Genomic DNA, 217,329 nt, shown 5'->3' with positions numbered 1-217,329 from the left:
TGTGGAACAAAAACCACATTCATAGAAAGATAGACAAGATGAAAAGGCAGAGGGCTATGTACCAGATGAAGGAACAAGATAAAACCCCAGAAAAACAACTAAATGAAGTGGAGATAGGCAACCTTCAGAAAAAGAATTCAGAATAATGATAGTGAAGATGATCCAGGACCTTGGAAAAAGAATGGAGGCAAAGATCGAGAAGATGCAAGAAATGCTTAACAAAGACCTAGAAGAATTAAAGAACAAACAAACAGAGATGAACAATACAATAACTGAAATGAAAAATACACTAGAAGGAATCAATAGCAGAATAACTGAGGCAGAAGAACAGATAAGTGACCTTGAAGACGGAATGGTGGAATTCAATGCTGTGGAACAGAATAAAGAAAAAAGAATGAAAAGAAATGAAGACAGCCTAAGACACCTCAGGGACAACATTAAACGCAACAACATTCACATTATAGGGGTCCCAGAAGGAGAAGAGAGAGAGAAAGGACCCGAGAAAATACTTGAAGAGATTATAGACGAAAACTTCCCTAACGTGGGAAAGGAAAGAGCCACCCAAGTCCAGGAAGCACAGAGAGTCCCAGGCAGGATAAACCCAAGGAGAAACATGCCGAGACACATAGTAATCAAATTGACAAAAATTAAAGACAAAGAAAAAATTTTAAAAGCAACAAGGGAAAAATGACAAATAACATACAAGGGAACTCCCATAAGGTTCACAGCTGATTTCTCAGCAGAAACTCTACAAGCCAGAAGGGAGTGGCACGATATACTTAAAGTGATGAAAGGAAGAACCTACAACCAAGATTACTCTACTGGGCAAGGATCTCATTCAATTCAATGAATAAATCAAAAGCTTTACAGACAAGCAAAAGCTAAGAGAATTCAGCACCACCAAACCAGCTCTACAACAAATGCTAAAGGAACTTCTCTAAGTAGGAAACACAAGAGAAGAAAAGGACCTACAAAAACAAACCCAAAACAATTAAGAAAATGGTAATAGGAGCATACATATCGATAATTACTTTAAATGTGAATGGATTAAATGCTCCAACCAAAAGACACAGGCTCACTGAATGGATACAAAAACAAGACCCAAATATATGCTGTCTACAGGAGACCCCCCCACTTCAGACCTAGGGACATATACAGACTGAAAGTGAGGGGATGGAAAAAGATATTCCATGCAAATGGAAATCAAAAGACAGCTGGAGTAGCAATACTCATACCAGATAAAATAGACTTTAAAATAAAGAATGTTACAAGAGACAAGGAAGGACACTACATAATGATCAAGGGATCAATCCAAGAAGAAAATATAGCAATTATATATGCACCCAACATAGGAGCACCTCAATACATAAGGCAAATGCTATAAAAGAGGAAATTGACAGTAACACAATAATAGTGGGGGACTTTAACACCTCATGTACACCAATGGACAGATCATCCAGACAGAAAATTAATAAGGAAACACAAGCTTTAAATGACACAATAGACCAGATAAATTTAATTGATATTTATAGGGCATTCCATCCAAAAACAGCAGATTACACTTTCTCCTCAAGTGCAGATGGAACATTCTCCAGGATAGATCATATCTTGGGTCACAAATCAAGCCTTGGTAAATTTAAGAAAACTGAAATTACATCAAGCATCTTTTCCGACCACAACATTATGAGATTAGAAATAAATTACAGGGAAAAAAACGTAAAAAACACAAGCATATGGAGGCTAAACAATACATTATGAAATAACCAAGAGATCACTGAAGAAATCAAAGAGGAAATAAAAAAATACCTAGAGACAAATGACAACAAAAACACAACAATCCAAAACCTATGGGATGCAGCAAAAGCAGTTCTAAGAGGGAAGTTTACAGCTATACAAGCCTACCTCAAGAAACAAGAAAAATCTCAAATAAACAATCTAACCTTACACTTAAAGTAACTAGAGAAAGAAGAACAAACAAAACCCAAAGTTAGTAGAAGGAAAGAAATCATAAAGATCAGAGCAGAAATAAATGAAATAGAAACAAAGAAAACAATAGCAAAGACCAATAAGACTAAAAGCTGGTTCTTTGAGAAGATAAACAAAATTGATAAACCTTTAGCCAGACTCATCAAGAAAAAGAGGCAGAGGACTCATATCAATAAAATTAGAAATGAAAAAGGAAAAGTTACAACAGACACCGCAGAAATACGAAGCATCATAAGAGACTACTACAAGCAACTCTATGCCAATAAAATGGACAACCTGGAAGAAATGGACAAATTCTTAGAAAGGTATAACCTTCCAAGACTGAACCAGGAAGAAATAGAAAATATGAACAGACCAATCACAAGTAATGAAATTGAAACTGTGATTAAAAATCTTCCAACAAACAAAAGTCCAGGACCAGATGGCTTCACAGGTGAATTCTATCAAACATTTAGAGAAGAGTTCACATCCATCCTTCTCAAACTCTTCCAAAAAATTGCAGAGGAAGGAACACTCCCAAATTCATTCTACAAGGTCACCATCACCCTGATACCAAAACCAGACAAAGATACTACAGAAAAAAGAAATTTACAGACCAATATCACTGATGAATATAGATGCAAAAATCCTCAACAAAATACTAGCAAACAGAATCCAACAACACATTAAAAGGATCATACACTATGATCAAGTGGGATTTATCCCAGGGATGCAAGGATTCTTCAATATACACGAATCAATCAATGTGATGCACCATATTAACAAATTGAAAAATAAAACCATATGATCATCTCTATAGATGCAGAAAAAGCTTTTGACAAAATACAACACCTATTTATGATAAAAACTCTCCAGAAAGTGGGCATAGAGGGAACCTACCTCAACATAATAAAGGCCATATACGACAAACCCACAGCAAACATCATCCTCAATGGTGAAAAACTGAAAGCATTTCCTCTAAGATCAGGAACAAGACAAGGATGTCCACTCTCACCACTATTATTCAACATAGTTTTGGAAGTCCTAGACACAGCAATCAGAGAAGAAAAAGAAATAAAAGGAATACAAATTGGAAAAGAAGTAAAACTGTCACTGTTTACAGATGACATGATACTATACATAGAGAATCCTAAAGATGCCACCAGAAAACTACTATAGCTAATCAATGAATCTGATAAAGTTGCAGGATACAAAATTAATGCACAGAAATCTCTTGCATTCCTATACACTAACAATGAAAGATCAGAAAGAGAAATTAAGGAAACAATCCCATTCACCATTGCAACAAAAAGAATAAAATACCTAGGAATAAACCTACCTAAGGAGGTAAAAAACGTGTACTCAGAAAACTATAAGACACTGATGAAAGAAATCAAAGATGAGACAAACAGATGGAGAGATATACCATGTTCTTGGATTAGAAGAATCAACATTGTGAAAATGACTATACTACCCAAAGCAATCTACAGATTCAATGCAATCCCTATCAAATTACCAATGGCATTTTACTAGAAAAAAATTTTTTTTTAATTTGTATGGAGAAACAGAAGACCCCGAATAGCCATAGCAACCTTGAGGGAAATAAATGGAGCTGGAGGAATCAGAATCCCTGACTTCAAACTATACTACAAAGCTACAGTAATCAAGACAATATGGTACTGGCACAAAAACAGAAATATAGATAAATGGAACAGAATAAAAGCCCAGAGGTAAACCCACACACCTATGGTCAACTAATCTATGACAAAGGAAGCAAGCATATACAATGGAAAAAAGACAGTCTCTTCAATAAGTGGTGCTGAGAAAACTAGACAGCTACATGTAAAAGAATGAAATTAGAACACTCCCTAACACCATACACAAAAATAAACTCAAAATGGCTTAAAGACCTAAATGTAACACTGGACACAATAAAACTCTCAGAGGAAAACATAGGAAGAGCACTCTTTGACATAAATCACAGCAAGATTTTTTTGACCCACCTCCTAGAGTAATGGAAATAAAAACAAAAATAAACAAATGGGACCGAATGAAACTTAAACACTTTTGCACAGCAAAGGAAACCATAAACAAGATGAAAAGACAACCCTTAGAATGGGAGATAATATTTGCAAATGAATCAATGGAAAGGATTAATCTCCAAAGTATATAAATAGCTCATGCAGCTCAATATTAAATAAACAAACAACCCAATAAAAATTGGGCAGAAGACCTAAATAGACATTTCTCCAAAGAAGACATACAGATGGCCAAGAGGCACATGAAAAGCTGCTCAACATCACTAATTATTAGAGAAATGCAAATCAAAACTAAAATGAGGTATCACCCTCACACCAGTTAGAATGGGCATCATCAGAAAACCTAAAAACAACAAATGCTGGAGAGGGTGTGGAGAAAAGGGAACCCTCTTGCACTGTTGGTGGGAATGTAAATTGATACAACCACTATGGAGAACAGTATGGAGGTTTCTTAAAAAACTAAAAATAGAATTACCATATGACCGAACAATCCCACTACTGGGGATTGGGAGGAAACCATATACCCAGAGAAAACCATAATTCGAAAAGACACATGCACCCCAATGTTCATTGCAGCACTATTTACAATAGCCAAGTCATGGAAGCAACCTAAATTCCCACTGACAGACAAATGGATAAAGAAGATGTGGTTCATATATACAATGGAATATTACTCAGCCATAAAAAGGAACAAGATTGGGTCATTTGTAGAGACATGGATGGACCAAGAGACTGTCATACAGAGTGAAGTAAATCAGAAAGAGAAAAACAAATATCGTATATTAACGCATATATGTGGAGTGTAGAAAAATGGTACAGATGAATGGGGTTTGCAAGGCAGAAATAGAGACACAGATGGAGAGAACAAACGTATGCACACCAAGGGGGGAAAGGGGGGGGGGTGGGATGAATTGGGAGATTGGGATTGACATATATACACTAATATGTATAAAATAGATAACTAATAAGAACATGCTGTATAAAAATAAATAAATAAAATTTCTTAAAAAAGAAAGTATTAGGAGATTGTTAACACAAAAAAGAGAGAGAATGAGAGGGAAGGGGAGGGGGAGGAGGAAGGGAGAAAGAAAGAAAGAAAGAAAGAAAGAAAGAAAGAAAGAAAGAAAGAAAGAAAGAAAGAAAGAAAGAAAGAAAGAAAGAGAAAGAGAGAAAGAGAGAGAGAGAGAGGGAGGGAGGGAGGGAGGGAGGAAGGAAGGAAGGAAAGGAAGGAAGAAAGAGAAAGAAAAAGAAAGAAAGAAAGGAAGGAGGAAAGAAGGAAGGAAGGAAGGGAGAGAGGGACCGAGGAAGAAAGGAATTCTGGAAGGAATATAAATATACATAATTCTGGGAAATCATTAGGTCACGTTACTTACCATTTTGCACCGTTATTTTCAAGCTCAACACTATGTTAGGATGGCTATCCTCTTTTTAATTAGAGGCTGAACTGAAAGCTAAAGGAATAGACTCACAGAGGGTGAAAAATGCAAACAGCAGCCCTCTGGTATGGGTGGGATGTGGGGTACAGAGGGCTTTCTCTTAGTCAAGGGAAACTTCCTATGTGAGGACAACCTTATTTGACACAGACTTTACCCGCGATGTAAGCACATGGGGTCATTTTTTGCTGCCAGTTATTTGTGGAAGATGTTGGCTTCATTTGGTGAAAACTATTCTAAAATCCTGTTCTTGAGTAAAGGAGAGAGGAATCTTGAAGGACACAGTGCCTCACAGGGGTCCTTCTTTTGGAGCCGGATGGGGAGACCCTCCCACATATCCACACCTCAACATGATGACACGTGAACCTACCAACACAAGAGGATCTCGGGAACAAAACGCAGATACCCTCCATACCCCGCAGCTTCCTAGGTCTTGGTGCAGGACTGCCGGTAAAAAGTTGTTTGAGTATTGGAGGAGGACGACACACAGCAAAAAGGATTCCGGGGGAATATAGAACTAAAAATTGAGCAAAGTTATGCTTTTCTTCTCCCGAACTGGCCGTTAGAGAATATTCAGTTTTAGGCTCTTGAACGGGGGTTGGCAAACCATAGCCCTGAGGCCAAATCCAGCCACATTCATTTAGGTGTTGCCCATACTGTTCTCTGACTACAATGGCTAGATTGAAGCCTTCTGGCAGAGACCACATGGTTCGCAAAGTCAAAAACATTTACTATCTGGCCCTTTGTCGTTGAAAAAGTTTGCTGATGTCTGACCCAGAGAAATTCATTCTTGTTCCAGGGAGTCCCAAACTGAGTATCCCTAGTAGGTTTTGTTGCTGTTGTTCTCTGGTTGGGGAAGAAACTTCACTCTTGGCGGAAGCGAGGAACGATGGAAATGCCTGCCGTTCAGTGGGAGGAGCCAGGTTTGCCTCAGAATCTAAGCCCTCAGGCCTGTTAGGACAGAGTCTGTAGGCGGAGGATGGAACAGGTTTCTTAGAATCAGATCAAGAATCAGCTCTCTCCAACATTACCCCACCCTCCACACCCATGACTGAAGAAACACTCTTTATCAACCTTCCGTGGGGACCAAAGGGGGTTGACTCATCCTAGCGCTAACTGGGGAACATTTTAAAAGAAACCACAAAAGAAGATTTACAAATGACAAAGCTTTCTGTGAGGGATTTGTTCTTTTTTTTTTTTTTTTTTATTGGAGTATAGTTGCTAAAGCAACACTGCTGTGTCAGTTTCTGCTGTACAGCAAAGTGAATCAGCTATACGTATACATATATCCCCTCCTTTTTGGATTCCCTTCCCATTTAGGTCACCACAGAGCACCAAGTAGAGTTCCCTGTGCTATACAGTAGGTTCTCATGAGTTATCTATTTTATACATCGTAGTGTATATATGTCAATCCCAATCTTCCAATTCATCCCACTCCCCCCTTTCCCCCCTTGGTGTTCATACATTTGTTCTTACGTCTGCGTCTCTATTTCTGCTTTGCAAATAGGTTCATCTGTACCATTTTTCTAGATTCCACATATATGTGTTAACATATGATATTTGTTTTTCTCTTTCTCTTTCTGACTTAACTTCACGCTGTATGACAGTCTCTAGGTCCATCCACATCTCTGCAAATGATACACTTTCAGAGACAAAGCCTTGTACAACATACTGCACTGTTTTTCAAGAACAAAGCCCTTTTTGTGGAATATTACTAAGCCACAAAAAGGGATTTGTTCTTGAAAAACAATGCAGTATGGTGGTGCAAGTCTTTGTCTCTGGAGTCAGACAGGCATGGGCTTGAGTTCTATTAACTGAGGGACCTGGGGCAAGTTACTGTAGTTCTGGAAACTTCTCTTGAATCATCTGAAAAATAAGAAGAATAATAGTAGCGTCCTCATAGGGTTGTTATGAGAAGTAGATTAAATAATGGATGAAAAATATTTAGCATGATTCCCAGCACACCAATAGTGTTCAGTGAATGTAAGCTGTTATCATCATGAAGACAGTCTTCTGGCTGACTCATAGACAGGGAGTGCGTCATTGTCATTTCCTAAAAAATTTTCTTAAGCATTGTTATTAGTGGGCCTGGAAATATTTAGACATTTAATAAATGGTAATAAAGATCTAGGTTGGAGATTACTTTGGTGAATGGAACATCTTTGAAATTGTTTGATTGAATCTGTGAGGAGAAATATATTTTATAATAAAACCCATCATGTACACTTGTGTGCATGTTTACAACTTAAAAAAAATGCTCATGAAATGCATAATCTTCCTACACACAATGCACTTTGATATTTTCTACTGTATTTTGTATATGGTGGACATAATCCACTCAATTTTACAACCCACTGAGGGGCTGAGACCCACAGTTTGATAAATCATGCACCATGGAATCGTCAAACTTTGAGTCCTAAGGCATGAATGTCTCTTGTCCCTAACACAACCATTTTTGGAGACCTATAACACCTCCCATTATGATTTGTTTTATGTTTCTATGTCTTGCATCCTTAATTATACCTTTTGAAGTCAAAACAAAGTTGTTTGCTTTCTTAGAATCTGACTCCCAGAGAAGGGATATTGAACAAAATATATAAAATTGTTTTTAGGTGGAAATGAATTTATATTTGCTGCAAATTTAAGAAACAGATTTTCTGTCTTCCACAGGAAATTTCATAACACAAATTATAGAAGATAATCAGATACCACAGTTATCTGTCTATTATGGTCTACACTGGGATGTGAAAGTTTCTCAGAGAGGGGATTTTTCTTTTTTTTTAATTATTGAAGTAGAGTTGATTTACAATGTTGTGTTAGTTTCAGGTGTACAGCAAAGTGATTCAGTTATATATATTTATATATTTATTTATTTATTCTTTTTCAGATTCTTTTTCCTTATAGTTTATTACAATATATTGAGTATAGTTCTCTGTGCTATACAGTAGGTCTTTTTGGTTATCTATTTTATATATAGTAGTGTGTATCTGTTAGTCCCAAATTCCTAATTTATCCCAGCCCCCAGAGAAGGGATATTGAACAAAATATATAAGAAGAAAAAAAAAACACCACCAGTCCTACTGGTTCCTTTCTCCACCTACCCCCTCAATGCGCTGCTAATGACGATTGCTGGATGCCAGTGACTGTTCTGTCTTGACTCTTCTCCCTCTAACTACACTCTTTCTAACTTTCTAAATTATGATTCCCTCTGTCACTGACAGAAACACAGCCAATAGCTACTGTTTTTGCCCAGGTGTCTTAATCAGAACTCTGCCGTTGAAGACCCTACGAAGAGGCTCCAAGACTCAAAGATAAACTCCAGCTGCAGAACTCTACCTGCATTCCAGAGCTACCCTGTGCTTCCAGCACATTCTACCACCCACTGTCCTGAGCCAGATGAGACCAGCCTGCAGAATCCTCAGTCTCCTTTCCTATCTATTTCACACACATTTTCTAATCTTAGTCCCTTATAATCTGTTGACCTTTGCCTGCACTGGAATTCCTAAATAAGCTATCCACTCTCAGCCAGTTTAGGAAAGCCATTTGAGTTTCAAGTTATTAAATTTTTACTTGAATCTTTATCCTTCAGACATTATGCCTGAGATAAATACTACAGAAAAACCCTCAAAATATTAGTGGTATAGTGTTGACTCCTTTTCTTTCTTTCTTCTTCCATCTCTTTCTTTCCCTTTCTTCCTTCCTTCCCTCCCTCCTTCCTTCCTTCTTTCTAATTTGCTGAATAACTTTTTTTTTTAATGAATTATGAAGGGATATTTTTTAAATTGCTTAAGAAAAACTATACTCTTCTCCCTCTAAAATTTCAAAGAGCTTGTGTAAAAGAATTCATCATAGCTGGTGTGTTCATAGCTGAGTCCCAGAGGTGAGATCAGGAGAACAGGACAATTTTTTGTAGAGTAGTAATTAAAGGGAAGATAACCTGGTCCTTCCCTTTGTTAATTGGTAGCTGTGTGACTCTAGAATGGTGCCTTATCCTAGATGCCTTCACAGCATAGTTGTGAAGGTAACCACAGCAAGCACTTAACATACTCACTGGTCCCAGGCAAGCACACAATACATAATAATAATAATAATTATTATTATTATTGCCATAGGAGTTCTAATTCAAAGTCAGAACCCCTGTGGGAGGAAACTCTGGCAATGACTGAATGTTTATTATCTTGATTGTGGTGACAATTTCACAGGTGTATGTATATGTTCAAACCCATCAAATTGTATATATTGAATATATCCAATTTTTTAAAACATCGATTACATCTCAAAAAAGCTTAAAACAGTAGAGTCGGCGTGCATGCAAATATGGGTGGGGCACAAATAACATCCGTCTCTGCTAGAAACCAAACATGTTATTAATAGATATGTTAAGAAAAATTTTTTTTCTAATTAAACCATAGAAATGGCAGAAAACAAACAAACAAAAAACCAAAACAAACAAACCAAAACCCCACAAAAGCCAGAGCCCATAACCTTGGATAGAAGGAGGATACAGCTACATAACAGGGGGAAAACTTTACTTCCGGTCCCATCAAGAATTTCCCACCAGTGAACCGCCAGTCCTGTGACCCGAAGTTATGGGAAAGACCCCCAAGAAGAAGACGTGACCTCCTGAACGTCCTGTAACAGATCATCGAAACCTTCAGATGCAACTGGCCTGCTGCTCCAAACAGATGCCCCAGGCCGAGGGGTCCTAGGAGTTCACCTGCCCTTCCCGAACCCCACATCGGTTGGCGAGAGGTTCCCACAACACGGTTATCAGGAGCAGATAATCTGAGACAGTACGAGGAGGATGAGCTGCAGCTTGTGTGTTGCAACATTACCCAGAATTCCCCAGACTCCACAACTTTGACCCTACGTCCTAGAACCACGAGCTGGGAGCACGAGAACTGGGAATAAGGGGTCACACGTGTCCCCAGCTCCCACAGTTTCCTGCCAGGCTTCTTAGTGGTTGGGAACTCTTTGCAGGCCCTTAAAGAGATGTCAAGGCTGGTCCCCAGTTCGCCGGACATACTGAAAAGTTAAATTCCTGGCAGAGTTGCTCAAAGTAGACCACCTATAACCGGAAGGAAGAGATCTATGGATGGCCCTGAGGCCAGCTCTCTGCTCTTTTCAATGCCCTGGGCTGTACCTCAGCCATTAGAGGGTATAATGAAGTGCATGGTGACCTCTGGCTCCTCTCTCAACCCATAAGATTAATCAAGGTAAACTTTTTTTTAATTGGAGTATAGTTGCTTTACAATGTTGTGTTAGTTTCTGCTGTACAGTGAAGTGAATCAGCTGTATGTATGCATATATCCCCTCTTTTTTGGATTTCCTTCCCATTTAGGTCACCACAGAGCACTGACTTCCCTGTGCTATACAGCAGATTCTCATTAGTTATCTGTTTTATACATAGTAGTGTATATATGTCAATCCCAATCTCCCAATTCATCCCACCCCACCTTTGCCCCCTTGGTGTCCATACGTTTGTTCTCTATGTCTGTGTCTCTATTAGAGTCTGATTATCTAAGTCTCCATCTGTAGAAATGAACAAAAGACATTCCTCTGCATTTCCCAGCCTCCAGCATTTTGGCCCAGGGCCCTGGAGACCCAGGAGGCTGAGAAAAACAAAGACATTTCGCCTCATGCTGAATTCCCATCTCCTACCATTTCCTGTCAAATCCTCAGCTGTTCTCCACTCCGGGGCTTCACAAGGAGTAAGTCACATCCCTCTGACTGGGAAGGACTCTAGGGAACATCCAGACCATCCCCCTGCTTACTAGGAATTACACTCAAAGCATGAGATACGCTCGAGACTTTGTGAATGGGGTCGCCCTTAAACATCCGCCAGACCCTTTCCAGGATGAAGCTTTCAGGGTTGGCCATCCTGATGCAGAGTCAGGAGCTGCTCCTTCAGGTTTCCTCAGCCTCCAGCCCATGTGCAGAATCTCTGATTTGCACTTAACAGGAGCCTTTGATGACATATGTACCATTGCCACATGAGATAGAAACCACATATCTCTGGTCAGTGTCCCTGGGTTGGGCCAGGCCACTGTGTGATGGACAAAATCGGGTTGCATCTCAGGACGAAAGATGAGCTAAAGGTGACCCCGTGGTTTTGAGCCTGAACGACAGAGGTGTAGTCTCTGATGGAATATCAAATCAAGAAGTGGAAGAACGGTGAGGGTGTGGGGATGACAAGAGAGCAGATTCATGGAGTCATTTTAGAGGGTGTTTAGACCTTCATTCTGAACCCAGAAAGGATGAATCTCATTAGATAAATGAAACTATTTCTGAAGATTTAAAGTGGGGGAGATTGTGCTGTTATTTGTCACAGTAGATAGCTAGAAGAATAGGGAGAAGATACTACAAGATAACACCAGAAATTACTTGACATTTATACATAAAATAATAGCATTCTTCCATTTCCAGTAAAATGTCCAGGGAAAAGGGAAGTTATAGGGGAAAGCATAGGGGAGCAAATAATGTTCCCTCTCGCAAAGTCAACCCTGAGTTCTCAGCTCATCTCAAGATTTGAGAATAGTTCTCAAGTCTCCCCAAAGCCATCTATTTTTAGTACAACAGTCCCCAGTTCATACATGACTGCTTCCAAAACCCTTGACACTTACTCTCCTCTGAATACGTTCTAGTTTGTCACTGTGCCTCTGAAGATGTAGCATCCAGAATTTTCCAAAAGTCTCTAAACGCAGTATGATCTCAAAAAAAAAAAAGAAAAAAAAATTAACAGACCTATCACCCACCTTGTGCTGGCCGCGTTTTCCCCTTCATGCAGCCTAAGACCACATCGGATTTTTAGCAGCAATGTGACAGTCACAGTTGACTTTGTATTGCCTTTTGGTCAGTACATTTCACTTTATCTTTTTCAAACAAATTGGGTTTTTTTATACGTATTTAGCTGTTTGGGTTGTTTTGTTTTGTTTCTGTCTAAAGGCAAACATTTACCCATGTTAAACTATATTGCAGAGATGGTAGATGCCTACCAATCTCATTTATTGAGACCTCTTCGAATCTGGATTCTGACTTGTTAACCATCCTTCCCAACTTTGTGTTATTCCCAGATCAATAATCAGGCTACTTAAGACTTCTTTCAAATGTTTGATTAAAATATTGAACTGGGGAGGAAGGAAACCAAGAACACTTGGCAGGTGATATAATTTTCCTTCTTCTTAACTGGGTTTTTCAGGATCATATTGGTTTTTTTTTTTCTTAAGAGAGGGCAAGCAAGATGGAAGTCAGCATTTTTTTTTTTTAAGATTTAATTCTTTTTAATTATTTATTTATTTATTTATTTATGGCTGTGTTGGGTCTTCGTTTCTGTGCCAGGGCTTTCTCTAGTTGTGGCAAGTGGGGGCCACTCTTCATCGTGGTGCACGGGCCTCTCACTATCGCGGCCTCTCTTGTTGTGGAGCACAGGCTCCAGAAGCGCAGGCTCAGTAACTGTGGCTCACGAGCCCAGTTGCTCCGTGGCATGTGGGATCTTCCCAGACCAGGGCTCGAACCCGTGTCCCCTGCATTGGCAGGCAGATTCTCAACCACTGCGCCACCAGGGAAGCCCTGGTTTTTTTTTTAATTGAAGTATAGTTGATTTACAATATTGTGTTAGTTTCAGGTATACAGCAAAGTGATTCTGTTATATATATATATGTGTGTGTGTGTGTATATATATATATATTATATATATGTTCTTTTTCAGATTCTTTTCCATTATAGTTTATTATAAGATATTGAATATTGTTCCCTGTGCTATACAGTAGGTCCTTGTTGTTTATTTGATATATAATAGCGTGTATCTGCTAAATTACATCCTCCTAATTTATCTCTCCTCCCCCAATCCCCCCACTTCCCCTTCGGTAACCATAAGTTTTTTTTCTATGTCTGTGAATCTGTTTCTGTTTTGTTAATAAGTTTATGTGTATCATTTTTTAGATTCCACATATAAGTGATATCACATGATATTTATCTTAGTCTGACTTACTTCACCTGGTATGATAATCTCTAGGTCCATCCATCAAGACATTGTTAATGTAAGCTTCATTTACTTAGAAAGTAAGCCATTACATAAGTAATTGGAAATTTTAAAAACTCTTTTTGCAATGCCTGTGTCGTGAACTTCATTGGACTGAAGAAATGTATAAGTAGCTATTTCATTATAAGAAAAAAGTATGTCTATGTTATTAACTTAGAATAAAAAAATGATAAGGTATTCAACTTGAGACTCCCATTTGATTTCATGACATAATAACTTTCTAGCCCGAGATCAAAGATTAAGGCTAAAGGGAGAGTTGAGAATCCATAAAATAGATGTTGACAATGCGCTAGAAGAGGCCACTCCCCAGACCTCAGCAGTGTGGTGACGTCACAATTACGTTTTGGTTGCACAGGCATGTGAATCACTTAGGCTTGACACAAATAGAGTAATAAAGAAAGACCATTTTTTTTTTAACATCTTTATTGGAGTATAATTGCTTTACAATGGTGTGTTAGTTTCTGCTTTATAACAAAGTGAATCAGCTATACATAAACATATATCCCCATATCCCCATATCTCATTCCTCTTGCGTCTCCCTCCCACCCTTCTAGATGGTCACAAAGCACCGAGCTGATCTCCCTGTGCTATGTGGCTGCTTCCCACTAGCTATCTATTTTGCATTTGGTAGTGTATATATGTCCATGACACTCTCTCACTTCGTCGCAGCTTACCCTTCCCCCTTCCTGTGTCCTCAAATCCATTCTATACTTCTGTGTCTTTATTCCTGTCCTGCCCCTAGGTTCTTCAGAACCTTTTTTTTTTTTTAGAAAGGCCATTTCAAATACCATTTCCCTCTTAAATGATGTTTCCCATTGAGTGTAAGCTAAAGAATTAGCATAATTGAGTGGCAGATTTTGACATGGTTATAAAAAGGGCAGAGGGAAACCTTTGCAAGTATGTTGATATTCGCCTAATAAAAATTTTGTAAGTGAATTAAATCGAGTTTCTTGCCAGCTATGAATCCCTAAAGGGTAATCACAGTTCCTCAGTGAAACAATCTCCAGCCTAGCCCACACTCTTATCTCCTCTGGTGTGTCCATAGAAGAAGTGGGTTTGTTCACAATCAGAAGTTGTGATTGTTGAAACTGATGTTATCCTAGCTCTGCTATGACCTTCCCAGGCCAGTGGCCTTATGGGAAGGTCCTCTTACTGCCAGGGCATCAGAGGCCATGTGCCCTGAAAAGGGAAGTGAGAAAGCTGGAAACAGCCACTGAAAGAGGGCCTAGAGCTGGGTGAGGAACCCACTGAAGGTCAGTGACCCTTCTCCCTTCTTGGGTCCACGTGGAACTGAATGTGGCAGGAGTGCTTCAGATTCAGGTGCAGAAACCTCACACTAGGGTGACCGACAAAGGTGGGGAGGTGAGTGGTGGGAGCATTTCAGGCAGAGGGAACAGACAGCATTTTCAACTGCTATAAAGTTTGGGAAACGTGCTGCTAAAACCTTAAATTCCGTGCCCTGGGAGTCCCACTGATAGACTGAGGGTCATGGCAAAGACTAAGAGTTGTCCCCATTCTCCACTTCTTCCTTTTAGGAGAAGGACTCTGATCTCTTTGGGTTTTAGCTGAGCACATAGCCCCCCAGCTTCCCTTGAACCTAAGTGTTAGCCAATATGTCCCAACTTCCAGAATCCATTTTTTAAAAAAGCAATCTGCTTGCCCTCCACTTCCTCTGACCCGCTTCCTGTGGGCTGGACTGTGTAGACGTCGAACGAGCCAGCTTCAACCACGCAGATGAACCTTGTATCCTAGGAGACGGAAGAACCACATGAAGGAGGGAATCTGGACCTTCAAATGGCCTGATGGAGAACAGCCTCCTTGAGCCACTGCTTCTGGACCAGTTCAAAAAGGGAAACAAATAAACTCTTTGCCCTTTTTTAAGCCACAAGATCTTGGGGGTCTTTTTGTTATAGCAGCTTATCATGTACTGTAACTAAGAGAAAGACAGGGGAAGAAGAGGGACAACACTGGAAGGGGAAGGGGAGAGGGAGAATAAGAAAGAGGAAAGAAGACGTGAGAAAGCTGGGGGAGAAGGATAGAACTGAGAAGAAAACAGAAAAGCTGTTTAAGCTTCCTAGTGCTTAAGTGACTGAGGGTAGTACTATTTCTGACTAGGCAAATCTGGTGATTGAGGGAAAGGGGACCTGAATCAGGCAAGAGAAAAAGAGGCATATTAGTGAGCTGGTCCAAGGGCTGGTCTCCATCTTCTTGGGCAGAGCTGCCTCCACCTGCCCAATGCTGAAGTAAAACTTAATGATGAGTACTAACTCTTCTGGGTACTTACTATACCATGAGTACTTTACATAGGTGCTTCCGCTTAAGCCTACAATGACCCTAAGGGCCATTATCATCCTCACTTTACATTCTAGGACTAAGAAGTTAAATTATTTACCCAAAGTCACACAGGTAACAAGTGGATCCAAATCTAAGCACATGTCTCTGTACCTATTTGTCTCACTGCTACATTACACGTCCTAGTAGGTTGAAGTCTCAGGGGGGAGCCCCTGAAGAACACTGAGAAAACCTGCAAGTTTCAAAAGAAAGTGCAGATTTGATCATAATGGGGTAAATTCTCAGCCACTGTAAAAAGAGCACAGAAGAAATACACTTTGTACTGGGTACCCCACTCTACCACCCACAGCTAATGGGCTCTGAGGGACACCTGGCCCAAGGGCAGCTGGTCTTAGTGTCACCCGTGAATATGCTATGACTGGCACTGCAATATGACCAATTCGAGTTCTTCCCTTATAACTCTGGGCTTGAAAACATCAAGGGAATGTGCAGTTATCTACCAGAGTTTAAGATAAAACATCTTGCTATTGAGAGGGAGGCTAGTTTAAAGTTGACGGAGCAGAAAGTATGAGAAAGGAGAGGAAAGAATGGAGCTGGTAAGGTGTCCTGGGAAAAAGAATATGTAGTTCATGAAAGCGAGCCTGAGAGAATGTACCTGTAGGGATCCAAGTCATCTCTAGCCATATAATAAAGCCACCTCTTCTGAGATAACCTGGAGCAAATCTTTATGCTACGCGACTAAAAGAGCCAAGGGGGAAAAGAGAGAGAGAGGGAGATTATTTACCTAGGACAGTGGTTCTCAGAATGTGTTCTAGGAAGCCCTAGGGACCCCTCAGACCTTTTCAGGGTGTCTTGGAGGTCAAAACTATTCAATGAAGAAGTGGGAGGAAGGAAAGGAAGAGGAAGAGGGAGAAGAAGGAAAAGGAGAAAGAGAAGAGGAAGAAGGGGAGGGGGAGGAGGAAGGGGAGGAGGCATGATTTTCCCTTTTTACTCTCATTCTGTTGCATTTGTATAGAGTATGAAAAGTTCATTGATATAGCTTGAAATGTCACATTGCAACTCGTCTTTAAGAATCATAGGTGAAGGGGATTAAGAGGTACAAAGTACTACGTATAAAGTGAATAGGTTACAAGAGTGTAATGTACAGCAGAGGGAATGTCAATATTTTATAGTAACTTTGTATGGAGTATATTCTATAAAAATATACAATTACTATGTTGTACTCCTTAAAACTAATGCAATATTGTAAGCCAGCTATACTGCAATAAAAAAAGAAGAGATTTCCTTGGAAACAGTAGTAAAGACAAATGAAAAAAAAAGAATCAAACACCTGTCAAATTTTAGTGTATTATCAAAGAAGAAAATCCATCATTTCCTGAAAGGCTATTAAAAATACTTCTCCCTTTTCCAACTAAATATGTGACAAGCTAGATTTTCAACAAAATGATATATCACAACAGACTGAACGAAAAAGTAGATATAACAATCAAGCTATTTATTAAAAAGCCAAACATTAAAGAGGCTTGCAAAAACTGTAAAGCAATAACACTTTTTTGTTTTGGAAAATATTGCTATTTTTCATAAAAATGATGTTATTTATGGTATCAATACATAAGTTTTATTATTTTTAAGTTAATAAATATTTTTTAATGCCTTTAACATCCAATAAGGTAAAAATAAGATAGAAACAGCCCATGTTCACAAAAACTCTTTGAAGTCTGCAATAATTTTTGTAAGAGTAGAGGGATCCTGAAACTTAAAAGTGTGGAAATCGCTGCTCTAGTGTGTTTCATCCCCCTTAGTCATGTTGCTTTTTATTCAGCTTGCTTCACACATTGGCCCCAAAGCCCCGTCACTGCTTTTCCACCATTTAATCCACAGTCCTCTCGGGTTGCTTTAAGAAAAACGGGAAGCCAAAAGCTAGTGTGCATGACACGCTGTGAGGCCTGTCCCCACTACCTAACCTGCTGGCACTGTTTTTAATTCGCCCTTTAATTGTAGCCTTAAGTTATAGCTCTCCAACTGATTTCATTTAGCAGGAGCTTGTTGGCAAATTCAAATGAACTCACTTCATATGCGAGATTCACGGAGATTGCCTCCTATTGAAATCGCCTCCCTCCTGTTAAATTATCTATTTCGCTCCAAAGATGTGATGATTTCACTTTGCGCTCTCTTTGGGGACACAAAAAACAAGTAACCTTGATTAAGTCTTAGCATGGCTGGGCACAGTCTAAAGGGCGCTGCGTGCATGTAGCCTAATTGACTTCTAAGGACGATCCTCTGGGGTTGTTGTGGAAATTAAGGGCTTAGAAACAGAAAGTGTCCAATAAACGGGACATGCTCAGGAAATGATGATGATTGTTATAAAAGCCTCTCTACTGCCTTGTGAGTTACTTATTGTTATCATACCCATTTTGCAGATGAGAAAACAGACATTAAGCAACTCCTCCAAGGTCACCCTGGCAGCTCTGCCAGGCTTGGAACCCAGACACTCTTTCTTTGGAGCCCATGTTCTCTCTCTTTTTTTTTTTTTTAATTAATTTATTTTTATTTTTGGCTGCATTGGGTCTTTGTTGCTGAGAGCGGGCTTTCTCTAGTTGCCTTGAGCAGTGGCTTCTCTTGTTGAGGAGCACGGGCTGTAGGCGCATGGGCTCAGTAGTTGTGGCTCATGGGCTCTAGAGCGCAGGCTCAGTAGTTGTGGCGCATGGGCTTAGTTGCTCCTCGGCATGTGGGATCTTCCGGGGCCAGGGCTCGAACCTGTGTCCCCTGCAATGGCAGGCGAATTCTTAACCACTGGGCCACCACAGAAGTCCCTGGAGCCCATATTCTTAACCCCTATACTTATGACTCTTATTTGCTAGAAATTTATGAAAGTTTCAAGTAAGACAGACTTTTTCAAAATTTTATTTTAGACTCCTAGTGGTCTCTACAAATGGCTAAATAATCTTCTTCCATTTAAATTCCTTTGCATGGTTTTTCAGAAGCAATTATAAATAAACTTACAGTTATACTTAGTGCTGATCTTATCAATACTGTAAAAAAAAAAAGGAGTAATGAGTTGACAATTACCTAATATTATAGAAGATATATGGATAATTACCCCCAGATCTTTCAAAAGATGACATTTCTTGCGGAATTCCCTGGTGATCCAGTGGTTAGGACTCTGTACTTTTATTGCCGAGGGCCCAGGTTCAATCCCTGGTGGGGCAACTAAGATCCCACAAGTGGCATGGCATGGCAAAAAAGAAAAAAAAAGACATTTCTCTACAGATAAAATTCTTCTCTCTCTCTCTCTCTCTCTTTGGCCCTGGCTATCCATATCACTAATAACTCCCTTATTTCGGGTTCTGGCTTGTGGATCCTACAGGTTGCAAAATAAGTATTGCATTTGGTTGCTGCTCAGAAAGATTGTGCCATAAAATATTACAAGCAAAGTTAAACGACTGGCAGGGGAGAAGCCGTGTATCTGCATGTCGGTGATGTAATTTTCTGTTATTATTCATTATAATAACCACAGTGGTGCTTTCACTTCACCAGGCCCTTTGTTCCAAGGGTCACAATTCATACCTACCGTCTATTCAATACATACCCACTAAATAAGGGATAATTCCCATTTTACTTCCTGGGGTACTGAAAGGATTAATTGTAGAGTTAAGGTTAAAAGCAGTAAATTGGGGGAAGCAGAGACATATGCAGTCTAAGAGTTGGGTTATTAACAAATAAACTCTTTAATGAGCAAACGTTGGAGTCAAACTCAATTACGCCCAAGAGTGTAGTTCAACGTTTATCATTGGATAAACCGAGGCAGTGTGAAAGGGTTCTGAGTTCTCAAACCAGCTTACTCTTTAGGGACAGAGTTTAATTTTAGTTTAATACAGGGGAAACATGCCCTCAGAACGGATGGGAGAAGGAACCAGCCGTTTGGTTTCTCTTAGTGTTTACAAATAACAAGAAAAATAAATAAAAATGGAAGTAACATCCAAAGAGAGCTGAGGGATGTCTCATCACGCATAAGAGAATTCGGGGAAAAGTTGCTTTTAAGGATTTGGCAACAGTTGCATTTGTACGTGCTGAAAGGAAAAAAGAGAAAACCAGTGCTTTGCTGTGGGTCTCACGGACAACCAAGGGCGGGTGACACCAGCACTCTGTACCGTCAAGTCTGAAGACCCCCCAGCTCTGAGGATGTCAGACCCAGTACTAGGACTGTCTTTGGAAAAGGCACCCAAGTATAAATAGAAGTCATTTACACTCATAGAAGGAGTGTTTTTAACTCATCACAAACTGAGCTTCTGCTCCTTGAGAAAAGGATCAGGGGCGCAGAGCACCAGGGTGCCAAACGGGACCTGGATGAGGAACCCCTTGGCAGAGACCTGACAGAGGATGTCGACAGAATGCTACCTGGGACACTTTGGCCAATTTGATGGAGGCCAGGCAGCACCTGACCAGGACGGTCGAAACTGTACCCGGGTCTTATGTGCCCCGATGCCCTGAAGAATCTTGGGTTCGTGGAGAAGTGATATTGAGCGTTTCATCCAAGTTTGCAATTAGCACAGAGAGCAAAACACAGAGCAAAATCGGATACAAACAGGCAGAAAGCTGAGATCTTAGCCTAGAAGACAAAAACCTTTGATCTCTAGAATTGCTGTTGCGAGACACAGGTGAGAGGAAGTCCTTCTCAGCAGACCTTTCTATGTTCTCCTTTCCAGGCCGCTGCGGTGAGGATTTGCAGGCTTCTCTGTGTGGGTGACAAATATTTTGAAGCACATTGGAGATATTTTTAGGCAGCATGCGGAGCGCACCCGCCATCCCCACCCATGGACTAGGGTAAACAAAGGCTACAGAACTCCTTGCACAGGAGAAAGCATTCCTTCCTTTCACCATGATAATATTTCTGTGAGCCGAGCAGGGATATGGGTGGAGGGCAGATCCAGGACAAAGCCTCCGCTGTCTCCTGTGACTGTCATCTCTGCCTCCTGAGACCTGCAATAGCTAAAAAGAAAGGGAGAGAAAAGAAAAGAAAGAAATTTCAAGGAAAGGAAATATCGGCAGCCTGCCCCCCCATCTCTTGGCTTAGAGGCTGGGGTACATCAAGCTTCCTTTTTTTCTCTGTGTTAATGACACCAGATATTGAGAAGCAACTTGCATCCAGAGGCATAAAGCCACCCAAATTGCCTGAGGTGTTCTTCTGGGGTGCCCAGCGCCACCAGAGACAGCAGGAGTGTTCAGAGATGATATTTTTTTTTCATTTGCGTTTAATATACGTGGAGCCAAAGGGTACACATTATTCCCTGCAGTGCCAGAGCACCTGGCAGATGGTGAAAAAAACCAATGCGGACAGCCAAAGCCCTGCTTTTAGGATTGGGAAATGGGCCAGGGACACATCGCTGTGAGCCCCACCAATATTGAAAGGCAGGTGACAGCAAGTCAAAGGAGCGTCAGGGGTACTCTTTTGACAAATAAGTTACTGGTTTTTGCTTTTAAACCGCAAAAAGCAACAGCGTGATTTACAACCGGCTAAACAACACTGAAATGTACACATCTAAAGCCAAGATCCTGCTCCCCTCCTATCCTTCCCTGCCCTCCAGGTAACTATTATTAACAGTTTGGTATACATTCCATCCACCACTCTTCAGTATAACCAAGCAAGCATACATGTGCGTATCATAGTGAGATTTTTTTTTTTTTTTTTACTCCAGCCCATCAGTAAATCCTATTAGAAATATTTTCACAAAGCATCTAGAATCTGACCACTCACCCCCTCCACGGTCAGCACCCCAGTCTGAGCAGCGCCATCTCTGGCCTGGGTTACTGTCGTAGCCTCCTAAGTGGCCTTCCTGTTCCCTTTAGAATTTGTTAAAACAAAAGATGCATGTCCCTTCTGGACCTAAATTCTCTAAACATTCTCATTCTCCTCAAAGTAAAAGCTAAGGGGCTTATCTGCCCATGACAAGCCCTGCCCCACTCCTTCATCTGAGCCCCGACCTCCTACTCCTTTTCCAGTACCTTCTGCGCCCCATCCTGAGCCCCAGCCCCCTTCAAACGCACCAGCTACATGCCCCCCAACCTGCAGGCTTCCCCTGTTCTGAATGTCCTTGCTCAGATTTCAGAATGGCTCTGTCCCTCATTTCTTCCAACCCTCTGGACGAGTGTCACCTTCTCGGTGCAGACCACTCTGCAAACCCTATCTTAAAGTTAAAACGCTATGTCCCACTCTACCTCCCCATTACTGCCACTTTATTTTGTTCACAGCATGTGTCACCTTCTAACAAAATTTTTGTAATTTATAGTGTCTAGTAGTTACCGTTTCTTCCCCAACTAGAATGTCTGCAGAGGTTTCCATCTGTTTGCTTGGTTTTCCAAAGGCCTAGATCAGTGCCTGGAACAATCAATGATGAACCATCAAGGAAAATTACTTTTGCATAATTGTTGGAAATCATTGCGTGACACTCCATAAGGGTGTGTTCTATCAGTGATACACTCTTTATGAGGAACTAAACGACAACAACAAAAGGATCTTGACAAAGAAATAAAGTGTAACCCGTGGAGTAGAACAAGGAAATTGTGAAAAAGTGGGACCGGATGCCTCAACCATGTCATATATTAAGACTGGACCTTTTTATGAAATAGATAAAGAACAAGGTCCTGCTGTATAGCACAGGGAACTCTATTCAATATCTTGTAATAACCTATAATAGAAAAGAATCTAAAAAAGAATATATATATATATATGTATAACTGAATCACTTTGCTGTACACCTGAAACTAACACAACATTGTAAATCAACTATATTCCAATAATAATAATAATAATAATAATAATAATAAAAGACTGGACCTTTTAAAACATAATAAATGGCACTTTCTCTGGAGTGTTGCCTGGTACCAGTAGTCTTACTGGTGTCATCTGCATAATGGGACCAAAAAACAATAACAGAATAAAAATGCAAAGTTTCTAAAAATAATCTTGGTCAAACCCCATGATTTAGGAAAAGTCACCCTTCACTCTTTGTTCTCCTTTGAGACACCTTTCTGAAAACTGGAAGTTATCAATGCTCAGCTCTGTCTGCCTGGTGCAGATGTGAGAACTAACACAGCCCAGGGGATTGGGGGAGATGAAGATGAGAAACACAGATAAAGCCCACGGAAGGTCAACCCCTCCACCCTCTACTACACCAAGTCTCCCAGCCATACACCTTTGCTATAATTCATTTTGTGTACTATGGCTCCTTTTATAGCCTCCGCATCCCTTTCCCCATGCTGTCAAGTTGCTGGGGAAACAGTAAAGGGCAGGGATATGGTTAGGGTGAGGAGGGATTAGAATGCCCAGGCTGGGTGAAGTTTGTTTAGGTGATGGGAGGGGAGGATATACACTCCAGGAATTATTGTGATTGCTCTCATGTCTCTAATGGTCTGTAAATACACATGCCAGAGGTTCAAGCCTCTTTATGCTTGCCGGAGTTCACGAGCCTGACAAGACCATTGGGTCTGGCTAGTGGGGAAAAACTGGCAGGCATTCAACTGAGCCACATGAAATTCAACTGAATTGTTAAACACCTAGCTGGTATTTGAAATTTCTTCCCATCCAAGCATATTTCTCTTCCTCCCGGCTCTTCCCTTCCCGCAGAATAATCAAAGCTCCCTTTGATCTTTGCAAGATTACCACCCAGTTACCACAGTATTGGCCCTACGGAGCCAGTCATATTTGCAGCTAGATCCTCTGTTTTACCACGTAGCTAAGTACGGGCCCCGTGGCTCAAATATTTTCAGATCCAGGCTTTGCCTTTTTCCACATGTTGTGGCCCAGAGGAGAGGGTGGGAATGGAACACAGTGGCAGAGGATCCAGTCTGGCCGTTACCATGGCAACTTGCTGTTGCGTGAAATCCCAGTGTGGATGGTTGAGTGGTACCCATGTGTAGCAGATTTTGCATTCATCTGTTCCTTCACTCAACTCATCCAACAAATACTTATCCAACACCTGATATGTACCCCAAACTGTGCCACCGTGAGGAGAGTATTTATTTTTGTGTCTGCTGAAAGACGTTATTGAACCTTACAAAGATCCGTAGATACAAACCCTGTCCGTAATGATCATCTATTTTTAGAAGAGAAGTGGAGTTCCTCCATTTGTAACTACAACACAATGTAAAAATTAATCCTTGAGTAGGAGAAACGTGGACAAATGTCATGTGATGAAGTGGGGTCAAGGGAATCCAGAGGATCAAGCCTTATGGCAGAGATAACATCTAAAGTACACTTAAAACATGAATTCACTTCAGAACAACACGGAAAGAGAAGAGAAGGTGACACTGGCTTTCAGATCTGAAAGGAAGCTGCCGGAACCAAGGTCAGTCCATGGCAAACTAAAAACGGCATGAAGTTGGACCCCACTCACCTGCCCGCTTTCGTGCCTACTGCATACCCAGGCCAGCCCCACCCCATTTTCATGCCCCCTACTCTTCTGAAGGCGGAGGGGCTGTAAAGTCAGACCCCTTCACCCCCACCTGGTCTTCGGTGTACTTTCACATTTTCCCTTTTTCCCCAACAAGGTCTGATCATCTGCGCTCAGGAAATGACTCATACTTAGGTGTAAGTTACCAGTATTGACACAGCACATTCCCCTGCAAGGAGATCAGGCACTTTAACAAGAGATAAGCCGCCTTTATCCACGTAAATGACGTTGGGCCTCAGGCTGCCGGGCGCTTGGAGGAGGAGGGAGAGAATTGCTAGAATTGCTAGGAGGGGCAGCTCCCCCAGCAATACGCACCTCATCCGGATGTGGGCTCTACTCCCCCTTCTTTATGGGCTTATTTTAGGGCTTCCCTCCCCTGGCAGCAAAACTGACGAAGAGAATGGGAGGCAAGAAAGCCTGAAATTTTTCAAATAAATATACCATTTTTTCACATAAACTACATGTTCATTGTTGGAAAAAACATTTTAAACAGATAAGCAAAAATAAGAAAATTAAAAGCATTCATAATCCTGTCCCCAGTCAATTATTGTTAACATAGTGACGTAACCCCATTCAGATTTTTATCTATGTCTGTATCTCTCTTGTATATATACACTTAAAAAAAAGATCAGCATCCTTAATGCTTTATGATTTGCTTTTTTAAAATATAATAAACCACAAACATCTTACCATGTAGTAACATATTTTATAATCATTTAAATGACTGTCTAACAGTCTAGCACCTTGCGGTACCAGAAGGCCCTGTTTTACCAATTCCCTATTGCTGGACAGGTTGTTTCCAACTTTTCACTGTTATTTACAAAAACACAGCTAAGAATGTCTTTATCGCTAAATCTTTGTGCTTATTTCCTCACACAAGTGAAAATATCATGATTAAACACTGGCAATATTTATTGAATGCACTAGATATGTTGGGATATTTAACGTTACTGTATTTAATCCTCTCCCAAACCCTATTTTTACCAGATGAAGAAATGACCTAGAAGATACTGAGTAATTTGCCCGAGACTACTGTGAGTCATGTCTTTACTGTTTTGGATACGCATTGCCAAATTGTCTTCTGGAAACACACTTTGGAATGCTTCAGGGAATAACTAGGAACCTGCTTCATCAGGTAAACCCTTTACTGAGGGAGACGGTATACAATCTCCTTTAGTGAACGATTTGCATGTTTTATTGGCCCATCAAAATTTGTTTTCCCCTTACATTTACCCAAAACCTTTGTGATAGTTTAATCACCTTGCACTTCCTGGCAGCAAGGTGTCTTTTGACTCGCTCTCTAAGTGAACCACACTCCAGAGACGCAGTGTGGTCCTGGGTTCAGAGTCCTAAAACACAGGCTTGACCCCTGAGTTCATCTCTTTTCCTGAGGTGGCGTCCTCAGGCATATCAGTTCACTTACCCCAGCTTTGGTTTCCATATAAGATGACAAAAATAATGTTGGCCTAACTCATCTCCTAGGTTGCAATGAGAGGAGAAAATGGAATTGAAGGAACTTTGCACGCTGGAAAGAACAAAGGAATGCGAGGTAGTGTTATCAGTACCAACATCTTCATCTTTATCACGACCCTTAAATCTATTACCTGGTACTTTATTCAGGCCTTAGCCTTTTTAATAAGTAAAAGCAATCAGAAAGAGGAAAAATAAAGATCGGAGGGAAAGGAAGATAGAAAAAAACAGAGGCCAGAACGGAATGGACTGTGGGATTGGGGGACATTTGAGGGAACACCCTGTAAGAAGGAGCAATTAATTGAAATTCAGAACAGGCTGAATGAAACCGGATTATACATTCTAGTGCCTGTATTCACTGAGTAGTGCATTAGAGAAAGTACTCACGGGAAACCTAACCAGACCTGCAAAAATCTGCGAGCCGCACCCATAATTAACTTTGCATCTCCTTTTCTTAATCTTTAAAATGAAGGAGTTAAATTATATACTTGGACTCATTTAGTCCTGAATTCTACAATTATTGGAAGTATTTCTTATCAAATTCGTTTGTCCTTGGGACTTTGAAAATTTCTTATCCTCTTTCCAAGACCCTGGACTTTAAGAAATCTGAAATCTCACCCTGCAGGGACAGAAGAATAGATTAATAGCGCCCTGTATCTCTTATTCCAGATGTGGTCCAAAACGTATTTTGTCTTTCTGGCAGCCACACCCAGCATGAAGTGATGGTTTTACAGAGGATCCCATCCCTATCGCTAGCAAGGTCTAGGGAGCTTGAGAAAATCCACTGTACAGAGTTGAATTTTTAAATTTAATGTCTGCTTGCTAATCAGTCATTCCCAAAGGAAAGAAAAAGAGGTTAATCTAATACAGGCCTTGAAACAAAGCAGAAGATTAAAGTTAGCTTCTGAGTCAGGAAGTATTCAGAGGCAAGCACAAAGAGAAGGAAAATGGATAATTGATATTAAGCGTGACATGTCAGAAAGAAACTTGAATGATTTCTAAATAGAACTATTCTCTCCCTTAATTTCTTAAAGATACACTTCCCGCCCACCACCCCCCCTCCAAGGATGGATAGGAAACTAGTGGCTTTCCTTCCCTACCTTATTTAAATCTGAAAGCTGAATGTCGTTTCAATGCCAAATTATTCTAACATTATTAACCTGGCTTTTAAAAGGCAAAATGGGATGTTCCTATGAATGGCTTGAGACAGTAAAAATGCAAATGCAAATTACAAAGCTGTTAGTCCAGGGAGGGGAGCTGAGCCCAGAAGAGTGTGTCCTGAGGTTCAGACACTGGTTTTCCCATTCTGTGGGAGCCAACAAAAGGGGTTCAGCCCGGGTATCTCAGATTCTTTGCGTGGAAAACTGGAACCTATTCTCTTAAAGCCCACCATGTTAGATTAGAAAGCTTTCTCTTAAATCATTTAAACAAGAAGTTGGGCAATGACTTCTGTGAAGAAATCCAATTCCTGGAACCAAACAGATGAAAAAAATTTTTTAAACTGATAGGTGGCTACGTGTCTTGTAAGTGGTAGTTTGGAAAGAAATTTATTGGAAATGATGGGAAAGGAATGAAAGTTACTGAAGTGGATGGTCTCGGTTACAGAAGCTGACCCAGGTTTTAGGGGTTACCCTGAAGTTTTCTGTTGTGGGAAAATACCCAGGAAGTGACTGGGCCAAGCCTGTCATTATTGGAGGCATGTAGAAGAAAGTCAGGATTGGCTGTGAATCTCTTCTGGGAACACTCTGGAAAGGGGTAGTCAGGGTGCTGGGATCAGGCCAGCCCCGCATGGCCTCAGTTTGCAGGAATAGAGGGAAAAAAGGATGGTAGGTAGGAAAAGCAGAGTGGTCCTGAGAATTCAAGTGGAAGGGGACAAAGGAAGGAGTAGCATAGTAAGTGTGGTGGCATCAGTTGTGACAGTCCTGTTCTGTGCAGGATTGAGCCCAGGGGTCCCTGTCAACCTCCCCAACAAGCGGAGTGTACACATCTCTGAATAAAACAATTTCCCCTTCAGCCTGCTCCGAAATCCCCACCTATTTCCCTAAGAGTAAACATGTAGACTCCGGTGCAAAAGCAGATAAGCAGTTCTTGGGACTGTTGGAATAAATTAAACCTTGATTACTCATGAGTGTCTTGGAAAATTTGCATTTACCAGAAGTTATCCCTTTTGCAGGAGTTCTGACGAAATAGGTACATTTATTTCTGTATTAACAGTGGAGAGAAGGAGATAGGAAAACACTTGCAAAGGTTTTCATTCATGAATGTGTTTAACAAGTGTTTACTGCAGCAACGTGGATGGACCTAGAGTTTATCATACTGAGTGAAGTAAGTCAGACAGAGAAAGACAAATATCATATGATATCACTTATATGTGGAACCGAAAAAAATGATACAAAGGAACTTATTTACAAAACAGAAACAGACTCACAGAAAACAAACTTATGGTTATCAGAGGGGTAAGGTGGTGGGGAGGGATAAATTAGGAGTTGGTGATTAACAGATACACACTACTATATATGAAATAGATAACCAACAAGAACCTACTGTATAGCACAGGGAACTCTACTCAGTATTCTGTAATAACCTATATGGAAAAAATCTGAAAAGGAATAGATAGATAGATAGATAGATGTATAGCTGAATCACTTTGCTGTACACCTGAAACTAACACAACATTGTAAATCAACTGAACTCCAATATAAAATAAAAATTTTTTTAAAACCCCAGAACAAATGTTTACTAAGCACCCTCTCTGGGCGAAGTCCTAGACTTGAAATGTAGTGGGGACTTTCAAAAGGCTTAGGACAACATGACTGCCCTCAGAATCTGATAGTACAGCTCAGGATCTAAGTAAGCCCTGAACTGTAGGAAAGGGAACACTTACCAGAAGGCAGGACATGGCGCCCAATGAAAAGTAGAGTCAATTCTAAGTGATGCAAAAAGTCAGAGGAGAGAGAAGACCTTTGAAGAGGTTCAAAGCTACCCCAAGAGAGGGTCCTGAATAGGATATTGCAAGAGGCACAGACAATGCAAAAGGGATGGTGGGACTGGGGCCAATAAGGGGCTCCAAAGGTGGGTAGCTAGAAGATGAGGATGCACAACACAGGAAAATGAAACTTGCAGTGAGGAGGAGAGCTCCAAAAGAGGATTCACAGCTGGCAACCAGACTCCCACAAGCCCAACCACCATACCTATCAAGGCAGTTTGGTAAAGCAGAAACAGCGGGTTTGCCATCAGAACAGCCTTGAGTCAGATGACTAGCTGTCTTGTGTTGGGCTCAATGTAGTGCCATGGTGTCCTTGTTTGTAAAATTGGGATAAAATCCCCTATCTCACAGGATAAAAGACGTAACAGTGAGCCTGATGCATGGTGAGATTATCACACAAGCTCAGTCCCTTCCCCTGACCTCCAGATCCTTACACACACACACACCTCCCCAAGAAGCTAGGAAGAGAAAGGACAGTCATCATATGTTCCTGTTTAACTTGATCCATAAGTCAGTGCTGTAAACTGTCTTTAGGAGAGTAGACTAGAGGAGATGTAAAATGATTCTGAATGTATAGGGGTAGAACATCTTTTAGGTTGTATCTCTTAGGAAAAACCACCATTGGGAGTAACAAAGAAAATAGATATTGTATATGTACCTGGAATGGAGAACATCTCTGGTTGAAGTTAGCACTCTACAAATAGGAATGTTGTTAGTAAATCAAGATTCGTATAGCTGTGGTCACTCCCCTTCCTTAACCCCCAATATTCTATTTCATCTAATAACTGCATCAGCTTTGGTCTTTTCTTGGAGGTGAGTTATAGTAACTCCTCCTCCAAGTCTTACAATTTCCTCTCATTCTTGATCATTATTACTCAAAAATAGTGATGGTTTTAAGGCACATTCTCCTCCATATGGTTAGGATTCTCCACCAACTCTGCATTCTTATTTGTCTCCAAGAACAAATCCTAAAGGCCAGATGAAAGAGAGACAGTGATGGAAGAAGAAGAAAATTTCACGGTAAACGTCAAATATTTGGCTATACACCCATCTGAAAGTACTGAGCACTGTACTTAGGTTTTGTGTCTCGCACACGAGATTTTTGGACTAAGAACTGGTTTCTGATCCCTGAGCTGTTTGGTACCTGTCTTCTCCCTCCTTTTATGACCACTTCTATTACCATTTAGCTGCTCTGGAAAAGATCAGTGTCAATACAGACTAAAATGTTTGACTTTAAGATTCTAGCACATATATTTAGAATATGCAATAAGGATTAATTACAATAGGCTTCATGTCACAAAGACTTAGGAATGCTAAAGTAGCTCAAAAATTTGCCCCTCTTAGAATTCTGCCTGTAGTTTTGATAAACTGCTCTAAGACTTACTAGCTCAATATGGGTAAATTATCCAAAAGGTATGTATCCCTTTCATATGGCTAATAGTACACGTGTTTTCCTCCATTATACTTTTAAATAAAAATAGAATTTAAAATTTAAATAGTGTGTTTGTTAGGAAAAAAATGTCAAAAACTTTGAAATGGGCAAAAAAAAAAAAACCTGAATATTCTTTCAATGAAATAGTATGCATTATCTAGTGGACCTTTCAGAGTTATCTGATGCCATAGGATAGGTGCCTTTCATTGTCTTTGAGCCATTTTACAACTTTATAAATTACAGAAAACTGATAGTAATGCAAACGAATCTTGTCAATAAAGATGCAAATGAATTGTGCCCAGCAGAAATTCAATTGATTTCTCCCAAGTGGAAGAGACTGGTTTTGCATTTATTAGGAAATCCTCTTCAGTATTACCGATTGCCTGTTTAAACATCTGTTCTATGGATTCTCCTTTGAACTGGTTGTAACATCTTACTGGTTTCCTCATTAATTGATGGCTTAAATAAAATCTTTGACATGTGTTCACTTTATAGTTGTAGGAGAGTCATAATTTTACCATTTTGAAATTTTTTCTTTTAACATTGGAAAGGTATAAAAATTATTGATAACTAATTCTGTACTTAAAAGAATGAAAAAAATTTAGAGCAAGACTTATCTAATACATGTAAGTAGGTAAATTTACTGATGATAATTCCCAGCAAGCCCTCCCAAAGAATTGTAAAACCCGTCTGAGTCTATTTCCTTGCAGTCATTTCCCTCAGAAAAATCTATCAGTTCAATTTTTTTCTTAAAGAAATCTCACCTGAGCCATCCTTCCTCCTCTCCCACTGAGGATGATTTGCTCCACGGTAGTCCTGGGACTTTCCCTTCCCTCTCTGAATTTCTGGTCCCTTGTTTTCCTCTTTCTTTTTTTAACCCCTTGTTTTTGAGAGGCACATCCTACAGTATCATTTGAGAAAGAGTTTATGAGGAATACATTTTTGAGACATTGCTAGTCTTAAAATATAGTCGTATTCTACTCTTACTCCTGTTTTGGTTTTTTTTTTAATTTATTTATTTATTTTTGGCTACTTTGGGTCTTTGTTGCTGTGTGCGGGCTTTCTCTAGTTGCGGCGAGCGGGGGCTACTCTTCGTTGCGGTGCTTGGGCTTCTCATTGCGGTGGCTTCTCTTGTTGGGGAGCACAGGCTGTATGTGCTCGGGCTTCAGTAGTTGCAGCACGTGGGCTCAGTAGTTGTGGCTTGTGGGCTCTAGAGCACAGGCTCAGTCGTTGTGGCACACGGGCTTAGTTGCTTCGTGGTATGTGGGATCTTCCCGGACCAGGGCTCGAACCTGTGTCCCCTGCCCTGGCAGGCGGATTCTTAACCACTGCGCCACCAGGGAAGTCCCTTACTCCTGTTTTGTTTGGCTGGGTATAGAATTCAGCTCCCCCTCTACACACACAGAAATAATAGTAATAATCGTTTCTTTAGAATTGTGAATATGTTTCTTCATTGTCTTTTTTGCTTCCCGTGTGTACATTGAGAAGACAAATACCATTCTTATTCTTCCAGCAATGATCTAATTTTCCTCTTAGAAACATTTATGTTTTTTTCTCTTTATTCCCAGTTTATGGGTATTTCATGATGAGTCACATTGATATGAGTCATTTTTTTCTTTCATTGTACTGTGTCCTTGGTGTATTCTTTCTATCAGAAAACTCAAATTCTTCTCTTGTGAAATGTTTACTTGTATTATTTTAATACTCTTCTTCCTCCTCTCAGTTTTTTGTTTTTTTTTAAATTTCTATTTCTGGAATTCTTATTATTTACTAGGTTGATTCTCCAAGTGTCTCAATTTTTCTCTTTACTTTTCAGGGGTTTTTTGTGTGGGTTTTCTTTTTTGTTTGTTTTATTTTTACTTTTTGCTCTATATCCAAGAAAATTTCTCTAACTTTATTTTCCAACCTTCCTTTATTTTCCTTCTCTCATATTTCAAACTTCCAAGAATTCTTCTTGTCTTGAACTGCTCCTTTCACTAAGATGTTAGTCTTATTCTATGGATGCAGTAACTTCTTTTGCTCCTCTGAAGATTTTAATTATAGATTAAAATTTTTTTCTTCTATTCCCTGAATTATTGCTCTTTCCTAAAACAATTTCCTCAACTCAGGGAATCAGCTGAGTTCCACCTGGTCTCCTCTCCCTGAACCACAGGCTGGAAACTGTCTAAAGGCAGTAAACTGGAGAAATCAGAAGACTCACATCGTTTGCTTTCCCTGTTTCAGGAATCAGTGTGCTTCATTGCCTGATGACCATTGTTTCAAAAACTGTTGTTTTATATATTACATCAGGTTTTGGGTTGTTTTCATTAGGAAGGTAAATTTAGTCCCTCTTATTCTATTTTAAGAAGAAACAAAAGTTCTGTGTATGTGTACTTATTACTTTTGTAAAAACAGTTACATTTTTGAGATCTCATTGTTCTCATAGTTTTTTCAATTTATTTTCTTAGTTTTCTTGATATAGTATTTCTGTCACTTACTCCTACCTAACCGTAGTAGACTGTGCATAGCAAACAATGTCTCAAAATAGTCCTGAGAGTGGGAAGCCTTGTTTTAAAGTTTCTAGTGTCTTTTAAAGTCACATATTGTGCTGACTTAGGGCTTGAAATACATTTTTTATTGTTGTTTGGTGAAGAAAGTGTTCTTCTATTATAGTTTTCCTACGTGTTTGCATGTTTGTCTGTGTTTCTAAATCAGAACTAATTATTGAACCTCATTAAATGTCTTCTGGCCATTGATTGAGATGAACATTTTTTCCTTTGATCTATATTAGTAGAGTGCATTATCATAATATATGTCAAGTACTTAGCTTGCGAAATGAATTTCATTTGCTGTATTTTAATGTTTTGTTGAGTTATGTATTTTTAATATTTAATTTAAGATTTGTCAGCCCTATTCTTATTTTTTTTTTGAGTATAATTGCTTTACAATGGTGTGTTAGTTTCTGCTTTATAACAAAATGAATCAGTTATACATGTACATATGTTCCCATATCTCTTCCCTCTTGCATCTCCCTCCCTCCCACCCTCCCTATCCCACCCCTCTAGGTGATCACAAAGCACTGAGCTAATCTCCCTGTGCTATGCAGCTGCTTCCCACTAGCTATCTATTTTACGTTTGGTAGTGTATATATGTCCATGCCACTCTCTCACTTTGTCACAGCTTACCCTTCCCCCTCCCCATATCCTCAAGTCCATTCTCTAGTAGGTCTGTGTCTTTATTCCTGTCTTACCACTAGGTTCTTCATGACCTTTTTTTTTTTTTCCCCTTAGATTCCATATATATGTGTTAGCATATGGTATTTGTTTTTCTCTTTCTGACTTACTTCACTCTGTATGACAGACTCTAGGTCCATCCACCTCACTACAAATAACTCAATTGCATTTCTATTTATGGCTGAGTAATATTCCATTGTATATATGTGCCACATCTTCTTTATCCATTCATCCGATGATGGACACTTAGGTTGCTTCCATGTCCTGGCTATTGTAAATAGAGCTGCAATGAACATTTTGGTACATGACTCTCTTTGAATTATGGTTTTCTCAGGGTATATGCCCAGTAGTGGGATTGCTGGGTCGTATGGTAGTTCTATTTTTAGTTTTTTAAGGAACCTCCATACTGTTCTCCATAGGGGCTGTATCAATTTACATTCCCACCAACAATGCAAGAGGGTTCCCTTTTCTCCACACCCTCTCCAGCATTTATTGTTTCTAGATTTTTTGATGATGGCCATTCTGACCGGTGTGAGATGATATCTCATTGTAGTTTTGATTTGCATTTCTCTAATGATTAATGATGTTGAGCATTCTTTCATGTGTTTGTTGGAAATCTGTATATCTTCTTTGGAGAAATGGTCACCTTATCTTTGGTAAAGGATGCAAGAATATACAGTGGAGAAAAGACAGTCTCTTCAATAAGTGGTGCTGCGAAAACTGGACAGGTACATGTAAAAGTATGAAATTAGAACATTCCCTAACACCATACACAAAAATAAACTCGGGCTTCCCTGGTGGTGCAGTGGTTGAGAATCTGCCTGCCAATGCAGGGGACACGGGTTCGAGCCCTGGTCTGGGAAGATCCCACATGCCGCGGAGCAACTAGGCCTGTGAGCCACAATTACTGAGCCTGCGCGTCTGGAGCCTGTGCTCCTCAACAAGAGAGGCCGCGATAATGAGATGCCCGTGCACCGCGATGAAGAGTGGCCCCCACTTGCCGCAACTAGAGAAAGCCCTCGCACAGAAACGAAGACCCAACACAGCCATAAATAAATAAATTTAAACAAAAAAAACAGAAGAAGAAACTCTTCATCTGTTAAAGTTTAAAAAAAAAATAAAAATAAAAAATAAAAACTCAAAATGGATTAAAGACCTAAATGTAAGGCCAGACACTATCAAACTCTTAGAGGAAAACATAGGCAGAACACTCTATGACATAAATCACAGCAAGATCCTTTTTGACCCAGCTCCTACAGAAATGGAAATAAAAACAAAAATAAACAAATGGGACCTAATGAAACTTAAAAGCTTTTGCACAGCAAAGGAAACCATAAACAAGACCAAAAGACAACCCTCAGAATGGGAGAAAATATTTGCAAATGAAGCAACTGACAAAGGATTAATCTCCAAAATTTACAAGCAGCTCCTGCAGCTCAATAACAAAAAAACAAACAACCCAGTGGAAAAATGGGCAGAAGACCTATATAGCCCTATTCTTAAGTGAGATTGGATGTTAGGTTTCTTCTTTAGTGCTATCTTTGTAGATTTTGGTAGAGTGTTACTTTGGCTTTCTAAAAATAAGTTGAAAGCTTTGTATATTTCTCAATGCTCTGGAACAGATTAAACAGCACAGGAATTACCTGTTACTTAAAGATTTGAAACAATTCATCCATGAAGGAATCTAAGCTATATTTTCAGCAGTGGCCAGCAGGTGTAGGAGTCAGGGAGGTGGGTAGTAGATCTTTAATAATCTTTTCCATTTCTATTGTGGTGGTCATTCTGTTTCATGTCTTTTTATCTTCTGAGGTTAATTTTGTTCTGTAGAAAATTATCCTCTTATCCAAGTCTCCAAATACATTTGCATATTGTCTTGTAAGGTGCTGTTTAATAGTGCTTTAAACATCCTTAGAATGTGTGGTTATTTCTAATTTCTCATTTATAATTATATCGATGATTGGTGTTGGTTTTTACTTTTGTCTTCTTCATTAAGCTGGGTCAGGGTTAGCATATGGTTAAGATATAATGGGCTCCCAGGTAAAAATGCCTGGATTCAAATCATATCTCAATTACCATTTGTCCTTGGTGTCTGCATCTATAAGCGAGTGTATCCATTAGGACAAACTAGGTTATACCAAGGAAATAAACAAGGTCAGCATTTCCCTGACTTGCTCTCCACCATGCTGCATGTTCACTGCAGGTCAGCCTCATCCCTTCTTTGTGTCACATTCTCTCTAGGACCTCAGCTAACAGAGCAGTCTCTTTTTGGAATCTTGCCTCTTATCAGAGAGGGAAAATAAAAGAACACAGAGGCTCAGATGCTGGTTCTTAAAACTTCTGTTCAGAAATGATATACATCACTTCTGCTGGGATTTCACCAGCCAAAGCAAGACATGGCCAAGCCTGCATCAATGAAGCAGATAAATTTAATCCTTTCTATGGAGGGACAGCAAATATCTTGAGGGATTCTACAGTCTACTGGAGTAGATGACATTAATAAGTTTGTCAGGCTCAATCCACACAACTTCCTGTGCATGTGCTTAACCATAGTAAAGACTTATTAAATTATTCCATTCAACAAATATCGCAGAACACCTGTTACATGCTATGCATTATTCCAGGGATAGAATGTAAGTACAAGGGTTCTTAGTTACAGATTTATTCTAGCCAGTTTAATCTGAAGAATTGAACAATTCCTGTGTATTAGCTGTCTCCTGGAATCTGTGGGAGGCCCAGAGAATCCGTATGGAGGCTACCAATACACGAACAGTTCCCAGTCCAACCACAGGCCTACTCCAGGCAGAGCTCACCACCCCACATCGGGCATGAACACGACAGACTGTGCCCACATTGCTGGATGTCAGAACTTTCACCACTCCCGTCTTCTAAAAGCTTGATGCCTTCACCACCATCATGGCTAAAAGATGCATTCCTCATGGAACCTGCTTCTTCATATGGTCGCTCCTCAATCAGCCTCACACAGGTTAGGGTGACTGGTAGAACCTGGGCCACTTGCCTGAACTAAAGTTGCAAGGAAAGATACGTGAGTTCTGCATTCTGTCTTCAAGACATAGGACTCATAATGAAGAGAACTGGCCACCTTGTTACAGGTGGGTCAGGGTTAGCATATGGTTAAGATATAATGGGCTCCCAGGTAAAAATGCCTGGATTCAAATCATATCTCAATTACCATTTGTAATTACCAGATGACCACATGCATGATAAACGTCTACCATCCAGTATGAGGATAAAGGTATATGGACAAAGGCTCTCACCCTTGTGGAGCTTTATAGTTCAACAGAGATACTGATATTAATTAGAATTTAATCAAATATAAACATATAAGGAATTGTACACAGTTCTATGAGAGCTTAGCATGTTCAGGCCTAGATAGATGGTCAAAGTTTCCCTGAGGAAATGGTAATTGAGTTGAGAGCTGAAGAAAATGCAGGATAGGCATTTATCAGACTGAAAGTGAGGAAAAAGCGCAAGAGGCAGAGGGAAGGATTTGGGCAAAGGCTCCTCTTAGGAAGGAGCTGGGAACCTCACGAGGGACTGAATGAGAAGTGCTCAAGTCAGGCAGGTGGAAGTACACTGGAGAGGTGGGCAGGGCTGCCCTCGGAGTCCCCCTCGGGGCTCTGAGACTCTGTCCTTGCCTGGGGAGGGGCCGGCATCCCCACCCCTTGTGAGTCAGGTAGTGAACAAGGAAACAGGGACGTGTATAATTGTAAACTTTCCCCAGGGGCTCTCGTGCACGGTCAGGATTTGGAAGCGTCATTCTGGCCTAGCACTCCCCCTTCAAGTGACTTTTCCAAAGGTATCAGTAAGGGCAGCGAAAGAAAAGGAGTGATTGTTCTTTAAATACCTACCATTTGCCAAGCACTGTGCTTATGGGCTTTACAGAGATGACCTCATCAGTGGGTGTATTTACAGCAAGGAGGGAATTAATTCCCAGCAAGGTTAAGTAACTTGCTCAAGGTCATGCAGGTAATGAGGAATAGGAACAAGCTTTGTGCTCATAGCTCTCTGGTTCCGAACTCCAAAGTCTTTCCATCACACTGTGTAACCAACAGCAGGTTGAGGGAATGAGGCTCCAGGCCAGTGGTTCCCCAAGTGTGGTCCTCAAACCAGCCACATCAGCTGGTTTAACAGAAACTTGTTGTGACAATCTAAATGGGAAAAGAATTTGAGAAAGGATACATGTATACGTATAACTGAATCCCTTTGCTGTACACCTGAAACTAATACACCATTGTGAATCAACTATACTCCAATAAAAAATAAAAATTAAAAGAAAAACGGGAACTTGTTAGAAATGCAGATTCTATTACATGTAGGATGGATAAACAACAAGGTCCTGCTGTATAGTACAAGGAACTGTATTCAATATCCTGTGATAAACCATAATGGTAAAGAATATGAAAAAGACTGTATATATGTATAACTGAATCACTTTGCTGTACAGCAGAAATTAACACAACATGGTGAATCAACTCTACTTCAATAAAATTTGAAAAAAAGAAAGAAAGAAATTCAGATTCTCAGACCTCACCCCAGACCTACTGAATCAGACCCTCTGCGGGTGGCCCCAGAGAATGACCTGAGTCTTAGCCAGCCGTGCAGGTGAGTCTGAAACACACCAAATTTTGAGAACCGGTGCACAAGGCCAGTCGTTCTCAAGGGTATTTGATGAAGGGCCCCTAAACTTGCATCTACTACTTTCCTTGCCTCTATTCTCCTTCAAGCCAGAACAGCCGTCTCAGCAGGGCTTTCTAGGAAGGATCTCGCATCGCTGCCATGATTCTGCTGTCAGCGGCAGCCCAGTGAGCTCACACCAGTGCATACAGAACTGGTGCGTTCACAGATGCTGTTACCCTCCTCTAAAAATAGTCCAACGGAGCCTGTTCCAAGGGCCTGTGAGTAACACAGCATGTGCTTTCTCCCCTCCCCTGGAGAAGAGAGAGCATAGGAGGAAGAGAAGGAGAGACTTCCTGCCCCTTTGTACTTGTAAGAATATAGAAGAACGGGGGGAGTGGCCTTAGTGCTCCAGAAAGAACTCTCACCATCTTTCATAAAGGAAATCCAGCAAGAGGGGCCCTAACTGGGCAGAGTTACCCCAGGGAAGCAGGAATCCATCACTTGCTCGTGCATTTTTTAACGATCTTAGCAGCTGAAATCTTGTTTAAAAGAGCATGGTAAAAAGAACAAAATAATGCCATTTGCAGCAACATGGATGGACCTAGAGATTGTCATACTGAGTGAAGTAAGTCAGACACAGAAAGACACATATCATATGATATCACTTATATGTGGAATCTAAAAAAAGGGGGGGGGTACAAATGAACTTATACACAAAACGGAAGTAGAGTCACAAACGTAGAAAACATACTTATGGTCACCAGGGGATAAGGCGGGGGAGGGATAAATTGGGTGATTGGGATTGACATATACACACTACTATATATAAAATAGATAAGTAATAAGAACCTACCGTATAGCACAAGGAACTCTACTCAATGCTCTGTAATGGCCTATATGGGAAAGGAATCTTAAAAAAAAAGAGTGGATATATGTATATGTATAACTGATTCACTTTGCTGTACACCTGAAACTAACACAACATTGTAAATCAACTATACTCCAATAAAAATGTTTTTTAAAAAAAGCGTGGTGGCAGTGGAGTGGGCAGGGAAATCAAGGAAGTGAGATGCCATGTGCAGGGCACCTGGAGGGAGCAGGAGACAGGATTGACCGTCAGCCCATCTGGGTCTGCCTGACGGAGGGATTTGGGGGTTTGCGGTTTACCCATGAGATGCTGCCTTTTTCACACCGCTGGAAGAGCTTCCTCCCCTCTGTCCCCCTCCCCAACTTCAGCCATCACCCTCACCTGCCAGGGCCCCGAAGGAAAGATATTTCCCCAGAGCATCCATCTCAGGAAGTGTGACCCAGTTTCCCGTCCCCTGAGAGGGCCTGGCATCTGGGAATTGCTGTGTCAGGTCACACTGCCTCTTTGTCATTTGCTCAAGACTTGTGTCAAATGTCAGCTTGGTGCCAAGACACAGCCCAGATCCGAGGGTATGGTGGCGACAACTACCACACAAACTTTACTTCGGGTTCAAGTCCTCAAGCAGAATTATGCTGACCCACGAATTTTCCATCAGGGCGCTGGGCAGTTCAGAGGGTTGGTAGAGGGAAAAAAGGATGTTAAATAGGAACCAAAAACCATCGATTGCTTTAGTCAACAATGACGAAAAAAAAGGAAAACTCACTCAGTTATGCCCACAGGAATAGTGCTTGTCACTCTGCCCATGACAGAGCCCGGCCAGCTTGTGAAATCTCAGTAGCCTCTTTATATGGTAACAAAAGAAACAGTGAGAAGAAAAATATTTTGTTTTCACTAAGCAGACTCCCCTGGTGGGTGTCAGGTGTGTCTCTTTCTTTTCCTGCAGAATAGGTTTTCTGTTTGTTTATTTGTTTGGTTTGCTTGTTTTTACCAGGTTCTGGTTACAGGGGAAGGGCCTGGATTCTCAGTGAGTATTTTGCTATAGCAAGGCTTGTACAGCGATGCACCATTTATGAACTCTACTCCGATGTTCGCATGAAGAATGGAAGTGGGGACTAAGCGGACGCTAAAGAGTGAGCCGAATTATTTAGTGGACTTCATCATAGGGCTGCTTCTGCTTACCCTTAAAAACGAGTTCACCAGCCTCTCACAGGAGGAGGAAATTAACGCTGAGGTTAAAAAATTTCATCAGCTTGAATCCAACGCAACATCCCTCAATCAGTGGGGTCCAGAGATGCTGCTCTATTTTTAGTGGTTCTCCCAGCCCACAGCTCTGACGGGGGCCCCTTCAGCCTCCTCCTGTGCCCTCCTCACTGCCAAATTGAACGCCTTACTCTCAAATGAATATGAACTGCAGACTTATATGTATGTAGTAAACATCTGTCATTTTCCTTCAGTCTCCCAGCATCTTCAACACCCTTCTCGTGACTGGGCAATTCCTCAATATAGACACCAGACATTCTCCTCTGGACTGCTTTGCAGCTGGGCCCTGGCATATGACTTAGATTTTGACATCAGGACCACCTGCTTCAGACTTTGCTTTGAAGCCTGTAGCATAAAGGAGTGGGTACCGTGCAGATTCCATTTTGGTGAGCATGTTGGCAGGCAGATCCAGTTTCCTAGGGCAACAGTGATGCGGGATTCTAGCAGTAGCTCCCAGTGTCCCAGCACTAAGAGGGGGACCAGTCCTCTGGCCCCCCCAGACTAGATCCTCTACCAAATCTTAGCCATCTCTGACTACATAGCCCTTAAGCCCAGTTCACTAGTCCTGACGGAGATTCTGTAGGTTACCCATTCTCCAATAAATTATTTTTCAGCCTAAACTTGTCCAAATTGGATTCTGTTGCCTGCAACTAAGAATCCTAACTTACACAACATGCTCCATCTCATTCAACCCCCCGTAACAGCCCTGTAGAACAGGGTTAACCTCATTTTACAGAGGGGAAAACAGAGAATCTTAGCAGTCACTAAGCCTAATAAATGGGAAAGCTGAGATGTTTTCTTTTTCCGATTTCATGGACTCCCTATCTTCCAGTGAACTTGGAGTAATACTTTATTTGATTTTTCTGCCTCTGGTATTCTACCCCAAATGCAACCATTATTCTTTCTCATTGCTCTAGACACTTAGGTCTTATCTCTCAATGTGAACTTTCAGCGGCTGGGACCCTATCTAATACTTATGTTATATCACAGCTAGCTCTTTTCTCTTCCCCCTCTTCTTACTTATCATTTTTATACAACTAAAATCTAATTCAAATGAAAGTATTATAGATAACATTTCAGTGTGTACGTCTTAAAATCAGCACGCAGCCTATGGAAATCCATGGAAGGAAGGAAGGAGGGGGATATTGTTGCCAGGTACCCCGTCTCCATCTTGCCTGCTGGTGGGGTGCAGAAGAGCATCATTTCTCCTTTTGCAGCTGTGGTCTGCTGCCAGCTACGCCCACCCCTTCATGCATACCTGCCACAGCCTCTCTGAGTCACTCAAATCTTCTTGCCTCCAAAGAAACTCAAAACTTTCCCTCCAAACTCTTCATGAGTTCACCTCCTTTAACCTCCCCTTGCTGTCAGCTCTGGGGCAATTGGACCAAGGCTGTCCTAAGCTTCATAGCGGTGTAGCAAACAAGATCTGCCCAGCCTGGCATTCCAAGTGGAGTTGGCAGCGGTTGTTAATTGCCTAACATGAAGCCTGTGTTCTAGCTTCAGTGTCACCAGTCACAAGCCACTGGGACCCCCCCCCACCGCCCACCTTGCAGCAAATGAGGTCTTTGATCATGTGCCAGCCACACTAGGCTCCATCTCTCCCACCTCCTCCATTTTCCTTCTTCTCTCTTACCTCTAGGGAGATTTGGGGAATTCATGCTGCTCAAAGTTCAACAACCTCACAGGGTCCTTTGGGGCTTAGGATTCTCTCTCTGGAATCTTCCCTACCAGTGAGCACGAGGTGGGCACTACAAATGAGACCAGAGAAAGGAAGTATGGAATGGAGACAGAGAAAGTTGTAGTCTTTGAAATCACTGCCTGTCATGCAGACGTTGTTATGGACTGAAGGTTTGTGCCCCTCAAAACTTACGTCTTAAAGCCCTGACTCCCTGTGAGGGCTATTAATACTGTGATGGTATTTAGAGGTGGGGGCTAATACTGTGATGGTATTTAGAGGTGGGGCTTTGAGGAGGTAATTAGATTCAGATGAGGTCAAGACAGTGGGGTCCCCATGATGGAATTAATGACCTTGGAAGAAGAGGAAGAAAGACCAGATTCCCTCTCCCCCCTGCATATGAGGACACAGAGAGAAGCCAGGAAGAAGGTCCTCACCAAGACCCCAATCTCCCAACACCTTGATCTTGCACCCTCCCAACCTCCAGAATTGTCAGAACTGTGAGAAATGAACGTCTGTTTAAGCTGCTCAGTCTATGGTATTTTGTTACAGCAGTTCAAGCAGACAAGCAGATGTTAACCCACTGTGGCCATTATTGATTCATTCTTCATAGAAACAAGAGAAGTGGAAATAAGCAACTAATGTTTCCCAAGTTTCCTGTATGTGCTATGCTCTATGCCAGATGATTTAAGTTTTTTCCTTAATTTTCACAACACCACCACAATATCATCTCTTTGGTTTCAGTTTTAGAAATAAGAAAATTGAGTCAATAAGAGAACAAGTAATCAAAGTTATACAGGTAATATCTACCAGAACTACAATTTGAACTCAGAACTTGTTTAAATTTATTTTTTTATTGAAGTATAGTTGATTTACAATTTGTGTTCATTTCTGCTGTACAGCAAAGTGACTCATTTATAAACACATATACATTCTTTCTTATATTCTTTTCCATTATGGTTTATCCCAGGATACTGAAAATAATTCCCTGTGCTCTGCAGTAGGACTCTTTTGTTTATCTGTTCTATATGTAATAGTTTGCATCTACTAACCCCAACCTCCCACTAGATAGATCCCTCCCCTACCCCCCTCCCCCTTGGTAAGCACAAGTCTGTTCTCTATGTCTGTGAGTATGTTTCCGCTTCATAGATATGTTCATTTTGCCATATTTTAGATTCCACATATAAGTGATATCATATGGTATTTGTCTTTCTCTTTCTGACTTACTTCACTTAGTATGATAATCTCTAGTTGCATCCATGTTGCTGCAAATGGCATTATTTCATTCTTTTTTATGGCTAAGTAGTATTCCATTGTATATATGTACGACATCTTTTTTATTGAACTCAGAACTTTTGATTCCCAAATTTCTACCACAGTAAAATGAAACTTTTGAACAAGACCTCCTTTCTTAGAGCACACACAGCATAATAAAATGCAGATAAATAAAGATTTTGTCTTTTAAAGTCCAGACTGTTTTTGCTTTGGGGTATTTTGAGAAATGTAGATGCTGGTTGCTTCTTCCTTAAACTGGGTTATTTCATGCAATAGCTCATAAAAATTATTTCCTTAGCTGACAAGTCTAGAGATTCAGGCACAGACATATCTCATTCATCTTAATATATCTCACAGTGACACCACTAGCAAAATGCACCAGGAAAATAACATTAAGCCCAAGCTGGCCTTAAAATGTGGAGGAAAATGAAGCTAGCACAGTCTTCACACTGTCAGGCCTGTCTTTGAGGGAAATTTTTAATGGACTATAAATGAAAAGCCTACAGCCAGAAAACACTGGGAATTCTAGAGTTCTGCCTCCAAAACCAAGTGTTATCCCTATTTGCATAAACCAGGGGTTTTTTAAACTACCACAACAACCCAATATTATGCACTGAATCAATTTCAAAGGTCTGGGAAGCAAAGAGAGAAGGAAGCCTTCCTTTTTACTTTTTTTAAAAATTTAATTTATTTTTTTATACAGCAGGTTCTTATTAGTTATCCATTTTATACATATTAGTGTATATATGTCAATCCCAATCTCCCAATTCATCACATCCCTTTTTACTTTTTTCTTCTTTTTTTCTTTTCAATTGAGCATGTGCTGCCTGGATCTCAGGGTTCGAGGAATATGGAAGATGGTTCTGCTAAACAAACAACCAGAAACATTAATGCTGATTCACTCCAGATCTAGAAAAACAACAAAGGAATCTTTTACTCCTGGTGATGAAATTCAAAGAGAGAGATTGAAAGAGACAGAGAAGTATTCCACCTTTGGAATCACAGTGTTGTTTTTTCCTCCCCTTCATCTGTTACATCTTTCTTCCCCACTATCCTTCCGTATGACAGATACTCAGCAAATTATAGTGAAAACTGCTTTGCCACCATACCTGGAAATTTGGGGGTATAAACTGTACCCACTAGGTGGGTTTGAGGTCAGCTGATGGGCAAATATTCTTCTTCTAAGTCCTCAGTACTACGCCAAGCGCTAGAGAAAATAGAGTTGTTTACAAACTGGTGCTTATGCTGAAAGGGTGTATATACTTTTATGGAAAAAGATAATCACAAATGAAACAAGAGTGAGCCAATTAAAATATTAAATTATTACACTTTCTGGCATATACTACAAGTGCTGTAAGGTTTCACAAGGAAGGGGAATTGATTTGAAGGCTGTGGGTAGGCAGAATCAGGTTCGTTAAACTCCTCAGCCTCAACCTACCCCTTCCACGAGGCCAGCTCCGAGCCTGGAGGCTTCCCTGCCAGGCCAGTTGGCACCTTGCTTTGGTATTAACCATAAAGACTTCAGACATTCATCCCTTACTAGCTTCCAGTTCAAATAAACAGACATGTATTAATAAACGACCACGTGCAAAGTGCTTCCTGTCTTTTGAGGACACAGTGATCACTAAGAAACCAGCATTCTTCGACACTCACCTTCAGTCTTTGGATGTGGGCTGCTGCAGAAAAGAGGCGTGTGGCCTTGGGCAAAGCAGCTCTCTTTAGCCAAGGTAAATATTGCGAAGCGCTGACAGCTGAGGGCATCCGCACATAGCACTCCCAGCAGGTAGAGGAATAAGCCCTTCAAGTGCTGATGGGGAAGCTAGGCAGGGCATCACTGCATACACTAGTCTTTCCTTTATACCGTTTAAATCCACTACTCTAAGTTCTGGAAACATCTCTAGAATCCCAGGGTGGGTTGTGAGGGGTGGGGAGATTCTTTTGAGGGAAACTTAAAAGAGGAAGGTTAGCCCTGGGCACTACCGCTGGTTTCAGGGTCAAAACCAACAGTCATTATTTCCTTCCTCTTCAACCATTGTAGATTCTTCTACCTCCTGGCCAGCACTTCTGGGGTCTTGGTGGCTTACTTCGTGGCATCACCCACGTCCTCATCCCTGAGAAATCTCAGCCCTGGTCATCCAGCCTTTATCAGACTGTGGCTGCTGCCCTCTTTTATCATCAAACAAGGGAATTTCGAGAGGCGCCCAGGTGAATTACTTGTGTCTCCATTGTAGAACAGAAACCATACTTGATCCTGATAATCAGGGTTAATTACCCCTGTTGGATTGTGACGTGAGCGCACATATACAGCCATCTACCCTTGAATCAAGCTGAGGCTTTTGCCTCATCCGTCAGCTGGTTGTTAGGGATCCGCCATATGGTCATAGGTGTGAGCTGAGGGAGAGGTTCTGTTGCAACAGTGATCCTCTTTATCTCCTATCTGGGCTACTTGCTCAGAAATCTTGCTTGTCCAGAAATCTTGCTTGTCCAGAAATCTTGACTATTTTTATTGCTCAAAAAAAAATCTCTGTCTTCTACAGCACTGGCCCTGCTCAAGCTCCGTCCTTCACGTGCTGCTTCTATCTTGCAATGGATGGTTTCTGGACCTGTCCAACTTTGTGACTAGGTGGATCCAACAGAACTCTGCCCGTGATGGACACTTTTGACTCCATGATCATTGGTGTCTCCTGATGAGTCATTCCATCACTTCCATGGCTCAGTAGCACGCCAGAGGCTGTTTTCCAAAGGTATAAAATTATTTGTTAGAATTGGTATAGTCTTGCTCTAGAATCCTATGGTCTGTGTTGTGATTCTTCTTTGGCATTTAGTATAATTTCTATGAGGAGTCTTTTCCCACCACTGGGGATACTTCTAATCTTATAGGTCTACTAGGTCATAAGGCCAAATAATGCATAGCAGCCTTGACCTGCTTCAGGGCTCTTTCCTGCCCCAGCCCCCAATCAAAATTAGTGAACTTCCGTGTCACTAGGAATATCAGCTGGAGCAATATTCCAAGGTGTGGAATGTGCAGCTTCTAGAACAGCAAGAGGCCCACCAGGTGTTGAGCGTCCTTCTTTGTGCCAGGAGGCACAAGATGAAATAATTTGCCCTGTTCTGATATACCCCCAAATAAATGGACACCTAACATTTTTGCTAATACAGGGCCCCCTAAATTTTTCAGGGTTTTTTCTATCCTCTGAAGTGTATGGGCTTCCAGTGAACTAGCCATTATTTTTTTCATCTGGTCCAATTAGCATGATTCCATCCATATAGTGGACCAGTGGATGTTCTATGGAATGTCCAGCCGGTCCAGATCTCTGAAAGTTAACACAGCCTTAGAGCCAGACTATAAATTTATACAGTTGTCCAAGTAAATTTATAGTATTCCAGATATGTTTTTCCGATAGAGATACAAAAGAATGGATTGTCCAGATCAAGGACCACATTTCATGAATCTGAGGCTATGCTGACCTGATCTAAAAAAATACTCTCAGGAATCAGCTGCAATTAGCACCAGTCCTTGCTTGAGCTTGTGGTATCTACAAGCATCCCACAGGAGCCATCTGGTTTTTTCAGGCTCATACTGGTGAATGTAATGGAGATAGGATGGGAAAGAATTTCAAGGATGACACTCATTTCTTTTGTGCCCCAAGGATGTAGTATTCTTTTTCACTTACTACCCTGCTAGGGGAGCAGGGTGCAATTTCAGAGGCTCCCTTCCACCCAGTCTTCCCCATTACAATAGCTCTTACTGCACAGGCCAAGGAACCAATGTCAAGATTGTGCCTATTACCAAGTATATCTTCTTCAATTATATACCAGGGGCTGGAAGAAGGACCCCCGGCTGAGTCCATGCAGCTAGTGGACATTGTGCTTAGCAAGAGCCACCCAATTTCACTATCCTTAGAGTTACACTTCCCATATTTCCCAGACATGGCACTTTCGAGAACATTCTCTCCCACAAGAATACTTTTCCAGTTCACCTCCAGTCTATGTGTTCACAAGTGCACAGCTGTCTTGTGCCAGGCACTGTCTGGTGGTGGGTGGAGGTCCCCATTGCCAACTGAGGGGCAAGTGACCCAGCTCCAAAATCTCATCCTAGCATCTGGTTTCTCAAACCACTCCTGGCACCAGCTGTCATGGGCTGAGTTCCCAGAAAGCAGACGCTGAGACACAGGGTAGCGTGTAGGAAATCTATTCCAGATTGCTCCTGAGCGTGATACCTGTGGAAGAAAAAGGGTTCAGAAGCAGGACTGTGCAGAGGGAGAAGCTGGGTTAGAAGGCAGTTTTGACAAATCATCAGTTGACTCATCAGGCAGCTCAGAATCTGGGATGACCTGGAGGGTTGTGCAGAGTTGGGGCAAGGGACCAGGCATTGTATCCACATCAACTAGGCATCAGATACAGGTTGACTCAGGAAGAGGGTCTTCAATTTGAGTAAGGTGACCCTTTTTAAATAATTCTGAAGAGGATGGACAGCTGAGGGCTCTGTGGACAATGCTCCCTGCAGCTGGGGGAAGAGGGTCCTTCAGTGTTACCAAGGGACCTAGGTGACACATTGCAGCATCTACTCCAGCCACTCTCTTCACTGTGTAAGGAGATGGGATAACTAATGAGAGCTAAGAAGCTTCAGAGGACCAACTTTGAACAGCCGGCCCTCGAAGGCCATGTGCCCAGAAAAGGACTGTTTTGTCCAGAAAAATTGTGTGGATTAAATTGAAGAAAGGTTGCTGAGTCAGCAAGGTAAAGGCACTGCCTGAAGATTCAGGAGACAAAGATTTTGACCTTTCCTTCCTCAGCTACTAAGTGACCAGGAAAGTCACTCCACTTCTCTGTCCTTCACTATCCTCATCAGAAAATGAAAAAGGTACCTCGAGGGTAATACAGGAGAAAACCTAAATGACCTTGGGTATGGCGATGACTTTTTAGATACAACACCAAAAGCATGATCCAACAATGAGATACGACCCCACACTTATTAGAAGGGTATGAATTCAAACCACTGATGACACCAAATTTTGATTTGGAGGATGTGGAGCAACAGGAGATCTCATTCATTGCTGGTGGGAATGCAAAATGGTACAATCACTTTGAAAGACACTTTCGTGGTTTTTTACAAAACTAAACATATTCTTACTATACAGTCCAATAATCATGCTCCTTGGTAATTAAACAAGGTGAAACCAAATAAGAACAGGAATTACTTAGGAGGAAATAGCCTGGAACCTTGAGAGTGTCAGGGTGGAGCAGGGGTAATGTGCAAGGGCCCAAATTTAGGTTGGAGGGGCATATAGTAGCTGGATCATATAAGCTTCCAAGGCATATTAAGGACTTTAACTCAAGAGCAACGGGAAGATGTGGAAGGGTTTCAAGCAGAGTAAGAGGTGATTGAAGCTGCACGAGAAATCTAAGCTATTTTAGGAAATTTGCAATTACAGTAGTAATTCAGCAATGGAATGGATTATCAACAGAGCTTGGGGGAACATTCTCCCAGAATAAATTGAGTTGACAGTTAAGGAAAATAAATAACTTCACGTGGGAAAGTTGCAGAAGAGAGTGCCAGGGGGCTGCAAATTAGGTCAGAGTTGGGGCGGGAAGGGTGAACAAAGCAAAGATTTCAGGCTCTTGTCCCTGAGATTGGAGTCTTCAAAGTGGGAAAGGAAGGGTAGACACTTTGCTCCTTTTGTCACAAACTGAAAATCTATTCTGAAGGGATATAGGAGCATTTTCCTGTTGTATCTTGGGCTCGCTAAGATGCAGGATAATAGGACAATATTTCAAAAGGGTAGGAATGATTATGACAGCCAGAAGAACTGCTCCCCCAAACATCTGCAATGACTTTTTCAGAGACTCCTCCATCCACATCAGTGGATGATTATTTTCCTGGAGCACAGCCTGTCCCCAAGGTGGGCAACTTGTGAGAAAGAGAAATAGGAAAGGAGATGGTCTTAATTTTCAACAGATTCTCAGAGAACTTTTTCCTTTTTCTATCCAGTCTCCCTAATCTCAAACTAAACTCTGTGACTCCTTTTATTTTATTTCACAATTTCTGCTACTTAAGGATGAATAGCTTCAATGCTGGAGTAGGGAAGCTTGTCAAATCCATGGTAACTAACAGGTCCATGGTGATCATTCGAAGTACTTTCTAATTCCATTTGTGCTTAGTAATGACATGAACGTCTATTGACGACATATTAAGTTCCATGCTACTATAAATTTTATGTTTTATACATGTACTTTTTAGAAAAGTTCTAGTGCAAATGTTTATTGAATGAGTGATTGAACAATAATTGGTAGTCACCATTAGGTAACCGGAAACTGACAAACTGTATGAATGGATCAGCTAGGGGATGAGTGAAAGAGGGTCCTACTAAGTTAAAAAACAAAACCAAACCCTGATTGTGGACATTTATCAGAGAATAAATCTGGCTGAAAAAAAAAGGTTAATAATCCTCTAATTAACTATATTGAGAGATCTCTAAATTGGCTTGAACCCCTGAAAACTCAAGTATATTCTGGCTTGAGCCAGTTACTAATTTATTTGATGGGATTGTCAATGAAAAGTTAAACAAACTAGCAGAGACTACCGCATAAGCTCAGATCTCGTGTAAAAGAGATTGGTTTGATTGCATTTAATGGGAACTACCAGTTAAGAATCCTTTAACTGAATATGACCAGAGCTAGAAATGTTGAATAAACTATGGAAATCATGACCACAATGCATAGGAAAGGACATGTATATGTATATGAATATTGTTGGAAATTGAAAATTCCATATCTAGTAGTATTTCAACCTAAGTCTTCCACTCTAATGTCTTATTTGGTATTTAAGATTCTTCATCACTGCCCCTTCTTAACTCCTTTTTTTTCCATTCATTGAACCCAAGGCTAGAAATTAAAGGAGAAAAAGCTGAGAAGCTGTAGAACGGTAATGAGATCAAAACATATAGTAATCACCAGCATTTAGGATGTTTTTTGTTCTATCAACCTGGGTCCCTGAGCAAAGACCCTCTGTTGAGGGTCATTTTCTTGCTTTTAAAAAATTAATCCATTTTATCATACATATATAGACCTAGGCAGTATATTGTTTTGGCTTTTGAACTTTATAAAAAGTATATCCAAAAAAAAGAAAAAAAAAGGGCTTCCCTTGTGACGCAGTGGTTAAGAATCCACCTGCCAATGCAGGGGACACGGGTTTGAGCCCTGGCCCGGGAAGATCCCACATGCCGCGGAGCAACTAGGCCCGTGCGCCACAACTACTGAGCCCATGTGCCTAGAGCCCATGCTCCACAACAAGAGAAGCCACCACAACAACAAAGAGTAGCCCCAGCTCGCAGCAACTAGAGGAAGCCCGCGCACAGCAAGGAAGATCCAACGCAGCCAAAAATAAATAAATTAAAAAAAATAAAAAAAAGGTATATCATACTGTATACATTCTCCTGGAACTTGCTTTTTTTCAATCTAGTTCACCTATGTTCTTATTTATAGCAGTGATTATTTAATTACTGTATAATATTGTACTGTATAAACATCTCAATATTTTATCCATTCTACTGTCATTGACATTTGAGTTGAGTTCAGGTTTTTTGCTACTGTGAATTATGCTGCTATAGTCATTCTTGCACAGGTCTACTAGCATACATTTGCAAGAATGATGAGAGAAATAAAAATGAAAACAATAAGATATCATTAGGTATGAAATTATTTGAAATGTCAAAAATGAAAAGGTCTATCAAGATCAAGGTTTGGAGTGATGAGCAGCAATTAAGATCTTGTCTACATTGCTGATAGGAGTATAAGTACCAACACCATTTAAAATAACTCCGCATTATTGTTAAAGCGGAACATTGGCATACCCTGTAGCACATCTCAATAAATGTTGAATGAATACCTGAATGGGTAAGTCATCACTCAGAGAGTTAAGATACTTTCAACCTCTTTTTCATGTTTGTCCCTTTTCAGTCTCCTAGTGACTTTTCCATCATCATGGATTTTGATTCCTGGCCCACCGTTTTCCTCTCTGCCTCATGTCCTGCACCATTTAGGTTACTTCAATTCCCGAATGGATGACCCATCCAACACGCTAGCCTTCTCTTTACATGACATGAGTTATGAGGACTAAACAAGCTAATAAGTCCAAAGTACTTAGAACAGTGCCTAGCACAGAGTGTTACATAAATGTTCATTATTGTTGTATTTCCTTCAGTGCTCTTCGAGAAAAATATGACAATGGTATATAATTCAGGTGTTCTTGGTTCCTTGGCCAAATATATCTGTATACCCATTTCCATTTCATTTTTATTTGGGGCCAAGATATTTGTTTTCCTAGCATACTTTTCCAGATTTTCCAGTGGAAGTCCCCCAGAGTGAAAGATCACATGTCCATGAGTTCTGGGTCTGCCCAAATCATCCATTATTCAAGTAAGTCACACCTCCTTTTCCATTCCTTTGGAGGGATAGTTCCACTCTGATGTTACCTGCTCATGGTCATTACAACACCTAATGAAATCTGGACTTCACCCCTTGGAGCCATGCCTGTACCTCCTTTAGTGAACTTCATCTCCCCTTAGAGTTCTGACTTTATAAATTGTCCAGGTGTTATCAGTCATTTCTACATTCTCCCCTTCAATCACACTGCCACCTTGAAACTTACTGACCAATGCTCAGAACAGCTTACTCTGATCTTGTTCTTTTCTTCCTCCAACCATCTGAAATTTCTCTACCGGCTTGTATAGCTGTCCCAGTCATCAAAGGCAAGTTCCACTATTGAATTTACTATTGATTCCCTTTCTATAGCTTTAAGAGAACTGCTGGAAACTTTCCTCCTTTGTCAGGATCAAACATGTGTTAGGCGTTGCTATTTTGGGATTGAAAGCATGTGTAATTGGCCCTGGAGTTTACCAACTAGATTCTCTCTAAACCAGGAAGGACTTGGAGAGCATAGCGAAGATTTAGATGAAGTGGCTTCCATACTGATTATGTGAGCCATCAAGCACAGTCTTTCATTTTTATCTCCACCAGGCGGAGGTCATCAAAACAAGTCAACTTCCAGGGTCTGTGAGAGGACTGTGCCCCAAGCAGCCTGGATATATTGTTTACAGGCTTCTGGGAAAAGGTTTGGAATGGGATACGGGGGGGTCTCATAACATTGCCAGGAGACAGCTTGCTCAGTCAGGAACTATAGCATAAACTGGTAAAAAGAGAACAGAAAGAAAGGTGGATGAGTAAGAAGAGTGGAAAAGAAGAATCAGATAACAAGGGTTGGAAAGGGGTCACACACTAGACCATGCACGCCTTAGAATTATTGAATTTCAGAACTGAAAGTGACCTTAGAACTTGTCTACTTTAACCAGCTCACTTTACAGTTAGGAAAATTTAGCTCATAGGGGTGAATGGATTTGTCCAAGGTCTTAGAGCTGTCAGCTGGATGGAAAATCCAGTTGTGGGAAATCAAATTTTTTGTTTATATCAAGAAGTTTATCAAAAGATGCAAAAATGCTTCCTATATTGAAAGTTAAAATAATATGATAATGTACTATGATAAGATCATAATAAAATTAAATTAAATTAACCAAGAGTTAATGTCGTTTCCCTGATCGAGATCCCATGATTATTATACGTAGGCTTTAATCATTAGTGGCAGTTTTCTCTGGTACAAGGAATTAAAGGTATTTTTTTCCTTCTACTCTTCTGTATTTTCATTTTAATCACATATTCCTTTCACAGTCATTAAAAAAATGTTTTACCCATTTGATTTAGAGTTATTGGTCCCCATCGGGTTGTTCACAAGGGAACAGTAAATTAGATGGTCTAACATCTCATTTTACGATATGGGAAACTTGGCAAATTTCTTTTGGTTGCTATTCTTAGGAAGGTACCATTTTAACATTTTGTTTCACAAAGATTCTCAGATACCTGTTCTGCTTTCCAGTTTCCAGAGCACTAATACACAGTAATCTAGGAGACAGAACAAATTCCCATGGGAAAAAATTCCTCTATATGTCAGTCATGTCAAAAACACAGACCTGGAGGGGAGGGATATATTGGGAATTTGGGATTAACAGATACACACTACTGTATGTAAAATAGATAAACAAGGATAGTACGGGGAACTATATTCAATATCTTGTAATAACCTATAATGGAAGAGAATCTGAAAAAGAGTTTTTATATGCATATGTATAACTGAATCACTTTGCTATACACCTGAAACTAACACAACATTGTAAATCAACTATACTTCAATTTAAAAAAATTTTTAAAAGACACAAACCTAGGAGGATTCTAGAAAGATGGTGTGTTCAGTTCCAGACCACCCCAACAGAGTGAGTTACATGAATGTTTTGGTCTCCCAGAGCATATAAAAAAGTTATGTTTATACTATGCTGTAGTCTATTAAGTGTACAATAGCATTATGTCTAAACAAAGTACATAGCTTAATTCAAAAATACTTTATTGATAAAAAACACTAACCATCATGTGAGCCTTCAGCAAGTCATAATCTTTTTGCAATAGTAACATCAGCGATCACTGATCTCAGATCACCATCGCAAGTATAATAATAATGAAAGAGTCTGAAATATTGAACGAATTACCAAAATGTGACACAGAGACATGAAGTGAGCAAATGCTTTTGGAAAAACAACACCAGTAGAGTTGCTTGAGGCAGGGTTGCCACAAATGTCCAATTTGTGTAAAACACGATATCTGTGAAGCACAATAAGAAAACGAGGTGCACATGTAACAAAATATATATAGTCTATATAATATAGTACATAATACATAGAATTATATATAATACATTTTTCTAGTTTAATTGTGATATTGACACGTAACAACTTTCAAGTATGCCGTACAGTATTGTCAACGGTACACACTATGCTGTACATAACATCTCCAGGACTTACTTATCTTGTAACGAAGTTTGTAACTTCTGGCCACCTTCACCAATTTCCCCCACCACTCACCCCCCAACTCTGGCAACCACCAACCTGTCCTCTGTTTCCATGAGTTCGTTTTTTTTAGATTCCACATACAAGTGAGATCATATGGTATTGGTCCTCCTCTGTCCGACTTATTTCACTTAGCACGATGCTCTCAAGGGCAACAGCCATCACGATGCCCTTCCTCTCCCTTCCCTCTACCTGTTGCTAGAATTCCCATGGTCCTTTTGATCCATCCAGCTGAAGGGGAGCTCTAACCCCAGCTTTCAAGACAGTCATGAAGCCTGTGAATGGAGACTGTCGCCACACACTGACCCCAGGTTGCCCTCCTTACTCAGGTGTTGTCATGGTGATCCACCCTCTATTCCCCGCTAGAACCTTCCTTCTGTTCTGTGTTACCTGTCAACTCCTCCAGCATCAGGGTTAGACTCTCTTAACTTTCCCCAAACCCACGTATTTCATACATCTTTCCCAGCGGGAAATCTCAGTACACCATTCTGCACCTCTCCACTCCAACCCGTGAGCATTTCCGTGATAACTTCCTGATAACAGTATTTTTGCTGTTGTTGTCCTTTCATAATTTGTTACACTGAGGCTCGTGTTAACATGTCAGACAAAAACAACCGTGGTAAGTCACTAGAGACATTTAGGGGCAAAGTACTCTGTTTAGCAGAGTAACACTGGATGTCAGACCAGGGTATGGGGGAGGGGGCATGAGGGCAGCAGGACTTAATTTTCTGTTTTCCTCCATGTTCTTGCCGGAGGAGTGGAATGGCTCACTCCATGTGGCTCTTGGTTACACCTGCTTGGTAGGGAAGAAAGAGTTGAATCTGGAGGGAGATGTGAATTCATTGCTAACTCACTCTGTGGCCCTGGACTCAGTTCTTAATGCATCTACCTGGGCCTCGGTTTCCTCATCTGCAAAATGGGGAAGTGAATATCTACTCCGTGAGATTGTTGTCTAAAGCACCTGGCATACAATAGAGGCTCAGAAAATGGTTACTCACGACCAGCCTCCTTGTTCTAAGACTCCATCCTTGCTGCCCCCTTCTGAAGCACGGGGGAGACGTGAGCACACATGTTTGGGAGGGCCTTGGACAGACTGGGTGCGGTGTCCACATTCAGAGAAACACCCTGGGGTGTGGCGAGCCTCTTGCTTTCCTTTCCCCAAATCACTACCCCCACCGGCTTCCTACAGCTCACACGACTCTGGGGCCACCGCAAAGCTTCCTGCCAGCGTCCTCGCCCCTCCCTGAGTCCTCCCAGGGCAAACATGTCAGCACTTGGTGTTCAGAAACAAAGCTTTGAGGCCCATCCAGGTGCAGCCAATGGCCATAAAACTCACTTGGCCTGGATCCACATTTGGCAATCAGGGAGCATCAGAGGGTACGCTGCAGAGACATGCGATTCAGGGAAAGAAATCCCCTTTCTCCTTTTCCTTTTTAATTTGTTCTGTTTGCAGAATGCCATCCATAATTGCTTAATAATTATATTCATGGACCAATCTCTTCCTGCCCCAGACCTCCCCACACTCATGCTTTCAACTTTTGATATTCCTGAGCAACAAAGATTTATGTCCCCACCGCATACATCAAAGTTAAGAAGACAAGCCCTCCGGGTTCCATCATGCCTCTGGGGTTATTCAAGCTGTTCATCTGGTTCTATTCATGGACACAGGAAACCAGCCTCCCTTCTGTTGTGAGGCCCAACACTGTGTCCAACTGAGTCTTCCTTGGCCTCCCTCATTCAATCCCCTTGTGTCCCTCGTCTGTTGTGGTCAGCCCAGCCTGCGTGGTACTCAGGTGACCCCTCAGGCTGACCGTGGGACTCTACCACGCGGGTCAGCAAAGCTTTTCTGTAAAGGGCCAGATAGTGAATATTTTAGGCTTTAGGAACCAAGAGACAAAATCAAAGAAATCATGTAGGTACTTATGCAACCCTTTCAAATGTAATAATTTTTTACTTTTATTAATTTCAATTTTTGTTCCTGAAGGTTCTATTTGATTGTCCAGTTGGCCCAGTCATTTTCAATAATCTCTTATTCTTTTTTTTTTTTTTTTAATTTTTTTAAATTTATTTATTTATGGCTGTGTTAGGTCTTCATTTCTGTGTGAGGGCTTTCTCTGGTTGTGGCAAGCGGGGGCCACTCTTCATCGCGGTGCGCGGGCCTCTCACTATCGCGGCCTCTCTTGTTGTGGAGCACAGGCTCCAGACGCGCAGGCTCAGCAATTGCGGCTCACGGGCCCAGCTTCTCCGTGGCATGTGGGATCTTCCCAGACCAGGGCTCGAACCCGTGTCCCCTGCATTGGCAGGCAGACTCTCAACCACTGCGCCACCAGGGAAGCCCAATCTCTTATTCTTTACTCATCCATTTGATAGCATCTTTTCTTTGATAAGCATATTAAATATACTTCAATTTATTCCATAATCAATAACCGAATAGCTGAAGTGTCTGGCAGGCCGTACCTGTTGTCTGTTCTTTTTGCTGGTTCTCTCTCACGAGGCCTTGTTTCCTCAAGTGCCCTGTGATCCTTCTTTCAGTTGTGAACTCCAGTTCCGTGGAATTTTACATCTGGGCATCGGTAAGGTCTATGATAAAGGTGATTCCTTCAGTGTGGATTTGATTTGTTTCTAGACTGAGAAACTTGGCCCCATTAAAACAAACTATCAAGTAGGGTTTTTCAAACTACAGGGAAAGTGTGAAGTTGGCTGCAAGCCTGCAGAAGGTTAACCGGTAGTCATAAATTCTCAGCTTGTTCCTCCTGTTATCCAGAGCCTGTTAAGGCAGGCAAGTTTCCTTTCTATCCTCTTCAGTGGGGAAATGGAGTTGCAGGAATTCCTGGTTTCAACTGTCACCGAGGAGATATCCTTTGGGGTTAAAGTACTTTATAAGAGGGTCTCTGATCTGACTTCTCATGTTCTCTGGACTTTGTCTCACGTAGGCTGTGCAGATATTAAAACCAAATCTCTGGGGGTCACTTGAGGGTAGAAAGATACCCACAGGGGAGCCGTCAGCTTCAACATTCACTTATGTCTCTGCTTCCTCATCTGTTCATTTATTTTGCCTCTTACTTTGCAATCAGCATAGTGATACATTTTGAAAGATTTTTAAAAAAAAATTTTTTAACAAATTTTTTATTGAAGTATAAGATTTTAAAAAAATATTTTAATTCAGAAATTGTAGGTATTTTAAAGAAGAAAACTTTTAGGATATCCAGGTCCCCCTATGACCTCTTGTATATTTTTGGAAAGCTCCAATCTCCCCAGAATATGAATTCAGTGGTACCAGCATTCCAGATGCTCCCTAGCAGTCCCACCTTCTGGTGTAATTCCCTTCCACGTTGTATCAAGGATGTGTGACTGATAAAATACTGCAGAAGTGATGCTTTCGGAGACTCATAAAAGGCCACAAAAGGCACCGAGCTTCCTGTTCACGCCTTCTTTCTTCCATCGCTTATTCTGGGGAAAGCCAGCTGCTGTGTTGTGAGAACACCCATGAGTGGAGAGACTCGTGAAGCTGAGGCCTCCTGCCAACAACCACGGCCCCAGTCAAGGCTTCAGAGGACACCACCCTGGCCAATATCTTGATGGCAACCTCATGAGAGACCTCCAGCCAGACCTACCCAGCTAAAGCAGCCCCTGAATTCCTGACCCTGAGGAACTCTGTGAGTTACATGTTTATTGTTTAAAGCTGCTAAGTTTGGGGAGAATTTACTGCCTAGTAATAGATACCAAACATAAGCTCTGTGCTACCTGTGATTCCAAAAGTGTAGAAATGTTTTATAGCAATAGGTCCAGAAATGCTTCATTACAACGTAGCTCAGTTCTGTGGGTGGGTTTATACATTAATACCTAACCACAGCTTCTCTTACGTAACTACCGCTCTTCAGACGTGACATGCGTGAGACGTGGGATGGGGCGGTTCTGTAGGAGGGAACCTTGTGCTCTGGAGTGAAGACTGCGCTTCAGAGGGGCCTGCTGTGTTTGGGGAAGGAGCGTGGGTGACGCCACGGAGTGACTGGGGTCACTGAGGTGCAGCCTTTCCCCACGGCACTGTGCAAACTGTGTTCTCTGCTTGCAATCCTGCCTGGGCTTCTCTGGTTTTCCAAGCCCTGCCCATTCTTCACTCAACTCAAGTCTTACCTCGTGTAACCTTCTGTCACTGTACCAAAATAGAGTGATGGTCCATTCTCTAGGGAGCTCCTGTCGCTTTCATGGTCCACAGCACTCAGGCAGCACAGAGCCTGCACTGCCTACCTTCAAAGCTAGATTCAGAACATCTAGGCATCTATGTAGCCCATAGCCTAGAACCTGGCAGAGTACTTTGCATGTAGTAGGTGCTCTATACAATGATGAAGGCTGATGAAGGCCCACTCTGGGAATGGTTTACCTCCCAAGAAAAGTCTATGATCATTTAGTTGGTAGCCTTCAATAAGATGTTTTATTCTCCTAGCTTCCTCACTGGTGAAAGAGGGATACAATGAGAGAGAAGTAGTTAAGAAGTTCCCATGGCCACTATGAACAGTTACAGAGTGTGTACCTCTACAAAGCTGAGGGGGAGCTGGAGGTTGAAATCCAGCAGCTACTCTCCCCCCCTCAAATCTTGTGCCAGCCCAGAGGAAGGGGCACATTTTTGTAATTCATCCATTCTGAAGGTGCCTTTTGTAACATACACAGGATGTTCACTGGCTAACAGGGCCCTGAGCACTTCGCAGTATAGAGCGGCATGGTCTTGCCAACTACAACCTACCCTAAAGCACAAGCCCATGGGCTCTACCCTTAGAAGTCCTGGATGGTCAAGGAGGCATCAAAGAACCCAGGCAGGAAGCTGGTTCTGTGTCTTGCCGAAATGGTAAAGAAGTGAGTGGTATTTTCTCTCTTCCCTATGTGACTGACTGTATCTGGCTATGACCTTGACTTGGGTACTTTTTTCCTGGCTAGGATTCCTGTAAGTTGTCACATTTCTCTCTCGACTCCTGTTCATTCTCTCTTTTTTCTGTTTTTAAATGCTCATTTGTTTCCCGGTTAAACCAGTTTTCAGTGTTGATATTTAATACATCTGCTCATAATAAACCCTTCAGGGTGTTTCTATCTGTGCAAACAGAAGGAAGTCAAATAAATGGGCCTCACAACTGCCACTTGAACGAGCTGCCTATGATCCCAGGGCCCTTTGATTCCATAGCACGCGTGCTCCTTTCCACCTTCTTTTTAACGTCTTCCGGCACACCATCAGCAGCCTCCTATGGCCAAGAGAAGATACTCATATTCCCTTAAATTATCAGAGTAAGCTCTTGGTTATTTACATGTAAATGAATTGAATCAACTTTTTTGTTTTCTTCTTCTTGAGTAGAAACCCATTACAGGATGAAAACATATAGGGAGAGGCAAGTGGACAAACTTCTACTTCATTTATTTGCCTCACTGGAGCTGAATAGCTATTATTTTTTGAAGTTAGTAGCTCTTACATTTTGGAATATATTTCTGTCCCCCAATAATATTATCATGAAAATCAATATTTCTAAGTAACATCATCATCTTCATTAGCACTTACAAGGATATTCTGTGCCAGGCACTGAACTGATTTTCTTTATATGCACAGATCATTTAAACTTTACAACCACCATATGAGGTTTATCACTACTACTACTATTTTTATTATTTTACAAATATAGAAATGAAGGTTCAGAGAAGTTAACTTGCTCAAGGTCACAAACACACAGCTTGTAAGTGGTGCAGCAGAAACTCAGAACCCAGCATGTCAGACTCCCAAGCCCACTCAATAGTCAACATTTCAGCAATATTTACAGAGCACCTGCTAAACCCCGCCATGATTCTAGGCACCAGGTACACAGCGGTAATCAAAACAGACTCGGTGCCTAGAAGAGTTTACAGTTGAGCGGAGGAGACATAGTAAACAAATAAACAGGCCAATTTTTTTTTTTAATAAATGTATTTATTTATTTTTGGCTGAGGTGGGTCTTCGTTGCTGCGCACGGGCTTTCTCTAGTTGCGGCGAGCAGGGGCTACTCTTCATTGCGGTGCACGGGCTTCTCATTGCGGTGGCTTCTCTTGTTGTGGAGCACGGGCTCTAGGTGCACAAGCTTCAGTAGTTGTGGCACGCAGGCTCAGTAATTGTGGCGCACGGGCTTTGTTGCTCCGTGGCACGTGGGATCTTCCCCGACCAGGGCTCAAACCCCTGTCCCCTGCATTGGCAGGCGGATTCTTAACCACTGTGCCACCACTCTGCCAATTTTGTTTAGTGAATGAATTTTTCATGGAAATCATGAGTGCTAGATTTTGTTACGCCTCATTCAGCAATAAAAAAAAAAACCCTGAAATTCCCCAAAATGAAATTGGTCAAAGATCACAGTCCAGAGAAGTAGGCCAATGGTATTGAAACAAAGATCAACTTCAAATGTAGATCATTAATGGCACATGACAATTTTCTTGGCGGGGAAGACTTTCTAAGGTATCCTGAAGATGAGAGAATAGGGAAAAGGGAATACAATCAGCAAAATCCTTAAAAAGAAATGGAAACAAAAAAGAAGACAAAGTCAATTGAGCACATAAAATGAATTGCACAGCCTCAGCCTGCTCCCATCCTGGCCTGGAGAAAGATGACGCAGAGTGAAGATCAACAGAGAAGAAACAAGTCTCTGAAAACTGGGTAACTTGCTGCAAAAGATTTCCAAAGGAAGCAGTGTAAAATAAACTTGGGAGGGAAAAGTCACCGAAATACCTTCTTAAGAACTCTTTTCACACAGCAGAAGAGCAGAACATGCTGTTGCTTCCACCTCAGCACTTCTGAGCAGTTGTGTCCATATTTCCACAGTTACACAGAATGTGTTTATATCTAGGATTAATCCCAGCAACTGAGACAAATAATCCTCGACTACAAATCATAGGAAAGTTTTAGGGCCCAAGTTCCACAAGTGGGGACTATGGGGGATCAAAGTAGACTGTGTTTGATCTTTTTGTCTTATATCCTAGTAAACTGGACAACAGGACAGCAATATAATTGCGATGATTGTCAAAAATAACTAAATCAGAATCTCTGACGACGGGGTCCGGACGTCAATACGTTGGATGTACTGGGTTGATTTTAAACGTGCAGCCAGGGTGAAGAACTCTTGGCTTCGGCGAAAGAGCCGGAGGGTTGGAGTCAAGAAACTGGGTTTGAATCGCAGCTAGAAGGTACCAGCCTTGAGGCCTTAGAGCGAGTTCCTCACCTCGCTCATTCTGTTTCCTCATCCACAAAATTGAGCACATCTACCTTATGAGCTCTTGTGAGTATTCGATGGGACTTTGTAAGCCAAGTATCTCATGGTGCCTGGTGGAGGGGTCATTAAATTCGGGGAGAGTGGGTTTTGCACATAGCCCAGTAACAATAAATACATGTCAGATTTGAGTGATTTTGCTAATGGCCACCCATTCAACTGTGCCTGGATAATTAGGAGATGCCAGAATGACTTATTTCTTCTCCCATCACACACACACACACACACACACACTCAACACATTACACACACACACACAAGGCAAAAGTATCCAAAGGAAGCTGCAAATAATTTCTAGTTGGGGAACAAAGCACCCAGGACCAGGGGAAAGGGAGAAGAGGGAAGTAAACTATGGTCGTGAAGGGCTGGATGAGGCGCTACAACATCTCAAGGTGCTGACAAGACAGGCTTAGAACAAGAGATGAAGAACTGACATCTTAGAAAGCCAGACAATACTTTAGCCTGAGAGTAGGACATACCTTTGGCTTGGGACACTGGAAAGAAAAACCAAATGAGTTAAGACATTTCTCCAAAGGAAGACGGGGATCCATCCTGCATTTTTATGTTTCCAAATGATATATAGCTGATTCCTTTATAGAGTCCTTATTGTCTGTAGCAAAGTGGTTGCTGCTAAACTCCAGCTCTCTAGTCTGAATGTATTTCAGTGTTTCCAGTAGTAACAGCTAACAATTACTGAACATTTTCTACGGAGCAGACACTCTGCTAAGCCCTTAATGTGCGTTCAGAGGACAGAAGGTAGATAGTGACTACAGAATAGATACCCTTGTCTTCTTACCATTTTACAGATAAGCATGATTTGAGAGTGGGTGGTTTGCTAAGGTACACGTGGTTAGGCTAGTGATGGGAACACAACACGGTCTGGTCCTCTGATTCCAAAGCTACGGCTCTTAGGATCTGTGCTCATACCTGCTGGTGTGACAGTCCCTTTACTAATCAACAAGAATTTACCAAGCAACTTCTTTGAGGAAGAAACACTGGGGGATGCAAATGTGACAAGCTTGCTATCGTCACATCTTGTACCTTTCAGTGAAGGATCCAGAAAAGTGCACAGCTATCTGTTAAAAAGTTAAAACACACACACGCACACACACACGCACAGTACGGGGTGCTCAATTAAATTTTAATTTCAGATAACGGACAGAAAAATTTTACCGTAAGTATTCCCCCTATTATAGCTAGGCCATAATTATACTAAACCAATGTACTCATTGTTCATCTGAAATTCAAACTTCACTGAGTGTCCTGTATATTATCTGGCAACCCTGCTGTGTGATAGGTTCCATGGCAGAGATTCAAAGTAGAAATTCAGAAGAGAGAGAGCTCTGGGAACAATTAAAGCCAAGATATAAAAAATGGTGAAGAGATAGAACACTGAGGTAACTCCAAAGAAAGATCACACCTAGTTGTGCAGTTAAGGAAGAATTGGGAATTCCCTGGCAGTCCAGTGGTTAGGACTCCACACTCTCTCTGCCGAGGCCCCGGGTTCAATCCCTGGTCAGGGAACTAAGATCCCACAAGCCGCGTGGAACAGCCAAAAAAAAAAAAGGAAGGGCTCACAGGTGGTATTTGCACTTGACCTTAGAGGTGAATAGAGTTTCCTTTATGTGAAGGAGCAGAGGTGGCATTTCAGGCCCAGGTAATGGTGTGAGCAAGGGCACGGAAGTGGGGGAAAGTCAAGTTATAGCTCCATCTAGTTAAGAACAGTGAATTGAGCTGGATTAGGAGCCAAGTTTTTCTGTTTCCAGAGCCCATGCCTATAACATTCTACCACTGAGAGGAGACCCAGGTCACACAAGGTAGAAGCCAGGGACAACGGTTGGCTGGGAACAGACTGCCCAGGGATTAGAACGCCAGGCTGAATCCTGTGGGCTTAATTAAGAATAACTCAGTATGAGGAAAGATGCAACCATCCAAGGCCACTACGTGCCCAAGCCATAGCTAACAGAGGGATTCCAGGACCTTTGGGACTGAGGGTCAGGAGAGAGGCAGGGTCACAAAGCTGTCTGGCCCCACCACCCCAAGCTCATACACTGAGTGGACATCCTCAGAACCTGTAACTTGGTGTGACTGAAGACCAAGCAGTCCCATGGCATTTTATTGGCCAAAGATGCATTTGGCTTCAACTAAATATCAGTATTCCAGGCACCGCCTCCATTTTGCACTCATTTTTACCAGAAAAGCTACAACAGTGGGCTCTCCGTTATAAGTCAGAGAAAAAGAAAAAAGCAGTTTAACAAGCTCGTCCATGATTGTGCTGACTCTGAAAATGCTTTTCTGATGAGTAGCTCGGTCATGACAACAGTCATTCTAACCTTATCTTGGCTACAGAAAAATGCATCTTTTCACCCAATTGCTCTAGGGATTGAGATGCAGACATTATCCTGCTTCCCATACCCCTTTTAGAGATGAGGAAGCCAACTCTGAAAGATAATAGTTCTGCTCAAGTTCATGAGGCTGTCGTTGGGGAGGACGAACGTGAGCTAAGGCCAGGGCTCTGTCCACTGTGCTGCCTCTCGTTATAAACATTTGTCCAACAGCTGGCCCAGGAGAGGGCACACTCTGGCACTTAGGCAGCACATCTAAGGACAGAGCCTCTGGGGACTGAATGTAGGATTTTTAGAGCCCTCCCAGGCCCAATCTTCTGCGAACCAAAAACATTCTTTTTTTTTTTTTTTTTTTTAAGTTAATGAATTTAGCGCTTTACTACGTATGGGAAGATGCCGGAGTCTGGGCTCATTGAAATTATTCCTTTGATAGGCACCTTAACTATCTAGGCCAGTATCGTGCTCTTCTCCGTCCTGAGTCCCCTCAGAGTGCAGGGTTGTGGGTGGCTTCAGTGGCTGCTGTCTTGATGGCTGCAACATCCTTTCTTTACTGATACGGCAGGCAATATTTTTCATCCACATTCCCCAAGGGAACCAAAAACATTCTTAATTCTCCTTCCCAGCATCCCTGGGAGACTCGGGAGGTTGAGGTACAGTGACCTAAAGTCCCTGAGAGCTGGATTTTCTAAGTGTGGGTTGAGATATTACAGAGGACTTGTCAAGACACATGGAGACATTTCTTCCACCCACTCTTTAGCCATTCATCAGTCTGATTAACCCCTTTCCTTTCTGGGGTTTAGCCTCCAGCCTCATGACTCATCCATCAACCTCAACTCTCTCCTCTGTGGAAACCATCACCTCCCTTAGTTATGAAATAGTGAGTAAATAAGGAAAACAACTAAGATATCAGAACACCATAGGGACATCTGTACCACTCAAACCGATTAGAAGGTGATGGCCTGGGAAATCCAAATTGAAAGAAAGCGTGGAGCCCTTGCCCGCTCCTAGCGCTCTATGGCAAGAGAAGGCAGATGCTGAATTAGGAAGCCTGTGTCCTCATTCACACTCCTCTTCCAATTCATTGTGTGTGTGACCTTGGGTGAGTCACTTCCGGTGAACCTTTGTCTCCTCATCTGGACCAATGTACGAGGCAGCTCACTCTGTGAAGTTCTATAACATCAGGTGAGAGTGCCGGATCTGGCATCACACAGCCTGAATGCATAACGCTGGTTCCACCAATTGTTAGAGAGATGAATCTGGGCAAAATACTTGGCTTCTCTGGGTCTCATTTTTCTTATAAATAAAATAAGGATGCTAATAATGTCACCATCCTTAGATTTATTGTAAGGATTAAATGACATAATATGACTTATGCCCTTAGCACATTGCCTGTCACATAATTAGCACTTAATTAATGTTAGTTATTGTTGTTACAGGTTAGTGATTCTCAAAGTGTGGTCCCTAAACAAGCAACATCAGCCTCAGCTGGGAACTTGTTAGAAATGCCAATGCTCAAACCCATCCTAGACATTGTGTACCAGAAACTCTAGGGGTCTGGAACACAGCAGTCTGTGTTTTAACAAACCTTCCAGAGGATTCTGATGCCACATGTTAACGTTTGAAGAACAACGGGTGTAGATGGTTCTAAGATCCCTTCCAGTTCTAGAATTCTATTATTTCCTTCAAGTGTATACATCTATCCAAGGCCCAAGGAAATCATTATTATTCACCCATGTTGTTCCACAAACATTTATTAAATCTCTCTTTATACTGGGACCTGGGGATAAAAAGAAAAACAGGACATAGCCTAAGGCCCGAAGTAGTTTACAGTTCATCTCATGACAATTTATACGTTTAAAATCGTTATATGTACAGTTTTCTGTATTTGTCCATGGATACTTGAGGTTCACTATAAGAAAATAATATCTTTCTTTTAAAAAGTATTTTCTTGTAGTTACAATTTGAGGAAGATGTTAGCTAAGTGACCTTGAATCTCAGTTTCTTCAATTCTAGAACAGGATTAATAATATCTCACTAATTTGTTGTGAAGATTAATCTGATAAAATGTGATGACATGTATGAAATGACATAGTTGGTTACAGATGCCCAGTAATAATCAGTTAGATCTCAATTTGAATGTAGTTTATAACTAAGTATCGTTGATGAGCATTGACTTGGCTTTATGGTGTATATTATTGATATACAAAGTAGAGGAAAAATAGATCAATTCATGATATGTTGAAATCTAGCTCCTGAAAGTTATAAAAAGTGTCATCACTTTCACTTTCTTTTTTCTAGAATTCAGGCAGTTAAGACCCTCAGAAGAAACTTTGTACTTCAGAGATGTCAGAGAACTAGCTGGTGTTTATCCAAAAGGACTTCTGATTAACCAGACAGATGGCAGATTCCAGAAGAGTTTCACCCCTTTTGTTTAAAATCCAGAACCTACCCAGAGCTTGAACTGGAAATGAGGTTCCCTGCAGTTTCCAAAATTCAATTCGACAAATATCAAAGACCTGGATGGACTGCCTTTGAAGTCCACAGCTTCTTCGATGAAGAGGGCTCATTCAGAGCCTGAAAACTTTCTACCCATGGGGAGAAAGATAGCAACAATCAATCTGTTGATATGAAGCATTGTGTCTGCTTTTTGTTTATCCGCCAGAGCTACTAAAGAGTGTTTGTCTTGAAACGCTTCAGGTAGAGATTTGAAATGTGAACCAAGATTTCACTGTGCCAATAAGTCCCAGGCAGGGAGGAAAGGTCTGCTAAAAGACTAGTCTGTCACCTTATCTACAGATGGGGACATTCCTGCTATTTACTGAATCATCATTTCTCTGGGCACTAGAACTTCTGTCCTGTTCCTCACCCTTCCCCAGCCCAAATCTAAGTGGCTTCTCACTTGTCTCTGAATCAGGTAAGCCTTGGAGTTCTAACAAGGCAGTATAGTCCCAGGTCCTATGAGTGAGATAGCAAATCAAAATAAGAATGTCATGAGCACTTCGATGTTGAAAACTTCAGCTAAAGAAAAACGCACAACCTAAAAGTTGTGAGTTAAGTTTTATTCGGAGACCTTACTGAGCACTCAGCCCAGACTTCAGCCTCTCAGTGACTGGCACATAGTAAGTGCTCAGTAATTTTCCTGGAATGAAAAAGAGTGAGGGTAGTATATGACAGGTGACAAGTAGGTTGTACAGAAAACAAGATAAGAAGAGTGACTGAAGAGTTTGAGAGAAGGAGGAGATCATAGTGGGCCAGAGCATCCAACAACATCCTCATTTTACGTAAGAGAAAACTGAGAAACAGGGAGGTTAAGTATGTTGCCCAAGGTCACACAGCTAGTAAGTAGTAGAGGTAAGATTTGAATCAAGTTGTCAGACCCCAGGCTCTACCTGTATAAACCTTTTGTATTTTAACTGTTATGTATTTAATTTACAGAATATAAAAATACAAATATGAGCCAGTGATTTCATGGATATTCTTGTTTAGAATGAGGATAAGAAAGCAATGAGTCCATTTAAAGAAAATAACAGAAGAAGAGTGGTTGTCTGAAAGGACAAAAATCAGGAAGGTGGAATGCTAATGACTTATTAATGATTATTTTTATAAAACACCTAATTAACTATGATAAAAGGTAACAGACCTGTAGTTTACATACCTGCACAGATAGCTGATGAGGTGTGCTCTATCTTCAGGTTGACTTGACTCAGTGAAAATGTATTGACTGGTTAAACCTTGTTACTGTAACCTTAGGACCTCTCATTCCACTGTCAGTAAATTCCTTTACACTTTGGACCTTGGCCTTAAACACTTTCACCTTTTCCTCTCCTTTCATTTCTCTGCACTACTGAACACCTACCTTTCTCTTTAACCTAGCTTTTCACACTCTCAAGTAAAGTTTACTTCCTAATTTCTCCTATATCTCAGTCAAGGAAGGGCACATTCTCATTACCCTCTACTCCACTGTTGCTTCTGGATCATCTCTGCATAACTTTCTACCTTTTAAACTCAACAATCTCTCCTCTCTTGAAACTCATGTCAGATTATCACTTTCTCTCCATCTTTGCCCTGCTGTCCACCAACTTTCAAGTTACTTTTCCACACTCTGAAGACTCTGACCCCAACAATATTTGAGTGTGACTACCCTTCTTGAAAAATCTCTTCATCTTTTCTTTGCTGACTTTGTGTTTCTCCACTGAAAAGGAGAGATTTCTTCAAGGTCCCCCTCTTTTTCCTTTCTCCTCTCTCCCTGGTGACCTTCATGTCTTCAACCATTACTTCTTGTCAAATGGCTCTCAAATCCACATCTCTTGCTCAAACTTCCTCTGAGCTACAGGCTGGAATTTCCAAATGTCTCTTGGCAATATCTCCAAAATACCCTGGCAGCTCAAACCATATATGAAAAAAAAAAAAAGAATGAGTTCACTCTCTTCCTTCTAATCCTGGCTTTCCCTCTGCGTCCCTTGTCCCAGTGAATGGTAGTGGTATAGAAGAGAATAAATCCTCTCTTTCATCATCCCTCAACATACCTTTGGTCACTATGCCTCTTCAGTGGATCATCGTCTTTCTCTTCTTACAGTTGCTCAACCAGGCTATCCTGTGTGCCTTACTTCTCAGGTCATACTGCACCAGTTAACAGAACAGACTACTAGACTAACGCTAGAACACGACATACTCTCTCTTAGGTCTCTTCCAAGTGTCTATTTTGTCTATAGCATGGAGTTAAAATTTTTTGATTTGAAAGCCAACAATCTCTCCCAACCTATTTGTCCCCTCCTCTCTTTCTGTATACACCCTATTGTAACCAACCCAGAGTTCCTGATGTCACCTGAAGAAACCATTCATTCTTTCAAGAAGTTATTTATTAAGTACTTGGTATTAGCCCACCTCTGTCCTAAGTGTTGGCAATATAATGGTGAGCATGACCTCTGAGTTTAGATTTAGATGATACAAGCAATGAAAATACAGTGTTGTAAGCACCAACCTAGGAAGATAGCTGGGTACTATGGACATTCATCTAGAGGCTCCTGACTACACAGGGACAAGATCTGGGGAGTAGGAAGATAAGGCTTCCTGAGCTGAGACCTGAAACGTAAATAAGAATTATTCAGATATAATATGGGAAGGGAGTGTCTATTACAAGAGAAGAAAATGTATGCATAAAGAATTGGGGCAAGAAAGGATGGCCAGAGAAAGGGAACTGAGAATAGAGATTAGAGAAGAAGAAGGAAACACAAGATGTTGTAGAAACCAAAGGAGGAGTGAGAAGACAGGAGCAGACCACAGCATCCATGTTTCCAAGAGGTCAAATAAGATGAGGATTAAAGAGTGTCCATTGGATCTGGAATGGAGAAATCATTGATGACCTGGCCAGAAGCCTTCTGAGCAAGTGATGTAGACAAAGGCTAGATCACAGTGGAGAGAGAAATGAATTAAAAGAGAGGCATTGGAATTACAGACAAATCTGAGGAAATTCAAAAACCACTACATCTTTATGCTGTATCCTCATTTACACCACTTTCCTCCTCTCCTGCTTCTTTCCCTATTTTACCTATACTGGCTTTGCCAATTCTCTTCCTATTGAAAACCTAGCCATTTTTTTAAAGATCAAATCAAATACAATCTTTTTTGAAAAATTTTTCCATCTACTGTCTTATTTTATTTTATTTATTTATTTTTTAAATAACAGAACATACTTTATTTTTTAAATTTATTTATTTATTTATTTATTTTTGGCTGCTTTGCGTTTTCGTCGCTGCACGCGGGCTTTCTCTAGTTGAGGCGAGCGGGGGCTACTCTCTGCTGCGGTGCTCGGGCTTCTCTTGTTGAGGAGCACAGGCTCTAGGCGCGCGGGCTTCAGTAGTTGTGGTTCGAGGGCTCAGTAGTTGTGGCTCATGGGCTCTAGAGAGCAGGCTCAGTAGCTGTGGTGCACGGGCTTAGTTGCTCCACAGCATGTGGGATCTTCCCAGACCAGGGCTCGAAACCCTGTCCCCTGCATTGGCAGGCGGATTCTTAACTGTGCCACCAGGGAAGCCCCAGATACAATCTTATTTTGAGCTTCCCTGCACTCCTGGCAGTTAAAACGGATTACTCAGTACTGGCTACATAAATCTTTGCTGAATTAGCAAACTGTTCTCATCGCACTGATCATATGGAATTTCCTTTGTATGTCTGTTATAGCACTGACTTCTTATTACCTTGTAATCTATTTAGCCATACACACCTGTCTCCCTGACTATACAACCTGATGATGAACTAGCTATGTATTAGTCACCTTTAAACCTCTCATAGTTTCTAAGTGTGTTGGGCAGTGGCATCATCCAAATTGAACTCTACCGACTGTTCTCTAGCTTGCATTGATGTAAGCACATGCTATGTATGCCATGATCTTTGTCCTTGGAGACAATGGTTTTTAATGGTATCTATAATCCTAGGATTTGCTAGAGTCATCTTTAACCTCTCAAAATCTTTCCACTATTATTCACATGCTTTACATATTCTAAATTCTATAAAATGTTATCAGATTGGATCTCTGTATGAATGAATACTCTACAAGCCAACTTTCTGATTGAAGGAAAACAACCCACTCAACTTTTAAGCTCAGAAGACTCAAGTAGCAACTCATTAATGAAATTAAGTTAATATTCACACATATCTCTCTTTCCAAAGAACAACCTAGGAAGTGTTAAGCCAAGCCAAAATAGAAAAATGACATTGAACTTTTGGGTTTCTAAGGACTAAAACCAAAAGAATAAGTCATATTCTTAAATTCTAAGTACCTGATGATTATTTGGATTTGATCGATTTGAAGAGGGCAAGGACCATACAATGTTCGATGGATTTATTATGTTGTAGACTGAAAGACTTCCAAAAACTTTCAAAAATTTAGTAGTTGGGGAAATTAAGAGCAACTTAAGCTCTGTTAAATTCATACAATTGATAAACTCCAGTTTTAAAATATTTTAGAATTTCTATTAGCATGTTACATAATTCTTCTGCAATGGAATCTGGAACTTTTGTCACCTCCCCCCTTTCAAAGCCCCACCTTTCACCGCATTTTAAACAAAAAGCACAGAAGTAGCCAACTCATCTCTGGGTCACTCAATAGAATTGGGATTAAAGTCCAAAACTCCATTTCTTTAGAAAACAAAATTCGGAAGCAACTATGGTTAAATGTTAATATCTGACAAAACTGGGTAGTGGGGACCCAGGCAATAGTGATATTACTCTCTGTTCTTTTCTCTTGGTGGGAAATGTTTCATACCTTTAAAATGAGAGGGAAAATATTCATGTCATCCAAAATTACTGGAGAACTCAATAACTGAAAGAATTTCTTGTACTGATTCTTAGTTACCCAATTTCTGTACTTGCCCCATGAGCACTTAGGGCAGAGCTATTTCTTCAGTTTCCAGAGGAAGAAACACAAGTAGTTAAGAGAAACCAAATGATTCTGGAGTAAGGGTAGGTGCAAGTTCAAGTCAGAGTTAAAATTCCTGGAGTATCAAAGGACAAGAGGCTGCCTCCAAATACTGAAAGGATAATAGACATTCAGTTAGCAGTGATTTGATTAATTGGTTGCTTGTTTAACAGGAGCAAGAGCTCAGCGCTTTGAGAAAGATGGCAGACGTCACCTTTCATTCATCACTGACCATGGCAGTGCTGGACCAGACTCAGGCGACCTTTGTGTGACTTCAGGAGCGGTGAGAGTTTAATGTGGAAGCAATCACACTCTCAAGGGGCCGTGAATTTATAAGGTGACTTACCTGGGGTTATGGGTACTGTTAATAGCCTCCGTGTGGAGCAAAGTTAATAAATCCAGTGATAGGAAGAACTACAGAACCTAAGGACAAGAAAGAGCAAAAATATCCGCAAGGAGATTAACATCCAATCTTCCTCATTTTGCAGCATTTCTGTTGCCGAAGAGGTGACTAGATGGTGCTGATTTTGTTGGTGGAAGAGTCCACCAAACAAGAGAGAGAATGCCTGGTGGTCCCAGTCCAGCTCTTTAAATCTTCTCTGTCCTTCAGTTTAATACAGCAGCATTTATTAAGCACGAGCTTTTACTGAGTGCCAACAGTAAGATACTACACCGTCTTTTCTCCCTCACCTTCTCAATGTGTTATCTCTCTATCAATCCTTCTCAATCAATCCCAATCTCTCTCTCTCTCTTTCTCTCTCCCTCTCTCTCTCTCCCTCTCACACACACACAGACTCACACACACACACACACATTCCCAATATTGCTAGCAATTTGTTCTGCCTACAAGAAACCCATGTTCAAAGTCTATGAGGCATCACTTTAAGCAGCTGTAGGGAGTTGAATGAGCCAAGGAAGGCCAACCTCAACTCTAAGGAAAGATATTGGCTGAAAAAACTAACTGAGCTCTTGTCAGTGCTCATTTCCTCGAGGCTGTATTAGAATTCCTTAGCAGTGCTAACTCATAAGTAAGTCGCTACAATCAGCTGACCTTCCTCAGCAGCGACAAACACAACCTGGGCCCACCTTTCTAGGTGCCAGCTGTTCAGCTCATCCCCAGCGTCCTTGACTGATGCCTACTTCTTCTCTCCAACATCATCTCCCACTGCCCATGAAACCCTGCCTCAAACAGGCAAGTCCAGGCTCATCTTGGACCTCTTCTTTCTCGCATGCATCTTGGTTCATGTTCTCCTGGGAAATCTCCCTGTATCCACCCCACACAACAAACCCTCCCAGCCCTCACATCTCCACTGCAGGCACAACCTCTAGAAAACTTCCCTGGACCTATCAGCTCCTCAGCTGAAAGGAGGACCCTTGTGGCATTGACATCCTCTCCCCTCTCTGGGTAGTTACTACATAAGCCTCTCTGCAGGACTGCTCACCTGTCTCCCTTAACCAGACTGAAATCTTCCTTCAAGATGAAACCCTGGCTTGCCCCGGTCTGGAACAGCATGGTGGGCCATGCCAGAGTCACCAGTACTCGACTTACCCATCCCCTGTTGACTATTGCCGCTGTGGGATGAGAATAGCAGGAAAGAGGGTCTGGCAATTCAAGGATATGGGGCAGATCCAAGGATCCAGAGATGCTATGACTTAGGGACCACATGAGTCCATGAAACATATAGAATTTCCCTTAGCTTTGTCTTAACCAAGGGCCATTACACGGTGCAGGAGGATTCTAGTGACAAGGGCACAGTTGATATGTTCACTGAAGCTTCTTGGGAGAAGTGTAGTTCAAATGCATCCTCTTAGAGAGAGAGCGGTCAGAGTCACAAGAAGCAAAGATGTGCGTGTGTCTATGTGCGTGAGCATGTGTGTGACTGCTGTTTGCAGGAGTGGTTCCTACATGGAGGTGGCATTCATGTGCCCTCCCTGGGCAGTCACAGCCCTGGTTGGAGCCAGGATTCCACCCCAGCCAGGGCTGAGGATGGGAAGGTCCTCAGGAAATCCTGAGGGCTGCAGCTGGAAAGGACTTAGCAAGGAGCCCAGGCCCCCCCCCATTGCACAATAGAGAGGTAGGACCTGGAGATGATGCTGAGCTTGGACCAGACTCTGGGTGAGCGAGAATGTCAGCTCAGACTCTGTTCCTGACCTGACTGGGGTGGGGCACAAATGCCCGCCGGGAGCCTTCTTTGTCACCTATAAAACACCACCAATGACCGAGAGGAGGAATCATGGGCTCATGCTCTCATTAAGTCACCCTCCCAGGCTGGGCCGTATACAGTGTCTTTCCAAACCTTGCCCCTGGGACTGGCAGTGGAATTTCTCCTCCACAGCTCCATGAGAAGGAGCCAGAGAAAGTTAGAGAAAGTTTCAAGAAGGGTAATGAATGAACAGGTGGGGGAAAGGGCTGCACAGAGGAGAGGGGGTATAAGATGAGCCAAAGGGAAGCCAAGGTCAGCCCTGGACACGTGACGGCAAAGACCAAGTTGAGCAATGCTTTTCTCCTCTCTGCAAGGGAGGAGAGCCAGACTAGGCAAGTTCTGGGAGTTGCCTCTGACCACTCCAGCCTGCGGAGTCGTTTGGTTTCTGTGACCTGGAAATGGTGGGTGAGGGAATGGCACGGAGGCAAAGCTGGTAGTGGGGTAAGTCCCAGACACACACAGTCAGTGCCCCCGAGTGAGTCCATCCTTCCTAAGCAGGCTGCCATCACTGCACCTGGGGGACCAACGCTGGGCCAGACCTCAGAATAGGATACCTCCTTCAGGACTTCTCGCCAACCTTTGGTCTGAACTTGCCTAAGACCAAGACGTCCTATGCCTCAGCCAGCCTAATCCTCCTAAAAAATGCTTTCATCTCACCCCTCCCCGGATTACATCACTCTCCTGGCTCCAGAGTGCCTCCTGCTTCAAGTCTCAACTTCTCTGCCCCCTTCCAGGCACCTCTAGTTCAGCCCTGCCTCCTTCCCCATCCTCAGATCCCTCCCCTCGCTGCACACTCACTCTGTCCACTCATTCCTAACTCCCTTGCCTTCCGCTCACCTCTCTTACCCAGGAAATCCTGTCTTCTCCCTCTGCCTAAAAATAATCTGCTTATCCATTCAAGCGTGGCTTGGGCTGACTTCTCCCATGAATCCTGCTTCTTTACGAATTCACATGGATCTCTCCCTTCTCAAAATGTCATTGTAACAATCCAGAGCACACCCGGGAATGTAGACTCTGAGCTCCGGGGAAAGAGAGCTCCCGGGCAGCAAGATGAAGAGTCAATGGTCTGACTCCCAAGTCTGTTGGGCAGGTTCACACAGGACCTCTGATAGTCCGTATGACATCTTTGTGCCCATTAGAAAGAGGTGCCCCACCTGCACAGTGGTATACAGCAGCCCTGGTGCCAATCCCTTGTCTGCTGCCCACTAGCTGTGTGCCCTGAGGCACAGTCCTTAATTTCTATTAGCCTCAGTTCCTCATCTGTAAAATGGAGGTAATAGTGCCTACCCCACTGGGTTATTCTAAGAGTTAAGTATGAAAGCTGATATAAAGTGCTCAGCATTTGAATCCATGGAGCAGTCACTAAATATTAGCTATTACTGTTATGAGCCTTCACTATCTCTTTGATGCGCTGTCTCTAGAAAAAGGAAAGGTCTTCAGTAATTTTTTAAGACAGCCACTGATGCCTCTGCCTCCTTCTATTCTTTTTTCTTTGCCATCGTATCACCACATCCCATAATTGGCAATTTCAAAGACCCTGGAACCAAAAATAATATAGCTGTGTGGAAAAATTACATCTGAGGAGTAATAGGAATCAGATTTAGCCTAAGACAATCCAGGCAACAGGAATACAAGAGAGAGAAGAAATTAACCTCTAAAATGGGAGAAAGGGAGTGAGAACATTGTCCCTGAAGCCAGTATTCGAGAGTGGGGAGGTATAGAGCACAAATGAAATGGATGTGGAAGCCGAAGCATTATAGGGCTGACTTGGGCAGTTCTTAACGATTAAACGAATTGACTTTGGAGTTTGACACCATAGGGTTCAAATCTTCAGTTTGCTCCTTACTAGCAGTGTGATATTGGACAAGTTGCTTGACCCTTCTGTGCCTTAAATTTCCTTTCTAGGGATAGTAGGTGAGTGGAACCAATTAAGGGAGATAGCATGCTAAGTGTCCCCATATTTGATACATATTTAATATGTAAGAGGCCCTCTGTGGCATCCACGGAGAGGAGAAAGCTCTGCCCATTTTTCAGCCATGGCACCATTAATAACCCTTACCATCTCCTCCAGAATAAATCATCCCTGAACTGAGTCAGGGTTCAGGACAACCAGGATTCATGTTGAGGAGGAAGCAGGAAACATAGGGACAGTTGCATTTATCACAGTAAATATGTGACGCCTTGTCAAGTATCCGACACATTAACTTTTGTTGAAGGCATGCATAAACAAGCAGTTAGTATATAATTTAGTCTGGAATATTACTTAACCAGAGCAGAATTCATAATCCTGATGAGGATTTATTTTGTATTTTTTATTATGAATAATTTATACAAAAGTAGAAAAGTTTCATAAACCTCAGCGTATTCATCACCCAGACGCAACAACAGTCAACTCATGGCCAGGCTTGTTCCACAGACATCCCACTCTCTCCCTGCCCAAAGCCAAATTATTTTGAGGCAGATCCAAAATACCATAGTATTTCATGATGAGGATATATTTTTTGTAAAGGAAAGGGAGAAGGGACACATATCTTTTACGTAAGTTTTACTTTTCCTAAAACAAGGCATGCATGGCAAAGAGGAGGCAGGATGAGCAGAAAGTGACTAATTTTAGTCCTTTTTAATTGCTTCTTCACTTTATATTTACACCATTTATTCTTTATCATTGTTGTTATGTATGTTGCCCTGTAATGTGTAGCTTTAATCGTCTCACTTGGGTGTGTTTCATCAACTCCAATGGAATCGAAAACACATGGCTAGCAAGAACCATGTTTTCCTCTCACTGAATTTAATGTACGTTCTAATGTTCTGTGTGACATCTGGTCTACCTTTCCACGTCCCTTTCCTCTTCACATCCTGCCTTCCACCCTCACCAATCTCCTTACCTCCTAATAGCTTCCTAACTTCCTTCTATTAATCCCGTCAACATTGACTGGGCACAGATCCTGGCGTACAGTAGACAAAATGAAAATGAGATGGGAACACCTAGCAGACCACTGGAGGTTGAAAGCTGGCAGGAAGGTGGTGCATGCAGCTGAGTCTTAAAGGATAAGAAAGAATTAGCCAATAAAGGAGGAGGTGGAAGGCAGTGAGGGTGCAGGAAGATCATTTTAGGCAGAGGAAGCAGCCCTGACAAGGGTCTAGGAAGAAAATTTGGGGTCTCTTTGGGGAACTGCAAAATGTACCATGTAGCTGGACCAATAAATTTGAGTGGCTAAAGGGGGGAGAATAATAAGGGTTGAAAAGGCAGAATTAAACATAGTCCAGTCCTTGGAGAACAGTAGTGGTTGGTTAGGGTGGGGGCTTGTTGGAGTAGGGCTGGTGGGAGTGAGGAGGCCAGATATGATGGAGACACAGCTAGGAGGCACTCTCCAAGTACCTGGAAGTCTTTTCAAGTCCTACAGCATCTCCTGGGAAAGCATAACCTCCCAAGACTAGCATATCTGTTTGCTAGTTTACTGAAAACTGGTTCCTCCCCCAAATATTTTTTTTCTTGATATAGAACCTACATGTCAAAGTAGGCATAATATCCAAAGCAGACACATTTATTTACAAACATTTGTTTTCCCTGAAAATATTCTCAAAACAGAAACTAGACCGGACCTTATTATTATTATTATTATTATTATTATTAAATACGTTTTATTTATTTATTTTTGGTTGCGTTGGGCCTTCATTGCTGCGCGTGGGCTTTCTCTAGTTGCTGCGAGAGGTGGCTACTTTTCGTTGCAGTGCACGGGCTTCTCATTGCGGTGGCTTCTCTTGTTGTGGAGCACGGGCTCTAGGCGCGCGGGCTTCAGTAGTTGTGGCTTGCGGCCTCTAGAGCACAGGCTCAGTAGTTGTGGTGCACGGGCTTAGTTTCTCCACGGCATGTGGGATCTTCCCAGACCAGGGCTCGAACCTGTGTCCCCTGCATTGGCAGGCGGATTCTTAGCCACTGCGCCACCAGGGAAGTCCCAGACCTTATTATTTTTACCTATTTCTTTTACTTGGTGCAGCAAAATGCTAATTAGGGTGGAAAGTTGGTGATGTAGACAAATCATTTTTATGGTGGTGGTTGTTTTTATTAGGTTGACTGTATCTGTAATGCACCTGTGGAAATATATTTGGAAATGTTCACTTCATAGCCCTTGAGCTGTTTAATCATGTAGCTGAGGCTTTGAGTTAGATTTGTAAAACTCAAAATGAAATCAATTGACCACTGAATTGGAGTGTGTAGATAATCATTGCCATGGAATTATCTATTCTTTTGTCACTTCCCCAGTTTGCTTGGCAGTTGAAAATTCCACACTTTGCACTTGAGTTGTTGCACTTGACTACTTTTAGAGCTCAAGGGCTGGAGGGTTGTTTTTAAGTTTCATGGGTCATGAATTTGAATTGCAGTGAAGTATGCAATAGAGCACCTTGGAGTGAGAAGTGTGATTAAATGACCTCTAAGGTTCCTTCCATTTACATAATATTCTAGTTCCTGGACCACAGAGATCTGGAGCTACAAAATTTAACTATCTATAACTATATCTATATATTAGTATTATCACTTTTAATGTTCTATAAAAAGGGAAAGGCTATATTCTACCTGAGCCCTAGTGTGATCAGGAAGAGACCGTGTACCATGGGACAGGCTGCTTTCTGATGGACCCCTCCCCTCCAGCGGTGGGGGGCAGAGCCAGAAGTGGGCTGGAGTTAGAATTAAACTAAATTTCAGGAGCATGACTCAACGACAAGTTTGGATGGTGGAGGTAAGAGTTTGACCATGTTGAGATCTAGTTTCATATTTTATGATATTTACATTCAGGGACCACAAAGAATCTTGTTCCAGGACAATTCCAGTTCCCCTGCATCCAGAAGTGATTTCGTTTCCACTCACTTGCTCCCCCTTTGAATCAGGGGCTCACTCACCTGTCTCCCTCAGTTCCCATGGTTTTTTATGCCCCGATTGTATTGTCTTGCTTGATTGCCATCCACCCACCTCTCATCCTCATCTATAACGGCAACTGTGCCCCCAACTCCAGGGATAGATCTGATCTTAGGGGAGGAAGGGCTCTTTGGGGAGAACTTGGAGCCTAAAATCCCTGTCTTTAAATCCCCCACTCTCAAACCATCATGAGTGGGTTTCCGCCCCTATTTCCATCTTTGAGGGGCTGCTTGCCGAACCCATGCTGCTGGCCTTCTAAGTACTAACATCCTACTCTCTGGGCTTTGACTCATCTCCCACTCTACTCCTGCTTGGGGCCACCACTGATTTTCAACTGGGAGGCCTTGAAAATTGTCCTTGTGACCTACGAGTTCTAGATCCCTGGGACACACCCCCTCTGGAACCCTCCTCCACCTGTCTCCCAGCTGGGCTCCCATGTGGACCTTCAGGTTCTGTCTTGACTCAAGCTAAGCTCATAAGCCATAATCCATAATTCCCTAGTCTGTCCCAGCCCCTGCCAGGCCCATGACCCTGGACTTGGTTTCAGGCCAAGGAGAAAGTGAAGGTGAAATCTCTGGCTCTGCCAAAGCCTTGCCTCCGTTATCAGCTCCACACTATCACTTTCTAATTGCTTTTCCCTGTATCGATTGTATTTCTTATATGTCCAAATGCTGGTCTCTGACCCAGAGCTTGACCTGATGATCACGGTAACAGTGTCTGTCTTATGCTTCCTGCTTCCTTGGAACTCTCAGGGCCTCTTTAGCCACTGGGATATTACCTTACTCTGATAGATGGCTCAGATGTGCTCAAACCTCCCTAGTCTTAACCAACAGCAGCTGTGGGCTAAGGACTTCTGACCCCAAATCCAGTGCTCTTTCTAGGATGCCACAATGTTATGATTTATACCAGTGCCCTAACTTCCCACCTGAAAACCACAGGCTCCCTGGATGGTGTCCTGTGTTCCCTACAAAGGTAAGGGCTACAGTTCTGGCTAAACAAAAGGTCACATTTAATTTTCTCAAGTCAAAGGTCAAGATGGGACCTTGCTGCATCTACAGGACTGTGCAATGAGATGGAAGCCCCAGTGGCCCAGGTGTTGCAAAAGTCTGAGATTCTATGATATAGTCAGTGCAGGTTTATGACTCATGATATCTTATTTCATTTCTTTGAAGTTGGCAAACCTTCAATCAAATATACAGATAGAAACATAAATCAGGATAACATCACTTCCCAAGTGTTCTTGTTTAGTCATATGTTCATAACATCACTTCCCAAATATTCTTGATTAATCATACCTTACATTATGCTCAAAGCCATGAAGAACGGATCAGTTGCAGGTGGGTTCATCAGTGCAATTAAGCCATAAGATGTTGCCCCAACTGTGCTTGGTAGTGTATCGATTCCTAGCAGTTACATAACATTTTAAAATTTTAATTAATTAATTAGTTAATTAATTAATTTGTCTGCACTGGGTCTTTGTTGCTGCACTGGGCTTTTCTCTAGTTGAGGCGAGCGGGGGCTACTTTTTGCTGCGGTGCACGGGCTTCTCACTGTGGTGGCTTCTCTTGTTGCGAAGCACGGGCTCTAGACGCGTGGGCTCCAGAGCGCAGGCTCAGTAGGTGTGGCGCACGGGCTTAGTTGTTCCGCGGCATGTGGGATCTTCCCGGACCAGGGCTCGAACCCGTGTCCCCTGCATTGGCAGGTGGATTCTTAACCACTGCACCACCAAGGAAGCCCGCTAACAGTTACATAACATTTTACAGCAGGGTTATGTGTCCTAAAGCAAGTCTGCAGGGTTGAGTGGGACTGGTTATATCAAAATGACAGTTGCAGATCCCCAGGTTACCCCCCTGTAAGATTTATCCATCAGATCTGGGGTGAGGCTCCAGAAGCACTCTCTTCACGAGCTCTTAAATCAGCAGTTGTGAAAGCTGACTACACATCGGCATCTCCTGGGGAGCTTTAAAAAATGCTCATGTCGGGGTCCCATCCCTGAGAGGCTGACATAACTGGTCTGGAGTTTAGCTTGGGCATTGGATTTCTCGAAGCTCCTCTGGCTGATTCCAGTTGCTGTAGATTCTGACCAGGATTGGATTGCCTGACGGTGGAAATCTCTTTAGATCATCAGAGATTTTTTCCTTCTCTCCTGCGGAACTGGTGTAAGCTTCTCCCGTATCAGTGCTACTCTTTGTAAGCCTCTTTGAAACCGAAGCTTAATCTCAGGCCCCTCAATGTGATCTGGGGGTCAGCAGCACCCATGCCAGCCAGGCACCCCCTCCTCTCCCCGGCCAACAACTGAAAAAGAATCTGTGCTGTAAAAAGATCCCCAAGTGTTTCATTGCTTATTAAAGTTTAAGAAGCACAGCAAAGTGGCCTCAAACTATGCATTTCTAAAAGCTCCCAGATGTAGTTCGGCTGGTCCCCAGTCCACGGTGGCAAGGATCTAAAGCACTTTTCTCAATGTGACCCGATGAGGGTTTCCAGAAAAACTGTGTGGGAAGCTCGATCTCCACGTCACCACGAAATCTCCTGAATCGAACTTTCCGGGAATCTGCCTATTTAGCATTCCCAGACGAGGCTTACTTACATGAAAGGTTCAGAAGCACTGAAGCATGTCCAAGTTCTCCTCAGAGGAGGAATCATTCTCTTTGAAAACCAGCCTCACCTAGTTGTGTCAAAGCTCCTCTGTATTTAGCCTAAGTGGGTCTAGAGAAGACAGTATGACTCTCTAAAGAAAAATAGTCTCTTGCTTAGCCTTTCAAATCACTGAAGGTAGTCTTTCCCTTGCCTCCACGGGTCTTCCTCAGCAAGTGTAGATTTCTCAGCCATTGCTCCCAATTCTGTTTCTTACTCTTCCCCCCAAACCCACAGTGGAGACCTTCCAGTTCAGCAGACCCCTCAAAGCAGGGCAGCTCCAATCAGAGAAAACCTCCAAAGTGAGCAAGATAGTATACAAATGAGATTATCATCAGCTCCAATCAGAACATTCTATTTTTTAATACTGCAGTTAAAGGTTGCCTTTTTTTTTTTTTTTTAAAGAAAAGCTATATATCATGTTAATTCAATATTCAGCTTCTGTTTAACACAACTCCTATGTCCCTTTCCCCTGGGTCATCAAGAGATGCCACCCCTTCCCTATATTTCCACAATTATTTATTGAACTTAAGCATAGGGCTTTCCTTCTAACCCAGATAAATTTTATCACCGTGATCTCTGTGTCCACTGTTTCAGCCTGACAAAAGAGTTCTGGATAAACAGTCCTGAATAAACAGTCTTGGATTCAGATTCAAGTCTGATCTCTACAACTCTGCTGTCGGCCCTTAAGCAAGTTCCTTAGTCTTTAAAATAAGCCTATTTTTCATCTATAAAATGGGCACAATTATAGTCCCTGTCTTATAGGATAGTTGTGAGGATTCAATAACATAATATGAAAAGTACTTTGTAAAGTATAAAGCTGTGTAAAAGATTAATAAAAGCATCTCCAAGCTATGAATAATTTATAAATTACCGTTAACGCTGATTCATTCACTTATGATGTTCTCAACTCCACATAAAATAAGTGGCAGTCCTGAAATCCTCTGAAAAACAAAAAATCTGCCTCCTCCACTACCATCCAGGACCCATTCTGGCTTGTTTTCCTTTTGTGAAGAGTTTCTGTCTTCTGTTGACAAAGAGGATAGGAAACTTGGCCCAAGAACCATGAAACCAAATCCCAGGATGGCGCTCTAGAAACCAGTCACATGGAAGTGGACAAAACCAGAAAACCCCTTTCATGTCACTGACATGGGTGTCAAAGTGTTCAGACAGGGTATCTACTTCCAATTTCTCACTGAAAGAGGAACTCAAAGTTGCTGAGGGTTCTGGCTGTGGGAATTCTGTAGAGCCAGGGTTCCCAAGCTAAGGGAGATAAGCAATGAAATATAAAATATAACATAATAGATAAAATATAATGTAATATATCCCACCAACATAAGATGTTACCCTGCCATACTGCCAAGAAAGCCCCCTGAAGTTAATCAGGGGCAATAGGTTTCATATAGAAGCCTATGAGCTTGTGTAGATAGGCCCATGAACTTATATAGACCCACCCATGAGTATTAATTTCCAAGATGGAAATGAGTTGAGAAGAATATAATCCAAAACCTAGTCAGTATTTATACCTCTCCACCTCCAAATCCTCATTTCTTAAAGCAGAGACAATCTCAAAAGCAGGAGCCTCAGATTTACCCCCAATAAACTAGGAAATGCTTGTTCATCCTCAACGCTTGGAAGTCTTTCTCTATGAATCTCTAAGTACTTTTCCAAACACAAACCTTCGCTAATGTGCATGATTCACAGTTTAGAAACACTCAGGTTTTTAGAATACACTTTTCCAAGAGACTAATCAAAGAGTTATAACATGAGCACACAAACAAGGCAAGGATTAAATATACTCAACTACTCAAGTAACAAACACCTAATATTTATTAATAAATTAGTACACTTGAAGGCATTTTTCTGATATCAGTCCCTCACCACTACCCACAAACCCCACCCACACAAAAGGGAGTCCACACCACCTTTGCATTAGAATTCAGCAACTAAGCATCAAAGAGCACGTTTATAAATGGGAGCAGAGTTGCAAATATATCAGACAAGAGTTCTTACAGCTGCAGCCATTTTTAACTAAAGTGATTGAATGAAGGAAACCCACCAAGACCAAGGCCTTGAGGGCAGACCGGACCTATTGACTATGTGTGTATAAAAAACCAAGACGTCTTGTAAAGCAAAGCTGGACAAATTCCCTTTGGAAAAGGTGCCATTTGTCACCAGCACTTCAATTGTGACTTTCCAAAGTGCAGCAATATGTTCCAGAACAGCTCAATCTCTAAAAGTTGAAGTTCAAGTTCCTTGGTGGCCCAGTTGTCAAGCCACTCAAATAGCAAGTCATGATGGCTTGTGAGGATTTCATGTCTCCAGCCCAGAGCAGATGAGCGTAAGGGGAGCACATGTAATCAAGCATTCGACACGGTGTGAAAACCATACAATCAGCAACAGTGTGGTCAAGTTTCAGCCATAAATATGAACTATGTATGCAACAAGGCATGTTAAAAAGATACCTCAAGATCTAATTGCATTACAGTAACTCAATGGGGTCTTACGTCTCTTGAACCCTTAGGAAAATTCGTAAATGACAAATAATAAAATAGTAATAATAATAATAATAATAATAAAGCAGATGTGAATGTTGAGACATGAAGACAGCTTATAGCATTCACAAGATGCTATGACACTTTTAAGAAGTTAAGAGCCTCATAATCCAGTGTGTGGGAAAAGCCACACTGTATTTGTGATACATTAAGTGAATTTAAAGTGCACAGAACAATTTTGAGAATACATACGAAGGCAAAACAGAGAAAATATGGAACCTAAAAAAACTTCAGTGGTGGATATTCTGAAACAGTTGAAAAGGTTTATATGCTAACTTCCCAGGAGGGTTTTTAAAAAGAAAGAATGAACTCAAAACACTGGCCATATACTCTGTTAAACACACACACGCGCGCACACACACACACACACACACCAAAAAACAAAAATTAAAAAAAAAATAAGAATAAAAACGCCACCCTGCCACTAAATTGAGTAATTTCCAGAGTGCAGTATTCCTCGTGTTCTACAACAGGTCGGGAAGATGGCTATAAACAGAGTCCAGGAGGGTCTGGCTGGCTTCCTGGCTCTTGACTCCAATGATCTCAAACAGCCGGTCCAGCTTGTCCTCAGCCTGAGGAATCTCTTCAATCACCCGCAGCTCCTCGGGATTCAGGATGTGGAGCATGTCATCAAAAATAGGCTGCAAGTCGCAGGGGTCCAGGCGCACCTGTCGCAGCACTGTGTCCTTCTTTTCTGCAGGGAAGAGAGGAGAGGGGACAGCTGTAACGGGACTGTATTGGGGGACGGAGGAGAGCTAAGGTGACAGCGACCCTCTCCCCAGGCTGTCCCCATCCCACCCTGCAAGGTGAGGGAGTGAAGCTCAGGCACATTTTTAAACACCACAGTGGTTTTTACCGACGTTGTACATAAGATAACAAACAAGATGTGCCTGACAGAGATCAGACAAGGATCTGCTTATCTGCTTGAATGCGTTGTTGATGGAACATGACATTTGCCTAGACTCAAATGACGTCTCTGAAATTCTCCTAAAGCTCAGGAGAATGCTGAAATACTTAAAGAAACTTTAAAAAAACAAAAACAAAACTTCACTACTTTCCCCATCTGTAACATGTTAGTAAGCAAAGATATGAGCCCAGCCTTTCCCCTCAAACATTCCAAGTCAATAATCGGCTTATCTGACTTCCTAATTACATTGCCATATTTTAAAATTAAACTGCTAAGAGCAAAAGTACATAAATAAGAAAATATTGCTTATTGGGTCATATCTTACAATGGAGTGAGGAACTATAACTTCTATTACCATTTATAAAATGTATTCTCTAAAATATAATATGTAACATAAATTATAGACTAAAATATAAATCTTTATATAAGTATAGAGATAAATGAATATATAAAGTATAAAATATAATTATGTAAAATAGAATTATTTTATAAATATATAAAAAAAACAACATAAAATATAACCCTTTCGGTAAAATATAACCGGTGTCACCCAAACTAGGAAATTTCTAACAAAAACCTGTCATCAGTATAGTGTACATGCTAATTCCCTACCCTGCTATTCAAAACTGCAAGTGGCAAATTATTTACCGAAAGTACCAACCCATGATGTTTAAAACAGTGTTATTTGCAACCAAGCTTAGCAGAGCGAATTTTAACTTGAGTCACTAAAACCTCTACTCCAGACTCTCAAGATAAGTTATACTTTAAATCCCCGGATTCTGCAAGCCTAGTAAATAATTTGCACACACACAAAAAAAAAACCTGCCAGACTACATGTTATCGGACCTTCCCCGAAACACACACTCGATAGCATCATAAGGCTCAAGGGTGACCGATACTCCTGGACGCAGGCTCCCGGCCAGATGGTCCGGGCTGTAAAGATTTTCTAGACAGGTCCCAACTGGCTAATGACGTGGTTTCTCGCAGGTCAGCCTCAGCTCGGAGTCCAGGGCAGGTCATTTAGATGACCCAGCCCCTACTGGAATGGGGAACTGATGGAGGGAGAGATCCCACGGGCTCTTTGAGGGGAGGCTGAAGAATGAATGTGGGTCCGAGCCATCCGTACCTTTGGTTATAAAGGATCCGGTCCTGCTCAGCGCCGAGGAGCCGCTGGACGTGGAGTCACAGCGAAGGAGGGGCTCGGACTCGTCCACGAAGAAGCCCTTGTTCTTATCCAGCGGGGAGGGCTCCACCGTCAGGAGTGTGGAATTCTCAAGTTTCGGGTTGGGGCTGGCGACCGGGCTCGTGCTAAGCGGGCTAGGGCTCCTCGGGAGAGCCAGCTTGTCAGTTTCCAGCTGTGGAAAGAAACAAACATTTTTGAATTATATACTTCAAAAATTATAGAAACTGGGACTTCCCTGGTGGCGCAGTGGTTAAGAATCCGCCTGCCAATGCAGGGGACACAGGTTCGAGCCCTGGTCCGGGAAGATCCCACATGCCGAGGAGCAACTAAGCCCGTGCGCCACAACTACTGAACCTGAGTTCTACAGCCCGTGAGCCACAACTACTGAGCCCGCGTGCCTAGAGCCCGTGCTCCACAACAAGAGAAGCCACCGCAATGAGAAGCCCGTGCACTGCAACGAAGAGTAGCCCCGGCTCGCCTCAACTAGAGAAAGCCCGCGTGCAGCAACGAAGACCCAATGCAGCCAAAAAAATAAAAATAAAAATATAGAAACTAAATGGAAAAGCATCTGAAAAAGAATATACATATATGTGGATAACTGCATCACTTTGCTGTACATCAGAAACTAACACAAGATTCTAAATCAACTATACTTCAATTTTTAAAAAAATAAAATAAAAAATAAAGATAGAAATAATTTTTAAATTAAAAAAATTATAGAAAAAAATGAAATTAAAAGCCTTTCTTGGATGCTTTTTTTGGTTCCATTTAGTATTTTGTGGATAAATTCTCCCATTTTGAGAGTCCATAACTTACATTATTGCTAGATACACACACACACTTCAAAATGCACGAGAGGATATGTATGAACATTAAAAATTAGGAAGCATATGCACCAAGCTGTTACCTCACAGGAGTGAAACTGGGCAAGAAAGTGAGGAGGAAGATCTCCAACAAAAATATAATTTCGTACCGCTGGAAATGGTCTTAGATATTATCCAGCATATTCCCCTCTGTTTCGGGATGAATTATGTATGTGCCCCCAAAATTTGTATGTTGAACTCATAACTCCTTGTACCTCAGAAGATGACTATATTTGGAGATAGGGCCTTTAAAGATGTAATTAAGGTACACCTGGGCCCTCATCCATTATGACTGATGTCCTTATAAGAATAGATCAGGACACAGACACACAGAGGGGAAGCCATGTTGAAGACACAGGGAGAAGATGGCCATCTTCGACACGCCTAGGAGAATCAACCCTGCTGACACCTTTATCTCAAACTTCTAGTCTCCAGAATTGTGAGAAAATACACTTCTGATGTTTAAGCTTCCCAGTCTGTGGTAGTTTATTATGGCAGCCTTTGCAAACGAACACACCCTCTCTTTACAAGTAAGGAAACAGGCCCAGAGAAGGTAAGTGACTGTCTTTAGGGCACCCAGCCAGGAAGTGGCAGAGCTAAAAACTAAACCTTCTGTTTCCTGATTCCCATTTCAAACTAGCTCAGAAGTAAATAAAACTGCTTGAAAAAAATGAGAACAGGAGAACACCAGAGCAAAAGCAGCTGGAAGGAGAGAGGGAGAACCACCTCCTCTGGAGCCAGTGGATAGGCTCTTCAGGATGTAGGGGAGACCGTGAAGCTTGCATTCCAGGGCAGCGATCAGAGAGAAAATAACAAGAAAGCAAGCAAACAAGATGGTTTCAGATGGAGACAGTGAGCAGCCAGTGGAGGCTGGATTTTAGGGAGGTAAGAATCAACACAGGAAGACACTGCCACAGGAGTGGGCAGGTGAGGTGTAATCATGGCTTGTACCAGGGTGCACAGTGGAGATGGGCGTAAGTGATGAGTGGTATCACCCCATTTTGCAGGTGAAATGACTATGGCCCAGAGAGGGCACACAGACCCAGGGAGAAAGTCAGTGCTCAACTCAGGCCAGCTGGACATCTCTAGTTGTCCCTGTCATTTGACACCATACCCTAGAAATCTGGAGACACTGGTGGCATCTCCTACTCAGCTGACTTATATTTTTATTGGTTCTTCCAGTACAGAGGGAAATCTGGGAGCCAGGTGGCCAGATGACACGGGGCAGGTTGCAGACAGTGACGTGCGCTCTTCCCGGAGCTGTTAATCACCGCTCATTAGAAACCTCATGACTCGACTCCCACTTGTCAAGGGAAACATTTTCAAGTTCCTCAATCAGGAAGACATTGACCCTTGTTTCAAAGGATGACGTTCACCAGTTGTAAAACGCACAAAGCAAAGCACAACTGCCTCTTTTACAAGCTTTACGGCCTGAGAAATTCTTGCAACTGTGCAGATTCTAAAGGCCTCTGACATGGCAAATCTAATGTTCCGACAGCATTTTCCCTGTACAACCACCCACATCCTGCTTCTGCAGTCTTAAGGCTTGGATATCACGCATTCCCACCAGCCCGCTTCTGATCCACAGACAAGATTTATGGATACGCTTTTAAGATTTGAATTCATTAGGCCCTGGCATGCATGTGCCCCTCCTCCCTGAAAGTGCACATGGCCATTCATGCCAAAACATGTGTTTTATTCACTCAATTAGACAAAGAACACTTGTCTACACTCTGGTTCTCAGGGACAGTACATCGGATGACCCGGCCAGTCAATATAGTGCACTGTTCTTGCTTAAAAAAGAAATTCCTGCCCACAAATCACATGCCAACAGCCTGAGAAGTCCACCCACCTATTTCCTGAACTCAGTTCAAAACCTTCAATATTTAATATTCCCCCCAATTTTGCCAAAGGATATTATCAGTGGAAATTAAGTACATGACTTCTAACATAATTTGGAAGGCAGAATGCTGAATTGATGTTGTCCAATCGTTAACAGTGAGTCAAGTGAATGGGAAAATGCCACTAGGAATGGTTTTAGCATCTCCACAATGGAGCTCACAACCACAGCTAAAGCCAGAGACCATCTGACAAGCATCTTTCTAGAAAATCTATTCCTCTACCAAGTATAGATATCTGTCACTATGTACAGGATACACAGTAGCTGGTTGCATTCCAGATTTCTCTAAAGTTTTTCCTAGCAGGAAAAAAAAAATTTGCCCCTAGAAACTTACTTCTTTCCTCCCTTTACCTTACTATTGACAATATCCATCAAAATTGTTTTGCAGCACTGCACCTCAAGCATTGTGTTGTTACCTGTGATTTCTCTAATAAGAAATTGAAGCCTCAGGATGTGTGGAATAAATTAATTCTTTATTTTCTTAGTTCAGAAAGTTCATGGTTCAGTATTGAGTTTATAGCCAATAAAGAGCACTTATAATAAGATTCAGATACTAAAAAAGAAGACAAATGCTCTAAACAAGAAAGCTAGATGTCCACAGAAGTGGGTTGTATCCTCTTGGAAAAGATTTGAACATAAACTTATCAAAATAGTCACAAAAGAGATCCTGAGTAAATTAATTTATTCCTTTTTCTCCTTTAAGCTTCCCAAATTCTCTACAGGGCCATATTAACTTTTATAATTAGAAAAACAATAAATGTTATTTTTAAAAGCAGTCACCACTGATAAGTATATTTTCCCTCTGTTAACTGGAAAATGTGGCTGCAACAGCTCTTATTTATATTGGTAGCCAAGGAACAGGACAGTTGGAAAATCATCTACTTGGCTGAGCTCCTCTCTTTACTTTTTTTAAGCATTCACAGGCACAAAAGGACAACACTCCTCCCAACTTATTGTGGTGAAGCAAATATTAAGACTTAAAAGAAAGGCCTCTGGGAAAACTTGGCCAATGAAGGCAATGGATCCACCAGATAGTTGAAGTCCCTTTGGAGAAACTTGAAAAGTAGAGTTCTTTTTGCTCTATAGCCATGTGGTAACCATGCTAATTTAGAAGACTCATTTGAGAAATCAGGGTGAGACAGTTAAGACAGACCAAAAAGGGGGAGAAGGCCGGGATCATGAGGGGAGAGCTCTCTAAGTAACCCAAATCAGTACGAGTCTATTGTATGAACTTCAAGACCATGAAATTTATTTTGGCCAAATGAGCCCCAAATGTCCTCCTGATTAGCTTCCATACAAATACACTTTGTCCTTCCAGATACTGTATTTATTGGTCTAAACTGATAAGAAAAGAGAGATAAGTGGTTCACCTTACTGGACAGCTGAGTCATACCTAAAACTCCATTGCTGACCTGACTATTTTCCTTTTGGATTCCCAGAACCACTGAGTATGAGGAACCATCCAAACGGATTAGGTAAACAAGCTACTGATTAAAATTCGTGGGCTTGAATGCCTCTGGGCTACAGAGGTTTGAGCAGTATCGGTGAGGACAATGATATAACTTGTCCTGGGTTGCCCTGGAAAGAGCCATTTCCAGCTGTGTCCTTGCAACCGTCCACTCCTCCCTCAACCAGCTCCCCAAACTGACATGCTCGCTTTGGGTGTGCAATCAAATCACAACCTGAAACTGAACCTCAAAAATAACTCTCCTCTTAACAAATATACACTGTTATAGATAAAATAGATAATCAACAAGGACCTACCATATAGCACAGGAAACTCTACTCAATATTCTGTAATAACCTATATGGGAAAAGAATCTGAAAAACAATGGATGTATGTATATGTATAACTGAATGACTTTGCTGTATACCTGAAACTAACACAACATCATAAATCAACTATACTCCAATATAAAATAAAAATTAAAATAAAATAAATAACTCTCCTCTTTTAACATCAAACAAAATGCACTTCCCTGTTGACTGGCCTTTCCGAGGATGACACACTGTGGAAGGCTGAAATGTTTCTCCAGCCCTGGGGATGGTGGAACCATGGATGCTGAAGCCATTGTCATGGCGAGGGTGGTATATAAGTGAAACAAGAGTTTGAGACTACTTTGTTTCTCTCCTGTGATGGAACAGCATTCCTGAGGATACTCTGCAAACAGGAAGGGGTGGAAGACTCCAGCCCCAGAAGCCTTCTTTTCAGTGTGTTTCATGATCTTCATAGTCAACTCCTAAAAATCAAAGTCATGACAATCCTGGAACATCATGGCAAAGGAAGAAAGGAAATCTACCACTAACTAGCTGTGTGGTCTTAGAAAAACCGCACCCCTTTTCAGATCTGTTTCCTCATTTCTAAAAGAAAAAGGTTACTCTAGGTCATCTCTCTTCAAATGGTCTTATGGTTTGTCTCACTATGGCTCTTTCATTCTCCCCCTCCCCACCTACAGACCCCAACTCCCTTTCTCCTTCCAAGTTACTTCCACTGGTTCCTCAACTAAGGTTTACCACTGAGTTATTTTCAATTACTACCTAATTACAATCTCCCTGTGGTTGTACAATTTGTTTTCATAAAACTAATTAACAACTTTGATGCATCAGTGATCCCCTGAAATGAAGCCTTAATTACCCAGCCCTGATGCACCTTGCCAATCTGCTAAAATGGTTCAACTTAACCCCTTGGTTCCTGGCATCACCCAATCAGATTCCACAAGATCCTTTTCTCTCCCCTCTGTAGCCAGATATGTCTGATAGACTCAAGAAGAAAGCTCCTTACAATTAAAAATCACCTTCCTACTGAACTTTCCCTCCAGACCTCATCCAACACTTAAGAAAGAAGGAAGAATTCTTATGTTACATTTGTGAAAACTTCTGTCACTTTAATGATGGTTTTCAAAAACACATTTGCTAAATTCAATGGAAACTAATTGCTATTCCATCTGAATTGACCAGCTTGTTACTCAGATCCAGTAAACAAAAAGGGACTTTAAAAAATAAGCCATCATCAATACTCTGCTAAACAACTCAGCATGAAATATATGGAATCCATTTGATGTTAAGGTAGCTCTTATTAGCTCCATTTTACAGATTAGAAAACTGTGGCTTTAAGAGGTTTAAGTAACCTGCCCAAGATCACAGAAGCCAGGACTCAAGATCAGGTCTGGTCTAGTTTCCAAGTAATCCTCTTTGCTGAGTCACGTCACTTCCCTGTCTGGACCCACTGCATTTACAGAAATTGACAAACCCTGTAAACTCAATACAAAGACATCACAGGACCACAAGGGGCTGCCCTGGCCCATCAGCCAGGGTGAAGGGGCCAGAGCCAGGGTCTCCAAGGACCTGTAACTCAATGGCAGATCTTGCAACCCAGCTGGATGACTGCCCTGAGATAAAGATGAGAGATTATGTAATGAAACTTAAAAGCTTTTGCACAGCAAAGGAGACCATAAACCAGACGAAAGGACAACCCTCAGAATGGGAAAAAACATTTGAAAATGAAGCAACTGACAAAGGATTAGTCTCCAAAACATACAAGCAGCTCAGGCAGCTCAATATCAAAAAAACAAACAACCCAATCCAAAAATGGGTGGAAGACCTAAATAGACATTTCTAAGACATACAGATTGCCAACAAACACATGAAAAGATGCTCAACATCACTAATCATTAGAGAAATGCAAATCAAAACCACAATGAGGTATCACCTCACACTGGTCAGAATGGCCATCATCAAAAAATCTACAAACAATAGATGCTGGAAAGGGTGTGGAGAAAAGGGAACGTTCTTGCACTGTTGGTGGGAATGTAAACTGATACAGCCACTATGGAGAACAGTATGGAGGTTCCTTAAAAAACTAAAAATAGAACTACCATATGACCCAGCAATCCCACTACTGGGCACATACCCTGAGAAAACCATAATACAGAAAGACTCATGTACCACAGTGTTCACTGCAGCACTATTTACAATAGCCAGGACATGGAAGCAACCTAAATGTCCATCGACAGGTGAATGGATAACGAATATGGGGCACATATATACAATGGAATATTACTCAGCCATAAAATGGAACAAAATTGAGATATTTGTAATGAGGTAGATGGACCTAGAGTCTGTCATACAGAGTGAAGTAAGTCAGAAAGAGAAAAACAAATACCGTATGCTAATGCATATATATATGGAATCTAAAAAAACAGTACTGATGAACCTAGTGGCAGGGCAGGAATAAAGACGCAGGTGTAGAGAATGGACTTGAGGACACGGGTGGGGGGAAGAGGAAGCTGGGACGAAGTGAGAGAGTAGCATTGACATACATACACTACCAAATATAAAATGGATGGCTAGTGGGAAGCTGCGCATAGCACAGGGAGATCAGCTCGATGCTTTGTGACCACCTAGGTGGCGGGATAGGGAGGGTGGGAGGGAGGCTCAAAAGGGAGGGGATATGGGGATATATGTATACATATAGCTGATTCACTTTGTTGTACAGCAGAAACTAACACAACATTGTAAAGCAATTATACTCCAATAAAGATATTAAAATTAAAAAAATAAATAAAGATGAGAGATTTATGTAAATAACCAGACACTTCAACTGTGGCCAATAACTGTTTTCTATTAGAAAATATTTCCGATCCCAACAGACCAGTGACTATTTAAAAAAAAACACAAATTCAATTTCCACTAAAGGTTTATCTCAAAGGAATTACAGTCACAAATAAAGACATGACTATAGCTACTTAAGGATGATGATATTATCTGAAGCTTGTTTCCCCCATTCTCCCAGCTGCCCATGTAATCAAGATCAAATTAGATTTCATGACCTCCCATAGGTCCATGTAGGTATGTAAGATTGGGCTCTGATAAAAACGAGCACTTTCCTCCTTGCTATACAAATATCTCTTGATATCTGAATCTATGTGGTTCCTACCTTGAGAGAACAGGAATTCGGATGATAAGAAACGCTTTGTCATCCAAAGCTATGTGGTTCCGGGACTTCAGATCTACATGAGGGTTCAGATAATGACGGTTACCAGCCCTATCACAAAACATGTACCTGAATCTATTCAATTCCTAAGTTCAGATGCTAAAGAATACCTGTATACGATGATTTCTCCCTAAAAAAAATAAAACAAATACACTGCCTCCAACAGACAAGGGGGAAAATAGGTAGGTTTCTTTAAAGTTCCAGCTGATGGGGGACGATGACTTTAATTATTCTTCCGTGTGTGAATTCTTGTTCAATCCAACCCAGAGAAAGGGGTCTTAAGAAGAATAACCCAAATTTACTCAGCAAAATTTTTTGCAAACAAAAAGAAAAAAATTAAGAGGAAATTGAGAAGACGCTGATTCCTAAACCTTTAAAAGAAGGGTTATCAGTTATAAGAACTTTGGAGGGAAGTCTTAGAAAGAGGAATATGGGCTGGAAATATATACACACATATATAGATAAAGCAAAGATGTCAAAATATAATAGTTGAATCTAGGTGGTAGATTCTGGGTGTTTGTTGTACTGTGTTTTAACTTTTCTTTGTTTCCTAAGTCTTATTTTTAAAAGTTAGGACAATAAATAAATAAAAAAGAAGGGCTAAGGGCCAAATAACCCGAAGACAGAAATTCCCCAAACTTTTCCTAGGCTTCTGATTATTTAGTCTTTTGTTGACCTTCCTTCTTTCTTCTCCAGCCCAGCCCAGACCATAGGAAAGGGAAGCACCGAGGGGTTTCCATTGCATAAGTAAGGAACAGTGCTAACACTTAAACGTAAATCATCAGCGGGCAAGCGGACACTGCAGCGTTATGCTGTCTAGATCTCCCTGGGTTCACTGGAGGTCACGGAATGCAAGCAGGAACAGGAGTAGAATGCCAAGATGCCCTGTTCAGCTTCCCTGGGAACCCCTGCGCTAGACCACAGAGGCAACAGAGCTGAGTGAACATGGAGCTATATGCACTGCCCAGGTAAGCTGCAAGCCAACAGCAGAACCTGCAGAACAAACTCACCCCACCCTCAGGAAGCTCACAGGATTAACGTGACCAAAAACTGCCCAAACCACTGGGGAATTATTTTAAAAGACAGCCTGCACGCCCCCTACATCTGTCCAAGCACAGGATAATTAAAGAATTTTGTTTCAACTGCAACCTTACTTAAGATGCCATTTAAACATTAGCCCAGGCGAGCTGGCAATGACTGGTTTCTCCTTTAAGGACGTCAAGCCCCAATCAAGGCAGTTGTCCGAGTCCTGTGTGTACATGTCATCTGCTAATTCTGATCATGTCTAACAGTTCATTTCAATCCACCCACGTTTAAGCCAAGGTGCTGTTGGTGGCCAATCCTTGCCTAGCAAGAGAACTTAAGAGAACTAGGTGCACGGCTGGGCGGGGTGCAGCCACAGGAAGCCACAAGCAGTGCTGTGCAAAGCTGCCAAAACTGGTAAGAACCAGCTGGCTCCGGAGGGAGGAGAGGAGGGCGTGGCCACCAGCTGCTGGCACATGTGTCTGCAAGCAGTTCAGGCTGCTGACATCAACCGTAATGTTGCAGCCCTGAGCTGACTCACCGACTAGCTTTCTCAAAAAAGGAAGTGAGGAGAGTAAGTCAGGGGGCTCCCTGGGTTCAGAGCCCGAGCCCGCTCACACTCAAATATACCGCCCAGCTTTAAAAGAGCACAGCCCCATCATGACAGGAGGAGATCCTGCTGTTGGAAATGCCTCGGGTTTTCATAAACTTCACTCGATGAGACCTATTAGGAAGCCTTTCCCACAAAAAAGCCTTTGGACAATTCTAATCATGAAAAAAAGGTTGCAAGAATCATAAGCTTGCCTTAAGACAAGATAGAAGTATCCAACTATATAAAAGGAGGTCTTGTGCATTTCAAGTTTGCAAGGCACCTGTGTACTTAAGCTATGTACAGACACTTACTGTACAGTAGCTTTGACCCTTTATTTGGGCTACATTAATCTTACAGTATTTATCCACCCAACCCCAGACTGAGATACTGCTCCAAGGGGCCTTCAGTAGCTGCCAGTAAGTTATTTTAATGGCTGTCTTGAAGTTAACAACTGTTATAATGAAATAGTCTGCCTGGTGCTAAATAAAGCCTTTAGAATGTTTTTTTAAAAAGTGTGGAGGATAGAAAATAATTTCATGAAGGAAATGCATGACCTTGAAATAAGAAGGCTCAAGCCGATCTTTGTGACTCAAGTTTTCTGAACGTCCCAAATTAGATTAAATTAGTGTTGTTTAATAAAACCGTTAATTGGATTCATGCCATTAGAATTAGACTATACGTGGTACACAATGCCACAGGTACAAAAGGGGACCCTGAAGATACTTCCCCCTCACTAAACCCTGACTTTAGCTTCTCAGTACACAGCCCCCAGTGTTAACTGCTACCAATTCCCCGTGTATTCTTCCAGAAATGGTCTATACTTATACCAATTGGTAGGTACATATATTCTCCACCCCACTCCAGACCTTCTCTTTCATTTTTTACAATTTTTTTTTACAATATGGTGGCAATGTATACATACACACTGCCCTGTACCTTGCCCGTTTTTGTTTAAAAACACTTGAGGTTAGCACATAAAGAGCTGACTCACTGTTTTTGATAAGTGCATACTGTTACACTGTGTAGATGTTCCATAGCTTACCTAACCAGTTTTCTATTGAAGGGCATTTGTGTTGCCTCCACTCTTTTGTTATTAATGAGGGATACTACAATGAATACTTATACTTGCATCATTGTGCACATATGTGGGATGTATATAAGGATATATGTAGGATGGGGTCGGGAAGGGATGGATTGGGAGTTCGGGGTTAGCAGATGCAAACTATTATATAGAGAATGGATAAACAACAAGGTCCTACTGTATAGCACAGAGAACTGTATTCAATATCCTGTGATAAACCATAATGGAAAAGAATATGAAAAATAATGTGTATATATATATGTATAATTGAATTACTTTGCTGTACAGTAGAAATTAACACAACATTGTAAATCAGCTATGCTTCAATAAAATAATTTTTTTTAAAAAAGAATATATGTAGGGATTCCCTGGTGGCGCACTGGTTAAGAATCCGCCTGCCAATGCAGGGGGCACGGGTTCGATCCCTGGTCCGGGAAGATCCCACAGGCCGTGGAGCAACTAAGCCCGTGTGCCACAACTACTGAGCCTGGGCTCTAGAGCCCACGAGCCACAACTACTGAGCCCACAGGCCTAGAGTCCGTGCTCCACAACAAGAGAAGCCACCACAATGAGAAGCCTGAGCACCGCAATGAAGAATAGCCCCCGCTCGCTGCAACTAGAGGAAGCCTGTGTGCAGCAACGAAGACCCAATGCAGCCAAAGATAAAAATAAATAAAATGAATTTTAAAAAAAGAATATATGTAGGACGTATTCCTAAGAGTGGAATGTCCGTGGTCAATGGACATGTCCTTAGGTAGATGATGCCAGATGGCCCTCTGAAGGGGCAGGGCTGATGTACACACCCAATGGCAATGGATGCCATTCCTCTTTCCTCATTCCCTTCACAGTACAAGAATGGTGTCATACCTTTCCCTCTCTGCCAGTCTAAAAGGTTAAAGTTGTATCTCAGTGTAGGTTTCAATTTGAATTTGAGCAAGGTAAAAAAAAAAAAAAAAAAAAAAAAATCTGTATACCTTTAAGAACCTTCAGTATTTCTTTTCTGTGCATTGTCTTGTTCACAGACTGCCCATTTTGCTTTTGGATGGTTGGTTTCTTAATTAATTTGCAAAAGCTCTTCGTTATTAAAGGAAATTAACCCTATATTGCAAACAACTTTCCCAGTTATTATTTTGTCTTTGATTCACATATGGTGTTTTCTGGCTTGTATATATATTGTTAAGTAGTTGAATCTTTCTTCTATGGCTTCTGTGTTTTATATCATTCTCAGAAGAGCCTTACTTATTGTTGTGATTATAAACATAAAAAATTTCCTCCATCTTTTTCCCTAGTACTTTTTTCACTAAGCCATTTTAATGGTTGGTCACTCCAGCCTACCCCCATTTTAATGGTTGGTCACTCCAGCCTACCCCCTGACTCAGCCCAACTGTGGATAAATCAAAGTTCCTTCTGTAAAAAAAAAAAAAAAAAATTAATGAGGAATTCAGTAGTGACAGCTGTCTCTCCTAAGGAAATGGTGAGGAATAAGCGATTAAAACGTTGAAATTAACTAGTGTACAATAAAACCTACTGCTGACTGAGATACACTTCCTTATCAGTAAGTGTACATACTTTTGGAACTTGGGTTATAACAGATGAACAGACAGTCTCACAAATATAGGATGGAGAAGCTAGGCCAAAACTGAAAGGTATTAAGCTTTGTCTGAATATAAGTTTTGGCTTTAAAATAAAAAGAAAATATGATATCCAGCACTGGTAATTGATTGAGAAAATAAGCTTCTTTTCACAATATTGATTCTGATTTCCCTCCAATGCACATTTTGACAAAGCCAATAAGGGTGTGGATTAAAGGGGTAGAAAATGTCGTCAACTGATAGACACAGACTTTTCTGAATGTTGAGACACTGTGTCTCAGGAAAAAAAGAAAAGCCCACTGCAAGTCCTCTATGAGGCAGTCTCACAGAATGTATTCTAAAGTTTGGCTCACATACGCATCCCTCCTATAAAACTGCCAGCATCTTGAGGGATGATTCCCTGTTTTTGTGTTTTGGGGGGTGTGTGTGTATGTTTTCTTTTTTTTTTTTTCTTTTTTATACTGTTTTGAAAGGTTACTTTCCATTTACTGTTATTACAAAATATTGGCTATATTCCCCATATTGTACAATGCATCCTTGAGCCTGTCTTATACCCAATAGTTCGTACCTCCCATTTCCCACCCTTATATTGCCCCCCCACTGGTAACGACTAGTTGTGGTTTTTTTTTAATATCTTTATTGGAGTATAATTGCTTTACAATATTGTGTTAGTTTCTGCTGTATAACAAAGTGAATCAGCTATCATATACGTATATCCCCATATCCCCTCCCTCTTGCATCTCCCTCCCATCCTCCCTATCCCACTCCTCTAGGTGGACACAAAGCACCGAGCTGATCTCCCTGTGCTATGTGGCTGCTTCCCACTAGCTATCTATTTTACATTTGGTAGTGTATATATGTCCATGCCACTCTCTCACTTTGTCCCAGCTTACCCTTCCCCCTCCCCATGTCCTCAAGTCCATTCTCTACGTCTGCGTCTTTATTCCTGTCCTGTCCCTAGGTTCTTCAGAACCGTTTTTTTTTTTTTAGATTCCATATATGTTAGCATACGTTATTTGTTTTTCTCTTTCTGACTTACTTCACTCTGTATGACAGTCTCTAGGTCCATCCACCTCACTACAAATAACTCAATTTCATTTCTTTTTATGGCTGAGTAATATTCCATTGTATATACGTGCCACATCTTCTTTTCCATTCATCTGTCGGTGGACACTTAGGTTTCTTCCATGTCTTGGCTATTGTAAATAGAGCTGCAATGAACATTGTGGTACATGACTCTTTTTGAATTATGGTTTTCTCAGGGTGTATGCCCAGTAGTGGGATTGCTGGGTCGTACGGTAGTTCTATTTTTGGTTTTTTAAGGAACCTCCATACTGTTCTCCATAGTGGCTATATCAATTTACATTCCCACCAGCAGTGCAAGAGGGTTCCCTTTTCTCCACACCCTCTCCAGCATTTACTGTTTGTAGATTTTTTGATGATAGCCATTCTGACTGGTGTGAGGTGATACCTCATCACTGTAGTTTTGATTTGCAGTTCTCTAATGATTAGTGATGTTAAGCATCCTTTCATGTGGGTAACGACTAGTTTGTTCTCTATATCTGTGAGTTGCTTCTTTTTTGTTATATTCACTAGTTTGTTGTATTTTTTAGATTCCACATATAAGTGATATCATACAGTATTTGTCTTTCTCTAACTTATTTCACTAAGCATAATACTCTCCAAGTCTATCCATGTTGCTGCAAATGGCAAAAATTTGTTCTTTTTTATGGCTGAGTAGTATTCCAATGTATATAGTGTGTGTTTTCATTTAGTATATCCGGTGCCTGGTACAGGGATTGAAACAAAATGGGTGTTCCATTAACGAATGCTAAATAAATTGCTTGTGTTAAACTATCTCATCTTTAAAGGCTACTAAAAAAAACAAAAAGCATGTGTAAGTCTGTGTGTGTTGGGGAGGGAGGGTATATCAATCCCAAGATCCCAAGAATCTGTTTCCCAGACTTTTCCCCCTATAACCTGTACTCTTCAAGCTCAACTACCATATTTCATTAATTCTATGGTGGATATTTCTTTTCACATTTTAACATCTCTGAAATAGGGATGTATCTAACAACTATAATTAGCAATGTTTTTATTGCTTTCTTAGTGGTACCTAAAATAACGGTACATACATGGTTGCCATGACATTCAATGAAATACAGAAATATATCTTAATTCTAATACTGACCTATAGCTCACAGGGCCATGAAGCTTGCCAGATAAAAGCAGATGCAAAGCACCCAAGACAGTGTTTGGGACACAATAGATACTCAGCAAACTCTGGTCCCCTTTCTCCTTAATCTCCTTTTACAGAAAGTAGAGTGGTATTGCTCTTGAGTCAAAAAAGGAGAGTGTAGAATTCAAATTCCAACATGGAAAACAGTAGCTAAGATTTACTGAACCCCCCCTAGTAGATGTCAAGTGCACTACAATCATTACCTCTACTATGTACACTCTACCTCACCAGATGCTTACAAGACGGCTACAAATTTAAGAAGTAGGGAATTCCCTGGCGGTCCAGCGGTTAGGACTCGGTGCTTTCACTGCTGTGGGCCCAGATTCGATCCCTGGTCAGGGAACTAAGATCCTGCATGCCACATATTGTGTCCAAAAAAAAAAGTAAATATATATATATCTGTTCTTATTTTCTAGGTATATTTTGGTGGGTCGCATACCCCTGCCTTCTGATGCTATCTTACAATTCCTCGTGCACACTTCTATTATACATTTGCTTATCCCACTGAATTGTCATTATTTGCACGTGTCCCCATCTCAGTGAGTGAGCTATTGAAAGGCACACACCTTTCTTCTTTACACAGTACCAGGAAAACAGCTGGTGCTCGACAAAAGATTGTTGACTAACTGAATGAAACCTCGGAGTATGATAACAAGTAGAATGGCCTGAAATGTCATTAAAAGTCTAAAGGCTTATTCGTAGACATGGCTGCTTTGTACACAATGACCACCTTAAACACAAGCATCACTCAGTGTACTTGGGCCTACTGTGTGTCAGCAATGCCTTTACAATGTCCCCTTCTCACCACCTCACAAGTTCCCCAGAGCCCACAGTCACACCCTGTAAATTAAGTAACTTGACCTGAAATGACCTTCCACGCAGTGGTCACACAGCAGAAGTCAGGGGGGGCTCGACACACGTGAGTTTAGCTAACATCTTAAGGCCTTAGGACGATAATCCCTGTTTTCTAAGAGATGATCAACTGGCAAGTTAAAGACAGATTTGAAAAAGCCAAAAAGTCAACAGCTAAAGGTACAGCTGGTATTTGCCTCCACTCACCCCCGCTATATTAAATTTCTGAAAAGAGCTGGTCTCAGTCACACTGTAGATAAAGACAGCTGCATCCTGCAGCTGGTAAGCAAAAAAAAAAAAAAAAAAAAAATCATGTAGTTCCCTTTGCAGCAAAAGCAGTGGTACCATCCTTGCAAATAGAATGCCCAGTACTCGCCTCACTGATAGATTCTCCCTGTTGATTATACAGAGCAAAACCACTCAGTCTCCAACACAGAGTCCACTATAGTTGAGAGAGAGGGAGAAAGAGAAAAAACTCTGTCCCTGGGATGTAGGTTTCCTATGCGGTTTCTGGAAAGGATTAAGAATCTCTAACAAAGAATCATTCTACTACATAGAAGTTAACCACAACAATACTGGCTTCAGAGCCACTGGTTGGTACATTACAGTGTAGTTTTAATCTAGTTAATCCTATGGAAGGAGGGCAGGGGGGCGTTGAGCTACCCAAACCCCCTGCCTGATCAACACCAACTCTTTTCATTTATGAATCTCTGGTCAAAGCAGGCAGCTAAAGTAACACTTTATATTATTTTAAATGATTGTGGTTGTTTTTAATATGATCATTTCTTTTTATGGAAGTGTAGTTGATTTACAATGTTGTGTTAGTTTCTGGTGTACAGCAAAGTGATTCACTTATATATAGATATATTCTTTCTCATATTCTTTTCCATTATGGCTTATTACAGGATATTGAATATAGTTCCCTGTGCTATACAGTAGGACCTTGTTGTTTATCATTTTTAAATGTACCTAAAATTCCTTTTTCTTCCCTTTCTCAAAATGAAAGTATTAAGGAATGCTGGAAAATTCAAATCACCACGACTTCCAAACCTAGCCAGTAAGCATCACTTTCATTACCTCATTTTTTTTACATCCCACAGTTCAACAAGCCATTATCTGATTTAATTCTGAAAAGCACTTGAATTCCCATTTTAAATAGAAAACTCTGAGTCAGAGAAATCATTTGCCCAAGGTTTCCTAGAGAGAAAAAAACAAGTTCAAGGTGAGGGGAAAAAAAAAAAAGAAAATGATAGCACTGGGTAAGCCTATTTGAATATACAAAGTCCCGAAAAAAAAAAAAATGAAAGGAAACCTAGAAATCCAGTTGCTCAATTTCATGTCCTTTTTCTGACAGCCCTTGAGAGCATACTTGTCTACACACACACCATCACCTTTGTTTCTTCACTAGAGAAAACATCCCTGCCAGCCTAGGAACGCTCACTCAGGCAGTAAGGAATAAATATCTACAACTACTGGAATTTCCAGTTCTTGGGCACTGAATGCAGATGGCAAACCTCGTGCTCAACCATCTACCCGTCAAGCAGTCTTGGACTTGGCTGTCCCTTCCCACCCGACACTGAGTAACCCTTGGCGTTCAGGATTTAAAGGATCCATCATGTGAGGTGGAGCCAGTCAGGAACATTCTTCCACCTCTCTTGTCTCTAGAGCCTGGGAATAATTGCAGTGATTCATGGTAAACATTCACCAAGAGCTTTCTGTGGGTCACACTCACCTAATTTCACAACAACTCAAAGGACAGGCACTAAGGGTGCTTCCATTTTCTCAGGATAAAACTCAGGCAGAGAGGTCAAGTAATTGACCGTTGAGTTCCCAGTGTGATATGCTGCCTGGACAGGAATTTAACCTGGCACACATCTCCACACTGACGTCCCGATTTGCAGCCTTAATGTTGATAAACTGTACATCCGCCAATTCCCTCCTCCCTCCCTCCTGGGTTTACTCCCTTAGATTAAACATTGATATGAATACGTTTCTTCCCTTCAATGGTAAGCTTCCCTGACAGCAATGACTCTGTCTTCCTTGTCTTTGCATTGCCCAAAGTCCCTGGTGTAATATTGCACACGTAATTCGTTATGTAATATAGATTTAAAAATAAAATCACATCCCCTCCTTTGCTATTTATTTAGCAGGGGAAACTTAAACCCACGTAAGAAAGTACTGAAAGAAAAATAACTATCGAGCTGAAGTTCTATTTTCCAGCTCACCTTCAAAAACAAAGGGCAAATAATGCAATTTATTTTAGTCAGTGGGCATTTTCCAGATGAAGAAAAACAAGAGTTTATTGCCGGAAACCTACACTAAGTATTCTTTAGGCCAAAGAAAAATGATCTCAGGCAGAGATGGGGAATGAAGAACAACAGAAAATATCAGTAAGCAGGTAAATCTATGTGGGTCGTGACTGTGTAAAACCGTAATAATTATGCCTTTGGGAGGTTTAAGAATGTGTAGTGTTAAAACGTATGACAACAAAAACACAATACAAGAGAAGGATAAACAGGATTAAAGTCTTTTAAGGCTGCTGTATGGTCTGAAAAATAGTAGAAAGTACACATTTATAAAATGGCTCATAATTTAAGTAGGCGTGTTGTCACCTCTGGAGTATCCATTAAAAGTAAAGAAAAAATGTGTAAGAAGTTAAGAGGAAAAGTAGAATAATAAAAAAATGCTTTATGAACAAGAAAGGAAAGGGGGGAAGAGAACAGACAGGACAAATACAAAACAAATAATAAGATGGCCAAATACACGGGTAATTACGTTAAAAATGTAACCACACTGAAATTCTCTAGTTAAATGACAAAAACTGTCAGAATAGATTTTTTAAAACCTTAAATATATGCTCCTTACAAAAGACTTTCTTGAAATAAAGCCACAGAAAAGAATCAAAGTAAAAGGACGGAAAAAAAGAGATAACATGAAATTTGGAAGACTGTGTTAGGTTTTTGTTTTGTTTTGTTTTTTAAAGAGTTTCAGCAAAGTCCCAGTAACTTCCAAACTATTGTCCCACTGCTTTACTGCTTCTCCCAAAAGCTCATGACCAGGAAGGAAAGAATTCAGATGATTCTGGAAGGCTGGGTTCAGTTTTGATGTTGAACTTGAAAGAAGAGCGAACTGAAAAACCCAGCTCATACCTCAGAGAAGGAAAGAGTCAGGCAAGTGAATGAATACATAAACTGTGATAAATCCAGACAACTGAATATTATTTGGTGCTTAAAACAAATGAGCATTCAAGTCATAAACAGACACAGAGGAAGCTTAAATGCATATGACTGAGTGAAAAAAGCCAACCTGAAAAGGCTACACTCTATGATTCCAGCTATATGACATTCTGAAAAAGGCGAAACTGTAAGAGACAAGGAAAAGGTTAGCGGTTGATGTGGGAGAGAGGTGGGTACTGGAGAAGAGAGAAATAGGGAAAGCATAGAGGATTTTTTGAGCAGTGAAAGTATTCTGTATGATAGTATAGTGATGGACATATGTCATTATACATTTGTCCAAATCCATAGCACATATACGACACCACGAGAGAACCCTAAGGTAAACTATGGACTTTGGGTAATTATGATGTGTCAATGCAGGTTCACTCTTGGTAAAACTGTACTATTCTGGTGAGTGAGATTGATAACGGGTGAGCCTGTGCATGTGTGAGGGGAGGGAGTACACAGGAAACTCTGTAACCTCCCTCTCAACTTTGTTTTAAACCTAAACCTGCTCTAAAAACTTGTTTAAAAAAAAAATGCAAAGAACAGTACACCAAAAAGTAAATTTTACTGTACAATTTGTTATGCATAAATTTTTTTTTAAAGTAAGACTCTGGATGTGTTTAACTCAAAAATGGCTAAGAGGCCACCATGGTTAATAATGGACCAGCTGTTCCTGACAGAGGTAACTAAAAGGAACACCAGGGCTAATCCTTTGAGTGGAACATAACATAGGTGTTCTCAGGCTCATGAATAGGAAAAAACATTAACCATTTTAAACACACACACGGAGTCATTTTTGCATATTAAGAGCCCATTAACTCCTGGGGCAAAGTCTCAAATTGTCAGCAGTACCACCGTACACACAGACTATAGATCCACTAGAAAATGGAAACTAGGTCTCAATTATGTCCCCTGCGTTTTGATTCTCTTGTTTGACTCCACAAATCTCAGAGATAAACTATGAACAAACTGTGCAATCAATAATAGCTGGCAGCCAGAAATCCATGCTCGTTGGCTGTTAAAATTAGAGTAAGAGCTGGGTCCACAACACTGCCAGATAATGATGGACATGATTAAAACATGGAACAAGAAGCTTAATACTGCCTTCTCAGCCTCCATCCTAACATGCAGGCTACACCAGAACCAAGGAGAAAGCTACAAGATGTCTTGATGTCACTGTTTCTTACAAAATAAACAACAAAAAATAGATACTAGAATCTTTTGTATATGGAGGAGATAAAAGGAAGGAAAAAACTAAAAGGAACAAGAGCTTGGCACTCGGGGACTAAGGGTTTTGGTTTCTTATTCATTGACCCAGTGAATTTTGTTATAATCACTCTCCCTGACACGTAGTCTCCTCCATGGAGTCTGCACCTTTGGTCCACTTTTCCCAGCACCTAGGACAGTGCCTGGAATAAAGTAGGTGCTCCATAAACATTGACGAAACTCAATGGAACTATAAGAGAAACATACCAACGTCGTTTGGTATAGACAATACTCTACCACCATCATTACCATCATTAAGAAGTACCTTAAAGACTAGGCCCAAGGGGCTTCCCTGGTGGCGCAGTGGTTGAGAATCTGCCTACTGATGCAGGGCACACGGGTTTGAGCCCTGGTCTGGGAAGATCCCGCATGCCGCGGAGCAACTAGGCCCGTGAGCCACAATTACTGAGCCTGCGCGTCTGGAGCCTGTGCTCCGCAACAAGAGAGGCCACGATAGTGAGAGGCCCACGCACCGTGATGAAGAGTGGCCCCCACTCGCCGCAACTAGAGAAAGCCCTCGCACAGAAACGAAGACCCAACACAGCCAAAAATAAATAAATAAATAAATAAATAATAAAATTAAAAAAAAAAAAAAGACTAGGCCCAAATTCTAAGTGATTGCTGAGTGTACACAGAGAGAGGAGACAGATCTGCAGAACCCGAAAGTAAAGTAAGTTTTAGGCAAATATGACCCAACGTAGCAAACCTCAGCCAGTCCTCCCAAGGAAGAATGGATGGCACATAAACCACTGTCTGCTCTTCCTCAATTAAAATGAGGATGGTTCCGTCTTGCAATTCAGCACGGTAAAACAAAGCCCTACCTATCTTTCCTCGTGGGCCCTTTCAGCTGTCATTTAAAAAAATGTTTTAAACCACAAAAGTAATGTTTTCATTACAGAAAATAATTTTTAAAAATCACTTCTAATTCAACCACCTAGATTTAATAAGATAACATTAACATTTATGCATTTTCCTATGTTTATATTTGTTTTTTCTAATGAGAAACCTTCTTTTGAACCCTTAACAATACATCATGATCATCCTTCCACCTTATTAAATATTCCATTGAAGCGACATCAATTACATTTTCTATTTTTTGAGAAACATCGCATCAATTACATTTTCTCTTTTTTGGAGGCATTATCAAGGCGATCCAGTGGCTTATTCTCAAGCATCTAAATCCTTCTTCAAACCTACTGCTCGCCCTAGCAGTTCTTTCCTTAAAGCCAGCACTCCAAGTAAGCACAATAATGTTTTGCCTCTTGAGTCCCTTTGTTTGAACTGCAGCCATTTTACTCAATTGGGGGCCAAACATCTCCCTCTCCTTTCCCCAAATCCAGCTACTCAAAGCCTTGTTTTAGTTGTGAACCATACTTAATTGAGATCGTTTCGCAGAAAGTCACAAGACACTGGTGTGTGCCTTTGAATATTTACCCCTGAGTCTATTAGTAAATCTTTTTTCTGAAATTCCACATTTCAAAAAAGTTAAAAATACACCAGGGGCTTTAAAGACTACCTTCAGAGTCAATTAGCACCGATGAACTTTTATCTAGTCACTTAGATAAAAGATCCACCTGATGAATGTTTATTTCAATAATGAAGAAACATTACACTGTTAGTATAGAAAGATAAAGGCACTTGGGACTTCTTAAATGTATAAAACTGAGTCCCTTGATATACAAATGTGGTACAGAATGATAGTAGATTAGAGTGGACAGGGGGAAAATCTCTCCCTTGCACTTTTAGGTAATGAGTTTGGACCACTGGAAAAGAACACAGGCAGAATTGCCTTTTAAATTTTAAATGGGTTTTATCAAGTCTCAGGGGCAGCGTTTTTCCTTTGGGAACACGTTACAAAACTTCAATTGAAGTCTAAGAAATATGATTCAATAGCCAAATTTGTATTTAATTCATGGCCTTTCAGGGAAGCACCTCATGATTAAGGAAAGGCTAAGTAAAATGAGTTACATCATGACCATAACTACGATTTGCAGAACACCTTCAATGTGTCTGGCATTTTATATACTTTATTTCCAGTTTTTATGAACCTTATAAACTTGGCTTACAAGGGAGGGAACAGAGGCAGAGAAAGTTGAAGTAACGTACCCTTGGTCACCCAGCTAGTAAGTGTCAGAGCCAGGATTCCTATCCAGTGCTGTCTGACTCCAAAGCCAGGGCTCATGGACCAACGATTATAAATAAATCACACTCTGGGGTCCCCTCAGTTTCACCTGAGGCACTGATTGGACAAGCCCAAGGAGAAATATCAATCCTGTTACTAAATACTGCCAGCGCCACCTGCATCCTTGGGGGTACTCAGGGGTAAGACAGAGCCTTCTTAAACCACATCACAGAAAATATCGTCTGGAAGGGGAAGGGAAGAGAAAAAAGTCTTCCTTCTCGCTTTTGTTCAAAGTGTGTTATGCAAAATGAAACTGTAAATTGGGTAACAAGGACCAGATCTAGCCATACAGTCTGATGCCAGAATCCACTCCAAAGGCAAAGATTCTCAACTTTGCACATCAGAATCACTTGGAGAGCTTTTAAAAATACTGATTCCTAAAAATACTGGTTCCTAGTCCTGTCCCTAGAGATTCTACAGTGACTGGTCTACAGTGGGGTCCAAATACCAAAATTTTTTAAAAGTTCTCTAGATGATTAATGGAAAACCATTGAGAAGTACTGCCCTAGAAGAGGGGTGTATGTGTGTGAGTAAGACAGAGAGAGAGAGAACCTAGACACCTACTATCAGTTCTTTCTCCTTATTACATATACCTGGTAAAATCTAGAGCACAGGGACCTAAAGGTTAGTGGGAAAGACACACAATCCGGGTTGCATTACCTGGGCTGTATCTTCCATCAGGCCACGGATCTTCTCCACGACATCGTTGCGCCGGTGCTGGCGCAGGGCGCTAATTAACTGGGCCAGGCTGGCCTCGGGGCCCCGGATGGTCCAGTGCTGCAGCGCTGCGTAGGCCCGCTCGTGGTCCGCTGTGTACCCGTTGGAGAAAGCGGCCACCTCCCTCTCGCTGGCATTGCACAGAAGCTGATAGATATCCTTCCACTGGCTTCCCACTTGGGCTGCTACAAGCTTCAGGATGTCAATACCTATACCAGACACAAAATAAAATAAAACACAAATACAGATATGTGAGGTCTTTACAGAAGGCCAATCTGTTTTAATGAACTTAAAGAAGCATGCTTTCCCATGGCTCTCGACCGTCAAAGGGATGCAGTGCCTCCTACTGCACACGCAGGCCATCCTGGAGACTAGTTAGGTGCCCTCCTGCAAATGTCACTTCTAGAACATGGAACCAGAAGAAGCAACCTGGAAGAAAAATAAATCGCCCCTAAACAATATTTTGAAAGTCAAACCCAAACAAAGTACTCAGAGTGATTCCTTTATCACTGCTAAAAACTGGAACCAAATACATTAGAGACTCTCAGATGAAAAAAGTGGCGACTTTATAAAATCTAGAAAAGGTAAGCCACAGGTTCAAACTGCAGTGGAGTTTATCCAGCAGTGTCTGGGTAATGGGTGGTGAGAGTCTGGCTATGGTGTCCAGTATATCAACTGATGAAATTCCCAACTGATCCAGCCCAATGGGGGCATTCCTTCAGAACTTCTAACTTCCCATGCTCTAAAATTCTATCCTCAAAAGGCAACTTTCTGATCTATTAGTCAGTCTCCTAAAGTTGACTTGCACAGTAATAATGAAGACAACAGCAAAATGACAATATACTAACAATAGCTATTATCTTCCAGGTATTATGTGAAGGCATTCGCTCATTAACATTCCAATTGCCCAGGTAAGAAAAAAAAAAAAAAACAACAACAGAAAAGTCAAGCAACTTGCCCAATATCACAAAGGTAGGTGGGTTGGGTTTTGAACCCAACTCACTGGGTAATATTATAAATGGAGTCATTCTGGCTCATCAGTTACTTAAAAACTCAATCAGCATGGGTCTGCAATCCCCAGATCTGATGAACAGAGGGTGAAAATGCCAAAATCAAATCTTGGGATTTGACAACTCAGGATAAGCACCTGGCACCGACCCTCTGTGAGGTGGGTTTTTCCCTGAGTGGCACACTTTGGTGTCTTCCTCTTTAAGGCACCTTCTCTGCAATTACACATTGGCTTTTCCCAAATTTATCCATGGAGTGTATATCTAACCCCACAGTAAGGGCTCTGGTAGGTATCACAACAGGTGAATGAGTCTTCTGAATCAATACCATATCTTTGAATGAGGCCATACTCACAAACCCAGGTACCAGATACCAGAGTTATTATAGTTAGCTACAGCTAACAAAGAGGATACACAATGGAATACTACTCAGCCATAAAAAAGAATGAAATAGGGACTTCCCTGGTGGTGCAGCGGATAAGACTCCGAGCTCCCAGTGGAGGGGGCCCGGGTTTGATCCCTGGTTAAGGAACTAGATCCCCCATGCATGCCGCAACTAAGAGTTCGCAAGCCACAACTAAGGAGCTGATGAGCTGTGACTAAGGAGCCCAAGAGCTGCAACTAAGGAGCCCGTCTGCCACAACTAAGACCCGGTGCAGCCGAATGAAAAACAAAAGAATGACATAGTGTTATTTGAGCAACATGGGTGGGCCTAGAGATTATCATACTAAGTGAAGTGAGACAGAGAAAGACAAATACCATGTGATACCACTTATATGTGGAATCTAAAATATGACACAAATGAACTTATTTACAAAACAGAAACAGACTCACAGATGTGGAAAACAAACTTATGGTTACCAAAGGGGAAAGGGAGTGAGGGAGGAATAAATTAGGAGTTTTGGATTAGCAGACACAAACTACTGTATATAAAATAGATAAACAACAAGGTCCTACTGTATAGCACAGGGAACTATATTCAATACCTTATAATAAACTATAATGGAAAACAATCTGAAAAAGAATATATATGTGTACAACTGAATCACTTTGCTATACACCAGAAACTAACACAACACTGTAAATCAACTACACTTCAATTTAAAAGGAAAGTTGAAAAAAAGTCTTTAAAACATTTACTACTCAAAAAAGGGGGGGGGGGGGCGCGGAATTCCCTGGCGGTCCAGTGGTTAGGACTCTGTGCTTCCACTGCAAGGGGTACGGGTTCGATCGCTGGTCAGGGAACTAAGATCCCACAGGCCACGGGGCGAGGCCAAAAAAAAAAAAATGAAGTCAAGTTCCCAAGTGAAACTTGGGGAAGAAAGCAAAAGAAGAGAAGAGGAGCTTACGGTGATGGTTAATTGAATTTTTCAATTAACTAGAGGCTAGTCGGGAGGGAAAGAAAAAACGTTTTTTGCGCCAATCAGTTGTTGGGGAAAATATTTATAAAATGAGCTATCAACTTTTGCCTGAGAAAAGAGCAATAAGAATTCCTGAAGTTTCCTCGTAAGTGGAGGAATTTGTGGTTCCTCCATGGAAACCCTTCCTCTGCCACGCAATCCCATTGAAGCAGATGACTTGGAAGACTTGCGTGTACATCCTGAACCAACCCCCTGAAAATGGTTTCGGAAAGTAAGTTCCTGGTAGCAGGCTGCTTTCTTGTCAACTGTAAAAGTAGAATGCCACAGATTGAGACCCGACTGTACTTCCCACACTATTTTCCCTGGCAGTGTGAAATACACTTGAACCCTCTGCTTTTCAGTTTTCATAGCAATGTTTAGCCAGATACAGAGCTTCTGATTTCAAGCAAACAGACACCTCAAAAAAAAAAACATGTCTTATTTAAAACCCCGCAGGTAACTTTCAGGAGCAAGCCAGCTCTTCACGGTTGGTGTGGTCGATTCTTCCAAACACCAAAAGGCTTCTTAGCCCCTGAATCTTAATTTAGGTCAAGTTAACGAAGGCCCACAGTGTCTTACATGGAAACATGACTGTGTTTTCTTGTATGTGGGCCCTTTGCGTAAATCTTCGTAGCGCCAGTGACAGTGTGGCTTTGGGCAGACCACTAACTGTCATGTTCATTTCCTCATTTGTACAATGGAGATACTCAGTATGGTCCCTGGGAATGAGCTGATTAACATTTTCTATAGAGTGGATTTATTTTTGGAAGTACCCCATCATTATAAATGTTCCATACACTGGGCACTACAACTTAAGACTAAATGCATTTCTGATGGAAGCACACAGGCTTTATAGAGTAATTACAGAGTTTAAAAGGCTTATGCTTAACAATAGCTCCTTCTTCCAAAAGCCAGTATTTATACTTTTTTTCTGCCACAGAATTTTTTAAAAAAAAGGAAAACATGAAGAATGGGTGCAATGAGATTTTCCTTCAACTAAAATAGACTGGAAGCTAAATTTTAGGTCCACGAATCAGGTTTCACCTTATTCTTTTACTATGTAAACATGGAGTCAACTTATGTGAGCCAGCCTGGATCAACAAGGTTCCTCACCACGGGCCCCTCCCACTTCGGAGCTGATAAATACAAAGGTGTCAGAGACAACCACTGCCTCCGGAGATCCCAGCCTCTCAGCCTAGCACAGTATCACAAACCACAGCAGCAGGAGGGAAGACCAGTCTGAACTAGCCCACGACTTTGGTGTACCCTGCCCCGACCCCGCTATCGCCACCAAAGGGAAAAGAAAAACCTGCGGAATATTTCAAGAGTATTCGTGGGGCAGCTACTGTGTGTTAACTTTGTTTTGCTGGACTGAAAGCCCTTGGGAGATTTGCAGACAAAGAGTTTAGCACCAAGAAAATGAAGTCACACTGATGAAGCACAAAATTTGATGGGATCTGAAAGTGCTCTTCCTTTCGAAAACAAGTTTCAGGCAAAACTAAACAATACAACTAAAGGGAAAAGCAGTAGAATGATTAAACTAAATTGAGATAGCTACCATTGGGGAGGGAGGGGGGTATGTTAGCTGTCCACTACTGGACAGGGGCACAGAGGGGACCTCAAAGGTATTCCCAAGGTTCAATTTCCTAAGCTGGATGGTGGGGAAATGGGTCTTCTTTTTATTTTATTATTGTATTTGATATTTATGTTATTATTCCTTTTAAAGCTACATACATATATATAATACACATATAGACATATATTTACATATACTTTATACCTATACATACAATGATGTGGGATACATAATTTTTTAAATGTTTAATTTTATTGGTGAGGAATCTCATGTAGAAAGGTTAGTGACTAATTCCAGGTTGCTCAGCTAGTTAGTGGTACCTCTGTTGTGGTTAATAGGGAATATGGTATCGCAGAGGAACATTGCTATTCGCTGGAATTATGCTCCTAGGGCATAGTCCACATATGAATGCACTCGGCATAGACCATGGTGTGTGTTCTTCTTCCTGGTCTGTTATTACTGACCAAGCAGATGCTTGGAAAGTTTTTCTTTAGGGCTAGCAAGTGTAGTTCTTTCCTTTAAAACTATGGTACCCTTCTTTTTAAAAAAATAAGTTCCAGCAAGCTTTTTCTGTACAGGGCAAGAATAAATATTTTAGGCTTTGAGAACCATACAGTCTCTGTTCCAAGTTCTCAACTCTGTTGTTAGGTGACAGCAGACATAAGCAGTACAAATGAGCCCGTGCTGTAGTTCTCCAACCCCTGAAACTGTAGCAATTTAAAGAGACCACAGCTAGACTGTCAAATGGCAAAACGATTTAGAAAAGCATTGTGTTAAAAGAAACACAAACATACACAAAGCCCCCAAAATGGAAGTTCGTACCCCATTGATTAATCTCAATGTGAAATGATAGTAAAATAGAGACCAAATCTCTGCGTGGCTGGGTGCCCTGGTCATCTGTCCATCAGCGTTCCGATAATTTTCATCTAGAGTGGAGACAGTCACCATGTGTTGAATTAATCTAACTTGTTTAGCATGATGCCAAATCTCTTCTTTCTTAGGTTGAAAAGCAATACAACCGTCAACCCACGTAAGTGCTGATTGATAGGCAACGAGCTTAACTTCGCTTTTCTTGTGATGGCAGGTCCTGGAGCTCTGGAAAATGGCTGAAGTTTCCAAAGAAGTCATGAAGCAGCCAAGCCCTATAAACCAGGGGCTGTACTTGCCAGGGGCTGTGTCTGAGAAGGTGGTCCTGGCACCAGGGAAACGGCTTATGACTTTTAAGGTGCAGGTAGTAGAAAGATCATAAACTTGCTAATCCCAAGATACAGTTTCAAACTCCATGACTTGTTAGTTGTGTGACCTTGGGCAAATGACCTCTACGATTTCAGTGTCCTCATCAGTAAAATGAAAATGCCACCTCTTATCTCATAGGCTGGGTAAGGAGATGTATGGGGTCAAGTATTAAACCCGTAAAGCACCTTGGTTCTCCTTCCTCTGTCCCCTCCAGTTCTGGACAAGAGTCACTGGGGCAACGAAGCTGACAGGCGGGAGGAGTTCTGCATAGACATGGGTTTTAGCACCAGGACCACAGGCGCTGGACAATGAAGCCGGGCACCAGCATCCTCGCCTCCTGGGTTTTTTCAGAACCTCATCAGTATATGTCCGAAGGGGCACCACTGCACAAGAGGGGCACCATCCACAGAAAGGCACACGTGAGAGGTCAACACTGCCCCCCCTGCCACACACAGGGCATCACAACAGGACTCGGGGGGCTCTTCCGAGTGAGCGGACTCTGCCCAGCTCTGATGTGAGGGAGCTCAAGGAAGAGGCACGAGGTGAGCAGTTGGGTTATCGTGGAAGACATGGCATTCTCCCATGCGTTATAAAACCCTGAATCAGATATAATCTGGGTGACAACCCTCATGGGAGGCTCAATGTCAACGTCAGTATGCAAAAAAAGTTCCTCCTCTTTTAATACGAACCTGAATTGACCTTTACAAGAGAAGGTATTAACGCTCCTTCCTTTTGGAGATAAATATCTGAAATGAGTGCCATCATTAAGAAGCCATGGTAAAGCCTTCCCTGGAAGAGGCATGAAGGACAGTGACGACAGAACTGGAGGAAACAAAGGCCGTCTGGACCCCATGACACAGTCCTCTGGATTTCATGCTGTACAACCATATTTCGTACAGAATGGGTACATCGAAGAGGCGAATGTGTTTATAAGCTTTTTGCTGGTACCACATTCTCATCATTTAAAAGATTCAGGTATTCCCACTGCATTTCCCATCCTTGTTAAATGTCATGGCAGTTATCATTATTCTGCTAGGAAAAGAAATGGCGGGGGTGGGGGGGTGAGAACAAATAACGAGAAAACTCCCATGGAGGCAATTAGTACACAAACTCCTCCCGCGACAGATGACTCCACAGCTATCCCTGTGCTGGTCTGCTGGTTTACACACACACACACACACACACACACACACACACACACACAGTCTCCTGAGACACACATGTCAAAAACAGGCCATATGAGTTCAAAACGACTTCCCTGCTACCAACAGCCTGACCCCAAACATGCCCTTCATCGGCAAGTGCTGTGACCCCAGGCTTGCCAACTGCGGACACAAGGGCAAAGATGGACATGACACATAAAACATTTGTACAGAACAACAACTTGTAAGTCAAGTTCACAAATGTGAATAAAAGTCTGGCTTTAGCATGCCATGATGGTCTTCCCTGTACAATGGTCATGTCCTCAGAGATGCCTTTTCTGGCCACCTTCTGCCCGAGCCTCCATGTCTGCTTTGAACACCATTATCCCCAGCTACTCCCGGAGCCTAGCACATAACAAAAGTACAATGAATATCTCTGACTGAATGAGTGAATGAATGAATGAATGAGAGCCTTTTTACATCCCTCCCCTCTTGCCTGAAACTCCTCCCCACCATTTGTTATCCCATTAGCCCTGTAACTTAAGTCCCTGAGAATGAGAGGGACCAAATGCTATCACATCCTTGCTGTGTAGCCCTGCCAGATCTACAGTCTCTATGATGACAAGAAGGAAGGCCCACGTGTGGCTGCCAATGGGGGAAACGCGGGCTTCCTGGCACAGGAACCCAGCTGTTGTGCAATAACCTCTCCCTCTGCTGGCGCCCTCTTCCCATTGAGGGCGGTCCACTGAATCCATGTCAGGGCCCAGAGCTCACGAGGCAAAGAGGTCCCACCATGGCGGAAACCTCCTCCAGAGATAAGCTATCCAGGCCACGGTCTGTCTGGCCTGATAACATAGTAAATGCTCCTAAAAGCAACAACCCCACATGTGCATGGTATTTTTTGCAGTAACCAGCATGTCATAGGATGGTTAAAACATGCTATATCAGGACTTCCCTGGAGGTCCAGTGTTTAAGACTCTGCAATTCCACTGTAGGGGGCACGGGTTCGATCCCTGGTCAAGGAACTAAGATCCCGCGTGACCAAAAACAAAAACAAAAGACAAAAAACACACTATATCTAAAGTGATCACTCCCAAAGCATCACACAGGAAACTGCTTCATCCACGCCAGGAGCTTGGTTTGCCCCAGGTTAAAAATACTCCTTCCCTATGGGGGTAAAAAGTTGGAGGAACTGTTTAGATTTCATTTGAAACCCCAAAAGTGATTTCCAAAGCTGAATTCATCAGTATCTTGTTGAAGGTTCAATGGACAATCATTACAAGCTCAGATGAATCGCGGGAGCCGCTAAAAACCACCGTGCAAAGGTCTCGCGGTTAATGGAAGAACTGTTTACCAAGGGCAAACTCTATCAAAGCAGTAGGAATGGAAGAGATAAATTTCCATTTCCAGATGGAAGATATACATTTCACTGAGGCTGTGAGGACAAAACTAATAACCTTTTCTTTCATTCCAGGAGGAAAACAAAACAACACAAAACAAAAAATGCCCTCTTCCTCCCTGTCTTAGCCTCTGTATGAAGCTGTTCGTTTATTCATGTAATGAAAATGTACTGAGCCCTTACTGAGCACCAGACACGATTCTGGGCACTGGGGACGTGGCAGCGAACGAGGCAACACAAAATCCTTTTCCCTGGTGAAGTCTGCATTCTGTTGGGGAACGCGGGAAGTAATAAAATATTCCATACGTTGCACAGCCAGGAGTGCAAAGGAGTAAAAGACGGCAGGGGAAGGGGACCGAGGGGCAGGGCTGCAAATTTAGATATGGGGCCTTCTCCCTGATATCTCAAAGAAGGTTCCACTGAGCTAACACTGGAATCAAGCCCTAATGGAGGTGAGGGAGCAAGTCCTGCGGAGGGAACAGCGGGTACAAAGGGAGGGAGGGTGCTGGCATGTACGAGGAGGGCAGGAAGGCCAGTGTGGCTGCAACAATGAGCGATGAGGAGGGTGGTGGGCGTCAGAGGCCGGATACGGATGGCCAGGAGGGGAGTACAGGTTGCACTGGGCCTTCAGGCTGCGGCTCCGCGTGCAGTGAAAAGTCACTGGGGATTTTGACTTTTCAAGGACAGGACCGCGACGATGTGACTTACATTGGACAGGATCACTCTGGCCGTTGTGAAAAGAATAAACTCAAAGGGGCACAGGCAGAAGTGGAGCAACCAGTCCAGAGGCCATGGCAATGATCCAGGAGTGAGGTGACAGTGCCTTGGGCCAGGGTGGTGGCTGTGGAAATGAGGGCAAATGGTCGCCTTCTGCATCTGTTTTGAAGGTACTGCTGATTGGATTGGCTAATGGCTTGAACATGGGGTGAGAAAGCAGGAAAGGAGTTAAGGACGCTGCTAAGGTTTTGCTCGGAGCAGCGGGAAGGCCAGAGGAGCCATTTTCTGCGCTGGGTAACTGATGCGGGATTCAGGTTTTCACATCTTAAGTGGGAGGTGCCTGTTGGACATCTGAGTCCATCAGGCAGGTGGGAGGCTATCTGTATGTTGAGTTCAGGTACAAGATCCAGGCTGGGTGGATGCACTTGGGAATTAGCAGCAGATAGATGGCATTTAAAGCCATGGGTCACCCAGGGAAGGGGTGCGTGCGGGTAGAAAAGAGGGGTGAGTCCTGAGCCCTGGGGCTCTCCATTATTCAGAGGTGGGGTCCAAGAGGAGGAACTAGCCAAGGAGCTGGAGAAGGAACAGCCGGAGAGGTGGGAGGAGAGCAAGAGAGGGTGGAGTCCAGGAAGCCAAAGGAAGGAAGTGTTTCAGGAAGAAGGGAACCAGGGGACCCAATAGGCCATAGAGGAAAACTCAGAAATGAACAATGCAGTTAGAATCGTGCTGTCAGACTACGTGAAAAAGAGGCAAGACTGGGGCTAAAACATTGCTACCATATTTTAGAGGTGCTAAAACATCTAAATGCACTTTTTAAAAACTGAAGTATAGTTGATTTACAGTGTTCCAGGTATACAGCAAAGTGATTCAGATATAGATAGATGGATAGATAGATAGATAGGTATTCTTTTTCAGATTCTTTTCACTTATACGTTATTACAAGATATTGAATATAGTTCCCTGTGCTATACAGTAGTAGGTCCTTGTTGGTTATCTATTTTATATACAATAGTGTGTACCTGTTAATCCCAAATTCCCAGTTCGCCCCTCCCCAACTCCCTCCCCCTTTGGTAACCACAAGTTTGTTCTCCAAATCTGTGAGTCTAATTCTATTTTGGAGATAAGTTCATTTTTGTATCAGTGTTTTAGATTCCACGTATAAGTGATATATATGTTTTTAACCAATGCCTTTCTGTAGCTTGGTGGCGGTGTGCTTTTTTCCTTAGTGGTATATAAAATAATGGTGCATCTCACAATCAGTGGTGTCTTAGATTTGACGAAATATAGTAAGAACTATTATTTTTTTAATTTATAAACCTGAACCCACCTAATTTTTACAATCTGACATACCATCAACAACCTAATACGTCAAATTCTGTTCATACGCTGCAAGGGTAACGACCAATTACTCGTGAAGAACAATCAACAGAATTAGAGAAATTCCTCCTTCTCTGCAAAATCTGCTTACATAATACCTGACCAGGTTGATTCAAGGACACTCATCTGTAAGGATTTTCTTTTCTACTTGTATTTTAGCCCTACGTGGGGAAGATGCTTATGTGTTTTTCAGTGTCCCAAACAGCTTAAATTCAAAAGCTGTTCAATAAACTAGAGAATAAAATATACATTTAAAACATAAATACCTGTCCTCTAAAGCCTAGAGGAAGAAGCCATTGGTGGGTGGGCCTGGGGAGGACAACAGCCTTCCAAGGGCAAAGGCCACACCTTCCTTGACTCTGTGCATGAGATAATGCTTTTGAGGCTGTCGCAATAAGAGGCTTTTCTCCTGCAGTGGTTGTGTGTGCTTTATAATTCTCAAACATCCTAGAGGTTCAACTGAAAGGTGCCATCCGGCTGGAAGTAGCATTACGGGAAGCAAAGGTGGCAAAGACCGGGGTTGGGGAGCGGGGGATGGAGAACAGCCTGCCTGTTCCTGCCTGCTCCCCGAAAATGACTACGGCCCTGGGGGCAGAGCAAGGGCACAGCAACCTCTTAAATGGAATAATCTGCTCCCTTCAGCCCGGCTTCCCGGTGTTTATACTTCAAGTCTACTTCCCGTAGGAAATTTGGGCTGACAGACAGGATGACTGTCTGGAATTTGGAGTCCAGGAGCCTTCTGGCAAAGGAAGGAGAGTTTCTTTGGTTGCAGCTGCTGCTGTCTGGGGCTGAGAAAACTAACCCCAAGTTCAACAGATGCGAGCTCCGATTAGCACGATTAGCACGACTCCATCACCTCTGACTTATCTGAAACAGTCTTTATGTTTTCAAACAGCCCTCAGAGCCTTCAGCCATTGGGTATCTGGCTTTAGAATTTTTCCATTTCAAGCAATCCAAGAAAACAGTGAAAAGGAGGAAATCGGGGTGACTTCTATGGAGGAAAACTCATTATTGGTGACAATTTTTCAGTTGTTTTATTTCAGAACAAGCTGGGTTTTGCTAAGGGAAATAAATTTTTCTTGATTGAGCACAATTTTAAAAAATCAACCATAGAAACTAGAAATTTCTAACATTGGAAAAATTAAAATCCAGATTCCAAGAACCAGAAAAATAAATCCAGATTCTAAGAATCAAGGGGCAGTGTCCAGAGTCAGATCAGTGTCTGAGTTTAAAGCCTAGCACTGCCCCTTTGTAGCTGTGTGACCTCGGGCAAGCGATTCTCTGTACCTCAGTTTTCCCACCTGCAAAATGGTGATGATAGTTGTCTACCTCATATGGTCAAGAAAATTAAGTTAATATTTATAAAAAATGCTTAGAACAGGATATGGCATTCAGTAAGCATGATACAAGTCTTTGTTAAAGAAAAGCAGACAATGAAAACTTAATGGTTGGGCTTCCCTGGTGGCGCAGTGGTTGAGAATCTGCCTGCTAATGCAGGGGACACGGGTTCGAGCCCTGGTGTGGGAAGATCCCACATGCCGCGGAGCAACTAGGCCCGTGAGCCACAGTTACTGAGCCTGTGCGTCTGGAGCCTGTGCTCCGCAACAAGAGAGGCCGCGATAGTGAGAGGCCCGCGCACCGGCCCGCACACCGCGATAAGGAGTGGCCCCCGCTCGCCGCAACTAGAGAAAGCCCTAGCACAGAAACGAAGACCCAACATAGCAATCAATCAATCAATAAATCTTTAAAAAAAAAAAAAGAAAAACTTAATGGTAGCAGAAACCTTTCTCATAAGGTTAGAAAATTATATTAGTAAGTCACAGTTTATTCCATCTTTTGCACCCCAAAATCACCTCAAGATCTTGCCTATGTGGGTGGTAGCAAACACTCCCTAATCTCACTTTAGAAAAATGTAAAGTGGAAAAGTACTTATTATTGAATTCCTAATGCACTTTATTCGTTTTTCATTTCTCAACACTGCTTATGGTGGTTTTAATAATTCAGGCGAAATGTTATGTTATTCCTGAAACCTGATTGAAGAGTATATTGATGTTGTTCAAATACATCCAAGGCACAGATTTCAGTTACTCAGCATCTGTCCCTAACCAACCCCTGCAACTTCGGGGAAATATTTATAAGAGAAACACAATCACAATTCCACTCTTACAATTCAATTGCATCTTACTGCTTCCCCTCGGAAGAGGATGAAGTCTGCAGAGTTGCAAAACTGGGGGATGGTTTTGCTTCATAAGCCCCAATAAAAACCACTTCTCCCACACTGGGCCAATCCTAAAGAAGGAAGCATTTATTCGCAGCCTATTGTTGGAATTTGTAAGGACCCAGAACTGAGAACGTGGTCGTTACTGAGTAAAACCTAAAGACAACAGAGATGGGAGGTGACGTGTTTCTGCTTGTTTGCTGGGTAAGGCAGGATGATGTCGGGTTTTGCTTTGCTTGAGCAGTGAGTTGTGGATGGGGGAAAGGATGGAAGAAATTAAAAAATATATTACCAGAAACTCAAGATCTAAAATAGAGCTCAGTGCCAGGACAATATCTGAACCTTTTAAGTAAGTGCACTAAGCCAATTCTATCCTGTTCCTTAAGCAGCACTGTTTTCCCTAAGAACAGTCTTTAGGTACAGATTGGGACGACAAAGTTATGCAAAAACATGGACGGACCTAGAGATGATCATAGTAAGTGAAGCAGGTCACACAGAGAAAGACAAATACCGTATAATATCACTTATATGTGAAATCTAAAAAAATGATACAAATGAACTAATGAACTTATTTACGAAACAGAAACAGACTCACAGACATAGGAAACAAAGTTATGGTTACCAAAGGGGAAAGGGTGAGGGAGGGATAAACTAGGATTTGGGGTTTAACAGACACAGACTACTACAGGACCTAATGTATAGCACAGGGAACTATATTCAATACCTTATAATAACCTATAATGGAAAAGAATCTAAGAAAGAATATAGATAGATAGATAGATAGATAGATAGATAGATAGATAGATAGATAGATATAACCGAATCACTTTGCTGTACCAGAAACTAGCACAACATTGTAAATCAACTATACTCCAATTTAAAATTTTTTTTAATTTAAAAATTAAAAAAAAAAGAAATAGCATCTTAGTATCTCGTTCTACAGAATGAGCCCTTTGCCTTTTTGCTGCTGCAGGTACAAAACGGTCTGCTTGAGAAAACATCCGCCAGCTGCCTTCACAATCCCTCTTGCAGTCCACTGAAAGGAGATGCTGTCTTTATATAACACGTGCTTTAAGAAACTACACAGGGAAGGGTTACTGTCCCTGTCAAATGCTTCCGATCTCCCTGAGATCCAGGACTACGAATGTGCTCATCGGAACTAAGTGCAGTTTAAACAACGTAAATCCAATTCCTTTGTCTCTCACCCTTTTCTCCCCCTCATGTTTCTTCATAGCCTGAAGTCTGAAAGAAAAAGGGAATGCGATCAACCGAGCGACACTGTCTGTTTTTTGCTCCCTTTCTCACTATCCAGGACCTCCTCCACAAGTATTTCAGGGCAATTTCCACGCCTCACCTGCTTTCCAAACTTCCCCTCAAAATCCCAAGGGCAACGGGGCTGCTGGGAACCCAGCTTCATACTTAACACAAATAGTTACAGGTCACAAATAGGAAGAGAGAGAAGTGGGGAAGGCAGAAGGGAGGAGAGGAACAAAGGAAGGAAAGTCAGTAGCAAGGACCCATATTAGAAACGGCAACGAGAGAATGGCACTGGCTCCCGTTCTCAAGCCATCTCTGTCCTTAACTGGGACAGGACCACTGTTCTGTATGATACATAATCCTAACGAAGTCAATGAGGCGACTCTTTTAAGATCATCTGAGACGTTCTCAGCGCAATGGATGGCCAGTGTGTACACGCTAAGTGTCACTCTCCTCACTATGGTGCTTTTTGTTTCCAAACCGATCAGACAAGAAATATTGTTTTCCGTGTAACTTCCCAAATAGCACGAACCCACGTTAATCTTTAAGTTGAACATTTTGGACCCCCACTTACCCCATTATGCTTGGGTTATGTTATCAAAAGAACTAAAGTTTTAAAAAATGACAGAAAGGGACTTCCCTGGTGGCAAAATGGTTAGGAGCCCTCCTGCTAATAATGCAGGGGACATGGGTTCGAGCCCTGGTCTGGGAAGATCTCACATGCCGCGGAGCAACTAAGCCTGTGCGCCACAACTACTGAGCCTGCGCTCTAGAGCCTGCAAGCCACAACTACAGAGCCCGCGAGCCACAACTACTGAGCCTGTGGGCCACAACTACTGAAGCCCACATGCCTACAGCCTGTGCTTCCAACAAGAGAAGCCACCGCAATGAGAAGCCCGCGCACTGCAACAAAGAGTAGCCCCTGCTCGCCGCAACTAGAGAAAGCCTGCACGCAGCAACAAAGACCCAACGCAGCCAAAAAAAAAAAGACAAAAACATGGCACATTAAGCATTAACAATAGACTTACACCTTGATGATACTTGGACCTGGTAATAAACTCTTAAATAAATTCTGAATGGACATTCAATTCCTGCTGCTGAAAAGGACATATTACAGGAAACCACAGTACAGTCCCAATCTACCAACAGAAAACTGCTATGACTCCAGAAAGGAAGGAAACATACAAAATGCCACAGCCCTTCAGTCTCCCATCCTCCTGGCCACATAAGGTCTCGTCCTGTGTTTCCAACACTAGGATTCCATGGAAGTAGGGCAGCAGTTTTGTGGAGTTCAACTTTAAAACCGTAAACCCATGGAAGGCAGAGAGGGGTGAGTGGAACCAAAAGAAGAGGCTCTTGTTGGTGAGAAAGATGGGAACCACTGGCCTGGCTTCACAGTGCTGGGGGTCTACATGGCATTCAGGAGCACGGCACCACCTGCTTAAGGTGGATAAGGGTTAAGTGAGGTCCTACACGACCTCTTACACAGAATACACAGGACTAGGCGATTTTATCCCCACCCTCATCCTCTTGAACAATTCAGCGTAAAATGGACAAGGACCAGAAAACGATCTTATTATACAGGATTATCTGCTGCCCAGAACTCACTGCAATCAGATCAACAAGGTATTGTTTCCAGAGGCCTCTCCGAGCACCTGGAATGGTTTTTCTGAAACAGAACCTCTCTTTGTTATGGGATTTTACCTGGGTGTACCTTTGAGAATAGCAATTTGGAAACAAACCTTCCTTAAAAGAACACCTTAAACATAAACTTCCCAATGCAAAATCCTGGGGAAAAAGGTTAAACTACTGGAAGAGATAATAACATCTGAGTGAGACGACTGTGATTTAGTTGGAAAAGTGTATTGCTGAAATACTGCTTTCTCGGAAGGTAGGGTCAAGTTTTGTTTGATTTGGCACTTCCATTCTTTCTACAAAATAAGATTGTTTCAAGGACACAGACATAGTAGTTTACAAGGTTACAGTGGCCATAAGAATGCCTAAGATCATTGTATTAAATTGCTTTCTGCTGCTGGACCAGATTTACTTCTACAACTCCCTGTGTTCTCAAGAATTCTGAAAACTGCACTGCAAGAGAGTTTAGAACTATAGCTGACCATAATCTAATCTATAAATCCAGCTACTAAAGGAATGGAGTCGCTTCTTTAATAAAGTGAGGGCTTCCCTGGTGGCGCAGTGGTTAAGAATCCGCCTGCCAATGCAGGGGACAGGGGTTCGATCCCTGGTCCGGGAAGATCCCACATGCCCCGAGGCAACTAAGCCCGTGTGCCACAGCTACTGAGCCTGTGGTCTAGAGCCCTCGAGCTACAACTACTGAGCCCGCGTGCTGCAAATACTGAAGCCTGCGTGCCTAGAGCCCATGCTCCGCAACAGGAGAAGACACCACAGTGAGAAGCCCGCGCACCGCAACGAAGAGTAGCCTCTGCTCGCCACAACTAGAGAAAGCCCGCGCGCAGCAACGAAGACTCACGCAGCCCAAAATAAAATAAATAAATAAATAAATTTATTAAAAAATAAAATGAAATAAGAGAATTCCAAATATTTACATAATTAAGCACGATGTGAACACTGTTTTCTGCTAATTAGATATATTAGAAGAAGTGTTCTGCCTGGCCACCTTAAAGGACAATTTAATGAAATATCGGCTCCTAGGCAGGATCCTATACCAGAGGAAAAAGTATGCTATCAAGGGCCTTACTGGGTCAACTGACAACTATGGAATATGGACAGCAAATTAAAATCTTGTATCCATGTTAAATTTACTGAAGTTGAAAACTGTGCTAGTTTTTTAAGAGAATATCCTTATTGTTAGGAAATACATACTGAAGAATCTAGGCATAAATGGTCATAAAATGGTTCAGAAAAATTATTTTATGTCTGTATATATGTGCATATACATGCTATATATTGTGTACTATGTAACATTATATAACATTATATATAACATAGATTATTCTACATGGCACATTTTATAATATAAGATTTATATTTTTATAGAAAGAGAGCAAATGATAATGCAAAAGGGCAAAATGTTAACAATAGGTCAATCTGGGCACAGGTATATAGATATTCTTTGTACTATTTTTGTAATTTTTCCATACGTTTGAGATTATATCCAAATTAAAATTTTTTATTAAAAAGGAGGAAGAATTGGAGCCTCCCTTGCCCAGCTGGTTGCCTGCAAAGGGTTGTTTTATTCAAGTCTGTATAGGTTCATCCCAAGTCGGGGGTTCACCCCAGTCTGACTTTCACTTGGTTTGATCGTTCATATAAATTAGCAAAAAGAAGCAAAATGAGTTGTTTTTTTAAACTTTCTCTACATTTCTGATTATAAAAGTAGCATGTACTTATTATAGAAAATTTGGGAAAAAGACAGAAAACTAATAAAGAAGGAAAAAAATCCACATAAATCTCACCAAATCCCACCAAACTGGAAGAAACATCATCGTCATTTTGGCATATTTCCTTCAGTCTTTATTCCCAAATTTTAAGAGAACTAGGATAATATTCTATAAAGTGTGTAGTGTTGAGCTTTTTTTTCCCCCCATTCTTTAGCCTAGTATAAACATTTTCCTATGTCATGGGTAAAAAAATAAAAAACTTCATAATAAAATCTTCAATGTCAACATAATATTCTACTATATAGATATGCCATAATTTACATAGCCATTTCCCTAAAACCAGCCCTTTGAGTATTTCCAGTTTTTATTTATTATAAATAATGCTAAATTAAAAGCTCAAGATCTTTGTGCTTAAATTTTTTTTTGTATTCCTGGTTTATATCTTTATGATAGATTCACAAAAATAGAATTGCTGGGCCAAAGAGTATAAACATTTTTAAGACTCAATACAAAAGGTCAAACCACCTTTTAGGAAGTTAAGCTTACCCCTTTATCTTTAAGGAAAACGATCCCAAATGGGATTATCAAAACTTTGAGCTGAAATATCATTTAATATTAAAGAAAGGGACGTTACTGCCATAGTCTGAAAACTGTAGTTTTCAGATCACACTTAGCTGCTAGGACAAGTTCTTAAGCTATTTTTTGCCCTCAAAAGAGGAAGAACTGAAATAGTCCAGCCTGTATCCACACACACTGACAACTAGGTAAAAGATATAGGGCCCAGCCTCAGATGATAACTGATATACTAAGCTTTGAGTGTCTAAAACCCAAAAGACCTTTCTATCTTCCTGATAGAAATGCGATCCTAAAAATATAAGGGGGAAAAAGTACACGTGAGAAAAGTGATAGGAACCTAAAAGCAAGGTTCAAATTCAAAAAGGCAAATTTAAGACAAGTTGTTTTTTTTCCTCCCTCAATTTTCTGAGCAGTCTCCTGTGAAGAAGCAAGGGCTCCAAAGTCAGGAGACATGGATTCAGTCCCATCTGTCCCAAACAAAAGACTCCCCTGGGTCAATGCAGCCAAACCTCTCTGAACTTGATTCCCTCACTTGTCAAATGACAAGGTCGAACAAAGTCCCTAAAGGTCACTCTCACGTCTCTGATGCCAAAACACTGTCCTCTAAATGTGCCATGGGAACAGGTGGCAGAGGAGTTATTCTCTCTGAACATATTATGTCGAATGCTGACCACACAACGAGAGATCAAACAGCACTTGGTATTCAAAGGAGATTCCAGAAACTTTGCATTTCCCATTCCTTCCGCCCACAGGGACCAGGGAGGGAGAGGCGGGGGATCTGGAAACGAGGGGAAAAGATGGGAGGCTCACCGTGGCCATTGCAGTAGTAGATCCACTTCTCCCGGTTCTGGGTGGGGGTCACGGATTTCTTGAGCCCCGCCTTTTCCACAATGGTGCTGGGATCCTGCCGGGGCCCCTTCTTCAGAGTCCTCGAGCTTTTCCGGATACTGCACACCACTATCACCACGAGCACCAGCAGCAGGAAAAGCACGATGATCCACGGCAGATGCTCATTAATGTCGAAATGCTTGTGCAGGTTCTGCCTGGGATGGCCCCTCTTGAGGCCTTTGATGGGCGTGCTGGACTTCTCGCCCCCAGTGGCCTCCATGGATGGCAGCAGCTTCAGGATGTGTCTGTGGTGGGGGCCTTGCTGGTGGTTGACTACCTGGAGGTTTGGGAGGGTCTGGTTCACGCCTTCCTCCCCCTTCGCTGAGCTTGTGTTCCCAGGGACTGTCCCTTCCTGGATGCCACTCGGCACCTTTGGTCTAACAGAGGCAGAAGAGTTGGATTCTGTTGAGTTCATGCCTAGAAAAAAAGAGTAAGGAGGGGGGAAGAGCTTTTCTATATGTGGGGCTCTATACATTCCCTCCTCTTCCTAGTCATCTCCAAACCAGGCCAGATAATCCAAGAAAAGATGACCTTTGGAGCTTAAGAATAAATGGCATTGTACATTTTCATAAAGACCCTGACAGCACCTTTATGTAGAAGGTAAAAACTCAGCTTAACAGCTAAACTCACTTCCTCATGTCAAAACCAAGGGCATCCTCAGGGATCCAGTGTCTGAGTTTCACAGCAGCTTCTCCTGTGCTGCACGTACTGGGTCAACCCTTAATTGTTTTGATTATTCAGAAAACTAGTTCCAATTGGATTCCTTTGTCCTTTAGTTTCTTTATTGCTACTCTCCCACCAGTTGGCTATTTCATGATGCAGTGGTAAAATGGAGAATATGACTAAAATAAAGAAAAGAGCTCGAACTCCAATCTAAGTTTGACTAGTGAAAAGTTTGGTGAGACAGGTCAGTGAATAAAATAAGGCAGGACTTGCTTAGTATGTGCTAGTGACAAGAGGAACAAGATTTGGGCAGGCAGCTTAGTGGACTGCTTTCGGAGAAGCTTCCACAAGCATTCTCTATTAAGAAGTGAAAGCCTGGGAATTTGAGTCCCAAGAGACGGGACCTGGCCTGAATCAACCCCTGAGGAAACCTGGGCAGGTCACGGGATCTCTCTGAGGCTGTTTCTTCATTTCAACTGGCGGTTGTGAGAAGGCCCTCCTTATGGAGTCATCAGGAAGGTCAAACGTAACCACACGTGAGAGTCTGCTGGAAGGCGCAGCTCACATTGGCTGTCATCTCATGAAAATTAAATTTAATCAAAAAGGATTTGAAAATAAAAACAATGTTATTCTTGCCTGAGGTTCAAAATGAATTCTGAGGAAAACTGGGATATACTTAATGGAGGACATAAAGTCCTCTGAAAAAAAGAAATTCTTTTCTAGATGTGAATGCTAGTTACCTTCGACGTGACACGGATGTACTTGTTTCCTGAAGCTTCTGCCTTACTTTCCTTTTCTGGCCCACCTCAGATCCAACATTCATCCCTCCCTTCCAGATGTCATGGTATTTTTCTCCCCTTCTCCTTCTGACCTTCGGGCTGTGTCTCCCCCAAGGATTGACTGGGTGTTGGAAAACTTTTAATCTAGAAGGGACCTTAAAACAGCTAAATCACTCATTTATGGTGTCATATGATTGACAAGTTTGCAACCAAGGCCTGGAGAAGTTCAGTGACTTCCATAAGGCCACACGCTGACCTTGTTTCTCTCAGTTTTTATTTTCTAGCTTGATGTCACCTAGTTCTCAGATACTTGCTCCCCCCGATAGATAACTTCTGAGTCTCAATGTTTCTAACAGGTCCAAAGAAGCTAGACTTTAAATAGCCACAAAACGCAAGCCCTTTCTTCAAGGGGTGACTTTGGAATAGACCAGATGGAGAAAACATCCTGGGTCCAAGCCCATTCTCGGTACCTCCACGGGGCACAAAGCCTTCCTCACATACATAACTCATGAGGTTAAGTTACCTTTGGGAACATAAGTGGAGGAAGGGACTTCGTGGGGTTCCACGTGCTCAGGGCGGGAAAGGCTGATTGTGCCAGGGGAAGGAGGGGTGGTGCTGGAGAGGGGCGGGAGCGTGCCACAGACGTTGTCTGCCTCCTTGGTCCCCAGCCTGATCACCACCAGGTTCTGACTCAGACAGTCTGTGTATGATCTGCATCTCATCACACTGGAAGGCACATCAGAGAAGGTCCCCCGAGCACACTGCTTACACCGTACGTCCTCCATCTCTGTCCCCTTCTTCCGCACCCCCCAACCCACAGGGCACGCCGTGTGGGGGGCGCAGGTACCATTTGACTGGAACATGCCAGGTGGGCAAGTGCATTCTCGGTCAGTCAAGGCAGCACAAGGTAATTTCTCAATCATCGGCCAGGGGCACGGCTGACTACACCCGTGGCATTTCTCAATGCCATTCTCGTGTCTGGTAAAGGTCCCCATGGGGCAGCTGCTGCAGACACGCAGGCTTGTGTTGGTACAGTGCTCAGACACATAGGTTCCTGCCGGACACTTGTCACAGGTAAGCACCTGGCCAGTGACACGGTCGACATGGTGGTATTTGCCAATGAGACTTGGGGCCTTCTGTTCCGGCTGAGCCCTGGTGGTACTGAGGAATCCAAGCTGAAAGAAAGAAAAAGCAGGTGGGGGGACAAAAACCAAGAAGGTGTTACACGGGAAGAGGAGGAGAAAGGATGGAAGAGTCCCAACCCCACCATCATCATTCCCATGACAGGTCTGAGCCGTTCTGTACCCTTTTAACACTGCGGCTGCAACATAACAGAGAGAGAAACAGACCCCAGTTCCGTATGGGGGCCTGACCTCCTGGCTCTGAAGCTTTGGTTTTGTTGCCTGACCTTTGCCTCAGCTTCCTTTTTTTTCCATCTGTAAAATGAAGCTGACAGTACCTCTCGAACTGATTGTAAAATCAATGGAGAATATGAATGTGAAAGCACTTTGGGACTCGTATTAAAAATGCTACACAGAAGTCAAAATCCTAATGCACGAGGAAAATAACTTGCTGAATAGTGTCTTCCTTCTGTGACCCAAATGTTGCGTGGCCATTTCTTGATACCAGGACAAGTCAGCTGAGAAGCAGGATGGCAAATATTTGAGCTGCTACTTCCATAACAGGGGATCCGGTTGGAGTTAACCAATAGACAAAGGTAAATGTTTTTTGCTTGTATTTTGTAAAACAGAGGCAGGCCCTTGGCATTCTTAACGAGCTTTAAATAATAGAATTAATGCTTTTAGATGCACATCCTGTTTGTTGAGCCTCCAAAGGCCACAGTCAACCTGCAGCCACCTAGGAGCCCAAACACAAAGCTTGGGGAGGAGGGCAATCAAGTTCAAAAACAGTATTTAAGAATGTTCCCTATGAAATGCAAAGACAAATTTAGATGATACCGAAAATCTGATGTTAGGGAAAACACCTGAATCGAGAGACACAGTCACTGAGAAAAGTTCAGGAGAACAGGAGCCAGAAAACCTGAGGCTGGTTCTCCCTGATCGAGATCCTTACTTCTCTCCTTGATACAGAGGCAGGGAAACTAAATCAGAGCTTCAAACAAAGACTCGGGCCTCAAACTCAGCATCAAAATTACCTGAGAAGTTTTTTAAAAATCCACATCCCCAGCCCATCACCTGAGATCATGTGGCTCTGCAGTGTGGCCAGGAATCTGTTTTGGTTTGGTTTGGTTTGCTTGTTAAGCTTTCCAAGTGATTCTCATCCCCAACTAAGTTTTAGACCCCCTGAACCACGACGGGCCTCCTCGGGCTCTAATCACCGATGATTCTAAGACAGCCCAGTTCCACGGTCAGAGCCCTTCCCTCTGCCTCTCACCCAACCTGGCACTTCTTATTGTTTTAATATTGCTCTTTTTTAATTATTATTTTTATAACAAAAATAAACATTCTTGTAACAATTTTAATAATTATGAAACAGAGTGAAATGTTTAAGTCTCTGCTCAAATCCACCCATCCCTGGAGAAACGCACTGTTCATTTTGGTGTGCACCGTTCCAGACCATTTTCTGAGCATTTACACATAAAACACACATACACGCTTTCAGTTGGCCAGTTCAGCTACTTTGGGTTTGGTTTTGGTTTACGTATATAAAGGGGACAGGCCATACCCACCATTCTGTGACTTGCTTTTGTTCACCTTCTAATACTGCATCACTGAAATCTTTCCATGTCTGAACACGTAGGTACTTCCTTCTTTATAATGGTCAAGTTCTCTTCAACAGTATGGATATGTCTTTGAACATGCGCATGGCAAAGAATTTAGAGATTCTTCCTACTGAGGACATGTAGATTGCTCCTCTGTCCATGCGTCAGTGTACGCATGCGTCTTTCTATAACCCGTATTCGCCTCCTTCCCTTCCCACTCCACACCCCAGTTTCCCTTTTCCTTCCTTCTCATCCCAAATGACAGCTACAACCATGCTGCTCTCAGTCTTTTGAGAACCCCTGTCTTCAAGGAGCAAAGAAGTCTCCGTACAACCCATAACTAGGAACCTCTCACTCCTTCTCCTCTTTATTACTATGAATCTACTAGATACGTATTTTCAGCCTAAGAGAGCACCAGACCTGAAATACAAAGAATACCTGGGCAAAGATTTAGAGAACAGAGGACTTGTGTTCTTGTCCAGACTCTGCCTTAAGATCCATTGGACCTGGTTTTACATGCTTGTAAAATTATCAGGTTGGACTAGGTTGTATTCACCTCTAACCTTCAAGGTGTCTGTGATTGTTTATCAAGTTCCACCTTCTCTATGAAGCCTTTACAACCATTCCTAGACACCCAGATTCCAAGCCGACGAGCAAACTCTTCATCGCATTTCCTGTTTCTTCTGTTCATCATGTTGGTGCCTAACGACATATTGCCTTGTAATGTTAGTTGATGGCTTCCTCAGTGTATATATTTATCTTCCCATAATGATTATAAGCAGCTCGAGGCCAGGGTCAACCACGTAGATTGCATTTCCTCCCTTGCTCAACCACCTCAGTGATGAAGGTCATGGAAATGATAAACAAAGCATCCTCTGAGCCAAGGGTCAGCAAACTACATGCCCCCTGTTCCTGTAAATAAGTGTTATGGGAACCTAGGCATTCGTTCAGCTATTGTCTATGGCTGCTTTCATGCTATAACGGCAGAGTTGGATAGTTGCAAGAGAGACCATATGGCTGCAAACTTAAAGTATTTACTATCTGGCTCTTTACAGGAAAGAAAAAAAAAAAAAGCCTGCCAATACCTGTGTTCAGCAGTCAAAAGAAATGTCAAAAAATTCAGGGACCAGGAGGTCACTCACAGAAACACTCATACCTCCTCGGAGAGTCTAGCAAAGAGTATGGAGTTCGTGGCTTCCTTTCTTGACACCCATTCCAACTGACACGCCAAATCTGATCCTTCCATCCCCTGCTTAAAATTCTCAATGGCTCCCCCCACATGACTTACGATGGAATGCAAAATCTCTACCAGAGTTAGGACTTCCTCCGAAATGCCGTCCCTGCCCTCCCCTCCCCAACTTAAAACTGGTCTCATATTCTCCCCTCATATACATTTTTTTAGGCTAATAAATGTTTTTTTTTAAATTTATTTTATTGAAGTATAGTTGACTTACAGTGTTGTGTTAATTTCTGCTGTCCAGCAAAGTGACTCAGTTATACATATATATACATCCTTTTTCATATTCTTTTCCAGCATGGTTTATCACAGGGTATTGAATACAGTTCCCTGTGCTATGCAGTAAGACCTTGTTGTTTATCCATCCCCTCATTCCTGTTTTTCCTATACGACTACCCTCATTTTGTAGTTACACATTCATCTGCTTAGTGTGTCTTCCCCTCTGGACCACAAGCTCCATGAGGATAAGAATAGACTCTCTGTTACATTCTGATGCTCTCCAAGTCCTTGAGGATAGTACCCAATGTGTGGTATAACTGGCAAGGGTTTGTTGGCTAAATGAATGAATGGCTTTGTAGACCATAAGTAATTAGAAGCAGCAAAGTAAAGGGTGGGGATGGAAGAGGTTGCTGGGCCTGAGCACGGATATAAAGGCAAGTGAGAGAAAACCAAAATGCCTCCACCACGTAGCCGTCATCACTCAAAAGAGATAAAGCAGACTGGCACCCTTTGGTGGAAGGGCAAATAGTTAGTTTCACCTCCAAAGCCCCTGAGGATATCACTCTGTTTTAACAGAACCAAAACTGGTTTATAAGAATTATGCTCGGGGCTTCCCTGGTGGCGCAGTGGTTGAGAATCTGCCTGCCAATGCAGGGGACACGGGTTCGAGCCCTAGTCTGGGAAGATCCCACATGCCACGGAGCAACTGGGCCCGTGAGCCACAATTACTGATCCTGCGCGTCTGGAGCCTGTGCTCCGCATCAAGAGAGGCCGCGATGGTGAGAGGCCCACACACCGCAATGAAGAGTGGTCCCCACTTGCCGCAACTAGAGAAAGCCCTCGCACAGAAACGAAGACTCAACACAGTCATAAATAAATAAATAAATAAATAAAAGAACGTGAATTTCTTTTTATTTAAAAAAAAAAAAAAAAAAAGAATTATGCTCTGTGTGGTGCTTAAGAGGACAAGCAAACGTAATGAAGAATTTCAAATATCTCCCCTTCATTTCATAAAAAGATTACACTAACTTGGTGCTTGGAATTATAAGCAGTATAATGAGATTATTCTCCAGAAGTCACCTATGTCCCATCTTAGTTTCAACTTTAGTTATTTGAAAAAATTTCATGTACTTAGGACACTTATTTCACCACCAATCATGGTTAAATGAGCAAATATCAGTGTACCACCCCAAACTGTACAGGATATGGGAGCACTATAAATACTTATGAAGTGATTAAAAGGGAAAACCCAAGACAAAGCAAATTTCAAAGGAGGGAAGAGGTAGCTCTAAAATGACCAGCTATAAAGGCCTCGGTGATACACGTCACACCTGTCCTGTTATATCACTTCCACTCTAGGGGCACAGAGATGGACCCAAGAAGCACCAGATGTGCTGATACATGTCAGAATACTGATGCCTATTTCTCTTTAACAATTCTTATCGCATGACGTCGTCCTTCAAACAAATAGGGAAAAAATTCCATGCAGTTTATAAGTACAACGTGTTTATGTCATTCTTGTTCCCTATCAAATTCCAAACACTTTTCATGGAAAATGAGCAATTGTTTAATGCTGCCTAAAACTAGTACATCAGAAGGAATCTCAGCTACTGTGGATACAATAACAAAGAAAAGGGAACCAAGTTATTCCTGAGATGGTGACTATAAGACATACTAATAGATGCTCAAACAGCAAAAGCCTGGCAGGGTAGAGACACCCCCAGAAGTTCTGACCATTTTATTTTCAGCATCACATTAAATTTGTAATCGCAAGACACTGACTGCTGGGAATTCTCTAGACTTGAGAAAGAAAAAGAATATACAAAGAGAAAGGCACCAGGGATAAAGCTTCTACAAAGCACGGACAGACCTGTTCTCAGTTGTGTTATATAAATTTGGTTGGCTCTGGCACTGCCTACTATCCTCTCTGACATAAAAAAGCCTTCTGTTGCTAGGGCAAAAGCAGGGACTGCTGTTAAAGCTGGCAAATCTAGAGAATGCTGAGGCCAGAATGTGCTGACAACATGACCGGAAGGAGGCAAGCTCAGGGGACACAGGGGAAAAGGGAAAAAAATGGGCAAGACTGAACTAACCCAGATGCTGTCTTCCCTGGAACCTACAATACAGAAGGGTGTGTACTCAGCCTTCAGGCCTTGGACCACAGAAACGCATCTCCCTCCATCCATCACGATGGCTAGTTCTATAGGCTAAGACCCCACCTACATGGAGAAGCCAAGTTATAAATAAGACAGTGGTAAAGGTGTAGGGGAAACATGCCTCTGGGCTCACTAAGAATTTATAGAATCCTCATATAAACCAAGGCAAAACTAACACCACCAGCCAGGCCAGCAACTCCAGCCTGAAAGTATAAACAAAACCTAATTTAGCCTGAAGCATGTGAGCAAGCCCAGCTCTACCAGACCCTGATTTGGAGCTGGGGGGGGAGGGGGGAGGGGGGAGGGGGGGAGGGTATGGAAGTGGTTTGACCTGTGTCTCCATTTCCTCATTAACATAATGGAGATAGGGTTTCCCTGGTGGCGTAGTGGTTGAGAATCTGCCTGCCAATGCAAGGGACACGGGTTCGAGCCCTGGTCTGGGAAGATCCCACATCACGGAGCGGCTAGGCCCGTGAGCCACAATTGCTGAGCCTGTGCATCTGGAGCCTGTGCTCCGCAATGAGAGGCCGCGATGAGAGGCCCGCGCACCGCGATGAAGAGTGGCCCCCGCTTGCCACAACTAAAGAAAGCCCTCGCACAGAAACGAAGACCCAACACAGCCAAAAATAAATAAATAAATAAATAAAAATTTAAAAAAAAAATAATGGAGATAATAATAATACAATTAAATAATTTTAATAATAATGCAATAAAAATAATACATAGGGTAACAATCCTAGGGTTGTTTTCACAATTAATTGTTACTACACATAAAGCAGGTAGAACACGCATGACCCAAGGACGTTCTCCATGAATGTTAGTTATTTTAATCATCATCTACTATCATTTTACTCTAGTTGAGCTTCAGTCCCTTGGGATTAGACAACTTTTTAAAACACCCCAATTAAAACACAAATATCCAATAGAGAACAAACTAGTGGTTACCAGTGGAAAGAGGGAAGGGGGAGAAGCAATATGGGGATGGGGGAAAAAGGGTCACTATGGGATTATACGAATACGAATCATGTGTATGAAACTTTTGAAAACTGTAAAGCACTACAGAATTTAAAGAATCTTTCATTCAATAAAAAAATAATAATAATGAATAATACCTGTTTTTTTGCAACACTAACTAAAGAATAAACGTGTAGCCTCCTTTTTATTAAAAAACAAAACAAAACACGGGAGTTCCCTGGAGGTCCAGTGGTTAGGACTACATGTTTTCACTGCAGAGGGCATGGGTTCCATCATCCCTAGGTGGGGAACTAAGATCCCACAAGCCGTGAGGTGCGGCCAAAAAAAAAAAAAAAAACACGAAAATATCCGATTCTTGATAAGTGTGTCAAAGACTCTAGATTAAAAAAAAACAAACTGTAATCCTAAAACACACCCTACTAGGCTAGGGGCCCACACAAAACAAAACATACAGACTGCATGGCAAGGAAGTAAAAGACAAGCAAGGACCAACTGGCGTTTCCAAACAGATTTAGAATATAAACTTACTATACAGCAAATGAGAACACACAAGAGGAGAAAGGATTTGTTACTAGTAGGTACACTGGAGACAAAGGGAGAAGAAGTTAAGTCAGCACTTTGCAGAGTGAAATTCCCTGATCTTGTCCCACAAGATGTTCACGATTCTAGGGTCTACAACACCGGTGAACAAACTCCGGCTTTTACATTTTCAATAGTTGGGGAAAAAATATCAAAAGAAGAATAAAATTTTGTGACACATGAAAAAAATGATTTGAAATTCAAATTTCAGTGTCCACAAATCAAGTTTACTTGGAACCCAGCCACACCCATTCTTCTGGGCATTGCCTAGGTCCGCTTTCAAAGTACAGAGGCAGGGCTTCCCTGGTGGCGCAGTGGTTGAGATTCTGCCTTCCAATGCAGGGGACACGGGTTCGAGCCCTGGTCTGGGAAGGTCCCACATGCCGCGGAGCAGCTAAGCCCGTGTGCCACAACTACTGAGCCTGCGCGTCTGGAGCCTGTGCTCCGCAACAAGAGAGGCCCGCGCATCGCGATGAAGAGTGGCCCCCGCTCGCCGCAACTGGAGAAAGCCCTCGCACAGAAACGAAGACCCAACACAGCCAAATATAAATAAATAAATAAACTTCTTTAAAAAAAAAAAAACAAAAAACAAAGTACAGAGGCAGAGTTGAGTAGTTTCCATAGAGGTCACATGGTCTACATGGCCGAAAATACTATCTAGCTCTTTATAGATAAAGTTCACCAACCCCTGGTCTAAAAGTTTAGGAAATGCTCCTGATTGGAGCCCTCTCTTGCAGAGGCACAATTAATGGCAGCCTGATGATGGCTCCAAGAGGCCCAGCGGGAGAGCTGCAGAAAATGGTGAAACTTATTTGACCATGAAATCCTTTACTCACACTAGGAGCATGAACATTCTGCAGAACACACTGATGTAGTTCTCACCACCAACATGATGCTGAATTCCAGAAAGGTTAATAAACCCAACATTAAAAAGATCAAATATAAAATTTAAAGTAATAGCAATAGTTGATTTAGCCCATCTGTAAAGAGATCGATGTCTAGAAATAAAGACACAGATGTAGAGAATGGACTTGAGGACACGGGGATGGGGAAGGGTAAGCTGGGATGAAGTGAGAGAGTGGCATGGACTTATATATACTACCAAATGTAAAATAGATAGCTAGTGGGAAGCAGCCAAATAGCACAGGGAGATCAGCTCGGTGCTTTGCGACCACCTAGAAGGGTGGGATAGGGAGGGTGGGAGGGAGACGCAAGAGGGAGGATATATGGGGATATATGTTTATGTATAGCTGATTCACTTTGTTATAAAGCAGAAACTAACACACCATTGTAAAGCAATTATATTCCAATAAAGATGTTAAAAAAAAAAAAAAGGAGATCAATGTCTGACTGTGAAAACAAAAATCAACAACAAAAAAGAAGATACTCTCAGACACAAAAGACAATACTCTCATTTTCTGATACTCTCAGAAAATAGGTTTAAGAAATTAACTGAGGGAACTCCCTGGCAGTACAGTGGTTAGGACTCCACACTTTCAATGCCATGGCCTGGGTTCAATCCCTGGTCAGGGAACTAAGATCCTGCAAGCCGCATGGCATGGCTGAAAAAAAAAAAAGAAAGAAAAAGAAAAAAGAAAAGAAATTAACAGAAATGTTTGCATTATGAAATATAAAAACATTAAAAGCAAACTGGAAAAATATACGCCATATACAGCTAATAAAAGCTTATAACTGAAAATGTAAAGAATTAATGCAAAGGAGGTTAACACAAATTCCACTCAATAGCTGAGACAGAATAATTACAAGGGAAATTATCCCATGGATAAATTGATGATATCCCTAGCAACTACTGAAATGTAAATTTGCACAGCCAAGGACCTTTACATGTCTATATTAAAGCAGCATAAATAAATTAAAATGAGAAGCTTCAATGTTGGCAGGCTTGTGGGGTAGAAGGTACATTTATAGGTTCCTGGTGATGCTCTTAATGAATTTAGTCTTTCTAAAGACAGTCTGGCAACACGCAGCACGAGTCATAAAATGGTTCATTCATTTCCTGCGACCCAGCAATTCCACTTTGGGGAACACACTTCAAATGTACCTCACTTTTGGGAACAACCCAAAAGGAAAAAGAGCAACTCGTCTGTACAGAGACAGCTCTATCAGTGCTGCTCGCCTGCAGCAGGAAAACAATGACAATAACCCAAGTGTCCAACAACAGGGGGATGACTCAACACACTGCCAACCAGAGAAGAGGCGGGCTTAAAAACTGGCGGGCATGAAGATTGCACTGACATAAATCACAGCACCTCAAACTCACATCCAAACTTTGGGTGCCCCAATCCCACCCACTCCTTCCCCAGCCTCCCCTTCAAAGGAATCAGACCATCAAAGACTCAACTCAAGAACCGGAGAGTCATGGGATTTCCCTGGCGGTCCAGTGGTTAGGATTCCGAGCTTCCACTGCGGGGGTCACAGTTTTGACCCCTGTGCCCCCCGGGGAACTAAGATCCCACAAGCCACACGGTGCCAGGGAGCCAGCCTTGATGACTGCTTTCTTTTCACTGCACCTGCCCGCTCGTATTTCACCATCAGGAAACTCTCTTCAAACTCTTGCAAATCTAACTGGTAACCCCGCATCTTCACTGCCACCACCCCAGAACCATCATCTTTCCCCTGAACTATGGCAAAAGGTTCCAACTGGCCTCCTGCATCTACGTTCCTCCTTTCCAACCCATTTTCCACAGAACTGCCAGAGTGATCTATTAAAAAAAAAAAATCTAATTAAAGCCATATTATAACCCTGCTTCCCACTGTACTCTGAGTGATATCCTGACATATTCGTATCTTTAAAGATCTTGTACAATTTGGCCTCTGCCCACCTCTTCGACCTCAGTCCGTGCTCCCTCTGCCTCTATTCGCTGAGCAGCAACCACAATGGGCTTCTTTCCAGTCTCTGAACATGTAGGCCCTTTCCTACCTCTGGGCCCTTACACGTGCTGCTCCCTCTTACTGGAATATTCACGCTTCTGCTCTTTCAGAAGATTAGTCCTTAAATATCAACCCTTCTGTCTTCCCTGATAAACTATAAACTTCAAGAGGGAGGACCCATTAATAGCCTTTTACTATCACATACCCAGAGTCTAGCAATGCCTGATGTTTAACAGATGCACCATCAATATTTATTAAATGAATGAGAAATATATCCCTGTAAGATCACAGAAAAGTAGCTACATAAAGAAACACAGAGCACAAGCATGTACATATTAGTTTTAGCTGTACATGAATGGTTGTGTAACATCCAAAAATAACAATGAATTGGGAAGACACATAAAGAGACGTCCACGTCCACTAGGCTCTTCTAGTCTGCCAACTTGCTTATGTTTACAATGTTCTTTGTTGGGAATTCCCTGGCGGTCCAGTGGTTAAGACTCCGTACTTTCACTGCCGAGGGCCCAGGTTCAATCCCTGGTCACAGAACTAAGATCCCACAAGCGGTGCAACGCGGCTAAAATAAATAAATAAATAAATAAATAAATAAATAAATAAATAAATAAATAAAATGTTCCTTGTTAATAACTCAAATACCCTTGAGATGTAGCTCAAAGTATTGACAGATAGATCAAGCTCCCACTACCCTCTAACTTGTCTAGAATGAATGAACAGTTAGTTTACAGCAAAATCCTTCTGGAATTCATTCAACAATCATTTATTGCTTAACTACTATGTGTCAGGGCATTGAGCCAGAAACCCAAAGATGAATAGCACATTGTCCGTCGTCAGTAAGAAGCTGAAATGGAGTAACGCTGGCCCTGAGCATTCCATATGGGGAGGGAAGCATACCCAAATCTCGTCCGATTTGGTATTTCTCCTGGACCAGGTACACAAGATTTCAACCAAAGAGAGAAAAGCCATGGACTTCCAGAAGTAAAGGAAAAGCAAGGAGTGACTAACGACCAGTTAGATTATTCTGGGAACCTGTCACCATTTGCCTTTGAGTATTTTTCGCCCTTCCCATCCTCCTGCCTCTCTTAATCCTGGTTATGCTGAACTGGCCATACCTAAGTTGATAACAGATTATGGTCTTGTCTCTAAAGGGTTCTTTGGGAAACCAGAATGCTAACCTCTTTCCTGGAACCAATGATAACATTTCTTCTCACCTTATGCCTTTCTTTAGTCTACTCGGCACCTGCAATCTATGAAAACCTTGCTTAGGAGAGCACTACAAGCGTGATAAACCACACACAAACACATCACATACAAGACCATGCAAATCATGGAGCCCAACCAGTTTCTAAGAGACCTGAAATGAAAAGTTAACAAAGAAAATACTAATAACAGATGAGGCAAACCCATGCACTGATCCTGTACAAATAATCAGGCTGGCAGCAGAGAAAAAACCCCAAGAGGTCCTCAAGTTCTCAGGATGAGTTGAAACTGCCATGCTAAGCAGAGCCCATGTCATACTGTTACTCACTAAGCAAATATTTTTCAAAATGACCCAAGGAGCAGGAAAGCAAAGCGTCTATTCCCTATTTATAACATTTCAATTTGCAAGAGTATCTTTCCATCTTAACCATGGCACCATTCTTCGTCAGAATCACACCATAGGAAAATGCTTGCCAATGGCTCCATGCCCTCCCCTTTCAATACACACACACACAGGTTGCTCTTACTTCATAATCAGCCCTTTTGGCTAAACTTCCAAATGCCATCGTGGAGCAGAACTGTTCACCCAGTGGAAAGAGAATGTTCGACTCTCAGGTAAAAGCATTCCTTTAATGGGAAACAAAATTCCAGTAAATTAAGGTTACTTGTGCCCTACCCACATCTTGGCAGAAAGAGCAGTGTGTAGGAAGCCAGGTTGGCCTAGATCTGAATTCTCTCTCTGGCAGTTGACAATTGCTTGACCATAACTTCTCCTAAGCCTCATTTCCTATAAAATGGGGCTAATGCTACTACCTCATGGACTTGAAGGTTTTATTGAGATCATTAGTAGAAGGTATTCAACACAATGTCAATGGTACATGCTCAATAAATAGAAGTTTAACAATACCAACATCGATGATTCATATTAAGAGCCATTACTATTCCTTCCCTCTGGGCTGTCAGGGCCAAAGCCCTCTTGAAGCCACCGCTGCTCATTTGATTCCAGAACCCATGAACTCACTCCTTTCCTTTCTCCTAAATCCATCCAACTCAGGCTCCTTCTCCCAAAACAGATTAGCAAATGGCTCCAAGAACTAGAGCCACCAAGCAGTCCTGGTGGCAAAAGAGCAAATGGAAAATTGTATCGGGACTTCCCTGGTGGCGCAGTGGTTAAGAATCTGCCTGCCAATTCAGGGGACACGGGTTCGAGCCCTGGTCTGGGAAGATCCCACATGCTGCGGAGCAACTAAGCCCGCGCGCCACAACTACTGAGCCTACACTCTAGAGTCCATGAGCCACAACTACTGAGCCCACGTGCCACAACTACTGAAGCCCATGCGCCTAGAGCCCGTGCTCCACAAGAAGAGAAGCCACCGCAATGAGAAGCCCGCACACCACAACAAAGAGTAGCCCCCACTCACCGCAACTAGAGAAAGCCCACGCACAGCAACGAAGACCCAACGCAGCCAAAAATAAATAAATAAAATAAATAAATTAAAAAAAGAATTATATCAATATCAGCTCGAGCCTTGCTGTGACTTCGTTTATGAAGCCCCCTCTTTTTTATTTTTATTTTATTTTATTTTATTTTTTAACTTTTTGGCCACGTCTTGTGGCATGCAGGATCTTAGTTCCCTGACCAGGGATCAAACCCATGCCCCCTGCAACGGAAGTGAAGAGTCTTAATCACTGGACCACCAGGGAAGTCCCAGAAGCCCCCTCTTTTTTAAATTTGGTTTTGTTTTTTTCGTTTAGAACAAAGCCTTGGACAAAATTTTCAGATATTCTCAAGAGAAGATGGGGCTAGAGCACACTGCCCTGACTCCCCACCCATGTCCTGCCCAATCCCACCCCTGCTTGAGGACCCCCTGAGCACAACTTTCCCATCACTGCAAGCATCCATCATCTCCAAGGCCAGGGTGCTGACATGTGGAAAAACTCCAGAGAGCCAGAATCCAGGAGAATGGACCGTTCCTGGAGGCCTTCAGCAGCTCTTACGAAGAGTGAGATCACCACTGCTTTCAAGCAACGGCCTAAACATCCGTGAGCGCCAGGTTTCTACAGCTCTCATGAGCCTTCAGCAGACACTTAAACATCTGCCAGGCTCCTCCCTACTTATAATCCCTGCCTGGCTCCTCTCCGCTTGGGCTCAGGCTGGAAATGGGAGGTGGCAGAGTAGCCAGGTGGCAGCACACGAGCCAATTTAGGATGCCTGTTTACTTTTTGGTATTTGACAAATACAAACACTGGGGCAAGGCCAGTATTTATGCACGATCTCACCCCGCTCCTAAAGAATCGAAGCTCAGCAGCTGCTATCCCAGCAACAATAATGCCCAGTGTCCCGCTAACGCTAAATGGGGATTCAATTTGGGGACCAGGTTAACTCCTATTACGGTTTCCGTTTTCATTCTGTCAAACACACATATCTGCGCCTAATGCTCCAGACTGCATCCGCTCCAAATGGTCATCGGGCACATGCCCAAAGACGATGATGAGGGACTCTTGTCACCGAAGAGAAGCACCTGAGTTTTCCAGGAAGTTGCCGGGTGACCTGGCATGACCGGAGTTTGCCAGGCCTGCTTGGGGGAAGAGGGCCAGCAGAGTTAGTGCTTACTGGAAAAAAAGGCATGGCAGTTGACAGAAAGAAAAGTCACTCAATTCACACTGGCCCCTGAATAATCTGATGATGCATCTGACCATTTCCCATCACGCGCGCGCGCGCGCGCACACACACACACACACACACACACACACACACACACAATTAATAAAGTTTACTTGAGCCAATTATAGTTTGAATGCTTTATAAAGGGCCGGCTGAGTACAAAACCAATTTGCAACTTCTCTATGGAATCTCCGAAGAGACGTTACCTCTCATCCTCACAGATGGAGTCAAGTGTAAGGTGAAATGTGATGTCTTCTGATCTACAAGCAGACTGAGCCTACGCTCAGTACGGGTACACAGAGCACCTGCTGGAGCCAGCGCAAGCCCACGCCCACTCACCCCATCCACCTGGAGAAAGGGGCCTTCTGCAAACGGTGCTGGAAAAGACAGCCTTAACTGTGCTAACCACAGCCAGCTTGAAAGACTCTGTCCAAACTTAGCCACACTAAAATATGTAATCTAGCCGGTTGGTGGACCTATGCCGATTTAGTCCCGTGTACTTTCTCAACTTAGGGTAGCATGCATTCCATGACAAGGAATCGTTTTCTTGCTGATTTGGTGCGCCTGTGTATTTTCTTTACACGGTAGGTTTGTTTATTTGTTTCGGACAGGGCCTGAGACAGATTCAGCCATATGCCTTTAGAAACAGTTGAGATGAGAATTCAGATGAGAAAGCTCGATCCCATTCTATACATTTTGACAACAGGGATGGGAGATTCCCGGGGTACATGAGAAACCCTGCCTTCCGGGACAGGTCTGCATTCCCTACTCTTCTGAGTCATAAGTCACTCTCCCTACCAAGGCTAGTAGATATGATTCTGAGAGTAGGAAGACGTTTCTGCTTCTGACTTTCAGACTAAAAGCCAAAATTATTTCAAGTAGTTTATAGACGTTAACATCTATCACATTTTGTGTATTACTTTGAGTATAGTACATTCATCCACTGATTCTTTCTGAATGCGTGAAACCCAACCAGCACTGTTGATTGCCATGTACGTTTATACACCATATGAATTGCACCTGAGGGGCAAGATTCAAATCCTAATTCATCCCCGGGCTCCCACAGTGCCTCTCACAGTAAGTGCTCAATGTAGGTTTGTCAACATGAAAAAATAATTTGCTTCCCCAATCCAGGCTCTTTTTACCCCTCCAGTTTTCTCTTCCGGTTTTCACACTCTAGGATTGTGGAGTTCAAGTACATAAAAAAGAGAAAATCTTTTGGATATAACATCGCTCTAATTTAAAGTTCTCCTCGAACTTGTCACTAAGTCCATCCAGGACTTCAGCTCCAGCCAGCTACTCCACACCGACCTAGTCAAATAGCCAAAGTCAAATGCCAAGATACTAGATAATTAACTTTGATAAGCAAAGGTCAGGAGATGGCATTAAGCTAGACATCTAGTCTCAAAGACAGTGACAAACACCATACTTGGAACTTTCTAGACTAGCACAGCCGAAGGATCTTATAGCAACTGTCCTATCTGGAATTCATAATCTGTGCAGATTAGTGGTTTCTAAAATGTCAGACCTCATTCCCTTATCAATTACGGCTCCCTTTTTCTGACTGTCCCACTGCCAATATTCTATCTGTCCAGTCAAAGCAACTCCCTGAGGGCAAGAGACATCTTTGAGTGTGTTGTGTCATACTGGGCAAGCCCTTCTAGGGCATTCCTTAACATTGGCACAAACCTTAGGTCTCATTTATCTGCTCTCCAGACTTTTGGCCTGAAACACGCAATATTGTTTCTTTGTCTTTTGGTTTTTTAAAAATATATTTTATTTATTTATTTTTGGCTGCATTGGGTCTTCGTTGCTGCGCGTGGGCTCTCTCCAGCTGTGGCGAGCGGGAGCCACTCTTCGCTGAGGTGCAGGGGCCCCTCATCGCGGTGGCCTCTCCTGTTGCGGAGCATGGGCTCCAGGTGTGTGGGCTTCAGCAGTTGTGGCACACAGGCTCAGTAGTTGTGGCGCACGGGCTTAGTTGCTCCGTGGCATGTGGGATCTTCCTGGACCAGGGCTCGAACCCATGTCCCCTGCGTTGGCAGGCGGATTCTCAACCACTGTGCCACAAGGGAAGCCCTGAAACACGCAATATTTTGCCTTTCAGTGTGTGGTTCACTTTCCAATATCACACAGACATCTCAACGCATCAGAAACAGGGGCTTTCAGACTTCCCTGGTGGTGTGGCCATGTGGTGTGGTCAAAAAAAAAGCCACGTGGTGTGGCCAAAAAAAAACCAACAACAAAAATAAACGCATCAGAAACAGAAGTGCAAGCAGCGAAAATACTCTCCTCCAAAGGCACTCATGTAATTCTCATCAACGTCCTGCAACAAACCAAACCACCAGCCTCAACTCTCCCCCAGTGAGCCTTCTCTCTTGTTACATTTCATCATCAGGCAATTTGGAGTTGTGAAACCCGCAGAGTGGCACAGGAGGGAGGCATGAGGTGGGAGAGGGAGTCAGGCTGTCCTGGGTCCCAGCCCCAGCGCCATCAACCCTTGGGAGCTGGGTGGCCCAGGACAATCAGTGGAGTTTTTGCAGCCTCCATTTTCCCAACTGTAAAATGGAAATCATCCCACCTGCTTCAGAGATGTTGGGAGTAAGAGAGATACTCTCTCTAAAGCACCTGACACATACAATAATAATAATCATATTATATGTTATATATATACATATTATATATTACATAAAGATTTTTTAAAGCTTATAGTAAGTTCTCTTTCAGTTAGCCTGTCATCACAAGAAAGAAATTGTCAAAAATGATGACAATAACAAATACTGTCACCCAAAAAAGGAGATATTTGAAAGAAGAGGAGTGATGGAAAGCCCTAATAAAAAGACATTTTATTGGGTTTATTATTTTTGAAGCTAACGGTAATGAATGGGTAGGGCATTATCTGGCCACTGGCCCCGGTAGTGTTCTGAGCGTGCTTCCGTGTCTACCTGAGCTCCAGTACCTGGAGTCTGTCATTTTCACATGGCCAAGAATCCCAGTGGGATAAAGAATCCTTGTAACAATGTCATGAGGTCATCATTTTTTTTTTTTTTTGGCCGTGACTTGCAGCATGCGAGATCTTAGTTCCCTGACCAGGGATTGAACCCGTGCCCCCTGTATTGGGAGCGTGGAGTCTTAACCACTAGACAGCCAGGGAAGCCCCATGAGATCACCATTTTATACACTAACAATGCCTGGGCTGAGGACTGGAGCTTGCAGAGCGGGAATGGGAAAAATAAAAGACATTGCCTCCCCACCCTGGTGACCCCTGGTCCACCCTGTCAGTTTCCCTTCAGGACAAAGGGGTCAACTCTAGGCCACTCCATGAACTGAAGTGGAACCTTTCTATCATAATTAGCAGAAGAATAAGGACTCTTTATTTTAGTTAATATCTCGAGATTGCTTCTAAACTCCACTGTAAATTTCATTTTTTTTTTTTTAAAGACAGCCAAACTTACATTCTCAAGTCTTCAGTTGCAAATCCAGTGCACAATTTTTAGGTCAACCGGACTTAATGATTTCAGAAAAGGAGCTGGGCTCTTTCTCCGGAGGTTAAAGCAAGCTGCACTTTGATTACATTCTGACCTTACTTTAAGCATCTCATGCAGAAATGGAAAGTCAATGAAATAGTGCACTGACTTAAGACTTAATCCAGAAATGGACTCTATGGGGAGCATAATGATCAGATGTGTTGGAGGGATTGGACAGGCGTGTAGTGGGGTGGTACAGTAGTAGATCTAAGGCTGACAAGGAGGCAGCGGAAGGATGGACCTACTTCATCTTAGGGTCAATGTTCCCTGGGCCTTCGATGGGTTTCTCTCCACACCAAGACTGTCCAATCCAGGTTCACTGCTTTAAGAGACCCTCCCCCTCTACTACTCATCATCCACCACCCTTGTGTCAACGATAAAAATCTTGACTTCGCCATTTCTATAAAATGGGCAGAAAAGAGTCTTTGAAGGAAGACTGGGACTTGCCTCATTATAAATGCTAACAGCACCAAACTTTTCTTTAGTCTCTCTCTTCCCCTTTAAAACACACCCTCACACAGGGAACCAGAGTGTCTGTAGGATGAATTCCCAGGCCATAGCAACTGCAATGCCCTGGGATCTAAGAGATCTTGGCTGGCCAGGCATTAAGCCCTTTTCGGGAAGGAGACAGCAAGCCTGCCTTTCCCTGACACAGCCCTGCTTTGAAAATAGGCTCTTGTTTTTTGTTTTTGTTCGGTCTTTAGCTAAGAATCTCCATCCTCCTTGAGGAGACAAAAAGATATGCACGGGAAGCTTATGGTGGCTCGGGTTTGATCTTAAATCAATTTTCTTCCACCTAACTCATCCCATCCCCCCTAACATTTGCAAAGAAGGGGAAGGGTTCTGGGGAAGTTGGGGATAAGTTTTGGGTCAAAGGTGCTTTCAGGCTCTGACCAGATTACTGATGGAGAGGACTACCTACAGGGCACGCCCTGGAGCTGAAAGCAGACCGAGTGCAGAAGGAGGACTGCCTCACCCTGCAGGCTCACCTGCCCGGCCACAGGTAAGCGAGGGATAGGAAAGACTGGAGAAAATTCAGCTTCCTTTATGGAGAGCTCTCTCCCCCTCCCCCCACACAAGTGCCAACGCGCTGACTGCCTGGCTGCGAGCCGACGCTTTGGAGGCGCCTGAGAGCGGGTCTCAGGGTTCTTCTTTGGGCGTGCCGAAACCGGGACCCACCCAGCCAAGGCGGAGAGGTGGGGGAGGGGGCGAGGCGCCCGCGCGGAAGGCTAGGCGCGGATGCACGCGGCGGTCTCGGGAGCCGGCGCGCACAGGTCCCGCGCTCTCCCACTGCGGTAGCATCCCGACATGACACTGCAGCTGCAACAAAGCGGCGGCCGCCGCCAGCCTCGGCGCCCACCCCGCGGCCCCAGCCCCACTCCACGCGGCGGGGACAGCGGCCGGTGGCCGTGGGGGTGCGTGGAGGGGGTGGAGGACCCCGGAGGGGCAGAGGAGGGGGAGAAGCCCTGAAATGCGCAGGAAGCCCGGTGGCCACCTCCCGCACCTCGCCCGGAGCAGCCAGACTGCAAGGAAAACAATTCGCCTTCATGCCGGAGTCCCGGCTGAACCCTACTGCTCCCCCAAATGACCCGATCCGAGCCCTCCGCTGTGTTGCCTTCCCTCGGTCGCAAACCTCCCGACCCAGCCGGCCGGACCCCAGCCCCCCGCAGCCCCGGCCCGGGGACCCGCCCGGCTCCCGGAGCGCGGTGCCTTCTGCTCCCGCGCGGCCGCCGCCCCCGGCTCCCCCCCCAACCCCCTCCGCCCCCAGCAACCCCGACGTCTCACCAGGAAAAGGGAGCCCGCGATCATCGTGGCTCCGGCGATGCGGCTGCAGGAGGCCGGGGCGGTGCTGCTGCTCGCGGAGATCCCCATGGCTGAGCCCGGGGCTCGCAGGGCGCCCGGGGCTCGCAGGGCGCCCGGGGCGCGTGGCCCCCCGGCAGCTGGAATCAGCGGCTGCTTCTGCCCAGCGCCGCATCCACCGCCGCCTCCCGAGCCGGGAGCCCATCTACCTCCAACACCCCATGTGCACTGCGGCAGCCGGACAGCCCGACAGAGGAGGGAGGCGGCGAGGGAGGCTCCGGGGGCGCTCAGCACCTGCCCAGCTGCGCGGCTGCCCGGGCGGGGAGAAGCAGCCGCGGCTGCAACCCGCGCCTCCCCGTGCTCTCCTCCGACAGCGGCTGCGGAGAACCAGGGAGGAGGGCTGGGCGCGAGAGAGCGAAGGAACAACTTCCCATAGCGAAGCCTCCAGCCGCTGCCAACCACCCTCCTCCGCTGCCCAGACCGGCCGGCGAGGGAATGAGTCGGGTGGCCGCCGGGCGCGGGGACACACGTGGTGGTGCTGAAGGGGCGGGGAATCGGCCCTTTGTGATGTCACCGCGAAGGAGGCCGGCTCTTTGTGCGATCAGAAGTGGGAAGGCGGTCCAGGAGGAGCGAGGAGGGAGAAGATGCCGCCTGGCGTTCGCCGAAGAAATTGCAGCTGCTTATTGACCCGGGGAAAACTTTGCGAAGGTATGCACACCCTTGACCCAAATTTACTTCCTCTTTCTAAGATGATTCTCAGTAAATTATTTTCCGCGACAGACGCCTTTCTGTTACTTCTGGCTCAATGATTAAGGACAGCAAACGACCATAAAGCATTAGATCAACTGTATGCCATAAAGAGACCAGCAACTTGGTTCTCAAACGTAGCTGCGCTTTAGAATCAGCTGGAGAGTTTAAAACATACGCGTTGATGCCTGGTCCTACCCCAGAGATTCTGCTTTACTTGGAACAGGATGTGGCCTGGGCATTGGGATTTTTTTCAGTTCTCCAGGTGATTTGAGGAGATTATGGGGCAAAGTTTGAAATCCTCTGGGCTAATGAATGCAGTTAAGGAAATCCAGACTAAAGAATTCCAAACCCGGAGTCCGCGGAAGCTGGGTCCGTGGATGGTCTTCCAGAGGTCTTGGAAATCCTTGAAATACGTGGGCCGGTGCATTTTCCTAAATAAAGGATCCAAAGTTTTGAATCAGACTATCACAGAGATAAGAAACACCCTTCCCCTCAAAAAAAGTGTTAAAAAATTTTGAGTTGAGTTCCAAATGCCTTTGTGGGATGTGAGTGGGTACAGAGGGAGGTAATATTCTGCCTCAGAAGTAAGAGCAACCGGAGCATTCCCTTGGTTGGTTGGCATCTCCTGCGTTTCTCAGTGTGAGAGAGGACCTGGCCTCCCTTTCTTTGTCTCTCCTGGGGGGAGGCAGAGTCTCCTGAGAGTGGCCACCATTTCGGGTACAGTGTCCATCCTCTAGGTTCTGCCAGCACAGGGCACACTATATTGAAATTACCTCTTTGGCCATCTGGCTCATACCACTCATTTGTGAACCCTATGGTGCTGGGCTTCTTCTAGCTTTCCCTGACCCCTTCTACTTCAAGATAACACACTTTCTCAATTATCTGCTTCAAGACTCAATACAGTACTCCTGAAGGTAACTTACCAAGGCAGAGGTGCCAGCTATTTATTTTCGTATTAAAATATTGTGCTTTGGCCTTTGTCCTATGCACACTTGGAAGATGCTAAAAATTAATCTGAGGATTAATTCCAATCTGTTCTTTCAAACATCTGTCAGTAAAGAAAAGGGTTGTCCATAAATATTGGAGCAGGCAGAGCCAAAATATGTAACCTCTGGTGAAAGTCAAAGAAGTTCTAGAAAACATTACCACTAAATATGGAGTTTGGGGGAAAGGATTATGTTTGGACTTGAATTTCTCTAGCTAGTTCCAGAAGTTCAAAAGAGGGAGGGACATGCATTGTGCCTCCATAGATAACAGCTTCAATTATTTCTTCAAAAATTCAAATGACTGGTCAGTACCATCATAAGTCTTGTTTGGGAAATTCCCTGGCAGTCCAATGGTTAGGACTTGGTGCTTTCACTGCAGGGGCCCGTGTTCGATCCCTGGTCGGGGAACTAAGATCCTACAAACCCCGTGGAGTGCCCTCCCCAAAAAGTCTTATTTAAAAGAAGTTGCATAGGTGTAAAAAAAAAAAAAATAAAAGAGCAGTTGTTTGTTAGTCCATTTAACTCCTTCCATCCAAACTTACATTTCTCAAAGTAGATTCTGATTGATTCACTCCATGAAGTCCAGCAAATTTAGAGTTTAGAGTTTGGGTTCCTATGTTGAAGTCCTTTCTCAACTGTCTGTCTTCCTGAAATCTGAAAGAAATCTGAATTGTGCTTCCAGTGCTTTCAGATTTCATCATTTCACATAAATTTGAAATCGAACATCCACTTTGAGAGATGAAAAATTCCCTCAATCCTGTTTACTACTAACATTTAAATAATTGTCCCCCTATATGAGTGATAGATTGTGAATAGTTAGAATCTCAATAGAGTGTGAAACTTTTATTACTTTGAATTAAAATATATAAATGCTTTTCATTTCACTTTGTAAAACTTCTTCAACAACTGTTGATTAACTCATTGCCACATTTTCAGAATGGTCACTTAGTCATGTGTATTTTCTGGGAAAGGATAGAAATTCAATAACGCATAAGGATTACCTTTGCCCTATCTTTGCCATAAAATCACCCTTCAACCCCCATCTCCTCGCACACATAGTGGCTTCAGGATTTTTCTATTTTTGCCAATGCTGCCCAGTTCTCCTTGTTTCCCAGCCTCAAAGTCATTGTTAATTCCTTCCTCTCCCTTAGTCCATTTCCAGTCAATCTGCTTTTTCTATCCTCTTGTTTCCATTTTCAGTCTTTCCATTTCTCTGATTATCTATCTGGACACCAGAGAAATCACCAAAATTACATCTTGCCTTGAGTTTTGCCTTATTTTTTAATTTATCCTGCACATGTTTGACAATTCTAGTAAAATTTCAATTGTTAAGAATGTAAGTACGAAGTGCGTGCGGCGAGGACGGCGCAGCAGGGCCCATGTGTGGTTGGTGACTTTCTCCCCAGATGCTGAGGTGCCTGGATCTCTGACGCAGGCAGTTACTGAGCTGCAGCTGGACGACATTGTGCCTTCTGAAGCACTCTCTGTTTACGATGAAGTTGCAGTCTCCAGAATTCCAGTCACTTGTCACAGAAGGCTTGAAGAGTCTGACAGAATTATTCGTCAAAGAAAATCATGAACTAAGAATAGCAGGAAGAGCAGTGAGGGATTTATTAAGTGGAGTAAAGCCGCAGGATGTGGGTTTTGTAACCCTTGCTCAAATGAAGGAGCTGTTTCAGTCGGTTGACATTCAGCATTCGTATGATCAACAACAAAGGAAAAAAGCACGGGACGATCACCGTCAGGCTTCAAGAAGAAAATTTTAAGTTACTACAGATTGACGTTGCCGCTGAGGGAAGACATGCTGAGGTCGAGTTCACAACTGGCAGAAAGATGCCGAACGCAGAGATCTCACTATAAATTCTATGGTTTTAGGTTTTGATGGTACTTTATTTGACTACTTTAATGGTTATGAAGATTTAAAAAATAAGAAAGTTAGATTTGTTGGACAAGCTAGAGGATAAAAAAAAAGATTATCTTTGATTTAAGATATTTCAGGTTTTATGGGAAAATTGTAGACACACCTGGTGACCACGATCCTGAGGCTTTGGAAGCAATTGCAGAAAATGCAAAAGGCTTGGCTGGAATATCAGGAGAGAGGATTTGGGTGGACCTGAAAAAAATTTTTACTGGTAAGCATGTAAATCATTTGATTCACCTCATCTGTGATCTTGGTGTGCCTCCTTACATAGGCTTATCTGCTAATGCAAGTTTAGAAGAATTTAACAAAGTCAGTAAAAGTGTTAAAGGTTTTTCACCAAAGCCAATGACTCTCTTGACCTCATTGTTCAAAGTACAGGATGACGTCACAAAATTGGATCGGAGGTTGAAGATTTCAAAAAAAGAGAAGAATCTTGGTTTATTTATAGTTAAAAACAGGAAAGATTTAATTAAAGCAACAGATAGTTCAGAACCATTGAAACCCTATCAAGACTTCATTATAGAGTCTAGAGAATCTGATGCAACTGCTCGTGTGTGTAAACTCCTCAAGTACCAAGGAGAGCACGGTCTTCTGAAGGAGATGCAGCAGTGTTCATTCCTCCATTTCCTATAAGTGGCCATGACATCAGAAAAGTGGGCATTTCTTCCGGAAAAGAAATTGGAGCTCTCTTACAGCAGTTGCGAGAACAGTGGAAGAAAAGTGGTTACCAAATGGGAAAAGATGAACTGCTAAGTTACATAAAGAAGACTTAAAATTGATGAGAGCTGGCTACTAAAAAGCAGACGATTTTTGCCAGTCATAACATCTTTGTGTGCTACAGGCAAATAGCAATTTTGGACCTTGATAAAACAATTTTGAAAAGCATATTTCTATTAAAGCCCTGCTAAGAGGAAGTGTGACAAACAAACCCTCAGTATATTAACAGAGGCTATGTTGCAAGAAAAGGAGCCTCAGAAACGACTGCACACAGGTCAGTAGTTAAATGTATTATAAAATAATCCACTGAAATATTTAAGTACTATTAAGATATATATTTGGACCCAACACTGTAGAATTCCTACTATGCTATATAGGAAGTATGCAGATTTAGCTATTTGAGGTCTGGTTTTGTCATGTATACAGAGACTTTAAAATAGAAAAAAAAAAAAAAAAGATGGTTAAGTGCCCACTTTTTACAATGAAAATAACAGTTCACATTCTTAGTAGTGCCTGCCTTATAGTCAACATCCTGAGCTGATCCATGAAGGAATGAATGACAGGAATTTGATGGGAAGAGGTGTGAGCATACAAAAGGTACAAGAATCAGCTTAAAGCCATGCTCAAAGGGAAAAAGAGCATGAAATTCATCTAAGCAACAACAAGATTGTTTCAACACTTACTGAGTAACTCCTGTGTGTCCGACACTGTTGGGTACAGCAGAAACAATATTAAGAACTGATCTCGTCTTTGAGGAATTCACAGTCTCAGGAAGGAGAAAGGTTAAAAGATGACTAAAATAGTACAGCAGGTCTGGGTGTTAGAGATGGCTATTGTGCCCCATTATAGGTGTATACTTATTTCAACCAATCATGTGGCTGCCCAGAATAAAAGACTACTTTTCCCAGCCTCCAATGCTCCTAGGTATGGCCATGTGACTAAAATTCTGGCCAAGTAGAATTGCCAAGTGTGTCTTCTGGGAAGCATTCCCATTGGCTAGACCTTAGTTATTCATCATCCCTCTCATCCAAGGTCATGAAGACCTGCTAATTCTATCTCAATTAATTCTAATCTAATTCTATCTCTGTCATTTTTTCCCCCTTGCTCCTCCTCTAGATCCCTTCTGCTCTGGTCAAGGCCTCTTGTCTAGACGATTACACAAACCTCATGATTGGCATCCCTGCCTCTAGTTTTGCCTGGACCTCTCAATCCTGCAATAAATCTCTTCTTCACACCCTAAGGATAATGAACATTTTAGAACCTAAATCTGGTCATGTTCTTTCCTCGCCAAAACCCCAACAAAGTTTCCTCACTATTCTCAATTTGAAGTTCAAAATCCTAACAAAACAATTCATTCTGATCTCTGTTCAAACCTCCCCACTGCTACAAGATTGAGTAAACATGTACAAATACAGCACATAGAGCCTTTACTTCCTACATCCGGCTTAGTTTCATCCCCACTACATGCCAATCCCTACAAACCCCAGGTTCTACACACTAATCCCATTAGATCATTGTGTTTCTTAACTACCTTGTCCTTGTCATACTTCTGAGCCTTTGTGAGGTGTTGTTTTCTTTTCAATTCCCCTCCTCTGCTTATTGAATCCCTATGAATCTACCCTTTAAGACCAACCTCAGGTGGTACCTCATCTCAGAAGCCTTTCCTAATGTCCTCTCCTCACCTTCTCTACCCTCGTATGGAAAGACAGTTGTTCCTCTAGTTTTATCCTACATGTCTCTGTTACAGCATGTATGACATTATACTATAGTTAGTTTACCTCTCTGTGTCGCTGGCCAGATCTTGAGCTCTTTGGGTCCAAAGTTTATGTCTTAATCATCTTCTATCTCCATAGTCAAGATTCAAGATATTGACCTGGCTCAATAAATATTTGTTGAGTGAAACAAACTTGGAAAGTTTAACAAACCATGGAACAGTTAACACACCTGATGTACCTTTTCCTTTTCCAAGCCTTAAGTCAAACATCCTGAGTTGTGTTATACAAATAATAACGGGTTTAATCTTGTGTTTTGCTAAAGTGCCATGTCCTGGACTTGGGTTAAGTGTTTTCTCCACAGCTTTGTTTCCTTAAACTAGTTCATTTAAGAACTTGCCGTTCTCTGGCCTAAGGAGGAGTATCAGCCCTTCTGCAACAGATTGCAAGATTAAGTGCATGGGCGTGGTTTGATCAAGTCTCCATGATGACATTCTACAAACAAGGCATTCTTGGATAAGATCAAATGGGAGTAGGATTGCAAGGCAGGCACGGTTCTGGAAGCTTCCTTCTCTCTTGGATGGTAAAAGAGGGATGATTTGAAAAAATAAAATAGCCGATCATTTGAAGGTATGACATCTCTGTCTCGCTCCCAGGAACAGTGAGGTGATTAAATTAGTTCCTTTTTCTTTTTCACCTGCAGCGCTGTGGAAAGTGGCCCTGACCTTGAATTGCCCATCACCCATGTGCCTTAGGAGTTCATACCTGTAATGTTCTCATTATGCCATAAGCTCTTCCATGCAGGGGAATGGACAGAGAAACAACTTCATTCGCAAGAGAAAATTGGACCCAGAATCTTTAAAGCAATGGAAATTTAGGCAGTATAATCACATACCCCCCAACTCACCATCCCACACACACCCTGCCTCACCCCTTCAAGGGCCTTTAGGGTTTTTTTTGATGATTGGTCTTTGGTTCCCTGCCTACATCAACTGATCTAAGGAAAAAGGGATTTTTTTTTTCTTTAGAGGGAATTTTCCCTTCTGATTCGATCTTTTTCACTTTTATTCTCCACAGCACTTACTATGTATAGTATTTGACAAAAGAGGTCCCAAAGGTCTTAGTGCAATTTTAAATGTTCATACTTTCAGAAGTATATACGTTACAAACTTTAAAAACCACTTGAAAGTTCAGTTTTTTTACTTCTTCGTGCAATTACTACATTTTTTAATGTTTTAGAATAATTCATATTTAATTTTAATTTTTGTCCCTCTAATTGAAGTTAACAAACATTGACCAAAACAAACAAACAAACAAAAATGAAAACGTTAGTCATTCAAGGGAATTCCCTGGCGGTCCAGTGGTTAGGACTTGGCGCTTTCACTCCCGTGGCCCAGGTTCAACCCCTGGTCTGGGAACTAAGATCCCACAAGCCACCTGCAAGCCACGTGGTACAGCCAAAAAAACAAAAAACAAAAAAACAAACAAAAAACAAAGTCATTCAAAATACACCAAAATGCATAAAGGTAAAGAAATTGAAATACTAACGCTTTCAAATGATTTTTTTGTTGTTTGTAACATATATACTGTTGAAGTAATGAAAGCTTGAAACCACTTTAAGATTTTGGGGACATTCTGCACACACTGTGCCTTAGGCTCAATTGACGTAACTTGCTTGTATCTGAAGTCACTTTTAAAGCAGCATGAACTTTGCTTGGAAAATAATCATTTTATGGAAATATCTGAAATATTCAAAAGCCTTAGAGTAATCAACAAAGTGGTTGTCACTTTGTGAGATTTTCAGCCATCTGTCTTCACAGCACTAAAACTAATATTAAATAAAAGATTCATAATGATGAACACAATGGATATTTGTATCTTAATGTAGTCTTTTCTAGAACTTATTTATGAACAGGGTTGTTTAAAAACCCATCCTCCTCTTATGTCTTTTCCCAAATCAGTTAGACCCTGTTTTTAATATAGAAACATTTACTGCTTTTAAAATTAAGAATTGTAAATGAGTTGATTGGCTGCTAAAATGGTATTTTATGCAATTTTTCTCTTAGAAGTAATTGTAAAAATGAGTTTCATTTTAAGGCATTAAATTCCTGTTTCCCTAATAAAATAAGTATATCTGTTTACAAGCAATTTTAAAAAATAACTGCACCCTAATTCCTATTGCTTTTTTTTTTGGCCGTGCCACACGGCTTGTGGGATCTTAGTTCCCCAACCAGAAATTGAACCCGAGCCCTTGGCAGTGAAAGCGCCAAGTCCTAACCACTGGACCACTAGGGAATTCCCTATTGCTTCTTTTTCCAAATTCTCCTGTCAAGTGGGCTGAAGACAGAGGGATTTGCAAGGCAGAGAACAAAATTTAAGGATGGGGAAGGCAGGGGTAGAAGGTTGAGTGTTATCTCTGTGGAACTCAGAGAAAAGTATAACTTGAAATTTCACAGGTCATAAACTCTTAGTTTGAGTGATTACTATATGCCAGACATTTTCACAAATACCATCCTACATTAATCTTATGAGGCAAGAATCCTTAATCATATTTTACAGATGAAGAGACAGATTTTCAGAGAGGCAAGCGACTGGTCCAAGCTCACACAGCCAAGCAGTAAAGCTAGAATCCTACCCAGCTGCTTGGCGATGACTCCTGCTGGTGGCAGAAACTAAGACCCAGTTTGAGAAATGCAACTTTATTCAGCTCAGATCAGGAAAGAACCTGAGATCCATCCTGCCTTTGCCTCCGACCCTCGCTGAAGACAGATCTCTAAATTCACTATGTACACTGCCCCCAGCCATTATATATCCACACTATTGAAAGTTTTTCAAATTTGTTTGTTTGGCTTTTTTCTACCTTTTGACCCCATTCACCCATTTCTCCCACCCCTACCCTCCACCTCTGGCAATCACCAATCTGTCCTCTGTGTCTATGTGCTTGTCTTTTGGGAGTTTTGTTTTGTTTTGTTTTTTAATTTATTTTTGGCTGCGTTGGGTCTTTGTTGCTGTGCACAGGCTTTCTCTAGTTGCAGTGAGCGGGGGCTACTCTTCGTTGCAGTGAGCGGGCTTCTCATTGCAGTGGCTTCTCTTATTGCAGAGCACGGGCTCTAGGCACGTGGGCTTCAGTAGTTGTGGCATGCGGGTTCAGTAGTTGTGGCACGCAGGCTCAGTAGTTGTGGCCCACAGAGCTTAGTTGATCTGCAGCATGTGGGATCTTCCAGACCAGGGCTTGAACCCGTGTCCCTTGCATTGGCAGACGGATTCTTAACCACTGCACCACCAGGGAAGTCCCTGTTTTGTTTATTTAGATTCCACGTATAAGAGAGTCATACGGTATTTGTCTTTTTCTGTCTGACTTATTTCACTTAGCATAATGCCCTCAAGTTCCATCCATGTTATTATATTGCAAATGGCAAGATTTCCTTCTTTTTTATGGTCCATCCATGTTGCTGCAAATGGCAAGCTTTACTTCGTTTTTACACACATACTAGAATTTCTTTATCCATTCATCCATTGATGGACACTTAGGCTGTTTCCATACTTTGGCTATTGTAAATAGTACTGCAGTGAACATGGGGGTGCAGATTCTTTTTGGATTAGTGTTTTCATTTTCTTTGGATAAATACCCAGAAGTGGGATTGCTGGTAGTTCTTATTTCTTATTCGTGTTTGTATTACCTCACAGCACTTGGAACAATACTCTTCAAACAGGGGCTTGAGAAACATTTGCCTGCTTAATTCAAGATTAGCAGTAAATCCAAACTTTTTTCTGGGATACATTGACTTGAGCTGATATAAAAACAAGAATATGTTTGGGAAACTTACCCCCCAGGAATTTATATTCCAAGAGAGAAAAGAAGGGGAGAAAGAGAATTATGTAGTCTTTTCCTTCCTTCCTTTTTTCCTTCCTTCTTACTTTCCTCTCTTCTTTTTCTCCGTCTCTCTCTCCTTATAGTTTTTGGTTTGGTATGACACCTGTTATACACACTGAAACTTTTTCTTAGAAACATGTCAACATGTTTATTAAAATCTTTTTGGTATATCTGTACTTTCTAAATATCTTTAGACTGTCATACCACTCTAAAAAATCAGAAAGAAGGGGTGAAGGGAGGGACCGAGGGAGGGAAAGCTAGAAAGGAAAGAGAAAGAGCACTAACTACAGGCTAGGCAACTTGCTAGGTAGATCTCATTTGTTAATTTGTGCATTTGTGAGCTGGATAATTTTATCCACATTTACACACAAGAAAAACTCAAGTGTGAAGAAATGTAACTTCTTACATTGTAAGAAGTAAATCTTCTTTCCCCATATAGGTCATTACTCCAACTCCTCTTTCTAAAATAGCAATCCTTGTTATTTTCCGTACTCTTCCCTGTTTTATTTTTATCAGCATTTTTCTTTACCTGGCATTGTATTTTATCTTTATGTGTTTACCTTATCGTGTTCTGTGTTCTGTCTCCCTGATAAGAATTTAAGCCCTGTACTTACATCTTACAATGTACTTAGATACCTAAGTTACACAGGTGTGAAGTTTCAGAATCCAGACTTGAACCCAGGCTTGCCTAGCTGGCCTCCTCTTTGGATTATTTTGTACAATAAACCAGAGTAGTGAGATTTGTCTCAGAAGTTACATTCGGGGAGTTCCCTGGCGGTCCAGTAGTTAGGTCTCCGTGCTTCCACCACCAGTGCCCAGGTTCAATCCCTGGTTGGGGAACTAAGATCCCACAAGCTGCGCAGCACAGCCAAAAAAAAAAAAAAAAAAAAATTACATTTGGTTTTTGTAATTATGTTGTTGTTAAGATTGGGTTTTGCCTTTTCAGTCCTCAATTTTTTTTTTTTTTAAAGAATACTACAACCCGAATATCGTTTGTGTGGGGGAGGTAAGGTGTTTCCCCCATTCTTTTTTTTTTTCTTTAATTTTTATTTATTTATTTATGGCTGTGTTGGGTCTTCGCTTCTGTGCGAGGGCTTTCTCTAGTTGTGGCAAATGGGGGCCACTCTTCATCGCGGTGTGCGGGCCTCTCGCTGTCGCGGCCTCTCTTGTTGCGGAGCACAGGCTCCAGACGCGCAGGCTCAGTAGTTGTGGCTCACGGGCCTAGCTGCTCCGCGGCATGTGGGATCTTCCCAGACCAGGGCTCGAACCCGTGTCCCCTGCACTGGCAGGCAGATTCTCAACCACTGCGCCACAAGGGAAGCCCTCAGTCCTCAATTGTGACCAGTGTAATGAGCAGATTTAAAACCCTGTGGCCCATTTTTCATCCTCCACATCCTCAAAGATGAGCTCCCCAACCCTCTGGCATGTCAGCTGCAGGAGCAGGCGGGGCTGAGCCACCTGGTGAGGACAGGCAAGGACGTCCCCTCTGGCCCCTGGACCAGGCAGAAGGTGCGAGCAGCAGTGGTGTGGAAGCTGGTTCCCAGGGGTGTCGGACTCTCCTTCTTTGCTCTGTTTTGTTTCTTTACCCTTCCTTGAATCACATGTTCTCAGCTTCACCTTCCAAGCTTTCTCCCACCTCCCCCGACCCCACTTACACTTTTGAGTCCTCCTTCATCCCCTGTGTCCAAGATGCTAATCATGGAACAAAATCAACAATAGGAGAAGTAAACCAAACCAGACAATGGAGAAGAAAGCCAAATATCTTTCCAAATATAAGAGGAAGAAGCAAATCCTCTGCAAGACGCTGTCATGGGGTGATGACTTGGGTATCAGGGCTTGGGAAGGGATGGTTCCTTTCGACTCTCGCAGGAAGGTTGAGCTGGTCCGATGCAGAGGCTGGGATCTTGAGAAATAAAGACTTGCCTGAGGTGGGGACTCTCAGGGCCACAGAAGGATGCAAGCGGCTATGATCAGTTACACCTTCAGGGGATACAGGAGGGCTTCTCAGCAGAGATGATACATGAAGAGGGTTTTCCTGAAGGCAGCTTAGCTGTGCCGTTGAGACGGGGAGAGGGGCATCTGTCTCCCGCACCAGAGGAGCAGTCAAGCAAAGACAGAAGGTCCCCTAAGACCCTCCGGGGTACAACCCCTGGAAACCTGTCCACTTTCACCTAGCAGTCCTTTCCATGCTCACTCCTCTCCAGCCACACCCACTTCCCGGCAGGTTCTCAAACTCACTACCCAGATCCTGCCCCAGGGCTTTTGCACTTCCTCCCCTCCTTCCCTGCCTATCTCTTTCCTCCTCCCTCACTGCTCACGTGCCACTCCTCAGAGAAGCCCTCTCCAACTCCTCTTTCTTTTTTTTTTTTTAATTTTTATTGGAGTATAGGTGATTTACAATGTTGTGTAGTTTCTGTTGTACAGCAAAGTGAATCAGTTACATGTATACATATATCCCCTCTTTTTTTTAGCTTCTTTGCCCGTATAGGTCATTACTCCAACTCCTCTTTCTAAAATAACAATCCTTGTTATTTTCCGTACTCTTCCCTGTTTTATTTTTATCAGCATTTTTCTCTACCTGGCATTGTATTTTATCTTTATGTGTTTACCTTATCATGTTCTGTCTCCCTGATAAGAATTTAAGCCCTGTACTTACACAACCTTTTCCTCTAGCTTCTTAGCAGACCTGGAAAGATTCCCCTTTTCTGCATTGGCCACATAACTTTCCCTCTGCCTTAGAATTCCATCACCCAGAGGGCTTTGCATAAAAACTCTTCCCACTCAGGGCAAATGGTCCTCACAATTCATTTGTGAATCCAAATGAGATTGCCTTATCCCCATTTAACCTTTGCTATCTTTTTTTCCTTTGACTTTATTATCTCAAAATGAATCATTCTACCTCTCCCTTACCTGTCTGTGCCCTGGTCTGTGTCAAGCTGTCTGCTGTAATGCTGAGGGCCTGCTTCAGATCTGGGGCAAAAAAACGTAAGGTGGGACCCGCTGGCACGGTTGTGTTTTTCTCCAGACTGGTCGAGCTGCTTGGATGCAAGCACATGGAGGACTGGGTAAAGTTGAAGCTTAGAACAGAAGGGAGAGGCAGGGTGTGGAGGGTGCCTGCAATGGGAGCCTCACAGAAATGGGTCCTGGAATCTATGCTGAGGAAGTGAGGACGTGGGGACAGATGGCAGGTGATAGGGGGAGGTGGAGGAACCTTCTCTGCCCCACCCAAAGCCACGTCCTAATTCCCAGAACCTGTGACGGTTACCTCATAAGGCAAAAGAAACTCTGCAGATGTGATGAAGTTAAGGATCTTGAGATGGGGGGAGATTACTCGGGGTTGTCTGGTGGGTCATAAATGTGGTCACAAGGGTTTTGTTTTGTTTTGTTTTTCTTTTTTTTTTTTAAAGGTGTAGGCTTATTTATTTATTTATTTTTGGTTGTGTTGGGTCTTCGTTTCTGTGTGAGGGCTTTCTCTAGTTGCGGCAAGCGGGGGCCACTCTTCATCGCGGTGCGCGGGCCTCTCACTATCGTGGCCTCTCTTGTGGCGGAGCACAGGCTCCAGACGCGCAGGCTCAGTAGTTGTGGCTCACGGGCCCAGCTGCTCCGCGGCATGTGGGATCTTCCCAGACCAGGGCTCGAACCCGTGTCCCCTGCATTGGCAGGCAGATTCTCAACCACTGCGCCACCAGGGAAGCCCCACAAGGGTTTTTATAAGAGGGAGGTAAGAAGGTCAAAGGATCGAGGAGGAAGTGTGATGGCAGAAGCAGAGGTTAGAGTGATGCGCTTTGAAGATGGATGAAGGCCATGAGCACAGGAGTGTAGGTGGCGTCTAGATGCTAAAAAACACAAGGAAATGGATTCTCCCCTGGAACTTCTAGGAGGAACCAACCGTGCTGACACCTTGACTTTAGCTCAGTGAGACTGATTTAAAAATTCTGACTGCACCATTGTAAGAGAATAAATTTGTGTCGTTTTAAACATCGTCCCTCCAAAAAGAGTTCTGCCCTAAGGCTGTGTGAGAACTGTCAACTCCCAGGGTGTCCCCTGGATTTAATCAGGAAGCCACTTTCATTGCACCCTCATCCTCATCCCTCTCACCATCCTCACCGTTAGCATCTTCAGGCTTACCTTCACTGCCGCCAGCCTCAGCAACAGTTAGTATTTACTGAGCTCTTGCCATATACTGGGTTCCTTGATGAGTGTTTTATATGCATTATTTAAATTTCCTATCTATAATAACCCTCCATGGAAGATACTATTATTACCCTTATTTGAGAGATGAAGAAAATGAGATTGAAAGTTAACTTATTGGACAGAGGTTTCATACGCTGTCTACCAGGTAGAGAAATGCACATATTTCCTGTTTCATGGTTTGCCAAATTGTGCCAAACAGGGTTCGAGATTGGAAGTAGGGGAGCCGGTGGGAAAAGGATCTGATCCCTTAGTATACCCCTTTCTTATATCTGCCTCCCTTTTGGGGATTTGGGGTGGGGGAACAGACACCCCATCCATTAGAACCAAGCTAAGATAGAGCCCTAGTCCCTGATCCATGACTCTGGCCATGGGTCCCTGGAAGACACTCCAGTAATAATAATAATCACCATTTGCAAACCTACTATGTCCTGGGCACGCCATAAATGGAATTTCTAATCTTCACAACTATCCTGTGTAGTAGGTGTTATGACTGACATTTTATCGATGAGGAAACTAAATCTCAGCTAGGTTAAAGGACTGCCCAAGGTTGCCTAGCTGTTATACTTAGGAAGTGGCTAAGTCAAGATTCAAACCAAAGTGTAATATTGCAGTCCATGTTGTTTCAAGTACATACTTTCTGTACTCAACTCCCACAAACAGGGTATATCTTGAGGTCCATTCAGGCTTACACTCACCTTTGGCTTCAGTATCTGGTCTTGTCTTGGTTTAACTGGGGCCTCAGTGGGTGCTGTGACTACTGTAGTTCAGATTTCTGCTGAGCTGGACTCTTCATAGGTGGTGTTCTAGCTTTTGAACCCAGATCATAACTACCCCAGCCTTGGGGTTGGTTGCTTGGCTGGCTGCTTGGCCAAGCAAACCTCAGTATTTCATTCTGAGATAGTCACAGTTTCCAGGAATGCGGACATGGACATCTTTTATTAATTATTCAGCTACCACCAAGGGAGGAAGGTGGGGAGGCAGGTGGGATGAACTGGGAGATTGGGATTGACATATATACACCAATATGCATAAAATAGATAACTAATAAGAACCTGCTGTATAGCACAGGGAGCTCCACTTCGCTGTATAGTAGAAACTAACACAACATTGCAACACAACTATACCCCAATAAAAAAAAACAAAAGGACAAAAGAAAATTATTCAGCTACCACGGCAGGTAACGCAGACCAACTCAACCTTGGACCTGGCGTCCAGGTCCCTGCTGTCCAAATGTGTCTCTGGAGTCCACATCTCATCTTACTGTACACTTTGTCCCCCTGTCACAACTGGCCAAACTCTCCAGAAATTCAACAGTAAATAGTTATAGAATGCCTACTACGTGCCAGTCACTGCGAGAGGCTCCAGGGATTCCAGAGAACCTACTCTCCCATCACGGATGGGAAGCAGAGGGTAAAAAACAAGTAAAAAGAGAATTAAGTAAAATAATTAGAAGTTTTAATAAGTTCTACAAAGTAGCAACATTCTGAGTGATATGGGCAGGAACTCTCTGAGGAGGTGTGCTTAAAACTGGGTCCCAAAGGAAGAAAAAGACCAAGAGCACATAAAGGGTGTGGGGAAGAATATTCCAGAGAGAGAGAAAAGGCTGGACTAAAGCCTTTAAGGAACTTGGCCCTTTCAAGGCACTGAAGGAAGGGGAGAATGCCGAAGATGGCCAATGGGGTGGTCGGGGGCCAGATTCTGTGAGCCTCGACAGTCCTCTGGATGTTATTCTCAGCAAAGTCCACTGAAAGGAGAGTACGATTTAAGCTGAGAGAGGTCGTCAATGATATTAAAGGACTTACTTGCCCTCCAAACTCTCCAACAGAAAAATGGAGGACAAAATGCAAGCCACACCTCAAAGAAGCAGGCTCCCTTCCCTTGATGGAGGAAACTGAATGTTCACTCAGAGATGTTTCTCTGTACTTGGAAAGGGGTTCCTGGCCTTGTTCCCATGTCTGACACTGCAGCTTCTTTACAACTCAGCCTCAAAGATAGCTTTTTTTGCCTTAAATATCATCATGCTCTTTCACTATTTCCCAATCTGGGAATCTATCCTAAGGAATAATCATCAATGCAAACAAGAATGTATGTAGGAGACTTATAGCCTCATTGCAATAGTGAAAATTGGAAAACAACCTAAATATCCACCAGGAGGGAAATATTTAAATTATACTATATATTGAAATAATGGAATATTATGTAGTTATTACAATAATATATTTTGAGAATAATGTCTTTCCATATGTTTAGTTATGTAAAAATCTTTGTAATATAACATGAAATTAATATAAATATTAGTTAAGAATATTATACATATATGCATATACATACACACATTCTCAATTTTATTTGAGGTATTGAAACCAAGCAAGACCCTGTGGAGCCCTCCTGGGTACAAAAGCCTTTCCATGTCCCCCAATTCTTGTTTCTGGAAAAAGGCTTTATTCCCCTAGGCCTTCCTGGGTTCCAAAGAGCAAATTCAAGCAATTGCTAATTATAGAAGTGAGTGAATGCAGAAACTGAGGAAAAGCAGTCAAGAAACAACAGTGTAACACAAAACTGATAAAACCTGAGTCCTAGTTCCTCCTCAAGGGATATCCATAACAATCTGATACTATATCTTTGAGTTGTTCTGCAGGAACTAAGGCCCCCACCCAGGTGAAGGAGCTAACTACCTGCAGAGATCCCAGACTGTTTGGAACCAGAAGGTTGATGATTGCAGATTCCCCGTAACCACCGTTACCTCCCACCAACCAATCAGAAGAAAGTCATGCCCCCTGCAGCCTTCACCCCAAATGTTTCCTTTAAAAACTATTCCCAGGGCTTCCTTGGTGATGCAGTGGTTAAGAATCCGCCTGCCAATGCAGGGGACACGGGTTCAAGCCCTGGTCCGGGAAGATCCCACATGCTGTGGAGCAACTAAGCCCATGCACCGCAACTACTGAGCCTGCGCTCTAGAGCCTGCAGGCCACAACTACTGAGCCCATGTGCCACAACTAATGAAGCCCATGCACCTAGATCCTGTGCTCCACAACAAGAGAAGCCACCACAATGAGAAGCCCACGCACCGCAGTGAAGAGTAGCCCCCACTCACCGCAATTAGAGAAAGCCCGTGTGCAGCAATGAAGACCCAATGCAGACAAAAAAAAAAAAAATTATTCCCTAAGGGACTTCCGTGGTGGCACAGTGGTTAAGAATCTGCCTGCCAATGCAGGGGACACAGGTTCAAGCCCTGATCCAGGAAGATCCCACATGCTGCAGAGCAACTAAGCCCGTACGCCACAACTATTGAGTCTGTGCTCTAGAGCCCATGAGCCACAACTACTGAGCCCATGTGCCACAACTAATGAAGCCTGTGTACCTAGAGCCCATGCTCCACAACAAGAGAAACCACCCCAACGAGAAGCCCGCACACCGCAATGAAGAGTAGCCCCCGCTCGCGGCAACTAGAGAAAGCCCGTGCACAGCAATGAAGAACCAACGCAGCCAAAAATAAGTAAATTTAAAAAAAAAATTATTCCCTAAAAGCCATTGGGGAGTTTGCATCTTTTGAATATGAATCACCTGTTCTCCTGCTTGGTCCTGCAAAAAACCTTTCTCTGCCCCAAAACTCCGTTTCTATTTGTTCGGCCTCACCGTGTATCAGGCACATGGACTTGGGTTTGATAACAATAAGGTAAAATGAATGTAAAAATAAAAATATTTACAGTGGATATGTAACTGGCATTTTAAAAATATCACCCAGTCCTTAATAGGCACTATAATAATATTTGTTGATTAAAAAATAATGTTACCAAACAAAATTCATGTCCCTGACACACAGTGAGGCCAAAGAAACCAAAAAGTCAGAGTCTGGAGCAGAGAAAGGTTTAGTGCAGGGCCAAGCAAGGAGAATGGGTGGCTAATGCTCAAAAACCCCAAACTCCCTGCTGGTCTTGGGGGAGAGGTTTTAATAGGCAACATTTGTGGTGAGGGCTGCAGGGTGTGTGACTTTCTTCTGATTGGTTGGTGGTGAGGTAGTGGGGAGGTGCTCCAGGAATCTTGTGCTCAGCCTGAAGTTGCCATCCTCCACCTGGGTGGGGGCCTTGGTTCTGCAGAGGGGCTCAAAGATATTGTTACGTATATTCCTTGAGGAGGAACCAGGACCCTGCCCCAAGGCTGCACTATTGTTTCTTGACTGCTCCTCCCTTGTTTCTGCATCCCCTCTCTTCTCTGATCAGCAACTGTTCGAATCTGCCCTTTGGAACTCAGGGAAGGTCATGGAGGCTGAATGAAGCCTATTTCCTACAAACAAGAAACGGGAGACACGGAAAGGATTTGTACCCGGGAGCTGCACAGGGTCCTGCTCCGTTTCAATAACTCTACAGGAGTACAAGAGAATTAACTTCAGGTCCGTGAATGACAACTTACCTCCCCCTTGCAGGAGAGTGCAATGGGTAATGGAAAGTTTGAGGATTCTTAAATTAGAACCTTTTTCCCTTATAAAAGGACCTTCCCATCCTTCACCTTGTGACTTCTGAGCCTCTTTTAGAACATAAAATGTGCTTATTTGTGCCCATCTCAACATCCTTAATCTGGCTTATGCCCAGAAAAGTTATTCATTTCTTAATCTTCATCAGTGAAATAAAGGTGGTGACTGGGGAGATAATATATGTAAAAGAGGCTGGAAGCTATATTTATTGGCACGTAGAATAAGTTGTTGTTTGTATGGTAATTGGAGTAGCCCTGGGAAATTTGCTCCCTCCCAAATCTTTCTTTCCTTCTAGCACAGTATGAAATGCCGCATTAGAGGGTAATTTGTTCGGCTTAAGGCATCATTAAAATGTAAATACCCAGGATATAGACTAAGCCATTCTCAGTTATAATTAGTTTATCACCTCCTTTTCTATAATTCCAGGATCTGACCCTGGGTCCTGCTCTCTGGGAGAGTGGATGCCACGTGGAGTGGGAGCTGGTGAGGAAGAAACACACAGGACCAGTGAGAACCAGGTGAGTTTGGCATGATGAGAAGGGCACGGAACAAGGAGTCTGAACACCTGGATTTGAGCCCTACCTCAGCCACTAATAGTTATGGGAGAGGCTGCTTGGAGAGGGGGTTCAACACTGCCACCAGCACAGTCCTGTCTAACAAAAGCAAATTACTGCCACCCTGGGCACAGGCGATGAGCCCCAGGACAGCTGATCCCCAGGCCAGGTGGCAGTCTTCGAGGAGATCTGACACAAGAATATTGTCCACGAAGAATAACTATGAAACTAAAGGGGGAGTTCCCTGGTGATGCAGTGGTTAAGAATCCGCCTGCCTTGGGTTTCCCTGGTGGCTCAGTGGTTGAGAATCTGCCTGCCAATGCAGGGAACACGGGTTCGAGCCCTGGTCTGGGAAGATCCCACATGCCGCGGAGCAACTGGGCCCATGAGCCACAATTACTGAGCCTGCGCGTCTGGAGCCTGTGCTCCACAACAAGAAAAAGGCCGCGATAGTGAGAAGCCCGCGCACTGCGATGAGGAGTGGCCCCCGCTTGCCACAACTAGAGAAAGCCTTCGCACAGAAACGAAGACCCAACACAGACATAAATAAATTTAAAAAATTAAAAAAAATTAAAAAAAAAGAATCCGCCTGCCAATGCAGGGGACATGGGTTCCATCCCTAGTCCGGGAAGATCGCACATGCTGCAGAGCAACTAAGCCCATGCACCAAAACTACTGAGCCTGCACTCTAGAGCCCACGAGCCACAACTACTGAGCCCTCATGCCACAACTACGGAAGCCCGCATGCCTAGAGCCCGTGCTCCGCAACAAGAGAAGCCACCGCAATGAGAAGCCTGCACACCACAACGAAGAGTTGCCCCCGCTCGCCACAACTAGAGAAAGCCTGTGCACAGCAACGAAGACTCAACATAGCCAAAAATAAAGGAAGGGATGGAGGAAGGAAGGAAGGAAGGAGCGAAGGGAGGAGGAAACTAAAAGAACCAATCAGCCCCTCTCTTGGGAACTTTTTTTTTTTTTTTGGCAGCACTATGCAGCTTACAGGATCTCAGTTCCTGACCAGGGACTGAACCCAGGCCACGGTAGTGAAAGCCCTGAATCCTAACCACTAGGCCACCAGGGAACTCCCTCTTGGGAACTTTAAAGGCTAGACTGAGAGAAGGACTTAGCAGTGGGCACAAGCCGATGATCCGCAGAGACCCAGCAAGCAGAAACCACAAGCAGGAGAGGCCAAGAGTCAGCATGAACCATAAAGAAGACAGACGAGTTGGTTTTTTTCTTCTCAAGGTATTAACCTGTGGCAGCAGAAGTAGCAGGAATAGCAGAGGCAGAGATAAGAGGAGTGAGGCTGTCACCAGGCGTAACCCTTGGGTGGGACTAAGAATTCCCTAATTCTGGGTATGTGGCCGGATGCCTGTTTTCTGTGCTGTATCAACCCCTGCAGAACCTTAGAATGTTCCAACATCCATAAAGCCTGGCTGTATGGCCGCTGGGATTGTGTCTTACATTTTCCACCTGCCTGCATGGACCAGGGTCTCCTACCACACACTCTTCTCCAACACACACACACACACGTACATATACACACACACACGCACACACATGCCTATCCCCCATCAGAGTAGGGAACCAAGATGTGCCTCTGTTGCTTTCAGCTCCAGAGTCTCGTTAGCTTGAGATAAATTCCCCTGATCTGTTTTTTTCTAAAATGAAGGAGCTAGATTTCACTAGACAGTCTCTAAGGTCCCATCCGGACCTTGCCTTTAGAATTGCATGAATCCAACAAAGATGTGAAGAGATTAGGATTGAACCATGTTTTTATTATGGTACCTTCGCCCACATTAAGGGAGATGGGGTCTAAGAATTTACCCCTTCCTTGCTGTGGAAATCCAGTGACTATCATGGCTTGCCATGACAAGAGTCAAGACAACAGGAGAGAGCCTGAGATGACTGAAGTGTGTGTGTGTGTGTGTGTGTGTGTGTGTGTGTGTGTGTGTGTGTGTTGGGGAAAAGGAGCTGACGAACGGAGAGATGGAGAAGTAGAAATTAGTTCAGAAGACAGGCTGAGAAGCAGAGTGGGCTGAAGCAGTCAGGACTGAATTAAGAAAGCTTGAGGTTTGCTGCTTTCAAACTAGTCCTAATTACATTATTTGAGTGTATCTAATGGGTCTGGTGCCTTTTCTCCAAATGATGTTGACACATGTCTGCTCAAATAGATCAGTGCTCCTATCTCTATGGACTCATTTGGTGGGAATGACAAGCACACGTGCTGGCTGGAATAGCGATGAGGAGAGGGCACAGCAGCAGGAAAAAGAAAGACAGGGACGTTGTACAATTGATCAGACCTTCCCTTTGCCACAGGATAATATCCAAACTCCCAGCTATATGCGTGCCTGGCCCTGCCTCCATCTTTGCCTTCCCACTGCATATCCTATGAGCCAAGCATATTAAGTTTCCTAGTGCTTTAAATATATTTCATTTTCTTTCTTGCCTTTATGGCTTTATGTATCCTGTTCTCTCTGCTGGAAAAGTCTTGACTCCCTTGCCTATGCAGTGAATGCTTCTTCTTCCTGCAAAACATGAATCAAAATTCATAGCCCCCAACTGGAATATAAACCCTGATAGGGCAGAGCCCTTGCTGTCTTGTTCATGACTGTGTCTCCAACGGCTAGAGCAGTATCTGGCACTTAAGCTGGCACTCAGTCAATGTTAGATGTGTGGATGGATGGATGGATGGATGGATGGGAGGATGGATGGGAGGATGGATGGATGCATGCATGGACTATTCGTAAAGCTTTCCCTTAATCCCCACAAGTCCCTTTGCATGCAAGTCTTTCCTTTCCTGATGTCCTTTCAGCACTTTGTACATATCTTTATTAGGTGTTATTCCCAAGAGACTAAAATCTCCTAAAGGGAAGATAACATGCCGTAGTAGAGGCAGAGAGTAATGGGAGTGGGGGGAGGGGGAAACCTGCTATTTACAACCACAAATTTCCATTTACCAAGGCTGGATTCTGTTAAGTAGAGATCCCCTACTGTGCTGTTGAGCTCTCAAATACCCCATTAGCCTGGGGCCTGGGACCTGGGTACCTTCTCAGAAAGCAAAGAGAAGAATTTTAAGAGACATGAGGAAGAGAGCAGGAGGGTGGCGTCACCGGGTGTCTGTGCTGGGACAGTGGAAAGTCACTGTTAGTGATAAGGCTGGATGACAGTAGATTTGAAGATATCGCCTTACTGCATTGTAAACCCTCCCTCTGTCCCCTTAAGTCTTCAGGAAGTCCTATATCACATGCTTGGAGTGAAGGTTTCAGCAGGAAGAAGGGGCAGCACCTAGAATTTTGCCAGGAGATTCATCAACCTGTGAACTCAGGAAAAACAGGAGCTCAGGTCAGAACAAACTCTAAGCTTCCTGGGAACGTGGTTATCTCAGGGTGGGCTTTGCACTCCCATGGGGCATAGAATGGGGTTCAAGACAATCATGTCTAGATATTTGGGACCAGGGAAGGTCCAGCTGATGGCGAACTCCTAGAAGGCTCTGAACAAATTTGTTGGGGAAAAAAAAAAGCAGGGATGAGAGGAAATGAGTGTAGAGGAAAGGGAAAGATGTGAATATGTATGCCTTGTTTTAAGAACGGAATCCCTTTTTTAGAGTCAGATCTTTATTTTAAAATCCAATCTAAAAAATAATAATTAATTAATTTAAAAAATCTGATCTGGCAATTTGACATTTTCCACCAACTCAGGGAGCAGAAACCTTCACGGGCTTCACAATATTTTTCTTACGTGCTGCCTTTGAGGGAGGTTTAGCAGCAGCCTTTGCTGTATTTTTAGATGCTTTCTTAGCCCTCTTTTGCTTCCTTGGCAGCCCTGTTAGGTTGTTCTAGTTGAGCCTTTCTGATTCCTCTTAGCCCTTATATCAGACCCGTGATGGCCTCTGGAATTTGACTATACCGTGGGTTCTTTTTAAAATTTCTTCAGCTCTCCCTTTTTGTGCTTTCTTCTGGAGAGAACAGTCCAGTTCACCTGACAAGGATTCCTCTTGGAAAGGAACGCCAAATTGCAATTTGCATTATGAAGTTGGAAAACCTTCCAGTAGGTCCTGGTGTAGAGCCTCCGGTGTCCAGGGTAGATTGTATACCCACCAAAACTGCAGAGCTCGACCCTCTTGTCTGCGGCTGCCAGGGAAGAGGAAAGACGGCAAAGAGAAGAACTGGGTCTTGACTATTTAGTGCAGATATGGAAATGAAGATAGTACCCTTGTAATAATAAGAGCTACTCAAAATTAGAATTTTCTCTCACAAACTGTCAGCAGAATCTTTAGCAAAATTAAAAATGGGAGAAAATTTGTCTTACCCTCGCATCCATTTCATCCCAGATGTCAGGTGCTCTCCCAAAAGCATTTGCACTGCCAGAGGACAACTTTCTAACCCCAAAAGACCTCTAAAGGAAGGAATTGCATGTGTGGGGAAAGGGAGGGAAGGTTTTATGCATGAGAACTTTAGGATTCTCTTCCTTTTCTCTGGGTCAACAAAATTCCCCAGAATTTTGAATTTTGAATCAAGGAGTAATTAGAGGTTCCACCTTGAGCCCTCATGCCCTTTCCCTCTATAAGTCCTCCTGCCCAGTGTTGAACACATTGATGGACTTAATAACTAACTGACCACTGATCATCTTTTTGGGCTTCCCCTCCAAAGGACCTTTTTCTGCACTGGAAGCCTCCACACCTACAGATCTTTGTGCCACATGGGAATTTTTTTTTTTTTTTAAGAAAAATCTGTATGTGAAAAATTACTAGTGAAACTGTGTACGTGTATGTGCGTGCAACATGAAAGTATAGCAGCACCTAAGGAGCTCAAATCTTGGTTCCTGTAAAACTGCAAATTGATGTGGTATTAATACAAAAAGAACACAGTGGAAAAAACGTAACTGTTTGCTGTGTACAGATTCTCTGCCATCTGTCCCCACCTTCCCTTCTCTGTGTTCGCGGCTCTAACTTAGGATCCCTAGTATCTCCCATCTTGTTCCTGATTGACCTAACAATTTATCTCCTCTCCATCAATTTCCATCCTCCATCAACTAGTCTTAAAATGCTGTTCTGATTCTGCTGTCACCTGTGCCCTATTATGAAGAATTAAGAATAGACTCTCTCATCAGCATGTCTCCTGGGCTGCTGCTTCAAGTTCCTGCTTTCTTGGGTGGAATTTAGTCCTTCCTATTCTCCAAACAGAGTACTTTTTACAGGTTCCTACTGTTAGAATTCACTGTTTTTGTGTCTGTTTCCACACAAGATTGTGATCCCCCCAGGATCCAACCATGCCTTAGTTCTCTGTAGCTCTGTGGCTCTGGCCCAGTTCACTCACTCCATGACTGTTGGTTGAATGAGTAATGGGCATGAAAGAAACATTTTTAAAGTAATCGGGAAGCTACAGTATTCAAAGCTCCCCACTATTTGGAGTGAGACCAATGTAATGTAGTAAAAAAGTAAAGATGTGGGAATAGACAAACTCAAAGTTTCACCTTAATCCCTGTGACTGAGTAGCTGTGTTGGACAAGTTCTATAGCTCCCTGAGCCTCAGGTACTTCCATCTGGTTGTTATGATGGGATGCAGGCTGTCAGGTTTCACATCCTGACTTGACCTCTTGCCAGCTATGAGATATTAGGCAAGTTACTTCACCTCTTTGTACTGTACTTCACTTTTATGGGTATGCAAAGTAAACCTCAACAAAGCTGTTTTTATTTATTTTTTATTTTTTAAAATTAATTAATTTATTTTTTGGCTGCATTGGGTCTTCATTGCTGTGCATGGGCTTTCTCTAGTAGCAGGGGCTACTCTTCGTTGCAGTGTGCGGGCTTCTCATTGCGGTGGCTTCTCTTGTTGCAGAGCATGGGCTCTAGAGCACAGGCGCAGTAGTTGTGGCGCACGGGCCCAGCTGCTCCGCAGCATGTGGGATCTTCCCGGACCAGGGATGGAACCCGTGTCCCCTGCATTGGCAGGCAGATTCCCAACGACTGCGCCACCAGGGAAGCTCAACAAAGCTGTTTTTAAAAAAAGGAAGGGAAAGCTACCCAGGTCTTCTTGTATTCCCTCCACGGGTGAGAATTGCTGTTCTGAAGCATTCACGTAGTGCTTTGTTCATCGTGACCGCTTGGCACAATGTGTGCATCAAAATGTAACTGGATTGATTTAAATGTATGGAACAAATGTCCTCTGTGTTAAAGCCAGGTTATAATTTCTTTAAGTTGCTTTGAAGGCTATAGCCCTTCATAGAAATTTGTGTTACGTTAAAAGGTGTAGAGTCCTTTGGCCCAGGTGCCTCACCCTGGAGCTGGCTGAGTGGTTGGCTTCCTGGGGACGACCATGGCATGGAAACTAGAAGGGCACTCCCTGTGCACTCTCACCATGCAGGGCACACAGCTCCCTGCACCCCAAAAAATAGGAAGCACCCCTTTTCCCAGTGAATCTTGGGGAAATGGGCTGGTAATATAGCCATGAAATTGTCCATTTGGCTTAAGGATTTGAGATGAACTTCTGCTTTCAGTACCCTCCCTTACCAGCTAACCTGTATTTTCTCTGCCTGGGAACAGTAGGATGAAACTGAACTATTTCTGTGGTTTGGTGTATCATTACGGGCCTATGTGAAATTATGAGTTTAAATGAACTAGAAAGAGAGAATCCTTTTTGACTGTGGGTGTTGCCTAGTTATCTAGAGAAAAGAGTGATTACCTACTTTAGATTTGTCATAGGAAAAATAAAGTGTCCAGCTCCCTTTGTGACAGCAGAATGAGGAGGGATTGAGTCACTGCTGTATTTGTGGAGGGCGAAACAAAGGATCTGGTTTCCCCCTGCTGACACCCCATTTAAAAACGTAAAGATAAATGAGTGTAGCTTCTCTGTGGCTGAAAATATTGCATTCAATTTTGTTTTACCTAAAGCACCATTTTCTGATGAGAATTTTCAGACTTTTTTCTATAACTGATGGCCAGTGGGGTATTTTAAGAGAAATGCAGGGGCCCCTCCATCCTTTATCTGTTCATGGTACTTTGGTAATATGCAGCCAAGCTCCTGTTCTAATGAGTGTTCTTTGGGGGGAAGGTCAGAAGAAGGAAAAGAAAGTTCATGCTAAGCTCTTCCGGGTGAGATAAAAGTTACGCCAGGAAGTGAGATTACAATCAAGATAGGAAGTCACCGAGTTGCACCTGCAGGTGCTGGGGAAGTTCTGAGAAAGGAGAGATCAACTGAGACAAGAGGAGTCAAAGGAATGAGAAGGAGAGAGAATGTGTAAATATTGATTTGAGTGTCTGCTCTAGTTTTTTCATTCTCACAACAACTTGAAAGTTAGGTATTGTTTTCCCCATTTTGTTCAGGAAATTGCAGCACAATGAGATTTCATCTTCTGCCCAAGCTCATACAGCTAACAAGCAGTTGAGTTTAGATTGGAGCCCAGGTTTGTCTGTATCCAAGGCCCTTATTCATCCCATTCTCTCTTGGACTTGAGATGAGACTTGAAGAATGATTATGAATCGGATGGGTACTGGTAATAAAGTAGGGGCGCTCCAGGGTTAGCTAAGTAGAAGGAAGTATAATTTGGACTGGTGCTTTATAAGGGCAAATCCTCTTTTTTTTTTTTAACTTTGGGAATTGCTGTGCAGAAATAAGCCAAGGAGAGTGAAAGCATCCCAGCAACCTTCTTCCCTTGGAAACTCTCCTGATGCTCTGGTGCCTCAGATTTTTGCCTCGACAGCTTTGTGGAGACAGTCCATTCCAGTGCTGGAAAGTTCCAGCAGCCTCTCCATAATTTTATGAGCAGATGGCAGTGTTTGGACCGTATTTCAGGACTTACAGATTTTGTCCAGGAGTTTTTAATTTTCATTTTCTGGTATAATTCATATGATCCTTGACAGCTTGCCTTGCTGAAATATTTTCTTTTTAAACTCTACCCTCCCAGTTGGTCTCTACCTGACTGAGCCACTGGCCAATTTAAACAAATAAATAGTCATTTTTATAGTAGCAATTCATACCTAGTTTTTATTCAAAGTATCATTTCTGTGGAAGTTTTCAAAGCCCATCTCAAATGTTCATCTCCCTAACTCTGGTGCTATCTCTGTAAGGTAGTCAGAAAGGAAAGGAGAATTAGCAAAGATGGTTGAACTGCTAGTCACTTACATATACCTTATCTTATTGTATCATCATCATTAATGGGTTTTTGGGAGCACAGAATAGGACTGATAGGAACAACCGTACTCCTTAGTTTGTGGTGCGTTATTGATGCCACCACCGGCATAGTCCCTTTTAAATTTAATTTTATGCATTTTTTTTTGTCTTCTTCATCTTCCATGCTCAAAGCCGTTTGCCACCTCCTTGCCACCATTCACATCCATGCTCCTGTATTCAGTGTATATCATTCCATCATCCATGCCTTTATTCACAAATTTGTGTAACAATGAACAACAGAAAGCATTATTTTATGTTTTACATCAATTGCATTGTGCTAAGCATTTCATTGTGTTTTTTACTTTTTAAGCTCAATACTATATTTGTGCACTATCCTTATTGATATATATGGATCTAGTTTCTTCTTTCTGATTGATACACTGTGTTTGATAACATGCATGTACCCCACCATGTTCATCCTTTCTCTGTTCAGTTTTTAGGTTGGTTCCAAATCTTTGCACTGACAAACATTAACAACAATGCTGTCATGAATAACCCTCCCCTTGTTTCTTTGTGAAAGATTTTCTAAGGTACCCAAGCATGGAATTTTCCTGGGTCATAGGCTATATGTGCACTTAATTTTACTAAATAACACCAAATTGTTCTCCAAAAGCTTATAGTCTCACCAACAGTACGTGAGTCTTTCTGTTTCCCCACTTTCATCAGCATTTGATAGCTTATAACTCAATTTTTGCTTACTGTTGAGAGTAAAATGGAATCTTATTTTAATTGCATTTTTATGACTGTTAATGACGTTAAGTCGCTCCTCATGAATTCAACTAGCTGCAAGAGTTTCTTCCTTCTGTGACCTGCTTAGTCATCCATTGCCCATTTTTCTATGAGGTTGCCCATCATTTTCTTGCAGATTTATAGAAATTCCTATATATTCTAGATGTATATCCATTAACAATATACAATATTTTATTATCAATCTACTTTGTAAATGTTTTATTTCAGTTGCCCACCTGGAAGTCATCAGTTGACTTTCTATCTACCACCCATCCTTGAACAAAAACTTTTTATTTTAACGTAGTAAAAACCAACAAATTTCCCCCTTTATGATTTTGGAGTTTTGTTTAAAAAATCACTACTACTTCTACTTTCAGAATGGCAGCATGAGGAGCTCTGTAGATCACTTCACAGGATACAACTATAAATGGTGAAAATTATATAAAACAACCATTTATATATCTGAAGAAAAGGAAGACACTAATTTCAAAAAGATCCATACATGCCAATGTTCGTAGCAGCACTATGTTCACAGCAGTTTATCTATGTATAAAATAGATAAACTACAAGGATATATTGTACGACACAGGGAATAGAGCCAATATTTTATAATAACGGTAAATGGAGTGTAATCTGTAAAAATTTTGAATTACTATGTTCTACACCTGAAACTAATGTAATATTATGAATCAAGTCCACTTCAATAAATAAATAAATATGGAAATTGTCCTAAGGGCAGAGAGCCATTGAAGAAATATTTACTCAAGAAAAGCTACTAGGGGGCTTCCCTGGTGGTGCAGTGGTTAAGAATCTGCCTGCCAATTCAGGGGACATGGGTTCGATGCCTGGTCCGGGAAGATCCCACATGCCGCGGAGCAACTGAGCCCGTGCGCCACAACTACTGAGCCCAAGTGCCACAACTACTGAAGCCTGCGCACCTAGAGCCCGTGCTCTGCAACAAGAGAAGCCACCCAATGAGAAGCCCACGCACCGCAACGAAGAGTAACCCCTGCTCGCTGCAACTAGAGAAAGCCCGCACACGGCAACAAAGACCCAACACAGCCAAAAATAAAAAATAAATAAATAAAATAAATAAATTTATAAAAAAAAAAGAAAAGCTACTAGGTAATTCTCTAGCGGTCCAGTGGTTAGGCCTCGGCACTTTCACTCACGGGATCCAGGATCAATCCCTGGTTGGGGAACTAAGATCCCGCAAGCCCCGGGGTGCAGCCAAAAAACAAAAGCAAAGCTACTAAGTCTCAGTAATAACAACATGGATCTGCAGCATTTGAGCCACCACCTCCTTCCCTCATCCACGTCTCTTAAATGACTGAAGCTCCAATCCAAGGGGGTGTGGCCAAGAAAACAAGGCTCCCTTTCCTCTCAGCTTCCAGTCATGGACCAGAGTACCTCACCAGGAGTGGCAGACCTCCAGCATTTCTCTCTCTTCCCTGGAAGAAATGCTATTAGCACCTTCTCTAGCTCACACAAATCTTAATCATTACTACTCTCAGTCATTTTGTTTTTCATTATGTTATTGGGCACCAAATCCCTGTAAGACGGGCAGACTGTGTTTCTTCTCCCTCATTTAAAGGTGAGGAAAGCAAGGCTCAAAGATGTTAAAGTAGTTCATCAATACCCAGTGATGTGCTAGTAAATGTTTAACAACAAGTTTTCTAGGGAGGGTTGTGGATGAAGGAGCCCTGACTGACAGCATTTGCCAACTTCCATGGTGTAAATACTCCCACCACAGCAAATTTCAAGCTACCAACATGATGTCCCTGAACTTGAAACAGGGCAGAAATTGACCTTAAATCCAGCGTGAGCCAATTCCAACACACCACTATATGAGAAAGAGAACTCGTGGAAAGGAGGCGGAAACTGATTTCTGAGTACCTGTGAAGTACTGGGTAATCTCCAAGGTGCTTCACCAACAGTATCTTCCCTCATTACGATAATAAACGTTTGTGGTAGGTATTCATTATCCCCATTTTAAAGCTGTGGAATATAAGACTTAGGTTAGGTAGCATGCCCAAGGTTGTTTGCTAATTTGGCTAAGCCAATGGAAAACCCTCCCTCCTCCTTTACTTTTCAAATCTCCTGTATATTTGGGTTCTCCATCACTGGTCTTTGTAAAAGTCCTATTTTTGCCTGGACTGATTTCTTTGCCAGCTCCCTCAAGGCTCTGCCCAAGACCGAGGTGACACCAGCTTGACTCACCAAAGATGCCTACAGCTGCATTTCCTGCTCCATTGAATGTTATGAGTTCTTCTAAAATATTTTAGGGTTTCCACAGAACAGAAGGGTCATGGAGCCTGGGGTGGAGAGCTTTCAAGGGGGGCAAATACAAGTGTTCGTGTGGTCACTCTGACCCTAGGACATCCCTCTCCAGGCTTGGATCCACGGTCAGCGTGTATGTGATCATGAAACGTAGAATAAGACAGCATCAGCAGTGTGCATGGGATAGGAAGAGAAGCCCATCAGGATGACAGAAATTTATATTTCATTTTAAACTCATTTCAAGTAACCTCAGCTACAACGAAGAATGAGTTTATAAGCAAGATATGTACAAAACAAAACAAATGGGTAAGGGAGGCAAGGGACTATTTTTTGAAGCAAAATTTCATCTTCAAAATCTATTTATTGGTCTAACTGGTAGACAGTAGTTTCTTTTAGCACATAAGGGAGCAGTTGGCTACCTTCTCCCACCTGAATATACAACAGACGTTATCAAACTTGACCTTGTCTCTCCCTAGTGTCAAAAACAATGACACATACTCATGATTGAGTGCTGCGATGTATCATATGGTTTACATACATGTCTCTAATTCTTACCACAAATCTAGACATTTAATAACATAGCCCTATTTTAATCTTGGCAGTAGGGCTCAGATATTTAAGTAACTTGCAAAGACCCTCAGCTGGGATTTGAATCTGCGTCTACCTAACCTCCAAGCACACGATGTCTCCATCACCGCATCCTGAAACGTAGGACCCAGACCAAAGCTCTGCTTCCTCAGCTGCCTCTCTGGGGCCCCTGTGCTGCCTTCTGTTTCTGTTGTTTCCCGTTTCCTTGCGTGGCTGCTCTATTTGATGCCAATCTCAGTTCTGAAAGCTGGGTTAGTGGCACCTGGCACGTGGGCAGACAGATAATTAAAAGACACTTTCCACCTGTCCTGTGTTCTCTTTGGTGAGGCAAACAGCAGCTAATGAAGCTTGCTGACATCCAAGTTACAGTTCTGGGGGAAGGCATGGTACGCACACACCCATTTCATAGATCAGGCAAACAGAGGACTAGGGAAAGAACCAGACCTACTCAAAACAGATGGGTGGGAAGAAAAGCCTAACACTTTGTCCTGTTGCCTCATCATTAGTACCTGCTCATCTAGATTACCTTTGAGGTCATGTTATTATTCTAAAACTTGTTATCTAGAGGTCTATTTCAGAACTTTTCCAGAGGGACAAATTACCTGAGCCAGATGAATACTTTTTTTAAAAAATTTATTTATTTATTTTTGGCTGTGTTGGGTCTTCGTTTCTGTGCGAGGGCTTTCTCTAGTTGCAGCAAGCGGGGGCCACTCTTCATCGCGGTGCGCGGGCCTCTCACTATCGCGGCCTCTCTTGTTGCGGAGCACAGGCTCCAGACGCGCAGGCTCAGTAATTGTGGCTCACCGGCCCAGTCGCTCCGCGGCATGTGGGATCTTCCCAGACCAGGGCTCGAACCCGTGTCCCCTGCATTGGCAGGCAGATTCTCAACCACTGCGCCACCAGGGAAGCCCCAGATGAATACTTTTTGAGCAGACCATCCAAGATCTAGCTAATACAATTCCATGCTCCATTTCATGGCAGAGAATACACTATGTACCCATGAAGGGGACTTTGGATATGTATTTTTTTTTGCAGAGAAACCTGAACTATGGCAGCAGACTGTGGCACTGGAAAACTTCTAAAGGTAAGTGAGGGAACCCTTCCTGGTGAAAGAAACATTCACAAAACACCCAGGGATCCATGGGGATGTACAGTTTAGTTTCAAAGATGTAGTGGTGACACGGTCTGTGATATAAAGAACGGTGTGAAATCAAAGTATGGGCTGTTCTCTGATGCATATCACAGAGCCCAAAGATGTATGTTTTTACCCATCTGTGGTGACTCTGAGCCTCTTTGATTTCAGCGTCCTTGGGAATACAAAGTGACGCATGATTCACTGATTCATTGATTCGACACACGTTTGTTGAGCACGTGCTATGTACAATGTACTGTATTACAATCTGAGGATTCAACAGAGGACAGGACAGCTGGTCCATGCCTTTGTGGAGCTTACAGTCCAAGTGAGAAATGGGTATTATTCAAGTAATTACAGGAATACTAACTTTGTTAAAGATAGCCACACCGGATCTAATCGGGGGAGGGCGAGTTGTAATCATTTTAGAGATTGAAAACCAAGACTCTAGAATGTTGTCACAAATCTAGAAAATCTAATTGACCCGGACTTAATCCAGATTTTCAGACTCTTGCATCCAAATGTGGGAAAATAAGGTTTAATTTGTGTCATCTTAATTGACAGGCTGTACTAGGAATGTAGCTATCAAATAAATGGGGAATTCACTGGTGGTCCAGTGGTTAGGACTTGGAGCTCTTGCTGCTGGGAGCCTGGGTTCGATCCCTGGTCAGGGAACTAAGGTCCCACAAGCCCTGAGGTGTGGCAAAAAATAATAATAATAAAATAAAATAAATAAAATAAAATAAAATAGCCGTGCTATTCATTTGTTATGTTGGGTCAGGATTCCAGGGCCCGCTCCGAGCACAGCTGAGATCAGTAGGTGGAGAAACCAGAACGTGCCATGTAGGCTGACTGCAGGTCAAAACCGTGTTTGTCCTTCTCACTTGTTATCTAGTTAGGAAACCAAGTGGCCCTAACCTTCCCCCTCCCCATCAGCAGTATTCCTTCTTTCATTCAGTGATTCATTCAAAACATTGTAAACTTAATAAACTTCCATTTATTCAGTTAATAAACTTCAGTTATTTATTCAGTTAATAAACTTCAGCTAATAAACTTCAGCTATATACCAGACATTGTTCTAGGTCCTGAAGATACAGAGGTGAGCAAGACAGAGAAGATCTCTACCCTCCTGGATTTATAGACTATAGTCTAGTCATCAATAATTACACTAGGGTAACCAGTAACCACTTTTTTTTCCAATATAGCATAAGTAAACAATTCAGGGAGTTCATGTTCCCATCATCTGCTATAAATCCCCTTACCATGTTCTATTAATCTTGCTCATGGTCAGTGGTCTGTGGTGGCAATGTTTACATAATGAATTAGCTGAGCCATGTTTGGAAGACTTCGAAGCCCAGCATACCTCCGTAGTCAAACTTCTAACTAGTCCTTTAAGCCAAGACTAACAAATTGCTCAGATGGAAATAATAAAAGCTGATCAGACAAGGGTATTTATTAATTATCAAAAGGAAATTCAAAAAGGAAAACAAAAATGGAAGGCAAAGCTCTTGTCCCTGAAAAAGTGCATCATTCAAATCACAAAGCAGGCAGAAGTAACCCATGAATGAGTATCAACCTGGAACTCTAGATCTGATGACAAAGTTAAGAAAGAGTGAAATGCATTCAGTCAACAGATATTTACTGGGAGCTCATTAGATGCCAGTTTCTGTTCTAGGCATGGAGGGTAAAGCAATGCAGTAGGCAGTATCCCTGCCCTTGTGGGTCACATATTCCAGTGGGAGCCAGAGGCCATAAACAAATTATTGAATAAAATTATAAAATGATGTCAGTTGTTTGGATGAAAATAAAGTAGGGTAAAGGAATATGATTGATTAGGGATGCTATTTTGTATAAGGAAGTCAGAAAAGGAGGAGGCATGATGTATGAGACATGAGAACTTATGGGGGAAGAGAGTTCCTAGGGGAGACATAGGCCATGAAGTGTAGTTGGCTGGCATTTCAAGGACCAGGATAAAGACAATGAAGATGGAGGGGAGTACGTGCAGCTGCATTTTTCAGGCCTTGGTGCCCTTGCATTCCTCCTCCATTTCTTTCAAATGATATTGCTTTGACATTCTGTCTGAGAGCAGGAGAACAGAAGTTAAAAACATGGGTCACCGTCTACCATTAATGGAGTTGATTATAGGAGCACCACGGGAGAGTCTGGTTTTGGAGCGTGCATTACTATCCGCCCCTGCTTTCTTATCTCCAAATGCCTGCACTGGGAAGCAATGGAACAGAGAAAGACATCAGCCTTGGTGAGATTTACTTCTGTTCAGAGGGTTCCTACTTCTCGATATCCAATTAGTATTTAGGTATACTCATAATTTTTTTATTTGGGGACTTAGATTAGTTTTTAGATAACAGTGACTTGGTATATGACATTCCTATTTGAAAGATAAGAAAATTAAGTTTCAGAGAGGCTGGTCACCACATCCATCCACCACCAAACAGGACTGTGGGAAAGAAGGTCTCACTACACAGTATGTTGGTTCCCACCCCAGAAGCTCTAGACTGTTCCGCAAGACACAGCCATGAGCTACGGTAGATCTAAGTATGCATCACTCAGGGAGATTGGAATTACTTTAGGAAATTCTGATAAAATACTACCAACTAGAAAATTCACTTAAAGGAGATCTGTGAAAAACACCTTAGGAGGGGGACTTTTTTTCCGGTGAGTTTCCTCCCATCAGACTCAACAACCCCCTCTTGGGAATTCCCTGGTGGTCCACCGGTTAGGACTCCATGCTTTCACTAGGTTCAATCCCTAGTTGGGGAACTAATATCCTGCAAGCCACATGGCATAGCAAAAAACAAAACAAAACCAAAACCCTCTTATAATAAATATTTTGTAATTTCCTTACTCTGAAATGCAATTCACAGATGATATAACCTCCTGGTTATTTGTCAAATGGAGATATGTTCTAGGCCCAGATAATTATAAACAGGTTCCTCACCTACATCAACGTCTGAGGGGATGTATGCAAGTGGGGTAGGACTGAAAAGTTGTTATAGAACATGGGTCATTATTTATGTGGACGTGTCCCACACAATGAGCATCCCTGGTCCTTGCGCACTCTGCATCAGTCCTTATAACTCCCAAATTTCCAAAATTCTCTCTAGTTGGCATTACGTTTCACATCAATTTCTTTCCTTTTGAACGTCAGCATATTTGACCTACAGAAGAAAACTGGGACACTCACCTTTAGCCATGTGTAGTGGGTTGTGTGGTGGCCCCTGCAAAAGGTATGTCAATATCCTAACCCCTCAAACCTGTGTATGTGAGCTTATTTGGAAAAGGGGTCTCTGCTGAAGCAATTAAGTTAAGGGCCTCGAAATAAGATCATTCTGGATTATCCAAGTGGGGCCCTAAATCCAATGACAAGCGTCCTTATGAGAGAAAGAAGAGAAGACACAGATAAGAAGTGAAGGCTACGTGATGACAGAGATTGGAGTTATGCTGCCACAAGTCAAGGAATGCCAAGAGACAACAAAAGATTCCATCTTAGAGATTTGGAAGGAAACACAGCCTTGCTGACACCTTGATTTTGAACTTCTACCTTGCAGAACTGTGAGAGAATTTTTGTTGTTTTAAACCACAGAGCTCATGGTAATTTGTTAGAGCAGCTCTAGGAAATGAATATGCTATGGATACCTCTTCTTTGGAGATACATCCTCAAAAAATTTTAGGAAGTTGGATCCTGAGACTGAACACTGAATTCACATTCTACATTCTCCACAAAGAGCTCCTGTACCACTTTAGCCATGAGTCATTTCTCCTGTAGAATTACGTAGCAATGGGAAGGGTTGCAAAGTGCTCTTGTCTCAGTTCGCAGGTGAGGAACCTGAGGCCCAGACGGCAAAGAGACTGGCCCAAGGTCATGCAGCTAGTTGGTGGCTAAGCAGTGAACAGAACCAAGGGCTTCTGATTTGCAGAACACTGCTCCATCCACAGCACCAGCGCGCCTTCTCTGCTGACAGCTTGCTGCTGTCGATGTCAACTACTAGGCATTTAGCCCTGTTATCTCACAGCCTGTGCTCAGAAGCCCTGCCCTGTAACTCTAATTCGGTCTCACTGAGGGCAAGCATCCTTCTTTTGTGTCTCCTTTGCCATCACAATAGTCTGAAAGTGCTATCAGTAAGACCCATCACTTTGCCATCACAATAAGTCTGGAAGTGCTATCAGTAAAACTCCTCACTTTGACGGAAGGCTTTTTCTTCCCTTTGGTCCCATCTTTCCAGCTTCATCTTCCACCACTTCCTTTCTCACACCTTGTGCTCTAACAACACGAGCCTTCTCTTTATTCCTCTAATGTACCACCTTTATCCTTTCCTCTGAGCCGTCATGTGAACGGATGTATCAGTTCCTTTCCCAAGTGGAGGCTTCAATAAGCAGCCCAGAAGAAATACGGCAGGAACCAGGGAAAGGAAAACAGAGAGGGGAGAAAACAGTAATTCCCAGAACTAATATCCTAGAGCCCTGGCTACTCAGGCTTCATTCGTATTAACTCAAGCTTATCCTCACGTGATCCAAGGATGTAGATACGTTATTTCCCCTGTTTTAAAGATAAGAAAACTGGGGCTTCCCTGGTGGCGCAGTGGTTAAGAATCCGCCTGCCAATGCAGGGAACACGGGTTCGAGCCCTGGTCTGGGAAGATCCCACATGCCGCGGAGCAACTAAGCCCGTGAGCCACAACTACTGAGCCCGCGCGTCTGGAGCCTGTGCTCCGCAACGGGAGAGGCCGCGACAGTGAGAGGCCCGCGCACCGCGATGAAGAGTGGCCCCCGCTTGCCGCAACTGGAGAAAGCCCTCACACAGAAACGAAGACCCAACACAGCCGAAAATAAATAAATAAATTAAAAAAAAAAAAAAGGAAAAAACTCAAAAAAAAAAAAAAAAAGATAAGAAAACTGAGGCAGAAAGGTTAACTAACACGTGCAGAGTCAATAGTTAGGAGGAGAAGTTCTCAGTATTAAAATGCATGTGGCCCAGCCTGTTCTTAGTGTCCATTATAAATTACCCTCAGCTGACCTCTGCCATAAAAAGAACAACCTATCATATTTTGTATTTTAAATATTTCCCTTGCATTAGGGATTTTATATTCATAATCTCAAATTCTCAAAACCTGTGTAAAAATAAGTGTTATTTTCCTTCTACAAATAAGGAAACTGAGGGGTCAAAATGGCTTGCCTTAGGCTACTTCACTGGCAAATGGCAGAATTAGCATTCCCAAGCTGGCCCCTTTTTGCTGCCATAATTTTACTGATCAAGCCAAGCATATTGATAAATCATTAAGGAGAGAACAGAGAATTTCTTCAGAGCAGTTTGGAAAGGCTGCCAGCAAGGGCTGTCCTCACACTGGTCCATGTGTGGCACTCAGGTCCAGCAACCAGGAATACAGCCTGCCATGTAGATGGTGTTGGGGCCACAGGTTGGGGGGTGGGCAAATAAAAACTCAGATACACTGTGACCTCCTTACAGAATCACCTGGATAATATAAGACAAAGTTTCATCCTCTCTAATTTATCCTTTAAAGTCTGAGTGTCCCTTTTATTAAAGCCAGAACCATGGAGGAGGCTGGCAGCCTCAATGGTGATGATAATGGTAATGATGATGGTGATGATGGTGATGATGGTGATGATGATAATGATGACGAGAATGGTGGTGATGATGGTGATGATGATGGTGATGATGACGATGACAAGGACAACAATGCCAATAACTTTAAGAATCTCATTTGGAAAAATCTTTCACACTAAGCCAGTTGGCACAAAGCTGTCTGGAATTGGCAGCTGCAAAAATAAATTGGAAGAAATTAATCCAGAATTAATTCTACTGATTTTCTCCATCAACTTGAACTCCAAAAGGCACTTGATTGAATAAAAAGGAATTATTGTGGGGGGCGGGGGGAAAAAAACCTTAACAAAGAGTTTGAGAGTGAATTTTTTGTTCATATTTTTGAAGTACGCTGAAACAACCTTTTATCATTTAAAAACAATCTGAACTATCATTTAAAAATTATTGCACTTAAATGAACTCTAGAAAAATGAAAAGTTCTCCTTGTTTCTACTTCAAAAATGAATGCTATAGAACAACTGACTCAGCAGAAATACAAAAGATCATGAGAGATTACTACAAGCAACTATATGCCAATAAAATGGACAACCTGGAAGAAATGGACAAATTCTTAGAAAAGCACAACCTTCCGAAACTGAACCAGGAAGAAATAGAAAATATAAGCGGACCAATCACAAGCACTGAAATTGAAACTGTGATTTAAAATCTTCCAACAAACAAAAGCCCAGGACACGATGGCTTCACAGGCGAATTCTATCAAACATTTAGAGAAGAGCTAACACCTATCCTTCTCAAACTCTTCCAACATATAGCAGAGGGAGGAACACTCCCAAACTCATTCTATGAGGCCACCATCACCCTGATACCAAAACCAGAGAAAGATGTCACAAAAAAAAGAAAACTACAGACCAATATCAGTGATGAACATAGATGCAAAAATCCTCAACAAAATACTAGCAAACAGAATCCAACAGCACATTAAAGGGATTATACACCATGATCAAGTGGGGTTTATCCCAGGAATGCAAGTATTCTTCAATATACGCAAATCAGTCAATGTGATACACCATATTTACAAACTGAAGGATAAAAATCATATGATCATTTCAGTAGATGAAGAAAAAGCATTTGACAAATTCAACACCCATTTATGATAAAAACCCTCCAGAAAGTAGGCATAGAGGGAACTTACCCCAAAATAATAAAAGCCATATATGACAAACCCACAGCCAGCATCGTTCTCAATGGTGAAAAACTGAAACCGTTTCCACTAAGATCAGGAACAAGACAAGGTTGCCTACTCTCACCACTATTATTCAACATAGTTTTGGAAGTTTTAACCACAGCAATCAGAGAAGAAAAAGAAATAAAAGGAATCCAAATCAGAAAAAAAGTAAAGCTGTCACTATTTGCAGATGACATGATACTAGACACAGAGAATCCTAAAGATGCTACCAGAAAACTACTAGAGCTAATCAATGAATTTGGTAAAGTAGCAAAATACAAAATTTATGCACACAAATCTCTTGCATTCCTATACACTAATGATGAAAAATCCGAAATAAAAATTAAGGAAACACTCCCATTTACTATTGCAACTAAAGAAATAAAATACCTAGGAATAAACCTACCTAAGGAGACAAAAGACCTGTATGCAGAAAACCATAAGACACTGATGAAAGAAATTAAAGATGATACAAATAGATGGAGAGATATACCATGTTCTTTGATTGGAAGAATCAACATTGTGAAAATGACTATACTACCCAAAGCAATCTACTGATTCAATGCAATCCCTATCAAACTACCAATGGCATTTTACACAGAACTAGAACAAAAAATTTCACAATTTGTATGGAAACACAAAAGACCCCGAATAGCCAAAGCAACCTTGAGAAAGAAAAACGGAGCTGGAGGAATCAGGTGCCCAGACTTCAGACTATATTACAAAGCTACAGTAATCAAGACAGAATGGTACTGGCACAAAAACAGAAATATAGGTCAATGGAACAGGATAGAAAGCCCAGTGAAAAACCCACACACATATGGTCACCTATGTTTGATAAAGGAGGCAAGAATATACAATGGAGAAAAGACAGCCTCTTCAATAAGTGGTGCTGGGAAAACTGGACAGCTACATGTAAAATAATGAAATGAGAACACTCCCTAACACCATACACAAAAATAAACTCAAAATGGATTAAAGACCTAAATTTAAGGCCAGACACTATCAAACTCTTAGAGGAAAACATAGGCAGAACACTCTATGATATAAATCACAGCAAGATCCCTTTTGACCCACCTCCTAGAGAAATGGGAATAAAAACAAAAATAAACAAATGGGACCTAATGAAACCTAAAAGCTTTTGCACAGCAAAGGAAACTATAAACAAGATGAAAAGACAACCCTCACAATGGGAGAAAATATTTGCAAATGAAGCAACTGACAAAGGATTAATCTCCAAAATTTACAAACAGCTCATGCAGCTCAATATCAAAAAAACAAACAACCCAATCCAAAAACGGGCAGAAGACCTAAACAGACATTTCTCCAAAGAAGATATACAGATTGCCAACAAACATTGGTTCAGATTATCTTAGCTGCCCCTTTGGAAAAAGGGGAGCAGAGGCTGAGAAAGGGCACCAGAAGAGACAGGGTCGGGACTTCCTTGGCAGTCCAGTGGTTAAGACCCTACGCTTCCACTGCAGGGGACATGAGTTTGATCCCTGGTTGGGGAACTAAGGTCCTGCATGCCACACAGCACGGCCAAAAAAAAAAAAAGAGAGACAGGGTCGATTTTGGAAGGTTGGAAGGATTGGAAGAGAGTGATATAGAATTATCTGAAAATTAAACTCTTCACAGAAAAGATAGGCAATGATGAGGCAGCTCAGTAAGGGATGACTTTATTCGCCGAGGCTCTTTAGGTCACAAGAAACAGACACCCAAATCGAAGTAGTTTAAGAGGGGAAATAAAAATGTAATGTATTGGCTCACTTATCTGGGAAGGATACTGGGGCAATTCACATGACTGAGAAGGGAGCTACAGGAATCAGCTCTTAGGACAGAGGGACTCCCAGACACCAGGACTCATTATCTCTCCTTCCATCACCCATCACCCATCCCTGCTTGTTTCTCCTTGGTTTCATCCCACAGACAGGCTTGCTCCACTTAGTAGAGAGGCTGGCTTAGGGGACCCCTAACCTCAGGCCCAGACACAAAAAAGGACTTCTTTTCCGTGCCCCTTATATGAATTTTAAATAGGACTCTGATTGGCCCTGCGTGGGTCACGTGACCATTACTGCATCTGGGGGGAGGGGAGCCCCACCAGAATAACAAGAAAAAAAGAGAACAATTACTCAAAGAAAAAGAGTGCTGTAACCTAAAGAAAAGGGATGAGGAAGTATGATAAGCAGATAATCAATAGCTGTCGCCAGCCTCCCAAGGGGCCCTAGATGGCCTGAGAGCAGGAGGTACCCAGGAAGAGGGAGTGCTGACAGTGATGCAGGGAAGGATGTGCCCAAATCTTCGTGCACAGCTCTCTTTGGCTACAATAATACTAAAAATTTCTGAGAACAGAAAGCAACCACTAAAAACAGATGATATCAGGCAGAGAGCAACAGAAGCTCCTAAGGAGAGGGATAAGCAGATTATGTAACCTAAAAAAGAGATGTCACTTAGACCAGAGGGATGTGGTGTCTCAGTTCATCTTGGAATCTTTCAACTGCCTCAATGAAGGCACTCAATAGACAATTTTTGAATTCGTGAATGACGTCATATTTAATATTTTCACATGTAGCTCTCAAAGATGGATTACCCCAACCACTTCTGCCAGGAATGTGAACCAAGAGATATGACTTGGAAAAGCCAATCCTTGTCTCACTGCAGATTTGTGCCTCTGTATACCTACCCAACTAACAATGAAACTTCAAATATTAATACTGTATTTTCTGAATTTTTTAAAAATTACAAAACACAGGAAAAAATTATCTTTTAAAGCAATCTAATTTTTCATTATTTTAATCATACCATAGATGGATAGCTCTCTTTCTCTTTTCTTTTTATGACTATTCTCAAGCCCCAAATCATTCCAAGCTAAAATTGCAGGAAAATGCACTGGCTCCAAGAACCTTGTGAAAAAGTCTCCTAGAAACTCACTGGGGACTTCCCTGGTGGCGCAGTGGTTAAGAATCCACCTGCCAATGCAGGGGACCTGGGTTCGAGCCCTGGTCCGGGAAGATCCCACATGCTGCAGAGCAACTAAGCCCGTGCTCCTCAACTACTAAGCCTGTGCTCTAGAGCCTGTGAGCCACGATTACTGAGCCCGCGCACCAGAACTACTGAAGCCCACATGCCCTAGAGCCCGTGCTCCGCAACAAGAGAAGCCACCGCAATGAGAAGCCCACGCACTGCAACACAAGAGTAGTCCCCACTCGCCGCAACTAGAGAAAGCCTACGCGCAGCAACAAAGACCCAACACAGCCAAAAATAAAAATAAATAGATAAATAAATACATTTATTTAAAAAAAAAAAAGAAACTCATTGGTATAGAAAAGACAGATATTGAATGCCATGAAAGGAGTCGCTTTGTGGAGTCCCAGGGGATATAAATGCATAAACATAAGCCTTCTGATATGTTTGGGAACCACAACAGCCAGTATAAACAAATCATCTTTAAAACTGTAACTTGAAAAAAAAATACAAAAGGAGATAGGAAAATGAAGAAATTACTTTTGCCAAAATGCCTCTCAAACAATAAGAGGGAGGACGAGGGGATAAATAATAGATTGGATGGTTTTAAGAGGCCTTAGTAACCATTTAAGTACATTATTTGAAATTTCTGAATATTTACCACAGAAAGCCTGTGGTAAACACAATCCATGTTGATTATTTGCCTGCCTTTAAAATTCACACACACACACACACACACACACACACACACACACAATTTTTTCAGGCCAGGTCTTTTTAAAATATCCTCTTGAAAAGACTTACTCAATGGAAAACAACATTAATTATTGGATTACTTCATCCAAGCAACGGAAACCATGTAAAACGCTCAACTTTTTGGTGCAGACATATTTCTGGAGTCATGCCCTCAACTTTGAATGCAATGGCATTAATGCAGTTCTGTACACAAAATCTGAAACGCAGCCTAGGTGATAGTATTTAACGAGCTGACCGCCTTTAACAGCAGCCTCAGAAATGGAGTAACATGGATATCATATCTATGATTTAAAAGTGAGATCATTGCTGTGTTTCAGTTTGGGAGAGAAATAGAAAAGTAGGAACCTGAATGCAGGAGAGGAGTATCCACAGAAGCTAAGAGGACCATATCAACTTCTGGTTCTAAAGGGGTACAGGTCAAATGACGCTTTCTTCCTTCTTTCCTTCCTTCCTGTCTTCCCTCCTCCTTCCTCCCCTCCTCCTTCTTTCCATCTCACAAATTCCCTGTTTGTAAAGTTCAGGCAAGCTTTTAATTTTTTTCATGTAAAGTACCAGGAAGTTCCCCATCTTTGAAACTTAGAGCAATTAACCAATCTGAGGGAAGAATGGAATTCAACTTATTCCAAAGCCATCTGGAAAATCAGCAGTGTCCTTACACTGCTGTTCATACTGCTTTATGAGAAAATGAGACATGGTAACCAAATGGCCTTTTATTAAGCAGTCTATCCGTTTCCAAAATATTATCCTAATAGCTCAAGAAACCACTGAGAATAAGAAATAAGTCTTGCTTGAATCAAATGTAAGGAATATGAAAGCCGCGTGCATCCTTCTCCTCTGGGATTGGTCCATGTGGCACATTAGAAGGGTATATTTTCTCTTGCCCTTTTAACGCATGTAGAGCTGCAGTGTCAGAACTGGTTGTAAGGGGTGTAATCCTGAAGAATCCATGCAGAAGAACAAGATGCTGAAGGGTCCGAAGGGTCAGACATTGCCTGGGATGCTCCAGAGATGATTTTCTTTCCCTGTGACTCCCTTAGCTCTCAAAGTCAGTTTTTTAAACCAGTTTTAATCCAATTCCTTCTTTCCTTGTTCAGATTTACTCTTTTTCTTTTCTTTTTTTCTTTTTTTTGGCTATTGGGTCTTCATTACTGAGCATGGGCTTTCTCTAGTTGCGGCGAGCAGGGGCTACTCTTCATTGCGGTGCGCGAGTTTCTCGTTGCGGTGGCTTCTCTTGCTGTGGAGCATGGGCTCTAGGCGCGCAGGCTTCAGTAGTTGTGGCACGCGGGCTCAGCAGTTATGGCGCATGGGCTTAGTTGCTTCGCGGCATGTGGGATCTTAGTTCCCTGACCAGGGATCGAACCCGTGTCCCCTGCATTGGCAGGAAGATTCTTAACCATTGCGCCACCAGGGACGTCCCCAGATTTACTCTTGACTAGGGTAGCCAGGAGCTTTAATTTCTTTCTAAAATTACCTCATGCTTTAAGAGTGTCTTTAAAATCTCAATTTCTTTAAAAGATCTGCATGAACATCGAAATGTCTCTATTTCTATTTTGCAAATCTAGTAACAATGAGTCTCAATCAATGGCTCCGATCTTACAATGATCAATGTGGTCAGCAGAAGCAAAACCCAAATGCTTGACTAAGTGTTCCTAATAACATGAAATGTCACAGGACAGTGAGTCAGCGTGTAAAGTCGCTCATACTTTGCACTTGTAAAGTATACTTAGTATCCTTAGTGCCTGCTTTTATTAACTAGATTTTTAATTACAAATGTGCTCTCGTTTTAACAAGTAGAAGCATAGTGAAAGTATGCTATAAAAGTATAGTAAATGTTAATCATCTCTCCCCTCATCACCTCTTCCCCACTCCCCAAACTACACTCCCCACTTTCAAGTCAACACTTTGAATGCCAATCAAGTCAAGGGCTCATGAGTATCTGTAAGCATCCTTTAGTGCAGGCTGCAACTCAGGGAAGAAAGGAAGCAATCACAGGGGTCCCTTCTCTTCTGTGGATGGAAAGATTGGGCTATAGATGCCACCAGGCATACCATGGGGCTGTGCTCCAGAAGAAGGATCCCACCTCTCTGTGACTCTTCCTTTTTATGGGGCACGTATTGGGATGCGCTTGCAAGTAGGGAAAAAGAGCTTTGCGCTTGAGTACCAAAAGGGTGAGCATGGGTGCCAACTGTTCCCAGGCTTCTAGGACCATTATCTGCTAGCACCTGATAGCCTTGTGAGAAACTGAGTTGGAGTCTCACCTCCCCAACCCCAGACAGGAGCAGTCCCTGACCCAGCCCACTTACTGCTACTGACACTAAATGAGACTCAGGGGCCAAATATCCAAGCATTCTGCTTGTCTCTTTAGAATAACTTACGTTAAAAGCTTTCTTTGTGTTTATCCATGTGTGCATATCTGTATCTGTATGTAGATGTAGACATATATATTGTATGTATCAATGTATGTATATATATGCATCCTCCGTATATATCTATACAGTATATGTATGTTATGTATGTGACACATAACACATATATAAAGGGGTTTTTTTTTGGTTGGGCTTTTTTTGTTTGTTTTTTGGCCACGTCGTGCAGCTTGTGGGATCTTAGTTCCCTGACCAGGGATTGAACACGGGCCACTGCAGTGAAAGCACTGATTCCTAACTACTGGACCACCAGGGAATTCCCGTAAAGGGTTTTTTAGTATCAAAACAAAAAAGGAAATGAAATCATACTAGACACATTATTCTGCAACTTTTTTTTTTTTAATTTAATTCCGTGATTAAAGTTGAGGAAATTGAGGGCCAGAAAGGTTAAATGATTACAGTCCAGGACTAGGAACCATTTAGTGACTAAACAGAATTGAAATCTTTATGTCTTCATCCCCTACACTGCCTGGTCTTGATGCTACCCTCAAAGCAACACAGACCTTGCCTGAGATGGGATTGGTAGATGCAAGACCCTTTGCTGGTGCAAAGCTGCACAATTTCTGCTCCTCTACAGAAGTGCAATTCATTCCAGATCTTGCAGAGCTGAAGCATCTGACTGGGTGAGTCTTCCTTTTTGTTCCTGTCTAACAAAGAGACAACAAGCCCCAGGGGGGGTCCCCTGGGCCTGAAAATGGCAGATGCCTTAGAGGCAGAGTAAATAAGTGACACAGAGAGATCAACTCTAAAAATTCTGTCCTCTCTAATCCTTGTCACAAAGTCTGTTTGTATCTAATATATATTTATCCTGGTGGAAGATGGCAGCTTTGTTTCATTATGAGGACAATAAATTTGTCTCTTCTTGGCACAATGCCGTTTCTCTGTTTAGGGGAGTGTTTTCTAAGTGTCTTTGTCTTGTTATTCTGTGTTATTTAGATGAAAAATTCCGGGGACAATTGTCAGATATTACATTGTATTTTTCGGGATTGTTTAAGAATAGAGAATGTGTATACCCGTAACAAACTCCAGGTACATAACAGTAAATGGATAAATGATATTAATGTGTATACAAGCTCTTCTAAATGAATTGTCAAATATTATACTGTAACAACTGAGACGGTATTCATGGCACTACACCATTTGATATAAGGGACTTGAGCATCCTCGGATTTTGGTACCCACAGGGTCTCCAATCCCCCAGGGGATACTGAGGACATCTGTATAATGCTGGTAACGTTAAGTACTTTGAAGAAAAACAAAACTAGGATGGGGACAAGAGAGCAGTGGGAGGTGGCATTTTAGGTAGAATCGTCAAAGAAGGCCTCGCTGGTAGATGACATTGGAACTAAGCCTGAATCAAGTGAGGGAGTGAGATGGTGGATATATTAGGGGCAGAAGGAAAGGCAAGATTTGAATACATAGCAGATAAATATCACTACCTCAGTGACCTACTTATAGAAATGTTCTTCTATGTAAATGAGCACAAAGTATTTTCATTTCCTAGACATTTAGCTATACCACTGTACCCTTCCTATCTGCTCATCAAATTTTTTTTTTAAATAAAAGTGCCTATATAAGAGATGCCATTGACCCTCCATCTCCTTCAGAGTTAAGTGTCAAAGTATCGTCAATGGCCCCAAAGTTCTACCTACTCTGCCCTGCCTGTAACCTTCTCCCTCCCCTCTCCAATTCCCTTTCTGACCCTATTTCCTACTACTGTGCCTCTCCCTCACTCAGTTCAGCCACTCTGGCCTCCTTCGTGGCCTTTCCAGTCATACTTCAGCTTCAGGACCTTGGTACTTGCTTTTTCATTTGGCCAGGATGCTCTCCACCCACGTGGCTTTTATGAATCACTCCCTCACCGCTCCCCGGTCCTGACTCACATGCTGCCTCCTCGTGCATCCTTTCTTGACTAGCCTTTCTACAATTGCAGCCTCACCCCACAAATAAATTCCTTATCCCTCTTCCCTGCCTTATTTTCTCCTTAGGGTTTAACATCAGCTAGCACACTATAGTCTAAGGTCTTATCTAATTTTCTTGTGTGTCCATGAGGTCAAGGATTTGCAGGGGGTTGATTTTGGGGGAGGGGGGTTTGGGGGGTGTTGCTCACTGTTGTATCGCCAGCACCCAGGACAGAGCCAAGCAACCTGGTAGGCACTCAATAAATACTCGTTGAATGAATGAATGATTGACAACTTACTTGACAAAATGATCAGCTATTTCACACTGTTTAGCATTTCAACAGATCACATCAGAGCCATAAAGACATAGTTAAACCTGGGCTTAATCTAGGACAGGTCAAACTCACTGTGCATTTCCTGTATCAGGGATAGTCAGGATCCAGGATTGAGATACGAAGCAAGCCAAATACTACCAGGGGAGCCAAGGTCAGAATAGACAAAGCCCTTGCACTGGGAGCTGTCTAGATGAAGGGCTGTTGTGATGATGTGATTTATAAGAAGAAATATATATAATAAGAATATGTATATATAATTCAAACTTCTTTCTGGCACAGAGCTCTTAAAACCCTTGGAATTTCCCAAGTGAAGAGGGCAACAAAGGTGTCCTGTTATGTGGATGGGTGACTTTTGGAAGGAACCTAAGGAGGCTAACTTGCCAGGAGAACCAACCATTTAATTAGAGGGTTGGAACATTCCGTCCCAATTCACACCCCCCTCCAACCTCTGGAAGGGGAGAGGGGCTGGAAGTTTAATCAATGGCCAATGGCCAATGATTTAATCAGTCATGCCTGTGTAATGAAGCCTCCATAAAACCCTAAAAAGACAGGGTTTGGAGAACTTCCAGGCTGGTGAACATGTGGAGATTCAGGGAAAATGGTGTACTTGGGAACCATTGGTACCCATGGAAGCTCTGTGCCCTTTCCCCATATCTGGCCCTATGCATCTCTTCCACCTGGTTGTTCTTGAGTTATATCATTTTTTTTCAAAAATTGGTAATCTAGTAAGTAAAACGTTCTGAGTTCTGTGAGCTGGCAAATTCATCAAACCCCCAAGTAGGGGGTTGTGGGAATCTCTGATCTATATAGCGTGTTGGTCAGAAGCCCAAGTGACTGCCTGGACTTGTAATTGGCATCTGAAGTAGGAGGGGAGACAGTCTTGTAGGACTGAGTCCTTAGCCTGTGGGATCTGATGCTATCTCCAAGTCATCCCTCTGTATCTGCAGGGGGATTGGTTCCAGGACCCCCTCGGATACCAAAATCTGAGGATATTCAAGTCCCCTGTATAAAATGGCATAGTATAGCAGGCCCTTCACATCCACGGATGCAGAAACCAAAGACAGAAAGGACCAACTGCAGCGTTAGAATTGGGTTGAATTGTAGGACACGCAGCTGGAGTCAGAGAATTACTTGGATGTACAGGATCCCCCTGCCCCCATGAACACACACATATATGTTGGAAATTCACTCCAGAACTTTAAGCTGTGTAACTCTCAGGAGGGAGAAGTTGCCTCCAGCTACTCAATGGAGACTTGTTGGAGGAAGGACTGGACACTGTTTATGGGTTGGCTCCCCATGAACATAGCTGGTCTTTAAGCTGCCCATCCAAGAACTCCCATACCCGCTCTTTTCCCTTCTCCTCCATACGTGGCAACCAGCATCCTCCCAACTCAGGGAACATACTGCTGTCCCTCCAGTGGAAGGGTAGATAAGACCTATTTGTCTTCACTGAAATGTGAGCTAATCCTTATGGCTTCTTCACTACTGGATGGGAAATTGACACCACCAAGCCGCTGGGGGAATCCCTTGAGAAGTTTCACCACTTAGTTACCATCATGTGGCGTATCTAACACTCAGTAATGTTCAATGTGCTCAATAAATGCTGGCTCATGAATTAATTATCTATTATTTCTGTCTCTGGTCAATATAGAGCATTTACTCTGGGACTGTGGGTATTGTGTACCTTGTTGGTAATTAGATTATGCCCTAGGGATTGGTAGATGAAAGTAAGCTTGTCCCAAATGTCATATTTCAGAGTCCTAAGTATAAAAATCCATAATCGGCTGCCTCTTTAAGAACAAAGAGAATGATGGCTTGTCTGCCCCGAGAAGGATATGCAAGATGGACACAAACAAAAAGTCGTTGCTGTAGGGACATGAGATTTTTAAATGACCTGGAAAAACCCGGTGGTATGGTGCCCTGGCGTAAACCCTGTGAATATAAAAACCAAGCTGGAACCTCCATACTGTTCTCCATAGTGGCTGTATCAATTTACATTCCCACCAACAGTGCAAGAGTGTTCCCTTTCCTCCACACCCTCTCCAGCATTTATTGTTTCTAGATTTTTTGATGATGGCCATTCTGACCGGTGTGAGATGATTTCTCATTGTAGTTTTGATTTGTATTTCTCTAATGATTAATGATGTTGAGCATTCTTTCATGTGTTTGTTGGCAATCTGTATATCTTCTTTGGAGAAATGTCTATTTAGGTCTTCTGCCCATTTTTGGATTGGGTTGTTTGTTTTATTGTTATTGAGCTGCATGAGCTGCTTGTAAATCTTGGAGATTAATCCTTTGTCAGTTGCTTCATTTGCAAATATTTTCTCCCATTCTGAGGGTTGTCTTTTGGTCTTGTTTATGGTTTCCTTTGCTGTGCAAAAGCTTTTAAGTTTCATTAGGTCCCATTTGTTTATTTTTGTTTTTATTTCCATTTCTCTAGTACCAAAATGTTCATTGCAGCTCTATTTACAATAGCCAGGACATGGAAGCAACCTAAGTGTCCATCAACAGATGAATGGATAAAGAAGATGTGGCACATATATACAATGGAATATTACTCAGCCATGAAAAGAAATGAAATTGAGTTATTTGTAGTGAGGTGGATGGACCTAGAGTCTGTCATACAGAGTGAAGTAAGTCAGAAAGAGAAAAACAAATACCGTATGCTAACACATATATATGGAATCTAAGAAAAAAAAAAAAAAAGGTCATGAAGAACCTAGGGGTAAGACGGGAATAAAGACCTACTAGAGAATGGACTTGAGGATATGGGGAGGGGGAAGGGTAAGCTGTGACAAAGTGAGAGAGTGGCATGGACATATATACACTACCAAACGTAAAATCGATAAGCTAGTGGGAAGCAACCGCATAGCACAGGGAGATCAGCTCTGTGCTTTGTGACCACCTAGAGGGGTGGGATAGGGAGGGTGGGAGGGAGGGAGACACAAGAGGGAAGAGATATGGGAACATATGTATATGTATAACTGATTCACTTTGTTATAAAGCAGAAACTAACACACCATTGTAAAGCAATTATACTCCAATAAAGATGTTAAAAAAAAAAACCAAGCTGGGAACAAGGCTCTCATCAACACTTACGCAAATGCTCTCAGGAGAGAACGCTATGACTGATGTTGGGTCCCCCAGGATGCTGCAGAAGTTTGACGATAATCACCTGTGACACTCAGGCGTTCCTTGGGACACAGTTTTAAACAACTGACCTTATTTCTGAGCTGAGTGGATGCCAAAATTGAATTTCTGCTCAGTTGGAACCAAATTCATTCCTAGCCATCTCTCAAGTGAGTTGGCAATACTTGCTTTGCATTCTTTGTCCTACTTATGCAGAATTAATTTGGGGTCATTTTGAAGTCTTTCTCCTTTGGCCTGGGAAGGGGGGAGGGAAGCAGCACGTGGCATTCCGGACCCACGTTAACCTCTGGGTGTGTGTGTCTGCTTTGTTTTCCACTTCCTGCAAAGTCTTGTTCAAGTAATATGGTGAGCGAGTCTACAATTAGGGTTCACGTCAATTTCACAAATATTTGTTGCGTAATCACCATAAGATTGGATACCCTGTTAAATGCTGGGGTGCCTGGCCTGGAGGAGGAGTACGGTTTACAGAGAAAGTGATGGAGGAAAGAATACAGCTCTGGAGTCAGACTCTGGCTTCTAACCCTGGCTCCGCTACAGACCAGCAGGGAGAACTTGGGCAAGTCGTACACACACCACATCCCCTCCACTGCAAAATGGGGTCATAATCCCAAATTTCAGGAAATTGTATTTGCAAACAAATTCAAATCATATACATCTCTAAAATAGCATAATACATAAACACACACACATACATACAACAGGTAATAATAAAATCACTTATTATATTCTTTTCAGTGTATCATTAATCCCTAATCTCTAGAAGTGGGCAACTGAGAAAGGGAAATAAGCCTCACGCACTCAAAACAAGTACAGAGAATCACAGACGGCAAGAGACCAGATTCACATCGCTGATACGGGGAACAGCCAAAGTAGGCACACGTTTCAAAATGTACATTAGAGGAAATAAGTGCTGTGAGCAATAAGAAAGCACATCACAATTCCTGCTTAGGGATTTCTTTTCCCCCATCGTCTATCATCCAAGCCTCAGTGCTTATGTAATTAGAAAATGCAGGGTGTTTTGCTCTCACTGTGGTGAGTGTGCCTAATTTAAATTCTATTGCATTCCAGTCCAGATCAACATATAAATTAAAAGCTGTTTGACGCTCTGAGATGAGATGCAACTTTTGACTCTTCTGCTTGAAGGAACAGTACCATTGCCACTCTACTAAATAACCAAAAAAAGAAAAACTTTTTTTCTCCCCTCACCCTCATGGACTATAAAATCAAAAAGACAGGGAAAATCATGCCCAAAGTTTGACTGAGGAGGAGTCTGATTTATTAATAAAATTGCTCCCAGTAGTTGTAATAATGTATATATGTGTATGTAATGATAAAACATATTATAATAATGTGTATGCATGTATATGTAATAGTGATGTGTATATGTAATAATGTGTACGTTCATGTAGGTATATGTAATAGTATAATTCATATATGTGTATGTAATGTTATAATAACATAACAACTATCATCAATGGCCAATCTATAACCTCTACAGAGGCTATAACTTTTTGCACATGTGAGATCTTTTAAGGTCAGTGACCCTCTAAGTATAAAAACAGAACATGTGAAACCCCACCTATGGGTGTTCAGAGTTTCAGGAAACAGGTGACATGTGAGAGAAACAGATATTTAAGGCATCGACTGTCCTCCAGAAGTGAGCATTTCTGGTTTTCTGACTTGAAGATGTAGATATTTTCAACCTTTTAATTCTAGGCTGCCTTATTCTTGTCTCCTATGGTGGGGCACACACCCTACGAATAAGGCCTGTTTCATCCAAGAAAAACAGCCTTTGACAGGACACTTCCTCATCTCTCACCTGATGCAAAGCAGTTGGCCTATCTTTGGGTGACATCAACACCTTGAAATGTGCACAAATGGTCACTTTACCAAAATGTCTAAAAGGTCCACTAAAAACTAATTCTATCTTAATTTAATAATGACAGTCTCTCTTTGAAAACCAGTTTCTGGTCAATGAAATCATTGAGTCAAACGATTATGTGATCAAATTCTTCCCATATCCTGCTAACATAGCTTGATGATTTTAATTCATGATCATTTTTAACTATTTCATGCAGACAGGTTTTTTTTTTTTTCCCTAAAGCATTCACGATGCCAAGATTTTAAATAGAAATGTATCCTTCCAGGCAGCTTTGGCAGACTATTCATTTGTTTTCCCTTCCAAGGTAAGCTTATGTTGGCTGGATTTCAGAGTATTACTGATACAGTGTTCCCTTTTTAAGGAGGTTCCCTAATTGAAGGCGGGGAAAAGTTGGTTGTGTAAAAGGAAAATAATTCTCTTTTTATACAGTTATTGAGTAATTGGAAGACATTGTAGAAATCATCTAAGTCTCCTCTGTAAAATGTGGGGGCTGAATCGAATTTCCTTTGTATCTCCTCCCGGTTTTAGCATGCTGTGAGTCTGTCACCCACTCAGCTTTGAACTCCTGGGGGACAATCATCTCAGGATGTCCAAAACGCCCCTCGCAGGGCCTGGCCCACAGTAGGCCCCCATTACTGGTTTGTTAATAAATGAATTAATCATCTTGCTTTTTTTATGCTTCATTCTGTCGACTGAAAAAATGCACAACGTAAAATTTGAGAATTATGTTTTATTCAGTGGACTTGAGAGGACTTAAGCCCAGGAGACAGCCCCTCAGATGGCTCTGGGGGACTGCTCCAAAGAGTTGGGGGGGAGCCAGGACGCAGAGGAGTTTTTGTGACAAAAAACAGGTAGTCAGAACCTCAAAAGATGACTGTTAATTAAAGAAAATCATACATCTCAAGTTAATGAATAATTTAGTGCTTTTCTCTATATGGGAGATGCAAGAGTCTGGGTTCATTGAAATCATTCCTTTGATATGCACCTTAACTATCTAAGGCCAGTTTTTTTGTTTTTTGGGTTTGTTTTTTTTTTTCCCATCCTGAATCCCCTCAGGGTGAACAGTCAGGAGATGGCTGTAGTGGTTGATGGCTTGATGGCCACAACATCCTGATATGGCAGGTGACATTTTTCATCCACGATTCCAATACCTTCTGAATATAGCAAGAATCATAGTTTGCCATTAATGGCTCACAATTCTGTTCTTCAGGATCACAGAATCTTAAATTTTCCCATTTTATGTTCTATTCTGTTGCTGTAGGGCACATACACATTCACTAACTACTTCTCAGTGCTGATGATTTTTGCTTGAGGTCCTTAATTCATTCGGTAAATATTTGCAGAGTGCCTCCTAGGCACTGGTAGGTATTACAGTGCTGAACTAGACACACTTCCCTCTAGCAAGGAACTTACAGTACATGAAGGAGACAGACAAGTTAATATAAAATAACATAGCTACTATGAAGGGTAAACACAAGGAGCTGTGAAAATGGAGGAGTAGCTGACCCGGTCTGAAGAATTCAGGGAAGGTTTCCCGAAGGAAATAATTTAAAAATTCAACCCTTAGAATTAAATAGGAGTTAGCCAAGTGAAAGTGAGGAGGAGGTAAACAACATTGAAGGCAATGAGAACTAAGATTGCTGCATTGGTGTTTATTTAAAGGGCAAAAGAAGATTCTAGAAAGAGTTTAAGCAGGGGAGTGATACGATCTAAATTGTGTTTTAGAAAGATCTTTCTAGTTGCAGTTGGAAAATTGGAAAAGGACAAGATCAGAGGCCAGAAGTGTAGGCAGGCTTTTAGAGGGGCAACGAGGATGAAGATAGTAGCAGCAAACATGAAGAGAATTAGATGGATTCTGGATACACGGAGGAAAAGAGACAATGAGTGTATATGTGTGCATGTTGGAGATGCTGGAGGAAAGAAGTGAAGTGTGATATTTGCCTGGGGAAATTGGATGGATGGTGTGTCACTCACCGAGATAAGAAACACCCTCTAAAGCAGCAACACTTTGGGAGGGGAGGGAAGTGATGATGAATTCCATAGGGTAGCCAAGAGACCTCCAAGATGAGATGTCCGATAGCCAGATGATTATATGGATCTGGATCTCAGGAGAGAGTTTGGGGTTAAAATGATAGAATTGATAGTCATCAACATATAAATAGAAACTGAAGCTATTAGAATGCATATCCTGGGGAGGAGAAGAGGACTGAGGAAACCTAGGAAATACCAGTCCTTAAAGGTCATTCAAGGGAATCCCCTGGCAGTCCAGTGGTTCTGACTCTGCGCTTTCACTGCTAAGCGTCCAAGTTCGATCCCTGGTCTGGGAGCTAAGATCCCACAAGGTGCGCAGTGCAGCAAAACAAACAAACAAACAAACAAAAAAACCCATGTCATCCAAAATACTCAGCTTCCTAAGTGGGAGGTTGGTGTTAGCAGATGTAAGCTATTATATATAGAATGGATAAACAACAAGGTCTTACTGTACAGCACAGGGAACTATATTCAGTGTCCTATGGTAAAGGATAATGGAAAAGAATATCTAAAAGAGAATGTATATGTATGTATAACTGAATCACTTTGCTCTACTGCAGGAATTAACACAACATTGTAAATCAACTATACTTCAATAAAAAAAATACTTAGCTTCCTGATTGATGTCACCTGCTCAGTCCCCATTGCTAAGGACCAGATTCACTCTAGGTGGTAAAGAATCTGACGAGGTACTTTCTCGTTCCAACCGGGAGCTCCCTGGAGGATAGAGCCAGGCCCGAGGCACTTAAGGATGTCTCACATAAATTATTAATTACTCAGTCAAAAGGATTGGCAAATATTCCTTGGTCATATGGGTGTGGAGTAGAGGAAAATTATTGTAAAGTATGTGGGTGAAAATGTATGCTCCTGAGATGAACGCAAGCATGTTTTCATAGATTGCACTGAGCACTACGGACATAAGATACAATATCATAAAAATCCATCTAGGAGGGATGTGTCTTGGGTTTGTCTCTAATCTGTTACTGGAGCCAGGGCAGGGGCAGCACAATTCTCTGCTTTCGCCATCTTCCCAAATCACAGACACAACCTGGAGAAGATGGCAGCCGTGAAGGTATCAGCAGAATGAAGTCTGTAAAGAGCTACAACTACAAAGACACTTTTACCCCTGATAACAAACTGAAAGCAAGAGCTTTGGGCCCAAGACTTGAGTCACAGACATATGATATCTGGGCGATCACAGAGGCTGGTCTCAGAAGTATTTCTGCAAAAGGGTTAGGCAGAAATCCGTTAACTAAGCAAATCATAGTTTCTTTTATAATTTTATAAAGCCCTGGGAAGATTGTAGTGATTTTTGATTTTGTTTTGTTTTGTTTCACATAATCCAGAGCTATCTGAGATCCCATCTGTTGAAACCTTCCAAGCTTGTTGTCAATCTTAGAACAAATGTTTTGATTTACTAAGGAGCTTAAATCAGATAAGAGATTGTGGAGGATGTGGAACCATCCAAAAATTGTTATCTTAAGAGATTTAGTTACTTCTTAATCACGCATCTGCTACAAACTTCATGTTTTAAAAAGCTAACTTTCTGCCGGTGCTCCAGTTCTAAGAATATAATGAATCCCTAAGATTAGACCTCTTGGTAAACACAGACTTGTGGATTAGTGGCAGATAATAGGGTACCCAAAATGGAATCATATATACTGCTTAAAAGCCTCTCAAAGTTTTAAGCTATTTGAACTTTAACAGGAATCTGAATATACATTGGCCCAAGATGATTTTGTAAATAAAAATCCATCACTGTTCATTTCCTTTGTAGTGGAATATTCTAATTAAAATGAAGCTGTATTTTTTCATTGAGTGTTTTTTATTGAGATATAATTGACATATAACATTATACTAACTTCAAGTGTACAACATAATGATTCATTATTTGTGTATATTGCAAATGATCACCACAATTAATATCCATCACCATGCATAGTTACAAAAAATTTTAACAAGAACTTGTAAGACCTACACTCTTAGCAACTTTCAAATATGCAATACAATATTATTAACTATAGTTACCATGCTGTACATTACATTCCCATGACGTATTTATTTTATAACTGAGATTTTTGTGCCTTTTGACCCCCTTCCCACCCATTTTGCCCACCTCCAACCCCCGCCTCTGGCAACCAACAATCTGTTCTCTGTATTTATGAGTACTCAGTGTTTATTATATTTAAGGCACTTTGGTGGGATTTGCTGGGCTGTTAGTGAACATCTGAAAGAAAGCCTGGTTTAAGCTCACCCTGCGGAAGTCTTGCTTTTGACAGTTTCTCATATTGGCCACGAGGTGGCAGCATCCACCCAAGACAATGCTGCTCTTCTAAGAAAGGAGAAAGGAAAGCAGGTGTATAGGTGTACATACACAATAGCTGAACATACAGTTCATTTTTTTAAATAGACTTTATTATTTTTTTACAGCAGTTTTAGGTTCACGGCGATTTTGAGCAGAAGGTACAGAGATTTCCCATATACTCTGTGGCTCCACACATGCGTCCCTCCTCTAACCTCAACATCTCCCACCAGCGTGGTACATTTGTTGCAACTGATGAACCTACCTGGCCACAACATTATCACCCAAAGTCCTAATTTTACATTAAGGTTCACTCTTGGTGTTGTACATTCTATGGGTTTAGACAAATGTATAATGACATGTACCCACCATTAAAGTACCAAACAGGGTAATTTTGCTGCCCTCAAAATTCTCTGTCCCTGGCAACCAGTAATATTTTTACCATCGCCATAATTTTTCCTTTTCCAGAATGTCATATAGTTGGAATCATGAAATTTGTAGACTTTTCAGATTGGCTTTTTTTACTTAGTAATATGCATTTAAGTTTTCTCCATGTCTGTTCATGGCTTGATAGCTCATATAGTACACTTTTTTAAATTTAATTTTTATTTTATATTGGGGTATAGTTGATTTACAATGCTGCGTTAGTTTCAGGTGTACAGCAAAGTGATACAGTTATACATATACATATATCCATTCTATATCGATTCTTTTCCCATATAGGTTATTACAGAATACTGAGTAGAGTTCCTTGTGTTACACAGTAGGTCCTTGTCATATAGTACACTTTTAACTCAAATATCCCTACCTCAGAAAGGGCATGTATAAACCTATACGTGTATAAATCTAAAAATACAAGCCAGGCAGGTCAGTGAAAGCAAAATCTCCTCAATGGTTAACATTAACTTTTCTTCTTACTAAATCTTCCAGTTGAGAAATTTCCTGACATGAAAATGGGTTTGGTCCCAAAAGTGAGAAATGGTAAGTCATTATGTCTTAAAACCACAAAACTTACTTAAGCTGTAATTTTGCTGTCAGCACTTCAGAACCTAACCATCACATCTAAAAATGTTTCCATGGGGAGTGTTTTCATTCAACTTAGTATGCCAAAAGACTGTCTTCTAGTCTTCCCACTCCCCCAGGTAGTGGGGATTTCTTCAGCTCCAAGCCAGAGTGTCAAGTTGTAGCGGAGGTCAGAGATAAAAAGTTTGGTGGACTCTCTTTTTCTTCCCATCTCATCAGGGTGGGGTCATCAGCTTCATTTTCAATGGTGTTTCCATGGGGACGTTAGCCCTCCAAGTGCGCCATGCATCAAAAAATTGGATGTGACCCCATGACTGCCTTGAAACCACAGAACCTTTTTAAGATTTTCCAAAGACTTTTTGTTTGGTTAGATTTGGCTTTACTGTTTTTTTGTTTTTTTTTTTAAACAGTTGTTTTTATTTATTTATTTATTTATTTATTTATTTATGGCTGTGCTGGGTCTTCGTTTCTGTGCGAGGGCTCTCTCCAATTGCGGCGAGTGGGGGCCACTCTTCATTGCGGTGTGCGGGCCTCTCGCTATCGCGGCCTCTCTTGTTGCGGAGCACAGGCTCCAGACGCGCAGGCTCAGTAGTTGTGGCTCACGGGCCTAGTTGCTCCGCGGCATGTGGGATCTTCCCAGACCAGGGCTCGAACCCGTGTCCCCTGCATCGGCAGGCAGATTCTCAGCCACTGCGCCACCAGGGAAGCCCGGCTTTACTGTTTAATTATAACAGGAAACCCAAAAGGGGTCAAACCACCAAAGAGAAAGCTACAAAATTTCAAACAATTCCACAATAAATAGTCTCCCAATGAGAGTTGTCCCTGGTATTCATTGAAACGTAAATGAAATTAAGCTTTGATGGTTCTCACCACTCTACAGTTTAGCTTAGTTCTTTTTTTTCTTTTTTTAATTTATTTATTTTATATTTATTTTTGGCTGTCTTGGGTCTTCATTGTTGCGCACGGGCTTTCTCTAGTTGCAGCGAGCGGGGGCTACTCTTTGTTGCAGTGCGCAGGCTTCTCATTGCGGTGGCTTCTCTTGTTGCAGAGCATGGGCTCTAGGCACATGGGCTTCAGAAGTTGCAGCACGCGGGATCAGTAGTTGTGGTACACGGGCTTAGTGGGTTTAGTTGCTCCGCAGCATGTGGGATCTTCTCAGACCAGGTCTTGAACCCTTGTCCCTTGCATAGTGATTCAGTGTTATTGCACTTAAACACTGCGTCACCAGGGAAGTCCTAAGCTTCGTTCTTGAGAGCCTTGCCCAGCTCTCGCCCTCCAAGACATTTCTCTGTCATCTTTGCCTCCCCTTCCTCCTTCATTTATTCAATACTTACAGGAAAAGCTGTAGATATATATAGCAGTTTGGGAATACAAAAATAACAAGATTTAATTACATTCAGAAGAAAACATTTTTTTTTCTTTTTTTTTTAAATTAAGTAGGGCTTCCCTGGTGGCGCAGCGGTTGAGAATCTGCCTGCCAATGCAGGAGACGCGGGTTCGAGCCCTGGTCTGGGAAGATCCCACATGCTGCGGAGCGGCTGGGCCCGTGCGCCACAACTGCTGAGCCTGTGCGTCTGGAGCCTGTGCTCCGCAATGGGAGAGGCCGCGATGGTGAGGGGCCCGCGCACCGCGATGAGGAGTGGCCCCCGCTTGCCGCCAACGGAGAAGGCCCTCGCACAGAAACGAAGACCCAACACAGCCAAAAATAAATAAATAAATAAATTAAGTATAGTTGATTTACAATATTGTGTTAGTTTCAGGTATACAGCATAGTGATTCCGTGTTATTGCAGATTATATCCCATTATAGATTATTACAAGATATTGGATGTATTTGAAGAAAACAGACTTTTTTGTCCAAGTTTTCCTTCTTTGGAAAAGAAGGTTGTTGTGTGTTTTTTCTTACTAGAGCAGGGGTTGAGGAGCAGATTGGGAAGTGAAGACTTGGACCAAAGCTGAGGGTGCTGCAGCGTACACAGTTCAAAGACAGACAGTCACAAGAAAGGGGCGATGTGATGCCTAATGTACACTTCACATCCAGTAAATCCTACAGTACTTTATTCAGGATCTGCCTAATCAAGACAGCTCTTTCAATTTTAAATAATGTCATCCAGTTTGCTGCCAGCACTAGGGTCCCTTTGCCCATTGACTTTCTCTGGACACTGAAGTCCACTCTGCTGCACCTGGCTTAAAGGACTTAGACATCTGGGTAGTAGCGCTTAAAATAATGACTGATGGAGAATTCCAAATAACATATGAGGATACTCTCCTCTCTAGGAGGTGGAGCTTAATTGCCTCTCCTTTGTTGTAGACTGGTCTTAGTGACTCAACTTCCAAAGAACATAGAAAGAACTTCCAAAGAGTATAGAAAGGGGAAAAAAGGAACTTTACGGTGTTCGAGAAACCTGGCAGATACCACGTGAGCCAGGTCACTAAGGGCAACATCACCAGCATTGCCATGTCGCTATCATGCGCCCTGTGATGTGATGTGATGTGGTATGAAGGGCACTTCACCTCTTCTCCAAAACCCATAACCCCAGTCTAACCAGAGGAAACACCAGACAAATGCAAACTGAGGGACATTCTACAAAATAACTTATCAGTACTGTTCAAATCTTTCAAGGTTATGAAAAACAAGGAAAGACTAAGGTACTGTCACAGATTAGAAGAGATTAAGGAGACATGATGACTAAATGCAGTGTGGGATCTTGGATTGAATTCTGGAACAGAAAAAGGACATAAGTGAAAAAACTGGTGAAATTTGAATAAAGTTTATAGTTTGAGTGAAAAAAAAACGACAGATGGGAACTAGTGGAGCGATATCCCATTTCCTTCATCCGCAAGGAGTTAGCTCTGAGGTCTGTGCTGCACTGGATCCCAGAGTTCCCAGCTGGATTAAGTCTCAGTTGTTCATAGTGGTAACTGGCTTGATGACACACATCTTGGTTGCTTTCTCTTCCTTGCCTCTCTTCCCCACTCACCAATATTACTTGGGATCCCACAGAAAACACTTCCTCTTAAATCCTTGTCCCACGGGGTCTGTTTTTTGGGGAAATCCAAATTAAGAGTATATAAACAAATGAATTTTTTAATTGTGGTAAAATATACATAACACAAAATTTACCACTTCAACCATTTTAAAGTGTGCAGTTCCATGGCATTACATCGTTGTGCAACCATCACAAACCATCCATCACCAGAACTTTTTCATCCTCCCAAACTGAAACTCTGTACCCATTAACAACTCCCCATCGCCTGCCCCTGCCACCGTCCCCGGACTTTCCAGCCCCGGTAACCACTATTCTACTTTCTCTTCTATAAATTTGACTATTCGAGGTGAATTATATAAGTAGAATCATACACTATTTGTATCTGGCTTATTTCACTTAACAGAGTGTCTCCAAGGTTCATCCATGTTGTAGCGTGTATTAGAATTTCATCCCTTTTTAAAGCTGAATGATATTTCATTGTATGTATAGACCACGTTTTGTTTACGCATTCGTCCATTGATGGACATTCATTTCCATCTTTTGGCTATTGTGAAAAATGCTGTTATGAACACTGGTGTACAGGCACCTCTTCCAGTCTCTGCTATCAATTCTTTTGGGTATATACTCAGCAGTGAACTTGCTGGATCACATGGTAATTCCATGTTTAATTTTTTGAGGAACCACCATACTGGTTTCCACAGTGATTGCACCATTTTACATTCCCACCAGCTATACACAGGGGTCCAAGTTTTCCACCTCCATGTTGTTATTTTCTATTGTTATTGTTGTTGTTTATAATAGCCATCCTAATGGACATGGGGTGGGATCTCATTGTGGGTTTAATTTGCATTTCTCTAATGATTAGTGATTTTGAGCATTTTTTCATGTGCTTACTGGCCATTTGTATATCATTTTTGAAGAAATGTCAGTTTAAATCCTTTGCCCATTTTTGTAGTCAGGTAATCTGTATTTTTGTTATTGAGTGGTTAGGAGTAAATTCTTTATATATTCTGGATATTAACCCCTTATCAGATATATGATTTGAAAATATTCTCTTCCATTCTCTGGGTTGCCATTTCACTCTCTTGATAATTTTAAATTTTTATAAAGTCTAACTTATCTATTTTCCTTTTGTTCCCTGTGCTTTGGGTGTCATATCCAAGAAATCATCAGCAAATCTAATGCCAGAAAGCTTTTCCTCTATGTTTTCTTCTAAGAGTTTTATAGTTTTAAGTCTTATGTTTAGGTCTTTGATCCATTTTATGTTAATTTTTGTTTATGGTGTAAGGTAAGTGTCCAACTTCATTCTTTTGGTAAATAATGTGGTAAATTAATTTTTAAAATAAAGCCTCGGTTATTTTGAATTAATATGAGTTGTTTTGCTAAAGGCAAGGGGGAATAATTTATTGTCTTTAATAGTCCTCCTAAATTCTTATGTACATTGTGGAGTTCTGGTCAATTATCCATGCCTTTATAAGAAAGCTAATTCAATGGCAGGTAAAGAATGATAATTCTGAAATCTATGGGATCTGAAAAATGAGGTCTGACTGGTACACAAATGAATGGTTTTAACTCAAGTATCTCTTTCCTGACTTTGGAGGGGCAAACTGACTTGTAATATTTAAGAGATAAGGATATCCCTCATAAAGAATATGAGGAAGCCACAAATTAGATGACATTCATTCCTAGTTCAAACATACATAACAATAGCTCGAGATCAATTAAAACATAATCATCCATGGACAGAACCTGTTTCATCCCATTACACACAAAAATTTATCCAATTTTACCCCAAATACAACTATTGCTGGCTACCAACAAAATCATTTTCAAATACCTAAATGTCTTTACTATGTCAAAAAGCAAAATATTGTTTAAAAATGTAATCAAAATAAGGGGAAAATTTTTTTTTAAATCATGCTGGTCAAAGTCTTGCACTGAGGTCTGATTAGCAGTAAAACTCAAGGCATTTTACTATTTTTTGATTTATTTTATTTTTTTATTGAAATATAGTTAATTCACAATGTTGTGTTAGTTTCAAGTGCACAGCAAAGTGATTCAGTTATATATATATGTATGTGTGTATATATATATATATATATATATATATATTCTTTTTCAGATTCTTTCCCATTATATTTTATTACAAAATATTGAGTATAGTTCCCTGTGCTCAAGGTATTTTATTTTTTAACCTCAAATCATTCTTAGGTTTTGTGAAAAACCTATAAAACACATTTAATTGTTTAGAACTTTGGAGCTGGAGCTTTAGAAAAACAGTTTGGTTTTTAAAAATCCTAAAGAAGGAAATAAAAAGAGCTTAGAAAACTCTGCCTTTCAGCTTTAATAGGAAACACTGAAATACGTTTTCTAAGCCTGAAGGTACCTTACGAAAAATTAGTATTGCAATGAGTCGATAGGAGAGAGATAACGTTAAAAAAAAAAAAAAAATGAATAGGAGTAAGCATTCCAGAACCTCACATTTCTAGTTTAACCAAAGCCGTCCCCACTCTGGCTTTTCTCTCCTCTCTAAAGTTTAAAAACAGTAATGTCTCCTAAAAGGAAATAAACAAAGGGACACAGAGGCAATTCACTTTTTAAATGTCTTTCCTACATTAAGTACTATTATGCCTTGCATCCAATTAAAGAAGAGGAATTTCCCCCAATTATCCGGCTCCTTCGCTCTATTACTCCTTCTTGTTGAGAAATACTTTGAGTCTGAATAAGACTGGCAAACTCTCCTTGCCCGTGGATAATCATTATCCAGCATATCAAATCCCCATCATTTACAATTAGATCACATTGACTCTCCATTCCCAGAACTACAGCAAGAGAAAAGAAGGGCGGAGCAATTAAGAAGCAAATTTAATTTCTTACAATTTTCTGTAACTGGGTAACTTGAGCTTTCCTTCCTCATTTTTCCCAAGAAATAGCCCAAATGATTGTACAATTAGTTATCATATTATTTTTAAACAACAATAAGCTTCCCTTAGAGATCCTAAGTCCCCAATTAATAACAAATTGATGAAAGGCAGGAAAATGAAACCAAAAGTCAACAATAAACCAACACACATTTATTAGATGTAGTACTTATTATACGTTTAGCAATGATGCCAAAATTTTCTATTTTGTTAGCTGAATTTGGCTCTAAGCTTCCTGCCATGGAGTTCAACTTCAATATCTCCTGCTTTTGATCTTGGCAAATATTTTATCAACATGCTGAGAAAACAAACAGCATCCTCTGCCTCCAGCCCCACTCTTTCTCCTTTGTGTTTTGTTTGTTATTCTCTGTCCTGTTAAAAAGCAAGCAGGCCAGATTCTTGACCCGCTCCTTCCCCAAACTCCACCGGCTCTAGAGCTGGTGGGCAGTTAGGAAGCAGTATGTGTTCCAGGTGTTGTATCAGATGCTAAATTAATTGTCACACCAGGATTAAAATATTTGGAATTGCCCAGAAAACAGCTGTGGGTGGCTGAAGCACCAACCTTCTGAATTCTGAGTCATCTCCTTGGAATGGAATACAGTGTAAATATGTTCACACCCACCCAATTTATCTCAACCTCTGGAAATTACCTTGAACCAAGCAGGGATTTCACTGCATTGGCCCTCGGGCTTGCCCTCCTGGAAACAAACCTTTCTCTGTGGGAAGAATGAGACATATTTGCTAAGAACTCTGAACCACCAGGAAGCTTTGAAGAAAGGTTTGTGCTTCTGTAGACCACCCTTTCTATCCTAAGGAAGATTTTGCTAAAGCGCTAACTTAGAGTCTTCAACCTGTTCATCTGTATTGCAAAATGTAAGACGTATTTCTTTTTTTTTTTTTTAATTTATATATTTTATTTTATTTATTTATTTATTTTTTGGCTGCGTTGGGTCTTTGTTGCTGCGTGCGGGCTTTCTCCAGTTGCGGTGAGCGGGGGCTACTCTTCATTGCAGTGCGCAGGCTTCTCATTGCAGCGGCTTCTCTTTGTTGTGGAGCACGGGCTCTAGGCGCGTGGGCTTCAGTAGTTGTGGCACGAGGGCTCAGTAGTTGTGGCGCATGGGCTTAGCTGCTCCATGGCATGTGGGATCTTCCCGGACCAGGGCTCGAACCCGTGTCCCCTGCATTGGCAGGCAGATTCTTAATGACTGCACCACCAGGGAAGCCCCAAGATGTGTTTCTTAATAAGGAACTTAAATACTGGCAGCTGGCGCTGATACCTAATACTATTCCATTATTTATGCACATAAATCAACTCTAAACTTTCCATAGCCATTTTCCTCTTGTGGTGCCATCCCTCTACCATTATATTTCTGGACTGACTCCTTGTAGTATACCTTGTGCTCAAGGAATAGAATGCATTACAATGTTAATATGAGTGAGTAAAATCACATAAATAGTAAAAATTATATTAAAAGTAAGATATTTGCATACCTATCATTATTGTTAAATTGTTTCCTCCATTGAGTTGATTGCCTGTCAATGTAAATATATATATATATGTATGTGTGTATATATATATACACATACATACACATACTTAGCAAACATTTTTATTGGTTATTATCCTCAGTTTAGCATGACTATCTCAGTCCTAAGAGGTATTTGAAGGAAAAAAAATGTGTGTGTGTGTGTGGAGTGGGGAGCGGTTGAACAGGTCAATGACATTATATGGATAATCAATAGTAGAAACAGAACTGGAGTGCATTTTCTTCCCTCAGTTTGCTCCTTGACACACACTAATCAAAGTAACCCATTACTCAAAGTAAAATAAAACCAAACTCTCCATTCAAGGAGCATTTATTATTCACCACTGCTGATTTTTTTCCCCAGAATTCAACATCGTCCTCTGTCAATAATACAGCATTTGTTTGCACTTGAGAGCTGAGTCTAATTAGTTTTGCACAAGGCTGGTTTCCTTTTCACATCTACACAGTGGCAGCCTGCTGAAAAATCTTCTTATTGTTATTGCTATTAAACTACGCTCTAGCTTACCGCAAGGGAGATCTGAATCTGATGTAAGTCTGTCCATCTTGTGTGCTCTACAAAGTTCTCATTGTCAGAAATCTCATGACCCGTGACTCAGTTTCACCAATAACACTCTCCAGCGTTTGCCTAAAGACAGTACGAAAGAGAGTTTCCCTGTACTACCTATAAACTCATTTTGAGAGCTGAATATGAACTACCCCAAACCTCATCTAATGTCATCATGGAAAGGGAAGCAAAACTTTTCTAGGTTGAAGTTCCCTTATTTGTCACATTAGGAAGCTGGGCTCAATGACCTAAGACAATTTTGGGCTCTGTGAATGCTGATTTTTACTTTCTGTAATGTTTTAACAACTTACAGCCACAGAGATGGGACCCATCTTTAGAGATTTACTTCCACACTTGGCTTCTAATGAGATTTCTCCCTTTCAGAAGAGGCTTCTAATGTTCCACATCCCGACCTTTTTTACCCAGGGTAGTTAGAGATGGCTTTATATATATATAATAATCCATGGAACAGCTCCTTTCTTATAAAATAAAACAAGAACCCAGGTCCAGAAGTTAAATGTCTTTTGAGGGGGTTCTAAAAGAGCCACAGTTACAGTCCAAATTTACAATAAGTTTCCAAGTCCGATGTTAAATATTGTCTTTATTTGGAAATACGCGGCTCAGGTGATCATTCTCCTTCCTTTACTTAGTGAACACAGAACTAGATCGGCCTGGCTGCTTCTATTTCCTGTTAAATGAAAATGCAAGAATCGTGTCCCAGCATGAGTCAGTCTAATGATGTTTACTGAGTGAAAAATAGCTACACTTTCAAAAGGAGTATGAGGAAATATAATGGAAATTTAAAATGTATATCAGCCAGAGAAAGACAAATATCATATGATATCACTTATATGTGGAATCTAAAAAAAAAAAAAAATGGTACAAATGAACTTACTTACAAAACAGAAATAGAGTTACAGATGTAGAAAACAAACTTATGGTTACCAGGAGGGAAAGCTGTGGAAGGGGGGCGGGGCGGGCAGATAAATTGGGATATTGGGATTGACATATACACACTACTATATAAAAAAATAGATAATAAAGACCTACTGTATAGCACAGGGAACTCTTCTCAATACTCTGTAATGACCTAAATGGGAAAGAATCTAAAAAAGAGTGGATATATGTATATCTTTAACTGATTCACTTTGCTGTACATCGGAAACTAACACAACATTGTAAATCAACTATACTTCAATAAAAATTTTTTTAAAATGTATATCCTTTCTGGGTAGCTTTCAATCTCATATAAAGAATGGAGATAAATACTTCTGTTTTATCTAAACTGTTGAAATTCACAACTAAGCGTAGTAGTTAGTGACACTGTACAAAGTTAATAATACCATGTAGCTGTGTGTGGTTAGTGGGGTAACTAAAGCTGCTTGGGGTGAGAAAGAGGAAATCTTTTTGAACAGAGTGACTTTTAAAGGGAGGGAGGGACATGGTTAGGTGAGAGGAAGATGAGAGTTCTGGGGCAGAGGGATGGTGTGTGTATGGCTCTGAGATAACAAAGAATAAATAGGTAATTCAATTTAGAAAAGATCATAGAATTGCCTTTCGATGTTTGATGTCTTTATTAACTCTCATTCATTTACTCATACAGTAAATACTGTCTGCTATGTAACATTCTTGGGGCTTGATATTATGTAACTAGCTGTAAATATCATTCCTATGATGATGAATTCCAAATACATACCCTCTCTAACTCCATTCTTATCATCTCTTATCACAGATTGTTGTGCCACTTTATCATGGAAGGAAATCTTTAAGTTCAGTCTGCCAGAAATCAACATGTAGACTTCCCTCGTGGCACAGTGGTTAAGAATCCGCCTGCCAATGCAGGGGACACGGGCTCGAGCCCTGGTCTGGGAAGATCCCACATGCCGCGGAGCAACTAAGCCCGTGTGCCACAGCTACTGAGCCTGTGGTCTAGAGCCCATGAGCCACAACTACTGAAGCCCGCGCACCTAGAGCCCGTGCTCCACAACAAGAGAAGCTACCGCAATGAGAAGCCTGCACACCTCAACGAAGAGTAGCCCCCGCTCGCCGTGTGCAGCAATGGAGACGCAAAGCAGTCAAAAATTAATTAATTAATTAATTAATTAATTAAAAAAGAAATCAGCATGACTGTTAGCTGGTCAGCCTATTGTTCTAACCGTTCTCCCCTGTCTGTCCACAAGTGTGAGGCTTGAATCTCAGGGTGTACCCCAAGGGTATTCTCTATCTCAATAGATAGCATCCCTTCTTTTCCTCGTGTACCATTTCTCCCTTCTCACACATAGTCTCACAGTTCTTTTTAACCTTTTAGCTCCTACGTAAGTTAGGGGATGTGCTCAAATGTATAAAACAAAAACCCAACTAGAGTTGATTGGGGAAATGGTTACCTAAAGCAATAAGAATCCAAGAGGTAAGCAATCCCAGGCTTGCTCTAAGGAAACAGGCATCTTTTATTCTCCTACTTCTTCACTCCTTAGTACTGATGGCTGCAGTCCCAAGCATTCTATGCATTCCAAGTAGAAAGAAGCAGGAAGGAGATGATTTCTATTTATCAATGTCTCATTGGCCAAATTTAGTCACGTGGCCATCCTTAACTACAAGGGAATCTGGGACGGCAAGGTTTTGGTAAAGGAAAGACTAGGTAGAAGGGGGCTGGAATGGGTGGTGAGTGTGCCCCTGCCACAGATTCTAGCTCCAAAGTCCTACATCCCCTTTATTATTCCTCTGCATGAGTTGTCAGTCATTATTAGACACGTCTGCAACTATAGTTGGATGGGTCTAATATGCACGTCTGCATATTAGACACGTCCCAACCATGTGTTTGGGATGTGGAAGGGCTGCTTCTGATTAAGACTTGAAAAGAACCCTTGAGGTGATCAGACCTCAGAACAGAACATCTAAGAAATACTCAAAACTCTCCCTGTGAAGATTTACCTCTTCCAAGCATTTCTGCTGTTCTTTATTATGCTAAAAAATGTATGTGTTGCCTTTTCAGCCTAAGCTACAGTGGAAAATGTCACTTGCTATCCCTTTAGTCTCAGTAGATGTCATACTCTACAAGAAGAGGAAGAGATTGGAAATAGAATGACTCTTCCATGCTTCATATTTTCATTCGCATACATAGTCATCTCATCACTCAACAGGGGTAAAGCTTAAGTGCTTATATTATCTTTTTTTTTAAGTCTTTATTGAATTTGTTACAATATTGCTTCTGTTTTATGCTTTTGGCTTTTTTGGGCCGCAAGGCATGTGGGATCTTCGCTCCCCAACAAGGGATTGAACCCATACCCCCTGCACTGGGAGGCAAAGTCTTAACCACTGGACCGCCAGCGAAGTCCCTCTTATTCTTGCCTTAAGAATAAATCCGTACTCTTATTATCTTGTTTGCCCTCACAAATGTTTCCCTCATCTGGTTTTCCTAATTTTGTTACTGGCACTATTCAGTCACTCAGTCCCCAAAGCTGAGAGTCATCTTGGCAATTTCTCCATCGTATCCTTCCCGAAGCCAACAGGTATACGGTCTGGCTGGTTCTTCTTTTTTAACGTCTCTTTTATCTGTTCTTTCCATTCCCTTTGCTACCACACAGGGCAGGCGCACCCAATTTATTGCTCTCTCTTTAAAACCTAAACCTAGAAACAAAATCAGAAACAATTTGCCCATTTCCCCCACCCTCCACCACCTCCCTGTGGCAACCACCAACCTGTTCTCTTGCATTTAAGAGCTTGGTTTTATATATATATTTAGATTCCACATATAAGAGAGATTATATGGCATTTGTCTTTCTTGGTCTGACTTATTTCACTTAGCACAATGCCCTCAAGGTCCATCCGTGTTGATGCAAATGGCAGATTTCCTTCTTTTTCATGGCTGAGTAATAATCCACTGTGTGTATATATACCACATGGACACTTAGGTTGTTTCCATATCTTGACCATTGTAAATAATGCTGCAGTGAACATGGAGGTGCAGATAACTTTCAAAATTAGTGTTTTTGTTTTCTTTGGATAAATATCCAGAAGTGGAATTGCTGGATCATATGGTAGTTCTATTTTTAATTTTTTGAGGAACCTTCACACTGTTTTCCATAGTAGCTGTACCAATTTACATTCCTATCAACAGTGCATGAGGGTTCTTTTTCTTGGAGAGCCAAGACCTTTCAATTGAAG

General features: G+C 42.1%; 1 protein-coding gene, 3 long non-coding RNA genes and 1 pseudogene across 7 annotated transcripts; 3 read left to right on the top strand and 2 right to left on the bottom strand.

Moving 5' to 3' along the window:
• The first annotated feature begins 39,957 nt into the window (after positions 1-39,957).
• LOC309637334 lies at positions 39,958-67,054 on the top strand. Its single transcript, XR_014250483.1, has 3 exons — positions 39,958-40,446; positions 41,187-57,641; positions 65,897-67,054. It is a non-coding gene; the product is annotated as an uncharacterized lncRNA (long non-coding RNA).
• LOC309637331 lies at positions 59,908-71,171 on the bottom strand. The gene is made up of 2 exons (XR_014250478.1): positions 67,254-71,171; positions 59,908-60,450 (listed from the first exon to the last, which is right to left on the bottom strand). It is a non-coding gene; the product is annotated as an uncharacterized lncRNA (long non-coding RNA).
• Positions 71,172-82,577: 11,406 nt separating this feature from the next.
• On the bottom strand, positions 82,578-148,008 carry TNFRSF21 (TNF receptor superfamily member 21). Its single transcript, XM_082411680.1, has 6 exons — positions 147,501-148,008; positions 128,052-128,703; positions 126,009-126,503; positions 107,875-108,140; positions 85,354-85,582; positions 82,578-84,014 (listed from the first exon to the last, which is right to left on the bottom strand). The coding sequence occupies exons 1-6, from the start codon at positions 147,585-147,587 to the stop codon at positions 83,785-83,787; spliced, it is 1,959 nt and encodes a 652-aa protein (XP_082267806.1). The 5' UTR covers positions 147,588-148,008; the 3' UTR covers positions 82,578-83,784.
• Positions 148,009-148,076: 68 nt separating this feature from the next.
• LOC309637333 lies at positions 148,077-200,826 on the top strand. 3 transcript variants are annotated; one of them, XR_014250482.1, is made up of 5 exons: positions 148,077-148,223; positions 165,890-166,059; positions 166,567-166,658; positions 182,717-182,839; positions 197,217-200,826. It is a non-coding gene; the product is annotated as an uncharacterized lncRNA (long non-coding RNA). The 3 variants fall into 3 exon arrangements; XR_014250481.1 differs by lacking the exon at positions 182,717-182,839; XR_014250480.1 differs by lacking the exons at positions 165,890-166,059; positions 182,717-182,839.
• On the top strand, positions 150,658-160,483 carry LOC309637294 (CCA tRNA nucleotidyltransferase 1, mitochondrial pseudogene; annotated as a pseudogene). The gene has a single exon. The product of its transcript is annotated as a CCA tRNA nucleotidyltransferase 1, mitochondrial pseudogene (transcript).
• Positions 200,827-217,329: the final 16,503 nt, after the last annotated feature.

Source organism: Balaenoptera physalus (genome assembly GCF_965194825.1).
Source record: "Balaenoptera physalus genome assembly, chromosome: 11".
In the NCBI taxonomy this organism is placed as follows: domain Eukaryota; kingdom Metazoa; phylum Chordata; class Mammalia; order Artiodactyla; family Balaenopteridae; genus Balaenoptera; species Balaenoptera physalus.
The sequence above is the reverse complement of the archived record's forward strand: the minus strand, read 5'-3'. Positions and strand labels throughout refer to the sequence as shown.

Excerpts from the sequence above, each read along its gene's own strand:
- TNFRSF21 (XM_082411680.1), bottom strand. The coding sequence starts at position 147,587 with ATGGGGATCTCCGCGAGCAGCAGCACCGCCCCGGCCTCCTGCAGCCGC. Across the intron at positions 108,141-126,008 it reads CTACTACTGCAATGGCCACG|GTATTGACATCCTGAAGCTT; the intron begins GTGAGCCTCCCA and ends TGTCTGGTATAG. Across the intron at positions 84,015-85,353 it reads CGGATCCTTTATAACCAAAG|AAAAGAAGGACACAGTGCTG; the intron begins GTACGGATGGCT and ends TCTTCCCTGCAG.